We start from the raw sequence: 214,837 nt of genomic DNA on the forward strand, positions 1-214,837 counted from the left end.
CAACCACGTCAACGAAGCGATCCACAGTAATTAGATACACTTGCTACAAAATCCTTAAACTAAACTACTGCATCCTGCAGCTTAGCGATGAAAATAGACAAACGCTGCTACCCACCCAGACTCTTGAATACGAGAGACCTGCCATATTACACTTTAAAAAATAAAACAAAATTCGCATCAAAAACTCCCCCGTGAATACGAAAATTTTAAACATAATACACATGTAAATAATTAAAAGTGAGATAATTAAAGCCGCATAAGGGCGGGTACAAACGGCGCGGCGGCGCGCTGCCCCCGGCGCTCGATATTGACCGTTATTCTTTTTAATTTCGTACTGTTTGACTTTATAGGCGTAGATAAACAGCGCACTGTGCTGTGATAGGAGATGGACATTTTTTTGACAACAGTATCAAATTTTTTTTAGCCTAATGTGGGGTCGAATTAATACTTTAAGGGTTGAAGAAACTATTTGAATTCGTTTTTACTATCGGTCTTACTTGACGTCAACTCCCTGTGGTAGGCATATCCTGGATCAATCATATTATACGCTGTCATATATATAAGCTGTCATTTCACGTATCATTTCACTGTATTATAAACTGTGCCATTGCTGGACACGGGCCTCTTCTACTACTGAGAGGGATTAGGCCTTAGTCCACCACGCTGACCTAGTGCGGGTTGATAGATTTCACACACCCTCAAAATTCTTATATAGAATTTCTCAGGTAAGCAAGTTTCCTCACGGTGCTATGCTTTACCGTTAAAGCAAATGACAATTCACAAAGATTACACACATAATTTTAGAAAAGTCAGAGATGTATGCCCTTGGGTTTTAAACGTGCAGAACATGACTACCTCTTAAAGAAATATGCCAATAATTCCATCTGATAGTTAATATTAAAAAACGACGACTCCGACTTGAAATCTGGCTTAATATTAACTATATTAAGAAACTATGACTTTCACATGAAAATATCCTTTTGCCAGTGATGAAGTCAATCTACCCCGATTCTTGCCGGTTTCTGTTTCGTAATTTATATGAAATCTTAGTATCATTACGATCTGGATACCTCATTTATATACATCAGTTATATCGGTCGGGTACCCATTCAGAAAATTCCACCCTTCTCCACTGCCAACTGGATAGGTGACCATGGCTACTGTAATCTTTTTGTATGATATCGCAACTAGTATGATTACTGATATCAAAAATTATTTTGAGATAACCATTGACGTATATTCTATAGACACGAACGTCCATATAAACTATTAATTCAAAATCTGAACTAAAATGGCAACCAAAACGTCACTGTTATTACGTATTTATTCACTTGAACAAATAATTTTACTTATTTGGCTAATATTTTTTATTCAAAACCAGGTTTACACTTAGACTCGTGTTCTTATATCATGAGCGCCACTCCGTATACAACCACAAGCTGTCAATATTGACGATACTAAAGTCAGTTTGAATGGATTACAGTTCAATTCACTTGAACACAGTCATTGTTCGAAACGCCAAATCTAGTACGTAGTACATATATATCAATGAACATAAGCAAAATCTAAGAAAACAGTAAATTCAAAAACCACATCCCGTAACCCATCAAAAGCCTGTCTGCTAGCCTTTACACGCCGGCCTACGCTATCTATCGACTGAATATCGTTTATGGTTATTTGAAAATTGGCATAGGAGCGATGCGGTTAGCGCCTATTTGCTGGCGTCGGGGCCCGACCCGACCACAGCACGGGCTGTTTACGACCACCGGGCATTTTTGGCCCTTAAACGCAATTTGTAATCAATTTATGGCAGTTACGTTAAACTATTAGGCTGTTTAGTTGATCCGTTTAGTTATTATGAGATTGACTTGTGAATTGTTTATATTTTTAATGGTGTACGTTGAGAGTTTAATGTAACGTTAAATTATATTTTGTCATAGATTTATAATGTGTTTAAACTTTACCGAAGCGTGAAGGACCAACGGTTTTAAATGTTTTTCAAGGCACGGGGGTATCACACAGACAAGTGTCGGAGCAATATCATAATACTATTAATCAGAAATATACTAAACTACAAAATTATGAAAAGAACAGAAAAGTAAAATTCTGATATTTTGTGAAAATTTTTGCACAATGTTAGCAGACAAATATATGGTTTCATTTATTAACGCAATATCAAAATGATCCTGTAAAAGCTCAGAGGAGAGTACTATTAAAATATGCTTAATTTATTGAATTTCTGTTATTGTAATTATAATTATCTAACCCCCCCCCCCCCTTTACCCTGTTTTATCCCCTCTCTCATTTTGTATTATGTGCATGCTGTGACGACTCGTAATTGAAACAACATTTAGCTTTTTGTTTCAAACTTTGTATTACTCAGGTATTGATCTATGTTTTGTGAGTTGTGCCTTTTAATAAATAAATAACATGCTTCTTCGCACATGAAATGGTTACGGGTGGTCGAAGGTGCTTCCGAATTCGCCGAAACCGTATCAGCACAATGACGCTACGCGACTCATCTCTTTTGGGGCTCACAGGTCCCCTTCTTTCGGCACCATTTGTTAAGATAAAGCCGCGTATTCCTTGCTACGCGGCCTCGACTCCCGATAACCCCCTTTTAGTCGACTCTTACGACAGACGGCCGATATTATGGCGGAATTCTTCAAATGCCCCCAAACCACAGGGCTTTAATAACATCTGCCTACCCATTCGGGGACTAAAAGTAAAGTGTTATTTCAACTCCGGAAACGTATGTTAATGTATTAAACTCAGCCCGTGGGTATACCCCGGTTTTCGCGGTATTTACACGTAGATGTATAAAGATAAAATGTATTTCACGGCGCCCGTACATACTCGTATATACGGTCGCACGCTGTAACTTACCATGCCTACATCAAAAGATAATCTTAAAAGATATAGATGTAAGGAATGGTTAGAATAGACATTGTTTTATACTGAGTTTGAGTTGCATGTTTGCAGTTTAGCTTGGCATAGAAGGACCCTATATTAATATTTGTTGGTGACCCTTCGAGCCAATAATATCAGCCCTGTATTAAATACTGTCCTACTGTTGGGCACGGGCCATCTCTACTACTGAAAGGGATTAGACCCTAGTCTACCACGCTGGCTCAGTGCGGATTGGTAGAGTTCACACACCCTCGAAATTCAGGGTAATGCGTACTTTTAATTCTACAATATCCTCCAAAACAAAGACTGTTTGCTATTTACAAGATATACTCAGACACTTATAAAAATAAACTATTTATTAGTGATAAAAACAAAAATAATATTCATAAATTAATTACTATACCGCAAAAAAGAGTTCATTCATTTTTAATTGTTGAACTAAAATGTTTTTGATGGATCTTTATTTATCCAACTCCAGTTAATTCTTCAGAAGGGTTCGCTGTTTTCCTGTTTGTTGCCCTTAAAGTTACCCCATCCTTAACTCTCCCTCCTGAGTTAAGTTTACGAAATACCCATTCAAATTATAATTGTAACTTACTAACTTCGAAAATTGGAGTTTGTCAACAAGGCGTCCGCAATCTTCTACATTCGCTATTTGACGGCACACTTATATACTCTTTTAAATAAGGTCACGGAGCCCTTTTCCATCTATAGGGGTAAAACCGCCTATTGCCATTACGGGCATTCTATAAGAAGGACATCTTCAATACCCGTATTGATAAGAGAGCCAAAAATTACTTATTTACCTATACAGCTATCAAAGCTGTCCTTCAATCAGAACGCCCGTAATTGCAAAAAGACGGATAAACCCCCATAGACAAACTAGAGCCTAATAACCTTATGTCAAAATTTGCCATCCAGAACATACAAGGTCATAATGACATGCGTTAATAAATAAACCATGTACTAGTCTTTATCTTTGCTAACATTGTACCAAAAATCAACCATGAATATCGAATATTTTTAACAAAAATTCTAGTATTATTTTTTCATAATTTTGTGGTTTCGTGCGAATATAGGGTGTGCTTTCATATAGTAACGAAATATCAAAATTATCCTGTATACGTGATTTGCACGTCCCATGATGTGGAGGCTGAGATTATCGTCACATTAGCTAAATTCAAACCTAAGTAATTCAGGAGTTATTCCATTTAAAAATTCTAGAATACATAAGCTTCTTTACATGAAAATCACACCTCGAACGTTATAGATTCCAATCCAAGTAAGCTTAACAATACAAAAACACCATCGATATTTTCATATTCAAACATAACTATTTTTTATTTATTGCCATGTCTAGGAGCTTGTTAGGTCGTTTTCAGCGCGCTAACCGCGACCTAACAGGTTATATAAATTCCGACACCAATATTCACAAATTCTTTCGAGAAGGTTTTAATGTGAGCTGGAAAATTGCATTATCCCACAGCGGACAATTTTGGACGTGTTATAACGTTCAGCAAATAGTTTTATAGCGCATACGGGGACGTGGGGATACCCATCTATCCTGAACAGGGGTAAATATCCTTTAAAGTAATTGGTATTTGCGACCATGGAGTCGTTTGGATGCAATTGCAATTGTGTAAGAGTGGCATTCGAATATTCCTTTTAGTTGGTATATTTGGGTGCGTAAATGAAAACTAATATACTTAGTAAATAAATCATTGAAATACCCTATGGCCAGTTATAAACTTGACGATGTGACTTCGACTGAGAGCCAAAATATACAAAAACTGTATCTTTATATATATTGCTCTAAACAAAGTCACTTTTAAAACAGTCGTAACTTTAGAGAATGAATAAATAATATTAACTCAAACAATACCAAGTTTGCTTAAACCGACGTCAATAGACATTGCGTTCAACACTATAGCGTAATTTACGCCACGAAATTTCCGTCTCGTAAAAAATATAACCTAAAAATTATGAGAATTAATTTTGAACTTCCAGGATGACGAGCTCCGGAGTGCCACACAACGTTTAATAATTCAGTGTTATTTTTTTATCGTTTATCACTTACCAGTGGCGAAAGGTTCATCCTCTGTTCCTTTAATATAGGTACCTAATTGTTGTCTGATTCTACTGTCAATCAGTTGCGAACGGTCCATATACCGATTCTCAGCCCCGGATCTTTAATTTTTTTAGGCAGTGTAAAATCTGGAAAATGCCGCCCACCTATATTTTTACCTTTGTCGTCATCATCGTGTCGCCCCCCCGCGGAAAATAATTTACGCGTTTAATGTATTTGTTTAACTTTATATCGAGTTTCCTTTCGGAAAATTTCCATTCGCCACTGTGTCAATAAAATGTTTTTTCCTTGTCATATAAAGCTCCACTTCACCGAGGCCTAGACTCTGAGCTTCGTAAAGCCACGTTCTCGTAAGTGCGGCGTTTTTCGGCCGGTGGCGGTGCGTCGCGGCTGATTTATACGCTCGCTTATCTAGCGGCTGAATTTATTTGTCTGCAGCATCCGATGCCCTGCTCTCGTGCTGCAGACCTAAGTGGGGGATAGAGGCGGATTTTATGAAAATTATTTTATGTGAAAATAGTTGTTAGCGATAAATATATTATTTTAATTACATGTGTATTTGTTAATTATTTATCGCTCGATTTAGCGGTGAAACATCGTGTTATAAACTATATAAGTACCTTACAATTCTCCATAACGATCAAGAATGTTCGTCAGACGATCCGCACTCGGTCAAAGTGATGGAAGGCCCAAACCCACTCAGTGGTAGAGGCCCATGCTCAACAGTGGAACTGTATATAAATATAATACTGGGCTGGTATTATTTTTAGGCATTTCCATCTCTATGTAGTCAGCCAAAAAAGTAGCTGAACAAATTAAAATTTTCGTATCTCCTTTAAACTTCCTTCTTTGTATCACAATCATTTTTTCTTCACTAAAATAAACTTTAGAGAGTTTATTTTATTTTAGATAAAGGTATGAATATTTCGATCGAAGTCAATGTGTAGGGTTTACTTTTGTTGCTGATTGTATTGAAGTAAATATTAAATATACCAGTCTCTTCTACACTATCCTACATCTGTGGCACACAGTCTCCGGGGTACGGGTAATTGTACAAATTATAAATTTGTGACCGAGTGCCGCTACCGAGGATTAAATCGCAGCACAGCGCGATGTGCACCCGCAGTGCCGTCTTATGTTGGAGGTTATGTACGTGTTCAATGAAGGAACACTTAAACATAATGTATTTTTTTAAAAAAGAATATAAAATTCAAATTATTGGAATTCTTTTTTATTACCTACAAAACAGGTTATAATCGGATACATATTGTATAAAAAATTGCTTTTTTAACATAATTATGACCCAAAACTTGTTAATATTAAGTATTAACGAGATAACAAAGGTGAAATTATCTAATGGTAACTATTAATGCTAACTTTAATAGGTTATATCATTGTTCAGTGCCATTCTGTACAATGATTGATGTTTAAACAAGTATTTTATGTGTTTAAAACTTAATATAGATCTTTTTGAATGTTGCACATCCATTGTTAACTGTTAATATGTCCTACCAGAAATATTTAATGTAAAGGTTGCCAAAACTCACAAGTTCATAACGCTTTCACTGGTGAAAAGTTAACCCAAGTGAAGCCAAGTCCCTAACTCTAATGCTAACTCCACAAGGTCTAAGTCTAAATCCCTACTCCTCGCCAGAGAATGGAAAGTAACACTCAAAATATGATGTCAGTCCCAATTGTGATGAAAAACCATAGTATATAATGTTCACTGGTTTTCAAACTTGAATTGAAAAGTATCAGATGTATGCGTCATCTCAAATTCATGCTTTTAGACAGTTAACATATTGTTACTGTGAGCACACAGTAAATACAATAATCAACGTACCAACCAAAATAAACGTACACAAAAACAAATTCTAAAATTGCACTCCATAGAGTAAATTAAAAATTTTACCCAGCGCCTACAAAAAAACTCATAGCAATTTGTAGTAAGCGAGCGACAGTTCGCAATATTAGGCGCTTCCCTGTTTGCGGGGGCAATTACAACTTGCAACCTAAACGGGGAACTGCAACTGCGAGTTCATTGACCGGGACATGTGTCTATCCTTTAGAACAAGTATTATTGTCTTCTTTCAATTTTATTGCTTTGGATATTGTCCTGCGAAGAGATGATATTAAAATAGTATTTCTTAAATGCAAGGGTCCGATTTTCCGATTGCCTACTGCAACATAAAATTTTGCAGATATATTTTACTTTTTAAGGCATTAATTCCAATTGGTAATATAAGAATAATAGCATATACTTTAGGATGACAAACCCACTCTTATAACTGATCATAGACAATTTTAGTCAGCCCAGTAACTTCAGGTGACATTAAATTCGCAATCATCAAATGCTTTTAGGGAATGATACACACAAATTAAGTTAACCTCTTCTAAAGTCTCTCATTAACCCATTACAGATAAAGTTAAAAACACAAAGATGAGCCGAACTATTGCGGGAGCGCTTAGCATTCGACATTTGATGCCTAAAACTGTAGAACTAAAAAGTAACGGCGCACGTTATGTAACTTCGAGGCAGTGGCTAACTGCAATAGACGCAATGAGCTACGAATTATGTAGAATGGGCACTGTAATAATTATACAACTAAATGATTCCATTTTGAGGCATTTATTCCTTTTTTAACTGAAAAAAAAAACGGAGGAGGTTTTCAATTGGACACGTATCTTTTTTTTTAAGTTAGACCAGGCATAAGTTTTTACAGAGTAGACCAATTTTGATAATTCTTTATTTAATGGATAGGGCACATATACTCCGAACTTGGTCCCATAAAAATTTTAGACAAAAAAACTAATTGAATATTTTAACATTGCCGTCGTTGGGTTGGTTTTAAAAATTTGTTTTTTTTAAAGTTCTTTATTTTTTATACAATGAAGATGTTTATGAAATAGAACCAACATGTACTAAAAAAATAACGCATTGTGTGATAAAATCTATCAAACAATGCCAATCCATAGTGTATTATCCAGCGTAATTTTTTTAATTTTGTGAATTTAAGCCAATATGATTTTATACACAGTATCGTATTTAACTAAAAAATAGGCACAGACAATCACAAGACCAAAGGGCAATCTACTTATTTCCTGTATGCATTTGCGCAATAATACCGGGATTATTTTATTTAGAAATTTCAAAATAAACATAAATTCGAGTTTTACGTCTTAAGTCCATAAGGACTGGGATTTGGGGATTTTGTGCGTAAAATCGAAGTTAAAGTTTATACAAAATGTAATTTTTAATGTTACGCCCTAAAATATGGTTCTATTAAATTTTTAAGGGACACGTAGGAATATTTTTGTGTAATTACGTGGAAAAGCTGCTACTAATATTTATGTGAGAGCTTGTGAAGATGTATGAATGTCTATAATGAGTAATGGCACAAAAGAATATGTATATAATTTGCCATAAGTATCTATATTTTTTTTTGTTTGTTTATTAAACATAAAACAGGTTACAATCACATATGCAACGTATTATGACATGAAAAATAATTCCTGGACTATAATTATAACCCAAACATGTGCTCTAGAAAGTAAAAACTCTTTTATCTAATAGTAATATTAGGTTTCTTTATTCACTATCAGCCCGGAGTATGCTTATGCATGATATGGCCCTAGAGTCGTCCCCTATCACATCATGGGACGGTATATATAGCGAAAAGTGAGAACACCGATCGCAATGCCTTCTTCCCCTGGGATAAGCATGTGTTTAGTGCATACTCTATCGCCCATTCCTAGCTCTACATACTTCTGATTCGTCTCGCGCCATATCGTCGGTTTTTCGCGCGCTAATCACCGCGGCTGCACGGTTACGGCCGGAGTTGTACAAAGCCAAACGCAGTTTGTGGGATTTCATTCGAGCTCGCCGCGTGTCGCTATTGTGGTTTGAAGACAAAGAATTCGGTTAATAGTGTTTGGTTTTAGGGGACAGTTTGAGTGCTTTTTGTTTATTTAATTGATTTTTAGTCAATTTACATTGTGCTTAGATGCGTATACTATGCTGGGCTAAAAAGAAAAAAATACATCAGTAACTATAAGATGTCGCCAAGGCCTTATAGGCTATGCATTCTAAAAGAGACATGGTTGATAAGACTCAATTTTTTGTAAACCGATTGGAGTATGTATTTTTAATAATTAATCGGAATCTCAGGAATTATAGGTTCAAATTAAAAAAATATTTAGTGCTGCAAAGCTTATTTATCGGGGAAGACTATAGGGTGATGTATTGGGGTAGCTATAAGGTGTATAACATCACGCTATGACGAATAGGAGCCGAGCATCTCCAAAAACGGAGAAAACTTATTCCTCTAGAAAGCTTCCGTTGCGTGCGCTGAGTAAATGGTTAAAGTTACGAAAGAAATATGTATGACGGAATTGTTTCCCTAAAAAGTACGATAAAAACATTGTAAAATACAGTCCCCCATCGCATCTGTTTGCCTCTCTATGCGCGTTAAACTAGAAAAACTACCTAACGGATTTAAATGAAATTTGGTATGAAGATAGTTTGAGACCCTGGGAATATTATGCATCTATTTAGCATTCCTATAAAGATAATTCCTCTTAGTAGTAACAGTATGTAAGAAATGTATGGGTCAAGTACAGCGCCATCTAGTTATGACCTTTTAAATTATTTTCGTATATAGGAACTTCAGGATACATTCTATATGAAGACGTAAATTCGAAGATGTCGCTTTACGATACCTTCAAACTTGTACATCGCGATGTCGAAATTCTCCGACATTTATAGACGTTCTCTAGTAGAGTTTACTGATTGTCATCAAAGCGTAACTACGCCATCAATCAAACACTTCAGTGACTCTACAGTAAGGGACCAGAGTAGTAAGTCATTTTTGTAAAGCGATGGGATGTCCAAAGGCTCTCTTCACTCACTTCTAACGATTACTAACACACACTCCTGCCAAACTACGCTCTCTACGGGGGTGAGACAATCAGTACGTCGTCTGAATTGAAGACGATGTACTGACTGTTTCATCGCAAGACTTTATAATAAGGCACATGTGTGTAGTGTGCCACGTAACACCTTTTCGTTCAGACTGCCTTATGAAGGTTGTAAGCGGTGATATGCTTACCATCAGGGCGGCATTCTCATATCCAATTCAGTTGAAATAGGTAAAAATACAATTTAGAGTACCTACTTACCTATACTATAGCTATCCAAGTAGAGGTAGACTGAATTAGGAAAAAAAACTATCTATACTTATAATAAATCTGTAGAGAGGTCAATTCTGTACATGAAATATATCTTCATTTTTGAAGTCCGAAATCCACGCGGGCGAAGCTGCGGGCGGAAGCTAGTTATAAATAAATTAGTGATTTTTTAAAAAACATTACTTTTCCTTATAAAGTGTAATGTAGTTAAAATCAAATTATAATCTATAGTAATATATAAAATTTGTTTAAACCCGCTAATCTTTGAAAGTACTAAACCATTTTTAATTTTATTCACAAAAAGGAAGCGACATTACTCCTGACTGTTATAGGCAACTTTTTATCCCGGGAAAATTAAGTATAAACCGGAATTTTTATCCCGAAAAATCTTTTCAGAAGCGGAGCGTTGAACAAAATGTAGTTAGTATAAAATAAATATGATATTCCAATAAGTTAGTCAGTACAGTGTGTGCATAAAAGTACGTTAAACCGTGCATACTATTTAGTCAACGTCAACACGCACAGGCGCGTATGTGTCCTTAGCCTACGCATGTCTCTACGTATGTCAGCCGCGGATCTTGAATTTTTTCGAGGCGGGGCAAAATCTGGAAAATGCTGCCCTTAGCCACCTATATTTTTACCTTTGTCATCATCATTTTGCGCCCCGCGGGAAATAATTTTAGTATTGAATGTACTGTATGTCTCCGTAGTCAAAGTTGAAATGATGTGTAATGTATTCGTCTGCCAAGTCTGAATTTGCCGCCCTCTGAATTCGCCGCCCGAGGCATGGGCCCCGGCTAGGCCCCCCTTCCCCCCCCCCCCCCGCCCTCAGATCCGGGGCTGGCGTAAGTACGCCCCTAAGCACTCGCGCGCGTGTGTAGTACATGGCCTGAGTGTGTAAATTTATTTATTTTTTAATAAGGTACACCAACAGCACTACATATTACATCAATCAATATAAAAAGAGCGATGAGGTACAGCATCTGATATGTGTGCTACTAATAGGTGAACACAACATTTACCAATAACAACATATTTAATTAAAATCTAAAACATAATGAGGAGGTAGAAAAGAAAATTATGAAGTACTAAAAATATGAAATCAATGCGTAACGATTATATACTAAATAATTTGTCTATATAAGACATAGTAAACAATGTCATACAATTGATAACAGAAAAGACTATTAAGAATATCTTATTGAATAATTATAATAATTTATAAAAAGTTGGTTACATGTTTAATTTTTCAGATATTCCAGCACTTTGAACACATTTAAAGAATCCTTAAATATATCAATATCCATTTTAGTGCAAACTTTATTATATAGAACACATATTTTAATTATTGGAGCAAATATAAAAAAATATGTATGAGTCAAGTACAGCGCCATTTAGTTATTAGCTTTTGAATTATTCCGTAAACAAGAACTTTAGGACTAGGTTCTATATTGAAGATCTTAATTCAAAGATGTCGCTTTACAATACCTTCATACTTCTAAATCGCAATGTCAAGATTCTCCGACGTTTATAGACGTTAGCTCTGAATAAGATCAAAGCGTGACTATGCTGCTTACCTACCTGAATGTCTCCTCAGTAAGAGGTCAGAATAATAACTTATTATTGTGAAACGACGGAATGTCCGTATCCGCCATTCATTATTCTCACTTCTAGCAAATACTCACACTCTCCTGACAAACTAGGCTCAATACTAACGTGAGAAAGTCAATACGTCGTCTAGACTTCAGACGATGCATTGACTGTTTCATCGCAAGACTAAAAAATAAGTAAGAAGTGTGTGATGTGCCTTTTTATACATATTAAGGTGGAAGGAAAAAAGAATTACTACAATTCAAAGACCATAACATGACATACACTACGCAAATGTAAAAGACTCATCAAAAGACTCAAGAGCAGCGCGGTGAATATATAGATTTAAAATGGATGCATACGCACATATAAATAGACTTTCTCAATTTGTGAAAATGTAAACAGATTTACCAATTTAGATGTATTTTTTGGTTTCGTACTAGATGATTTTGCAAACGAAAATAATATTAGGTGCTGGAACCTAAAAAAGTCATTAGAAAATTTTGATATAGATTTTCATGTTAGATAATATTATAGTTATATGTACCAGAATGCTGGCAGTACGATATACAAATAAAAATATAATCTTGGGACTTAAAAAAGAAATGGTCGCTGAAAGTTAACTATTACTAACACCCAGCCTTCGTGAGGGGCGACTGAGCGGTTATGTTGGGTTGATGCCTTACAACTGTTGAGGCACCCGGAGTATAGTGCCATCGAGCGACCGCTGGGCAATCCCGGATCTTGATTTTTTTGGAAACGGGGCAAAATCTGGATAATGGCGCCCCCGACCACCTATATTTTTAACTTTGTCATCATCATCATCATTTCGCGCCCGGCGGGAAATAATTTATGTGTGTAATGTTCTGGATGTCTCAGTAGTCAAAGTTTACATTTGCCGCCCTCTGCCAAGTTTGGATTTGCCGCCCGGGGCATGGGCCCCGGCTTGCCTCCCCATAGATCCGGGGCTGCTGCTGGGCCGCGAATACCACCCTGCGCACCAAGTGAAACTCCGCGGTGGCCCTGTTCGGCACATTAGGGACGGCTGTGGGCTTCCTCCGACGGAAGTGTCCAAGCTCTCGTCCGCAGCCGCCCCTGCGCGGTTCCGCCTAGTGCGGCCCGAGTCTTTGGTGGTGGAAGGGGGGGTGTCTCAAACGCTTCCGCACACCAAAGGACGCTCACGGCATCGGCAGCATGATACCTATTTTCCACGCTGCCGTCCACCCCTAGGTACGATCAGCAACAAAAGTCGATGAACAGATACTAATTTACAAAATACCTGAACATTGAAACGGACCATAAATCACTTACCAAAGAAGAGTACAGATTAAGGTTATCATTTCAATATGGATACCAAAGTAAAGGATTGGCTGAAAAAAATATGAAAAAGAAACTGACGTTTACGTTGAATCCTTCGAAGAGAATCTCCTGCCAGAATAATTTTGAATTTACACATTTGTTCCTTAAACCGGCCAGTGCTCTATAAAATAGGATGTTTAAAATGTAACTAACCTATTCCTATTAATGTTATAATATTACTTACTAAAGTATTATGATGTTTTGTCCATACTTAAAAATGTATAATTCTGGTTATTAACTTCAATATATACTATTATATAAACCTGAAGAGTTTGTTTGTTTGAATGCGCTAAACTCAGGAACAGCTTAACCGATTTTGAAAAAAATCACTAATAGGAAGCTACATTCTCTTAAGCGCTATACGCTACTTTCTATCCCGGGTAAATATAAAGCAAGACTTTAGTCCTTGAAAAACTTTTTCACGCAGGCGGAGTAGCGAGCCAAAGCTAGTATGTTATAAAATAAAATTTAATTGATATTCTGGACTGTTGGAAAAAAAGCTTGTATATAAAACAAAGAATTTGCTAATTTCAGCCACATTTGTATTTATTACAGATCATAAAAAATTGCTAGTAATGTTTAGCAGTGAAAGGTTTGACGGCATTCAGCTACTTTTGTAGTTCAATTACGTCAAGTTGTTTTGTATTTAAATTAATCAGTAACTTATGGTAAATGATAATGATTAGGAAATATTGGAAACAAATTATCTTCAACGACTTCTGTTGCTGACTGTACATGGATTTATTTAATTTAATTATGAAAGAGGTCTATGAGAAAAAAAGTTTGGGAACCTTTGATTTAAAAGGTAAAACAATGTTCTCTGTAGAGTTTAGACCAGTCATACTCAATCCACGGCCTACTTCCCTCTTACAAATGGCGTAATTTACTTCAACAATTATCTCACTAAAACTAATGAACTTATAGCTTTATCGGGTACAAAATACAAATTGGCTTGGAATAAATTCGAGTTTCCGAGATCGAGACTCGGGGATGACCCTGAGAACTCAGCGCGGCAGAACAGCAAACTACACCACCGGCAGTCAACTCTCCTAAGAAAATATTTAGTTATAATTTTTAAAAATTAAATTAGGAAGTAATTTCTCTAGGAATATTCGAATGCACTACATCTTCATTACCAGGGAATTTGTAAATGTAATCAAAATAATTTCTTATGTTTACGCGAATGTCATGGAAATAAAACTATTTTCCTGGATTTTTCGCAGTCTTTCATGATCATGGTTCTGTGACCATCAAGGCTGCAAAGTCTACGAAACGTCGAGAAAAAATTATAATATAAAAAACCGAGATAAAATCAGGTAAAACAGTTTTATTTCAGTTTAAACAAATTGTGTTACCTAGTATACTCGTATATACTTAGTTTTTTTTTTCAAGTTACAAGTGCAATCTTACTAATTTTACTTCTTATCTTGCTTTCTTATACAAAGGCAGATCCAGACTTAGAGTCAAGGGGGCATATAGGCGAGGTCTCCCAGGAGACTCCAAATTGATTACAATAATAAATATAATAGGGTACCGGACTCATTTTTGTTCTTTACTATTATCAAATATTTACATAATATAAATTATAACACAGAAGGAATTATTAAAATCCGGTAAAAAATCAACAAGTTATAAGACTTTGAATTTCGGTGAAGGGGTAATTAACAAGAAACAGAAAAGAGACGAAATATCCACATGTGACGTCATCGGGAATTACGACGCGTGCGAAAAAAAAGAGATGAAGCGATAATATCCCCACATCGCGCCCACTTCTGCACGTTACAATATTTTAAATATGAATTACTCGCTCATTTTTTAACCAATTGTTATGCAGTTTTCGCAGGAGTGCTTCTTTTTCGTATTATTAACCATTACATATAGAATAATGTACAAAATCAAGCATAGGCCGGTCCCCTATTACAATAAAACGGTACGTAAGTAAGTCGCATTCCGGGATCAGTCTGTGTATATCCGGTTCCAACAGGTCGGCGTAATTGTGTCGACTGTCGAGGGTAATCATGCGACATTGTATTGGATCCAACTCCACTTACCATCAGGTGTAGTGGGGTAACTTTGGCGGGTACATATAAAAAAAATGTTACTCTTAAACAACAAGATAAATAATAATATTAATCAAATATGTAACAAAATCAATTTTCATCTGAACATAAATTAAATAACAGCATATACTGCCGTGCTAAGCTCAAAAGCGATATCTCAAAAAAAACGAAATCTTGATTTTTATGTCGTCAAATAGCTTAAAGAAATACCCATCCAATAAACTTACCTAAATAACGGTATCTTGTTTAGAACTTGTTAAAAAAAACCTTAAGCGATACCTCAAGGTCCATTTTCATACATTTTGTTTCACCTTTAATCTGGGTAACTTAAATCATGGATATTTCGGCCTTTAAAATTTAATATGACGAAATTTTAAAGGCCGAAATATCCATGATTATTAATTATTTTTACGTTTTTCTTTCAACTGCGAGAACTAATCACTAACTAGACGTGAATTTAAATTCTTTACTTGCCAATACTTGTTTAGTTACCCAGATTAAAGCCGAAACAAAATGTATGAAAATGGACCTTGAGGTATCGCCTTAAAAGGGTTTCTTTATCTCAGCTTGTATGTAACAAAACTATAAAACTATATTTACAAAACTTCGATTAATTCTTAATCGAATTCTTTATCTCGAATCTCCCTGACATACGGCTTTTGCGCTTAGCACAGCCGTATAGTAAGTAGTACTATGCGAGTCTTTGCCGTGTATTTAATATCCAATTTTTTTTTTTTTTATAAATATGTCAATGAGAGTCATAAAAAAATTTTCAGTCACTTAGACCCGGGTCAAAGGGGAGCAATATGCTGAAAAGGGGTACAGGTTTTTCTTCACATATTGTAATAGATTAGTACATGTTTTGTGTAGGTAAAGGAGTTACTTGCAATTTAGAAAAAATCTGTAAATATAAAATATTTAGAAAAAAGTTACTAATTCTACCTAACTGTAAATAAGTATTTACCAGAACCATTAAATCATCTACAAGATATCCATGAGTAATGAGATTCAACAAAGAAAATTTAAATAAAAAAACAATAAATTCACAAATCAACAACATATTTTATTTCACTGTCTCTTAACATTACCCTTATTTTTCTTTTTAATTAAACTATTTGAATCATCATTTAATTGTTGGAAGAAAGCTTTAGAAGTCTTCACAGATTTATCAGTAGCCTCCGTACCCTTCTTCGTATTCCTATGTTCTGTAACATTAACCGTTTTCCCTTTTTCTCTTTGCAATTTTTTCTTTTTCCTCCTTTCTCTATTTTTGTCAGTTTTCGTTCGTTCTTCTTTACTCATAAATTCACCTCTATGCTTCTTTTTAACTTCTTCTGGTGCTAATAATGCTGCATCACTTGTAGCCACAGGGGCGACCTCCTCCATAGAAATAGCTGGAGTGTTTGTAACAATTTTGACCTCAGCTTGAGCAGCTTTGGGTGTGTAATGATAATGGCACAAAGCATCTAACTTGGAGAAGAGTTGTGTCATTGCTTCCCGGACTTCTTTATGGCTTTCCGGTTCTTTCTCCTCCTCAACTTCTCCAGATAAAGCCTGTTTCTGCTTTAAATACTCTGCTTCGTAAACTTGAGCTAAGCTGAGCTTGCTTTTCGCGTGATCAAGTACTTCTTTCTTACGGAACGCGAGTTGATCGTCAACTGGTTTCTCTTTCTTCTCAACATCATCCCAGGCTTTGTCTTTTATTCTCTGTTTTATTAAATCCTCTAATGTAACTGTAGTTTGTTCCGTGATGATTGGAGCTGGTCTGCTTGTTAGATCAAAGTCCACAACTTCTTGGAGTAAAGAGTTTTGTGGTCTCTTGTTAGCGTCAACCTCACCCTTCAATTGCCATGGAGCTTCTTTAAGAGTTCTCTCCTCAAGTCTTTCTATCTGTTGTTTGAGCCTTTGTTGACGCAATTCAAATTCAGATTTAATTCCATCTGATACATTATTATTTAAGTTTATTTCATTGTCTGAGCCTTCAGATTCATCATCCGATGATGGTTGTTCAAAACGAACTTTCTTTGTTTTCTCTTTCTCAGGTTCTTTAAATTCTTCATCAGACATGCCTTCTTCATTGGATATATCGCCATTCTCATCATGTGTATCTTCTTCATTCGCCTGACCATCAGCCTGGTCAAAGAAATCCGAGTACATCACATCTCTTTCTGTTTCCTCTTCCTCATCATCATCAATATCCTCGAAGTAATCCACTGATTCGTTATCACTGTCCGAAGCAGCTGCTTTGCCCTCATTTTTTTCTTCTTTCAAAAGAAATTGCTCCATTTCATTCAATTTGAAGAATTTATCGTCGACTATGGACGGTTTGGACTTTGATTTTTTTGTCACCGCTTTCGTCTTCTTGCGTTCCGTAGTCTCAGTTTCAGAATGTAAGTTTTCATTATCGGACATTAATTCTTCTTCATCTGACATTGAGACTTCGTCCTCTGCCTCATTTTTCTCAGACTCCTGATCCTCGGAAGTCTTGACAGGGAATGTTAAGTTATTTGATGCAGACACACAGTTAGCTACTTCCCACACAAGCTGGTCCCAATTTTCAGAGTTCTGTAGTTCGATTTGTTGCCATATTTGCTCCTCATCAAAGTCTTCCACTATCAACTCACTCAAGGCACCTTTCTTCTTCTTCCTCTCACTTTTTTCTTGAGCTTTAGTGTAATCATACAATGATTTTACTAAGTTTTTAATATCATCTTTAATTTCTTTTTGTGTTGTCAGAAATTTTACGGGTTTCTCTGTGAAGGTGTTGAACTTATCAATAATATTATCTATTTCCGTACAGGCCATGACTGTTTCTTTGTTTATATATTTTGCACAGTGCACTTTTCACATGAAAATTCGGAAAAATATTTCATTGATTACAACCAAAAAACACACGCGGTATGGAAATGTTGACATTGACAAGTGTCAACAATTTGTTTGACATTCACATTTTTAAATCGAATCTGGCTAATAACCTTTTCGCCATGTTTTTTTTATGTTTTCTTTTACAAATATTTATAATAATAAAATATAAAAAGTAATCAGCTAATTAAAAAGTTTTCTAATAAACTCCAGTTTTGTTATAGGTCAAAGCTCGAGAATTACGTAGGTAATGAAACTATAATTTACGTTGAGGGGCTCCTTTCCGCACTTATCCCGTAGTACATATATATTATAATTCTCTTTGCCGTAGTAAGTCGGGCCATTGCCGCGTTGTGTGGACTTTAATTTACGTAAAAATCTACCAAATAAAGTTGCCACTCAAAAAACCTACCGAACAATTTGTCACGTCATAGCATCTTCATTCAACAGTTCATTCTTTTATTTTGTTTTCATTTTCTTTTAGTTTTGATCCCACGAAAAATACAGTTATCACAGCTATATTAGTGTTTTATTAACTTTTTATTATTGATTTACGTGTGTCGTAATATAGTTAACATAAATGTCGCAAAAAAATTGGATTTCCAAAGAATAAATTACGGTAAGTTATGGCATTTTTCGATGGCCCGTGTTATTTCTCAGTCCAATGAACATAACGGGGAGATTTTTTTAGCCGTGTCTCCGCTAGCGTTGATTTATATTACTATAACCCGCCTACACACGCGAACAAGTTTTTCGAGTGTTGTAATTGTCCAAACTCAAAAGTGAAAGGTTTGAAAACACATTGTTTTGGGTTGGTCGCAAACGAAGTCGATCTAAAGAGTGCAGGTTGCTCTTGGTGATTCAATTACAACTGCATAATATATCATTTAACGTGGTATTTCTCTCGATGCCATACGATCGTTTATCTGAGTAGTAAGTAATATCATTTGACTAAATGACGACTTAACGCTGTAGCAAGTCCCATGACTGCCCATAAACAAGAAAAATGCCAAAAACATTAAAATTACAAAGAATGTCAATGGAAATAGGAGCTGTTATCTATCTCAACTTAAGGCTGATGGCATCTCTTCCCCTTTTATCCACATCTCTAAATATGATTGTTTGGTATAATTGTACACATAATGTTGAGTACTGGGATTACTCAATGCCAAGCAATGCCTACCAAGCAAATTAATACTGAGTCAGAAAACCAGTAGTCTAAATTTTATCTTAAACCAGGATGTAGTTTATCTGAATACCAAATTTCAAGCATATTCATCTAACAGCTTACATGTTTGTATAACAAAAATCCAAACATTTAAATAAAAGTATTTTTTGGATTCACCTAAATTTAAGAAATTGCATGATCTTTTAGTAAAAACCGTACAAAAATCTGTTAGTAGATTTTGAGAAAATCAATCCTACAGACAACTTTTGGGGCCTTTGTTTTATAATAATACTAGCGACCCGCCTTGGCTTCGCACGGGTGCAATGCTGTTACTAAATACACTACAGAAAAACTGTGAATGTTGGATATAAAAACATAGCGGCCCACTCTGGCTTCGCACGGGTATAACATAACAAAATAACAGTATTTCTCCACTATTTAATGGATGTTATTATTATACATATAAACCTTCCTCTTGAATCACTCTTATGTATTAAAAAAAACACATCAAAATCTGTTGCGTAGTTTTAAAGATTTAAGCATACATAAGGACAGAGAAATCAACTTTGTTTTACACTATGTTGTGATGTATAGATAATAATAAACTCTCATATTAATTATAATATATAAAAACTAAATATATTTCAATTTTCCAGGTATGATGGAGGGTCAAGATCAGTTGGAGATGAAGTTCAGCACAAGCGATGATGTTGGTGGTGTGGAACTGTGCATAGTGTGCGGTGACCGAGCTTCCGGCAGACATTACGGTGCCATCAGTTGTGAAGGTATATATTTTTAATATAACTACTGCAATGTAAAATCAATAATTTATTATGAAACGTACACAGCCAACCTATACAAGGTGTTAATACCGCCATAATAGCCCATAGAAGTGTATTGTGTTCCAGGATCAGCTTTCACATATCAGGCTCCAACAGGTTTAATTGTGTTGACAGTCGAGGGGTAATCATCTCTCGTCAGTTGACGTTTTATTGGACCCCTCTCCACTTGCCGTCAGGGGCAGCAGGATCATTTTGCCATGACACTAAAAAAATTAAGAAAATTTCAAGGTGATCATGTCAGCATTGTACATATATGGTTTATTCAGAAAATGATTTGTATTGAGTCCAGTGAAGTATTACCACTGCATTGGTAAGTGTAGTGAGGTTCACAGAGTATAATGATAAGAGCTGCTGCTGCTGGTCTTATTGAACTAACAATAATACATATGGGTCACTATGGCGGGGCTTATGTTGTGCATAAGGTAGTTGCTATTGCTATATTAAAATTATTACCAGATGAAGCAACTTATCTTAATTTCCATCATAAATATCAAATAATAATAAATTGATTGCAGGAAATATGTGTTTTTGTACACAGTTAAATTAATTTATCTGGGCAAAGTTGTTTATATAAATTTCCCTAGAATGTGGTTACAGCAGAAAATGTGAACAGGTTTAACAAACTTGATAAATATTTTGATTGGAAGTGAAACCAGGATTGAAAATTGCATTAAATAGGCAAATCGAAACTGCCTGCCAAATAACAAATAATATAAAAAAATATCTTGAGTATTCTTCCAACCATTTTAAGGTTAAATTTGTTACCAATAAAGATCATGCCTATAATACCTACCACCTGGAATTGTATCATCACTCACATAATACATTGTCCATTATCAGGTTGCAAAGGGTTCTTCAAGCGCTCGATCCGCAAGAAGCTGGGGTACCAGTGTCGCGGCAGCATGAACTGCGTGGTGACGAAACACCACCGTAACCGCTGCCAGTACTGCCGGCTGCAGAAGTGCCTCGCGTGCGGCATGAGGAGCGACTGTGAGTCTCGCATATATTGACAAATTATGCATGATAACATATTTTGTTATGATATAGTTTCATTGAGGCAATATTGTATCGCTTAAACTGATTTTTTTATTGAATTATGAGATATGTTACTTGGTGATTTGGGTTGTCATTGTCCCCAGCTACACGAAATCCACTCGTAGAACACATGTCTCTCCCAACCGTTTTTTTAACGGACCTGTCAAAAAGTTTGAGTGATTAAACAAGTTTGGATTACAAAATGCATATTGCTCTGAGACATCTGTTAAGGCTCACTTCCCCAGATACTATACCATCTATAGCCTTCAAACTAATGTAGAATCATGCTTGCTTTATGTTGAAATGCTGAAAAAGCTATAAAAGACCAACTGCCACAAACAATAATATCAATAAATTTTAAATGTAATCTGCTAATAATTTACATTTATTAAGTTTTATAAACCCCTATACTTGATTCAGTCCTCAACAATTTAGAAATATCGTGTTTCATTCATATAGCCCAAATGTAAATTGGAAAGTACTTTGAAAATTTCTAAATTTCGACTCTAAACATCCCACCGTAAAGTCTATCGTCCATAAACACACGCCAACATATGTTGTGAGCAGTAATTCTTGCTCTGTATCGCACAGCGGTCCAGCACGAGCGAAAGCCTATCGTCGACAAGAGCAAGGGGGAGCCGCGCGAGGGCATGCACGACAGGCAGGCGGCGTACTCGAAGCTGCTGGGATTGGCGGGACAGGCGCAGGCGCAGGTGAGCTGGAAATAATGTCTCGAGAGATAGAGTAAGAAGTGAGGTATGTTGCTTATAAATGCAAGAAAATTGCCAAGATTACAGATCAAATTCCTTCTAAAAATTAAAAAAAAATATTTAAAAACTACCATTCAATATATATTTTTACTAACTGATAATAATAAACTAATTCTGAATATTTTATTGCAAGGCCATGAATAAAAAATGGCAATTATATGTATGATCAAAGAAAAATTAATTCCCCATATTCAATAACCTTTCATCGCTAATAAAATTTTCTTCCCGAAGCTTTTATTGGAATTCTAACCAAACAATAACACTGTTAATACAGATAAACCCAAAGGAAGAGCCTTCAGACAGCATGGGCGCGGTGTCCACGGCCGCTCCAGCTATCAACTTTGCTCTAGCTGCAGCCGTCGCGTTCAATAAAGGCAATCCAGGTGAATAATATAATTACAAATACATGGAAACATAGCAGTTGGAATATGAATAACTCTTTTTTAGCTGTGATTGTGTAGTTGATGGTGGAACAGGCTGCTGAGTTGAATGACCACAGGTTCAAAATCCAAGGGCATGCACCGGTCTTTTTATAAGTTACTAGCTTTTGCTCGCGGCTTCGCCCGCGTGAAGGTGTTTTCCAGGATAAAATTCCACTGTTTGATAAAAGTCTTGCTACATATTTTCCCGGTACTTATAGGTTCAAACTAATTTTATCCCCAATCTATAATTTCAGTTCAATCAGTCGAAAATCTAAGAACATTTATACAAACTTTCATCCCCTATTTTATCCCCTTAAGGGTAGAATTTATCAAAATCCTTTCTTAGGGGATGCCTACGTCATAGTAGCTTTATGCATGTAAAGTCTTAGCCCGATCCGTCCAATGGTTTGGGCTGTTCCTTGATATATCACTGTCAGTCACCTTTGAGTTATATATTATATTAACAACTGAAGTTAGCTAAAATTGTGTTTCTCGAAGCCGACCACTATTTATGTACTATGTATTTTGAGACTATGCAATTTTGTCGCGTTCGCGATTCACTTTCACTTTTGTTGAGTTTCAGAACGCGATATTAGATCCTCCAACGCGCACGCGAATTTGAACTTTATGCAGCGGTAATAAATTACAAATTGACTCTCCATTTTATTTAGAAAACGTTTGTATGGGAAATAGAAAAATGCTGTTTTGAGGATTTTCCCGGCAATTATTCGAATTTTTCTCACCTTTTAAATCTTCCCTAGACCTCCACGAATAATTCAAGACCAAGATAAGATAAATCCGTTCAGCCGTTCTCGAGTTTTAGCGAGACTAACGAACAGCAATTGATTTATATATATATAGATGTGTGTATACTTTGTGAATTATCGCTTGCTTTATTGGTCAAGGAAAATATCGTGGGGAAACATGCATACTTGAGTTTTTTACAAGAATTTTGAGGGGATGTGAAGTCTTCCAATCCGCACTAGGCCAGCGTGGTGAACTAAATCTTAACGCAGTGGTAGAGAGGACCCATGCCTAATAGTAAGACAGCCTATATAATGCATGTCTGGTATTATTATTATTCATTTAGTGCCTGAGTAATCTGCTCACCTGAAGCTTAATGTCAACCTGCCCACAAGTTCTAGTAACAACACCGCCCAATATTAAATAATCAAAATTAAAAAGGTATTAAGCCCAAAGCAATGCGGTTTTACACATACGAGATAAATATCACATGGAAACTAAAATATTATTTATTCTGATGTTTGAAATTAGTTTGATACTACTTCCCTTTTATAAAAATAACCAAATCTTTCTGTCAAATCTGACATTAGGTCATGTTACATTCATAATCGTATTTTTCTTTCAGTGTCACCATACTTAAATCCCGGCGCTCCGAGTGACATCGAGGGCGCTCGCAGACAGCAAATAATGTTGCAGACACAGCTCGCAAAGAATCTGTTCAAAATGGGTCAGTTCGGTGAGTACATCACTATTATAATCTACAGAGTGTTTTTATGGCGGGATACAAAGTTTCAACCAATCGGTACTATAAATTACAGGGTATTTCAAAGTTAGATTCAAAATTTAAACTACATATAAGGTGTATGATTTGTACCGTGGTAAAAACAAATTTATTCTTCATGTTGTAATTTTTTTTTATAATATTATTTGACAGGTGCAATAAACGAGTATCTTCAGTCTGCATACGGCGCGACTCCGGCAGAGATGCCTCTCTCCGCGCTGCATGCTGCCGCCGAGACGCAGCAGAATGATGGTAGGGTATCATCTAATTTCTCTCTAGCTAGAGTAGGTTAGGCCCTAATATTAATGATCGTGATTATTGCAAACTTTTGGATATTTAGTGATTAAGTTGTTATTTCACACTCAGTTTTAATTTAATTTTTATGACCATTCTCTATTTTCGATATTCTGAAACTTAGTCAAGTCTCATACTCATATTACCTTGAAATCGACATACGTCATAAGCACTATGCCTCCTGCTACTGACTGCGTAGAGTTTGTATCGACCTCAACAGATTTCCACATAATACATTGAACGTTGTGTGTTTAGAAGAGGGCGCGTCGCTGTGCGGCACGTCGCCGCTGACGCTGTCGCTGCCGGGCGCTGCGCCGGCGCCGCTGCGGCTGCACGCGGCGTGCGAGGCGGGCGCGCGCCTGCTCGCCGCCACCGCGCGCTGGATCCGCGCCGTGCCCGCCGCCGCTGCGCTACCGTGAGTACACAGCACATACGTACTATAGCGCGGACCTGCTGCCCGACTTGTTTTTAAAATTTGGTCAAAAACACTACGCCTGATAAATATTGTATGCGGGTATGCATGATGGTCTAATCAACAAAGACTAGGAGTTATGAGTCTCTGCACATACGCCACTGCTAGTCTACTAGATGTATACCAGTTTACGCTAAACACAATTCGTCACAATAAGCCAGTAAGAACTGGCATTTATCCCTAAAAAACTATTCTTTTTCAGTTAGGTTCAGCTCCCAAGTCACTATACCTGCAAATAAAAAACTTTCCATACCAAAATTACAACTAATCCTGTGATAACTACCATTCATTACAGATTCGAAATCCAAGTGACACTGTTCAAGAAGTGCTGGCCGGAGTTGTTCGTGCTGGGGCTGGCGAAGTTCTCTGCTGCTCTGTCTCTGACCACATTACTACCGCTGCTGGTGAGCCATCTGCACTCGGTGCTGCGGGAGCGCGCTAGCTCCGGCGGGTTGGACAGGTCCGCGGACTTGGCTCAGCCTGAGGTGAGTTTATGAGTTTATAATATGATGCATGCACGTAGCTACAATATGATGCACGTAGCTACAATATGATGCAGGTAGCTACAATATGATGCACGTAGCTACAATATGATGCACGTAGCTACAATATGATGCACGTAGCTACAATATGATGCAGGTAGCTACAATATGATGCACGTAGCTACAATATGATGCACGTAGCTACAATATGATGCAGGTAGCTACAATATGATGCGTATAGCTACAATATGATGCAGGTAACTACAATATGATGCAGGTAGCTACAATATGATGCAGGTAGCTCTAATATGATGAGTGTAGCTACAACATGATGCATATAGCTTGCAGGTGTCAGGATACTCGTATCCCCTGGATAAAGACCATACACGAGGTGTTGAAGCTATTGTAGTGCCACATAAAGAGGTCAGCTTGTGTATATTCGATCATAAAAAGGCTCGCATAATTCTGTCGACTGGCAAAAAGCGTCAATAGCCACTACCTGGGCCCAACTCTACTTACCAGCAGTTGCAATGGTGACAGTCATGCCTATATAAAAAGGGCCAAATTTTTAAAAACATCTAAATGACGAGTAGACTGGTGTAATCTTAATGATAAGGGCAATAAGTCTCTTACCAGTAGTACACAAAAAGTACATATAGTACTTTGTTGAAGTTATCCTCAGACATTGAGTATTAATATGTGGCCTAAGCGGCGATAGCCTAGTTGGGTGTGGAATGGACTGCCGAGACGAATGTCCGCAGGTTCAAATCCCAAGGACACACACCTCTGACTTTTCTAAAAATCATGTGTGTATTCTTTGTGAATTTATCGTTCGCTTTAACGGTGAAGGAAAACATCGTGAGGAAACCTGCACATCTGAGAAGTTCTCTATAGGAATTTCGAAGGTGTGTGAAGTCTACCAATCTGCACTAGGCCAGCGTAGTGGACTAAGGCCTAATCCCTCTCAGTAGTAGAGGAGGCCCATGCTCAGCAGTGGGCAAGTATATAATACAGGGCTGATATTATTATTATTTATTTTTATGTGGCCTGAAACACCAAACCAATGAACTATCCACCAAGACGGCACACCACCCACAGTACTGTCCGTAGTGGCTTTTGGTTACACGACGCGAGTGAGTAAAGCAGTCTTAGGAAGGTTATTTTTAAACACTTTTTTGAACAACCGCACACACATTGCTTCCCAAAAAAATATGTGCCGCATTCAGTCTCAAAAAGCTAACTACACTAACTAGACTATCTTCTAAATTTGGGCTGGGCAACAGAAACTGACCATACAATATCATTTCTTGCATCATTATAATAACTTAATCATATCAGATCACAGCGGCTGACTACTCGGATGAGCGCATAGCGGAGATCAGCGGCAACCTGACGCGGTTGCAGCAGTTCATCACCACCATTGAGCAGCTGCGAGTGAATGAGAGAGAGCACGCACACCTCAGGACCCTGTGCCTATTCTCACCAGGTAAGGGTTGTCTTTCATCATCATCAAATTGTTCATTGCTGAACATAAAATACAACCATTTCCACCGCAATTTATAGAAAGCGGCCTGTATACAATGACTTCCTGTTACTTTTATGATGAGCAAATTATCTCATGTCTCCGCTTGAGTTAGTATCTTTGTCCTATAGCCAACATTTTGGACTAAAAAACCTATATGTTGGAACCACAGGCCATTATGTAAGTGAATTAGCTTGTGTGTGCATTATGTATTTTTTTAACATAAATGTAACTGATAAAATGCTAATCCAGAGCCATGATATATTAAGCATGGTAGTTTTTATTGAAATATACTAAATCATATTTTTGTAAATTTCACTTTTAGTATGATGCTCATATATTATGGTTTTTGTTGCGGTTTCGGCCGCGGGATAGCTGTACGGGATAAAAGTCCCGCTATATATCTTACCATGTAAATAGTAGCCTTTGTCCTCAAGGTCTCAAATTATCTCCGTACCTAATTTGTAACAATCAATGTCGTTTATTGATTGTAACCCTAAGAATAAAATAGAATTTAATGTTATTTAATCCCACAGACGGCGTCCCAGACTTCCTAACACGCAAGCTCCAAGAATACCAGTCAAAAGTCCTCCGCTCTTTGAAAAACGTCTGCCAACCAGACGAAGAAAGGGTCTCACGCCTGCTCCTGCAGCTACCTCCGCTCCGGGCTTTCCCGGGACCTTTCCTGGAGGATGTATTCTTCGTGGGCTTCCTGGGAGACGTCAGTATTGACGATGCTGTGCCTTATCTACTGAATGCTGAGCGCTAAGCCGGATGAGCCTTTTGATCAGGATTAACTGATCATAATCTTTGCAGTCCAGGTTATGAGACTTCGAAACATCAAAATGTATGTGCATTTTTCCTGGTAAAAAAAATTGATGTTGATGATGCAATCTACTATTGCGATGTGTTGGATAATCGCCATTTCCAATTAATGATCCCAATCGCTTTTTCAATCTATCTCAAAAATTTACCAATCAGAACAAAGTATTATAAGAAGGATATGATATATGAGGATTATATAGGAGGATTAATACATGGTAGTAATGCGCCTACACAGTAGTTGGTGGAATTTAATATAGTCAGATATATCACAATAATTCACTATAAGTGCTACACATTGACTTTGCAACGGTTAGGGAAAATGCCTCTCTGTTCAATGTGGCCTTTTACAATGTTTGACAACTCATCAAAGAGGAAAAACTGGTGTTATAATATTATAATGAAGGTAGTTTTGACAGGGGCGACGATAAGTGTGGCAACAGTATTTTTTACATGATTATTAATGAGTTATTTTGATTGGTTCATCTTCGGGATCAGATTGAAGATTGAGATTGAGATCGTACAGAAAACAGCTGTCAAGTAACATGAACAGACATGTGTTCTTACTAATATTAATGGCTAATTTCAATGAATGATCTTAAATGCTACCTTTGGATTGACAGAAAAACCACCAAGCAGTATAAACTATGTTTGACATAATAACAAATAATCTTACACATGTCAGTGGGATCCTGTATTTAAGCCTTTTAAAAATACAGGATATCTCTTTATTATTACTTAATTCCCATTGAATTGTGTTTTGTTGTGTTTTGTATATTTTTAGTAGTGTCGATCACTAACATTTAGAGAAAACATTAATTCAATATGCTAACAAGAAAAGAAAAAACATTTAATATCTCACTTAACAACTGTCAATCCCCTTTATTCATTTTCTCCCATTAACAAGTCTCCAATGTAAAGACATTCAACTATATTACCTCAGAAGTCTGCAGTCTGTAACAACGTGACATTGGCGGAATTGCTCCATAAGCAAGCTCATCGCCAGTAATCAAAGAAGAACAAATGATTTATTTTGATTGGTTTATACTTACCAGTGATCTGTATGGATTGGGGCTGTTTATTGAAATCGGGCATTATTGCAATAAATCTGGCGGCTTTTTGGTATCACTTGTTAGACATTATATTTGGTGTCAAGCCACTGATTGCCTCGGTGGCGTAGTTGAACGGCAGCGCTCTGAGGTCTTGAATTCGAATCCCGGATCGGGCAAAGTGAAATTTGAGTTTTTCTGCTCAGTATCAGCCCGGAGTCTGGAATTTGTGCCTGATATGGCGATAGGCTCGCCCCCTGTCACATCATGGGACGGAACACTTGACGAAAAGTGGGTGCCCTCGTTGCATCTCTGCATACCCCTTCGGGGATATATGCATGATGTTGTGTGTTTGTGTGTGGCACTAGGAAAAAATCCAACTACCTACACACTGGAGTAGCCAAGACTAATAATAGATGCATCAACTCCTATTTTACAAAAACGAAATAATGTATGTCTAGAAACAAACTGAAAAGATATTGAAATATCTTAAAATAATGACCAGTATATTTTTTTATTACTATTAAGTTTAATTAGAGTTGCACAAAGAGATGTTTGATGAAAGATGTATATCTAATATTATAAAGAAATGTTTGCGAGTGTTCGTAGAGATAAATATGTGCAATTACTCAATTTATTCTAGATATTCTGAAACTGTTAATAGATTAATACACTGTATATTACTCCAAGAAACGCGGTAGCAAGGAAATAATAAATTTGCTCATGATGGATATATTTTAAATCGGCCAGGATAGCGACCACCGTACACAAGGTGATAAAACCTGCCATATTGGCCCACGTGTGTCGCGTTCCGAGATCAGCCTACATATATCCTGTTCCAACAGGCCGGCATAATTGTGTCGACTGTCGAGAAGTAATCATCTCTCGTCAGTCGACATTCTATTGGACCCCATACCACTTACCATCAGGTGCTGTGGGGTGCATGTATAAAAAAATAATAATAATAACTAAATTTGCGAGCAAATGTTAATAAAATAATTTAAAAAGGCTAAATTGTGTCAAAATAAAGTGCCTTCAATATTTTTTTAAATGTTATGTCGGTATAAATGTGTTGTTCTACTTTCACGTAGCTGTATTTTTAATTAAGACTAAAGTTAGGGTTTATTAATATCTGTCGTCCATAGTTTTAGTGTTAACTTAGTATTTAAAGTTTATATGCATATTTGGAAAAATTATAAACAGAAAATTATTAATGTGGAATATGTTGGTGCTTTCGCAGAAAAATAAACTAATTCAAGATTATAGTACAGTGGTTTTATTGAATTAGCCCTAAATTTGGAACTGAAAGAAGGAAATGTACCTATATGTACCTATGTAATTATATTGGCATACAGATATCTATATGGCAATTTTTATGAAGAAAGGATTTTAAGAATAATATGGACACTATCTATACAAACCATAACACTATGATAGTCATATCACATACATTGCTATCTTTCTGTGGTCTCTAGCTACTTCTTAGCAGAAATTCTCACGGTGGTTGCTAAATTTCGATAAAATATGGTTGACTAACCAGGTAAGGTAGATAATTTTTGGGTGATAATAAATTTCACAAATTCATCTCGGTCCATAAAACAGGGATCGATAGGGAGAGTGTTGACTGCGTAAAGGGCACCACAGAACCTGACTATGACTTCGAATTCGACTTAATGCCTAAATATACTGGGTATTAACAAAAAAAAGTTAACCAGAAAGCCATGCCAAATAATGTATCTTATGAAGCAGTACATTATTCAGTAGCGGATGGCAAACAGGATAATCGCTGAAGACCTCACGTTTCGAGGGGACACACGCTTCCCAGGAGTACAAAAATAGCCCTTCGGCAATGTAGTAAAAATCTCCTGCCCAGAGCCTCAGATTTCTTAAGACCACCATTGATTATACTTAAATTACAATTATGAAGTCATCAAATTGTGGTTCAGCCTTGAACTATAGGGGAAATTGAACAGCAAGTATGGCAAGCGGAGTCCTACCCTCGCTAACCATATACAAATAAGATATCTAAATAAGTACTTTTATTAACAGCTACTCAGAACTCAGGAGAAAGGATTTAAAATTTAGAGTAGATAACTTTAATACACTCCCAAGCAAAGAAATGTTTGAAATCCAAGTTTTCTTAGTGATTCCTGATATCAATGATATATTATAAGTGACCTTTGCATATCTATCATAAAAACAATCATTGAACATATATAGCTGTCTCCGTTTCTCTTGATTTATTTAAATCATACTATCTCGTTTTTCCTCCTTATGAATGCTAAATAAACACATTTTATCAGTGAAAATTGAAACGCTAAGTTAGTGAATAAATAGATACGTGGTGATAATTTATTCCAGTAGTTCGTAAATAAATATCAAACATTCACGGAATTTTTTGCACAAAATGTCTACTAAAGTAGCAGTTGTTACGGGTTCTAATAAAGGAATAGGATTCGCTATAGTCCGTGGACTTTGCAAACGTTTTAATGGAACAGTTTACCTTACTTCAAGAGATGAAGAACGCGGGAAAAAAGCTGTCGCCGATTTAAATAAAGAAGGCCTAAACCCAAGTTACCACCAACTCGACATTACCGACAATAAGAGCATCGAGAGATTTAGAGACTACATAAAGAGTAAATACGATGGAATTGATATATTGGTCAACAATGCGGCAATCGCTTTTAAAAGTGCTTCTACAGAACCGGTAGCGGTACAAGCCGAGCAAACACTCTTCGTTAATTACTTCTCACTTGTTTCTGTTTGCGATATTTTGTTCCCAATCGTCAAAAATGGCGGAAGAGTGGTCAACATTTCCAGCTCATGTGGCCATTTGAGTCATATACCTAGCGGGAATTTGAGAAAAAGGTTCCAAGACCCGGAGCTGACTGTAGAGGAATTATCTGCGTTGATGCAGCAATATGTGGACGCTGCTAAACAAGGAACGCAAGAAGCCGAATGGGGCATATCCTCATATGTTGTGTCTAAAGTGGGTGTTACAGCTTTGACTAAAATTCAGCAAAGACTACTCAACGATAGAGGTAAGATATTGATAACATCAAGTGTTTAAACACTATCAATGTTCAATGCCAGTCGAAAATATTATAAATGTAAAGTTCCACTACTAAAATCCTATTGATTGGTTACTTACAACTTAAAAATAAGAGTTGCCTAATATTAATTATAATAAAATGTTTATCACATTTACAAATTCGCAGAACCAGGCATTTAACTAGGGTACCCTGTCTAATGGTAAACAATGACCCAGCCATGAAACTGTAACTACACTATACAAGTAAAATATCTTCTAGTCAGAATTATAGCTATATCAAGCACAACACGGCTTAGTACCAGAAGGGGTAGGCAGAACAGTAGGATGTAACCAGGAAACTCAGTTGTTGCCTGTGTATTCTATGTTATATTGGGATAGGGGACAAGCCTGTTGTCATGTATGGGAATAATTCTACACTCTGGACTTATATGGAGAGGAAAAACTCAGAGTGGTGTCATATCACGCACATAATTCAACTAAGACAATCATTAGTCGCCACTTGAATGTAGACAATGCATCATCTTAAGATTTTTCAATACAAGAGATCTAGGTTCTAGTTTCAAAGTTCAGCTTAGAAAAAAAACACCTGATTAAGCCTTTCTATTTTATTTCCAGATATAAAGGTGAATGCAGTCCACCCAGGATATGTTGACACAGACATGAGCAGCCACAGAGGTCCCCTGACTATAGACCAGGGAGCATCCGCACCTCTATACATTGCTTTGGATGCTCCAGACTCTGTGAAGGGGGAATATATTTGGTTTAACAGCAAAATTGTCAATTGGGATGGTCAGATTCCTGAAGAAAAATATTGAACATTACTAAAATACATTTTAAGTTTCATATGTTATTGTTAAAATAATTATTTTTGTATTCCACTAAAGTCTGTATATTTTCAAAGTAAAATTATATGCAATTTTAAAATAACTAGTCTTTACTCTTTATATCTGTTATTTGAAGAAAATAAATATTGCTTGCAAAAAATAAAGATTACATTTTATTTAGTACTAGCTTTTGCTCGCGGCTCCGCCCGCGTTATAAAGTTTTTCAGGCTAAAGTTTTCCATTATAAAAGTAGTAGTTTCCCGGGAGCCTATGTTCTTCCCAGGGTTTCAAACTGTCTCCATAACAAAATTTTATCTTAATACGTTGGGTATTTTTTGAGTTTAAGACGTTCAGGCAAACGGATGCAGCGGGGGACTTTGTTTTATAATATATTTTTTTAGAACTTTTTAAGAGGAATAATCCCGTCATACATCATTGTTGCATAACTTTAACCGTTTACGCAGCGCACGCAACGGAAGCTCTCAAAACTAATAAATTGTCCCTGTATTTGTAACATGTTTCATTACTGCTCCGCTCCTATTGGTCATAGCGTGATGATATACAGCCTATAGCACCCCACAAATAAAGGGCTATCCAACACAAAACGAATTTTTCAGTTCAAACTGGTAGTTCCTAAGATTAGCCATTACTGCTCCGCTCCTATTGGTCATAGCGTGATGATATATAACTTAGAGCACTCCACGAACAAAGGGCTATCCAACGCAAAAAGAATTTTTCAGTTTGGACCGGTAGTTCCAGAGATTAGCCATTGCTGCTCCGCTCCTATTGGGTATAGCGTGATGATATAAAAGCCTATAGCAATCCACAAATAAAGGGCTATCCAACGCAAAAAGAATTTTTCAGTTTGGACCGATAGTTCCTAAGATTAGTAAACAAATATAATGAGAAAGCTTCGAACTGCTAAGCTATCGGGAGTTACACGTGTCATTGTGAGTCAACCATAAAAGATAGACATATGCTGTCGTGGGATATTTTTTACATAATTTTAAGGAGAACATTTCCGTCATACATGATTTCTATGTAGCTTTAACCATTAAGGTTGCACACGCGACGGAAGCTTAAAAAATGGAGTAACTTCTCCCGTTTTCCCAACATTTCCCTTCACTGCTCTGCTCCTATTCATTGTAGCGTGATGAAAAGTATACTATAACCAGCACAGGAGTATGAAAAATAATTGTACCAAGTTTCGTTAAAATCCGTCGAGTAGTTTTTGTTTCTATAACGGTTATACAGACAGACAGACAGACAGACAGACAGACAGACAGACAGACAGACAGACAGACAGACAGACAGACAGACAGACAGACAGAAAGACAGACAGACAGACAGACAAAAATTTAACTAATTGCATTTTTGGCATCAGTATCGATCCCTAATCACCCCCTGATAGTTATTTTTGAAATATATTTCATGTACAGAATTGACCTCTCTACAGATTTATTATAAGTATAGATATAGATAATGTATTACTTGAATATACATTTGTTTATTATAATGAAACTTTTACCAACATAAAACCAAGGATAATCTTTTTCCCAATTAAATACTCTGCTAATATTATATGAGAGCATTATAAGAGGTATGGAAATATTGTAGGTATAATAGCTAAAAAAAAAACAACAAAAAAACACTAGAATTGAGAACCATCTTTTTTTAGGTCAGTTAAAAATTTGAACACTACCATGTAGTGGGCAAATTTTTTGTATGTTAGTGTAGCTACACTTGCACTCTTACAAATACCCATAAGTATGCTCAAGTTGTTTGCTGGATATTAAGAAATTAAAAATAATAACCCCCAGTTAAATTGATAATGTTGACATTATTTTAAAAATTTTGTACAAAATATTTCTTTATTCTAAACTGTGTTACAGCTTGAGCTGGGATGACAATATGCCGATTTTAAAAACATGTTAAACTCTAAACTTTATATACTTACCAACTACTTTTTAGTAAAAAGTTTTTTTTTTATTTAAGTAATTGCTATAATTTCAGAACCAACTGTTATGTTCATAAACGAAATACAATTTAACAATAGATAATTTGCTGGCCCACCTATGTGGACCTACACTTATCATTTAGGTATAATTATATCTGTCTGATAAAATGTTTATATCGTGCTATCGCTTTTTTTCCACCAGCACAAATAACCAGTTCTTATCAGTTAGGTATACAACGTTAACGTTTTGTATAAATACAAGTGGTTGCCTGAAATTTTAGTTAGTAAACAAAATTTTCATCCGAAAAATCATAACAAAATGTCTGTTAAAGTAGCAGTTGTTACTGGTTCTAATAAAGGAATAGGATTCGCTATAGTCCGTGGCCTTTGCAAACGTTTTGATGGAACTGTTTACCTTACTTCGAGAAATGAAGAACGCGGGAAAAAAGCTGTCGCCGATTTAAATAAAGAAGGCCTAAACCCAAGTTACCACCAACTCGACATTACCGACAATAAGAGCATCGAAAGATTTAGAGACTACATAAAGAGTAAATACGATGGAATCGATATATTAGTCAACAACGCAGCGATTGCTTTTTCTCAAACCTCTACAGAACCAGCAGCAGTACAAGCTGAGCAAACAATATTTGTAAATTACTTCTCACTTGTTTCTGTTTGCGATATTTTGTTCCCTATCGTTAAAAATGGCGGAAGGGTGGTCAACATATCCAGCTCTCTAGGTCATTTGAGTCACATACCCAGTGAGGATTTGAGAAAAAGATTCATAGATCCCAAGCTGACTGTGAACGAATTATCTGCATTGATGCAGCAATATGTGGACGCTGCTAAACAAGGAACCCAAGAAGCTGAATGGGGCAAATCCTCATACGTTGTGTCCAAAGTGGGTGTTACAGCTTTGACTAAAATTCAGCATAGAGTACTCAGCGATAGAGGTAAAGTAATAAGTAATAATTGTTAACGTGAAGTCGTAATGTAAAGCATAGTTATGTAGTTAGGTACTCCACAAGGTGGCAGCACATAATATTTCAAGAATAATTAGGTTTAAATACCCGTCTCTTTTATTTTTTGCACCAAATGACGTGCTAAACTAAGTAGTTGGTTGACTTGTGTTTAACAATAAACCAGCCATTAAATAGTAACCCCAATATGACAGTACATTATTCTTCAAGCGGGAATACAACTACGCTAACATCTTACGGCTTGAATACAGACAGACAGACAGAATTTGTTATTTATCTAGTCTCTAAGATAAATAACAAATTATATTAAAATTCATTTGTTTTTATTTCCAGATATAAAGGTAAATGCAGTTCACCCAGGCTATGTTGACACGGACATGTCGAACCATCAAGGTCCCCTAACAATAGACCAAGGAGCATCCGCCCCGCTCTACATAGCGTTGGACGCTCCCGACTCCGTGAAGGGCGAATATGTATGGTTTGATAGCAGAATTGTTAACTGGGATGGAGAACGACCTGAGGAGAAATATTAAAAATCCCATAAATTGCAGTTGATTATGATTTATGAAATAAAAATTTAATACAAATTTAGTTGTCTTTACTCTTTTTACCCATAACTTGAATTAATGTGCTGTAAAATAATATTGGTGGTTAATGGCCATATAGTATACTAAATAGTAGATCCCTCGTATATGCCGCCGTGGAGGAGTAGCAAATCAGGCTGGAGCCTGAATGTGGGCTTGAGAACTGTCTCGGCAGTGCGACCTGTCTTTTAAACCTTGCTTGACAGGCGCCCGGTGCGCCGACATTCCATCTGACACAGGTGCCGACGGGTCACGGGTGTTTCGGGTCGTTTCTGTGTCGGACCGGAAAAGAGAAGTCCGTGTGCCACTATTATGGCAACAGCCGAGAGGATAACGTCTAACTCTCTCTCGCTCAGCACCCGCAGCCAGAGGAGATTCAGGAAACGTTGTATAGACGACAGACCGGCGCCTGTTGCTCTGTTACTCAAGAGCATTTAGAGAATTTTTTCCACCGCAACCCCTGCCTGTCGTAAACGGCGACTAATTGGGGCTTAGAAGAAGTCGCGGGGCGAGCTGGGGGAACTCTTCGCTCGACTACAGTGACTCCGAGGTGGACTACAATGCCGGTAGATGGTCTCACGATATCGTAGACCTCTAAAGCGTTCATTAACGTACTGGGGCGTCTTAGCCAACTTAACTACAGGCGTGCCGCAATGCAGTATTGCGCAGCTATCTCGGTGGAACAAGATACCCCGGTTCCATCCCGTATGCGCAGGTCACCGCTGGTTTTGGTTGGTAAGCTTTACGTAGACTGGTATTCTGTATGACAATTTCTATTGTCTAACTTAACGGAGTGCGTTACGTTTAAGACAAAAGACGCGAAAGGGGTCTTTGAGAAAAAAAGTTTGGGAACCTCTGCTCTAAACAAATGTGTGAATAGAGGCCTCCACTACTTATAATGTTGATCTCACGCGTATAAGAACTGTATCGTCGAATTGAACAGTGTGTAGAAATGCTTTAAATATGAGATAACTAGTATCCACATAAGAGTTCCGTTTGAGTGCCTACTAGGTACTCTAAAAATTATCAACTTGGTCTGATAACAAAGGATAAACACCTCAAGGTGAACAAATAAGCAATAACTAAGTAACTGATCAAGCGGCGATAGCCTAGTTGAGAATGAACGGTCTGCAAAGACAAATGGCCGCAGATTCGAAAACCAAGAAAACACCACAGACGAGTTATGTGTGTATTCTCCTGGAATTATCGCTGGCTTTAACGGTGAAGGAAAACATGATGACAAAACCTGGACACCAGAGAAGTTCTCGGTAAGAGTTTTGGGGGTGTGTGAAGTCTGCCAATCTGCTCTACGCCAGCGTGGTGGACTTAAGCCTAACCCCTCTCAGTAGTAGAGGAGACCCATGCCCAGCACTCGGACAATATATAAAACAGGTCTGGTGTTATTTATTCGATACGTACAGATTGGAATGTCTGTTTAAAAAAATATGGTCACTATTGAGTATTGTTCAAAATAACATCAACTAGAAACTTAAAAAGTATGTGAAGTGTCAATTTATCTATTACGTATGTGCGCTGTACTAACTGCAAAAAATATATATAAAAAAAACACCAACAACGTCTTCCTTCCTATATTTTATTATTAGTTTTTATTTACGGGAAACAAAAAAACCCCTCTTAAAGTATACATTAATATGCATATCATACAAGTTATGTTTCAATGTTATGATTTTATACAATGAATAACATTTGGTGTGGACACCGCTCGTGCCTTGCTAGATACAAGTTAAATACTTTTAAATAAATGATTGAGGCTGGGGACATTGTTTCATACAGCCTACATTACTGACCTTTTGCATTATTTTATTTCAGCTGCATTTTTTTTTCAAGCCTCAACGTGCCAGGTTTATGCCTTGTGAATATAAAGTTTTTTTTTTTTATAAATATGTCTACAATGACATTGCCTATACTGCCTTATTATTAAAATGCAATAAATATGCGAATTCATAGTACAAAATATTCATGCGTTTATAAGGCAATTACGCATCGCTGGATCATTATTACAAAGTCCTATGTTAATTTTAATTTATATTAGAAAAATGAGATTATAAATTTTTATGTTTATAATCATTTGAAATCTGTAATTTATGTTTCCCTCTTTATTTACCTTTTGGGCTTTTTGAGAATTAAAAAGTCGTAGAATTATTTAATGTATGTATAACTCAATTTAGAACCTTGTAATAGTGAGCCAGTGGTCTGTAGTTATACCATTAAGCATTATAAAAATATGATACGTTTTAAATCTGTTAAAACAATGTCACCAAACGCTTTTTTCCACGAATTAATACTAATTCTAATTACTATGTGCACCAGCAGATAGACATATCGACTTACATTTGTGTTATTTTATTTGGCGACTGTACCGCGTGACCTTGACCTTGATCCAGTTCAAGGTCACGCCACCAGGTTCAAGGCCACAGTCCCAGATGATGCATTTAAGTGCGATTATTTACAATATAAAGACATTCAGGTAAGCCAGTCGATTTTCGTAGTAAAATTATAAATGCTCGTTATTGCACGAATAAATCAATAAAACAAATATCAAAATCTTCCATCTATATTTTATAATAAATGCATTATCAAAATGCTGTGTTTTACATAAAGCTGTCCCTTATTAAATGTCAATTGAAAATTATAGACGTCCATATACGTCGAGGTTAGTTCACTAAACACATCATCTGGTACTCATTAGAAAAGCTAACTTAGAGTTTTGTAATCCGTTTCAAAATAACAACTACAGCTACAAGTTATATTGATATAGTAAAAATGAGTAATATACAATTCCTTCATACTCTACCGGTGTTCCATTGTGGAAATTATAAATGCAATAGTAAATCGCTTTGGGCTTGTGATTCTAGCGAACCAGCTTGCCTACACGATATACAATAGCGAAGCATCTATCATAGACAAATATACCGTCTATCTAGACAAATCAATGTCTTAGATATATCTCAGGGGATAGCTTGCTCTGTAGTTCCGCAAGTGAAACACCGGCACACATTCTCATATATAAATAAATGAGCACTAAATTTACACTTACAGTTTAATCAATTTCATGAGTTTCGATGTGATTCCATGACCAATTCCATGATAAATCGTGTTAAGACTTAGCACATACTTAAGGTAACTGAATAATATAACTAAGTTTTATGACTTCAACTTGAGTTTTCGAGGATAGCGACGTCATTATACGTCACAATATTTAGTTAGACAATTTATCAACTTTGTTAAACTGATTTAATTAATTGGGTTAAATACATAGCAGCCGCAATTTGGCGGACGTAAAAATCCATCCCGAACTTTCAGGTAAACTACGTCGTCATATTTTTTCATACGTTAATTTTGCGACCGCTATCCGACAGTGTCGCTAGCCTAGAAAACCCAAGCCTTACATATTTGATTTCGATAACAAGGCTGTATTAGAAAACAGACCCATTTAAAGCCATTGCGAGCCCGATATACGCCGGTCTTATAGATCGACAAACTTTATGATTACATATTAATATAGGAAATCGTATAAAAATATTTGATTCCCAATTTTAAAACATTTTGTAGTTACGAATAACTTTTAATTTTAGAACAAATCAACTTTAGTTATCCTTTCATACTAATTCCTTCATTAATGTTAATCCTCAATTAAAGTCTCTTGCGCTGCGACGTTGCCAAAATTGAGATATTAAGATTATTGGAGATATTAGCAAAAGTCAAATTATTCACTATGTATCACCCACTTTTGAGTTAACATTTATACATAGTTAATATTCTGATTAAGAAATAGCTAGCTGGAAACAATTTAGATATCTTACTTTAATCTAACACCACATTAGACAGGACATATGTCCGTTTTAGCTTCCTCCATATCACGATCTAAAAGGACGTGCAGTCACGTCGAGGACCTAAGTGTTTAGTTCTAACTTTTTTACATCGAGTCAACATTAAATGCAATTTTTATGGAATAAATACGCCATGTATTGTATTGAAAATATAGTTCAATAATTAAATACACTGACAGTATTTATTTCAAATTTGACGTAAATAAATATCGCGCTAAGCATTCCGATAGTTCAATACACACAATAGGACGTATAAATCCGTCAATAACTTAATCCAATGTCTATTGTGGCGCTAGTGTGCTTATCAATATACATTTTGACATGAAAGAGAATCGAACAGCGTTATTACAGTGGCAAACACTTTAAACTGATATTCATAGTAATAATCTCAAAAGTTTATAAAAAAAAAAAATAACCAGCCGCGACGGTCGATATAACCCCGATGGGTTTAGTAAAACAGTGTAAAAATAAAATAAAAATCTCAAAAATTATTTCGTTGCCTAGGTAACGTAATTACTTTGTCATTTGTCGGGCAGGTTGGAAGTTTTTTTTATATAACAAAATATTTTTTTTACTTTATTTTCTGGGTGGGTTAATACTGCATAACGTTATTTTTAAAAAAGCGTTTTTAGTAATAAAATTTCTTCCCCCTTTAAAATTTTCATATTGCATTTGCCGTAAATGACAATTCTAAACGATGATTACATATGTACTTTTCCTTTCCCTGAACATAATATAAATTATGTAAAAAAAATTGTTTGTCACTTTGGACGTCTTTACACGTTTTCGCACAAGTTGCGTACGCGCCTGCCCCGAACGACGTACTATTACGTCACATATGCAACGATATTTATCAAAACGTTATAAAACGTGTTATACCGACAGCGTATTAGTGCTGCACAAGTCATAAAAAAAGGTAAAATAGGGGTTATTCGTAAGGGGTTGGTTTTTGACCACGTCACGCTACATCGCCGATCTTTCTTCAAGTAAATCCACTATATATGCACTGATAGTGTTTTACTTAATGAGACTGTATATGAAATTTCGTAGTACTTTTTTCCTGATTTTTTTTTAGAATACAATAAATGTAAATTTGGGTAAAACCAGGTTTCCAGTTAAATTAATAAATTCTTTAACAGTACTCAATAAATTCATATCGTTAAATGGAAATTCCGTCGCGAAAAAAGGCCGGCGAAGTTACGACACCATTTTAGCCGCATTATAACTTTAAATTTAGCTAAAAGCTTACATTAGATCCGGTAATAACAACATTGGCGAAACGAGTACATTGTTTATAGTAAAAAAATTGCCAACTAGTCATAGCTTATACACTATTCTTACCGCAGTGTGATTCCCAACTTTCTTACAAAAAAGCAACAGTACAACTGTTGTATACTTATATTGTTGCCAGTAAAATAAATTATGAAACGTCTCCAGACGTCGACTGCGCATTTTGTAACTAAACAATATTTCCGGGCATTTGAATGCTCTGTCTCAGTTATAGAACATTTTATCGATGAAGACGCGTCTAAATGCTTTTCCCAATAGTGTGCATCAGCATGAGTACACACACACAACCCATGGACAGCTTCGAAATATTTGTATCAGCCCTCTTACTCCGCTACACCCTCGCTGTAAAGGTTGCGCATATTTTGTAACTAAATTATGTCGTGCGTTTGAGTGCTCTGTCTCATTATTTATCGACGAAGACGCACCCGAATGCTTTTCCCAATAGTGTGCACACACATGGATAGCTTCGAGAAAAGTGCTTGGATCAGCCCCCATACTCCGTTCCCTCGCTGTAAAGGTGTTGGAGCGCGTCTTCGTCGATGAAATGATCTATATATAAGCACTGCTGTTACAAAGCAAATTACCACATTGTGACCATTGTGGTAATTTGCTTTGTATACGTAGGATCGCCGGTGGACGCTGGATGAGGAGAGCGGAGGACCGAACAGCGTGGCGCGCTTTAGGGGAGGCCTATGTTCAGCAGTGGACAGCTGTAGGCTGATGATGATGATGATGATGATGATGACCATTGTGACCGTCAAATGGCCAACAAACCCAACCCGACCCACAAATCTAATAACAATAAACTCGTTTCGCCTGTTGTAAGGCCCGTACATCGGCACACACTATGTCCAAACTCACTGAGCGCTTAGCTGGTGGTGTTCTCGTCGAGGAACTCCACGTATGTGAACGGGAAGTGTCCGATCCTGCCGTTCAGCTCCCCCTCCCATTGGCCGTTTATGTTGATCTTTGTCACCTGGAACGAGTTATTAATTTATGTAATAATTTTTTCAAGGGCAGGTAGAGGTTTGATATGGCTAAATTTTGACAGACAGGTCCTTTGTGATAGGAGGTTAGAGATTAATTTATTTTTCAAGGGTAGGTTTTGTATGGCGACATTTACCAGTTTCTCCTTTGTGATAGGAGGGTCCTTGCTATTTACTAGGCACTATTCAGACATCAGGCTGATGTTAAAAAAATCAAATATAATTATTCCCAAACCGGAGATCAAACCTGAAACCTCTTTACGATAGTCGTACGGTGCGTGCATACGACTACGAGATGGGGCATAATTAATTAATTTCTATTATTAAAAATTATTTGGAATATAAAAATATGTCAATGAATTGCTAATGGTAGAATATATTATATATCCGGATAGCGACCACCGTACACAAGGTGTTAAAACCCGCCATAGTGGCCCACGTAAGTGTCGCATTCCGGGATCAGCCTGCGTATATCCTGTTCCAACAGGCCGGCATAATTGTGTCGACTGTCGAGGGTTAATCATCTCCCGTCAGTCGACATTCTATTAGACCCCACTGCATTACCATCAGGTACAGCGAGGTCACTTTGTCATGCACTTATAAAACAGTGATACCATAATTACCTTGATAATATCTCCCTCCTCTAGTTTGAGCGCGGTTTTGTCATACGCGTTCGGTATTCTTGTCTGTCTAACGCGCGCCAGTGCGGGCAGTGTGCGCTGGAAATATAAATAAATATTTAAAGGAAAGAATACACTGCACCATATAGAAAAACTAGCTACAGGGTGTTCCACTAAGATGGGTGACTAAATTTAAAATAGGGCCTGGACCCAGGGATGGCGTACCAATGCCACGCGTGCGGGTGGTGGCACGTGGCAAAATAATTCGGGCACGCGAATAATATGCTAAACATTGTACATGTATATATCTTTGGAATTCACTTCAATTAACATCAGGTGCAGTGTAGCTACTTTGCCGAGCACCGATAAAAAAAAAAGCAAAAACAATTGGGTCATAAAAAAGTCGTTAAGAAGAGACACTCGTATAAATAAAACCGATCCTAGGTGGCACGTTACAGGCCATATTTCTTTTTTTTACATAATGGCACATTAACCAACCAAGGTATTTTTTAATTTGGGTATCGGATCCCGCAGTCAACACCGGCGGCAACCCGCGAATGGGAAACTAGAATCCTCCGGCATAGTTGCTGCAGGGTTCTGGAAGGAAGTTGGGAGGGGATGCTGGGAAAAAAATGTAGGGAAGGATAAGGAAACCTCTTAGGATGGGGGAAGGAGAGAAGGCTATGTATGATCTGTTCGCGAGTCCTCATAGGCTTCAATGTGAATTGGCAAACATGAGGTATACACACTTATCTGTGTGCCTAGGACCGTGTCAAATGTCCCCCCGTGCTTGCATTCGGTGTGGAGACCAAGCGCACCAGAATTGCCTCTAGGGGGAACCATTAAAGATTCCCCATCCCTGACCTACATGTTCACATCACTACTCACTTGCATATTTGTGCGTTGTTGCGGGTGTTTGTTTGTGGGGGGGCTGGGCGGGTCGCCGAGGTGGCTGAGCGCTTCCGACGGCGGGTACGGCATCCCGGACGGGTCCAGGATCTGAAATGTGAAGGTAATCATAAATTTCCTATTCTCGAGAGTAACGCATGCGCTTCATCCAGGCTATGAAAATATTTCGACGCTTGGCTGTGCCCGAAGGAAAGATGTTTTTTTTTAGTAAACTGAGTTTATAGTAAAATCTATTTAGCTCCTGTTCGTTCTAGCTGACAGAACTCCTAAAAACGCAAATATTATCTTTTTAAAAATGTGGTGTTCATTGAACCCGCTTTAATAGAACAGTCTGTATAATCAACAGTTCTTAATAACTCCATATGCCGCAGTTTCCACCCACCCTCTGCACCTGAGACACCAGGAGTAAAACTCTTCTTAGTAGAAGAGCCATATGGTCGATATTCCTTTCAAAACACCATAAAATACCACAGTTTTTGCTCACCCTCTGCATGTGAGACACCAGTATTATATAACTCTCCTTAGTAGAAGAGTCATATGGTCGATATTCCTTTAAAAACATTATAATATACCGCAGTTTCCACTCACTCTCTGCACGTATGGCACCGGTATGGACCCGGTGCGTCCCTGGCTGTTGCGCGCCGTCCACCACTGCTCCTCGTCGCGGTTGATCACCATCAGCCTCTCACCACGACGGAACGGCAGGTCGTCCGCGTCCTGAAAAAAGTAACATAATAGTATTTTTATTAAAAGCACATATCAAAAAAATGTTAAATAATATCTGTGAAGACTGGTACCTGATCTAAGATTACCTTGTGTTTCAGGTCACCAGGTCCACCTCGGGACTTATTGACTTACTTATTTAATAAAGTAATTAAAGTTTACAGCAGCTGAACAAAATTCTTATATTTAATAGTATACTCTAACATATATTAAAATAATATCTAGAATAAATAAGATTTAAAATTAACACCATGACCTACTAGGAAGTGGTAAACACTACTGACCATAAACAATGGCAAGTAGCAATACCAACCGAATTTTAAATCACGAGTACTGGGTAACATCGAGACTTATACACTTCCACCTTTTAACCCCGAAGAGGTAGACGAAAGCGTACCATTCGCTGTTTTTCTTTTGACACTACATTTGTTAGCCTGGCCAGGCTTATACAAACCCACCAGACTTTGTGTGAGCGCTTTAGAGGCTCGCAACCCTTGAAAATTAAGCGACCATGCTGAGACCAACCCACTAACGGTCTACGAACCTCGGCTCAGGACGGCCACTGGGAAAGGATGAGACATCAATACTTATGGATGCGCGTAGTCGTAGCAAATTAACATTATTATCGTATTATTCTCACTTAAGTATACGCAGATGTAAATCTTGTTAATTGTTTCTTGCAGTTTTTTCCGTAGTTTAATTTCAAATAGGGCATAGGTTTAAGGAAGACAATAGTGTTAATGTTATTTAGTGCTTAAGTGTTTGTAATAATGATTGTTTTCTGAAGTATGCCTTCTGTTAAATAATAATAATAAAAGAAATCATCGGCACTCTGACCGGAACTATTAGAAGGGTCGGGGGGGACGGGGAACGCTGCAAGGACGGAACTGCGGCCTTGTGGTCATTCGCTGTATTGCAAAAGGACCATAAGACCCTCTTAGTTAATGACACTATAACCATTTTCACTATATTGTGACGTCACAGCTGTATACGTCGCAACTCGTCAAGAAATAAATTACATGCGGCACAAGATGGTCCTGAGTAATTATCAGCGGTTTCCCTCACATTGTAACTATAATCCGAAATGACATCACGGCTTACGTCAATGACAATGCTAGTATTCTATTAAGATATTGCATAAATTTTAATGACTACAAGGAAAACATTAAGTGTACCTTGACCACCGATATTCTGTTGCGAATTATTAAATTACCCAGGATCAGTATCACTAAAATTACTGGTTGGAGAATATGTACCATATTACCATGACAACAGTAATTCACGTGAGGAGATGTTTTTCTTTTCTTATTATATAGCCGAGAAGAGGCCAGGATCACACTGCATACATGTAGTAGAACAGAACAGAATAATCTGATGATCGTCTTTCTAGAAATTTCACTAACTGACCAAGAAACGGATCTGTGCTAGTATGTCTTCAACAGAACTAAACGAATATTAAAGAAACACTGATGGTTTTTGTATCATACACCCTCACTCCAGTTGGTGGGCCACCTGATATTAAGAGACCTTTATCGCCAAAAAAACCCAAAATACGAAAATAGTAGTAGTAGAAATACGCAGAAACTAGGGAAGAAGAAAAGTGCTACCCAACTACGCGTGGTTCAAACGTGTTGCCGTCTGCAAGCTAAATCGCCATTGTCTTAAAAAAAATAAAAAAACATTTAGGAAGGACACCAAACAGTCGCGGAAATTAAAAATAATGCTCTTTTATACTATTAGCGATAGATCTATTTTTTTTTCTAACTTAAACAATAGGATATGGATGGTAGAAATCAATGAGCATTATTTTGAAAGTTCAGCACAGGTTTATGCTTGTATCCTGAAATTAGATTTTGATAGACTAAGGCATTATAGCAAGATGACGGCAGCGCGTGTTACAACTCTTAATTATCCCCACAGAAAAAAACATAGCACTAGAAAAACAATTAGCTGCCAGCCCTAAAGGAAAACAAAAGGTACTAGAGATAGAAGACTGCTTCCCAACCATGCGTGGTGCAACAGCATCTAAGAGTACTCTTAATTATCCCCACAGATTATAATACGCAATCGCGACGGTTCTCCATATGGAACGACCTACAAATTTACTTCCGAGCTATTTATAAAGCAACCACATGGTATCACAACGGCGGTACGCTATGAGATATAAGATGCATTATGTTTTAAAAGGCCCATGTGTACAATATAGTGATATTGAAGATATTTTTATTACCGCCTTTACACTTGTCCGTCTGTGTGTTTATTTCATTAGTTTATTTTGTGTAACGGTAGGGACTAAGAAACTTTGCAGTATTTAACAATTGATTGCCAAAATTAAAAATTTGTAAACCTTATTCCCATCGTTGTTGCATATAAAAGTATATTTAAATCGACATAAATACTGCCATAGATCACATAAAAAAACAAAAAAATACATAGAAAGCATAATTTTTTTAATAAAAAAATAATACCATCCTTTAAAAGCACCCTGTATATAAAAAGAGCGGTTACAACGAAAATAGCCAATCTTTCAGTATGATTAATTATATTATTCTAGCCGTCCCGTCAAGCGGCACGAAGCCCAGTTTAAAACAGAGAGCAATTCTATCGCCGGATGTCGAACTGACTAATGTGGTTATTAAAAACACTGCGAATGCGACTTAGCGGTTATTAGTTATAACACTTCTAGTGTCAAAAGACGTCGCTGAATGAATTCTATTAAAGAGTATCTACTCTGCGACTGAGTAATTTTTAAGATGGAAAAACTCAGTCACAATTATTTTGGCTGGACCCGGGATTCAAACCCAGAACCTCAGCGCATGCCACCGAGGTAGTCCAGTCTACTATCATCATCATCATTTCAGCCGGGAATCGTCCACTGCTGGACATAGGCCTCCCCATTGAGCGCCATAGGGACCGGTTCTGGGCCGCCCTCATCCATCGGACTCCGACGACCGTCACAAGGTCGTCACTCCATCTCGTGGGGGGCCTGTCTACGCTGTATCTTCCGGTTCGTGATCGCCACTCCAGGACTTTTCCGCCCTAAGGGCCATCAGTTCTACGAGTTATGTGTCCTGCCCACTGCCACTTGTTTCGCAACTCTAAGGGCTATGTCGATTACTTTGGTTCTCCTGCGGATCTTCTCATTTCCTATTCGATCCCGCAAGGAAACTCCGAGCATAGCCCTCCATTGCTCGCTGGGTGACCTTCAGCATTCTGATAAGGCCCATAGTCTACTATAAAATACGCTAATTACCAAATTTAGCCAAAGCTACTGTACTCACATTGCCAGCGAAGTCGAACTTGGCCAGCACCAGCTCGAGCACCTGGTGCGGCTGCTGCGGCGGCGCCACCACCTTCGCGAGGCTCTGCGGCAGCGGCCGGATCAGCGGCGTCGTGTCCAGGAAGTGGAGCCGGTAAAACGCGAGCAGCGACGTCATGTCCGTGAACATCTTATCGCCGATGCGGTACGTCGTGGACCCGTCGGAAGACACGATCCTGTTTATTATGTAGTGTGATACGCGGTCGTTTTCTCTGTGGAGGATATTTTTTTAAATTAAATACATATTACTATTGACGTATATTCTATAGACACAAACACGTCCATATAAACTATTTGTTCAACATCTGAACTAAAATAGCAATTAAAACGTTACTTTTATAACTTATTAATTCATTAGAACAACAAATAATTTTACTTATTTGACTTATATTTTTTATTCACATCGAGGTTTGCATTTCGACTCGCGTTTTTATATTATGAGCGCCTCTTCGTACACAACCACAAGCTGTCAATATTGACTATACTAAAATCAGTTTGAATGGATGTCAGTTCAATTCAGTTGAACACAGTGAATGTTCGAAACGCCAAATCTAGTACGTAGTACACATTATAGATTCGAAACAGAATACAAGACTGTGGGTACAATTCGGGCGAAATGTGTGTCGAATATCATTAAATCCAATATTATTTTTAATTTTTCTCCCACGAATTCCGGACTGTATTGGCATTCCAAATTCTGCTCTCCGGAACCGGTATTGAGTTAAATGCTAATTCACCCGTGCTTATTTCTAATCTATTTCATTATACCATGATTTAAAATACAGATTTTATTTATTTATTTCAATTAGAACGGATAAACCAGATACACTAATTAAGTTAATACATAACAGACTATGACAGAATCAGTAATGTACTTAATAACTACATGAAATATGCGATACCATGAGGTAATTTAACAATAATGCAAACAAGATATATAAAGATATCAAGTGAGACTGCTAAAATCCCATCAAAGAAATCATTGCACGCGCCCTCGTTACAAAATTCGGAAAAACGCGCTAGACAAATGACCTACAAACTGGATATAAAATTATAATAATTGATTGATATGTCTTTTATATTATTCACGATATTATAATCCAAAAAACTTTAATACACTGACCCAATTTCGTCAGACGTAGACGTCGTTAATCTTATTTTGTTTGTTTTTGGTATTCTACATTTTGCATTTTATTTGAATTCATATCGATGTTTTTAAAGCTAATTGACTTAACCGACAAAAAGCTGCGATAGCCTAGTTGGGTGTGGAACGGACTACCAAGACGAATGTCCGCAGGTTCAAATCCCAAGGGCAACGCCTCTGACTTTTCTAAAATTATGTGTGTATTCTTTGTGAATTTATCGTTCGCTTCAACGGTGAAGGAAAACATCGTGACGAAACCTGCGCATCTGAGAAGTTCTCTATAGGAGTTTCGAAGGTGTGTGAAGTGTACCAATCCGCACTAGGCCAGCGTGGTGGACTAAGGCCTAATCCCTCTCAATAGTAGAGGAGGCCCGTGCTCAGCAGTGGGCAAGTATATAATACAGGGCTGATATTATTATTATTATTTTGCGACACAAGTTTCATACATATTTAAAATCAGCACTTTTTTCTATGTTTTTTTAAACCTAGTTAAAATGTTTAGAAAAAAAAAGTAGCTTGATTGAATAAGCCTTTCAACCATCGATATGTAAATGAATAATCACCAAGAAATCGATTAACTCGTTACTGCAATTGTTTAAAAGAATTAACGGACGATGTAAACAAACTCGGCAGTTTAGTCTATGTTTTACGACTGATTGACGAGGCGATAAGATGGCTGATCATAAACAGTAGCAACACTATCTAGACATTTAAAAAACACTAAACATTGTGCCAAGTTTAGACTAGAAAGTTCTTGCAACAATATATTACGCAAGAACGTCTAGATGCTTTTACACTAATGGGAATAGTTCAATAGTTCTATATAAATACCTTTTGCTGCAAATTCTACAAGTTTAAAAAGGTTAAATAAAACAAAAAAAATTAAATAAAAGATGTATAGCCAGTTTGCCTGGGGAAGGTTCTTAATCGTCACGTAAATGCTCATCAGCAACACCATACTATTAAAAAAAAAAAAAAAAAATTTGAAATTTTGAAATTATTCTACTACTTGTTGTACACAATATATTAAAATTATTTACATTACCGCACACGGAAAACTGATGTTTAATTATTGTGACATACGTGTCATTGATGTTGAGGGAAAACATAGAGGGGAGACAGGGGAAGGTCAGGGGAGTGCGGAATCGGGCTTAGTGTGATAAACCACAAACTGTCGAGTTTAAGTTAACATAATGTTTACCACATTTATATATTTATTAGCTCTGTAGGGGTAAAGTGCCTACACTGGATCTGATATTAATACTTCGAGCATAGAATATAATAATTGGGAACTCCCCGTCGCAACAAATACAAATTATGATCCATTCTAAAGACGAGGCAGTGTGTATATCCGTTGGTCCACACATTGGGACCTAAAAGGTCTTAAAAACGTTTTGTATTGCTTTGAATGATGAGACGAGCTTGCCGTTCGCCTGATGGTAAGCGATACGACCGCCCATAAACAATAGAAACACCATCCAACACCTTGAATCATAAAGTATTGTTTGGTATTCTACTGCGCTCGCCATCCTGAGACATGAAATGTTAAGTCACATTATGTCCAGTAGTTACACTGGCTACAATGTCCTTCAAATTTGAACACAACAGTGACTACACACTGCTGCTGGGCGGCAGAAATAAACATTGCGGTGGTACCTACCCAGGCGGACTCTCACATATGAGAGACCTACCAACTGGGAACCTTTTTTGTCTCCTAGCCTTTGCAGTTGCAACGGGAATGCCTTCGTATTCTATAGCTACTTTCGCCTTTACAAAGAAGTTCAGACTCACCGTACACATAAAACATAGTCGCCGGTGATGGTCCTTGAATCCCTGACGAGGAAGACGCCGCTCTCAGTCTCGTTGAGCAAGAGTCGCGTGGCTTCGGCGCGCGACAGATCCCGGAAGTACCAACTGCAAAGAACATTGAACCGTATTACTTTTATAATAATGACGATTTGATGGTTTATTCGCGCCACGAGATGGGAGCTTAAATATTTTTCATAAACTCTCTCTGTTTAGTATAATTGTTATTTATTAATTACACTTTATATACAAAGAGTATAAGGCAGACTTAATGCCGAAGGCATGTTATGTATGACGCCCAAAAAAAAAAAGTCATTATAATTGCACAGATCAATGATAGGTAATTAACTCACTAACCGTCATTATTAATAAAGGATCCCAATCACTTTTTTCGATCTATCTCAAAAATGAACCAATCAGAACAGTTTATTTTGATACGCTTAAAAATAAGTTACTTTGATTGGTTCATTCCCAAAATCGGATTGAAGCAATCTTCAATCCGATTTTGGGAATGAACCATCAATCAAATCAATAGATTGGGATCGTTTGTGAACACTGCTGTAAATCATTCCATATAGAGAAGGTCAAGATTGACAAACTCAAATCATTGCTGTTTTGTTCTTAGATCACAAATAGACCCCAACATTCACTCTGACGACGTTACTTTACAAGGTCTCATCTTAACAAATCTTAGGGGAGTGTCAATTAACCAATCCCGCTTTTGAGTACAATCTTAAGTAGACATTTACTGTATTTAAATTAATAAACAATACTTAAGCTGTAAATTGAGAACTTGTTTTTGGCTTAGTTGTTGCTGTGTAATAAACAAAGCTAAGCTGTCAAAATCCGTCATACGCTGCGACTAAATTATTTGAGATGTTAATATAATATGTTTATTAAATCGCGAACTTAAGTTGCTGATTTTAACTTGAGAGCGTTGCATCTGTAATCGCAGTTCAGGGTGAAATTTAATTATATCTATAAATACGGTTATCTAGAGATTTTGATACAGGATGTTTGGCGTATGAAGACACCATCGTCGGCTAGGAGCGACTGGGTTGTATCTGACTGTTTTATAAATTATTCAATAGAACCCCGTTGCACCAAGGCGACTCTGGGTATGGGTTTAATACATCGTCTTGCATAACTATCATTGTTAGGTTACAAAGGTGACTGGAAATATGACGTATTCCATTAAAGAACATGTACATACACACATAATCACGAATTTATCCCCGGAGGGGTATGTAGATGTGCAACCAGGGCATCCACTTTTCGCTAAGTGTGTTCCGTCCCATGATGTGATAGGGGGCGAGCTTATAACCATATTAGGTACAAATTCCAAACTCCGGGCTGATACTGAGCAGAACAAGACAAATATCACTTTGCCCGACCCGGGGTTCGAACCCGGGACCTCAGAGCACTGCCGTACCGCGCATGCAGTACAACTACGCCACCGATGCAAAGATCATGTAGATTGGGTCAAAAGATCAATTTTGACATGTAAAGCCCTATCCAGACCTCAATAGAATTCAACCTATTCTACATATAAAATTTTACAATACACTTATTAGCCCATACATTCAATAACATAAAAACATATACACGTTCACATATTATAGATAACATAATATTGTAGTAAATATAGTTTATATTGTATTATGGGTCATATTAAATCACAATAAAAATACATACTCTGGTATGAGCCTCCGCCTTCGCGGTAAACGTGGTGGAAACACAATTCTGCACACGACCGTATCAGATACGGTTAAGCTGATTTCACCGGAGAACCCCTCGTTCCCCAGGGACACTGTAGTCGGGCTTTGAAAAGACTCCACGATATTAAGCGATCCCATGGTGAAACGCGCACCGCGGTCGCCCGCAAACTGATTGCATTGTTCATTAAAATAGAATATGTGCGCGTGTGATCGGTTTTCCCTAAATTAATAACACAATACATATTTAATTAAATGTTTTGTAATTGTTGCATTTTATAAATCGCGGGCAAAGTTCATGAGTTTTAAATTTTGTAGCAATGGTGGGCCAGCAAGTGAGACACCTTAGGAAGAAAAAAAACATTCCTTTAAAAGAATATACTTGAATATTTATGGAGACGCTGTTTTTTTATGGTATCGGACCCCGCATTCTACACCGGGGGAAATGAGATACTGGAATCCGCCGAGGAGGGGGGGGTGTCTGTCTTGAAGGATATAGAGATATTTTCAGTCATTTAAGTTTCTAGAATCTTTAATTTGTCATTTATGCCTGATAAATAACCCCCAAGCAGGTGGGGGTTATTTATCCTGATGTATATATACTATTGTATAAAGCCAAACAGTTTATTGGTTGGAACGCGCTAATCGGCATTTTGCTGGTGTTAGGATATATTTTATATCCGCCCAGCTAGCGACCACCGTTCACAAGGTGTCAAAGCCCGCCATAGTGCCTTGTTTTCTTGCGACTTTTCTCAAGTCGTCTGTCCACCTTGCAGGTAGACGTCCAAAGAAAATGAAATATCTCCGCCACAAAAGGGAAACGCAATTAGATTGATTTTACGTTTAGTTGTTTATAACTACTAGAACATTAATGGCGAAGAGTGACATTTTCCAAAAGAGAACCCGACACAACATTAAGGTACTCTCTCCCGAGGCAATTCTTGAGCGCTTGGTCTTCACATCAAATGCGCGCCCATGCACGGGGGCCATTTGCCGCGACCCTAGGCGCACAGCTCGTGCGTATGCCTCATGGTTGCCAAATTCACAGTGAGGTCTGTCTAAGGGCTCGTGAACATTTCCGTTCCCTTCTTTCCCACCATCCTAAGAACTCCTATTCCTTCCTCTTCTCTTCCTTCCCTCCATCCCCTCCCTTCTTCCTCCCGGGCACTAAGACCGTCTAGCTGGAGGCTACCGAGCCTCCAGTGATAGCGGTAGGGCCCACCAACTCATCATGGGGCTGCCGTGGTTGCTAAGCCGGGGGATCGCTTGTACACCGTTAGCAGGGTACCCCCGGTGATAATCACGGCAGTTCCCCAAAAAAAAGACATTAAGGTACTACTAATATGCAAAAATGCGATCCAAAACGTGCCAATAAAAAAATATTTTACATAAGGTAGGACAGGGAAGCCGATAGAAATCGGCTTATATGTACCCTTCAGCACTGCCACGTAGAGCATACAAATAGCATCGGCTGTAACCACTAACCTTGGTAACGTGATCTAGGGTGGCATATCTAAACCTAGACTTAATACTTGAACAGGAGAATATTTATAAATCTCGAGATTTATAAACGGCCTTAGGGCTAGTTAATGGTAAATTCAATGTTTATTGCACTCCACAATTATTTTATACAATAGATGTTACATTTTAATAAACGTGACATAATCGTGGATCCTGTCGAGCACGGCAAAGTTTCAAGAGAGGGAGAAACTATACAAGTAGACTTAATTTGGACTTTCATTTGCGTCTCCTTGGGTAGTGTTGTGTAATAGGACAAGGTTCAGTTGACAACTGATAAAATTTTAATTATTCTAATGTAAATGCCACAGGCGATTTATGCGATATAAGCGGCGATAGCCCAGTTGGGTGTGGAACGGACTGCCGAGACGAATGTCCGCAGGTTTAAATCCCTGCGGCACACACCTCTGACTAAAAATCATGTGTGTATTCTTTGTGAATTTATTGTTCGCTTTAACGGTGAAGGAAAACATCGTGAGGAAACCTGCACACCTGAGAAGTTCTCTATAGGAATTTCGAAGATGTGTGAAGTCTACCAATCCGCACTAGGCCAGCGTGGTGGACTAAGGCCTAATCCCTCTCAGTAGTAGAGGAGGCCCGTGCTCAGCAGTGGGCAAGTATATAATACAGGGCTGATATTATTATTATTATTAAATGCCACAGGTACCACTAGATTGTTTACTGCTTCCACTAAGCAGGATTTCAAACACTGCTGTATGCTTGAAAGAAATCCTTTGTAATTATTAGTTACTGAGCACTTGAGACTTAACAGTTCCATACTCTCGGTATAAAACAAGTTTATCAATTTCCTGGATAAAAGGCGGGCTTTCTATTTTCTCGGGATAAAAGTAGCCTATAGCACTCAGGAGTAATGTAGCTTCCTACTTGTGAAAAAGAATCAAATTCGGTTTAGTAGTTCATGAGATTAGCGTGTTTAAACAAACAAACTCTTCAGCTTTATACAGAGTCATTTTGACATAGCGTTACTAAACGAAACCACATATTTATCTACTTGGAAATAACACTTTACAATAAGTTACTTGAGGCATAGATGTAAAATAAAAAAATGTAAGTTTCGAACAAAATAAATATTAATGAAAAGTAATTTTAACTTTACACGCCCTAAATCCACTAATATTATTCTAAGAAAATTCGTTGCAGTGGCAAGATACTTCCAGCCAGAAATACACTCACGCACACGCCATACACGCATTAAACTACAAAATGATAAAAAAAAATCAGAAAACTAAAACCAGGATTTTTTGTGAAAATATTAGTTATGTATGGATAATTTTTGGTACTATGTCAGCAAAGTTGAAGACGAGTATGTGGTTTCATTTAGTAACGCAATGTCAAAATGAGCCTGTATATAAGCATAGAACTATAGATATGAAATTGGGTAACGATGTTTGTATGTTTGTATTTAGTAAACGCACCAATCGCTGAAAGAATTTTGATGAAATTTAGACTGGCTAATATTTTTCCCGTAGAAGTGCACAGTGGGACTTCTGCCCCGAGAAAGCATTTTCCCGTGGCCAATACCTCAAGAAATACCTAGTGTCTAGAGAAAATTTTATATTTTATAATTTGTAATTCAAAATACAGTGGTTTTATCCTGATAATGACGTAATGCGTATGTTAGTGACGTCATTAATTCCGTACATGTCCGCAGACAGCGTACGTGATGTCACGCTAGCCGCTACAATGACGTCACAGTTTGCGTAAGTGTCTACTGTCTCGTTTATACATACATACTTACTGCAGGGCTTCCCTTTCGTTAATAATAATAATAAATAAATAATAATATCAGCCCTGTATTATACACTTGCCCACTGCTGAGGACGGGCCTCCTCTACTACTGAGAGGGATTAGGACTTAGTCCACCACGCTGGCCTAGTGCGGGTTGGTAGACTTCACACACCTTCGAAATTCCAATAGAGAACTTCTCAGATGTCCAGGTTCCCTCACGATGTTTTCCTTCACAGTTAAAGCGAACGATAAATTCACAAAGAATACACACATGATTTTAGAAAAATCAGAGGTGTGTGCCCTTGGGATTTGAACCTGCGGACATTCGTCTTGGCAGTCCGTTTCACGCCCAACTAGGCTATCGCCGCTGTTATTTATATAAAATCTAATTACCATTAGAGCGATTTGCAGACCGCATTTATGCATATTAGTACCTATATGTTGTACCAGTCATTATTCTCTATGACGGTGTAAACGTAACGCAGCCGTGTTACGTTATCTTCGTGAAATTAGCGCGGAATGGTATTCTGTATGACAATTTCTATTGTCGACGCGACGCGGTGCGTTACTTGGTTGTTACGTGTCAACATAGCGTGTAGCATAAAGAACTAGGACCCTGGTCGTATTTTTTTAGAAGGGATATATGAGCAGTTGATTCAGCTCATAGTATGTACGTTATCACAGCTGCCCATAAGCATCTACAATAAAAGAGGGGCCGTCAGTGCTTTGCCAGCCTTTGAAATTATGCTGGTGGTAGGATATATTTTATATCCGCCCGGATAGCGACCACCGTACACGAGGTGTTACCCGCCATAGTGGTTCACGTAGTGTGTCGCGTTCCGAGATCAGCCTGTGTATATCCAGATCCAACAAGCCGGCATAATTTTGTCGACTGTCGAGGGGTAATCATCTCTCGTCAGTCGACATATCGGATCCCACTCTACTTCATGTGCAGAAGGGTCACTTTGTCGCGCACATAAAAAAAAATAATATAATTTAAAAGTCCCTAAATCACATTGATCTGGCAATAAAAGAAACGAGAGCAAATTCCACAAGTCGTGACGCGGAAGAAATTTCGAGTGAAAATATGTAGCCACATTGTATTTAATGTTTTAATTTAAGACGAATTCCTCAGCTGTCTAAATACTGAAGTTTAAATTGCCAATTTACTAACAAACTCACAATAAAAAATTAGGAACTAACAGTGCTCGATGGACCGGCAAAGTGTTAGCAATTAGTAATTACGTAATGAACTACACAATTGCGGAAATTAAACGAATATTTAAAGGTTTATATTTCCGCAACATAGTTTTTTTTTATTCCAAATATTTCACAGAGGGTTTATCAGTTCACAAAATTATAAAAATTATTTTACTTTATTTGTTTTACCTCGGGTGAGAGGGTTAGGGGGGGGGGGGTCTCCGCATAAAAACGCTAAGTGTTGTCCGACCTGGATATCAAACGCTAGACCTCTCGTAGCCAAAGCTTGGCCACTAGACCAAGCAGTGTAATCACTAATTTTAAAATACAGTACCCATTCAAATTGTGCCTTATACTTTTTTGCGATAAAATGGGGCCTATATTTGAAGTTAGACCTCGCATAATGCATCAGTAAAAACTTCATGCATTTGCAGAAGTTTTCGCGTGATGCGTGTACAAACATATAGACACACAAAAACTAAAACTGTTGTCTTGGCTTCTGTTGCTCTAATGAAGACCCCCAATATAATAGGGTATTTGACTGTTAGTTTTTGTGCATTTTTTAATATGTAACAGTAATTACTCCAAAAAGATATCCTTCTGTGCAAACAGCATTAAAATTCGATAAAAAATGAGGTAGTAATTCAAATTTTAAATATTGCGAAATGCAGGAGTGGGCGTGGAGTGGGGATATCGCTCCGTCTCTGTCTTTCGCATGCATCGTAATGCGTGCTGACGTCACATGCAAGTATTTCGTCTCTTTTCTATTTTTTGAAACTCGTCCCTACTACCTTATTTCAATGGCTTACAGATAATATAATTTTGCACCAGATTACAATTATTTTTTCTGTTTTATAATTTATACGACATACACATTTCTTAAATTTATAAATTAAAATAAGTCTAATACCCTATTTCCTTCAAAATCTACAATGTTCAGACATCGACCTGTTAGTTTATTATATGCAATAATAAATATAATGCACGGTATAAAAGACCTAGTTACATCGCGACCGTGTTTGTTATGATCATGTCTGCAGTTAACCTGCTATGTATTTAGAGCAGCAGTAAACATCAAACGGAGCGCCATTTACGCTCCTCGTATTCGGGACGCGACACAGTATCGCATCCCCTTAGATGGTTGTTTATCCTGGCAAAATGCACTGATTAAATTGTGCAAATATGTTGATCAATAATGGACGTTCTGCCATTTTTTACCTGGCTATTACGTTTATTAGCCTGACATGAGTCGGCTTACTTCTTGAATGGAGACGAAGAAATGGTCATAGAAACCGGGGCAAGCCTTCAACGACCTGGTCCACGTGGCGGGACGAAGCTGCATAAGGAGTGCCTTGGACAGAACGACCTGGCGTGCATTACAACAGGCCTACACTCTTGGGTGAATGTATAGGCTGAAGAAGGAAGGAAGAAGGAGTCGGCTTACACAAAGACACCGGACTTTCGAGTGAGCGCTTTAGGCCCTCGCAACTCTTTGAAGTAAGTGATGACGTTCATGGCAACCCACTAAAGGTTTAGGAACTACGGCTAAGAACAGTCACTGGGAGGGAATGGAGACATCAGCGTTCAAGATTCTGCCATTCGATAAATTGCAGATCTATAGCCTTTTACTTTTTTTGTTTTCGCGGAGAATGTACCTTATTACTACCGCCCAGCCTTCATAGAGGGCGACGGAGCGGTTATATTGGGGTAACTGTGCCTTACAGCCTGGGGTTGAGCCGCCCGGATTTGATGTTGGCCTTCAGGAGACCGCCGGGCCGAGTCCCTAACACTATATACACCCTACGCACGGCCTACCAACTAAAACTCCGCGGTGGCCCTCTTCGGCGCATTTTGGACAGCTGCGGACTTCCTCCGACCGAGGTGTCTAAGTCTTCGTCAGGCAACCGTCCCTGCGCGTTGCCGCCTAGTGCGTTCCGTCTCCTAGGGCAGATCTATAGCCTGCTGGACGTAACGTCACGAACGTTGAACCAATTTGAATGAAATTTGACAGCAGACAATGTCAGGCAGTGGGACAGTAAAAGCACTAGTCTAACGATCAGTGATTTCTTTATTATTTCCAAGTTTGTCGCAGCGTTTTCTGATGCAACGGTGAGTCATATAGCAGTCACTATGGAAGCGATTAATATTTAGATGCGATGGTAATGAGTCATTAATTTGTACGATATTCAGTTATCGGTTAACCCTAGCCTACTATCGAGCAGTATAAGTATAAGGGATCAAAGTTCAAATAAATCAAAATAAATATATCTCATGATAATTATTGTGATAGCTAGAATTATTAAACACACTATTCCAGAGATGAGAATTTATCTGATATTGGTAGTTTATACCCGAAATTTCTTTTGTTTTGAATGACGAGACGAGCTTGCCGTTCGCCTGATGGTAAGTGATACGACCGCCCATAAACAGTAGAAACACCATTCGACACCTTGAATTACAAAGTATTTTTTGATATTCCACTGCGCTCGCCATCCTGAGACATGATATGTTAAGCCTTATTATGTCCAGTAGTTACACCGGCTACAATGTTCTTCAAACCGGACCTCGACAGTGACTACACATTGCTGCTTGGCGGCAGAAATAGACATTGCGGAGATACCATCAGGCGGACTCTCACATATGAGAGCCCTACCATCAGTAATGACAGCAGTCACAATGGAAACTTTAAACATTGCATTTTTATGTTGTCATGATCCAACATATTTTGTTATTAAATTATTTTCATAATTTACTAATTTAATAAAAGCACGTGTACATTAATTTTAAAATATTTGCCAATAGCACCCAAAATAAGCTACGTTTGTTTTTTGTAATATAAAACTTTCCATTTTAATTAATCATAATCGCTTCTAGACGTTAATGATAGCTGAATGGAATAGGGAACGACAGAGAACAAACGTCCTGGATTAGAAACCATTACGGCACGTATGTTTCGGCTTCAATGGTAAAAGAATACATAATTACCGAACTGAGAATTCTCCACAAGAACGGAGGAAGGGAGAAGGCCAGGAAATTTTCGCTAACCCTCATAAGCCTCAATGTGACTTGGCAACCATGAGGTATACACGGCGTTGAGTCCATTTAATCCGATTCCAGTCGGCTTCTCTTTCGTCTTTTATGTGAAATCTAATTATCATAACGATTTGCAGAGCACATTTATGCATGTTGGTAACTATATGCTGTGTCGGGTTTCTTTTCGAAAAATTTCAAACTTCGCCACTGATACACACTGATCTGTGTGCCTAGGGCCGCGACAATGTTCCCCTGCGCATGGGCATGCATTCGCTGTGGAGACAGAGCGCACGAGAATATACGGGTTTGACTATAGGTTAGTAATTAATATAGGTATAATACAGGGTTAATATTACCATATTTAATATTTACGTAGTAAGTGACTAATTGGGTATTAAATAGTGGTGATAAATCACACATTGTATGAAAAAAATGACTCAGGTGTTATGGTTAAATTAGGTTAAAGTACACGGTTTCATCCATTTAATTGCCTTTTTTTTATTACAATATTCGTGTATTAATTGGGTTTGTAATGTGTCTGATGAATTTGATATACTGGAGGTATGTAATTCCCGATAGTATAGATCCGTTTTCCGATCTTATGTTTTTGCAAACGAATGACGAGACGAGCAAGCCGCTCGTGTGATGGTAAGCGATATGACTACCCATAAATAGCTACACCATACAGATCTTTGAATTACAAGGTACTATGTGACACTCCTCTGCGCTCATCACTATAAGATTCAGATTTTAAGTCTCATAATGCTCAGTTATTACACTGGCTGCAATGTCCTTTGAACTGGAACACAACAGTGCATGCATTCAACTGCTTGATTATTTTTAACTAGTTTAAGAAAACATAGAAAATAGAACTGATGTTAAATATGTAGGAAACTTAGTGTTGTTTAAGTCAATTAGCGTTTTAATCGTGGATATTATCTTTCCATTGCAGACCTATGCAGAAGAAATAGCTTCATTTCTTGAACACCAAAATCATTCATTCATTTGTCATTATTACATATACTGCTGACATCACATTGATTATTTAGTTTCAATTTGTCTGTTTATCTTTTTAATCAGAAACTATGAATTATATCTCCGAAATAAGTGATAGCAATATCAGTGTGTAGCAAATACTTTTATCAATAAAAACCTGTTTCATAAATTTCACTAACTAGAATTATCAAATTTATAAACATTTAAATGATTTTAGGAAATATATTTTGCAATACAAGACAAATATAAATGGGAACCATACTTTTTTATGAGAAAGCAAATTGAACACAACTATTTAGATATAAATAGACAATAAAGGTGGAGACAAATAATTCGCTCCAAATGAGATACATTCAGTGATGACCACAATCCTCAATCATGATGGACCAACTACAGAGAAAAATTTTGATGTAAATATAACAAAATGGGAAATTGACTGTCAAAAATCTACAAATTCCAAAACATATAAAAACAATCTTTTCCAATAACATTATTAACAGAAAACAGCATATATGATATTGCTTGCAGATCCCTGCGCATGATTTTTTTTCCAGGATAAAGGCCCTGATTTATTTGTTTCTCATATAAAAAATATCTTATAGTATTCAGGAGTAATGATGCTTCCAATGGGTGAAATAAATCAGAATAGGTTTAGCAGTTCCTGAGATTAGCATGTACAAACAAAACTCTTTAGTTATATATATTAATATTAATTGTTAGCTGATATGAACATCCTCTTTTTAATAAACACAAAGTTACATTCTTTACATGTCATTTTGATTTGGTCGTTATGATACAGTTATTTTCGCATTATTGTGTTTGAAAAACAAAGAACATGTAGAACATAAACAAAAGCAAATAGTGTGACATTGTTTTTCACTGTCATAGTGTTTCTATACAATGTTTAGTTGTAAAAACAAAAACAAGTTTTGTTGCTATTGCACAATAATAACTTATGTATTTGTGGCATTTAATACTAGGGATTACTACTGCTAAAGGGTCATAGGGGTCTAATCATCTATCATCAGTCAACATTCTATTGTACACCACTCTAATGACCATCAGGTATAATCAAGTCACTTAGCCATGCACATATTTATAAAGAAACATCTCTATGTATACCCTGTTATATCAACAATTATACATAATATGAAACTATTTCTCCTAGAAACAGAAAAGCATCAAGCATTTGATCAATTTTCAAATCATTAGAGAAATTCTCAACAAGAATTTTGAGAGTATTTGAAGTCTGCCAATCCTCAATAGGCCAGAGTGGTGGACTAAGGTCTAATCTCTCTCAGTAATATAGCAGGCCCATGCAAATACAAGGCTGATATTATTTTTGATAAATTAGAAACAAGTGTTAAAAACTACAATAAATAATGAGAATATTGTTATCCTAATATACAACCTGTTAACTCATTTATTGTTAAGCTATCAATTTTTTTTAACAAATATAGATTATTTCGTAGCCTTTAAAATCACTCTCAAAGTGCTGCCGGCAGAGGCTTATCAATGAAAGTTAATGGATTGATTTGCAATTATAAATAATATTTTAACATATTTAAACACTATTTTCCAATTGGTCAAAATCTAAATACATTTGTGTATTGCTGAGAAGACATAATAAAAACGAGTATGCCCTTTTGAAACACCTACTCATAGTGTAAAATGATTTTCTAAGAAAAACCTCAGACAAAATGACAATGTCAATCCTTTATACTTGCATTTGTACAGCTAATTGCAGTCTTTAATTGTAAGAAAATACAACACATTTTCATAGAAATAGTGACATTTAAAATATATCTTATAAGTGCACTGGTGGCTTTCTTATTGCAACAAAAGTGTCTGCATTGCATGCTATGTCATGTACTCAAAAACCTTACAATATAAAACTCTGCGTAATAAATTGATTCATAGAATAAAATGAAGGAACCACTTCATGTGTTTAGATGCAATGTGGCATAAAGATACTACTACCTGTCCTGGATTAACATATGGGCTACTTTAAATCCTCAAAAAGTATGAAGACTTTAGTTCTAGGAAGTCTTACATATATGTGAAGAGAGAAAAATTTAATACTATCAAAGTATTGTTCAATAAGAGATTCTGGTAAAGCATTTTTTAAATTGTACACAAAAACAAGGAACCCTTAATTTATTTATTACACATTGTTTATGGACAAAGAAATAACAAATTTGTTTATGTATATGGTTTTGGAGTGTGACATCATATTTCTGTAAATGTGGCTGTGTAATGAAAATGATGCCAAGAAGTAAAAATTTTGAATATTTTTAATTTCTTTGATTATGTAATCTAGAAATTAATAACAGGCAAGCTGAAGTGGTTTACCTTGGTGCAGATGGGTCAGACATAAAAAAACATTTTGATTTATTTGAAAATGCATTTAGGTTCAGAATTGAGGAAGATTGTGTTCGTTTTTGAAGATATGTATTAGGCCTTCACAGCTCATATTAGCCAAAACCACTGCATGCTCATTTTGAACAAACTTGGCCCAATATTATTAAGTCATATTAGTAAAAATTTATAATTGGCGTGGGAAAAACAAACCGGTTCATGTCGCTCGGGTCGAACGACCCTATTCCTGTGTTCGCCATGCCTGCGGTGGGACCTTACTCGAATACAGATTGACTCTTCAGCGGCAGGCAAACATGACGACCGGAAGTCACTAACTTTACCACTCCCACTGCCTCCCCAACAGTTCACCACGTCGCTAGACACTACAGACGTTCTAATAAAGGTTTTTATCACTCCAAACGACAATCCCTGCGGGTGTATTCCTAGTAAAACCACGGTTTGTTGTCCACTTGTCATGTATCATCAAAAAATATTCACATCAAAACACATGTTTCCGCATTCGTGGTACGCCAACACAGCGTCGCGTTTCACTCGCGCTCACTACTAACTAACTTTGGGATGCACAAAACTTAAAGAAATCTATAATTAAAACAGGAATTATAAATAATCTTTCTAGATCACACACGCAAAGTTTCTCGACGATACATAGACTACTTCTTCTAACTTTTTAATTTTTGACGCATTATCTTCCCAGTTATAATTATTGTCTATGGTTATGGCTGCATTCACATTGATTACGGTTAATTTTATTTATACCTCATGTCTTTCAGTATTTTATGGTAATTTTAAATCTGGCAACATTGTTTCATTACACATCATCTTCGAAATTTTAGTCTATGGTTGTGTCCATTGTTTTTCTACAATGTTATTTTTCTGACTGCTGCTGGTGGACGAGAAATCGGTTTTGGCTGCGTTTCGTGTGAGTTTTTTCTAGTGTTCGTGTTCGATATTGTGATTTATAAGTAATAGATCACGAAGATGTCGTCACCGAGCGCTGGGAAACGTCGCATGGACACAGATGTGATCAAGCTGTATCCTTTTCTTTGTTATCGTGATTACAAAGAAGCTATTGCGTTGAGGGCGACCATGTAAATAACTGGCTGAAGGGCCGTCAGCTGATTGTCACGACCCTTTATAAAATCAATATGGGGTGTGTATATGTCATTATTAACGATAGAAATGGTTTTCCTCAGGCTCAATTATATTAGTGATACACATTTTTGTCATAACGAGACCTTATGCGTGCATTCTTTGTACAGGTCCGTAACGTATCTATATATAACACGTTGATAAACACGTTGGTACGTTACGTTAGCACGGTTCTTCCGCGTCCACTAGAATGTAATATTTCGTAATTCGCTAACTGGGCCACGGTCTCAATTGCGCATTTTTTGTAATGGCCTCACGCACGTTATAGCACTATTCTATTCTGTTAAGCATAATTAAGTGTAATTGCTAGTTTGCTTGTCTATTCTTGCTATACAAATAGGCTGTATGTGTTTGCTCCTTTGTTATCTTTATAAATAATAATGATCAACCATTAATTATTCATTATCACCTTTACTTAAACAATTTATAAATTAAATCGTAAAATAACAAAAACACGTAGGTATATTTACACATATTCGTAATATTATAATTTAAAGTGTTGATAGTAAAATATATCTACCCTCTGAAGTGCAAAGGTATATAATGTAACTTCCCAAGTTCATTGTTCCCTTGGTGATTTGCCAAACATTTGTCTGGACAGATCACAAATATAGTAACTTCCAGATAAACAAATTGTATTACACACTTAGCAATGAAATGAAAGTCATTGTATTAAACCTCATTTAACATACTTGGTAAAAACTATTTTCTCAGTAATTTGAGATTTAAAAACACTTATTAAGTCCACCTTTTAAAATGTACTACACAGGCAAAGGATTTAAAATCATTTTTTTTATGCAGTTTTTAATTACCATAATGTTTTTAAAGCTTCTTTAAAAGATATATATTCATATATTATGCAGTTTAACATTATTTTACAGGCAAATTCTTCCATAATATATCAAATCATTTCATCTTGTGCATATCTTTGTCATCATCTTGTACTATATTTAATAATTTTATAAATGGAGAAGTTTACGAAGATGTTCAAACCACTCCTAGAAATAGTATAAATATAAGTTCTACAAGTCCTGGGTTTGATTGAAATGGATTAATAGTAAGTGTTGTGTTTTCTAACACAATTTCATCAGGATCCCCAGTGACATCGGTCTTGCTAGTTATGAAAACTAAGTCAATAAAAATTAACAATAAATATTTTATCCAGAATTATTTATAATTAAAAAATAATTACAGTCTGGGTCAAATCAAGTAGAAAAAATAGAATTAAGTACCCTAAAAGAGGACAAAAAAATGTAATATTTGTTAGGATTTAACACACACACACAGCACACCTTTATCCCTGAAGAGGTTGGCTAAGGTATAACCAGGGTCTTAACTTTTCTGTGACATGATGTGATAAAGGGTGGGCCTACTTCCATATCGGATGCAAATAGCCTGGGCTGATATTAAGTTTTAAAACCCAATGTCACTGCCTCACCTGGGATTCACACCCAGGACCACACACCATACAATGTCAATAGTATCGCACACGCCATACAACAACGACACCGAGGCAGTGAAGGTTTATCAATATTTATATATTTATTATTTATTGTGTTGATAATTACCTAATATTATCATGACGATCGAATTACGTACAGTAGTTTTCCTCTATTTAAAATGACTAGCATTATATGAGATAAACTTTAGTAACATTCTGGATATGTAATCTACTAATGTAAAATTATTTTTTAATAAAGTTAGCCACCATAGATGCCAGTCTTCTCTGTTTCTGGTAGAGATTAATATATTAGGTGTTATATGGATCACTAAGTGAAGGTTCCAAATGAAAACCTAAGTCAGGTACCTCAACTCTGAGATCATTTTTAGGGTTCCGTACCTCGATGGGAAAAAAAGGAACCCTAATAGAATTACTTTGTTGTCTGTCGGTATGTCAAGACTCTTTTTTTTAAAATAAATTTAGTTCTTACTAATATTACAAATGCGATGTGTCTTTATATAAAAAAAAAAAATTTTTTTTTGTATTCTGTAGAATCTGTACCCATAATCATTATTATTTGGTACGCCCATGAAACTTCAAATGTAAAATATCCTTCCCTATTCTAACAAATAAAACACATATAGCCGATTTCTTTTATTTAAAATTTTCAAACAAACATAGGTAAAAAAAAATCTCTACAAATAATCCTATGCTGTCTGTCTGTATGTTAATATTATAATACACATTCTGCCATTATTCTTTTGACCTTAACCCACACAACGCCGCGACATGCCCCGCATATGTTGCAGAAAGGGTTTGTCGTTTTACATGACGTCAGCTCTCTCAGTAGTTGATACATTTAATGATTATATCAGCCATGTATTATAGTTTACTCCCACTACAAGGCCCAGGCTTCTTCAACTATGCAGAGAGTATGGGTCATAGACCATGTTGGCTTAGTAACTATGTCAGGGGAATCGTATCAAATCTCCCCAAAACTAATTTATAAAGAGGTTGATAATGGCTTTATGGCAAAAAAAAATATATGAAGGTACAAAAACAGGTCACTGGGCTTTTCACTGTCGAAATATCACTTTTGCCACGAAATAATATTTTTTTTTGTAATTCGAGCTAATTTCTTCCTTTCCAAAAGTACACACACATATTTTATCATAAATTCTTCCCCATTGCGTTTAAAAAAAAATAGAGAACAAACTTCCCATCTTAAAACAGTGGCCGTGGCATCTTCGGTATTACTTGAATTTATGACTAATACTATTATTTTTATCTCTAATTATAAATTTATCACGATTTCTCAGCGTGATATTACTTTTTTATGCGGGCAACGTCATGCGTAATCAGTAGTATGTTAATTATGTTTTTTATTCGTGCGATACTATAATATTTTATGCCAGTGTTTTTACATTATTATCGAATTAAAATTGGCGACAATTCTAATAATTTGTTATTAGTGTGAATTTTCTAGATTTTTGTAAAATTTTATATAGATTGGTAACAGAACGTGTTTAAAAGAATGAGTAATATTTATCTTCTCTCTAGTAGAGGCGAGAACATTATCGTTAGAAAAATAATTATTTTTCAAATTTGTTTTCCAATTGGTAACATTTACGTATAATAAAATGTTTGATGTTCTAAAATAATATTTTTCATCCATTCTACTTCGTCATAGATACGATTACCTCTTTAACCTTGCCAGTTAAACTAACTAAACTAACTGTGCAATAATGAAACCTAATACACAAATAGTTCATGTCCTGGCGTTTAGTGTCAAATTATCTAGAAGTTTCTACTAGAATCGTCGCAAAATTCCTAAACAGTCACTCAGTGCTTATCGCAAAAGAACTTCCATTGTCTGGGACTGTGTAGGTATTAGAAACAATAAGAAATATGTTTTTAATTTACTTGTTGATTAAGATTAATTGAAGTGTAGTCAAAACAATATTTAGTTAAAAAGTTATCATTTAGTTCAATAATAAAAAAATAATGATGCTTGTAATTTTTAAACATTAAGAAAAATATTTTTTTTTGTTTTAGTACAATCTCAAAATCGCGATTTTTTTTCTTACGTTGTTCCAAGATGTCTCTGACTTGACTACTTTCCTAGCATAATGGAATGAAAGAAAGAAAGAAAGAAAATATTTATTTGTAATAACAAAATTACATAATAACTAACAAAAAAAAAATACTTCAAATCTATCTGCTCGTCACAAAAGCGACCCCAGCTCAGCACATGCTGATAAAAAAACCAGCGCTGATCTTCAGCTGGGAAGTTTTGTGAATGGCTAATATAGTCTAACAAAGAACCAAAAACTTTTACGAAATTGTTATAAAAAGCCTCAAACGGACAGCCGGGAGTTTCGAGACGATCGATTTGTCTGCGACTTGTCCAATTAGCAGTGTCTATATCGCAGATATTGAAAAGTCGAGCAGAATGAGTCCATGCGAATGTATTCGTAGAAATCACAGCTTATAGCTACGCCGAGTATAGGCTGGGTTTGACTAAGTTCGATATATAGTATAGTATAGAATAAGGTGAGCAGAATAAAATAAAAAAAAATAAAAATAATAATTTGAAAACACATAAAAATTTTTATAATCAAAATTAAAAAAAAAAGAAAAAAACTGCATTGCCCTAACATAAAAATAGTACGCGAATTTGTATTTTCTGATGACCTAAATATTTGGAAATAATTTCTTTCGGAGTTTTCATTGATTTTTTGTCTTACTATTTGTTGTTGCTATCTAAAAAAATATTTATGCCTTTATCTACCGTTATCACTATAGTTTACTAACAATGTTATTGTAATAATGATAACATTCTACTCTTCATTTGATAACAATGAATTCGCCCTCTATTAAATTGTGGGACGAAATTAAATAGGCAAAAACAGATCATGATCTCTTTTAAAATATTCCTTTATAGATATTTATCAAACCAAACAACATAGAGATATGAATAAATAGAATAGACATTAAAACACATTTTCTGCCTTCCTTCACAGAGTTCATGCTATGTAGTTCATAATGACGTCAATATTCACACATTTCAGATTTCGCGTCTAACCAACAACGCATGTCTCAATCGTAATCTTATCATTTATCAGTGCACTACGGTGTCACAACTTCCTATATGCGAAAGTAAATATATGATTTAAGTTTGGACTCAATGCTGTCGGGATTTAAAAGATATGAGTTTCAAATTTTAACAAGTATATGGCTATAACTCTACCATATTTAGGACATGAAAAATTTTAAAGAAATGTTTGCCTTAAATTAAGTTCTTTTTTTGTGAATAGTATAAGTCGCTATTTAGAGGATTGTTTTCCCTAGAAGGCAAAGGGATTATAACACGTATAGCAATGAACACGTGCAATGTTGTAGCTTTTGGTTTGTTTATGGGTTTTGTATGAAAAAGTCATGTGGATGATTAATTTTTATATCTACTGGATAACGTTTTTAATTAATAAATATAATACAGGTACGGATTCAAGAAATCGTTTTGGGGGGACGTGCATTTCGAGTTCAAATGTGTATTTTGGGGTAATCCTTGTTATACCTAGATTAAATAATAAGGTAAAAATAAATATTTATTTTTAATTCTGAATTAAAACTAAAGCAATATTTATTCGTTCTTTGCTGAACAATGCAAATGTTTATATACAGCTGTGTAATTAATTTGCTTAACAAAGCGCAACAGTATCGAAAGTAAACACGAGGTGACGATCTTGGGAGGTCTGAACGAGTTCTGTGTGAAATTCTTCGGTCCCCCTGGAAGTAAGTATATTTTTATCAATATTATTAATATAGTAACAAGTCAAACGCGATCGCAACGGCAAATCAGAGTACACGGGATAAATATAAAAAAAAAATCGTTTGCAGTTACAATCTGCAGCCGCTATGGTTAATTGCAGTTGCCATAGTAATTGGCCATATTTCATACGTTGTATATGGATTTATAAGCCAGTGTTATTCATCGATATATCTAATGCCTGCTTAAATTCAATCGTCAGCTGCATTTTGCCGCTGTGATTACGTTTGTAATGGTATTTTGCGACAAAACTTCTTACGTCGGTGATAATGAAAAAAGTGCACACCTTTTTTACGGGATTTATTTTCAATGCCAGCAATTAACACAACGCTAACTCGATTTTTGGCTAATTTCTGTTAGAATGGAAAATTATTATTTCTTATCATTTATAAGCTTATGAAATATCTTGTTTTTGCTATAAAATGAAGAATTCTTGAATTACACAAAACGCTCATTAAGAAAGCTCTAGTATTATAAAATGATTTCACTTTAAACGTCTCCTCTATTAAGTTTCCATTTTCAAGTAAGCGTAGTGTTAATTGCAGTTGTCGATTTGATGAAACCCCGTACTTGTTAAAAACTATAATTACTGAGTTATTTATTATTGTTCATTACAATATGAGGTGTTTGATGTTCAAATACCATTCGGTCTTAACGGCTGTTTACGAACACTTTAAGCTCTTAGCACTATGCTTGTGTTTGGGGACGGACTTGGATCATGGTAAAGGGTGTAAATTACCTATTTCATAGACCAATATTTGGATAGTCTGTTAAATATCAACCATCTGTATGACGTTTGTAATATGTATAGAGGGTATGCAAATAATATTGTAGGAAGGGAAGTGGACAATAAATATTTCCAACTCCTCCCTATCTTTCTATTTGATTAATTTCGTAGCGGGATAATGACAAATTAGTTTTCCCTGAGACTCGCCGAGCTTCATTGCTCGGTGTCATAAAATGCATGCCACTGCTGATCCTGGCTTACAGGAGCTGTAGTGAAGGGTGTGACGGCTGAAAACTCTCAAATAATATTGTTTTAATTTATAAAATCATAAAACTAGTATTTAATAAAATTAGTTAGTTAGTTGATTGGACGAGTGATAACTTAGTGACATAATTTAATTGTATACTTTTAAATTATAAAATGATTTAATAATTTATTATTACATAATTTCTGATTTTAAAAATGTAGTATTGGTGCTTTTACTGTAGAATTCTTGACTAAATGTATAAACTGTAACACCCTTAAAATAATTGAGATATATATACACTTATATTTATGATTTGTGTTGTCCATTACTTGATGCATGAAACATTTATGTGAGAGTGGCGCTGGCGAGATATTAGCGATTTTGGTAAACAATATTATGATTCATCCAAATAACAATGTATTTTTTATTACTATTAAACCAGATAATGGACGTAAATTATTCGCGAAGTTACAATTATTGTTTTGTTTATCGTATCTCTTGGTTAATAACTAAATTGATGGGTCTACGTACAGTGCTTTTAAGGGTCATCGTGTGGACCGAATGATATTTTCTTGACAGCAATTTAGATTTATTCACCCAAAGTTTATAATTTAACCCCCTTATTGAAGTGTGATATATACGGAGTGAAGCTGTGACAACAAGTCTGTTTCTCAGTGCTGGCGGCATGGCCGCCTTCGCAGTGCGTAGCCATAGGGCTGTTGTGATTGGCTAATATTGTTGTATCTCAGTCCTTAGATAAAAAACGTCTATGAATAAGGGGATGAGTGTTTAAGTTATAGTAAGATTTGATAATGGAAAAGTGGTTATTGCGAACAAAGACAGATATATTGATATTGATATATACATGAGCAACAGAAAACCTTTTTTTATTAAACCGATATACTTTGAAGTATCATTAGACATTTTTTAAGTAACATCATTCATAGACATTTTTTTATAATAAAATGTATTTCGGTTACAGCACCTTACGAAGGCGGTGTGTGGCGCGTGCGAGTGCACTTGCCTGACCACTACCCGTTCAAGTCGCCGTCCATAGGGTTTATGAACAAGGTGTACCACCCCAACATAGACGAGGTCTCTGGCACAGTCTGTCTGGACGTCATCAATCAGGCATGGACCGCGCTATACGGTAAGCCTAAAATTAGACAGGTATAAAATTATTGAAAAATTCAATAAAATTCAGCATATTTTTATTCATGTTCCAGTTAGTCCCCAATCTTCTCTGTAAAGAAAAAGATTAAATATGGATATAGCATGGACTATTCATAATTCAGTTGTTATATATGTAAATATGCAGCTGTTCCTTGACTTTATATATACAGAGGAGATTGGCAATGATGTTTCTTGACTTGAGGAGATTGGGAATGACTGGCCCATGCGTTAAATTAATAATGTTTTTTTTTTGTTAATTTGTCATGAATTTTTTATATATAAATATTTTAAGACATCTTATAGCCTAGAATTAATGACAAATTTAATTTTTACTCGAAACATTGAAAATGACTTATAAAATATGAAATTTTGAACATACATCTTCATATATGAAATGATTTTTTTGTTTTGATACATTAATAATCCCTGAAAAGGAAATGGTGGGTGTATTTTTTATTATCCGTACGCGAGATATCCGCAAGGGTGTTCAATTTTCCGCGATATAACCGCGTCGGAATTCAGTCACGCAATTTTATTATAACCTTATTTGGTGGCTGTTATTCCTTTCTATTTATAACATAATATTAAATATTTTGCTCTAGCAATTTGCCCTATTTAACATAATTATTTTGTACGTGATTTGTAAACGTAAATATATTGAAAATTATAATCTTAAATTGTAAATTCCACTTACGACAGTCTATTATTTCTTTGTTATATATTTTCATTTTGACATTTAATGTAATAACACAAGTAAAGAGTATTTTTAAATTGATTTTTTTTTATATAATAATTTTACACTGCTTAACTTAAATAGTTTTGAAAAGTAAAACAACAACAATTTGATTACAAAAGAAGTTGAAAGCGGGTTCAATGAAAAATAAGACACAAGTTAGTGCTTTAACGGAAATGAATATTAATGTAAAGACATTAATGGCCAAATTCAATAGATTTAAGCGAGGTTTGCAAGAAAACTTTCAGAAATCGACCCCAAGTATTTTTTACCATGTAAACTTGACTTGAAAATTGTGAAATTACCTTCAAGTCGTTTGTGTAAAGAACTATTGAAGTATTATCGTTAGAGTAAACGAATCTGGAAGTTCTTGCTGAATATATTATTATTGCTAGTCTTAACTTTTGCTGGTGGTAGGATACATTTTATATCCGCCCGGATAGCGATCATCGTACACAAGGTGACAAAACCCGGCATAGTGGCCCACAAGTGTGTCGCCTTCCTGAATCAGCACGTGTATATCCAGTTCCAACAGGCCGACATAATTGTGTCGACTGCCGAGCGGCAATAATCTCTCCTCAGTTGACATTCTATTGGACCCCACTCCACTTACCATCAGGTGCAGAGGGATTGTGTGCCTGTATAAAAAAAAGAGTTTAGCATTACATTCTTCATATAATATTTTGACCATATTTTATGATAATTTCTTATGTTTACATGACTAAGACATTAAAATTAAACTATTTTTCGGATTTTATCGCAGTTTAATATATAATAGAAGAAATTTTACATCATATTCTATGATATAAATTTTATCCAGCTTGATATTTGCGTTACAGACCTGTCGAACATATTCGAGTCGTTCCTGCCGCAGCTGCTCACGTATCCGAACCCGATCGACCCGCTGAACGGCGACGCGGCCGCCATGTATCTACACAAGCCCGAGGAGTACAAGAAGAAAGTCTCAGGTGAATATGTCGCTAATTTCTAATATCAATTTACACCAGTTGAATGAAATTACTGGTGGTAGGTCTCTCATACGTGAGAGTCCGCCTGAATAGGTACCACCGCAATGTCTATCTCTGCCGCCAAGCAGCTATAACTACTGGACATAATAAGAATTAACATCTCATGTCTGAGGATGGCGAGCGCAGTAGAATACCAAACAATACTTTGTAATTTAAGGTGTTAGATGCTGTTCTTACTGCTTATGGGCGGTCGTATTGCTCACCATCAGGCGAACGGCAAGGTCGTCTCGTCATTCAAAGCAATAAAAAAAGACGCATAAGTATATTATAGCCATAAAAAACATATATAATAGCCTAAAAATGTGCAGACGTTTACGTTGGAAAAAATACCGTAAGACAGAGTGCGTAGAAAATAAAAGGTTTTATTAATGTATGTATTTCCATATGCCCTTTTTTTGGAGCCCGAAATAAACGGATACATTAAACAGATATGGAACATGTAACACGATATTTAACATGCAAACTTGCACAATCTTGATATTTTGTCTTCAAATATAAAGTAGCGATTAAAGTAGGTCAATATTATTTCGATGCTGAATTTATTCTACCGTCTGTACATTTTGCAAACTTTTTCAAGGCAACACGATCGATGGCTGAAAGTTTTCATTTTCAAGCAATTTTATTCGTTGCGGAGTGATTTTATAACTATCTATCGTGTTACGTAATACGTCAGGAATTATACTTTAAAACGAGACGAGTGGAAGTTGCAACAATAGGTTTCTTATTAATCACTGTCGTGCAGTGGCGAAGGGTGAAAATCTCCGAAAGGGAGCCTCGCACAACATATTGGTAATTTGCATGAATAGGGGCTACAAATCGTTTCAATGACAGTTAGATTTCACCTAAATATTGATAGGAAAGCCGGCAGGAATCGGATTATATGGGCCCTTCGCCACTACTGTTGTAACATACATTTAAACTGTTACGTTCCTAATCAAGCGAGGATTATGTTTGGCATTCTCATTCACTTCAAAGTACACCAATTACATATTAACCAGCTACAAGGTGTCCTCTGTTCAAAATAATCTTCTACAATGATTTCTTGAAGTGGCGTGCATTAAAAGTCTTCATGCAACTTTCACCATGCTGTCCATCTTCAACATTACGTTCTATGTTGACGGGCTCCTTTTTCCGCACTTAGCCTGTAGCAAGACGGGCCGTTGTGCGTGATATGCCAGCTATGTGTCTAGCCAGGCCAACTCCTTCCAGAATCGTCTTCCTTCCAACATTGCAATTACATAAATAATATAAATTGCAGATTACGTCCGAAGATTCGCCACAGAGGAGGCGTTATTGGAAAAAGACGCGATCACAGGAATGGGTGGTGCGTCGGCATCGTCCGGCTCCAAGCCAGCCAACGGCAACAACTCCGATTCTGAATCGTCTATGAGCGACTTCAGCGACGACGAAGCGCAGGACATGGAGTTATAACACAAGGTAAGAAGGTACGCTCGCTCGCTCACTGCCTAGAGTGTGTGATTCTGCGGTCTTTTGTTACGGATACGTGTCACTTCTGGATGTTTTTTATATGGGATTGTTCGAAGCTGTCCTGGTCTGGCCCCATCTATGGTTTTTGAAGAAATCAGGTAATAATTATATTGACATGGGATTGCTCTTCAACCTTATCTCCTGGTCTTTTCATTGGATGTTTTGAGGTATTATGTGTCCAATGTGATAACTTTTGGTGTTGTCGTTATTTTAATCTATAGTCTGTTTGTTCGACCATAATATAGGACTATTTATTCAAAGCATAATCTCTAACTGATCGTAATCTGCAGCCTGTCTAATTACAGTCCATGAGTTATAGTTTATAATTATTAATGTTGAATGTCCCCTTAGATATCCTATTAGGATTTAATAATTATGACCAGGATTTTCTATGTGTCCCAAAAATTCCCTTTGTCTTTTAAATTGAAACTTTTGAATCGAGTTTTATGTTATAACAGTCTTTATATCAAAATAACTATCTAAAGAAGTCCAGGACCGCACTGAAAATACGTGGTCCAAAAGTCCCCATTCTCCCCAGACCAGGTGCAATACCGCATGGTATATTCCAAACACATTTCTCGTGCCTAAGTACTATAAAATAATCCTGTCTATCGTCATTAAATATAATCGTTATATCCTAAATTATATAAATTTTAGAAATGTATAAACGTAACAATCCAGATTTATCGATAGTTTTATCGATAAAGAACATCGACAGTCGACACGGGACCGCGGATATAACAGTTACCTTTCTGTATTCGTACAGACGTCGAGTTTTGCTGCCGTAATTGTTGAAATTATCATTTATGGACCAGACAAATGCCAATAATAGAAATAGTCTTAATGCTCAGAAGCTGATGGCGGCAAACGAGACTTACGCTTTAAAGTTTCATTGGTGTTGCGTTGTTGGAAACGAGTGGGCTAACTGGGGCCCGGACCCCCCTCTGTCGGTTTGAGGGGGGCTTGGTGCCTGCAATGACCTATGGTCTTTGGATATCTCGACATATTTGCATATGGTAGAGATGTCATGCTGATTTAGTCAGGGTAATATTTTTGTCGTCCTCTGTTGTAGCCGTTCTAATTTTAAGTTACGGTATAGAGAATTGAAAAGATTAATTTTAAAAAAAATAGTTACTTTTCATTTTACAACTAAAGAGATTGACAAAATTTTTACTTCAATTTGAAAATTCTTAAAAATAAAAAGAAAAAAAAGCTTACTCGTTTTCAGCATTTGTCGACACACAATGTGAAAATATGATCAATTTAAATTTCGTCTTAAATATAGTTGTTGGTATGTGGAAATGGTGAAATCATTAGATTTGTGTGTGGCTTGTATTTTCGTGAAGCGGCCGATAGATGGCGGTGTATATAATACAATGATTTCCACTATTTTACCTGTACTTTACTGTATACTTTGAATTGAAAATGATTCAATAAGGGATAAAATAGTATAAAATGTAATGGAAAATATGTTAACTTGTCTCCTAACTCATTTTAAGCCTTTAAATGTAGATGTTATGTAATTTACCAGCGGTTATTGTCTTTGTCAAGATATATTAAACTTTAATATCATTACATTAAAGTTTTTTATATCGTGCCGTTATTCCATCGAATTTAATATTACGTTATATGGTCGAATATTGTATGTATTGTTTGTTTCTTGACGTCTGCTGCCATCTGTCGGCCGCACAAACTTTCTCCTACGCTTAAGGATAGCAGCAATACGGTAGATAAAAAAGTGTTCACAATTTAATATGTAATGTCGGGAAAGAAAAAAACATTGTTAGGCTACGGTTTTAATAATAAATGTAACGAACATTTAAAGTTTAGATATTAATCGTTTGTACTGTATCTAAATGTGAATTGGGCGTGTTTTGTTCGTTAAATATCATCACAAAATATTTTTTTGCATGAAAAATAAAAAATCACACCATAAACATCTCAAGAATACTTCAATTAGACTGGCAACACACAATTTAGACAAAACTAGTTTCCTCACACTAACAAAAGCTTTAATAATCATAACACAATTTGAATATCGAACAGCACACGCTCAAGTGTTGAAATGCATAAATAATAATCGTAACGGTGTTTTCGGTTGTTTTCACGATATGCAAGTTGGCAACACACGGGCATGCGAGCGAGCGAGATAGCATTATGTAAATAAATCTGTCCCCATAGCATAAATCCAACTTAATACGAAACGAGAGCCCAGCGTTGGGGCTAAGTCATCGCTATATCTCATAGGTATTTAATGTTTTTTTTAAATATAGTTTTAATTTTTTTCGTGGAAGATGTGTCATGTAAACGCGGCTATATCTCCCTCTGTGACGTGGTTTACGATTGGATAGATTTCTCGGGATGCGTTTAGTAAGTATCGTAGTCAGTGGGCAACATTTGTCACACGATTTGATGCAATCATTTGTCTAATAACGATCATATAAAACATATTTTTGCGTGTATTCCGTCATATAGGATAGCATGCAATAGTAATGTTGTTTGCCTCATTTGGTCTAAAGTTCTATTTCACATTATAATGTTATTTAGAATTATAATCTATAATTTTGTGGCACACTTAACAAATTCTCATTGAAATCTATCCAAACAAGATTATAATATTTCGCACACGGCAACACTGGTGTTTAGATTGTCTATGCCTTCGATGTTACCCGCGCCTTGGAATCACTTGAACAATTTATTACGCAATCTGTGATTAATTTCTTCCTTATTTTTCATATGAAATGTCAATTTGTCATTATGAGGTTGAGAAATTAAATGTAACACCCGTTGTACTTAGTATAATTGCTGTTTGTCGCTTTGTAGGACATTTTTTTGTTAGCACATATATATTTTTATGCTGGAAACACCGCCGCTCTGGGTTACCATGCGAAACAATATTTTGAAATTTTGTTGCCATGTTAAAATAATGTTCGTTCTCGTATAAATGCTTTGTACACGTATAATATTTTGTATCTGGCAATATAGTGAAGGCGGTGTTGCAAGCATTTTCTTCGGTAGTGTTCGCTCACACCAAATAAAATTAGCATTTTTTGTATGAACGATGACTGCGCTGATGTCATGATGATCCTGCCAATCGTTGAGATGATTATTTTGGCGTATTTTGTAATGTTCTTTTTGCCTAGAACGTCATTTGTGTTAACTAAATATGGAAGCAATGTCAATAGTATTGATGAAATTATTCAGATATTTTGAAATGAAAGTATAAGTTTTCTCAAATACAGACGTAAGGTTTAGATTTGGCTCACAGTCGCCCGCGTGAGCCCCTTTTTATAGAAAAATAATCACTTTGGAGGAATTACCTAACAATCCCATTTTAGTGCTCCACCAGGTGTGCAATATTTCACTCTTCTAGCGGCTTAGGCTATGCCTTTAAATTTCTTTGAAGACACTTACATATATGTTAATAACATGTTACTCTAGTTACTCCTTTCTAGGCAATAGTCGAGAAACGTGACGGGGGAATATTCACACGAGACAGCATTGTATTTATTTAGCGTCACGTAAATCTTCGACATCTCTTTATCGCCTCATACATAGATTTTAAATAGCGCTACGATCCGCCTTCAACATTCAATAAACAACAGTAAACTAAATTATTTTACGATCTATATTCGCGTACATATCAAAATTTATTTTTCTAAGCCAAAAAGAACAATACAAAATGAAAGTAACACAATACAGATCTCTAAATGACACGTTGCGAACCTAAAAGTGTTGCAAACGTTAATATTAAGTGTTAGGTTACGTATAGATTTATAACACGAATAAAAATATATTATAGACCGTATGTATCTTTAAAATTATAACTCAAGCCATAATAATATATTTTGGTATAAGGAGATAACATAAAATTATTAGTTTATATAACAAAGTTGGGTCGACAGTTTCTACTATTTGGAAGAATTTGGTAGTTTCCGTTTATTTCGGTGTGTCCACCCAGCTTGTTCGCATCGTAGTGAGTCGCTGTGGTATTTAAGATGTACGGTGTGCAAAGGTTTTTTTATGTGCGTTACGTATTTTTTAACTTATGACTTGAATGGTGAATTTTACTATATAACGTGTGCGTACGTACTAAAATCTTTGCTTACAACAGTGACATCACATTGCATCATATTTTTTACCATTTGACATGATTCTCGTCACGTTGCCTTTCCGATTTTAAATGTTTTATGTCGAATAATAGTGTTGTACCAAAACTACGGATGAGTCGATTATTCGGCTGTACATGTAACCGAATAAAAAGTTATCGATATTTTTATTTCATTACATGTAATAAACTTACGTTATTTTTAAACTAATCTGTCTTTTAATTACCCTGTCCTGTCATAATGTACATACAATAAAAGGATGTAATGGCATAATTGTCATTAAAATTGTTGAGTACCAAAGTCCAAGATAACAGATTACAAAAAAGTAAACTATCTTAGAGCGCCTTCGAATTCGCCGCACGGCGATCGCGCGGCCATGTAAATCAATATAAAAAAGAAAGACGCACTCACACGCTGATTAAACATACTGATTATTTTAAGCCTGCTTGTACAATACTAACAAAAGATCGATTTTGATCGAAATGTTAGCATAGTCAAATATAATCTTTAGGCTCGAAACAAATGCCTTAATAGTTTAGTCAAATTCAAGTATATTACATTTCAGAAAAACTTTTCGTGCAAACTTTCCCACCCTTGCACACACCACTACAACGAACAGTGAACCTCGGCGAGTCTCACGGAATCAAATCTCAGTAATTTATCCCGCAACGAAATTAATCAAATAGAAAGATAGAGAGGAGATGGAAATATTAATTGTCCACTCCCCTCTGTACCAAAGCTAGAGACAAAATAATGAACTAAGAAGGCATTTTAACCTCCAGCATAGACATTTATAACTAGAAAATCCAGTCGTATAGCATCTGTGGAAACCACGGATTCGCCCCTCTGAAGAATCAAGAACATTTCTCTATTCAGTATCAGCCCATAGTCTTGAAGTTGTGTCTGAAATGGCGTTTAGGACCTGTATCACATCGTGGGAAGGACTACACATGGCGAAAAATGGCAGCATTACGTGCTCTTCTTATACCCATTGGTATAAAAGCGTGACTGAATGTGTGTGTATGTGATATACTCGAAGATCAGTTAAAGATGTAAAAATAAAACATCCAAAATCGATTTATTAACGTAACTCTATTAAAAATAAACATTTAACAACATGCCAAGTATATACAGTACGTCATTTATCTACACCTCATAGAATATGCTCGAGTCCCGCGCGTTGGCGACGATGTCCAACGCTTACACCTATTATTTTTAATATGCAACAGTTACAGAGGCGTATTAAGGCAGTAATCAAGGGCCCTTGCCTCACAGGGCCCCTAAGCAAAAAATAAATTGTTTACAAGTCTGTTAGCACACAAACGTGCATTTCTCATTCAGTCATAATGAACCACATTTAATAAATATATTTTGTTACAAGTACAAAAAATAATTGCTTTCATTGTACGCATTATATTAAAAGATCGCAAACGTCGCTCGTCCGTCCGATTCTTACAGCTTTACTTTCGATTATATTTTGTCCCTTTCACTCTAATAACAAATCGACCTGGAGTGATTAAGACGTTAGTTGTCGTGAGCAAAACTACAATCAAAATCGGACCGCGCTCGGGACATACAATTATTGTTATTTGTTTCTTAAGATCATTCCAGAATTATTGAGCATAAATCCATGATGAACTCAGTCTATGCGTAAACTAAGGCTCTACATTGTAGCAACATTCAACGCTGTCTTGGGCATTTTGACCCCCAGTTTTACGCTTGCATACGGCACTGGTGAAGAATAGTGGAATAACAAATGAATTTTCTGGAATGACCTTTTGCGCTCTAAGTTGTGTAAATATGAAAAAATAGATGCCAAAATTCACGTTTCACAAAATACTACACGGTATAATATAATATACACCAAATTAATTATATATAACAAAATCTCTGAGTCCACTAAATTAAGAGGTTTACAGAATTAATTTATAAAATGACATTAAATTATAACATTATGCAATATGTTCAAGTAAAAAGACTTATCTTAAATTAAACATGTCAATCCATCTGAGTAAAATAAAAATGTATATTTCAAGATTGGGGGGTTACACAACTCAGAGCGACACGTCTAAATGCGAGCCTGGTAATAATTGTAAGCGATTCATAACAAAAAAATATAAGTGTAAAAATGAGGGTAAACACAGCAAATAATGCTTAAATATCTTCAAGCTAATACACAGAGGTACCATCATGTTACAACTAATTAGGAAATTGTAATTCACTCGCACATCATATGAACTTGCTACTGTCAATGTCCATTACTAGGGAAACCACTAAACTAATTCACCACAATCATTTTCAACATACGATCTCAATCTTCAATCCGATTACGAGACTGAACCAATCAAAATAATCATTTGTATGCATGTCAAAAATCTTTGTTCTGATTGGTCCATTTTTGAGATAGGTAGAAAAAAGGGTCGTTGAAAATAGTGGTTAGTGAAAGTTTGTATGGGCACTAGAAGGTACTGGCTTAGATTGCCGGATCGGGTATTACTTTGTATGGGATTGTTAACATTATGGAAATTAGGTTCAGCATTCATTCTTACGAACTTGAAATTTTTTTGTGGGACCATCGTAAGAATTCCTTGTACCGAACAACGTAATCACGAAAATCAGTCTAAATATCTCCGAGTAATTAATGTACATTTGTTGTTGAAAGAAAATATCTTGAGAAAACCTGTATTCCCGAGAAGTTCTTTATAGGAATCTCGAGTGTGAAGTCTACTAATCCGCACTACAGCGTGGTGGACTAAGGCCTGATCCCTCTCAGCTGTAGAGGCCTGTGCCCAGCAATGAGACAGTATATAATACAGGGCTAATATTATTAATATTGTCAGTAGCAAATCCATACTAACACAAACAATTCAACTAAACTGTACAGACAGACAAATGTATGTTTAACAGATACTCAAAACAACCTGGATATAGACCTTACATATTGACAAACAATCTACAGGACCGTTGCGACGGAACACAGTAACTGCAATTTGCGACAGTAATCCACTTAAATAATCGACTTTAAGGGTGGATTTAGCGTGAAGACGCAAATAGGTAAATTTGAATTATACAATTATTATTGTTGGCCATCGTTGAGTAAATAAACTCAGTTTTCAATAAACAATTCCGATCGCTTTTTCCATCCTTCGAAAAAACGAACCAATCAGAACAAAGTAATAAACAAGCTTAAAACATATTCTAATTGGTTTATTTTCGAGCGGGATCAAATATTAATATTAGTGTTGTTTACCAATAACAGTAAGTCAACTTGATACAACTGGGTAATAAAATTGCATACTTATGATTATAAGTCATTGTAAATAAATTCCTATAACCAGAAGAAATATTAATTACCACAAGCAGAGGTATAAAAGACTACACATCACATTTACAGTTACCATGTTCATCGATAAACAGTGAGGAAACTAATAACATATAGTTTGTAAGCACTGGACGCTTCACTAGCCGATGATGAGCCCGCAGCCGAACTTAAACTGCTGCTTGGCCTGGTTCGCCATTCCGGACAGGGCAAACGTGAATGGTAGAGGTTGCAGTTTCTTCTCGAGGACAGCTCCTATGTTCCAGTTGGAGTCGACCATTCCTGAAAATAACACAAATCAAAAATTATAATTTAAAGATAAAGATAAAGAGATAAAGATATTTATTTTGTAAAACATGAGTGTGTAAATAAAATTATACATGATCTTCAGTTTTTTTTTAAGTAGCTACATGTTTTGCCTTTTACGGCGTACAAAATTTATATTTAGCGCATAGGCGCATAGCTTATAATAGGGTACCGGACTCATTTTTGTTCTTTACTATTATCAAATATTTACATAATATAAATTATAACACAGAAGGAATTATGAAAAATCGGTAAAAAATCAACAAGTTATAAGTCTTTGAATTTCGGTGGAAGGGGTAATTAACAAGAAACAGAAAAGAGACGAAATATCCACATGTGACGTCATCGGGAATTACGACGCGTGCGAAAAAAAGAGATGAAGCGATATCCCCACATCGCGCCCACTTCTGCACGTTACAATATTTTAAATATGAATTACTCGCTCATTTTTTTAACCAATTGTTATGCAGTTTTCGCAGGAGTGCTTCTTTTTCGTATTATTAACCATTACATATAGAATAATGTACAAAATCAAGCATAGGCCGGTCCCCTATTACCATAAAACGTGCTAATACAATATAGTTATTATAATAGTTCTCAGAAACATTTTGTAGATATTATTGTTAGAAGAAACATCGTGATTTTAATTTATTTAAATATTATTTTATACAAAATTGTGTTTGTAGGGTTTAATTCTCCTCATATAAAAATTCTGATAGGCTGTAATAACATTTATGTAGAAGGTATTTTTTAAGGGCGAATTTATATTGTATGGTCGGTAGTTGTTTAATAGTGTTAGGGACTTTATTATAAATTATTGGTGCCAAACAAAATATACTTTTATGCTTTAATGCCGTGTTTGATTTTACAGTACATAGTCTATTTTTGTCGCGAAGATTTCTTATTGTGACATCTGATAATTTCATAAATAATTTTAAATTGTTGTGGACGAAACTAGCTACTTCATATATAAAAAGGGAAGGCAGACTTAAAATGTTATACTCAATGAAGTACGATTTGCAGCTTTCAGCTGTTTTCAGGCCGAACATAGCTCTAATACACCTTTTTTGTGATTTAAAAATCATGTCTTTATTGGCAGAATTACCCCAAAAAATTATGCCAAATCTTAGGACAGAGCCAACAATACCGTGATATGCAGTGATGAGTGCATTAGTACTGATTATAGGTGCCAGTTTATGCAGGGCATAAGCAGAGGAACAAATTTTTTTGTTTAGTTCTTCTGTGTGTGCTTTCCAATTCAGTTTTTTATCAATTGTTACACCTAGAAATTTGGTTGTATCTACTTTATTAATAATTGTTCCTTGGTAATTAATATTAATGGGCGGTTCTGCTAAACGTTGACTAAAGAACATAATTTTTGTTTTTTCTAAATTAATTTTTAAATTATTGTTATTTAACCAATTAATTATTGATTTGATCGTATTATTAATTTCATTGTCATAGGTGTTAATATCGGTGGAGTGTATGGTAACCGTACTATCATCAGCGAAAAGAGATATTGGATATTTTGATATTTTTGGTAGATCATTTATATACATAATGAACAACAGCGGGCCCAAAACACTTCCTTGCGGGACACCATATTTAACAATACGTTTCTTAGATTTGAATACTTGTTCTTTTTTTGTATTAAAGTTTATATTAGAAATTTCTGTATATTGTTTGCGATTCTTGAGATATGATTCTAGTAGCTTTAAAATGTTTCCTCTTATACCATAAGCAGCTAATTTATTAAGTAAAATATCATGCTCAACATAATCAAATGCCTGGGTCATATCGCAGTAAATAGCGCACACAGGTATCTTTTTGTCTACATTATCCATAACTTTACGTAAGAAATCGAAAATTGCCATATTTATAGATTTGTTTTTGCGAAAACCTTTTTGATAATCGGTAAGTATGTTTTTTTTTCTAAATAATCGTATATTTGGGAATAAATATATTTTTCAAAAACTTTAGAGAATATAGGAATAAGTGCGATAGGCCTATAACAGTTCATACTTTGTTTATTGTCTTTTTTGAATAATGGCTTTACAATAGAGATTTTTAGACTTTCGGGGTATGTTCCGCTACTTATGCTTAAATTAATGATATGACTTAAATGATCACAAATGTGGTAGGCTACATATTTTACAATTTTAGTGGCGATCCCATCATATCCAACACTTGACGTATTTTTTAAGGATCTGATAATTTTTAGTATTTCGTAGGGTGTACTTGGTGCCATAAACATTGACTGGGTTGGTTTGCTTATATTTGAAGTAACCTGTCTACCAGAGCCTGAGATTGGTTGTATTTTATCCATAAAAAAATTGTTAAAGGCGTTAGCAATTTGCTGTTGCCTAGTTATAGCTTTATTGCCAATGCATATGGTAGTAATCATGTCTCTTGGCATATTCATTTTGGATTTATTTATGATTGCCCAAGTAGCTTTGGATTTGTTATTTGCTGACATTATCTTATGATTATTTTGTGCTCGTTGCGTTAATTGAATAATTTTTTTAAATAACTTTGCATACTTTTTAAAGGTAATTTTATTTACATCATTTTTATTCAGCCTATATTTCCACAAAAGCTCCCTCTTTTTTTTACTGCATATTTTTATTCCACGCGATAGCCACTGGGATTTTACTTTGGATTTAATAGTAATTCTTTTAAAAGGGAAGCATAAATTATATAATAATTTGAAAGTATCTATGAAAGTATTGTAAGCTATATCTGAGTTATCAGTGTTATAAATTTCAGAAAAGGTAACACTTCTTAAGTAGTCTTTAAATTTTTTCATGTTTTCTACACTATAGTCACGTCTTTGAATTTGCCAATTATTGATTAGGACTGTTTTTTCCACTGGTACATTTAAAATTTGTGCTGTGTGGTCTGATAAGCCAAAATCGATTACCTGAGATTTGGTTTTTATCCCTAGATTGTGTGCAAAGTTGTCAATGCATGTCCCACTTATGAGTCGTGTTGGCTGCTTCACTTGTAATTTTAAATTAAAACTTAAGAGCAATGATTCTAACTCTAAGAAAATATTATTACGTTTAAGAGAGTCAATATTAAAGTCACCTGCAATCACGATATTTCTGCTTATTTTCTTTTTACATATAATTTTTAATATTTTTTCGAGTTGTTCATAGAACACACTTAACGCATTAGTTATAGGTACTCTATATATACATACAATAGTCGTTTTATGTTTAATTAATTCAATGGCGCAACATTCGAATATACCATGAATAGATAGTTGAGCTATATCACGAAGTTCATTATATTGATGTCCTTTTTTAGTAAGAATGCATGTTCCTCCTCTTCGACTAGTTTTTCTAGAATAATATGCAGCCAGGGTATAGTTGGGAAGACATAATAAATGTTCATTACCCTCAATCATGAAGTGTTCTGATAGGCAAATTACGTCCATTTTTATTCCTTTATCTGACATCTCTTCTACACTAATAGTAAGCTCATTACTTTTATTTATTAAGCCTGCGATGTTTTGGTGAAGTATATTTATATGTCTATTATAGAAAAAACTGCTCTGTTATTTGTGTATTTTTAAGATTTTTAGTTTGTTGGTATTCTGTATTTTCTGGGCATTTTTGGTTTTTGATAATGTATTTTACAAATTCATCTACATCTTCGAAAATAATTTGCATGCCATGGTTATTAAGAGATCCTATATTCTTTTTGTACATTTTGTAATCCCATGTTAGGTTCTTGTTAGAGTCAATATAGTAGGCATGTTCATAGGTTAAAATATCCTGGTAAAGTAACTTGTTGAAATGTTCTACTCTCCAGTTGTACATTGTTGTATTTTTTACACACTTTTTGTATGTAGGCATACAAACAATGACATTTGTGTGCTGAGCCTTTGCAAGTATTTTCCTTATATTAATAATTATATCAGAATAATCTTCAGTTGTTTTAAAGTCGGTTTCACCAATTAAAATAATGCAAAAATCATCTAAAGTAAATTTTTTTATCTTGGATTCCAAGTTACTTAACATATTATTTATGCCAGAATTTGGTGTTAAGTAATGGCATAATTCACAGTGTTGAAACTTTTTGTCTGCAATTGCATATATTTTATTGTATTTATTTTCACTCAAAATACATATTTTTCTTTTTGGTTTTTCTAGACTTTCAATTTCATTTTTCGAGCTGTGAATTGTTAATTTCTCTGTAGAATTTATTTTATTTAGTGTTTTGTTATCTGATTTAGTTTGTGTACTTTTATTATGTATCTTTGCATCTGACGGTAATGTCTGTGTTTGTTTGCTTCGTGAGACTTCTTTTGTTTTTGTGCAAGAGCGTGGAGAAGATTGTTTAGAATTAGACTTTTTACAGGAGTATAAGCAATGTTTTTGTACAGTTCATTTTTCTTCATTAACTCCTTATTCGACCGCTTGAGTGTGTTGTTTTCTAAACTAAGTAACTCAATTTCCTCCTCTGCACTACATAATTGAATAGTCAACTTCTCGATTTTATTTTTAAGTTCACTGATTATTTCTTGATTACATTTATCATCATAGCTCACATCAGGGAGGCTAGTGCCAGTGTTATTCATTGTTTGGTTTAATAACTCATTGAGTTCATTGACATTACTTTGTGAGTCTGATTTAGTACGAGTACGATTCTTATTGTGTCGGAATGTAATATTTTCAAAACTCATCGTTGATAATTATTATTATATTATTTGACTGTGTTAAGCGCCCTCTATCTGAATTGTAATGAACGATGCGGAGCAATGTATTTTGCTAGGCATTAATTGAAGTTTTCAGCATTTAAATAATAGATGGCAGGTCCGAAAACGAAAATATTAAATATCTCACAAAACTTGAAAAAATCTCTTGCGCATCATATTATGAGTCCTGGTCTCGAACCCACGCCCAGCTGCGCAGTCATAGAAAGTCACAAGTTACGTTCGGCCAATTGCACAATACGATACAAGCCGAAGTAAGATACCACTTTGTAGTTTATAACTAGTCAATGAAATTTGGATTTGAATTTATAACAGTTTTTTTTTTGTGGTTAGAATTTAGTTAGATGAATGTTTTTGTGACTTTTAACTCAATTCACTTTATGTGTCACACGCACAATGAGTCTAGGGTCTCATTAATTGTTGATAATCACTGTTTCAACTAGATATTAGCAGTTTATTTCACTTATTAGTCACCACTTTTGTACTGTCTCATTACTATGCAACCGATGTACAGTATGTTTAGATAACATTTACACACACTTATTGTTGGTTGTTATTGCACAATTAACACTTTTTACTTTATAACGAACGATAAAACTATTTTTTTATGAAATATTTATACGGAGTAGAATAATTACTGGTACAGCGCCACCTACAATGTGTACACTTTATTTTTATTATTTGTACATATCCAGCAGAAATAAAATGAATCTTGTTTATGATTTTATTATACTATCTTACATACAGGCCATTTTGACATTGCGTTACTAAATTAAATTACATACACTTCATCACCTCTACTAACAACATGCCATTAATCATACTTGAGTAACAAATATTTTCACAAAAAATCCCAGTTTTACTTCCATATTTTTATCATTTTGTAGTTTACTACAACTATTTTTAACTGAAAGTGCGATGTTACCGCTATGAATTCTGCTAAAGTAGTAGTAGTGGCATTAAATCATGTAAAATTAAAATTACTTTTACTTATATTTATTATTTTAAGAACTTTTTTTTTTATTTTACACCTACTGTTTTAGTTACTCATTGTAAATTGTTATTTTCATGCTGTGTCAAAAAGACCTTCTATAAAAGGGATAATGACCCATAGTTTAGCAGCACAATATAATCGCTCAGAAATTGGGGATCCAGAATTAATTTCTCATGGTACACTTCTTTAGAGTGTGTGCACTATTTTCTTTTTGATAAATTGCACCTTGCGGCTACATGATTAAGATGTAAATTAATACACCATATTTATATCTCACCTCTAAACACCAGATCGGCCTTGGGTATGGTCACCTGGTAGCCGATGGTGCCGGTCGATTCCATGCCTCTAAACGACGTGTCCATCTCCGCGACAATCTGAAATAGGTTGCACCATACATTAATAAATGGTGAGATTATCCAACATGGTTGGTAGCAAAAGTATTGGGTCATATGATCAAAAAGATATAAGTAACTGATCAGACACAAATATGGATACAATAAAAGTTAATTCACTGCCTTGGTGGCGTAGTTGTACTGCATGTGCGGTACAACTACGCCGCTCGGCATCGCTCTAAAGTCATTCGCGAATAGATGACCTGGTTGCGCCTATACATACCCCTTCAGGGATAAATGCGTGATTTTTATCTGTAATTTTTATTTGGTATAATGCTTAATGAGCCATTTACAAACATTTACATTATGGATATTAAATTATAAGTATAATTTAAGTCATGATACGTGGAGTTAAGAATAAATATAATTGAAATCTTATTGCAGTTTTTATGTTATAATTTTCTCCTGACATTTCGAAAACTTTACATTCTTCATGATCACCCGGGGGACTGAGCGATAAAATCCGTAAAGTACTTTAATTTCAGTGTTTAGCATTCGCGTGAACATAACATTCTTATTAATTAAATTCATGTGGTACATACCTGTAACTGTTCACTGGCTTGTTTGAAGTAACACAGGTGGAAGTTGGCAGCGCTTAGTGTTGCCGATATCTCTGAATCTGGAAATATATGATTTTTTTTCTTTATATGTGGACGGCAAAGTGTCTCCACTGCACCTGATGGTAAGTGGAGTGAGGTCCAAAGGAATGTCGACTGAAGAGAGATGATTGCCTTTCAACACAACTACGCTGGCCTGTTGGAACCGGATATACGCAGGCTGATCCCGGAAAGCAACACACATACGTGGGCCACCATAACGGGTTACGTAACCGCCATATTATATTAAGATGCCTTAATTAAATATGAATTTTATATTCTTTACTAGCTTCCGCCCGCAGCTTCGCCCGCGTGGATTTCGGGTTTCAAAAATGGAGAAGGTGCTCAATTTGTCGGGATGTTTTTTTAATTTATGGTGGTATGCAGGTGGTCCGATTGTCCGGTCAGGGTCTGATGATGGGATCCTGGTGAAATCGAAGGAACTTTTAACCATTAAGGTTGCACACGAAATGACGGAAGCTTAAAAAATGGAGTAACTTCTCCCGTTTTCCCAACATTTTCCATCACTGCTATGCTCCTATTAATTGTAGCGTGATGAAAAGTATACTATAACCAGCTCAGGAGTATGAAAAATAATTGTACCAAGTTAAGTTAAAATCCGTCGAATAGTTTTTGTTTTTGTTAGAATTGACCTCTCTACAGATTTATTATAAGTATAGATATGCAAAAGTAGCTCAAAAATTGTCCATAACGAAAACATGCATTTTAAAGTAAAACAAAAGAAATAATATCGTGAAGCCAACCAAATAACTAATGATATATTAAATTTTGTGACTGTTCAATTTAGTCGGGTCCGCGATATCACTTTTGTTGAGTTTCAGAACGCGACATTACATTATTATATTCTGTGCTCCAACGCACACTGCTTTGATGTTAGGAACACACCTACATTGCTTAGACAACAGTGAACTTTATACAATAGCAATAAAGCTCAAATTGACTCTACGTATTAGTTAGAAAACGTTTGTATGGGAAATAGAAAAATGCTGTTTTGAGGATTTTCCCGGCAATTATTCGAATTTTTCTCACCTTTTAAACCTTCCCTAGACCTCCACGAATAATTCAAGACCAAGATAAGATAAATCCGTTCAGCCGTTCTCGAGTTTTAGCGAGACTAACGAACAGCAATTCATTTTTATATATATAGATAGCAATATTATAGCAATTCATGCAGGTTTTGTTTGGATCCACCTTAGGACAAACTATTGTTCGACTTCGAATTTCTCCTATAGTTGACGCGTTAAATATATTTTCAAGTAATTTCAACATTGAGCTGATAAAACAAATTATAATATTCAATAATGTTAATACCAAATTCTTGTACGCTACTGTACCTATTTATTTTAAAATCTAATACAGTCACATGCAGTGACTGTATTTGATTTATTAATTATTTTATTTTTAATATAAACTCATTTTGGTTAATAAACATTTTAAATGCTTATATTTAAGTTTAAATCAACAGCGACAAAATTGACAATAATGTGTGCACTACTTTTTTTTTTTTATTATTATTTAACAAAAGGCATAACACAGAACACAACTACTGTGCCATGAAGAGTGCTTCATGGCGGAGCATGCATCCTACAGCAGTGGTTCACATGCACTGTCTAGCCCATTTACAAACACGTTCAAAATGTTGATGCTGGCCGTCACTCTGCGCATCAGTGACCAACAACGTTTGCGTATGGTGGCGTAAAAGCAATCTATGCATACCCTCACAAACATCCTTTCAATATTTTAGCAAGTGTATATTCATAGTCTAATTTGAAATATCCATAGTTATATAAGTAATTTTAATTATTTAGTAATAACAATATTTATTCTTATACATTATTTTGTATCATAAGTGCAACTTTGTTCGCCTACGTGATAAATAAAGTATTTTATTTATTTATTTTACTAACCATCCATGGTGTATCTGGCCGCTGCGGAGGTAATGGCTATTTCCCCGCCCATCACCCTGGCCCCGGACTGGTACACCAGCTCGGTGCCGACCGCCAGTCGCTTCGTCACCGACTAGAAGTATAGAAGAGTGAAGTTTTAAAACATATTGCTATGTCTACATGGTTATTTTAAACAACTAAGTCCAAAATATAAAGCCGGCAGTAGTAGCGAAGCGTCTAAACAAACAGATCCCTACCAGCTTACCTTTAAAGTCTATCTACTTTTGTCTTTTCTGTAAAATTGACTGTGATATATTAACTAAGGCATTCTTTTTGGCACGGGTTACCTTTCGAAGAATTTTAGCCTACGCCACTGCCAGGGAGAAGCATACTAATAAAATTGTATTTTAAAATCCGTATATATTTTTACGTAGTCACATCGGAAAAAGAGATACATTTCATTCACTTTGCATAGTTATAAATTTTTGTAAAATTGTCTATCAAGAAAATAGTTTTGTATTTCGGTAATTTTTACCTACAAATTTTGGTATTATGTTATTCCTTTTTGAATATTGCAGAAACAGAAAAAAGGTTATATTAAAAAATGAACTATTTTGGTTTCATATTATTACTTTTTGTATGTTGCAGAAACAGAAACAAAAAATTTGCTAATTAAAAAATATACCATAAATCTTACCTGTAAGTAATGTCCAACCAACACAGAAGACTTCTCGCTGAAGTCGGGCTTGCCTACCGCAAGGGCGAGGGTGTAGTCAGGGCCCTTATACTCCACCGTGCCTTGCGTGGCCGTCAACTTGCACTCTTGCACCTGGAATGCGATGAATCTATGTTAATTGACATATGCATGCTTTACGATCAAATATTAGTTATACTTGTGTCCTGTACTGCATACATAACAGCTGATATGTAGTGAGACTAGCGGGAGACAAAGGCCTCACATCTCAAAGAACAAGTCTTGGGACTATTAAAGTGGGAGTGTTTTGCTCCCAGGATTCCGCTCCAATACCACTAGCATATCACTAAATAATTTGAACTAGTCAAGAAGAGTTTGAAGTAGCAATTGAGCAGGCCGATGTCACTATGCCTACTGTCTTAGGATGTTTATCTCACGGTAGTCAACATGTTTTGGGTATGTCTTTACTTACCATCATGTGCAATGTGGCTTAAAGGCCATGCATTAACAAAAAAAATGAAACAGAATCTGTTACAACATGACTTTCCTACTATGTTATTGAATCTGTCTTAAAAGTATCTTAAAAATCACATTGAGTTCTTATTACAAAAAAATAAAAACATTTATTCAAGTTATTAGATCTCATTTACCTGTGCAGCTCCTTTCAACCTTATCTCTGGCGTGAGCTGATGGATGAGACTGAAGTTGACATTACCAGCAGGATCCACATCACCCAGGATTACAGGAAATGCTTCCGTTGGTGATATCTGCTTGGTACCTATGTATGTTGCACCCAACTTGTAACCATTCTGCTGTGAGCTCATTGTGAGCGTGTGGGACATCTGGAATTATATTTGTGTGAATTAATAGAAAATATGTGTGTAGTAATCAATAAAATTTAATCTATGAACATGTTTATTTTTACATTGTAAAAGTGAAATGCAGCACTTAATATTTTAAAAAGTTAATGGTGATTTAAATTTTATGTGATCAAAGATTTAAAAGTAAATTTGGATAGGCAGCAACCACAATTGCAGTCCAGTAGAGTAAATAATGTATGTAGGAGCTATACTATTTTTTTCAAAATTATTTTTGCTGTAAGGAAAAGGCCTTTGCTATCTTAATAGACAATTTTAATTCATACCTGGAAGTTATTGGAAAGTCCTCTGTTCACCATCAACTTACCACCTTCAAAATTGACTGGCATCACATCTGAAACAAAATGTTTGATTTTTATACCTTTGCCTATTTAGTATGTATTGACCCTACCGATTATACCTCAATTTAGCTACAATTATTATTTTGTACAGATTAAATATTCCTTAGATTTCTAGTGTATGGTTGCATGTTTGTTAGCATGTATGTCATCACTTACTGAATGGATTTGGATGAATTTTGCCATGGAGATAGACCAAATCCTGGAATAGTGTATAGGATACTTTTTATAATAGGAAATGATGTTTGAAACAGGTTTACCTGTGTTTAAATTGGGTATTGTGATGGCCATAGGAAAAATAACATTGTTTTAATAATGTTTATAGATAAACAAGCATTATTTGTAAATAATTTGTAACACATAATACTATAAACATACTGATATGATCACAAAATTTATGTTTATTACTGACCTTGTTACTTTAATGACAAACGATTCACGAATTGACCCAATTCCGCAAAAAGAGGTTATACTCAGTAATAATGGTTTAAAAAATCACTTAAAAGTATAGAAAAAAGATACTTATTTAACTTATCATGGAATATAATCTGTTCCGAAAAATAGAATTCGTTTGGGAAATCGTGATGGGGACGGCGAGTTATCGCGATAGACAAATATTAGCACGTAAGGTTTTCCGAGCTTCAGTCATCAGTATTATCATAAAAATTGTGTTAATGTAAATTACACTATTTTTATCGCACTTTGCATGCTTGTACATGGAACACTATTAGCATTTTATTATTTCTTACAATATTACATCACAGCTTAACCGCACTTTTCGAAACGCATTATTATTATTTTCCCATTGTTTTCTGAATGAATTACAAATGTTATTATTTTCTTTCATAACAAAACAGCGCTAAAAGTTGCATTTACTTCAAAAACTATTTGTAAAATGCGCAAATAGCATACCTTTGGTCTTTTTATGTAGCTCATCTAACGTCCCAGGATTTTCTCGTTTAGTTTCACTTTCAACATTTTTCGCGTCTAAGTTGGTTAGTCCAGAGTTATGCACACGGTATCTGCTCGCTATAGCACCCATTTTATTGCAATATTCGCTATACTTTTCCTAAAATCCACGGAAATCAATGAACATGTGCAATGAAACACAATTCTTTGGAATAAAAGACAATCGCAGAAGCGTGAAGTTGACAGCGAAAAGTACCAACATAACAAAACAAAAATGACGTTACCATAGACTTTCTTTAAAGCTTTTTTCTGAATATTCGGGCTAGAGAATGATAACAAACAGAAATGAATGTTGGGTATTGTCGTTATATGTGACAAGTATTCATTTTCATATTAAATAGAAAATGTAATAATTTATCATAGTTTAAGTCATAAAAATTGCTAACATACCAAATTACTGTAGCAATTTAGTACCAATCATTGTAAATCCTGAATTGGTCGGTTACTGATTTCGTGATTCGTCAGTTATCTATCATTATTCATTACTCCGTTGTCATTTTTGACATTACTGTACCTGTTTGTTGTTCTTATATTATTTATTACTAAATACTAATATTGTGCAAAATATATGGTGTTAACCTGCGACTGCTTTCATTAGTATAATTTAAAGTCTATCAATTTCGTAACTATGCCAAAAGTGGTGTCAAGAAGTATCGTGTGCTCAGACACGAAAGACCAGGAGGAATACAACGAAACGAAACCTCTACACATTTACTACTGTATATGCGGGCAAATGTCGCTCATCTTAGACTGTACAATCGACCGTCTTCCTCTCAGACCGACAGACGGCGCCCGAGTTATAGACGGATCAAAACACGCCCACAAAATAACTTCGGACCCTGACGAGACGGTGCACTTAAAGCGGGAGAAAGGCATTGAACGGCAATACAGAATGAAATGTAAAAAATGCGCCATACCAATATACTACAAACACCAACAAGACAGCAATGTAGTCTTCATCATGGACGGAGCTTTAGTCCAATCTGCAGGAGAAGGTGGGGTCACAGACATATACAAACAGGTCGCCCTAAACCAGCCCAAGAAGATAATGGTGACAAAACATACGAAAAATATGGGTAAGTTCAGTTCAGTGACAGTTTCCACAATTGATGAGGAAGAGGATGAGATAGAAGCTCGGGAAGTGGCAGACAGCTATGCCAACAATGCCAGGATTATAGAGAAGCAGTTGGAGAGGAAGGGCATGAATAAGAGGCAAGCAGAGACCCCTGCACAGACTGCAGAAAAGAGGCCCAGAGGGACTCTAATTGATAAGTAGACAGTGACCAAATATGTAATTACTTGAGTGTTGTATAGAACTTCTGAACTTACAAAATATTGTGTGTGTAAGTTTTAAAAATTAGGAAACTGTACAAGGTGTTATAGTTCAGTGACAGTAGTGTTGATTGAGCAAGTTTTTTAAACTCCCATGGAATGTAACTTGGAATGGTTGTACTTTATTACTCAACATGGAGGGTGCTATCGCTGGCAAATATAATTCAATAATAAGAATATTTTTGTATCATGAATAAATTAATGTATGGATAAATTGTTATATTTCACAAAATTATCAACCAGGCAATGATAATAAAATTGTATGAGAAATAATCTGTATTTTTTTTTGTTAATTGTAACTCGTACTTAGGCAAAGATGTTATTTGGTAGATTTGGAAGTTGGACAATTTGTACCTAATAACTAAAATGTAAATAAACCAAATTAAAACAAATCAATGTGTTTCCCACTTTTTTATTTATATGAAAACAATTTGACAATGTTCATTCTTTTAAACAATAAATATAGGTAATAATATCTCAATACGAATGACGGAATAAATATATATTTCAATTACAATTTCCTTAATAATATTTACATAATTATGTACAAATCAAATTACAGCCAGGCAGAGCTGACCTTATAAAAATGTTATAGTAAAATTTATGAGTTTCTGAATGCATACATTTTGTACATATTTACAAATTTGAAAAGAAATTATTTTAAAATGTCCGAGGTATATCAGTGAAGCCAACTACAGTCTGTATCACTTTATTTGCCAAATACAGAATGCAGGGTTGGCCGAAAAGTTAAAAACTGTAAACATATGCAACAGGCTAAATATAAATCAATAAAATTATAAATAAGGCATAATATATATAGGAAATTCAAAAGCTGAACAAAACATTTAAGATTTATATTATTTAAAAGATGTCCAAACTGGTTGGCACTTGCAAATATTTAAAACGGAAGCATTATAGAAAAGATATGTTGCAAATCGTTATTTTTATTTACTTTCCCATGTATCATACTAATCAGGATTTTAATACTATGTTTGTAGTATACAACAAAGCATATCATATTTGAAAAAAAAACGCTTAATAGGATGCGAATAAATGGTCAAAATAAGGTTTAAAATAACTGACAGTGTGGCAAACGTTTTCCAGAATCATTATTGGTTATCGTCAAATGTATAGCTATCTAGTAACCGCCAACCACAAGTATAGTTGTAGCGTACATAGCTTGCGGTCAGCGGAAACTAAACACGCCGCTATACGCCAATGCTGAGAGTTCCTACTTAAGATCCTGTTAATTACTCATTACCTTAAAATCCTGTCTTGGCTCACCTAAAATTAGTTTAAAGGCTGAATCGCAACGCGGAATAAGTTCAGTCCTATTCTTGATATTTTGAATATTAAAAGCTTTTATTTAATTTTACTTAAGTATACGTATCCTGAAATTATGCTAACAATATTTCATCCACTTCCACTGAAGCTATTAGGCTGAAATTTGGCACACGTTCGGTTCTCGGGACAATGCACGATTATGCTATTTCTATTTTCTTAGTTTTCAATGCATAAGAAACCAATTAGGTAGTAAAAATGGTCCCTGCATATATCTCCGTTCAAATAGGCACAGTTTAACCATTACGATTTGCAACATTCTTAGACTTATTCGAGTCTTGAATCGTAGACTCTGCTACGCTGAGTCACAAAATAAAACAGGTTAACTTAATTCTACAGGAATGTGGGTATTTATGACGGATTTGCCCCTGGTTCGTATTCGACATTCTCTAAGTGCGTGGAATGTCGAAAATTCTAGAATCAGGTGCCAGGTCGTACAGCTACGCTACATCGTTTATCGAGATTTAAAAGGGCACTTACTAGGGGATATCTTACAGAACTAAGGTGTGGTAATTGCAACTGAAGAACAAGCTATTAGAATTTTGAATTATGATTTGGTCCTCGCCTAAATATGTCATGATGAGCGTTGAAAAAAGTCGGTCATATTAAAGACAATACCCACCTATTTTGAATAAGGCTTGTGATTCTTCTATACAACAAAATAATATTACATAAATAACGTTCCGAGTGGTATCGTGGTACTTAAATCTAACCGCCATTTCGAATTTGAATCACCAACCGTCCACATTCGAATGAACAAAATGGCGCTCGAAATCGTGTTGCAAAAACCACACAATATTAACTACGAATGTTAAACTAAATAGTATTTAAATCCGTTATAACTTTCATCGAATACAGTTCAATAAATGCTTTTTGAACATGACACGAACGTGATATTGCGATAGATTTAATACTACTGTCTTTTAAAACAAAAATTCACATTTATTCTCGTATATATTAGGTTAGGACCACTTACACCTACTAAGCAAGTTTAAAATTATTTCCAGATTTAGTGAAGGATTTCATACCTGTGATTATTTTAATAACATCAAGATTGGTCTGTTTTATAATCTTAAAGCATGCTCATACAAAAATTATGATTTTACCAGCGATTTTGTTGTTGCATGTTTTAAATTGTTTGAAGGTAGGTCGCACCCTGATAAGAGCCGATGCGTAAATCTAGATTAGTTTTAGATTTGCTCAGTCAAGGTTGTTTTAGCAGTCCTGACCAAATGATAAAGCAAACCATATTTGTTTTTCGTTTACACTGAAATCATTTTTCACGTAGATTAAGACTGATAAGTACGTACCAACTTTCTAGGGTCAGCTTCGATTCTTGCTTTTGTTTTTCTCCTCTAATATGTGGAGACTTTTTGTGGTACCTACAACTATTTGTGCTAAACGGATACAGCCAGTTTTACCGCATAAGGAGCATAAAAAAACTAAACTTGATCAACCAAAAGTTTGGTTTAGTAATGCGAACATTAATATTAAAACGTGACCAAATATGGCTCAGGCCCTGATATACTCCAATTATGGTCCAGGAGCCGTTGCCAAGACGCCTTTGGACAATCGTTAATGTAAACAGCTCCAGGCGATGCATGGTTTAAGGGAGAAATAATAAGTTATTTGTAATGCCATTGCATTATCAACTGAAGTAACTTCAGTGAAGTTGTTCTAAATATTAGTATTACGAGAATCAACATTATTAATGGTGCAAGCAAGATGCATGCAAATGCCGATGAGACTTAAGGGTGTCATCTATAAAAGCATTATACGTCTTGTGCTCTTGTATGGTTGTGAGACGTAGCCTGCCCTTGGGCGCAATGTGAAGGAGATCCACGTCATGGAGATAAAAATGTTGCGGTGGATGTGCAATGTTACACGATTAGATCGTATACGTCCCATGTATATCCCCGACAGATTTGGTGTCTGCGATGTGGCGGATAAATTCCAGGAATACGGTCTAAGATGGTATGGTCACGTGTTAAGAAAACCGCAGGAGGACGTCGGTCGCACATGTCTGCCCCTGAACGTACCGGGTGTACGTTCCCACAGACGGCCCAAGAAGCGTTGGCTTGACGTTCTCCGGGAAGATATGAGAGTCATTGATCTCACTGAGCGAAATGCAAATGACCAAGCGAAACGGACGGATCGCAGTGGGAAGGCGGACCCTGGCACGTTGACCGGGATAATTGCCAAGCAGAAGAAGAAGAATCAACAGTAATAGCTTACCATTGGCAAATCTATATGGAAATGTCAATGCATAAAATGTGAGTACATCAAGCATTTAAAAAAATTCTTCCGTACACGGCTGCAAAGACCACGATCACAAATCGATCGTCGCATTGGTAAATAAAGTCGAAGGTAGCTGTAAAAAGAATTCTAAAGAAATTTATACATACCGGTAGTCGCTTGCGGTCTGCAGTTGTGTGCGAATACCGCATCTTGAAAACACGCGACGAATCCTTTGTATATTGAACGCAGTAACAGCAAGAAATGGGTTCTGTTGCATTGTTTCGACAAACATTTGGTTGACCAAGAAATTTTTGAGTCTATTTTGTAAAGGCTATTACGGCATTTGTAATATATCAGACAAGTTAAAATTAGCGGTAGGTGGAGATGCAAAGCTAACTCTTAAAGTCCCATGAAGTTTATTCATTTTTTATTAGTAAATTTTATTTTATATAAGTTTTACAATCATGATTCATGTTTATACCTCAATTGCCCTTTTAAAAAATTGTGTCTGATGTCAAACTCGAATTATGATTATAATTAAATTGATGTCTCCTCTTCTTTCCTTTTTGCTTTAAAATTACGAAGGCAATGCGACCCATTCTATGTGTCTTTAATCAGAGACTGACAGAGGTCGTTGTCAGACATTTCGGCTACCTTCCATTTTTATACTTGTAAATTATAGTCTGACTAGGAGAATAAAGAACTTGTCTATGGTCGCAACTTTGTCTTTTTCGTTTTCTGTACAAGAAATTAGTTCCATATTTTACCACGACATGGTACATTTTTTAAATTCCTAATCAGGTTATACATGATGTAAGTAGTACCTATTTCCACACTTGAGGAACATAAGTTCAGGTATTCGTTTATTTATGGTGTCATTACCCTATTGAGGAGCGGGTACGTAAATTACATCGTACGACTGAAATTTAGAAATCTTTTTTGGTTTCGCGGAGAAAGTGCAGTGTTTACCACTACAGCTGAACCTTAATTGGGGGGGGGGGGGGGTGATTGAGCGGTTACGTTGGGTTCATTGGCCTTTCATCCCGACTCCGCCAGGATAGGTGGAAATCGTCAGATGCCTGCCCCGCCAAGTCCCTTACTCTACGTACCACTCTACTAAAACTCTGCGGTGGCTATCCTCGGAACATACGGAACTGCTACGGGTTCCTCTGCCAGAAGGTAATAAGTCATCGTCAGCAACCGCCCTTGCAAAATTTAAACACCTTCTAACAATCCTAGTCGGCATCTTTGGATCGAGCACAAAAATACTCCAATCAGGATAAAGATTTGACCTTAGTATCAAACCAAAAAATACGATTGGATTGATTTGGGCCGTTTGCCAATTCTGGTAAATTAAAGTGAGTATTCAACTAATTATTCTATCTTGGGATTGTGTGTGAACATCTATCCTTGAAATAGACCTATATACGAAAGCTGACCATCTTTTTTTATTTGAGTAGATAACCTTTCGTTTAGTTCCTACTGATAAAATGTGAAAAGAAAATTAACATTATGGCTTGTATATTTATGGTAATATTGATGTTTTATTGCATAGAAAACTACAGAATTTAGGATCTAACAAGACGTTTCATTGCCTTTTTAATTTCCCTGCTGTTGTATTACAGCGAGGAATACCGACAGTCTAATATTCTTGTCAATGGTTAAGGCATCTCCGAAAATTTCGGGCGTATAGGCTTCTTTGGATAAGGCAAAATGGCAGACAAATAATGTCTCAATAGAAATCAAAATTGTTTCCTTCTATTTATAGAAATTAGTAGTAAACGTGAGAATGTAATAAGTTTAATTTGTAATGTTTTATTTATAATATATTGATTAAAATCTATGTTAATTTGTTCAGGCCTTACGTTCTGATTTCCATTGACACATTAAAAAAAACTCGAAGGCATTAGTATTTTGAGATGATTTTACCTACAAAATGACAAAGCTCTTCCTCAAAGTTGTCTACCGAATTCTATGTTAGAAAATAAAAAAAATCCACTCTCGACTCAGTATTATTAAACTTGTATCGTTTCTATAAAAAACGTGTAATCTCCAAAACAGCACATTAAAATCGTTTTGAAAAGGTGAAAATCAGACTTTCGTCTAAAAAGTCTTAAATTTTAGAATTGTTTACTAGTTTCACTAAAGTGGTCGAAGCTAAGTATAGACGCTGGATTTATAAAAATAACGAGTTGAAAATAAAAACCGTTAAAAATAACGTAACACTATTATTATACTTGCTACTTTAGAAGTCACGTTATAAGTTAATAAGTCTCATTTTTATTAACCCAGCATCTGTGTAAACTACTGAAAATTGGATATCCCCATATCTAGGGCTAGTACAATCAGTTCATTGAGAGTCTTTCAATACGGTATTGTCAAGGATCTGGTTAAAATAAACGAAAAAATAGCGCCTTTAGAAACGGTTACACGCTACTAATAATGTAGCAGTTTAAAAATAACTACATTTAACGTAAGCCGTATTTTTATAATACTGAATAGTAACAAATTATTATTTTTTATAAAATCTAATATTGAAAATAACGCTTATTATTACCTAGCGTTTTTTAAATAACATTGTAACGCAGACATTTTTAAAATGGCGGAGAATACGTCATTTGCAGAGTATAAGACGCAATCGTTTTAAAACGCGTTACTCTATAAATTATAGCGTATCAATATTTCGCTAGCTATTTATTGTTCGAGATAATTATTATTCTCTCTCAAAAGTCGAAAAAAACTTTCTAATTTTTAGTTTACAAAGGGCCAAGACCGAAACTTTATACCAAACAATACCTATATAATTATTAAATAAAGTGGCCCTCGATTTTTGATAAAAAATCTAATTACTCCCTCTACGCTATCAAACTATGAATCTCACTGTCTGCGGCGAGCGCAGTTCACTCAAATATCCTAACGAGAATGGTCAAAACAAGGGAATTTGAGCATTAGAACCCATTTGAGGGCGACCATCGGCCGTCAGACGATGGCTAGCCAGCGGTAGTGTTTACACCAACACAGGTTTCCTTTTCCTCCGATGGCGGGGGCGGAGGGCGTGTCGCGCGGGAGCTTCGCTCCCGGGAGCCTCCGCTGGTGCTATAACCGCTTGTAGGCCGGCGGGGGCATGGTCTGAGGCTGGTGGAACGGATGGTACTGTCGGGCTAGGATCTCGCCCTGCAACCCAAGCATTAACCTATACATTCGTTATACACCATGCCGACTCCTATCACGTTTGGTAGAGAATGTTAGTGTTGTTACGGCCAAAGTCATGTACTTATGACATAGGTGTTTTATTTAAAGAAAGAAAGAAAATTGGCCATAGTCTCTGGACCAGACCAAATATTGGCCGATTTTAAAACGATCTCAATTTTAATCTTTAATCCGATCCCGAGAACAAACCAATCAGAATACGTCATTTATAACTGTAATAAAATCTATTCCGATTAGTCCATTTTTGCGATCAGTCGACACGTTGCAATCGTTTATTGTAATCTGCTAAAACAATCCCGATGTTATCTATCTTCGGTACGATCTAACAATAAAGAATGAATTGAATTAGAATAAGTAAATTAAGAATAATTGTTACTCTGATATGGTCCAGGGAAAATATTTTGAGTAATAATTTTATATAATACTTCGGAGCCACTCAACGACTTGGGCCGTAACATAGAAGTAGAATGTATCTTTTTGATATCATTTGCAAACTTCATTTTTGATTTTGATAATACCTACCTATACTTAACTTGTAAATATTGCTGACTTTATCGCACCCTTAGAGCTAAGGTGACCTAACTCAAAAAGAACGATTTGTGGAAAACGAATAATAAAGATATGAAAACAATTTAGAAGAAGAAGAAGAAGGCAGTGCATTGGACGGTCGTCTAAAGTGAGAATCTTTCTTTCAATTTTATAATTTTGTCTTTTTCTTATCATAGGGTTATAGAGCATGCTTTGGGAGGCCGTTTTGTAACAAAATCTGAAAATATATAACTTTTGAGATAGGTCATTTTAGTTCTAAGGGTGTTGTATTATGATATCAAAAGGGTACATATTCTTGACATAGTTAAAGAAAAACAAACATACGACAGTTAATTCAATATTATTATTAAATCAAATATTGCAGATCAGTCATAAATGAATTCTGCAAAGATTGGAGAGTTAGACAAATATTGACATGCCACGATATCGCCAAAACCTTTCACATATTTTTAGATTCTATCCGGATTATTGGAACATAACATCACAATACAATGCATGTCAAATAAATTGTTACTCCAAACTTTAATTCCCGTTATTTGGAAAATTAGATGGTAAGTTAGATAAATATAAATAAAAGATTTGTTATTCCAAAATGAAAAATTTTGAAAATTTGGAGACTTAAATGGCAAGTTAGATTTTAAATACAGAAGATAAATTGACAAGAGGGGTCCAATACACATTTAATTTAATTGAAATAGATACCTCAATTCTGTTGGTAACCTCCAATCTATAAAGAAATATATTAAATAGAATAAGAACTTGTAAATACTTACGACTTGGGGTTGTTGATTTTGAACTTGTTTTAAATTTCTCTCTTGTACCATCAGCTGGTGAGCCGCTCTGGAAAAAAAGATATCACTTTCAGTTTCTATTAAATAATTTATAGAAAAATATCGTTTACAAGCACTAGCCTCTCTAAGTCAAACAGACTCTTCCTAAATCAGCAACCCCGGATCTAAGAGGTGGCTAGCCGGGGCCCATGCCCCGGGTGGCGAATTCAAAACTTGGCAGAGGAATACATAACTGATAATTAACCCAATTTTGATTACTGAGACATCCAGTACATTCAATACTAAAATTATTTCCCACTGGGCGCGAAATAATGATGATGATGACAAAAGCAAAAATATAGGTGGGCGGGGGCGGCATTTCCCAAATTTTGCCTCGCCTCGAAATCTTATTTAAATCAGTTCAGTAGTGAAATAAGAAATAATACATAATATATTCAGACCTGTCCATCTGCTCCTGCGTCATGTCGAGCGCCTCCTGCATCTCCCGCGAGGTGTTCCGCACGAACTCGGGGTCGCAGTAGTCGCCGAGACCTTGCTCTGTTAACACCTGCAATGATATTTCAAGAATTTAATCAACAGCTAGAATTTACAACAATCATAGTCATCTCCTCATCACCGATTATTTTTTCTTTCCTTGAAGATTAAGTTAGCCATTCGTTTTATAAAATATTTTTAAGATAATAGTATGCTTGAGGGCGTTTGTGACACTTTTTGCTATAAAAACATATTAGAGACCGAGGCAGCGGGTCATTGACAGACGTATAAGTCGGTTGGTTGATGAAGTACTAGTTAAATTATTTCTGTAGACTGTGATATTTCTTTTTATTTTAATCAACATCACTTCATTTTCTAACCGTATTATATAGGTAGTAAAAGCATAGGTGCCAGAGAAGGCCTCTATGTCACAATATAACTTAAATAGATGACCCTTACCCTAGTCACAAGACTCTCAGCAGATCCAACAACAGGCACTGAAGAGTTGTTCCCTCGAGGGCTGCCTGGCAACGACACCACGCCGCGGCCAGTACTATCGCCTCCTGGCATCAACAGAACCTGGTCATTCCTCTACCCACAACATCATGCCATCAGGGACTTCAACAGTGACAGTGAAAAGAAATACAGAAGATTTAGACAACAGAAACATAATGGAACTAATTGGAACTCGATTTTACATTTCATTAATGGTTTTACTTCGTTTCAAACTATTTTCCAGTCTAATTTTCTATTTAAGCTCGTAGAAGCTAGCCTAGTTTAAGCAATGATCCTAGATGTACTAAGTCGATGGTAGTTCTCGTGAATCGTCGATGTCGCGACGTGCAAACCAACAAATACTCTCTCTATAAAGCCTTCTAATTCTCCAACTATACTAAATGCACGCTATAGCTCCTCGTATGAAGTGTCGTTACATGCTTCATGATCGTTAACTTTAGTCACCATTTTGTTAGTCACAACAGTCAAAATATTTACCTCATCATTTTTAGGTTAATTTGTGCAATCACGTGTTTTAGGTTATGTTTGGTGGAATATTGCAAAATATGAAATTTACAAAGCGGTATGTGATGGGTGTTTAGTTTTTTTTTTAAAAATACCACACGTTTCTCTCCAAACAGGCTACCCTGAAATGCTCGACAATCATCGGCGTTCAGTTTAGTAGATTCTTCAGGGAGGCAGAGATAAGTTTAAAGACTGAAACTAAACTGAGATCAGACAAAATAAAACGAAAGTCATCTAGTACGAAGAGAATACAAGAAGATGACAGTGAGGAGTGGGTGGGACGTAGCCGGGGCACGCGGCTTTCAAGAATCACAAATACGCTATCGGTAAATATTTTAATAATTGGTCCTTCGAGCCAGACAGATTAATTATAAAAGTACAATACTGATTCATAAGGCAATATAAAAGAGTGTTAGAGCTGTGTGCCCCGGCATGTGTGGCGGCAGGTGCGGACCTGGCGAGTGCGGGCGGTGCAACAGGCGCGCGGGCGGCGCATGCGAGCCCGCCGCGCCCGAGGAGGCGCTGCGCACCATCCGACCTGTGGCGGGCGGCGGCCGGAACGCGCGCAGGGACCGCCGCTCGCCGCCGCGCGAGCGCTCCCGCGACCGCGCGTGCGAGAACGCGAACGGCAGCTTGGCCGCCGCGTTGTAGCCGTACAGCGTCATCGTGCGCGCCTCCGTCGTCGGCGTGCACTCGCTCGCCAGCAGGGGCGAGATCTTCGGCTGGATCGTGTCGACGCCCGGCGATGGCGTCTTGTCCTCGGGCGACGCCTTCCGCGGCACGGCCAGCATCTCTCGCGACGACGTGGAGTCCTCCGGGTGCACCTTCTGCCGCGAGCCGGCGCCGGACGGCTTGCCCTCCACCGGCGTCGACAGATAGTTCACGCAGCCGAACGCGAGCCCGATTTGGCCGAGCATCTCCGGGTAGTTAGACTTTTGGTTGCTGTTAGTACGTACCGTGGTCCACACAGAAGCGGTGAAAGAGAGTTAATGTGTTAGAACTTTGGAAAAAGGTGCCGTGATACATGACTTTAAAAGGGTAAAACCACACGGTAGACTACCTTGGTAAATAGCGTTCTTTAGGTCATTTGTGGTTCTTCTGCAATACAATAAGCATTGTTTAGACGTAGATCCATGTGCATTAGATTACTGCTGTAGTGTATTACGGTATGGATGATGTTATTTGTTGAGTATAGAGTGTATACTTACTCCAACACTTGGTATATCTTCTCCGACTCGCCGTTCAGTATGAGAGGCCTCAGCGGGATCTGCTCCTTCGGTTGTCCATTTGCTCTGAAGATGATAGAGAGTATGAAAGAAATTAAAACAAACGTGTTTTAGATTTTAGGATTACGTCCTAATGTATCGTATAGGTAAAATTGTAACATTTTTTGGTTTAATCTGCAGGATATTTGGGGAGTAACTAAAATTACCACATCCGTTAAATCAGCTTTTCCAAATGCTGCTATACTTTTTACAAACAACATACTCTTAAAACATAATAATACTGTTTAGCATCCCACCTTATAAAAAGTATGTATGGTAACCATTAGACCTATCCAAGCATTTGATAACATTCAAAAAACAAACTTAATACAATAACAAAATTGAATGAGTAACGCAACCCTACAACGATTCTCCGTATGTTTCTTAGTTACATTTATGAAACTTACAAGTTTGGTGCCAGTGGTATCGGCCCCACTCCGTACTCCCGTTGCATCATCGAGCTTAGGTGGTTGCCGACGCCCTCTGTAGTCATAAATATGTATTTGTAACAGAACATAAGCATGGCATAGAGGTGAGGTCATGGGTCAGTTGATGGTAGGTAATCTCTACTGTAACTCAACCAGAAAAATCATGGATGTACTGCAATCTTTAAAGGAAAGGAATAGATCGGTATTATGGAAGAGATATATGTCTTTGGGTCTTCAGAAGTGGTAGGATATTTGTATCGGGCTGGTGCTGGTGGTAGGGCATTAGTAGCCTGGATAACTACCATTGTACATAAGGTGTAAAACCCATAGTGACCCATATGTGTCGGAGGATCAGCCTGTATATATCCGACATCCAACAGACCGGCAAAGTTAGGTCGACTGGTGAGAGATAACCATCCATCTGCTTACCCTCAGCAAAAATATGTGTGTGCTGGCATACGAAGCCTCAGCTTGATAGTTGAAACCATCCCAGCCCGAACCTAGAGGTTCGCCGACTCTTTTCTTTGCCGCACAATTAGGCTTTGGAATAGTTTACTTGGACGCGTGTTCCCTCCTTCCTATTATCCTGGATTCTTCCACCACAGCGTGAAGAAACATCTTAGTAGGCCAGCATGATTGTGTCGAATGGCATGAGATAGGCATCTATTGCCATTCGATACTTTATTTGGACGGTATCACGCTTACCATCAGTGCAGCCATTTTGACGTGCAAGAATTAAATAGAGATATACAACAATTAAAATGATTTACCCGCTGGCGGCTCCCCGTGCTTCCGATGCCTGTGGAAGTGTCTGTTGGGCCCGTGCCTTCGTATGCTGGACCACACGCCGCCGAACAGTGAGTGGTTCCTCTGGTAAAATATTCTTGTGTGATTAAGAGGCAGATAGATCCTTATGTTAATTATAAAATATATCTATTTAAGGATGGCCTACCATGGTCCTATATTGAGAAAGAGTATATTGGTCTTTTCACTAACTAGTTCCATTTACTTAATTAACTAATCTATTAATTTCCGAACGTCCGTTTTTACATTTGCTTAGTTATTCAAATAATTATTTTTGTTCTTTATTATTGTTCAAATCACTTACCTATCTAAATTACAAAGATAATTAAATAGAGCTTATTCATACAATAATTACCATGGCTATAACTGCCCAAATCCTCACTTACCCTATGCATAGGCACATCACACTCCGCTGAAATATCGTCCAGGTTCCCAGATATAGCTCTCTTTAGCTCAGGACCTGCCTCATGCAGGGTCCGCAGGCCAGCCTGCAGCGTCATCTGGTGCGTCTGCTCGTCCGTCTGCCGCATCTCCTGTTCTTTCCTCTTTTTGAACCTTTACAGACAATTGTTTATGAAGAGTTATGGAGAGGTTTGTTAAGTTTTGGAAGTTGATGGTGTTCAATATAGTTTATTTATAGTTTTTAGTCTATTAGTTGGAAATTATGCTCCTGTTCAAAGTAAGAAGGGGACTGTTTGAAGGCAATAAGAAAATTGTGTAGTTGTTATTAGACTTAAAAAATATAATGAACGATATTGTCTTCTTTATCTCTGGTAATGTAGAATTTCTTTATATTACAATTTGTAAATCACACTAACATTCAATTTTGATTTGTTATTCCGATTGCTTGTTTAGTAAATTTTTATTCCAGCTAAACTTAATCTTAGAAGGTCCAAATTTAATTCAGTAGCATTTCATGAAGACACTATCAACTTCATATTCACAGTTTTAGTAAACTTCCCTTTATACTTACAAACATCCTTTGTATTAATGTAAAAATCTATTATCACAAATCTCTTCTAAACATTTTTTCTACCTCATATTCGTTTTGGATCTAAAATATCATCAAACTCTACTTTCGACAATTTTGTAACTAAAAGTAAAACGAATTCTATCGTTTGGTGTACCGTCGTCCCTAAACGAACACTATCGGAGCTAAGCTAAACAAAATATCACAACAAAAAACACAATTTGGATATTTGGGCACGTAGCATGCTAGTAATAAGTTATCAACTTTTGAAAATCTATGCAAACACAAATCAAAATTAGAAATCGCTCGCCTCGACGTCGTTTTGACTTGTGTTTGTCAAACTGAATGAGCAAAAGTTGGAAATAGAAGTTTAACTCCAAATCCACAATGGAATCTTCGGGACCATGCACAGGAACTTAACACAGGATGTTCGTTATATAGTACGACTATTAGGTCCTTCGAAATCGGGGTGATGACAAAAAAACACTAAAAAGGGGGACAAACTCTCTCCTACACATACGTGTTTAGGTGAGTTACTTACGCGTGATTCCTATGGAACAAAAATTATTCGTCAGTGTTAACCGAAACGACAAACCGATGAATACAACATGACGGAGTGACTATGAAACATTTAATTTTATTTACACTTCACAGAAAATGATATTTTCTCGTATCTCTTGTTATATGAAAGTGTATATTTTTATACCATTCCATTTATTTTTGAAATTGAAAAAACGTTACAAAATCTAATAAAAGCAATTTTGTTTTTATTAGACTTTTTAGTTAGATTATTTTTATATATTTTATAACCATGACTTTAGTTCGTTTGGAACTTACCAAAATAAAATAAAAAATAAAAACCGTCAGAAATCAAATTTAACTTCACTCTTGTGATTAAGTGCTTTACTATTACTAATCCTAACCCTTAACCTAACCTACGTCACAGCCCATAATGCATGTTTTTCTAAAAAAATACTGACCTCCTGAAATAGTCCTGTATGAGGAAGGTGGCGTAGAACTTGCCGACGGTGATCTCGTTGGGGTCCCCGGGCGGCGGCACCACCTGGTCCAGGAGTTTGGGGGACGTCCTCTTCCAAATCTTCTTTATTACCGCCCTTAGTTCTGTGTTGCAGTCGTCTATGTTGCCTGTTGATGGAATTATTTTGTGATAAACACTTTTAGAATATGGTACGATTAAGCATTGTCTTGTTTGCTTTAGTCTTAGATAAGGCTAAAACTTTGTATAAGCATTTCGGATGTAAAGATCGTAATATAAGGTCTTCGGTTTCAGATATTATATATTGTACATTTTGAGGGGCAGAGCGGGGAAGAGGGGAGGGGCTAGCTTACATTTTAATGGACCAGAGAAGGAGAGGGGTGAGATCCTTACCTTACTTTGGTACTATTGGAATCAGTCTAATAACTATCCAACAAAAATGATCGCATATTCTCGTGCCTAGCGTTGTGACAAATATTCTTACCATCAGTCTTGATCTTCAACGAGGTCCTGACGACGGCGAAGAGCGTGGCGTTGAAGAGCACCGTGCCGTCCGAGTTGAGTGGCATGTTCATAGACACGAGCCGCTTGCACGCCACGCGGTGAGGGCACAACTTGCCGAATCCTGGAAGTCAATAAATATCATTATTGCAGGGGTAAGGCACGTAGCTCGCAGAACTGATAGCCGATGGGGTAAGAAGATTCTGGAGTGGAGGCCACGAACTGGCAAGCGCAGCGTCGGACGTCCACCCACGAGTTGGGCAGATGATCTGATAAAAGTCGTAGGAGGTTGCTGGGTGCGGGCCGCTTCCAATAGGGCGATCTGGAAATCTTTGGGGGAGGCCCATGTTCAGCAGTGGATATCCTGCGGCTGATGATGATGATATAGTGTGGTGGTTTGGATCCAATTTTATGAGTCTTTAAAAATAATATTGTGATATCTATGGTATCCATAAGGATTAAGGCTTCATCATCCTGAACATGTCATGGATCAGATACAGTATATAACTATAATGAATACTAGACGTTGCTCGAGGCTTTGCGTCTTTCCCGTTTCTTAAAACATTGTTCGACACTAGAGCCATATATTTTTAAAATCTAAAAAATTCTATTACTTTCCATGGGAGCAAATTACCGGAAGATTTAAGCCTATGAGTTAAACTAAGACGTAGTCTACGCGTGGCAAAATTTCGTCCGAATCCGTTCTCTAGTTTCGGAGTCTACTTCAAACAGATGCATAATACACTCGTAAATATCCAAACATTTTCACAATATATATTTCGCAAAATTTTGCATTTATAATTTTACTTAGGTTTAAAATTAATATAAATAAAGAGAGCGGTGTTGGATTTATTTTGTACAAGAGTCTTAATTATATGTATATGATTTTAAGCATTACTTACCTAATGGGGGGCTAATTTTTCTTAACAATGTAACTACGTCTAGATGCTTTATCCTACCCTTAGCGTCGGGGTCGTATTCACTCCATAATCTGAAATAAATTTAATAACTACTGTTACTGTTGGTAGGTCTCTGATATGTGAGAGTCCGCCTGGGTTAGTACTACCGCAATGGCTATTTTTGTCGGCAAGAACAGTGTGTATTCACTGGTTAGTTCCGGTTTGAAGGACATTGTAGCCAGTGTAACTACTTATAAGAGTTAACATCTCATGTCTCAGGATGGCGAGCGCAGTGGAATACCAAACAATACTTTGTAATTCAAGTTGTCGGATGTTGTTTCTACTGTTTATGGGCGGTCGTATCGCTTACTATCAAGCCAACGATAAGCTTTCGTCATTTAAAGAAATGAAAAAAAAAAACTGAACATTACTTTACTGTTAATGGGCGGTCGTATCGCTTACCATCAGGCGATCTGCAAGCTCGTCTCGTCGTTCAAAACAATAAATTTAAAAAAATATATCCAGACGTATTTTTGCCAGTAAACTCCTGTATTTGAGCGTTCCATGTTAAAAAAGAAAGATTTTAGGAGCAACATCTAAGTACAGATTACAGATGGTAAGACGAGAATGCTTACCTTATAAATTCATCTAAGTGGTGTGGTCCCAATATAGACCAGTCTCTAGTTAAATAGTCGAAGTTGTCCATGATGACAGCCACGAACAAATTTATAATCTGAAACAGTATTGAATCCGGGTCCCAATTATCAATGGCAGACGGTAGATCCCTCGTATAAGAGAATTAATTCATGTATGACTACTTTGTGTATTATTGAAAAAGCAGCAGTATGAAACGATATTATAAATATGAGATAAGTTATTGAAAAAAAATAAGACATCGCACAAACTAACAAATAGTTGAAGAAAAAAGCAGTTGCCAGTTCCATTATAGCCCAGTCTTCCTCAGCACCAAGTTGTCAATAGATATAAATAAAGTCCTTCCTTTTATAAGTACCAATACATTAATAGGATCTAAAGACATTTTCATTGTAATAAGTACCAGTATCAATAGGATCTGAAGAGATTTGCTAACTATCAGTCAAAACTCACCAAAAATGAACACAGAACGTAGAAAGATATAAAGTATGGGAAGGCGAGCACGCTGCCGCAGGTCCCAGAGCTGTCCTCGCCCTCCTCGTCGTAGTTCTTGTCGCAGCGCACCTCCGGTTCCGGGGACACTCCCATCATGATGTCCTGCCACGCCTCGCCTGGAATATTTTTTTTACAGGCACAACATAGGGACCCCGTTGGTAAGTGGAGTGGGGTTCAATAGAATGTCGACTAACGCGAGATGATTACCTCTTGGCAGTCGATATAATTATGTCGGCCTGTTGGAATCGGGTATACACAGGCTGATCCCGGAACGCGACACACTTACGAGAGCCACTATGGCGAGTTTTAATACTTTGTGTACGTTGATCGCTATTCGGGCGTATATAAAATATATCCTACCACCAGCAAATAATAAGTAGATCTGAGTACAATTAGGCAGAGGTGTCATTTATAAATTCAAAATTCATAATATTAGGTCAAGAGCCTATTACCATTTGGAACTGTTAAGTGAAGTAAATCTTATTTGATACACCAATAGCAGCGACTGAATAAAGGTCAATATATTGATTTTAATCGGCAAGAATAGGAAAATTACTTTAAATTAGTATACATTTTTCTTAATATCTATTTTTATTAACTTAATTTTCCTCATCGATTGAGGTTATTAAAAAAAAATTCACGTCGAATTGATAACCTCCTCCTTTTTTTTGAAGTCGGTTAAAAATGATTTTTTTTTGACGACAAGGCCATGTTACGTCGCAGTAATATAACAAATCTTTACACTAACCGGTCGCAGAACGAAACAGCACGAGGATAGCCTGAGGGAAAGTCTGGAAGTGGTTATTCCTCGTGATTGGAGTGCTGTCATCTATCGCTATCTTTCCAAAGACCTGCAAAACGATCAAAGACTTATAGTCTTTTCTAGACTTTTAACAGAAGGTCAGCTTCGTTTAATTAAAAAGGCGAAGTTTTACCAACTTCCAATAATAGGGTGGTATCTACGGTTAAATGGGGTGAATAGAGTTTAAACTGCTTTAGTGATTATTCCACCAAATTGAGATCCAAAATTTTATGATAATCGAAATTTTATGGAAATTTATTTATCATAAAGTAAATTTGTGTGAGTTAATATTTACCTTTAATCATTTTTGTATCTATTTACCCCTTCATTCCCATTTATCTCTTCATCCCCATTCTCCCGTTCAACCCTATTTACTCCAGTTAAAATAGAAGCAATATCTTTAGTCACATCCCCTACCTGCATCCCAACCACGGCGTAGATGAAGAACAGCATTAATATGAGCAGCGCGACGTAAGGCAATGCTTGGAAGGACTTGATAAATGTCCACAGTAGGGTCCGGATGCCCTCCCCCCTCGACAACAGCTTCACCAGCCTCATCACTCGGAATAAACGGAAGAAGTTTATCGACGGGATTGAGGACTCCTGGAATAGTCGTGTTATGTAGAACAGTGTTGAGAGTTAAAATTGTTTTAATGGAAATTAAATTTTCGGAGTGGTTTGTCGTTTTAAGGTCAAATCGATATTACGGTCAGGGAGAGAAATAAATCATGTGGAAGATATTTTTTGCTTTTGCTCGAGGCTTCACATGAAAGAGTTTTCGATATAAAAGTCCCGTTATATATGTTTTCCCGGGATAGAAAGCATATAGGGTTTTAAACTATGTCCTTACCAAATTCCATAAAAAAATGTTCAGTAGATTTTAAGAAAATCGTTAACATACAGACAGACAGAAAAGGGGACTTTGTTTTATAACATGTATAATTTGTTAAATTTTATTTTGTTTTAAAACACAACGAGTCAATGCATTAAGATATTAGGTAGGATGAAACACAATTTAGATCGTGTACAGCAACTAATCAACATAATATGTACATGTTTTTTTACTTTCGATGTTTCAAATTGGATCATTTTATAGATCACAGTTAAAACATGAAAGAGCTGGGTTGTGTTGCTGACGTTTAATTAATGTTAAACGGAATTGGAAAGTAATGGGCTGCTGGTAATCTCATCAGCCTACCTCGTAAACTCCAATACTACGTCAGTACTTGAGATTTACTGTAAGGAAGTATTACCATCTGCATGAAGCCTACTCTTAGATGATGTACGAAAATGTTTATAGCGTACCTGTGTTACTTATAATAAAGTACGTGAATCATTTAAATAATGTTTCTTAAAACTAGCATAATTATATGAATTTTATATTTGTATAAAAATAATGTGGGTCGATTAACTTATAATAAAAAAAAATTCCATTACACTAACAAACTCCCTTAAAACAAAAAACCAAGAAATTATACGTCTTTTTTGTAGAAATATTTATGTTTACGCGAATGTTAGACATTGTAATAAAACTATTTTACGAGATTTTATCGCCTTTTTTTATATTTTCGGACAACCAACACCTCAGTCTCCCCGTGACCATGAAGGCTGCAAAGTCTTCGAAACGTCGGGAGAAAATAATATAAAAAACAACAATAAAATCTGGAATATAGCGTATTACTAGTTTAATACTTAAATCTATTTATTCCTAATTTCTTCCTCATTTCAAATTTACATTTTTCTAAAGTAGGTACCTAATTCAGAAACTTATTAACTAGTATGTACACCTTGTGCAAGTGCGTCCTTGTGCTTTGTTCGACTATTTGGCAACGTTACTGTCCCATTGTACACCAAAAGCTGTCCCACGTCCATCCATACCCACATTTGATACAACATCTAAAGCCTTCCGTATGCAAAGTTAGTGCATCTATTTGGATGAGGTGGTAATTTTGTATTGATTTCAATTCGTTGTACGTACGATTTTGCACCTTAATACTAAGTACATTCTAAGTTGTTAATGACGTTTTGTATTTTTAGTAAGGTAAAAAAAATTAGTAGAATTTTATTATTTATTATTTTAATTTAGTAGAATTTTCAACATTTGGTAACACTGTACCCATGTGACAGATTTACAAGTTAATTTGAATTTTCTCCAAACATACTATTCTTTTGTGACCAAGCTATCTTCCTTCAAAAATTAAAATTAAAATTTTATTTATTCAACAAAACATCATTTACAAATACATATAACTGCGTGGAAGCATAACTTACCTTAACCACGTGCGCTCTTGGCATTCCACTACCCTGAAATGAACACCAGCTTCAATTTGAGTCAACTGTCGGTAACATTGTGAATTGCTTAGCGTTATGCTGTTATTACAACATCGATGTCCATGCTCGGGACAGTAACTAGTACATTATTTATTTTTTGAATTAGCAACATTAGAATGTAAATACTAAGCTAAGTAGTTTATATTTTAGTGGGTATAATTAAGTTCAAAATTATCAATTTTAAATTACACAATCGAGAAAAAAATTATAGACTTAAAAAATTGTATCTTTTAATTAAATTAAATGATTTTCCAAATTTTGTACTTGTTTTTGATTTTTGTGATTTACACCCACGCTAGGTAGGAAATAATATTTCGTGTCTGGCAATACAAAGAATAGTAAGCAGTGTTGCCAATTCAAAATCAATACAGCGTGATAGGTGACCAGTGTATCGTAAATGTAAAGTCTTTACGCGTAAAATATTTTAATGACCGTTTATAAAAATTAAATACCATTTTTTTATATTTTGTAATGAACTCAGGACTTTATTAATATAATAAAATTGTAAAAAACTTAATCGCCGTTTTGCCTCTGACTCTCAAATATATACTTGAGTAGCAAACCGGTGAATAGTTAAAACATTATAAATTTTAGAGCCGTCGTAGTTCTATTGATATTCGGATATCAAATCGCATCACTTCTACAATATAGTATACTTTTATTTTCTTCATTAGCCATTAAAATATTTTACTCACAACATAAAGACTTTGTGTTGTATTACCTGGTTCTTGAGTTCGTTTACTTGAGACACGACGATGTCGATGATGCTTCCGAGCACTATTATGAAGTCGAAGGTGTTCCAAGCGTCGCCGAAGTAGTTCTAAACATTTAATATGATGATATGGATTAACAAACTAACCGGGATACAAATACTTTAGATCGTTTATCAAGCTAAATAAATGAAGAGAGTACGGAATAAATATCGGTTTAAGGTGAGGGGGCCTTACGCCGTCTTTAGGGGCAAATCCGCCTTTTTGCAATTACGGACGTTCTATTCGAATGGAAGCTTCGATAGTTGTATAGGTAAGAGAGTAAAAAAATGCCCTTTTCAGTGTTGGATCGTCGTTACAGTGCAGCAGAAATAAACAAATGGAAGTCCACCAACCTTGAACCTAAACGCCGCGAGCTTAAATATGAACTCCAACGCGAACACAGCAGTGAACAGCATATTCAGCATGTCCAACGCCTTGCTGTACTCCGGCGACTGGTTGTGGTACTTCATCGCCAGCGTGATCGTGTTGATCATGATCAGCACGAAGATCGCGTACTCAAACGGCTGTGACGTCACGAACCACCACACTTTGTACTGGATTCGGTGTTTTGGGATGTACCTGTAATAACAAATTTAATTTCATTCTCTTATCGTTTTCCATAAACGAGTACAATAGCTTTTAGACAATTGACAAATCAGAAAAATAATTTTTGATACTTTTTTTTCATTTTTTCATTTCAGCTGGGTATCGTCCTCTACTGGACATAGGCCTCCCCCATTGAGCGCCACAGGGACCGGTTCTGGGCCGCCCTCATCCATCGGACTCCGGCGACCCTCACCAGGTTGTCGGTCCATCTCGTGGGAGGCCTGCCTACGCTGCTTTTTGCTTACAAATCATTTATTTTGATTGGCACCTATATTTTTGGGAAGTTAATTAAAATCGGCAATATCACATGTCACGTATATGATAGAGATGATACGAAGACGATATCTGTTTTGATAGTCAACGGGATATTCTTTGGCGAGTTTTTTTTATTGCTTTGAATGACAAGACGAGCTTGCCGTTCTCTTGATGGTAAGCGATACGACCGCCCATAAACAGTAACACATCATCCAACACCTTGAATTACAAAGTACTGTTTGGTGTTCCACTGCGCTCGCCATCCTGAGACATGAGATCTTAAGTCTTAATATGTCCAGTAGTTACATTAGCCACAATGTCCTTCAAACCGAACCACAAGAGTGACTATTCACTGCTACTTGGCGGCAGAAAAAGTCTTTGCGGTGGTACCTTCTCAGCCGTACCTTCACATATGAAAGACTTAACACCAGTAAAGTAAAGAAAGCAGTAAAGAGTGTACATATATATTAGATATATATAATTCACTGCCCAGGACTGTAACTGCATAGTCCTATGAATATTTCGACATCTGCAATTAACACTACGCTAAGTCGATTTTTGGCTAATTTCCGTTAGAACAGAAATTATTATTTATTTATCTTTTATAAGCTTACAAAATCTCTTTTTTTGCTATAAAATGAAGAATTCTTGAATTACACAAAACGCTTATAAAGAAAGCTCTAGTATTATAAAATTTATCTTATTTATCACTTCACCGTGTACTAACGCTTACCTTCTGATAGGCTTTGCTTTGAGCGCGAATTCAATACAATTCCTCTGGTTCTTATCTAGTTCACAATTCTTGTATTCCTGCTCACCCTCATTTTGGAATGTCACTATGACGAAACCGACGAATATATTTACCTACAAATATAAATTATTAACAAATAATAATAAAGTTTATTTGGCATAACATTAAACGGAAACATTTTTTTCACATATATGCATAAAATTGATTATAGTTTTACAGAAATTTTAAAACTTTATTAAACAGGGGCCCTAAACTAAGCAAAGCCTGTATCTTGGAGACCAGAAAGACAACGACCAGACAAAATATGTTTATGAGTACAATTCAGAGATACTTAAGAGGCCTTTACATGTATAGTTGAACAGAGATTAAGAGCATCCACTTTTCCAAACATATTCCAGAAAGAACCGATCGCCATTAAGTGTGATTTTTCTAATGATTTCTTATGTTTATGCGAATGTTAGACATTGAAATTAAACTAATTTTCCGGATTCTATCGCGGTTTTTTGTTTTTTATTTTTCTCCCGACGTTTCGAAGACTTTGCAGCCTTCATGGTCACGGGGGGGACTGAGGTGTTGTTCATCCGCAAAGTCAAAGTTACAATATCTACCTACATTTTACAATTATATAACTTTTTGAGCTCCTTTGTGAGCTCATTCTGCGAAGATCGGACCACCAACAGCTAAAATTTTAAAAAAGCCAACGAGGTAATCGCATCACACTTTTAAATATATTAAAGTTTGTACTTCCTGGATCAATTTGAAATACACTACACACCTATTTCGCAGTGGCAGGAGTAAAAATGCTTACCATAAAGAAGGCAATTATAATAATATAAATAATATAGTAAGCTGCTACAATTGGACGGAAGTTAGTAATGGGACCACGATCCTCTGCGTTTGAGTCTATAGACACGTACAGCAACCTGAAACAGACAAACAGATAAACCTTTTTGATACAGAATTAGGTGCTGCTATAAATATTTGGAGCCTTAAGTATATGCGAGGTTGGACGACAGATTTTTGAGAGACCTTTTTACCGATTGACGGAAGAGGGATGTTTATTCTTCCCTTTGCAAGCATAAGGTCCGCTGAAACATGAGGCCAGCGTGGTGTAGCCCCGTTCAACTACCTTTAAGGCCTCCATTAGCTATGTGAGTTCGTGTTACAAAAATTTTGCGGAGAGAAAATCTTGGAGTCATTTTCAATAGCGTTAGATGCAAGCTATTCTTTTTTAAGTTGGTTAATCCGCCTTTCTGACCATTTTCGACTACTAATCACAACTTTGGCAAAATGAGCGCAACATTAGGTTGCATGATATGCAAATAATATCTGGAGTTACAACTTATATTATGTAAACATTGTTGTGACGAGCCGAAATACCTTTTCCTCTGCAATTTTTTCTATACCTACATATTATTGGAATCAAACCTCATAAAAGGATTCTATAATTTTTCGTAAAATAATTAAAAAGCCTTGCGTCGTTTACTCACCCCGGCCACCCCTCGAAAGTGGAAACAGTGAACAGAGTGAGCATTCCTTTCATGACGTTGTCGAAATGGAAATCGTTGCGTTTCCACTCCCGATCTCTCACTACATAATTACGATTCTCGAACACTAAATACGTCCCCCTGGAAATCATAAAAAAATGGTAAACAGTCTCTAATATCTATACAAATAATCTGTTCATATTTTTGAGTAAATACGTGGGTCTAGAAATTTTTATCAAAAAAATAAAAAAATATGACGTAATTTACAAAATATAAATTATTTTGGTTCACTTAAGTATATTTGGGATGTCAATATTAGCATAATTAATTATGTTAATATGTGTTTTCTAAATAAAAGAATATATGACACTAACACATAAATGAGAAAATAAACAAACCATGAGTTTTTTTGATTACCATAACATGATTAAAATACCCCGGGGTAAAACAACTTATAGAAATAAATGGGGTAAACCAGAATACAGGAGTATACGTAAACTGCTCTGGGGTGCAAACTTTTTGGTCTCACTTTTACTCTTTTTTAAAATGTCCTATGAAGTAAATTAATATATTGTGATAATATAGCAAGAAAATATTTTTTATACTCACTGGCACTCATCCTCTGTCATCTTAGATATATCGTTACACCTAAAAAATTTACCCTGAAACAAAGTCTCTTTGGTTAGTCATAGTCAACGAATATATCGAACGATTAGTCATGCAACAACATTCATTACTGCAGTCATTGTAAAATATTTTTTTTAACTTTTTAATGTGTTGATAAAAATCTAAAAATATTTTGGAATTACATAAATCATTATTTCGTCATTCTATTGTTTATATATTTATTTTTATACTTTCATTGATTTGTAGCAAACAGTTGCTGATATAATTTTGACTGAGCCTTAATTCATTTTGATTACTTCAGAAATAAAAACAAAATGAATCCTATCAACACATGTTCAAAATAAGCAAATTTTTATTCTGCAATAAATGATAAGTAAAAAGTATATTTATAGAGTAATTTTTACCAATAAAAAATAATCAGTACATATTAAATCAAAGCTTAGTCTCCAACCCTCTAAACATGTGAGGTGAGTAACAAAACAGTGATTAAGTATGCAATAATTAATCAATTAAATGGTTGGGGAATAACAGTTTCGGAACATTCAAAGCTGGCTACACTACATTACCCATGCAATAAAATATGATTTTGTTAATATAGATCATGCAAATATCTCCAAATATTTAAATTATTCTTGTTTTCAAGATCAAAAATATTACCACAAAAATAATTTAAATTATATATGTATTACCTACAGTAAAAATAACTCATACATTCCCGACATTTTACGGACTACGATTTAAAATGGAGGGCATTTATGATAAATAACGTGCAAACTTCGTTTATTCTACTCTTCTAATTTATTCGTTATTTTACTAACGTGAAATGTTTGTATTCATAGTTTTCTGATTTATTTATATATACATATTCAATTTACATATGTTTTTGTATTTGTGATCAGTTGGTTTATTGGTATCATAGGTGGTTGCCTTTAGCTACATTCTAAACAATTGTGCGCGTGATACAACATTCTACCAACGGTCACTGAATACTCGTTTTGTTTAATTAATTGCATTATTTATAGCATTGCCATTATTGTTAGTAGGTTACATGAAGCGACAAATAACAATAAATACTTTTATTCTGTGAGCTTTTTACCGTGAATACGTCTTGTTCATTATATTTATATTAATTTATAATTTTACAAAAGGTACCCGTTAGGTATAATTCCTTGTATAATACTCCATTAGTTTATTAATAGACATTAATTAAATTTGGGGTAAACGAACACACAAACATAATGTTTGTACTACAAAATTATATTTAATCTTAACTCTACAAGAAATAACAACTAATATAAAACAGTAATGCTTTATTGGCTTTGTTTTCAAATTACACGTATTCACGCTAAAAGTCCCATTCTACCCCAATATATTAAACAATCACCTTGAACAACTGTACGCCGACGACAGCGAACATAAATTGAAGTAAATACGTTACGAGCATTATATTTCCTATAGTCTTAATGGCTACTATCACACATTTCACCACATACTACTCGTTAGTAGGGGTAATACGTTACCAAAAGGGGTAAGGACATATCCATTCGTCCGGTATCACGCACCGCCAGGACATAAGGGACAAGCAGATCATTTTTAATCACATTGGGGTAATTTACAACTGGTAAATCACAATGGGGTAATTCAAAACAAGGGGTAAATTGTTAGAAGTAAACGCCAAGGTAGGGGATGCGTTCTATGTATTAGTCTATCGGGTTTGAAGGCTACACCTTTGGGTTTTCGCATGCGGCTAATGGATACTATCTATCAATGTATGATTCTATATAACAGGTCTGCATGCCATAAACAAATTAAATTCTACAAATTTTATAAATTGTGTGTTGGTATTTGTTCTTATTTTTTCCATAATTATTGTTGTATAATTGAGACACGATCCACGAGTTTATGTTTTTATTGTTCAAATAATTCACATAGTTGTATAAAAGTATTGTCAAAATGTCGATATAGATCAAAGATATTTCCAAATGTAATAGTCCAAAAAAATTAAAAAGAAAGCGAAGCAAAAGAAATTACTCTGCTGCGTCCTATAGCATAGAAACGTATTTGTATAGTGGAAAAGTGAGCTGAACATCTTCAATTAAAATAGAAAAACCAGCTTCCCAATATTCCACATACCGGAAGCTAACAAATTAGCACAAAGCAGAAAAAGATAAAAAAAGAAGCAGAAAACGCGTGTAGAAATGGGAAATGAGTGGTGTGGGTACCCAAAGGTGTCGTGTGGTTGTGAGTGAAGACCGTGGGGTGGGGTGTGTGCCCCCTACCTTGAACATTTGCACTCCCATTACAGCGAACATGAATTGTAGCAACGACGTGACCAATAATATGTTGCCGATCGTTTTTATCGCAACGATCACGCACTGAACAACGTGCTATAATCACGGGAAAATACTATAAGTGTTTGTAATTCAGTTCCACGAAACTCCCATAGGTAAGATTTTTGACCATTGTTTTTGTAAACGCAGTTGAGACATCAACTTTGCATATTTCACTTTCTCAATCCCTTAGACTAGTTGGAACTTTAAAATTTTGGAGTCTTGTTGCTTTATCTCTCCTATAGGAGTTTCATTATTTCAGATGTATTTTACTACTGGATATAGGCCCCCAATTGAAAAACTAGCATTGGTCGGTAGACTTGTGGATATGGTCTGGCAAATATAGGGCTTCGAAGTTGGCTAATTTTAAAATAGCTTCATTCAGATTATGATGTGAATGACTCGCATTTGAGAAGCTTAATGTTATAGCTTCTATTTTAGTAGCTTCATATATTTCAGATTTAACGTGTCCACGCATATTATCAATTGGTTGTCTTGCCTTGAACATTCTGACATTACAAAATATCCTTAAAGTTAAATCTTAAATTTACAATGATAATTTCAATTTATTTAAAAGGTAAATATGAACAGTTTTGCAAATAATTAGTCGTGAATATATCTATAAAGGAATGAACGGAAGTACTGACCTTAAGGCCCTTGGCCCTATTAATGGCCCTAAGAGGCCTCAGCACCCTGAACACTCGCAAAATCTTCACCACAGATATACTACCAGACCTGGAAGAATGATTTGAAGGTTATTTGTAAACGCTACCTATGCAGATAATGAAATAAATAAGAGTTACATATTATATGTTGAGACTCGACATTAAGACATCGTGCGAAGGCTGTCTACTTGTCGCCGAGATACACCACCATACTGTAAAAGTCTCAGTTGTTATAACAGCTGAAGCAACAGCAAATTGACAGCCTTGTAGTAATAGTCTTGTAATGGATATATTAAAAACTTTGAGCGAATTAAGTCCATAAAACCTAGATCTAAAATAAATATTGTAGGATTACAAATACATATTGTAATGAGATCGATTTTTGTGGCTGATAATCCACTCAGGACCTGAGGCCTATAAATTATAGAAATCTTAAAGGCAATATACTTAGTCAGTGCATAGTATAACATTTTGCTGGGTATGACTCTCCTTATAAATTATTCATAAAGCAATTCATCATCATCATCATCATCATCAGCCGCAGGATGTCCACTGCTGAACATGGGCCTCCCCCAAATATTTACAGATTGCGCTATTGGTAGCGGCCCGCATCCAGCGACCTCCTGCGACTTTTATGAGGTCATCTGTCTACCTCGTGTGGACGTTCGACGTTGCGCTTGCCAGTTTGTGGCCTCCACTCTAGTACCTTCTTGCCCTATCGGCCATCAGTTTGCAAGCTATGTACCCTGCCCACTGCCACTTTAGCATGCTAATCCGATGGGCTATGTCGGTGATTTTCGTTCTTCTACGGATCTCCTCATAAAGCAATTAAGAGGCATAAAACAAGAAAACATACTTGAAACTCATGGAGACGAGCGAGACGCAGACGACAAGCATGTCGAGCACGTTGAACGCGGAGCGGAGGAAGGCGCCCTGGTGGAGGATCAGCCCGTACGTGACCAGCTTCAGGAACAGCTCCAGCGTGAAGATGCCCGTGAAGAACATGTCGAATTGACTTAGCAACTGAAACAGAACGTAAGGTGTTGGTAGAATATATGTATACTGGACAGTAAATCCTAACACAGGTGTATTTTTTATATCAGCCCACGTGACAGTATTCTGCAATCGATATATTGCGTACGTCCTAATAAAAAATCCAATTTGACCTCAATCAATTCTGAATAATTACGTCGTCCGAACTGGGAGTCGATCCACAATCTCGAAGTTTGGAGTCCTGATATGATATTAGTAAATTAAGAATGCGATACGACCTCATATTATTTAAGGTATTTCTAACAAAATACACAATTCCGAGACAGTTACTTCTTTCACAACAATTTAGTATGTACTCACCCAATTCCTAAACCCTTTCTGGGTGGCATCAAGCGGATCCTCTGCGGCCAGCATGGCCGAGGACAGCATGATGCAAACCAGGATAATGTTCCCAAACGTGGAAGACGAGGACATCTTGTAGCAGAACACGCGAAACCTGGCGTAGTAACCAGCATTAATAACAATGAAGATATTGAATTTGCACAGGATATAGACTTTAATGTCGTTTAAGAAACAACACAGAAAAGGCTAAAACTTATTTTCGTAAGCGATATTTCTGAGGCTGGAAATACACGGAGTTTGCTGATGAGAATGCTCAAGTTGTCATAATTGTTGATGCAGATTGTAACGAAGTAAATATGGACCTTTAATCAAATGCAATAAGGTTTACAATACGGGGGCAGGCGTGCGGCGAAAAGGATTGCTGAAAAATAATAGAACATTTAATAAACAACGATGACTTCACGAAAACTTTACTTGATTATGACAACATGAACAATGCTTAGGCCTTAAAATGTTTTGTATAGTTTGGGGTGTAGGTATGCGTGTATTGCCAGTACCTACTTCAAAAATTAATAGGTCTTGGTAAAATGACCACTGATGAATCTAATTTCCACAATAGTTTAAGGTTATTTTTGGTTATATGGTGTTGTTTATTAATCGATATACGCCAATATTGAACGAGTATTACAACATAATATATATACAATTATTACACATATAGAAGCTGGAAACGAAAACATAAGCACACATATCATGCATTTGTTTTACATAAATATCAAGAAAGTCATGCAACCATGCAATAGTATAGAAAGTATCACAGTGTACTCTAATAGTTTCTGTAAGAGAACTAATTCTAGACTCTATCTAGACTATCGAGATCACCATGCGGCCGAACTAGACAAACATACCTAACTTCTAAAATGGGAAACACAGTAATCTCATGGTACCCAATATTCTCATTGCTAAACAATTTCGTTTTTACACACTCGTGCAAATTCAGACGAGGACAAATGGGTATGAATGATATGATGATGCCAATCGGTCGGGAGTCGGACAAAACATCGCCAATTCGTACAATGAGACACGGGTACCGACCAGTTAACTGTCCAATCACCTGTTAGTCGGTGAAAATATGAAGAAGCTACTAGCGTTCGGTATTGGCGGGGTTTGGTTTGTCATATTCAGTTCTGAGATCCGCCGCGGCCTCGCGGTTACCAGAGTGCCCTCCTCCTCACACTGTCCGCCATCTTTGTGAGATAGAAAGAGACGGTAGATTTAAGTCTACACTAGATTCTAGCCTAGATCACCCTAATCTATACTATATCCATGCCGTAAAACCTGAAACAGTACCTATAAGAGATTTTTCAGTGATAACACAAACACAAAGTGAAATTAGCTAAAGTGTGAACTTATAAATACATAAAATAATAATAAGAAAGATGCGAATATAAAATAATATTTTGATAGCGTGTTTATTAAACCTACCAAAGGCAAAGTTAAAATAAATAAGATTTAAAAAGAACATCTAGTTAATTGAAGAAGCTTTTGTTGATTCGCGGGTTGGTTTCGTCTCCTAACCTGTTCTCTTTGCTAAATATGAAGAATGAGGTGGCATCGGGTATCGGTTTCTTAGAGTCGTGTATATCGACCTCGGAGAGCCGCCGCGGTCTGGCGGACGACGTTGTTGGTTTGCGTTTCAGACGAGGCTCTTCATCGAACTCTGTGTTCACTGATTTTTTTGGTTAGCTTTACTTTCTTTATCCTTACTGACTTCCAATACTTTCTCCAACTAATTATTTGTCATTAAACCTATTTTGACTATATTTATTATACCTTAATAAATACCTTTTTATTTTTACCATCATTTTTACTTATACTTTTAAAATCAAAATATTATGAAAATAATAATATACGATTAGATTGGACGTAATACCTATATGGTTCCTCTGATGACCTTCGATCATCTCTGTGTCCTCTCCCCTCTCTTGTTCCTCTTCGACCCTTTCGACGGAGTCGTTCTCATCATCGATGCCCTCTTCTATATCACCCTCTAACTCTTCTGCTTGCTCGCCCTCCGACCCTGTTTCCTCATATTCTCTTTCAGAGCTGGAAATGAGATATAGCAGACTATAATTTTAAACATATTGAGGTATCATATAATTTTTTTTCATTTCCTATTGGCAAGAGGTATGTTTTGTTGTCATGATTAAGTGATTATGGCCGACTTCAAAAAAGAAAGAGGTTCTCAATTCGACTGTATATTTTTTCACGTAGTCTTGAACGTTTCCCTTTAGAATCGTAGTGTTATTAAATTCTATAAAAGATTTCGTGTTAGATTGATAGTACTTATTTGTAACTAAGTAATGTTTATGGAGTGTCATCATCGCGTTACAGACTTTCTTAGAGATTTTCCCGTCCTCACACCCACCACTACAACTCCTGTAAACCATGATCAGCAGTTGCACGTATTTAACGACACCGCGCAGTGAAGCTCAGCGAGTCTCAGGGAAAACTAATTTGTCATCATCGCGTTAATGGTATCATAAATAAATTAGATACTCACTTGTCCGTAGTGTAAGCATCGTCATCATGTATATACTCATCATCCGTGTCAGCGTGCCCACCTTCCATTGCCACCACACTGCCACCTTCTTTATCCTCAGGGGCCTAAACACCATTATTAATAACTATTTAAAAAACTTTTAATTGTAGTTTCATAACGTTTTTAACGATAATGTATACAAGATACCACTGGTAAAATTAGAATGGCATTTTCTTGTTTCATAAACAGCATACGATAATACAATCTATTTAACCATGTAATAGATCAGTACCACCTTTCCTGACTTACTGCCCTCTCGTTCACCACGGGAGAATATACAATATATATTCTAGATGTTTTAAATCATTACCCCTTCTTCCTTTTCTATGTTGGTGAGCGACTCCGCATCAGCGAGGTTGTCTACAGCGATAGCCAAGAACACGTTCAACAGGATATCTGGACGGCTTTAGGTTAAGGTCTTATCAGTCTTAGATTTGTTATAGTTTAATTTAAATTCTAGTTGCTATTATTTTTAAATACCTTAAATGTATATTGATGCATATTAAGATATGCTAATAATTAATAATATAGCAAATAGCAGGTACTGTTATAATTAAATATAAGGCATTACGAGAATAGGAATCCTAATTTCATATTGTTACAAAATGAAGTTGCATCTATTGAGGAGCTCATGATTGCCTTAAAATTAGATTGAATCATTAAAAAGGATACAGTTGCCGCAAATGAAGAGGATGATGAAGTATATGCACGCGAGGATGCCGACGGAGCCGACGCCGCCGTACGCCTTGATGCCTTCGTACATAACCGCGTTCCAGTCTTCGCCGGTCAGGATCTGCGAAGAATGCGTATATACTACTATTAAATATTTCATTTACATTAATAAACTAATGATGCTATAAGCGAAGAAGTTAGCAGTAAATGTAGATCAACTTTTCATAGAGTATATATATTTCTGCCCCAATAAATCGAAAATAAATCAAACATCTCAATATTTGTAGTCAATTACAAATTTTATTACATCAAAGGTATTGCTTTGAAGGATTTAGCTGTGAGACTAACAATTTCATTGGTATTTAAGAAAATCATCATTCACCTACATTCATTCAACGGGCCTTCAGCGCAAATATATATTTTTTCGCCAATAATTTGACAAATCTCTGTAATATCTATTCCTACGCACCTATAAATAAATCACCCACAAAAGCCAAAACTATATTACCTGAAAGACAGTCAACAGCGCCTGCCAGAAGCAATCGAAGTTGTGTCTATCCTTCTCCTCGACAGGATCGTAGTTGAACTTCCCGCCGAACACCTGCATGCCGAGCAGCGCGAAGATCATGATGAACAGGAACAGCAGCAGCAGCAGGGAGGCGATGGACTGGATCGAGTTTAGCAATGACGCTACCAGGTTGGAGAGGGAGCGCCAGTACCTGGAATTGGGAATGGTGTCTTATCATTCTCTATAGTAAAGCAATCAGGTCGATGGGAATGATTTATATGGCGATGAACTAGGAACTTCTACGAAATCCTCAATATCTTAATGATGTAGTATAAGGACAAATTTTGGGATTGATAAATCGGAAAAGAAGGGCATCTGTATAGCTTTTGATAATATCTCTGAGCTTGTTATACGCAACGTTTACCTTTACAATTTTCTATAAGGAATTTTTATTTATTTTTTTTGCGGAGAGAAAACGCGTTATCGCTACCGCCACTTAGGGGGTGAGTGGAACGGCTACAGCTGTCTTACGGCCCAAAGTCGATAATCGGGAGTATTGCTTCATCCGAGCGAGCATTCAACCAACCAAAACCCGAGGTGGCCTTCATCGGCGCATACGAGAAGCCCTACAATTCTCGATAAGGTTGATAACACTACTAAATCTTAAATATATAATAGTAATTTTAATTTCTGCACTTACTTGGTGACCTTGAAAACCCTGAGCAGCCTGACGCAACGCAGCACGGAGATGCCCAGCGGCGGCATCACCTCAGTCTTGGTGAGCACCATCTCACTGATGGAACCCACCACCACGAAGCAATCGAAGCGGTTAAATAACGACACGAAGTAACCCTGAAACGTGAAGATATGTTTGTTAGTTTTCATTTGGAATATTAAAGATGTTTGCAAAACTTAGTTTCGTAGCTAAATACTGTATAATATCTGTAATATGATTAGATAAAAAATAAATTTGCATTGTACAAAAAAGTTTAAGTGATTTGTTATTAATTTCTTTTTAAGCCATGGAAGAATTGTTGCCGTTGCTGATATAAGCAAACGTCACATTATTATAAATCAATTAAAGTTACCGGTTAGTGGTGTGTCAATTTAACTTAAAAAATGAAATATAGTAACTCACTTGTAACCCTAAACTATACATTTTGACTAACATCTCCAGCGTGAAGAGCGCGACGAAAAACGCATTCCCGTACTCTTGGAAATGGTCCAGCCAATGTGGTTGCCTAGAAGAAAAAAATGATTCCTAAAACTACTTCAATACGGATTTTTTTGCCTTTAGTGCTTATAGTTTATCATAGTTGTAGACTTTCAGATTTGGCAGAATAGGGGTTTGAATGACATCATAGTACGTAGCATAATTAATGAGTACTGTTAAACTAAAATCTTATGTCTCACGCGAATGTTACGCAGTGCTTGGTTATTAAAAGTTCTGTATGGTTTATAGGTGGTATTGCTTAGGTCGACGTGGAGATCTTTGGGGGAGGCCTATGTTCAGCAGTGGACTTCCTGTGGCTGAGATGAGTGAATGAATATATTGCTTACCACCAGCTATGCGTGCTTGACTCGATATTTAGTTGCATTAAAAATATATATACCAGGTTATCATAAACCTAATGTAACAAGATTTTATTTTATTGAGGTAAAAGGTAAAAATTTTTTTTACTGGGAAACATTACCTACATAATAAAGCTACTTACTGATAATGTTCACTGGCCAAGACCACAGTGTTGAGAAACACGAGCACTATGATCAGCCAGTAAAATGTCTGAGACTTCACCGCGCGCCGACACGCCCGTTTCATACGACGGTTTACCTGAGGAAAGATTCTTTTTAACCTTTTATATTAGACTAGTTTAGAGTTTGTAGTCTTCTTATTAACAGGTATTACTCTATGAACAGTATGATAATGCGTGGATTTAACTGTTGGCAGTATTTTGGTGCCTACGTGGCGTTGTTTCTTGAATATTAGTTGTAAAAAAATTGTACTACGTACATTGTCCTGCAAAGTGGCCATCTATAGTCTTTGCCCACCCCTATCGAATAGAGGCGTGATACTATGTATGTAAGTAAAAAATTGATCATATAATAGCTATTTTTTTTGTAATAAATGATTTTGATTCATAAAACTAACGCTGTTAATGCAAACTCTTCATTTATATTCTCAACAAGAACACATAATAATTTGTTAATATAACTTACTTTATCAAAATCCTTCCTCCACGCAATGCCAATTGACACTTTCTGTGGTTCCGGATTTTCTATACCTAAATGGTCCGTGGAATCATGTTCGTTCTGTGTTTGGCTAGCGATACCTGCGAATTCTACAAATAAGAAACATAATTAATCAACATTCTTTATAATAAGTATTATTCTTCCACCTAAAATGGGGATTCGGCGCTTAACACTATAAACTATGTTGCAAGAAGGACGTGGTTTCGTTTTACAAGCGGCTTCATACGTTAACCTTCTCTATAAGATGTTATGGCGGGTGAATTATGACAGGAAATCTCACATTACTATTCTATCTGAGATTCGAACCTAGGACCCTTCTTCAGAACCTATGTATTGCTAAGAGAGCATAGAAAATCAAAGAAGCAAGAAGGACCATTTCTTTTGTATTTAGTATGTAGACAAAGCATCATTTTAAATGGGTCCTTTACTTCATTGGACACGCCATAATATACTTACTAATTTCTACAAGTTGTAAATTAAACTCTAAATTCATTAAATACTTGTAGCCTTATGACTATTTTAAACAAAAATAAATACGCTTTCCGCGAATAAACAATCTATTTCGATTGCATCTACCATCCGTTATAGTAACAGAGTTACAATAATTATGGAACTATACATATCGGGACTACAGGAATTACAGGGTAACGAAACATCCCGTACCGTAGTCCTCACCTATCCCATAGTCTCTCTTCTGGTCTGTGGTGTCGTGCTGATCTGCTAGCGGCTCCAAGTACTCAGCCTGCGTGATCCAATCCAGGTAGCCTTTCAGATCTTCCTCCAACTGCTGCTTTTCCCGAAGCTTCTGAAAGTCCCCCCGGTTCTTTGCCTTTTCTCTTTCTTTTGAGAACTCTCTATGGAAAGGAAGGATTAATTAAAAAAAAAATATGGGATTAGATCAATATCATGGAAAAAATATTGAGATATATTGCAACACAAACAGCTTTATATTAATGCTATAGAGTTTGGACTTAGACGAATTATAGCGTAAATACTTTCAGCCGTTACGGAATATGAAGGTATCCGTCTAAGTAGGTATACATACATAAGATCCCTTTTATAATACAATTATAGATAGAAATAACACTTACCCGGACAACACACCGAGAATTAGGTTCATGACGAAAAAAGCTCCCAAAATCACCATCGAGACGAAGTAGATCCACTCCCAGCTGTTCCCCATGGCATCCTGGATCTAAAATAATTTAATGCAATGAAATAAACAAAAACGAATGACATAAATTTTATTTGGTTCGAAGGACCACGAATTCTTTTAGATATTTCAAGAGTAAGACAAAAGTTTGTGAATTAATATATTATTACTATTGAGCCCTTAGTCCATTACGCTGGCCCAGTAGTCAGGGGCTCACATACTATAATCTGTACCTATGTAGACTATTTTATGCGCCTCTTTTGGATACGACTTTAAAAAAAATGGGGTTTATGAATCTGCGGGCCCGTGCTTTGCTCGTGATGGCACCCTATAGTTACACCACTGATAATAGTCCATATTAAACTTACATTATACATAACATCAGTCCACCCCTCAAGCGTGATACACTGGAACACAGTGAGCATGGATAGGCCGAAGTTATCGAAGTTGGTGATGCCGAAGTTAGGCCCAATCCAGCCGTCGCGGCACTCCATCTCTTCGCCGAGGGTCGAGCAGTTGAACCCGTTGTCCAAGTCGCATGGGTGCGGGCTGTCCATGATTTCATCTAGTGGGCAGATATCGGTTTTTTAATGTTTATTTCCTGACGAGAGATGATTATCCCTCACCAGTCGTCATAATTATGCCGGTTTGTCCGAATATATAAAATGTTTTCAAACCCTATGGATAAACTTTCAAAAAACTAGGGATAATTTTCTCTTGCTAGTCGGCACAATTATGCCAGCCTGTTCAAAATAATCGAAAACATAAGATGCCTCACACCTGTGTACTTATTGTAGCAGCTCTTGTGCATCTTCCCAGAGAAGAGCTCCAAGCCGATGATGGCGTAGATGATGATCACGAAGATGACCAGCAGCGCGATGTGGAGCAATGGCACCATGGCTTTTAAGATCGAGTTGAGCACGATTTGGAGACCTGGGGAAGGACGTGAAATATTGAGATCTGTATAGTATATAACTCCTGATTCTTTTGTTACGCATTTGTCATGGACCATGGTTCGATTCCATGTGCTTTTGCAGATCATGGAATACAGAAAAGGAATCCCCAAAAATACTAATGGAGAACAACATGAGGGTTATTAGTAGGCATTTTTCCATGTGCAATAAAATATTCAAGCTATACAGTTGCGAAGCTAACGGTATGTTGGTTTTTTAAACCCAATTTCCCTAGAATTAGATTCTTGACACCATTACTGATGGCCACTCTTAATAAAAGTGATAAATTATACATGTTAAGTGACAACGAAAGAAATTGTTTCTAATTTATTCTTCTTATTCATAGACAAAATCATAGTACATAAAACCAATTTTGATATAATTACAACAAAAAGCTTATGGAAAAGATGAGTATTATAAATGTGGTGATAAAGTCCTTACTTGGCACTCCAGATACGAGCCTTAGTGGCCTCAGCACCCTGAACGCCCTCAGCGCCTTCACATCGAACGCATCCTTGAATATGCTCGATAGTACTGTGCTAACCATGCTGTGGAGAGATTTTATAAAAAATAATATTTAAAAAAAATCCTTGAAACATCGTTTTTCTTTTTCTAATAAAAATATATGAATATGATCACTAGTTGACCTGACAGACGTTGTCCCGTCTTAACTATGAATTTGCAGCGCGGATTCTGTCCATCGTTGACAGTTATTTCAAACAATTGACAGTTATATAAAATTAATATTTTCGTAAATTTTTCTTAAATTTTTTAATTTACCGCGTAATTTTTTGATTTTTTTCTTTCATAAGATCCTTCTACTGGCAATAACAAACACAACAAAAAAATAGTGAAATCGGTCCAGCCGTTCACGCGTGATGGCGTGACCAAGGGCAATAGGGATTCATTTTTATATATATAGATATGTATGCGTACCCAATAACAACTATAGTGAAGTCAAGCAGATTCCACCCGTTCCTGAGGTACGAGCCTGGATGCATCACGAACCCGTACGCGATGATCTTCATCACGCATTCTCCCGTGAATATCACCAGGAACACGTACTCAATTTTTTCCTGCAAATAAAATTGAACGTATTTAATATAAAATATATTAGTGCAGATTAATGTCTCCTAAGCTGATTTTACCCGTCCAATCTTTAATTCAATCCGTTAGCTTGTATCAAGTTTTTTCAAATATTTTTTGTCCTACTTTTCAATTGATTTGTCTATACATTACACGGTCAATCCGACATCATGTTTTCTTATTTTTACATGAAATAAAACAATTTTTCAGATTTTATTGCACATTTTATACTATTATTTCTCCAGACCTTTGGAAGACTTTTCAGCCTTCATAATCACGGCGCGGACTGAGGCGTAGGTCGTCCGAAATGTCAAAATTACAATATACAATATATTTTTTTGTTTTATAAGTCAAAGTTTTCGAAACGTCGCGTCGGGGGAAAAATATAATATAAAAATTTGAAAAATTGTTTCATTTTGAAATCTACGCCGATTATTCCTACGTATTTATAGACCACGTATTGAACTAGGTGAAACCGCTACCTTATGGGAGCGACCACAGACCGGCGTATTATTTATATGTTCGGTCTTCATAGAAAAAAAAATAATTATTATTCTTGCATGACATTTTATACTTAAAATGTCTTGGTATATGCTTAAAATACAGTACAATCCAATTATGACGTTGACCCATATAACAACCCTCAGCGGTGGCCTGAATTTTGCCGGCCCTGAATCCTCGATTTATACCCGCATACCAAATCAGTGATGGTCTCACTCAAATTCTCGTAAATTTAATTAAAACGCATATCTATGATAAAAATACTACTTCTTACATACAGGAAATATAAATATGACAGCTGTTGACATAATATTGGCGACATTCGAAATGCCTAGTTTTTTCGATTCTTAGAATACGAAATAAATAACTTGCTGATTTGTCTTCCGTTGACCTACATATCACGTTCTTATATGTCCACAGCATTTGATACTCTCTGTTTTAGATTATAGGTTTATCCAGATTATAACAATATTTGTCTATAATTTAAAATATCATTATATTTATTCAAAATTGGCATATTGTCTTTGGAATAGTTTTGTTCATGAACTGTCTAAAAGAAAACACATTTCACAAACACTAGTTTAAAAAATCAACCGCTGCAAAAAAAAGGAAATAAAACGCAACGGCCAGTATTCTGATATTAATTTAAATATTGTTCTGTATTTTTTCAAAACAATACAAAAAAAATAATACTCTTTAAAATTTAAATATGGAATCTCACCAGAACCCAGTTGGTGTAGTTAGAATCGCTGGCTGGATACGGAGTGTAGACGGCGAGAGCGATGCAGTTTGCGAAGATGGTGGTCAGGATCATCCACTCAAACGGTCTGGGGTCCGAGTTAAGGCCATTTTTGTATCGAAGTATTATTGTTGAAAAGTTCTTAGTGGAAGTTTTGAAATAAAAAAAAAATGTATTTTATACAGAGTATATAATAATAATAATATCAGCCCTGTATTATATACTTGCCCACTGCTGAGCACGGGCCTCCTCTACTACTGAGAGGGATTAGGCCTTAGTCCACCACGCTGGCCTAGTGCGGATTGGTAGACTTCACACACCTTCGAAATTCCTGTAGAGAATTTCACAGATGTGCAGGTTTCCTCATGATGTTTTCCTTCACCGTTAAAGCGAACGATAAATTCACAAAGAATACACATATGATTTTAGAAAAGTCAGAAGTGTGTGCCCTTGGGATTTGAACCTGCGGACATTCGTCTCGGCAGTCCGTTCCACACCCAACTAGACTATCGCCGCTTAGATATATAAGATAGCTATATAAGAGTATATAAAAGCTGTCTTAATACCAAAAACATACTTTACCAATCAACTTGGAGGATGCATACATTTCAGCACGAGCTGCTCAAACATAACAGATATACGTAACTGATTTTACAGATAGGGAGAAAAAATCTCATTACTGAATAGAAGACAAATTTACGAGTCAGTTTTTTCGTCATCAGGGTTAAATATTTAGGTAAAATTTTTTACACAAGTAATTTTTACATGAATAAGAAGTTCGTAAGTTCTGTTAAGTGCACCAGTATAACTAGGACCAAAGATTTTTCTGCATTCGCTCAATATTCGTTCAGCTAATCTGAGATATGAATAATTTGTGTTCAATGCTCATTCCGCCTCATTTTTGTGTAGGATGACTGTTTTTTTCATAAATTTAAATATGCAAGTGCAAATTCAAGTGTCAGAAAAATCGTGCACTGAAATATTTTACAAAAATAATTGACTGACTTTATATCACATTAAATAGTGACATCAAAGGTTTTTTTGAGACAATGACTTCGATTCGGTCGAATATTCATCTGAGTAGAAATAGCCCTATGCTGAATGTAAGCACTATAATTTTCCGTTTAAATAACACTAGCCTTTCATTGGACTTATGAGACTTAACATCTAGCATACCTAAAACGGTATGTAAGTGGAATTCTGCAATCCTAAACACTTACAGGCCATGGTCAGTTGCGACTTTAGCATCAATCTCCCATCATTTAGTCCTAAAACAACCTCACCAGGCACTTTACTACCACCACAATAATCCAGAAACAAGGCCGCACCAAAATGGTACATTAATGGTACTCCGGTTCTAATCAGTCCGTTCGCAGCCAACCTTGAGAGTAATGTTATGACACAAAACAGATGCAGATTGGTCTAATAGATACATTGCATGTGGATGCCAAATAGTGATTGAGCTGTCAGTATTTTTAGCTAGAATTGGTATTGTGATAATTATTAAGATATGCTGGTGGTTGGTTTGTATACGGCTGGAGGGTGATCACCGTACACAAGGTAAAACTCGCCATAGTGGCTCAGGTAAATGTGTCGAGCTCCGGGATCATCAGGTTGGTGAACTCCGGGATGGATGGCAGTGTGGAAGGTAGGGCTCGCAAGAGCATCCTTCGTTGTGTTGCCATAGGAAGTGGCTCGCACAAAGCGCGCTGCGCAGGAGCGGCTGCGGACGGCAACATAGACACTTCCGTCGAAGGAAGCCCTCTGTTGTCCCTAAGAGGGCCACCGTGGAACTTTGGTTGGTATGCGGTACGTTTTATATATGGTTAGGGAGTCGGCCTGGCGCTCGCCCGAAAGTCGACACCAAATCCGGGCGGCTCAATGCCGGGGCGCAAGGCACGGTCCCAATATAACCGGTAGCTTCCCGCGTAGGCTGGGCGTTAGTAGTTATGCACTTTCTCCGCGAAACCAAAGAAAAATGTAGGTACCTACCGGTTCGTTTACTTCAATAAGAAGTAATAGTCTCCATTTTTGTGTTTCGGTTTGAAGGCGATTGTAGCCAGTATAACGATAAAGACAACACTATGGACTATAATTGATAACATCGAAGAAGGTTTTATATTCAAAGCAGCTCGTGTATTTTGAACTGAAGAACACAAATCATTTAATCTGGCACTCGACTCGTGAACATGGTAAGCCACTACTAACAAGGCAAGAAAAAGATAACAAAAATACGATATTTACTAAACACGAGCTGTTTTCTCGTGAGAATGAAATGGCACGTCAATCAACACGTCTAATGACTCATGTCATTCCGTGTCAAGAGCGCGTGGTTCGCAGCTTTCACCATCGAAATGACTTGTTCAACTGAATGACGAAGACGCGCCTGACAGCATGACTCATGAGAGTCCATAAACGGTAACACCAGGCTTTTGAATCACGAAGTTCTAAAGTGGGTCGAGCTCGTCATCTCGACATTTTGATAATATCTTGCAATGTTTAATAACATTATCTTTAACAAGATACAGACACAATCATTTCCTACTGTGGCTTGATAGAAATATTTTTTGCATTGCGTTTGTAAAGGAAACCACATACTGTTCATTCCCTCTGATCGTGGGATTTTTTTTGTGTTGCTTTGGCTTACCCATACCCAAAACAGTAGGCACGCCACTAGTATTGCAGCTGCGTCATCAAGGCAATACGGCTATGCACTACCTAAACCCGCATATGACAGCTCTAGTCACCATCCAAAAATGTACTGCAGATGCCACCCAAGCCCCATTAACACATCATTTCCACGGCGCACCATATGCATGGCCACGTGGCCAGACCGTGTCTCCATTCATTCGTTCAATTTGGCGCCGGATCAAGATTTTTTACCATTACCCGTACAGCTAATGGTTATCATAGTTTCAAGAATTGATATCGGAGCTAAATTTAAAATGCAATGAGTTGTTTGTTTCGCTGTTCTTTTAAACGGTGGCTACTATAGGACTTATTATGCGAAAGTTGGTGAAAATGTTGGATGTTGGATACCTACATATAAGTAAAACATATGAAAAAAGTTATTGACATTGTGTTTATGAAATCGCATACTCATCTTTACATGTTTAACATTGTGCCAAAAATCATCGATGCATAACGATTTTTTCTACAAAAAGTCCAGGTTTTACTTTTCTGATTTTTTATAATTTTGTGGTTTGCTGCAAATATGGTGTGTGCGTAAGTATTTCTGATAGAAACTGTTAATAACTGTCGCTGCTGATCATTTAGTAGTTTGGTGCAAAAATGGGCGTTATTATTTCTAACTAAAAGTGTTACATCGCTGCGGTGAATTCTGTTAGAGTAATTGTAGTGGTATTAGAGCGCGTTAAATTAAAATTATATTAGTATTTATTAAGTTCGAAACTTTCACGTTTAATATACATCTACGGATCGAGTAACTTATTGTAGTGTTATTTTCAAGATAAGTAGGTTGCATTAAGCAACGCAATGTCAAAATGACCTTGTATAATGAGGTGGACAGAAGGCTTTAAAAGGGTCGCAGAAACTCCTTCCGTTGCCGACTGCTTTTAGCAGGTCAGTTTGCTGATCTTTATGTCAGAATGTTAAGCAGTGAGCTCTGAATATTATATGACAATTGATCACGATAAATCATAACTATATTAGGAATTTTTAAACTCGTTAAGGCATAAGACAGATTAATGTTCCTTGAGACTCGCCGAGCTTCACCGCTCGGTGTCAGGAGTGCCACTGCTGATCCTGGCTTACAGGAGTTATAGTGTTGGTGTGAGGGCAGGAAAGTCTCTATACCAAATCTAATTATGATAATTAATGCCTTACATATTATTACTTCACTGACTATATTTCCACGCACGCGCAGTAACGGCAAGTACAAATTAATCATAACAAAATCCAACAAAACAAGTAAAAAAATAAACAGATCATATCTGTACAACGAAGCGTGTTATTATAGCGCTATATTTTAGCCTCGTTACGGGTGTGGACTATAAAAATAAACTTATAGTGAGAGCGATATTATACAGGTTCTTATGAATATTTTACGCGTTTTAAATTACGATACGTTTAATTAGATAATTGTCTATGTCTCGTTCACTATCAGTATATAATCGGATTCTGGCATAAAAAATATGAGCATTTGAGATAATCTAGCTTCTTACTACTGATAGAATTTAAAGAATATTAGTAATCGTCATGACTGCTTCGGTGGCGTAGTTGTACTGCATGCGCGGTACGGCAGCGCTCTGAGGTCCTGGATTCGAATACCGGGTCGGGCAAAAGTGATATTTGAGTTTACGCTCAGTATCAGATCAGAGTCTGGAATTTGTATCCGATATGGCGATAGACTCGCCCCCTATCACATCATGGGACGTTATTTGTGTAAAAGCTTTGGTGATTAATTTATTTCTTCACATTCGCGTTATAGCAAACGAAAAGGCTTTTACCCTTTAGAATATCCCAATAAAGGCGTCTCGTAAGATGATTTTTAATTTTTATGTTTGATTGAGAGACTAATGCATCAGTCACGTGTTTATCTAAGCTTACCCCAATAAAACAATAAAGAGTTGTGTCATGTATCTATAAAATACTCTGAGCATACAGTCTTATTCATCAAGTTATTGTTATCAATAAAACGACACGGAGACATTGTAGCCAGAGTAACTACTGGACATAATGAGACTTAACATCTCATGTCTCAAGATGGCGAGAGCAGTGGAACCCCAAACAATACTTTATTATTCAAGTTGTTGGATAGTGTTTCTACTTATGGGCGATCGTGTCGCTTAACAACAGACGAACGGCAAGCTCGTCTCGTCATTCAAAGCAATAAAAAAGACGTGTCTCGTTTCATTGTAATATTCTAGGCTACTTATTCATCAAGCCATTAATATTAATAATAATATCAGCCCTGTATTATATACTTGTCCACTGCTGAGAACAGGCCTCCTCTACTACTGAGAGGGATTAGGCCTTAGTCCACCACGCTGGCCTATTGCGGATTGGTAGACTTCACACACCTTCGAAATTCCTATAGAGAACTTCTCAGATGTGCAGGTTTCCTCACGATGTTTTCTTTCACCGTTATCAAGCTATTGCTATCCAGTTAATAATTCCTGTATACATCTGTCAGTTAATGACCAGATAAAACCCTAAATATCAGCAACAACACCTAAAATCCAAAATCATCAATCACAACACACTTGGTTACAGCATTCCGTGGTCACTGGCACCGCGCCAATCAAACATCACCGATATAATAACTATACTAAATTATTTATAACTGGTCTACGGTTAAATGTGGCTTCAGCAAATTATATCCGTTCATGACTGAGGACTTCATTGTGAGTGACGTATGCAGGGCGATAAAGGGTCGTGTTTTGTAATCAACTGATTCGGTGACAGTTGTATTACGTGCATGGTATGAGTACGACTACGGCGCTGAGGTCCTGGGTTAGAATCCCGGGTGAGCTTAGTTGTATTCAAGCATGGTATGACTATTGCTCTGAGTTTTAGGGTTCGAATCTCGAGTTCGGCAAAATGATGTATGGGTTCTGCTTACTATGAGCCTAAAGTCAAGAATATGTGCCTGATATGCAGTGGCGCATTTGCCCTAAGGCCCAGTAGGCCCGGGCCTAGGGCGGCCAGATTATAAGGGTGGAAAATGGCGCCAAAAAACACTGATGATTACAAGAAATAACTCAAATGCAAAGTACATGTATCTTAATATAGTAAAGGCTCGCGTACCTTATGATTATAATCTTCCTAAATCATTATTTTGCTGGTGCTGAGAAACGGGCGACACACGGCCTAGGACCTAGAGCGGCTAGGACTGCAAATCCGCGGCTGCTGATATGGCCATAGGCTTGCCAGTCGCCTCCTAACATGGAACGGATGTGATTCCTAGAGGTGCGCCTCTGCCTACCTCTCCAGAAGTGCATTTTGTAATGAAGTGGTGAATTAAATGGTAAGCGAGACGATGTATTAATGTAGAAGTCAATAAAGAACAGCTCTTGCCACGTTGTCCAATCGAGTTTATAATATTAAACGAAGATTTAAATAGCTAATGAAATGCTATTTGAACAAAGATAACTTTTAGTTTGAGTTTAAAGAAGCTAACTTGCATAAAAATTAGGAATACTTATACTAAACCAGATGTTGCGGCTTTGCCTGGCTAAAAAGTCGTTCATGATATAAAAAGCCTAAAACATTGTGGTGATATATAATAGGTTGTTCTCGAAATCTTTGGGGGAAACCTATGTTTAGTAGTGGACATAATGTGACTGATAGTAATGACTCTTTAAAGGATACTTCCATTCGACAATATCAATACACAGTTTCCTCAAAGGGTTCTTGAGCGTCAGACAGAAGAGGGCCCTCTTCGGACGCTCTTGCTGGACCTTGGGTCCTCTTCTGGGTGGTTTTCTGGGGGCTGTGGGTGGCACGGGGATGAGGGCCCCCCCGTCCTGCGCTGGCAGCGTCCCTGGTGTTGTCACTGCTGGCCCCACTGGGGTTGTGGCGGGGGCCGCCGGTATCGGCTCCTCGCTGGCTTCTGTGACGCTCATTTTCAACTGTAACAAGGGTAATTGATTAGGTTTGGATTTTTTTAACTTTCTTTGATGGGTTCATCGAGTGGAGATGATTATTGTTTGTGATTTCAGCCAGTCACGACGGTAATTCTTATGTCTATTTGTCATTATTCAGAACACCCGTGACCTATTGTATGAATAGCATAACATACATAATACATAACATCACGCATTTTATCCCAGAAGGGGTATGCAGAGGCGCAACTAGGGCACCCACTTTTCGCCAAGTATGTTCCGTCCCATGATGTGATAGGGGGCGGGCCTATCGCCATATCGGGCACAAATTCCAGACTCCGGGCTGATATTGAGCAGAAAAATCCATATATCACTTTGCCCGACCCGGGATTCGAACCCAGGACCTCAGAGCGCTATTGTACCGGACGTGCAATACAACTACGCCACCGAGGCAGTCATTTGTATGAATAGTCAGTTAAGAAATCATATTATCTATACTAAATAATACATTGAAAATGATATTAAATAAAACATTTCCGTCACGCTATTATACAAAATTATAACTAGTATTATATCTAATATTAAAATTTATTTTACTGGATCTCAAGTTATAATACTGGACAGCAAAATACGTGTATATTTTACAATACTTCCATCATAAAAAACTAGCCTCATGGCTTTCTACGGCCAAGGCAAAGAGACTCAGCTGTACCTAATGGTAAGCGTAGTGGGATTCAATAGAATGTCGACTGACGAGAGATGATTACCCCTCGACAGTCGACATAATTATGCCGGCCTGTTGGATCTACATATGCACGCTGATTCCGGAACGCGGAACACTTACGTGGGCCACCATGGCGGGTTTTAACGGGTTTATGGTGCTCGCTATCCGGGCGGATATAAAATATATTCTACCATCAGTAAAACTACTAAATCACCCAGCAAGAGTGTTACCATTATGAAAAAAACACAATTCACCATCACTTCATTATTCTTCGTCAACATTAAATGAACCCGGTTGATTTATGATTTATTGTTTACAACACAAGAGTTAGTCAATCTTGCGTTGTTTTAGGTTACATTGGATCTTAGTGTAGGGAATGTTGTATACCTGATTTTATGTCCATATAAATGTCTAACAGTATTAATTAACGCATTAATAGAGATAATGCTAAGATGTCCTTGTTCTACATTCGCAACATTTAACAACATTCATTGTGATATCTGTGCTAATACTAAAGTTAGTTTCCTGAATTCTGGCATCTAGTGCAGTGGCAAAAGCCGAGATTTTCGGGAAGAGAACTAGGGTTGCCACCTTTTTTTGTGAGCAAATAAAGTACATCGGTAAATTGAATGTAGAAAGAAAAGTACATGGTGTCAAAATAAAGTACAAATGATTTCTTCTTTATTATTTTGCTTATAAATATATATTATATTTGGGAACTTTTAACAAATAAAATTAATATTTCAAATTTATATACGATTTTTTTTCGTCTCGTAGTTTAATATTCTACATCACAAAATTTAAAATTTCTCTGTGAATGCTGACGTAGAAGGAATCGACAATAAAAATGAATTTAATGAATACAATTAAAAAAAATATACCATCAGGCTTATCAAATACTTGCTGCAATTTTTTTACTATTAATTACAGCTGTTTTACGCAAAAATTCTTACGAACAACCTTAGAGGAATCATATCATGGTAAATAAAGTATTTTCGCGTACTTTATTGTTCTCATAAAGTATAGAGTACAATTACCCGAAATAACGTACAATACTTTATTATAAAGTACGGGTGGCAACCCTAAAGAGAACCCGACACAACATATAGGTACTAATATGTATAAATGCGGTTGCAAAAAGTTCTGATGATAATTAGATTCTACAGAAATTTTACATAAAGGGTAGCTTATATGGACATTTAGCCACTGATTTGATACCCGCTTTCGTAATCATGAAAAAATATTTAAAACTGCTTCAAAAATACGTGTACTAAAGCTATTATTCAAATTATAAACAGCCTAATAGATTGAAGATAAAATAACTAACACAATAACTAAAGTTTATTGCTAATTAACACTACAAAACACGCGTAGAATGTCGTTAACGAGTTAAACTTTACATTCAACATGTTTGATAATGTTAATAATCACTATTGTTTTACACCGTAGCTTTAAAAGCTTTATTTATAGCTATAAAATGGAGGATATTAATGTTATAATAATTTATACATTAACTCCTTTATTCAATGACGTTATTTGTCAAAGGACGGAACATTGCTGTGATAACAAGTCTGTCTCTCAGTGCTGACGCCATGGCAGCCTTCGCTGTGCGAACATAGGGCCGTTGTGATTGTCTAATATTGAGATACAACTTGAATATAGTTGGCTGTCAGATAAACAAAGCTGAATAAACAGCAAGTTGTCAGATAAACAAAGCTGAGAAATAGACTTGTTATCACAGTAATACTCCTTCCTTCGATAAATAACGTCTATGAATAAGGGGGTAAATATTTGCATAGCTGAATGTTAGCTGGTATAATACTGATGTGTCGAATAAAGCCTGCCTCGTACCTCCAGTTTATTCCAACAATGTGCAGAGTACGGAGGAAATTATTTATTTGTATGTAATAAATATATCAGCCCTGTATTCTATACTGTCCCACTGCTGAGCACGGGCCTCGTCTACTATTGAGAAGGATTAGGCTGAGTCTACCACGCTGGCCTTGCGCGGATTGATAGACTTCACACACTCAAAATTCCGATAGAGCACTTATGCAGGTTTCCTCTGAGGTGAAGTGGAGAGAGTCTAGGACATCAATTTATGAGAGATAGTAATTCCTGGATCAACACAATGACGGCCTATTGGGTATACGCAAGCTAATTTTGGCAACACGCGGTGGTCACTGTAGAAAGTCAAAAAGAATTTCCGATTCATCACGCTTTCCTCGTAAACCGGACAAATTCCATTATACGAGTCATCACATTCATCGAACCCGACCCCTGCCAAGTAAGTTTCAGCGGCGAATGACTCAGTTAAATGTATTGTAAAAATAAACTTCATTGAACCGACTGCGCATTGTTTTAAATTTCTGTCATTAACGTATTTAGAGCGAGGACGTACTCGGGAGATCAGAGGGGGGCTATATTGTGAGTAATGAGGTTGGAATTCATCCTGGTAATCTTCTCGTGGGAGGTTTGATGTAGGGGTTATGCCCACTCACTTATCAATAGCTGATGTAAATATATACATGGGTTATTAAATGAATTTGATAAAGATTAAGGCATATTCCTTGCTTGTATCTTAAAGAAATTTTATCTGGTCTCAATAAATCCCAAATTAAACAAACCAACATTATGAAAATTAGGGCAGAATTTATAATCATTAGATAAATTACAGAGGATGGACTTTGTAATTTAGCTATATTTTCTGTAAAGAACCCATTAATATACAAAATTATTCGCTCGATAAAAGTTATCTTAGAACATCTGTTCTCTAACACTTTGGGGAATTTAGAACAAGATATTCTATAAATTTTAATAGCGCAAGTTTGAGGGTCCACCGCCAATCGTCACAGCCTAAATCCGGCCCTGATCGAACGAATCTCAACAACGATTTATGTTCACCAAACAATTAGCATGCCATAAATTAGTTTAGAGATTTTTTGTATCCACTGTTTCTTTATCTACCGAAGTTCTTCACAATGAAGCTACGTCGGATTGTTTTGTAACAATGGTGTCGAAAATAGTACGTTAATCAGTGATGTTTATTATGCCATTTGTCAGAGAAGTTTGCGTGAATTGAGTATTTATTAGTACCGGATAAATACTCGTTCTGGACTGCAGCTTCACTCTTGTTAGTCGGTTCCTAGGTAAATGTCGAAGTACAGTACTTTATATCATTCAGTGCATTAGCTTTGTATTAGTCAAATAATTCTGAGGATCGGACCAACTTTCAGAGTTATAGTTTTAGTGAATACTGTGTTATATTTATTTGAACTTTATATACATACCTCCGTATTCATAGACTTTTTTATCTAAAGACGGACCAAAGCTGTGATAACAAGTCTGTTTCTCAGTGCTGACAGCCTTTGCAGGCATCCGCCCTGTGGAATGGGGGCGTTTAGAGAATTCCACCACGGTATCCCCTGCCTGTCGTAAGAGGCGACTAATAGGGGCCACGAAGGGGGTCGTCGGCGGGCAGCAGGGGCTGTCCGCCCTAGTGCATTTCTGTGCATCCTTTGCACATTTTTCGAGCTGCCGTAGACGCCGAGGGCGTCCTTCGGTGCGCGGGGGCTTCTGAGCCCCCCCCCTCCCCCATAGGAGACGGGCCGCAAGGCGGCACCGCGCAGGGGCGGCTGCGGTCGCAGACTAGACACTTCAACGTCAGAGGAAGCCCGCAGCCGTCCCTAATGCGCCGAAGAGGGCCACCGCGGAGTTTTAGCTGGTAGGCCGTGCATAGGTTAAGTTGTATATAGGGCTAGGGACTCGGCCCGGCGGTCGCCCGAAGGTCACCATCAAATCCGGGCGGCTCAACGCCGGGCCGTAAGGCACGGTTACCCCAGCATAACCGCTCAGTCGCCCCCCACGAAGGCTGGGCGGTAGTAATAAGGCACTTTCTCCGCGAAACCAAAAAAAAAAAAAAAGCCTTTGCAGGCATAGACATAGGGCCGTTGTGATGCTGTGAGCACTGAGAAACAGACTTGTTATCACAGCTTTACTTCGTCCTTAGATAAAAAACGTCTGTGAATAAGGGGGATAACGTATACCGGTGGATTTATTGTCTGGGGCATTCTTACAGTGAATCGTTGGATGATGCAGAGATGAGACAATGTGGGTGTATATAAGACATAAATAAGACAATACATACATAAATATAAATATACTAAGCATAAATAATAATATCAGCCCTGTATTACACAAGTCGACAAAAAAAATTTTTTTTTTGTGTTTCTGTTCTAATGCTTGAATTCTGATTCCAAACATCGAAAAACACTCGGATATCCGTTTTTAACTCTTAAAGTTTGCTTTTGTCTGATTTATGTTGATAACAACGTTTTGAAGATTTTAATTGATTCTTATGAGCAATAGGCGGTAGCATTTTGATCATTTTAATTGCAAATTGTGAATTATGTCTGAACGGCAGTAGTGAGTGTTTACTAGTCTATTACTATTTAAAAAAAGTATATTTGAGTTGTAACAACCGACTTTTATGTCGTACTTGGTTAGAAAATGGCACCAAGAAAGTGTAAACAGGATGTTGATTAATTCTGTTTTATTTGCGGTGAATTTATTAAAGTAAGAAGCAAAAAAATTGCTTGGGCAACGATTTTGAAGCATTGCGAAGCCTATGATGCTTATTATAACCTCAAAATACGGAATTAAGATAAGAAATGGGTGCCTCACGGTGCTTGTGTTAATTTCAAATTGGAAAATATAATGTGAAAGTGAAACCAATAGTAGAGCCTAAATAAATATTGATGCTACCGTTACATATAAAGTTAGGGCTAATGAAGCAATTTGTCTAAGCTCTAGATCATAATTCTGAAGCTATTGAATATTTAAAGAGATTTTTTCCCAAATTATCTGAAGCTAAAGTTAAAACTGGTATTTTCGTTGGACTACAAATAAAACAAATAATGAGCAGCGATGATTTCACAAAATTCCTTATTTCTCATGAAAAATAATCCTGGAAGCGTCTGAAAGCAGTATTCAATTGTTTTTTTGGAAATCACAGAGTCGACAATTATGAAGAGTTCATTGAAACTATGCTTGAAAGTTTTAAATTGATGGACTGCAGAATGTCCCATAAACTCCATATGCTACATGCTCTCCTGGACAAATTTAAAGATAATATGGGTGCCTATACAGTGGAGCAGGGAGAACGTTTTTACCAAGATGTGATGGACTTTGAACGACATTACCTAGGGCAGTACAACGAGAGTATGATGGGGGATTACATTTGGGGATTAATACGCACACAAACATAAAAGATCCATTAAAAAAAAACATTTTTGAACATGATTTTTAGTTATTTTCTATTTGTTTGCTATTATTAGTCATAATTCCTATATAAAAAAGACTTTGATGTTCAATAAAAACTTTTTTATCGTAATTTTAAATAAAATTACAGAGAAAGTATAAAAATTTGTATGTGTTTTTTGAAACTCAGTAAAATTGCTCTAGTTTCTACAAAAGCAAACTTTGATCGGAACAGTTATTTTTTTATTTATTTGTAACATAGGAGAAACCAAAATTTCACATTCAGGAGCCAGACTCAAAAAAACGTGTTGACCGGTGTTATATACTGTCCTACTGCTGGGCACGGGCCTCCTCTACTACTGAGAAATTAGGCCTTAGTCCACTACGCTGACCTATTGCGGATTGGTAGATTTCACACACCCTCGAAATTCCTATAGAGAACTTCTCAGGTATGCAGGTTTCGTCACGATGTTTTCCTTCACCGTTAAAGCAAGCGATAATTCAAAAACAATACCCACATAATATTAAAAAAGTTAGATGCGTGTATCCTTAGGTTTTGAACCTGCGGACACTCGTCGTGTCAGTCCATTCCACACCCAATTAGGCTATCGCCGCCTTTTAATAATCATAAAATTAATACTATTTCTATTATTATACCTATAGTGGTTTTGTGTAGTTGCTCGTAATTCAGCAAAGGCAAACGTCAGACAAGCGGTCGTTTGTGATAATTAATCGAAATGATAAATAGTTTCTGCATTGATTTTACTAACCATATTTTTCTGAGATAAGATCAGACGTGCGAATAACTTATTGGTTGTGGTACCGGCTTTTATTAAAATGCAGTAATATTTAGTCATTCATCACCCATCAGTAAGAATCTATCAATTACTATGCGCCCCGGTAATCATCTGGAATATTATGCCTTACACAATGAGATTGCAAGCGACTCACAAAAGAAACAGAATATTTTTAGCACAAAATAAATGCGAAAAAACAAAACTGGTTTCTAAAAATAAATGACTGCACAAGATTTAACAATGAAATCATTGAACTAAAGAATGACTCAAACGCCTATGCAGACTGTATGCAATTCACGAACCAGATCTGGCGAGCAAAATAAACACAAAAATAAAAATAAATTAATTACATCATTTAATGAAACCAAAATACTGAGTCAAATGTAAATAAAGTAGCTGTTGATTCAATAATCACGCGTAATATTTAAATTTCGAACATGTGTAATGTGTTTTGAATAAAGAAAATAAATATTTGATTTAATTAATTAGTTCGGTTTGTAGGTTCGCTGACGGGCTAATTGATATGATCTGGTTGAAATATGTCAAGTACGAAAGACGGGTAAATAAAATAAACATAAATTAAAAAAGAGAAATCAAAAGATTTTAGCAATAAATCTTTTATGGTATAATGAACGCGTATTAATGCTAATTGAATTAGGTCAGCGTATCTTGTCGTTATTACTCATGTATAATTAAAAATCTTATAACGTATTATACTAGTGATCCAATACGTTGTATTTTCTTTTAAAATGGATCATTTCCATTCTAAAAGCAAAACACAATATACTTCCTTTTGTCGATAAATAAAATATTGGATAGGAACAAAAGTAGAATAGAATGGGAAAAAACGTGACTGCAAGTTAATACTAATTTGAAAATGGAATCCATTTGAACTTTTATTATAAACCTAGTGGCCAGTTAGATAAAGTGTCGTGGTAATTAAATATTAATTAACTTTTTTCCCAACTGGCCATATGTCCTGAAAAGTCCGATGCAACTAAATATTTACAAAATTCGAATTATTCTGTAAATCCAAGAATGCACGTGACTCAGTGGCGCGGCGCGGCGCGTGCGCAGGTAACAAGCGGCCGCGGGTAATTAAGAGCATATGAGATTTTTTATTGGCATTTTTATTGCATCTCCACGAATTCTCGGAATTGACTCGTTAAATTATTAGTGGCATCTGCTTTCAACAAGCTCTTTTGTAAACCGGTTCGGGATTTACGCAATTCGTGATTTTGGTTTTAAATAAGTTAGTTAATGGTCTACGTGATTTTAGCCACGCGGCGGTTAAATAAACTGAGTTAAAAATTGCGTTACATCGTTTGAGAGAATGTCAATACCAAATATATGTAGTTTCCGATTTCGGTTGTACTTAAAGATTCTAAAATCTCAATAGACAACAGTCTATTGAGATTTTAGAATCTTTAAGTATATTATTAGAACACTAATTCATGAAACCATTGTCTTCTTTGTTTCCTCAATAGATAACAATTTAAAAAAATAAAATTTCGCTAGTTTTACCTTTCTAATCTAGTATAGCAAAGTTATTTCATTGTCTCATGGTTAGTAAAGTAGTAGTCTAAATAAAATGATTAAGCACGTAAATTGTAATTCTTATTTGTCAAATTTGCAAGATTAATTTGTCAAAAGCCTACACTACTAAGTATGCAGCTACTAAACCCAAGAGCCATATAAATTGTTATATCAATACATATCTCAAGACCATAATATTTCATACTATATTGTATAGCCCAAATAACGACGTACTACATTGGGTAATTAAAAACAAATTAGCTATTGAAAGTTTTATTGTAACTGCTCGGAGCTGAATCAGGCCATTAAAATATTAGTGTAGCGTCTGTTCCACTGAATGGACTTAAAGTTACACTGTTTTAACTAGCCATGTTTGAAATAGTTTTACTCTAGCATTAGTGGAACTCATTAAAAAGTTATGGTGTACGTCATAAGTTTTTAAAAACTGGATTGCTATGTGAGTTTAGGAGTCTGTTATCTATATAATATGTTTATGTGGTAATAACAGCTAGAAGTATTACAATTTACTTATATTGTGAGTGAATATCATCATCTACCACGCTGGCCTAGTGCGGATTGGTAGACTTCACACACGCTAAAAATTCCTATAGAGAACTTCTCAGGTATGCAGCTTTCCTCACGAGGTTTGCTTCACCATTAAAGCAAGCGATAATTCACAAAGAATATTTTTACAAAACTTAGATGGTGTGTGCCCTTGAGCTTTGAACCTGCGGACATTTGTCTCGGCAGTCCGTTCCACACCCAACTAAGCTGAGTGAATATATTGATGTAAAATTATTTAATTTTATTTGCGGAATGAATAATCGATTAACAGTGTTGGTCCGAAATGGGTCTATTATATACGAGTGTCCCTTCCGATGGCTCATGCAATTTCTTTTTTGTCCCAGGCATCACATCTTATTATTTATGCAAAAAAAATATGTTTGTAGAGAATAAATTACGCATTTAATTTACTTATTTTCATTCCATTACATATATCATCTTTCAGGTTTCCACGGTATAAATGCGCAGTTGAATAAAGTAATAGTAAGTCCATTTCCTGCAGCGCCTTTAACAAAATTAAACTTGCACTAGCTAAAGATAGTGAAGAGAAATGCTGACCTTTTATTATTTTATTCTGGGTGAGCGAGTTTAGCGTCCACCCCACCCCCTCCCTGTTCAATCACCTTTCCTGTTAGGTCATCTACGCGATCCTCTAGGAAGTTATGTATTTATTACATATTTTCCGCGTTTCTGAAGATAATTATTAGATAGGAATAGAGCAGCGAAATCTTTAGGAATAACCCAAAGATGGTTTGAGAATAAAATGCAATGCCTTAAGACGATGTAGGTAGTGCCTTGTTAACGATAACTATTTTGTGCTATATGTATTAATGTCTTTTAATTTAAAAAATCGAATATCGAAATTATACGTAATATAGTAAAGGGTGATTATTTGATTACTGTCGCGTTAGTGTAGGCGTGTATTAGCTCTGAAACCAGTAAAGTCCTGTGTGTGTGATGATTCGATGGTTTGACCATGGAAACTGATTTTGTGTTGAGAGGCAAACATCATCGAGTCGACTTTCTATTGGGCCCCACTCACATTGCCGGCCTGTATATATATATTTTTTTTGTTTTTGGAATTCGATTTTGTTTCTTATAGGGCTAAAAACACGACGCCTATATTCAAAGAATGGAACTAAGCTCAGAGAATTATAAATAAACTGGTTGCATTATTGTCTGCACTTCAAGGACTATGGTGTTATGAACGGAAATATTTTTAGCATTACAATCTTAATATATTTATCAATAACGTACTCGTAGGTATTGAGTTAAAATTGTTAAAGGTATTATCCTAATATATGTATCCAATTAGATTTCCTTTTTTTGTTGTTTTTAATGACGAGACGAGCTTGCCATTCGCGTGATAGTAAGCGATACGACCGTCTATAATCAGCAGAAATACCATCCAACACCTTGAATTATAAATTACTGTTTGGTATTCCACTGCGCTCGCCATTCTGAGACATGAGTTCTAGCAGTTAGTGTTTAACAATGTTTTTTAAACCGGAACACGACAGTGACTTCCCACTGCTGCTTAATGGCAGAAATAAACATTGCGGTGGTACTTACTCAGGCGGATTTTCACATATGAGAGAACTACCACCAGTAAAACTAATATAACCGTGTATACAAGAGATTTAAAAAAAATATATAATTGATGACAGATGGGCCGGAGTTTCTTTCTACCTCTATTCTTCTGGTAGTTAATAAAAGTCTGGTAGATTAGCTAGGCCAAGGCTCATATCGGCCTCACCGATGAGGAACGCGACGCGTTTTCTTTTTATTTCCCCTTACCTGCCAGCACGAGCTCGCTTCTTTAATTTACCTTGAGCTTTTTTTTTCATTAATTTTATTCCTAATTTAAAATATCCGTAGTTATATAATTGATTTAAATATAATTTTGTAATAATAACTTTTCTTATAACTTATTTCTACCTATCATAAGCGCAACTTTATTCGCTTACGTGATAAATATAGTATTATATATTACTTTGTTTCGACCAAGCGGTTTACTTGGTGGTAAGCGATGACCGTCGCCCACAATATTCACAATACTAGGGCAATTATAGCGGAATTTTATTAATACCAAAGAAATTAAATTAAATTACTACATAAATATTTTATTCCTAAAATTCAAACTCGCTGTCGCTTGTGATTTAGGCTCTTATTACTCTCATACTTGAGGCACGCATGCCGTTCCGGTTTACGTATGCTAAATTAATGTTTACCGAGAACTGACATGTGCCGTCCTCATGTGAATTGGAACGCATGGTTTGTCAATTTCAAGTGTGCAAGGAATTATAAATGAACGCATTACTGTAATGCTCACGGTAATGAGTTAATGACTGAGCTGTAAGATTCCAATGCAGTAAAATATTTAGATTAATTTGACATATAATAATCTCAGCCCTGTATTATATACTGTCCCACTGTTGGGCACTGGCCTCCTCTACTACTCAGAGGGAGTTCATTCGACTGTTATCTCGAATGCACAAGGTGTAATACCCGCCATACTGCAGTGCTAAGCGCAACAGCGGTATGTCAGGGAAGCCTTATTTCGAGATAATCGAAATTTTGTAAATATTTTTTTTATATGTAAAACTGACATACAGAAACTTTTTAAGGTTTTTTTTAACGAGTTCTAAACAAGATACCGTTATTTTGGTAAGTTCATTGGATGGGTATTTCTTTAAGCTATCTGACGACATAAAAATCAATTTTTTTTTGAGACACTACTTTTGAGCTTAGCACGGCAGCGTAGTAGCCCACGTAAATGTGTCGCGTTTTGGGGTCAGTCTGTGTATACCCGGTTCCAACAGGCCGGCATAATTGTGTCGACTATCAAGGGGTAATCATCTCTCGTCAGTCGACATTCTATTGAACCCCACTCCACTTACCATCAGGTACACAAGGGTTACTTTGTCGCGCCCGTAATAAAAAAAAAAGAATTAAAAAAGTACGTTATGTTAATCCAATTCGTTAATCCAAGACATGGTATATTTGTGTGCGAAATTTCATCCAAATCCATTCAGCTGTTTCTGCGTTTACTTCTAACAAACATCTTTACAAATGCATTTATAATATTAGTAACAAGAAAAGAGATCTTAGATTATATAGCCCGGACATTGGTCAGATTGTCATACAAAATTTTGCGCTCATGCGATGGTTACTCAATCTATCGTAAAACTATAAAACATCAATGTAAAATACTTCTTTTTTTTTATTATGACTGTACGTTTTTAATGCAAATATTTACCATATTTTCTGTAAATATATTATTTTTGCATTAATATTTAAGGACGCTGTTACATCTTGTCATACGGACATTTCAAATAAGAAGACTTATTACCAATTAGTAATAATGATTTCTTAAGTTTACGCGAATGTTAGACATTAAAATTAAACTATTATACGAATTTTATCGTGGTTTTAATATTTTACTTTTCTCCCGACGTTTCGAAGAGTTTACAGCCTTCATGGTCACGGGGGGGACTGTGCCCCAAAAAATTTGTAATAAAAAAAATTGTAATAACTTTTGGAGCAAAAATTTGTCCTTATGTCCAGTCTATGACTAACTATATACCTATAGGTAGTTATGTAGGTAGATATATAATTTGTTTTGTAAACATTTACAGCCTAAATACGATTCTTAATTCAATACGCCGACTTATTGCCGTCGAATATTTTTAATAGTCGTCAGTTGTGTTTGCGATGCGCGTCACGCTCGCCCCGTCGCGGGGTGGACAAGACTAATGATCGCGAACGAAATTAGCACAAAAATGTACGCCGATGTCATTATAATTAGACTGTTATTATAGGTATAGAATTTTAGTAATCTATATTGAAATATACGTTCGTGTTTGTTCGAACTGGGTAATCACAAGAACTACTAATTTATGAAACTTCTTTAATGAAGTTACTATATTTGACTTTTATTGGGTAATTCTTATTTCGTGAAAGCCAAACCAAGAATTGGTTTTATTTAGAGGTCAATTTCATTCAAATTTATTATTTAACATTCTCCAAGATCGTCAGACATTTTTACATTAACAATGTATTCAGAATATTAGATCGAATTAGGACAAAATAATTAGACAGCTGGAAATATAATCTCAAATCGCACTAGATCACTGTAGTTGAGTAATGCCTAAACACTCTTATTAGTAGAGGCTTGTGCCCAGCAGTGGGAAGTGGGTATATAATACAAGGCTGCAGTGGCGATAAGTAAAATTTTACAAAAGATAAACCGACACAACATATTACATGCATAAATATAATTTGAAAATTGTTTTAATCATAATTAGATAAAGGAAAGTCGCCAAGAATCAGTTTATATGGACCCTTTTACCACTGCAGGGCTGATATTAGGACACAATAAAACATTAGACTATAGGTGGTTTATTTGTATTTATAACTTTTATAAAATATGAAAAAAAAAATCTAAAACAGAAGAAATCATTGAAATCTGGTGAAAAATCTACAAGTTATGTTATTGAAATTAGGTAGACGGAGTAAGAGTCAAAAAACAGAAAAGGGACGACATACTTGCATGTGAAGTCAGCGAGCATTGCGATGCGTGCGATAGAAAGAGATGGAGCGATACCCCCACTCCTGCACGTAGCAATATTTGAAATTTTAATTACTGCCTCATTAATTATCAAATTTTAATACTGTTTTCATAGAAAGATTTCTTTTTTTTTATATCTTCTACATATTTAAAAAATGCACAAAATCGAACATATTCAAATACCTTATTAGACATGTAATAAAATTCCGTAACAAGCAACTGGCCTCCGCAGTTGTAATATACACTTCTTTAAAACAATTACGGGCAGTTAAACCTCCTTTGATGTGAATTGATATTGTTTGTAACGGAGAGAATCAAAGATGCGTTTCATGTCCTATGTATTTATCTAACCTATTTTCTTTCATTTGTAAAGATATATGACTGTTTTTCTTGTGTAGTTTAGGAGCGGGATGCGTGACTTAAACGATGGTGAGAATAACAAGATAGTCTGTTGTTTTTTATGTGAGTTCACTGCACGGCTAACCACCATTTTAATAAACGATCTCAATCTTTTTTTCGATCTATCACAAACATTAACCAAACAGTACAAAGTAAGGACACACACACTTGCGCAGCTATGTAACTGCACATACGTCACGGAACACTATCACACCATGCCTCCCCGATAAAAGCGACGTGCATCTTTGTTAAATCAGTACGTGTACTAATTTGTTACTATTACCATTTTAGTACACTGTATTAATGTACTCTGGAACTTTGGAAATACATACTCACTCAATGCCAACCTAGAGTTTAATTTATATACGCTAGGGTTGAGACTCCCATACACTACAACCTCCCATACACTACAACCTCTTCATAAGACAACTCTCCACAGCTTTTTTTGACATGCTTACAAATGAAATATTTTGATTGTTTTACGTCGAAATCAGATGGAAAATTGAGATCATTTGTTTATAACGTCTGTAAGTGACCCCAATGCACTTGATGGTATCGGAGCGGGGTCCTTGGTGTCGAATAACAAGAGATGATTAGCCCTTGCCAGTCGACACAATCATACTTGACTGATTTATTTTGATAAATTACAAAGTTTTCTTGCAAACTCCGCGTTATACTAAGCAGAAAAACCCAATATCACTGTAGTACTTATTGCAAAACTTATTGCTGAATTAACCCCATAACTAAAACATGAATCATTGCATTAATTCGACAATCTCTGTCCACCCACGGCGACGTCCCATGGCCGGACGCGCAACAAACACATACCGAACAATACGAATGCTTCTTACGATAATATTTCCGACAACATATTTTAAACAATAACGCATTTATTTGAACTGGTGGCGGCGGTTGGCTTTATTTCAGAAAAATATTGAATATTTTATAATATTCTTTTTCCCGATATATGCCGTGATAATAGGGTACCGGACTAATTGTTGTTCTTTACTATTAACAAATATTTACATAATATAAATTATAACACAGAAGGAATTATTAAAATCCGGTAAAAAATCAACAAGTTATAAGTCTTTGAATTTCGGTGGAAGGGGTAATTAACAAGAAACAGAAAAGAGACGAAATACCCACATGTGACGTCATCGGGAATTACGACGCGTGCAAAAGAAAGAGATGAATCGATATCCCTATATCGCGCCCACTTCTGCACATTACAATATTTTAAATATGAATTACTCGCTCATTTCTTAACCAATTTTTATGCAGTTTTCGCAGGAGTGCTTCTTTTTCGTATTATTAACCATTACATATTGAATAATGTACAAAATCAAGCATAGGCCGGTCCCCTATTGGGGAGCGGAAAGAACTGCCCAGGCGAATATCCGCAGGTTCAAAACCCAAATCTGTTCAGAAAGACCGTCGTGGGATTTGAGGTCGCTACTGTGCTTAATTACCTTGTTTGTTCAATTCTAGTATGTTTCTATACAAAAATCCTAAAAAACAACACGCAAGATCGTTTATAACAAGGCAATACGGCATGACAATGAGTTTAACATTTACCCAATGGCGGGGAAGGGTTGCTATGTAAAATTAGAAAGTTAGTTCACTTTTCGGCCACGACGGTTCTTTTTCTGAACAAACTATACGCACCTCTGACTTCTCTAAGAGTTAAGTGAATTATTTTTTAATTAATTTAACCGGTGAATGAATATCGTAAGCAAGGCTACGTAAGATGTTCTCCACAAGATTTTCGATTAGTGAAGTCTGCAAACCCGCACTAGGTCAACGTGGTGGACTAAAAGTCTAATCCCTCTCAGTAGTAGAGAAAGTCCGCACTCAGCTGTTAGACAGCATATAATACAGGGTGTTGTTATTACTGCATTTCTAACACCAGTCTTATATTATTGCCCTACTGTGACGAGATGGTCCTCTCTACTACTGATGCTTAAGGCTATAGTCCGTCCAGGTAACAAAGTACTTGTTCATCTTACTTACAATCTAAAAGCAGATATAGGTAAATATATTTGGGCGTCTGTTTGAAGACAACGCAGAAACTGCTGAACGGATTTTGATGAACATAAGCTCACGGTTAAACCACGTCCTGAATTAACATATAGGCTAGTTTCTATCTGTTTGCTTCCGTGTTTTTTTTTTTTAATTTTAATAATAATTATAAATCGCTGGCGCAGTACAGAGGGCGCTGTAGACTGATACATTAAGGATTTTTCTAGAGATAGGATTTACACTTTGGCGGAGCATTAAGCATGTAGTAAGGTATAATCTCTACTTACCCCCTCACTGATCCCTACTGGTTATCGGAGGCGCGCCGGCGCCGCGTGTCTGCCGCTCGCACGCACGCACTGCACGCATATTACGTCACACCGCACAGAGCCTTCACAACAATCTCTGTCACGCCGAGTCTTGGTCCCCTGCAACAAAGAACATACATTAAATTAGATTTTGTATGGACACGATAAAGTGTCTCCACTGCACCTGATGGTAAGTGGAATGGGGTCCAATAGAATGTCGACTGACGAGAGATGATTACTCCTCGGCAGTCGACACAATTATGCCGGCCTATTGGAACCGGGTGTACAGGCTAATCCCGGAACCTGACACTTACTCGGACCACTATAGTGAGTTATACGCCTTGTATATGGTTGCTATCCGAGCGGATTCGTTATTACTAGCTGATTGCTTTTAATAACTGAATGAGGTGAGAAAGCCGCTGCCTGATAGTGAGCGATATAACTACTCATGAACAACAGTAGCACCACTCGAACTTTGAGTTACAACTTTGGATTCGAACTTGGAACTTTAAAGCAGTGGTCATATCGCACACAACACAACCATACCACTGACGCAATGGATAAAATTAAACTAACCTTAGAAGACGTAAAATTATTCGATTATCAAATATGATAGCTCAAAAATGAAATCAATTGACCTTTCCTTCTCTATAGGTGGATCGTGGGATGTCATGAGTGATATAATACGTGTCGTCTCCGTGTGGTATTAACGAACCCATCTACGTCATAGCCAACGAGCCGTGAAGCTCGCGTCGGTGACCACAAAACCTTAGCGATGAAACTGCTCCATTCATTAAATGATAACTCTAAATCTGACCTATATAATACATTTGGGGCCTGTTTCACAAGTTTTAATTAAATTACATTTGACAGTTATTGTATAACAGCTAATGTAGATAGTTATCATTTTATAACGATTTATTGGGAGGATTAGAGTGTGACTTTTGAATTTTATCGGATTATACATTTATGAGTAGTATCTACTCAGATGACAGCGGTGGCGTAGTTGTAATTGTACACGGTACGAGTCCGACTACCGCGCTGAGGTCTTGGGTTCGAATCCCGTGTCGGGCAAAGTGATATTTGGGATTCTGCTTAATATCAGACCGGCGCGCGGAGTCTGGAATTTGTGCCCGATATAGCGATAGGCTCGTCCCCTATCACACCATGGGACGGAACACACTTGGCGAAAAGTGGGTGCCCTGGTGCCTCTGCATACCCTTTCGTGATGCGTGTGTTTTTACTCAGTAGTTGTGAAAGAGGCTCTAGGAAGATAATTTTATATAACGAGATATCGAGTCACTGCCTTATGGTAATGCTGGGTCAGAACAATATTCAGAATTTGGACTTAAAAAGTACAAACATCAAGTCATCAACAAGTTACATATTTTACTATTGCCGTATGTCATTACTGGCAACACACATTGATTGAAGACTTTAGTTTTCAGACACTGGGGTATATTGGACGAAAAGACCTTGCGAAATTTCCCGAACGCTGCGCGAAATATGTAAGTTTATGGAGATAATATTTGGTTATATATTAGAAGTACACGCAGAAGACATACTGCTTATTAAATTAAATTAAATTACTTTAATGAGTTAGTTTAAAACGTCATGTTCATAATCATAAGCCCTTACTAGTAGCGAAGGGTCGATATAACTCGAATCCTCGATTCCTGCAGGCTTCCTTTTCGTAATGTATGTAAAATCTAATTATTAGGATCATTCACAGACCTCATTTATTCATATTAGTAATTATGTCTGATTACCTTATGGCATTTTTTTTATTGCTTTGATGACGAGACGAGCTTGCCGTTCGCCTGATGGTAAACGATACGACCACTCATAAACAGTAAAAACACCATCCAAAACTTTCTATTACAAATTTGTGGGGTATTCCACTACGCTCGCCATCCTGAGACGTGAGATGTTAAGTCTCATTATGTCCAGTAGTTACTCTGGCTACAATGTCCTTCAAACTGGAACACAACAGTGACTACACATTGCTGCTTGGCGGCAGAAATAGATATCGCGGTGATACCTACCCAGGCGGACTCTCACATATGAGAGACCTACCACCAGTAAAACTTCACCCTTTACCACTGGCCTTTACACATCTAACCTTAGAAACCAAGTTACTCAATTTTTTATTGATCACGTTGGCTCCATACTTTTTACAGGTACAAAAGAAACAAAAATCGACATGATACTAAGCAATAGTCCATAGACACGCTATTTTATCGTTTTAAATACTGTGCTTAAGATACTGTAAACTCAATAGCCTTGGAGATCGATGGTGCAAGCCTCAGACGTTTTGCGTGAGCGATCGGCGACGATTCGAGACACACAGCTATGAACAATGGTAAGTACTTCCAGCAAATTGTTTTGAATAAAGGATCTCTTAATAATGTGATTAAGCGGGGATAGTCTAGTTGGGTGTGGAACGGATTGCCAAGACGAATGTCCGCAGGTTCAAATCCCAAGGGCACACACCTTTGACTTTTCTAAAATCATGTGTGTATTCTTTGTGAATTTATCGTTCACTTTAACGGTGAAGGAAAACATCGTGAGGAAATCTGAGAAGTTCTCTATAGGAATTTCAAAGGTGTGTGAAGTCTACCAATCCGCACTACGCTAGCGTGGTGGACTAAGGCCTGATCCCTCTCAATAGTAGAGGAGGCCCGTGCTCAGCAGTGGGCAAGTATATAATACAGGGCTGATATTATTATTATATTATTATTAATAATGTGATGGGTTTGTTGCAAGCTTACCGGTAAATGCCACGATCGTCGACAAACCAAAGATAAGCTACTAATCTAAATAAAAGACTAAGGCATATGTATGGCGGAGTGCAGCGCAGAGAATTTGCTGTCAAACTATTATCGACATTGTCTTCATTGAAATAATATTTAAATTTTAAAAATCAATTGACACAACAATTTAAAGCAATTTATCCATTATATACTGTGTATTTTTTCTAATATATACTTTACTAACTTTATGCCTTCGAATTGATTTTAAAAAGTAATACTAGAGTTTATTTATTTATTTTGTATTTTGTAAACACACAGAACAATTACAACTGAATATACACAAAGAAAAATAATAACAAAATCCAGCAAAGTTTCCACCAAAAGCTAATACATACTAGAAGAAAGTGAACAGAAATACAATGAATACAAGATAACAAAAATAACTTACTGAATTACTATAAAATTACAATAAAGTATGGATAATAAATTAAACATTCTAAAACAATTTTATTAAACCAAAAATCAACACGCATGCAATCTTTAGACATAACTGCCCTCTTAAATCGAGGAAGTGATTCTGAGAAAATATCGGAGAACAAAACCATTATAATTATATGATGATCTGTTAGTAAATTTATTAGAAGCATAATTAGTACGAGCGGTAGCTGGTTGGACCTAATATTGCTGTTCTAAGGAACGTTGCACTAGCCAAACCGCCGTGTGTCCGCATTACAAAAGACGTTAGTGTCATTCTGCGTGGAGTGACAGGGTAGACTCGTGGGGTGGGGGCTCCCCCCCTACATTATCGACGACAGGGTTGCCACTTCCCTTATTACGCCGATGAGTAAATGGTCCAACGTAGTTCAAGTTCTAACCCTAAATTCATGTCACAGGTATTGTGTTGGAAAATTTATACATATAATAATGAATCTCTATTTCCCTTGTCACGCCTCAACTAGAGAATAACTTTTTTTGAGTTTTCTAATACTTTGTTAAAGCTTCTTATGAAAACATAAATCTGGAAAATTTCAGAATACTTAACGACCAAAGTCTAGTGGTGGACACTTCTACTGAGAGGATTTAGCCCTTAGTCCACAGCGCTAGCCAGTGCAGGCAAACTTCACGTACATTTTGAAAATTTGTAGGGCATTATCAGGTATATAAGTTTTACCGTTTCATCACGATGTTTTCCTTCACTTTTGACATACACTTTTTTAATCTATAAAAGACTCACGCTGTCAGTGAAAACACATAATTTTCAATCATCTATGTTTTTTTTTACATTTATTAAGCTACCAGACTTGAAACAACAAAATTGAATTGTTTAAAAGCGAAACTGAAGCATTCAATCATTGAAATATCCGCTACGAGTTAAAACGAGCGAGATAATAATTTATAACATAAACAAAATAAAAATGTTATAAATTGCCCATTTTATTAGAAAAACAATCTATCGTTATGCATTTTAAAAGCTTCGACCACTTATTTATGAATATAGATGTTAAATATTTTTATTACATGGTAGCTTTTGCTCGCGGCTTCGCCCGCGTGAAGGGTTTTTCCGGGATAAAAGTCCCGCTATGTATTTTTCCGGAAAAAAAAGTAGCCTAAAACCTTCCCAGGGTCTTAAACTATCTCCATACCAAATTTCATAAAAATCCGTTCAGTAGATTTTGAGAAAATCGATCACATACAGACAGACAGCTTTAGGGGACTTTGTTTTATAATATGTATAGACGTACTAAGAGTCCGTCTACGCTTTGTCTAAAACTATCTTCAAGCAATATTATGCAATATTGCAAACTGTTTTAATTCCGATTTGAAATATATTTAAGCTTAATATATAAATAAAATTTGTTAGTTTTACATTTAGTAACTTCTAATTAGTTTTGTGACCCATATTTATTAGTAGTGTTTTTACTCTTTGGCAATTGATTGTAATGCGAGCAAGATGCTCGTCTTCGCATTGAAATTTGAAAAGGAAGATATGTTTTTGCTGGTGGTAGGATATAGTTTATATCCGCCCGGATAGCGACCAGCGTACATAAGATGTTAAAACCCGCCATAGTGGACCACGTAGTCGCGTTCCGGGTTCAGCCTATGAATATCCGGTTGCAACAGGCCGGAATAATCGTGTCGACTGTCGAGGGGTAATCATCATATATATCATCATAATAATCAATCGTAAATAGATATTATTAATTAATAGGTATTTTACAAACGGCCTCTCGAAATTTATGAATAATCGTTCAATACAATAGACCGGTTAAATACTAAATCAAGCCTTCAAATAAATATTAAATGTACGTTTAATAAAATATACGTTAAGGTCGATAAAATTACTTGAACATGTTAAACAGGGCTATAATAAAATCCATATAGCAGTTATTTCTCCGTTTAATTTACAAGCAATAATGACACTTATCGACATGAGTTTTTAAATAAAAATAAATTATTTTATCACTAGCTGACCCGACAGCCGTTGTCCCGTCTTAACTATGAATTTGCAGCGCGCATTCTGTCAATCGCTGACAGTTATTTCAAACAATTGACAGTTATATAAAATTAATATCTTCGTTAAGTTTTCTTAAATTTTCCAATTTTCCGTGCAATTATTTGAATTTTTTCTTTCATAATATCCTTCTCCTGACAATAACAAACACAATAAAAATTGTAAAATCGGTCCAGCCGTTCACGCGTGATGGCGTGATTCACCAAGGGAAATAGGAATTCATTTTTGTATATATAGATTACAAGTGAACTGGCCTCTACTGAACCGAAGTAACATGAAAAAAGTATAAAGTGGCAACCCTAATAGTTTAAGGATTATCGCTAAGCCTCCCACCCCTAACGAGGGCACGAATAATTGGTGAGACTGGCGGGTGTGACGTAATCACCGAGACAGGGTAGCCATGACAGATAATACATGGTTTTATATAGCATTTACTAGTTATTCCGCTCGCGTTAGACGATTTTAATTAAAGCCAAAACACAAAATTATAGCGACGGTGTATTAAACAAATCAAAATAAAATATAATATTCCGGCACATTAAACACTAATATCTTATTTTTATTGCTTTGAAGAACGAGTCGAGCTTGCCGTTCGTCTGATGGTAAGCGATACGACCGCCCATAAACAGTAGAAACCATCTAACATCTTGAATTACAAAGTATTGTTCGGTATTCCATTGCGCTCGTCATTCTGAGACGTGAGATATTAAGGCTTATTATGTCCGGTAGTTACACTGGCTACAATGTTCTTCAAGTCTTTCAAACCGGAACGCTTTGTCGCTGTTGTGACTACATACTGCTGTTTGGCGGCAGAAATAGACATTGCGTTGGTACCTACCCAGGCGGACTCTCACATATGAGAGACCTACCACCAGTATCTATACTTGTACTTATCTATATACTGTTATATAAAGCTGAAAAGATTTTTTCATCTTAGGAATTACTGAACCTATTTTTAATATTTCAGTAAAAAGAAAATATATCCTGAGTGTTATAGGCTAATTTTTATCCCGGAAATTATTGAATGGGACTATTAGCCTAGAAAAGCTTGTTTTAATTCATTAGCAATTACCAACAAGATAAAGATAATGTTGGAACAAAAAAATACACATGACGGAAAGTGGGTGCAAAAAAAGAACAGAAAAAACTTCGATGATAATTTTTAAATTGATTTTAAATACTTATGTAGTTTTGGAATATACTTTACAACTTGGCCAACAATCTTCTACATCTAAACACCAATATACAGCCACTACAGTTGAAAACAGTAGTTCTAGGATAAAAAAAATAGTACACGATCTCCACGCAACCGAGAATACTGCGAAAGGATTTTTGATAATCTCCTAACACTGCTGAGATGGTAGGTAATCTCATCTGGGACACTATTGGATAAAAATGATATTGGATTTGAACCTACAGTCCATTGTTATAAGAAATCCCCGCTCGCCCCTCAGATATTAGTTCATGCGAACACACAGCTGCGGATCTGTTACACGGATTTTGTGGGATTTTTCCTCTAAAAATCTTTTAGTGTGATTTTATGATTACTTCGTGTCAGTTTCACCGATGCGTTTACTGTTATACAGGGCCCTTATTCTGTATGATAGTGTAAACGCGTAACTCGGCCGTGTCATGTTATCTTCGAGAAATGTGCGTGAAATGGTATTCTGTAAGCCAAATTTCTATAGTCCTAAACATGATGCGTTGTGTTACGTGCTTGTTACGCACTGTCAAAATAATGTGCGGGATAGAGAATAAGGCCTCAGGGCTGTTTTGACATTGCATTACTAATTGAAATCACATACTTCTCTTCTTGAAAATAACACCACCTACTACTACTACAATTAGTTACTTGAACCGTAGATGTAAAATAAAAATGCGTTAATGCCATTTGAAGAACAGTAGTTAGTGTGACGCATAGTGAACTTTTATTTATTTATTTATTTATTTGTACAGCCAACAAAACATACACCTTACATAGTTTTTTTTTTAAGAATTCGGTAAGTAATTTCTGCAGTGCTGTTTCAATTACAGGCTGTCACAGCATGAACATTTTAAATACATAACAATTAACAATTGGCTGCACCATAAGTGCAGTATATTCTAAATATAAGACTGAATATAAAACTGAATTTAGGTGTCAACAAGCGAGTTCAATATTTTCTTTTTGAAGATAGGAAGGGAGTCGTTAAATATGTCAATACAATCAGATTTTTCTACAATTCGGTTATATAATCGGGATAAGCGAGGGACAGGCGAGTGGCTACCAAGGTTAGTTCGGCTGAATCTACAATTAAATAAGGGACGTGGATATCTAGGGATTTTTAGTAGGTACATTAAGAGAGAATTTATTGAGAAGAGGTGGACAATCTATATCACCGTTGACTATTTTATACAAAAGCATCAAACTAAGTTGATCACGTCTGTCTTTCAAAGTTTGCATTTCAAAGTATTTAATTTTATCAGTGTAAGTTTTGACATGTTTGGGTGGCCTAAATCTATAAGCTAAATGTCTTAATAACTTTTTTGTATTCTCTCAATCCGATCACAATGAACTTTATAAACTGGACTCCACACACCACTACAATATTCCAATCTGCTTCTTACATAACTGTTATACAACATTAGGGTAGTAGATTTATTCTTAAATTCTTTACCATTTCTTATAACAAATCCTAGTGATTTATAGGCAAGGTCAATAATATTATCAATATGATTAGTAAATTTAAGCTTAGTATCTACAACCACACCTAGATCACGAACTTGGGGTACTTCATTTAAGATTTCACCAGCAATGCTATAAGTGGTGTTCACTTTGTTACGTTTTAATGTAAACTTGATATGACAACATATATACAGTCAGGCCCAAATAATTTAACATGTTGAGATGTGCTATACTAATTTGTAATTTATTTATTTTGTCTTCTCCGTACACCTGCATTTGACGCTGAATATGTTATAGGAAAAACTTGCAGTACTTTCAACTCATATTAAATGAAATTGAATGGTTATAAATACGTCTAGATAATACCATTTAAGTAACTCACGTAGAGTAAATTGCTAAATTAGAAATACAGATAGACGATCTCCTGGATAGGCAGGTAATTAACCAGACTTTACGCCGTAAAATACACCGTGATTTTTATTCCGGGAAAGGTCATTCGACGCAACGCCTAGTATTTTGGCGGTAATCTATAAGTTGATAAATGTCGGTGCACGTTGCGCCAACGAAGCCCGGTTGGCCGCCACTATTTTTGTACCCACATTTGGGTCACATGCTCTACAATTGCATTTGAACTATTCAACGCGCTGTCTTCGCGCTTTTATTGGTGACAATTCGATTTCCAATATACTTTTGTTATTTATAATCACAATGAGAATGACGTGAGTAATGTCATGTAATCCAATGCAATTAATGGTGGTAAAATTTTATATTAAGGTTAATGAAGAACAGTGGCGAAAGATGATTTTTTCTGACAGGGAACCCGACACAACATATATGTACTAATACGCATAAATGCGGTCTGCAATTCGTTCTGATGTTAATTAGATTCTACTTAAAACGAAGCCAGCACTTATTGGGTTATATGGACCCTTCGCTGCTGATAAAGCGTAAAAGTTGTAGGAAATCGCTGGATGCGGCCCCCCAGGTAGGTGTGAACTCGTTAGTGTTGGGGTATGATCAGGAGTGGACTTCCAAAGGCTGAAGAAGGAAGAGGTTTTGATGAACATTAGGTAATTTTACTCATAAGCAACACACCGACGTGCCGCTTGATGATGATTTTCTGTGAGACGATCGAACTGGAACTAGAATATTTACTCTTGTAATGTACCATACTATTACATTTATCAAACACACGATCTCACGCTTTTTATGCCCGAAGGGTTAGGCACTTTCCATCGTATGTATTCCATTCCGACAAAGCCCGTACCCAGCAGTGGGACAGTATATAATATAGGTCTAATATTAATACTATTACGCAAATATTCGTGCATCCGAGATGCCCCCATCAGTGGCGTGTCGAAAAAATCCGCCTCAACCACTAATCCGTTGCGAAGTCCTCGAGTTAAGCCCCTTTAACACTCTTATGCGTGTTTACTGGAGCCCAACTTGATACTTGCGGAGATGGTCTTTCAGATATTAATATCGCTTAGAATATATTATAAATTATTCTTAGAGTGCCTTTATTTATTGTGAGCTTGTGATTAGCTTCTTTCTGCCTTTATTTCTTATAAAATCCTATTTATAGTAGCATTACTCTAATAGCAATCGTACAAAGGTTGAAGGAAAGACAGAAATTGTTAATTGATCACTCTCTTGTTCTTCTGTATTAGTTTATTCGCTCGTAGAAAAAAGAAAAATACGTTGATTTCGTTCTCTTTCTGGTCGGGTTTTCATCTGAGGATCGTGGTTAGCATCAGGGTTGCATTTATAGCAGATGATCTAGCTCCATCGGTTTCTGTCCAGCGCAAGTCTATAGTTATGTAGAATTTAAAGGATGGTGAGTCTTTTACTAGGTCAGACCATCTTGTGTCAGACAATCATCTTGCCTTCATTGTTCCCCACCACAATCAGATTTTCAAAATTTTCACTCTCTTTGTGAACTGCATGTTTGAAATATCAAGCGCGCGTTGTTGGCAAATGAAATGATAGTTTGCGAATTTCAGACAACAGATTAAATAGTTTAAAATTCCGTGAAAATACTTATAACAGAATACCTTTATTAAAATACGTACCTCGAGCCGGCGCACCGTCGCTTACAATGTTGAAGTAAATGTATTAAACGCATTCCATTATGGAGGAAATTCAATATCCGCTCTAAAACGATCTAATAAACAATAGTCCATATTAAAAATGTAAGACTACGTGCTTGTCTCGAGCGACGGAATGGAATGATGAAAATAAACTTTACTTATATAATAATAAAGCTGTTTTGATCTGTCCCACAGCTATTGTAATGACAGACTTAACCTGACTAGGTAAATAAAAAACTGGCTTTGAAGGCGCCACTGTTGCTTCTACGTTTTAAAGTGTACCACTACCTGGGTGCCTTTATTTTATTGGTCAGACTATAAGTGAATGATATGGATAATGGAGCGAAGTAATAGAAGAATGAGAAGGCTGACCGCACCACTATATATGACGAATAGTTGAGAACGGAGACAGGGGAGATTAGTATGCGAACATCCTAGATAATCTTTATCTAGTCACAATAGCAGCTTATAGAGCAAATGTTTGAGTATTTGCCTGGGACTGAATCTCCAAAGACGTCGTAGTAAACTAAGCCTCTATGCAACATTCTTGGTAAAGATTGTTGCGCTGACATTGCAGAATAGTGGGATAGTGCGATGGAGGCTAGAAGATTTGAGCCTTAAAGGTCAACAAAGGAATTAGTACATCACTATGTGTGATAAAGAGGCAAACATACGGTGCCACGTGTGTCGCATTCTTCAACCAGTGTACATCTGGTTTTAAATAATCCGGCATAATTGTGTCGACTGGCGAGGGAAAAACATCTGTCATCAGTCGACATTTGTCTGCATCTCCTTTGAACCTGCGGGCATTCGTCTCGGCAGTCCGTTCCACTCCCTCGGCAACCGCCGCATTTATTAGACTTACTTTTATTTATATCTTTAGAATATAAATTGATTTTTAGATTTATAAGAAAGAAGATAGAACAAAGATCGTGATATTATGAAGATAAATGCCATTTGTCATCGAGTCCGAATACGAATGAACGGTTACTCCTGATCATTCACTCACGCACCGCATATCGTTTGATCGAGTTGGGGTGCGCGACTTTTGACGCGCTTGACGATGTGCGAAACGACTTTTATTCACATGCCGTTTGATATATACGTTCTTGTTTTATTACTGAATGAGTGGGTTTATAATAATTTAAATTTATCTACATTCAGGATTATTTAAAAGTAAATTACAGAGCGTTCTGGTGATTAGTGTCTGAGATGAAGTCAATTATTAAGAAGATAGTTCATGTGAACTGTTCTTTTAATGAGCTGCTCTGGTCTTGTCTTGGCCGCTACTTCATTGGTTCCTTAGTCTACCTATCGTTTATTTATCCAAATTGGAAGTAATGTGTAAAACCCGCCATAATGGCTCACGTAAGTATGTCGCATTCTGGAATCATTCAGTATATTATATCTGGTTTTAAAGCCGGCATAATTTTGTGGATAATTTATGACCTATGCATAGGTATAAATTAGTACTCATATGTTAAGAACGTATTTAATTTAATTTTCTAAGTTATCTTGTCAATAGTTTTATTAATTTAGATTCATGCTCACCAAACAATTACATTTATACGATTTTAAATTTTTAATGGTATCTCAAGGTACAGGCACGGCCTAGTTTGGTAAATACTTTATTTTTGTTTTTAGATATTTGTTTTGTTATACCACTGTTTTTAACTGTAAAACACATTATGTACTTTTTCAATAAACTTATTATTATTAATTGGAATCTGTCATCAGCTGACATCCTATTTGCCCCTTGCTTCACCTATCATTATGTGCAGTGGTTTCGTTTTACTGTGCCCATAAAAAAAAATCCAATACATCGGAATATAGTTGGAAAAAGAATCAAATTTGTATCAACCGCCAACCGATTCAATTGTAGTAACCGACGAATGTAAATCCAATTACATCCCGCGCGTTGAAGAGTTAATGCTGTTAAACGTTGCCGCGTCAATTTTTCATTTATATGGTAATTGTACTTGCCTACTGTTTCACGTACTGCCGTTAAGGCACCGCGCAGACGATGTCTTGAATTTTGTTGGAGCTACTGTGAACTGATCAATTGTTGATTAGTTTGTCAATGTGGAGACATGTGTCAGATTCATAATAAATGTATGAAGGCAAAATGTTCACAATTTGGGTACAAAAGTTGTTTGCATCTGCGCGGTGGTTTAGGGAAGTTAGGACTATTCAAACTATTATTTTTAATTATAACATGGCAAAGTATCTCCACTGGAATTTATGATAAAATTGCAGTTCGAATATTATATCGACCATAGGCACTGTATTCTGCGATGGTCATCAATTAGAGTAACAAGCTAAATTTTGTTTAATATGTTCTAACATAAATTAAAAGAAACAGCATAAAAGAGATCAAAATTAAAAGCTTTTGAAATCTGATAAAAAGGGCAAGTGTCAAATAACAGAAGAGTTGCAAAACCCGAAGTGATCTCACTCGGTGATGTTGACGTCATTACTGTGCTGGTGTAAGAGAGAGATGGCGCGATAACTCACTATGCACCCACTCTTATTCATTTTACAATTAATTTTGATGCGATTTTCGATGGAGGTATTTATTTTTAATATTATATGAATATAGAATAATGGCCAACACTGAGCAATGATGTAAAGATTTTTTGCGATATTGATTTTTATAAGTATATATATTTGAAATCACCGAATTTTTCTATCTTGTCAAAATTGTTTAAATTTTGTAAAGTCGCTTAGGTCAATTAGCTTTTCTTCTTACAATATGCATAAGTTATCTGCAATAACAGTACTGCGTTAGCTAAGTTATTTTTTTGTTGAATGAGGAGACGAGCTTGCCGTTCGCTTGATGGTGAGCCCATAAACAGTAGAAATACCATCCAACACCTTGAATTACAAAATATTGTTAGGTATTCCACTGCGCTCGCCATACTAAGACAAGATGTTAAGTCTTATTATGTCCAGTAGTTACACTGGCTACAATGTCCTTCAAACCGGAACACAATAGTGACTACACACGCTGCTTGGCGGCAGAAATAGACATTGCGGTGATACCAACCCAGGCGGACCCTCACACATGAGAGACCTACCACAAGTAGAGTGTCAGTAAGTCTGATTAATTCGAAAAAATACCTTTTTATGCAAACTATTTAAAGAATTTGAACAGTTTAGTAAAAGTTCATAAATATTCGACGCGCGTGCCCCATTACCCGTGGCGTTTAGAGCGTTAATAATTGACCAAGCGCCATGACGCACGCGACCTCTACAACTAACATGGGAAACGACACTATCATTTTAAGTTTGTTTATTCGTGGCATTTTTATTAAACGTGGATTCTAAGGACCTACTACTAGAGTATAGATTTGATTAATTAGACTAATTGTCGTAAGGCGTTCGGATAATCGAAAATTCAGATAATTGTATGTACGGTGAAATGCTATTTTTATACATTTGTATTATTATTAAATAGATTTCACTTCATTCATTTCTGCCCGCGTTAACGACCGCTCGGGACCAAAACTAAGCTATAAGACTCAGTGGTAATGTAGCTTCATATTGATGGAAAAACATCTGAAGTCGGTTAAGTAATTTTTGGTTTTCATAAAAAGTTTCTACGGTCTCGTACCCACTCGACCCCTGAAACTCGTAGCCTAGAATAAAAGTTGTAGATTCGTCACCAAGTACCCATTGGTCTCCTGATAGGAGATCAGTTAATATTAATTTATATTGTACCCATTAATTCGCCGTCGTCGTTATCAAAATCACACGAAGAAACATGATAAGTGAGTACAATGATTTCTTATGTTTACGCGAATGTTAGACATTGAAATAAAAACTAAAAACTATTTAAACGGATTTTATCGCGGTTTTTATATTATTATTTTCTCCCGACGTTTCGAAGACTTTGCAGCCTTCATGGTCACGGGGGGGACTGAGGTGTTGTTCATCCGTAAAGTCAAAGTTACAATATCTACCTACATTTTTCAAATATACAACTTTTTAAAATTTTTATCTGTTGACGGTCCGATCTACGCAGAATGAGCTCACAGTGTCTTGAGGTCTGGCAGCCGGTCTTTTGGGATCCGATTTAATTAAATGTAGAACAGGATCCCAGGCTTGTACAAGCTTCCAACCATCTTCCCTATTGAGTGAGTACAATTCAGTTCTCGTTGGCAACCCGGATATTCCCGGACTCGTATAACTGAAGCTCGGGTAATTGAGTCTCTACTGTATATAAGGTTTTTTTAAAGCACGGCGAGTGTTCTGCACTGCATCTGATGGTAAGTGGAGTGGTGTCCAGATATCGATTAACGAGAGAGGATGGCACCTCCATAATAATAATAATAATATCAGCCCTGTATTATATACTTGCCCACTGCTGAGCACGGGCCTCCTCTACTATTGAGAGGGATTAGGCCTTAGTCCACCACGCTGGCCTAGTGCGGATTGGTAGACTTCACACATCTTCGAAATTCCTATAGAGAACTTCTCAGATGTGCAGGTTTCCTCACGATGTTTTCCTTCACCGTTAAAGCGAACGATAAAATCACAAAGAATACACACATGATTTTTAGAAAAGTCAGAGGTGTGTGCCCTTGGGATTTGAACCTGCGGACATTCGTCTTGGCAGTCCGTTCCACACCCAACTAGGCTATTGCCGCTTTTTTCTTTTCTTTTGGCACCTCCATGGCCTAGTTGTATTACGGTACGACTGTAGTACTGAGGTCTCGGGTTCGATCGCCAGGTCGGCCAAAGTGATATTAGATTTTTCTACTCAGTATCAGCCCGGAGTCTGGAATTGGTGCCGGATATGATAAATAAAGAGCGGTATGTGGGTGGACCAGTTGCGCCTCTGCCTCTTCGGCGATAAAAGCCGTGTGTGATAATCCCTCGCCAGTTAATACAGTTATGCCGGCCTGTTTAAAACCGGATATACACAGGCTGATCCCGGAACGCGGTACTTACGTGGGCTACTATGGCGAGTTTTACACTTTTGTGCGGTTGAGGGTATACGGGCGGCTACCAGTGGTCAAAGGTAACATTTTCCTAAAGGAAACCCGACAACATATCACTACGTAGTATAAAACAAAGTCGCTTTCTCTGTCCCTACGTATGATTAAATCTTTAAAACTACGCAACGGATTTAGATGCAGTTTTTTTTTAATAGATAGTGATTGAAGAGGAAGGTTTATATGTATAATAACATCCATTAAATAGTGGGGAAATACTGTTATTTTGTTATGTTATACCCGTGCGAAGCCAGAGCGGGCCGCTATGTTTTTATATACAACGTTCACAGTTTTTCTGTAGTGTATTTAGTATCAGCATTGCACCCGTGCGAAGCCGGGGCGGGTCGCTAGTAGGTACTAATATACATATAAGTGATCTGCAAATTGTTCTAATGATAATTAGATTCTACATATAGAAAAGCTGGCTGGAATCGGATTATATTGACCCTTCACTGGCGCATACACATACATACCACCAGAAAACAGATGGTCTTATTTAAGACAGCTCATCATTAAATAACAGTATATATTTTTATGTAGTAGTTATACTGGTGAATACTTAGTAAATAACCTTTATAACTTTTATGTATAAACGTTTGACATCGGGGTTGAAAATCGCGTTTTGAATGTTTCCAATGAAATGCTCACGTAGTCTAGACAGATAAAGTTAGCGGAGAAATGTCTTTAAAATGATATAGCACGATCCTGTTGGTTCTTATTGTCTGTACTAATATTGATAAAGTCTGGTTCCATGGTCGTAACGAGGGGGTACCTCACTGGATTCAACACATACTTTTGTATTAAAGTCCTATGAGGACAAAGTATACATTGTTTTGACGTATCACAAGTGCAACTTTGTTCGCCTACGTGATATATAAAGTATTTTATTTTATGTTGAATTATTGGGATAAGCTATATGAAATTTTACTGTTAGGAGGATATATTTTATATCCGTGTGAATAGCGACCACCGTACACAAGGTGTTAAAACTCGCCATAGAGGTCCACGTAAGCGTGTCGCGTTCTGGGAACAGCCTGTGTATATCCGGTTCAAAAGGCCGGCATAATTGTGTCGACTGCCAAAGGGTAATCATCTCTCATCAGTCGACATGCTATTGGACTCTACTCCTTACCAACAAGTGCAGTGAGGTCACTTTGCTGTGTTCGTACAAAAAATAGCCTTTTGCCCCCACCTATTCCCCCCATTCCTTTCCCACTGGAGATGTGGCTATCCAATAGTCGAATGAACTAAAAAGGTTTCCTAAAGAGTGGGCATTTCGAAATCTTACACAATTTTTGTCGTCCAACTTATCAACTACGCACCACACACACACTAGTAAGTTTACAGTCACCCGTCCAATGGTAAAATTACTTAGAAATTTATAAGTATTAGCAAGTCACTGTAATTTCAACAATCTTCAGGTAATTCTTACTGAATCGATCATCGATGACGTAGATAGATTACGTAATATTGAAATTAGGTTTAAGAGTTGTTTGACCTCTCGAGCTTAAGAAATAGCACGTCATGGAACATTAGTGCGGAATTTATTCGCAAATCAAGACAACAGTATAGAAACGATATATTTGTTTTGTATCATTGCTAATACATCTATCTATAGTTATTATAAATGCGTAAGTAACTGTGTCTGTTTGTGTTACATTCACGGTTCAATCACTGTACCGATTTTGATGAAATTTGCTGTGGAGATAGTTTAAAACCCTTGGGAGGACTTGGGCAATTTTATTCCGGAGAAATTTAATATAGATTCTCTTTGTTGACGTAGCCGTGAGTCAAGCATCTGGCAAAAGTAAGGCAAATTCTTTCTGTAATATGATAGAAACAGTATCATGATTCTTGATCAGAATCGAAAGGGGTGATATCATAACTAATACTAATTAACTTAATACACGAACATCGCAAAGAAATCCAATATTATCGTTTACCACCCCTTATAATTCTTGGTCTAACTACATTTCGAATGAAGAGATGTCAAGTGAAAACGAATTCGCTCACTACAAGTTGTTGTTTACAGCCCCGAGATGGTTTCCCGGCGATAATTGCTTGCGTTGTCAGAACTTTTTTCATTTACCCTCTTTAGTTTTAAAGTTGTGAATGTTGTGCCTCATAGCGAAGGTCAATGTAGTAGTAGATTCTTCTAAGTATGGTCGACAAGCAGACGGTAGCCTAGTTGGAAGTGAAACGGACTGCTGAGATAGATGACCGCAGGTTCAAGACCCAACACGCACCTGACTTTTCTAAAGTTATGTGGTTTAACGGCGAAAAAGAACATCGTGAAGAAACCTGCATACCTGAGAAGTTCTCTATAGGAATTTTGAGGGTGTGTGAAGTCTGCTAATCCGCACTAGGCACAGCGTGGACTAAGGCCTCATCCCTCTCAGTAGTAGGATAGGTAGGCTTGTGCCCAACAGTGGGATAGTTTATTTCTTTAATGAAACCAGATTCTGAAGGCTAGTTTCACAATGTTCAAGTAAACGCTATCCACCAGTTAAAGTAAGTTAATGCTGAATGCACTCTTTAGTTTACATTCATTTTGGACCTAGACTTTTATATTTAGTCTCTCATCTTATAGTAGACGATTATCGTTTACTCTGACATTATAAAAGAGGTCCTAAATATATTTTTACGGCACGGTAAACTGATCCTCCTACACCTGATGGTTAGTGAAGTGGGGTCCAATAGAATGTCGACTGACGAGAGATGATTACCCCTCAACAATTGATACAGTAATGCTGGCCTGTTGGAGCCGGATATACACAGGCTGATCCCGGAACGCGACACTTACGTGGGCCACTATGGCGGATTCTCACCTTGTGTACGAAAGTAGCTATCCGGGCGGATATAAAATATATCCTACCACCTACTTATATTATGGCGCAATGTAATTTCATAATGAGAAATATGATGGGCATTATGTTACTGCGCAATAGTTGTTAATTGTTGCACGATAAATACGTCAGATATGACAGCGACGAGTTGTTAATATTTTGTTGTCCTTAAGCACCGCACAAAGCTGCAAACTGATGTCGATAAGCACTATAAAAACTGCGGCAAATAATATCCCTTTCGTAATTAAAATGACTACAAAATGTACCGTTACTTCAACAAATGTCTGAACGGATACCAAATGATTAGTTGACAGTCATGTTAACAATTACTAACCTATTTTTGATAAATATTTTATTAAAATTTTATTTGTTAAGCTGTGATGCTTATCACATCGAAAACGCATTCTCTATATATTATGAACACGCACCAATATTTCATTGGCTTTGTTGTTTCGGAACAAAAGTGCAGTCTAAAACTTTGTCAAAGCCTGTCTAGCAACCAGCGTGACGTTTCTAAGCCTCAGCACGCGGCTACAAAGCAAGCGGTTGGCTAAAGGGTTAGACATTTAAAAATCTAGCAAAATGACGTTCAGTCAGCTACAAAAATAGCTAAACAATTTCAACAATTCAAATCGCTTGTATACTTTTTTTTTCTTTACTGAATTTAAAGTAAATACATTTTAGTTTAAAAAGGATTAACCTCATTTCAAACTCGGTTTTGACCGTAGCTTCGTCCGCGTGATGAAGTTTTTTCGGTGTAAATATTTTTCCAGAATAAAAAAGAAGAATAGCATAATGTTGCTTCCTATTAGTAAAATAATTTTAAAAATCAGTTCACTAGTTTCATAGATTAGCCCCTACAAACCTACAAACAAACAAACTTTCCTACACTGTAATATTAGTACAGATAAAAAAATAATTTTAATGTTAATTGTTTTGCATAGCAAGAAATAAAAAATATAATCAAATGTCTTGATTTCTTAAACAAGAAGAAAGTAGGAACAAAGTAATTTCAACACAACTTCGCCATTTGGCTTCTATCAGTCCGCGTGCCAGTTTTTTAAATGATTATAACCGAACTTCATTTGATCTAGATTTCCAGGACAATAAGTAAACTTCGAGAACTAGACCAAGCTTTTAAGGAATACATAGTGCTTAAGTAAGAGACCTAAATATTAAACTTACGACACTGACATTTGACTTTTAATACCCTTGGAAAAAGATTCAAGGTCATTTAATAAGGTGTAGGGCAAACTATAATCTAGCGTCATAAGGCGAAGAAATTACCCCTAGATCTGATGATAAGAATAGTCTGCTTCTATTTATTCCTTCCCCACTTTAATGCAGGGTTAAATTTTTACGGGGATGGCGAAGTAGCCCACGTAGTGCTGTATATATCCGGTTCCAACAGGCCGGCATAATTATGTCGACTGGCGAGGGATAATCATCTCTCATCTGTTGCCATTCTATTTGATCCCACTCCACATACCATTAGGTACATTAGGATAACTTCGTATAGAGCTTTTTGTATGTAACATGCACATACAAAAAGCTCTATATAATGTACTTAATATACTTTATATAGCTTTCGTTTATAAATTGCGTAAACATTTCTCCCCGGGATCGAACCCCGGAATCTCACTTATCAGGGCGATCAGTTGCGTCATCGGTATCACAAAGAATGAGTACATAAGCCACATTTTATCTAGAGTGGATGTATACTATCGAAGGCGGCATCGCGTTGTTGAGCACGGATGCATCAGGCGGGGACATACGGGGGCGTAATTGAGGCGGGAAAGCGACGCTCTTGTAATAAATATTTAAGAATTTCAGTATCCACTTCGCCCTGTAGTAATGGGCTAGTAATCAATACGTTAATTAATAACTTATGTGTCTTGAGAAGCAGATAAAATTGTATACATATTACATATATGCCTTGAAGGGGTCACTGCATGATTTCAGCGAAATCGGCTTATTCCGTGTAAGCATAACAGAGATACTTTAATATCTTTATAAAATTAGTATCATTTTTAACTTTATGACTTTAATCCAAGATGTATTCAAGTAATCAAAACAACAATAATATATTGTTTCTTTGTATCATGTACTGTATTTTATACCTCAAACTGATTTTGAAAAGAGCAACACCAGAGTTTCTTGTCCGTCATTCTCTGGTGAGAACTGCTTTCGCAACTGGTGAATTAATATTATCAAAACCGTGAATTAAACCTAGTTTATCAATTATACGAAACGCACATTTTAAAGACAAAACAAAATCCCATGTGTTTCCATGACCGGGTTACAGCGTCCGCGAATGTATACGTCTCTTTATTGCACTTTTTATGCAAACCAGTGACGGTCGGTGACGTCTGTCGCTTATTGTTAATGACATTTGCGTCAGCTGGGGTTGGTGTTAGTGGGGTTAAATTAGAATGGATTAAACATGCCTTACTGTTAAGTAAATGCGAGTAGTAAAGAGATTACACGAAGAGTGTGTATTGAGAATAAATTTGACACAAAGTTAGACCATTTCTTAGAGTAATGACTTTTATATCTGGGAAGATTTTCGCGCGGATGGAGCCGTGTGTTAACGTAGTATCTATATTATATAAAAATATATGTATATGTAATTTCCTATGGACTTCAAAACTGCTAAAACGATTTTAATATGTTTTTAGATAATCTTCAAATTAGGCTCGCGGGTAATCATGCGAAGTTTGGTAATTATCGCACCACTAAGTCATCTTGATATAGATTACAATAATTAGTGCTACTTATACGCAGTAGGGGTAGGTAGCTAGTTACAAATTATTCAGTTTGCAAACATTGGTTTGTTTGGATCCAAGTATTAGAATTTTTTCTCTAGACGATAGATTCCCAATGTGGTCCAGGTGGACCTCCAGTGGTCCACAGGAAACTTGACGGTGGTTACATTGGTGTGATCAAAAAATGGGGATCCACAATTCGTAAGCGGGCTTCCATGAAAATTTATTTGGTTTGATAGTAAAGTACTTAAATGTTGGCTTGACTTCACCTGTCAATGTAGGCAGATAACATTGATAGGAGTCGCAAAGTAGTAAAGTCGCTTTCTCTATGAAACTTAAAAACGCAATCAGCAAAATTTGGAAAAGGATCTATGAGAGAAAAATGTTTGGGAACCTCTACTCTAGACTATACTATATATAGAGTAAATCTACAAGTTACATATCAATTAAAACCGCATCCGAGTTAGTTTTATGCACGTGTTTATTTAACTGTCCGATTAGTCAGTCGACCTTCGTGTGTGACGCAATAGGTTCGATTCCGACGGTACATATATTTGTGGCAATGCAAATATTTGTCTGGAGTCTGGGTTTCAGACCTAGCGTCTGGTAAATGGAGTTTTCATCTAGTATACAAGAAAAAACAAATTGATACTTCCTTAATATAGTGATAGTTCGTATGTTTGTGCGTGCAATGGAACGACGCAATACCATGATATCCTTCCTACTATTATATGTGATTTAAAGATGTTCCGATGTTTGTTAAAAAAACCGGCCAAGTGCGAGTCGGACTCGCGCACCGAGGGTTCCGTACAAACGTGTATGTATAATATAAGTAAAAGTTCACCCACCACGACAATCGAGCCATAGTTATGGTATTTTTATTGTAGAATGAAATCCATAACATTACAATATGGAAGGTATTTGAAGTACGGAAACCTAATAAACGCAGAAAATGCTGGATTGGATAAAATTTGCCGCTCTAATATTTCATTCTAGATTAAAACATACACTGCTTTTGCAAAGAAAAAGTACAGATACGATTTTTATCGAGATAGTTTTAGTCACGGACAAATCCCCGAACAGAACCTAGTTTTTAAGTGACTTCATAGAAAGTTATTCTCATCGAAATTGATACATTTTTAAGCTGGAAACCACGCTGCAGTCATATTTATAGCTAAACTATGGTTGCTCGATAAGATAGTACCACGTCTCACAGCAAAACTAAAAGGTACAGTGAACCATAAAAAATAAACAAACAATATGAAAATTATAAAATGCACAGACTCTATCAACTAACTGTTGATGATTAATTTAGTTCAAGGTACTATCAGTGGAGTATTTCACTGTCCACGATACCTTGAGAAATAAATGTCCAAAGAGTACAGCTTGCAATCTCTTTCAAATAACATTTCTTGCTCATTGACTGATGGCATAAAAAAACGAATGATATTAACTAAAACAAACTCTTACCCAAGAGTTTTTTGAATGACGGTACTAGCTTGCCGTTCGCCTGATGGTAAGCGATACAACTGCCCATAACACTACGTACTCTATCCAATTACAATAATCCTTAAGATACTTAGAATGTAGGGGAAAATAATATGCAAAGTACTGTTGTGCAAGCACGCAACATGTTGCGCGTCAAATGTTGTATACGACTCATTAGCATACCGTATGCCTAGCGCTCTCGCGATGCAACTTCGGGGTCAATATTTGAATTGCTGATTGCGCCAAAAATTTCGAGACGGGCGTCGTAGCAATAAGTGTTTGAGTATCTGTTAATGCATATTTACGAACAAGGCCTATCTGCTTGAAATTATACTCTGTCCAGGTGTGAAAAGTACATGAAAATCCATTTTAGTTTCCGAGATGTGCGCTAACAAAAAACTGCTAGAAATTTATTCTAAAAACTAGCTTCCGCTCGCAGCTTCGCCCGCGTGGATTTCGGACTTCAAAAATGGAGGAGGTGCTCAATTTGTCGGGATGTTTTTTTAAGTATGGTGGTATGCAGGTGGTTCGATTGTCCTGTTAGTGTCTGATGATGGGATCCTGGTGAAATCGAAGGAAGCTTATAGCATGATTCAGTATTCACGCGTGATGGCTTATTATTAGCGTATTTCATGTATAACTTTGGTGTTTCTATACCGATTTCTATGATTCTTTTTTATGGAAAAATTAATAATGTTAACTTTTTAATTAGGGATGACTGAGAGTGTTATAAACGTAAGAGTAGACAAATATAATGAGAAAGTTTCGAACTGCTAAGCTATCGGGAGTTACACGTGTTATTGTGAGTCAACCATAAAAGATAGACATATGCTGTCGTGGGATATTTTTTACATAATTTTAAGGAGAACATTTCCGTCATACATGATTTCTGTGTAGCTTTAACCATTAAGGTTGCACACGCGACGGAAGCTTAAAAATGGAGTAACTTCTCCCGTTTTCCCAACATTTTCCTTCACTGCTCTGCTCCTATTAATTGTAGCGTAATGAAAAGTATACTATAACCAGCACAGGAGTATGACAAATAATTGTACCAAGTTTCGTTAAAATCCGTCGAGTAGTTTTTGTTTCTATAACGGTTATACAGACAGACAGACAGACAGACAGACAGACAGACAGACAGACAGACAGACAGACAGACAGACAGACAGAAAGACAGACAGACAGACAGACAAAAATTTTACTAATTGCATTTTTGGCATCAGTATCGATCCCTAATCACCCCCTGATAATTATTTTGGAAATATATTTCATGTACAGAATTGACCTCTCTACAGATTTATTATAAGTATAGATAAGTATAGATAGATATAGATGATGTTAAATCATGCCTTTTTTTTCCTTTCAATGAACAAACACCGGGGTCTGCTGTTCTTTAAATATATAGTTATAGTGGAATAAATAAGAATGGACTGGCTCAATACAGTAAGAAGTAACACAGTATGAGAGAAGGATACTCAGGGATATCCAGCAGTGTGACCCTACAGCGCGTAAGTAATGACAATGATAATGAAGAATATTGATTCTCCAAGAAGTTTGTTTTTGTATCGGATCCCGCAGTAACCCTGGGGGAAACCTGCGAATGAGATACTGGAATCCCCCAGCTTAGCGGCTGCAGAGCCCTAGAGGATATATGGGAGGGGATAGCTGGAATGGAAGTGTGAGGGAAGAGAAATATCTTGGAAAGTGCGAAGGGGAGAAGAAAGGGAAATGTTCGCGAACCCTCAAAGGCCGCAATGTGAATTGACAACCATGAGATATACACACTTAACTGAATGCTTAGGGTCCTGACACATGTCCCCCGTGCATGGGCGTGTATTCGGTGTTGCAAAAAAGCGTTGACGTTAGGCAAGCAGTCGTAATTAAGATTCCTGCAACTTGTGTAATAAAGTTGCGTTGACCCCACATTGCTATAGGCTGGTTTTGGAAGAATAGAATTCCATAGCAAATTAGAGCCGCGGAAGAAGTTACTATCACAAAATTTTACCCCAGAGCGGCAGTATTTTAAGTGCCTGTTTTACAACTTCTGAGTAAATGCTACTCATCTCATAAAAGTATAAGCCGACCAAATACAAAAGTCACTTTAATCTACACTCCCAAATAATTGGTCAAAATGATTACTATCTACAGTAGCTGTTTAATATTAAATGGTAATTGTTAACTGATACTTGTGAAACAGATCCATTGTCTTTCTACTAATATTTGACTTACTATTACAATTGTATCATAAAAACCTGAGTAAATTACACTCTGTAATGATGATGTTATTAATTATTTACGACGAATCGTCGCTGGATTAATGATATACTGTGAAACTTGGTGGTTTAACGTTCAATTCTCGATGGAAGAAATAGTCTGGGAGTGGAATTAGTTTGTATGTCGATACTCTATATGGAAGTTTGCTTGGCAAAGCGCTTTTCTACTAATTAGGACTCTTCCTAGTGCTTACGTCTTTATGAGTATCGTGATCCTATGTTAGTCGTATTGATAGAGGTAAGGAATATCTGTATTATGGTTGAAAATAATCACATATTTTACAAATACACATAATACATTTGTCTCCAAAGGGGTAGGCAGAGGTGCAACCTGGACATCCACTTTTCGCCTATGTGTACGTCCGTGATATGATAGGGGGCGATCCTAGTTGCAAATTATTGTAATAAAAAGAATTACAATACGTAAATGCTCTCACTATTAGAGGAGGCCCATGCCCAACAGTAGGACAGTAAGTATAAGTATACGAAATCAAATTCATTTTTCAAGAAGTCTTGTTCTTCTTATACCAGGGCTTTTATACTTGTTCCCATATTTATGAGTACTAATACCACCTAAATGATTTATTTAGTCACAGAATACAGAAGAGCAAACAACAATGAATAGAGAGGTGTTTAGAACGAATTGTGTTTATATCAAATCATAGAAAATTTGACTAATTTTGTACGTGTGCAATTTTATTGACATTGTTCTAAAGAATTTGTTTATCGTTATATTATGTTTATTGAAGTGTCATTTAAAATAGCGAAGTCTACTAAAATCCGTTCAGCACTACGATGAGTTGAGAATAAATAAAAAATAGTATTGACTCTACAAACGTAGGTATTATTTTGGGGAATGTATGATATAGCGAAACGATATATGATAGAGATCAAATTCCTATAAAATTTGATAGAATTAAACATTTTCAACGTATTCACAAACAGTAAGTCGTATATAAACAGGATGATAAGGATTCCCACTGCATTTACAGGATATTTACACAAAATATACTTCTCTACTTCAATGCACCTTAAAAATATGTTAAAAGGTAGATACAAAATATTAAAAAACCTCGCAGCAGTTCTGTTAAAATATTTACGTGCATAATATATTGTTTTGTTTAAGTATCGTTGTATTTATAACATCTTTATTTATTTAAGAACAGTGCGCTGAGCGTTGTGAGCTAACAGATTTAATATCAAACCGCCATATGGCTTTATTAAAACGGTTCGAAACTAATATTTACATACAAAATTATCGAAATTAATTGAGTGTATAAAGTTGTTAATTGGTATTAATATTTAAAAAAATATATAAAATAATTTTCGACTTACAGAATCCTTGAGCGACACTACGTTTCACTCATCACTAGCACATTCACTGGCGTTACTGAAGCACACTTCACGCACGACATGAACATCATTCGTGATAGTCAACACACGGGGGGTTCGGCACGCGTCGCCATTTTCGATTTTACACGCCTTGATTTTTTTTTATTGTTATTTTTTATTTTTTTGCGAGCGGCGGAGTGTCGGTCGGACTGGGCACGGCGGTTGCGCGCGCAACCCGCTCTCACTTCGCTCGGATGCGCGCCGATACGCAGCCAACTTCTCGCGGGTGGTATGACCCCATTTTCTTCGGTGCAAAGGTATTATTCGAAATGGCAAACAATTGCACCCATGCATTTTCATTATAATGTAATTATTGTGATATTTTATGAAGATGTTAGACAGTGTAGGTTGGTTTGAGGTTTCGTCTAAATATAGGTCACGGTGGGGTAACATTACCATGCCAATAAGATGCGAGTAAACAGATATATATCGGTTATTACGGCACGAATATCTGTTATGGTGTTTATAACTTATTTATTTGTACATCATCAGTTAGGTAGGCGTATGAGTTGGCATTGCAAACATCAGCATACTCAAGACAAAATATTTAGTACGGAATTTGCTTTGTTTGATGTCTTGTTATCTATTTGGGTAAATGTTTCATAAGATAACACAAAATAGTTTAAGCTTACGCTTTTATACCTAGAGGTAGGCAGAGACGTGACTACTCCTCTTGTTTCGCTGGTCTAACATCCGATCCATAACATGATAGGTAACAAATCGCCTTATTTGCCAGAAAATTTCCATCTCAAATATTAGATTAATATTATTTCGAATCTAAAAATACACTATCTTTAGTTGGAAATTAAACTGGAAATATAAGTAAGTTTACACTGTCGATTGTATTAGCGTTGATTATTTTATTGATTATAGCATGATTGTTAGGACTCATTAAACTAAAATCTTAACCATCTTTAAATAGGAATAGTAAATTGATGTCTAGGGTCTATTGAAGAATGAGCCTTGTTCAAAATATCGGACTAACCGGAAATATTAATTCCTTTTTCCAGCTCAATAGCTGGAGTTTACTATTCCTTTCTCTACTTACTAGCCGCTTTTAACAGACGAACAAACTGCTCACCTAACGGTTAGTGGCACGTCTGCCTTTATACCAACGCAGACTGAAACTAAGCAAGTTAGTTTATCTTAGCTAGTATGAGAAAATTGCACATAATATAGCCAATATTACTTAGTACTTAGTATTAGCAACGGGTGCATATAACCAGATTCTTGCCGGCTTTCGTCTCTTATGTGAAATCTTATTATCATTAGTACGACTTGAAGACCGCATTTCTGCATATTAGTATTAAAAATTTTACCCTTCGCCAGAGTTAGTTACTAAATTGCCTGAAACAAATTTATATTCCCCTAACACAATTTCTGAACATATAAAGACCACTTTAAAAATATAGGTCGCATACAACTATCTAACTCAATAGTGAATCGCGATGAGGCTCTACGCAGTAGCAGCGTAGCCGCGTAGTAACGTGCTACGGTCGGCTACGAGACCCCTGGGCATTCGTAGAGCCGCCCGTACTACGGCGTTTCGTGACTAATTAATAAAAAAATAATAAGGAATTTTTAACTGTTGAATGTAATGTATTTATAATTAATTACGTGTTTTGAAATGGATAACATTTTAAATTGTTTTAATTATTGTAACACAATCTAATTATGTTTTAATAATAATAATATTCTTGATTTACATAAACTTACTTTATGGTTTAAACCTACTATAATTAAGGTTCTTTTTAAAACATTTCTAGCACAAATACTATGAATAGGAAGTTTTATTTAAGCCAATGAACTCATAGTAGGTGCAATTCTAGATAACATGACCTTCAATCAATGGTTGGAGTTCGATTCCCGACGGAAGCAAGATATCCCAATCTATGTACATTAATCATTTGTTAGAGGAAAAAAATCATAGAATATTATAGGTTTATTAAAAAAAACTGAAATGAAACTTTGTAGGATATTATATAAATAGCCAATTAGGAAATGGGAAGTCGCAGATTCGATTCTTGTAAATATTTAGTTAGATCAGGTGTTGGGATGTTTGAATATATTATATGTATAAAATACAATGCTATGAGGTTTTTGTTTAGCAGTGGAGTTCCTTTCGCTAATGATGATAATGAAAATACTATTATATAAAGGTAAAAAAAAATATATCCTGAACCCTCTAATAAAAACTACTGCTACGATTATGAAAATTATTTCAGTAACTAGAAGTCACATATTGATTTCTTATATTTACGCGAATTTTAACCATTAAAATTAAACTATTTTTCGGATTTTATCGCGGTTTTATAATTTAAAACCGACTTTTAAGACTTTGTGGATGACCAACACCTCAGTCCTCCCCGTGACCACGAAGGCTGCAAAGTCTTCAAAACGTCGGGGAAAAGTAAAACAATAGAGAGAGAGAGAAATAGTTTGATTTTAATAGAAGCCACATAATCCTTAAGTCTTATAGTAATTATTTTATATGCGGACTTAGCAGTAGACAAAAGCTAGGATATATAATTAATAGCAAACAATAATATCAACCAAGAGCATCCAATTTTCGTTGTGTGTCCGTCCTATGATGTGATAGGGGGTGAGCATATCACCATATCGGGCGCAAATTCTGGCGAAAATAGTGTGCCTTGGTTCCATCTCTGCTTACCCCTTCGGTGTTAAAAACGTGATGTATTTGTCACATCAACATTTTAATAAATTCTTAACTACAATCAAATCTTTCACTTAAATGCAATTGATATAATAAGCTGTCGATTGCTTTTATTGTGCTGGAACAGTCAATACAGCGTGATTGGGTTCTGTTAGTACTTCCTACGCCTGTAAATAGAGGTCCTATGCCAAGATTCAATTAGGCTTTCTACTGCACGTGGAAAAGAATTTAATTTTCTGCAAAGGAGTATTATAATTTTATTATTTCCTTAATTTTATTATCATTAATTGTGAAAGTGTTTGTTGAAAATCTCCACAGATTGCCACATAACTAGACGTTGATATGAATTAACATACAATAGGCTTATCCTGAAACACAACTCTGTACACTATTGCTCGGTGGCAAAAATAGACTGTCATACCACACTCTACCTACACGATTTCTTGCACAAGAGTGTATACCTACCGGTAGAGAGTGAAATACTTCAAAAGAAAAGTTGACACAAAATGTAGGTACTAATACTAATTATAATTAGATTTTTTACTATGCTATAAATATTAATTATTTATTTATTAATATAATTAATTTTAATAGTTAGCTCATATTTAAATTAAACTATTTTACGACTTTTATCGCGGTTTTAATATTTTACTTTTCTCCCGACGTTTCGAAGACTTTACGAAGTTGTATATTTATAAAATGTAGATAGATATTGTAAATTGTAACTCTGACTTTGCGGATGAACAACACCTCAGTCCCCCCCCCCCGTGACCATGATGGCTGCAAAGTCTTCGAAACGTCGGGACAAAGTAAAATATTAAAATCCGTAAAATAGTTTAATTTAAATGTCTAACATTCACGTAAACATAAGAAATCATTATAGTTTGCTCATATATTACAAAAGGGAAGCCGATAGGAATCCGCTTACGATCCTTCGCCACTGATATCTACAGCTTGAGACAAGACTTCGCTAATCAGCGTTGTTCATTTGAGTAGCTGACAGCACCTTCGTCAAAGGCAGCGAGCGGCTTCGTGTACAAAACCCCTGTATTATTCAGCGACAATAAACAGCCGCTGACAAGCGCGACAGTGGTTTCTTTGTGCGGCCACTAGAACAGAGTTTGGGATCATAAAACTTCAATTTACAAAGCGTATGTTTATATAAAGAATAGACTTATTAAGAAGGTTACCAAGAGTACAAGTGGGTGCCCTGGTTGCGCCTTTGCATACCCCTGGGAATAAATGCGTGATGTGTGTATGTTTATTAGCCAAGATGACCCTTTTAAAACGTTATTGGACATAAAATAAGTTGCTAAACAGGGGCACTCGGATAGATGAACCGGTTCTAGTTAGCACGTTACCGGCCATATTTTATTACTTAGCCGACTTAAAAAAAAGGTGGTTATCAATTCGACGTGTATTTTTAACCGACTTCAATAAAAAGGAGGAGGTTATCAATTCGACGTGATTTTTTTTTGTATGTTTATTACCTCAGAACTCGCTCATTTATGAACCGATTTGGAAAATTCTTTTTTTATTCGAAAGAATTTCTCTCTAGATTGGTCCCATACATTTTTTTCCAAGATCGCTTCGGTAGTTTGGTTTTAAAATTAAAAAAACTAGAATAATTATGTCGTCCAAGAAAACGAAATCGCGAATTTAGCTTTCCTGTGACGTATTTAGTTATGTTTTTGCATTGAGTTTGGTTGACTGTACGTCTCATATACTTATACATACAGCATAACATCTTTTCCCCGTGTCAGGGGTAGGCAGAGGCGTAACATTTCATCGCGATAGTCGTACTGTGTGTGAAACATATCAATTGTGTTTTTGGGTTGGGTTTAGTTGACTAAAATTATTTTTATTTAGATGTTTGTTACCTCAGATCTCGGTAATTTAAGAACCTATTTGGAAAATTCTTTTCTATAAATACTGCAACGTTAACCATTAAAGACTCATATTTTTCGCAATGGAATCCGACATGACATATACTTAAGTACTAATAGGCATGAATGCAATCTGCAAATGTCAGCATAAAAATATTTTTGTGAGGGTATTTGTCACACATTTTGTTAAAAAAAACACAGCGTTGACAGACTGGGGCAGCTGGTCGTTGACAGTCATACTAGTCGGTTGGTTGGTAAAATATTTATGTAAGTGTTTCTGAAAGTGTGATATTTCTTATTATTTTAATCAAAGTCACTTCAGTATCCGAACACAAATTAAAATAATGATAATTAGATTTTACATGACTGCCTCGGTGGCGTAGTTGTATTGCATGTCCGGTACAATAGCGCTTTGAGGTCCTGGGTTCGAATCCCGGGTCGGGCAAAATGATATTTGGGTTTTTCTGCTCAGTATCAGCCCGGAGTCTGAAATTTGCGCCCGATATGGCGATAGGCTCGCCCCGTATCACATCATGGAACGGAACATACTTGGCGAAAAGTGGGTGCCCTAGTTGCGCCTCTGCATACCCCTTCGGGGATAAATGCGTGATGTTATTTATGTAGATTTTACATGAATTACGAAAGGAAAGCCGGTAGGAATTTTACATGAACTCTTCGCCACTGTTCGCCATCCCTGACCTAAACAGCGAGTGTCTCGCGTTTGTAATAGCCCCAAGCACCGCCTTTCAGATAATGTCGGGCAGGCGTCGCGCGGCCGGCAACTTTGTTCCCTTTCAATTTGTACGTGAAGCGAAATCCATTGTTTGTATTTGATATTGTTGAATTATATTGCTTCATCGGTCTTGCGAATTTTGATTGGATGTTGGATTTTGATTCCTTGGTGAGAAAACTTAAAAAAAATATTAGTCACGCTGGGGAATATAGTGGCACTTAATGATAGGTAATATATGATAATAATTATTGAGAGGTACTTATACAACTACCGATATATAGGGCTAGTGGCAAAATAAAAAAAGAGTAACATAATTTGTTTTTATTTTTATTTTATTTTAATATAATTTAACCAAAGATGCAAGCTCGAACTAGGAGGTAAGAGGAGAAGATTTATATATTTAATAAAATTATGAAGGACTCGTCGTGCTACTCAAAAGTGAAGATAAATAGGTCCTAACTTAGCAAAACTACCAGTTTTTCACTAGCTACCAAAGAGATGACTATGAGTAATTAGGTGTTGCTTGCGGCTTCGCCCACCTGACAAGTCTTTCTTGCTACAACTCCCAAAATAATTGTAACGATACAAACCGCCATCTTTAAGACACCAGCGCCATCTACACGTTAAATAAAAATTACCACGGAAGCGAACGACCGAGATAAAAGGTAGCCTTTATGTTAATCGAGGATATTGTCTATCCTTGTGCCAAATTTCATCCAAATGCATTTAGCTGTTGCAAAGTGATATTGGGTTTTAGTTGCACCTCTGCCTATCCCACGGTGATAAAGGCGTGATTTTTGTGTTTACATCATTTTAATTCAAATACTGATATACCATATTCGAAAATCATGAGCCGATGATTTGTTCCGACATATTTATATCCAGTGCCGGATTTATATTTTTTATGAGTGTTAGCCCCATGTAGGTAGTTTTATGTCTGTATGTATGTTTGTAGGTTTCTAAAATGCTTAGTAATTTTCCATTTGTTTGTATTATGGAAGGCACTAAAGTTAAATAAACGAATGATTAATTAAATCGACTGAGCGTCCTCTGAAATCTGCCGCGTATAGGCCGCGGCTTATACGACCTATTTACAAATGCTGGACTGTTTATATCGAATCCATAAATATGACCTAAACACATGTGCGTTTAGTAATCGTTTTTTTATCAAATCCGTCGGGTTTTCGCGGAAAATATGACTTCAGTTTACCATCACACGCTGAGTCACAGCTTGTTTTCTAATAATATCTTTTTTCGTATATTTTTACTTGTTTACAGATTTTATTAAACTTTAACACTTAAAAACAAATAAATTAATGTTTACTTTTAGGTGCATTACGTTAATTTTATAACAGATTGTATGATAGGACGTAAATAGAAAAATGTATACTATTAAATAACGGAAGCGGCGATAGCCTAATTGGGTGTGGAACGGACTGCCAAGACGAATGTCAGCAGGTTCAAATCACAAGGGCACACACTTCTGACTTTTCTAAAACCATGTGTGTATGCTTTGTGAATTTATCATTCCCTTTAACGGTGAAGGAAAACATCGTGAGGAAACCTGCACATCTGAGAAGTTCTCTATAGAAATTTCGAAGGTGTGTGATGTCTACCAATCCGCACTAGGCCAGCGTGGTGGACTAAGGCCTAATCCCTCTCAGTGGTAGAGGAGGCCCGTGCTCAGCAGTGGGCAAGTATATAATACAGGGCTGATATTATTATTATATTAAATAACGGGTATTAATAAAGAATGTTATCCTTGGTGGCGCAGTTGTATTGCGTACCTGTACACCCTCGTGAGGTCCTAGTCAGACAACATATTATCGGGTTTTTTACTCAATATTAGCCGGGAGTATGAAATTTGTGCCCGATATCGCGATAGGCTCGCCCTTTATCACATTATGGGACGAAACACAGGTGAAATTGTGTACTTTAGCTGCCTCTACCTGCCCTTTCGGAGATAAAGGTGTAATGAGTGTGTGTTAAATGAAGATGTCTTGAAAACTTAGGTCAGCCTAAAAACATCTCCGGAATTACTCAGTAAGCTACAAATCTCTACACTCCTATACTATTATATTAGATATTAATACCCAATTAAATTCTAACAACTTTCAACCTGAACACATTTACACGCGTTGGCAGAAATATATTAGCGATTTCAGCCAAAAAACAAATTGATCTCTGCAGCAACACGGAACTGTAGTGATAAATGTACTCTAAATATACACGCAAGGTGTGCGAGATGTCTTTGACCCAAGTTATTCCGAGATGGCCCACATAAACATATGGTTGAGTCTGGTAAAATGTGCAGTTATAAAGATTTTTATTCTGCATGCTTTAGTCGTTACACGGAAAATTATTTTTATTGTTTTCATTCATTCAAATTTGTTTATAAGCAGTTTAGAGATATTAAATATAGTTAGTATATTAAGAGAGTTAAAAAAAATCAAAGTAATCTGTTCGTGTAATGATTATGTTTTTTTTGTGTGGAATAAATTTTATTATAATTATGTATTTAAGTATAAAACATTTTAATGTCTTCCAATATAGTAATTTTCACACTATGTTAAATAAAAGACCGAACTAAACTAGGCTATAATAATAAAGAAAACCCATTCTGAAAAGTGGGTCACTATAATATTATAATAATACTGTAATAAATATGCAAATAATTTGAATCCAAAACAGCAAATTCCGATGAAACAACTCAGTCGCAAATTTCTCAGGAATCCGGATACTACCAAACCGATTGGTCATCGCATCTCTCAGCGAAATGTCTCTCAGTCATATAATTAGCACGTCATCGATACAGCGCCATCTATATATAGAGGACCGAAACTAATTGTGAATATGCTAGTGATTATATTAAATATGTCACCTAAATAATAATATCAGCCCTGCTTTATATACTGTCCCACTGTTGAGCATGGGCTACCGCTACTAGTGAGAGGGATTTGTGCTTAGTCCACCACGCTGGCCCAGTACCGATTGGTAGACTTCACACACCCTCGAAAATCCTATAGAGAATTTCTCAGGTATGCAGGTTTCCTCACGATGTTTTCCTTCACCGTTAAAGCAAGCGATAACTCACAAATAATATAACACCTACTCTGTGATAATATCCAACCACTCCAGTAGAGGAGAAGAGTCCGTGTAACGCGAATCCTACCGTCTACCCTTTAAGTAGAATTAATGTAGAGTCTAATCATCATCAAAACGATTTGCCACCACATTTACACATATTAGTACACATCTATTGTGTTGGGTTCCCTTTTTAAAAATACACCTTTCACCGCTGCACTCTAGACCTACGTGGCTAAGGCCTTAAACCTCTCAGTAGTAGAGAAGGCCAATTTCCAGCAGTGCGTATAAAATACAAGGCTGATAATAGTACATTAATAACAGACTATTACACAATCCAGATGTGCTCCCATATATACGTCCGTTAATTAAGAGCGTCCACAAATATTGTTTCTAAGATATAGCGGGTGTTGACAGACTAAGAGAGGATTAGTAAAAAAATATCGTGCGGAAGCCTACAAAGCTAAAAATTCTCCATAAAAATTTCGAATACTCATCCGAGATTCTTCTATATGATATCCGTATACCTTAATGTCCATGAATTGTCCATAAGAATTTAGAATACCAAAGACTTCCACGATTATAAAGATCGGACATTGGGAAGATTGTCATACAGGATTTTTGCGCTCATGCGATTGTTAATCAATGTACCGTGAAATAGCAGAACACCAATTTAAAATACTTCACATTTTTCCATATCATGATATGCACGTTTTTAATGCGCTTATGTTTTCTGTAGATATGTTATTTTGTATTAATATCTAAGTATGCTGTGACATCTTGCCACACGGATACTTCAAATAAGACAAAGACTTATCACCAATTAGTATTAACTTTTAGAACACAAATTTCCTCCTGATGGCCGGTCTATATCTAATTATACTGTTTTATGTCTTTGAAAATACTCATCCAATTTCTCCAAACGATTTCCGAATACCTGCGCACCTGAAAATACTCCATAACAATTTAGAATACACACGTGAGTTCAAACAAAGTATCCTATCCCTTCAATGTATGTATTAAGCGGTACTTCGTGAATTTCACGACAAAACGCCACTACAAACCTAATAATTAACGTTGAAATCAGCCCAAATGAACACATTCCACATGAAAAATAATTGATGTTGCCGTTCCATTTGATGTGACATGTTATTTCGTCTGTTGAAGTATTTGTAAACGGCCCGCGTCCGACGGACATGACGTTGTTCGCCGACATAGTCAATGGAACTTGTGGATAGATGAAAAATAGACGCCGGTTATTATTATATTTGTAAAATTTCTTGGGTTTTAATTTTTTTATTTAATTTTAGCAATGTAGCAAGCGGCGATAGCCTAGTTGGGTGTGGAACGGACTGCAAAGACGAATGTCCGCAGGTTCAAATCCCAAGGGCACACACCTTTGACTTTTCTATAATCATGTGTGTATTCTTTGTGAATTTATCGTTCGCTTTAACGGTGAAAGAAAACATCGAGAGGAAACCTGTACATCTGAGAAGTTCTCTAAAGGAATTTCGAAAGTGTGTGAAGTCTACCAACCCGCACTAGGCCAGCGTGGTGGACTAAGGCCTAATCCCTCTCAGTAGTAGAGGAGGCCCGTGCTCAGCAGTGAGCAGGTATATAATACAGGGCTGATATTATTATTATTTATTATTATTGTAGTATTAAATCATTGTTAATGTATCTCACTATGTGACCTATAGTGTTCTGTTGGACTTAATTCTCCACGTTTGACCCACATGCATGACACAGGATCGTAAAAACGAGCTATAAATTTGTATTAATTCAATTACTAAGTGCAGTGGCTTAAAATAATTTGCCAAGTTACCGTGTTCAATAAACGATGACAATCGTCTTTTTCGATCTATCTCAAAACTGGACAAACAGAACAGCGATTTTTTTGACCCGCCCACAACACACACAAACACACTCATCACGCATTTATCCCTGAAGTGTTAATATCGAGGCCTAGTCCAAAGTCCTGATAGACCACAATCGGAACACTAAAATACTTTAATAAAAAAAAAAAACAATCCATTATGGAACTTCTAAGGTAAAGAAACCACTCACCCCGATATAATTAGGGTAAAAAAATTGCCCGAAAGAATTTTAATTAAATTGCAACATATCCTTACACGTTATAAAAAATTATAAAGAAGTAGTATAATTTGCAATTATTACTTTATAAAATATTTGACAAAAAGTCATAGTATGATTTCCATTAAAACACAAAAGAAACCTGGATGGAAGTTGCGAAGGGTGAAGTTTTTCAAAAGGTAACCCGAGGCAAAAAATTGCCTTAACATATCGCGATCAATTTAACAGAAAACAAAAACTAAGGCAGACGTAAATAAACCTAAAAAGGAAGGCGATAGGAATCAAGTTGTATGGACGCTTCGTCATATCTAGATGGTGGACCTTGTTAAGAAACGGTATTAAGTCACACTACCTTACAAATAAAACGAATACGGCGAAGTTACCATAGGCAGCCATACAAAGTAAACTTATAAAGCCTATTGTTGACGAAAATTGTTTTAAACGAAGATTTTTCGAAATAATTCTCTTGTAGTCGAGGGCTTATGTCAAAACACTGACAAGTCTTGGTTTGAAGGATATTCATACCAAGTATTGGGAAATAGAGAACATTTCAGCGCGCCATTACGTACGTAGTAGGATATCATGCACTTTAGCAATTCAAAGTTTAATTGTTTTGGCATCATTTACATCTGGGCCAAATTTTTGCTCCAAAAGTTATTATCAATTGGTTATAAGTCGCTGTCTTATTTAAAATGTCCGCATGACAAGATGTCACAGCGACCTTATACATTATTCCAAACATATTAAAAGAAAATATGCTAATATTCGCATAAAAACGTGCAAATCATGGAATAAATATGAAGTATTTTTCATTCATGTTTTAATATTTTACGGTAGATTGAGTTGCCATCGCCTGAGCCCAAAATGTTTGTATGATAATCTTCCCAATATCCGCTCTATATAATCTTAAAACTTTTGAATAATATCAGATTTTTTTCTGATTTCAGTTAGAAATAATTATCAAATTGAACTGTGGCTAGGCATGATTTCTGCCTATTTCTCTAAAATAACCCAATCAATTTCGAAGCCAATCGTAAAGTGAATCCGTCCAAAGCTTCTTATTTATAGCATTAACTGTTCCAGGCGTTATAATTAGACTTTAACCGTCGGTAACATCCGTTAGCGAATGATCCAGAGGGAGATTTCCGCATTTTTCCTAAACAGTATTCTTGGACAATTTATACGCCTCAGAAGTTAATGTTGCTGAAAACACTTCACTTATATGAAATTCACAGTGAGATCTTCACCAGTTATCAGTTTTGTGAAGTATTTATGATTTGTAATATAATATAAAACTTATAATTTATTGATAAACATGAACTCTTATATAAAACTTACAGAGACTTCAAGCGTCCTAATTCTACTAATATGTAAAATAATAATAATATCAGCCCTGTATTATATACTGTCCCACAGCTGGGTACGGGTCTCCTCTACTACTGAGAGCGATTAGGCTTTCGATTCCGCCACGCTGGCCTAGGGCAGATTGCCAAGCTTCAGATACCTTCCAATTCTTAAAAAGAACTTCTCAGGTATGCAGGTTTCCCCACGTGTTTTCCTTCACCTTTAAAGTAAGCGATAATTTACAAAGAATACATACATAACTTTAGACAATTCAGAGGTGTATGCCCTTAGATTTTGAACCTGCGGACATTTCCTTCGGCAGTCCGTTCCACACCCAACTAGGCTATCAATCCCTATGTAATATGTAAAATACATATATGTAAATAAAGTAAATTTTACCAAACAATACGTAAATGCAATACAATTTGCGTAACTAAAACAATACTAGATAAATTGAGTGCCAAAAGTTGTTAGTCGCTGAACAGGTGCGCGCCCTTACGTGCGGTGTGTACCGAGCACCGACGTATTAATATTAATTCATCGCATTTTATTAATTTAATTACTGATGATTATTTGTGTTACTTAGTGAGTATATATTTTAATACATTTTTTGTCTGTTTAGATTAAAGTGAGGTTATTTCGATGTTTGAGTTATAGAATACCTGATATTTTGATGTGATAAAAATGGTTTAAACTATGTTTTTTGTATACATAAAGCGACATATTAATATAGTACATCATTCAATATGTTCGTACGTCGCCTAAAAACGGCTAAGCAAATACCAATGCAGGTTTCACTATAATAATTTAAAAATAAGAAAATAACTCGCTTTAAAAATTCGTGGTGAATAATCACTGGCATAATTGCGAATACAGCTCATATTTAAATAACAATAAATCTGATTCTTAATAGTGATGGACAACTTAATACAATAAATATTTTTGCAAAATTTTATGTTACACCAGAGTAATTATAATAAAATGTATTTATCATAAAAATGTTTTATATAACCACTTAAATGTTTCCCAACATAAATCTTTCAAATAAAACATGTTAATATATCGCCCGATAAAAATAAATCCGCAATATATTTAATGCAAAACAGACGGACGTAAATTACTATGAATTTACATCGACATTTATGGTTTAACATAATTTATAAATAATACATTACCTAATGTTTTAAAATGCACATCTTTCACAACACAACACTTCACACGAACTTCAGGAGTATACTGCAGTCTCAAATACTGTGATTCATTATTCTCACGCAATTCCACTGGGCTTTGTCACTTTTGGAATTTTGTTTTACATACGTTATTTTAAATATTATTCGTAATGTAATAGGAATTCTATTAATAATGATTTTAAAATATCGTACGGTCGATCGGAAGTTTTCGTTAAAAATAACCGACGCGTGGCGGCGCGCGCGCAACACCGAGTGCTGCGGGGTAGTGATGGTGCGTGCGTTTGTCGATGGATGGTAAATCGACTGTCGATAACTTTATAATTGAAAATTGTTGTATTTTAGACTGGTATTAATTTCGCATGCGGTTATTCATTTTTTGGCAGTGATACATATATTAATGTTGGCTTCGCTACCACTAGCCAGGGCGAATTACCTAAAGAGCATGCTACACACTACAGGAAAATGACTGTATTCCCCTGAAAAATCATGTAATTAGGAAATATTTTTTACATTGTGCAAGTAAACCGACAGTCTAAGTGATATTGATACCCACGTTAAAATTCTTTTCGTGTTTAATTGACAACGGCAAGTCACTTGCTTGATTGTAAACTATACAAATACCTATTACCAGTAATAACATCATCAGATAATGAGGACCTGGATGGAGAATCAAGCAACCTCGCAAGGCCTCGTGCTGAAAGGAGCAGCAAGCTGGCAAGTGGCATATAGAAAAAACATTTTAATTTCATCACAACAACATAAAAACAATACTTGCAAAATTGCCGCTCATGGCTCCGCATTACTTGAGGTCGCTACAATTGGCTGAACTTTTAATGTGGTCATTACTTTTAAATGTTCAGTGTTAAGTATTATAATTAATGCCTTGGAATTACATTGGCTATCATTTTGTTTAAACCGGAAAAGGTTGCATAGTGTTACAAGAAGGCAGAAATAGACATTATGATAGTACCTACCACTCAAATTCTGGCAAACTAGAGTCCTACTATCTAGTTAACTGAACTACCACGTCACCTATGTAATGAATGAAAATAATAATAATACACGTTTATTATCAAAAGGTAAGTAATATTGACATCACTACCAGGAGATGTAGTAAAGTGTATATATTTTCGTTTTATATACTTATACACATCGTTACCTATTTAATGAATGGAAATAATTTGATGATCAAAAGATGTAATAATTATATACTATCAATTTTATACGCCGTCCTAGTAGTTCATTTGTAAAATATTCATCGATAAAATGGTTTCCCATCACTATATGCGAAAGCTCGCGCGATATCACGCCACTCAGGGCCGCGGCGTGTTCAGAACAATTTTATTCGCTGCGGTGATAACAAGTTCCACGTGGCTGGAAAATCTTACAACACGGGATGATTCGTAATATGATTCCATGGTAGTGGCGAAGCGTCCACACAACCTGATCCCTACCAGCGTCCCTCTTTAGGTTTATTTACGTTTCTTAATTTTGTTTTTCTGTAATATTGGCCGCGATGTGTTAACTAAAACAATTTTTTTGCCTCAAGTTACTTTTTGAAAAATTTCACCCTTCGCATTGATCCATACCTATTGAAAGGTGTTTGGCATTTTGTCCGCAGCTTGGTCTCATTTTGGATAGTTATTATTGGTTAAAGAATGCAGAATACTGGACCGTGGCCCTAGGTCAGATTAGTGTAAGATACAAAGATAATTAAAATGTTTTATCCGTAGAGATAGAGAACGGACTTTCCTCTACTGTTAAGAAAATGTGACCATACACCAGTGTTTTTAACACATTTTTAAACTCACGTATCGTTTCCTTATCCCAGTAAAAATTATGTGAGTTGTGGATTTAGAAGTTTAAATGCGATTAGCCTGGGATTAGATTCCAGAGCAAAGAGCAAGGGAGCCAGTCGTAAAAAATAAGCGAAATAGTTTCTGGAATATGCGTGAAGAGCAAATGCGCCAGTCTTACATTGGAGTAGGACAAGGCCAACAGAACAAGAAACGCATGCAATGGCATTACTACAGCGTAGAAGCCTACGGGCTTCTAAAGAAAGACTTATTTACATACTACGGTATGTAAATAAGTCTTTACCTATATAGATATGCAAAATTCGATTTTCTAATTTTATCACGGTTTTTTATATTACAGTTTCTCCTGTTTCGAAGACTGCAGCCTTCATGGTCACGGGGAGACAGAGGAGCTGGTTGTTCATGTCTAAGAAGTTTTTTATATTATACTTTCTCTCGATGTTTCGCAGACTGCACCCTTCATTATCACGGGGGGACTGAGGTGTTGGTCATCCATGTCCAATGTTGCTAGCGACTTTTTATCTAGGAAATAAACAGTGGGACTTTGATTATCGGAAACAAATCCGGAGTAACACCTAGCATGAATGGGCGTAGCTATAGTAATTTACCAGAGGGACCAAACAAAAAAAAAAAATTGTGCTTACACGAAGATTTGAATATCTTGGTCGTTTTTAAAAAGGTTAGCAGTAGGCTGCCTCAAAATTCTTTGGGTAGGCACAACGAAACTCTGGGATGAGCACTGACCACCCGGCTTTGCTTTTATATACGCTATATATATCTAGCTATCATAGGTTAGCGAGAATTTTATTATGACTAATATTAAATTGTTTTAGAAGAGATTTCCAACGATATTGTTATATCGTATTTTACTTTCCTTAACCCGGAGTTCTCGCGTCATAAACAACGGATTGTTTTCATAGAAAAATCTAACGCAACCGCAACGATTCGCCGAAACTCGAAAACGCATTAGAATTTTTCCTAGAATATTAACTTGATTGTTTGTGTTACGTAAGAGCGTGGTGTGAAAGCTAATAAGATCTTGAGTGCAATTTGAATGCATCAAGACTTCTGTGACTTGATTTATTTATTTATTTGCTTTTTATATACCGAAGTAAATCGGCGGACTTAATGAAAAAGAAACGTAGGATATATATATCGATGGAAAAAAGCATTCTTTTCTTGTCAATCTTAGGGTGGTACAAAGAAATAGTATAGTTAAAGAAAAGTAAGGTAGATATGGGTTTGTGTAGATGCATCACGATAAGTTAATATTTAAAGATACAAATAAACATAAAAGTAAATAAGGCAATCTATATATCGACGCTTGAAAGCATAAACGCTGTAACCCTGAAAGTATGAACTTTACACCAGAGCCAAAAAGCTTTTGAAATTTTTGAAAAAAAATCATAACTCGTGAACCGTTACACCTACAAACTTGCGGTTTTTAGCAGAGTTGTGCAGTTTGTGCTCAGCTATAATATGGTCATTAGCTATTTCATCGAAAGTTCCCTGGACAAGATTTAATATGGGTTACAGCAAATAGAACTTTTTTTTGAGACCTTGAAAACGCTGTAACCATATTAAACAAAGTATGAAAGATTCATTTTATCACGTTTCTTGGGAAACCATAAACGTTGTAATTAGCATACTCTCTATTTTAAAATGCTGTAAGCAATGGAACAGACTATACTTAAACGTCAATAAAATGCTGTAACTATGGTAGAAGTTGAAATAAAAGACTTTTAAAAAGTTAAAAACTAATATTTTTATTAGGAACTCTCTTTTTGACTACAAAATTATTATATTAAATTAACTTTTATCACTCTACTGTATATTCCTTTGTAGAAATCCCTCTTACATTAAATGGTAAGCAATAAAAACAAACTAAAAATATAAAAATGAGTAATCCTTTACTTTTATGATTCAACCTCTCACTGATTTTTAACTCTACTACATTATAGACTTTTTCTTTCTCATTAATTCTCTGAACATCTTTATTCCTTTTGAACAGCGTTCTCGGAATCAGCTTCTTTTGCTTTGGAATCTTCGAAAAAATAACTTAAAAATGAAATTCTTAAAAAAAATCATAATCGAATCATAACAACTAGCTTTAAAAGCTATTTAAGCAATATTAATAATTAAATAAAACAAATAATATAAATACAATTTAAAAAAAAAATGAAACAAATACAATAAATAAAATAGGTAATAATAATTGTTTTCTTCAACTAAATATTATTGACAAAATTAACTTTGGTCAATATTTCCTTATCATAGTACGTTCGATTGTTGAGGATCTTTTGTTTCTTCAGAAACATTATTGTTATTAGTAGGTATTGACGATGGGTATGGAGCTGGTGTCGTAAAAGAAAACACGGTACCTTTTTGGTTCCAACGTTTTCTTTCTGGAAATTTCGACCTTCAGAATAAGCGCCGTGGACGGCTGGAAACGAAAGTGAATACTGAGGAATTAAAAGTTATTATGGTAGCGGATCCATCGGAAACCACTTTAGAGTTAGCTGCAGGGTTCGGTGTGAGCGATAAAAGTATTTTAATCCTTTTGAAGCAAATCAGGAAAGGAAAATAACTTGAAAGGTACCTCATAGATTGAGTGAATCAAACCAGCAAAATCGCGTCGAATGCTGCGTTACATTGCTCAACCGACACAATAATTATAGGATTTGTAATCGAATGATTACCTGTAATGAAAAGTTCTTCACAACGGCTGGATCCTAGAGAACCATCCAAATCCTGCCCCAAGGGAAAATTGATTCAAACCGCGATAGAATCCGGAAAATTAGTTTAATTTCAATGTCTAACATTCGCGTAAACATAAGAAATCATTATGATTCAAAGAAGATTACTTGTGAGTGTTTGGTGGACTAGTACCGGTGTCATTCACTAACGCTTTCTAAAATCTGGCCAAACAATTATGGCAGATATCTATTATCAGCAACTGCAAACCATGATGGGCAAACTAGCTGCCAAACGGAGGCTGGTCAATCGCTGTAGGCCACTGCTGCTTCAGGACAAGGCTAGACCACACACTGCACAACAGACAGCCACTAAACTAGAGGAGTTGCAATTGAAATGTCTGCGACATCCGCCGTACTCTCCCCGGACCATGCTCCAACAATTACCATTTTTTCAGTAAATTCGATAACTTTTACAAGGAAAAAAATTCGACTCCGATGTGGCATTCCAAACCGCCTCCAGAAAGTTTATTGATTCTCGCCCCCATGTATTTTTTAGTAAAGAGATCAATGAACTCCCTACAAATAGTAAAAATGCATAGATAACAATGGCGCATACTTTGATTACTTAATTAATTATATTTTAAAAAAAATCCAGTATGTATTTTTCCCATACAAAATGCCAATTTCTCATGTCAAAACCTAGTATTAAGAATTTCTATCAATTTTCCGTTTATTTCTTTATAGATATTTTCACTGAGAATCGTTATTTTTTTATTATTACAATTTTCAGTTTCATCTGTCATATCATCATTATTTGAGATGGAATTACACTCTAGTATTAAATATTTTCGCTATATACGACGTTCAAACGACATTTGAAATCAAATTACTAAATATATTATTTAATTAAGTAATTTTAACATTTATTCTTAAAATGAAAAAAAAATCTCAGGACGTTTTTATTATAACTCACAGACTTATTTTATCTACTGCTTTTGCTTATCAAAATTACAAAATTTTAGTCAATGTCAATTAAGAGATATTCAAGATCTCAAGAAATGCTTCAAAATTGTATTACTAAAATTAATATTGATCCTACATTTTACATAACCATAGTAGTTAGGTTATAATTTACCTATTACAGTAAATAATAATAAAAGGAAATTTTGGACAATGGTTAATTAGTGTATAATCAATAAAAAAAAATATTAATGTAATTAAAAACTTATCGTTAAAAGAGCACCCAATTGGCGGAAAGCTCCAACTTACAGCAAACACAACACTGCACGACACGAAGCGACTAGGACGTTTCGTCGGCTGCAAAAAGGTGCCACGCGACTGTGTTAACGCAGTAATTCAAATATTTTCAAACGATCGATACGGTACGGATCGTATTTTCAAACGATGTAAAAGGATTTAAATTAGTAATCTCCTCATGTCACATACCATTTAAACGTTGTAACCTTTAGAGTGTATATTATTTACATACCGTATAAACGTTGTAACCTGAGTGTGTCTAAAAATATTGTCCCGTATTAACGTAGTAACCATGGTCACACTTTAGATTACAACCGATCAAATGGTGTAAGTACCTTTACTACAAAAAACACTAGTTTTTCGGTGGGTTACAGCAATATAAAGTCTGAGATATGTAAAAAAAACACCAAAATTTTACGCTGTGCAAAAATTTTTTTTCGTCCTAGAGCAACGAGGATGGGTTCATTCGACGCAGAAAAATTTCCTGATTCCAACGGTGTAAAAAACGTATTTTCGATATTTCAAGGGTTACAGCGTTTATGCTTTCCAGCGTCGATATATATATAAATGAATCCCTATGTCCCTTGGTCACGCCATCACGCGTGAACGGCTGGACCGATTACACTATTTTTTTTTGTTGTGTTTATTATTATCAGGAGAAGGATCTTATGAAAGAAAAAAATAAGGAAGTTGAGCGGAACGTCAGAAAATTTAAGAAAAGAAAAGTTAATTTCAGCGATTGACATAATTCGCGCTACAAATTTATAGTTAAGACGGGACAACGTCTGTCAGATCAACTAGTTAATAATAAATATCTATGCATATTAAATACAAATATAAAGTATATATAATATTATAAATATCTAAATACATATAATTATATTAAAATGTTCTAATGACATAAATTGGTGTGACGTTGCAAAGAATAAAAAACTATCTTTTGGTCATTAAAGAAGAGTGACGATTATATTGTACTTGGCTAAGAGCCTATTTCACAATATTCAAGTATATTTTACCCTCATACTAACATATTAAACAGTTGGAGCTTGTATCACAAGTTTGAAGTATACTTTGACGGTTATGGTATAATTGTAGCCAATGTAACTACTGGACATAATAAGACTTAACATCTCATGTCTCAGAATAGCGAGTGCAGTGGAATACCAAACAATCATTTGTAATTTAAGGTACTGGATGGTGTTTCTACTATTTATGGGCGGTCGTATCGCCTATCATCAGGCGAATGGCAAGCTCGTCTCGTCATTCAAAGCAATAAAAAGAAATATATAGATAGTACTCATTTTATTACCATTAATTATGGAGTATAAATTACAGTGTGACTTGTACTTGGTCAGCTTATGAAACGCGACGGGTAGCATTTTCTCAGAAGTTGTAAATCAGGCTCTTAATGCGGAATGTATTCTTTTGTTTATCATTTATGTGGGATATTGACTTCTCTATTCAGTCGCCCTATATACGACGGTTAGCGTATACAGACACCGTGAACAGTTATTTGAAAAATATATCTGCAAGGTACTTAAAATCTGGGAGTGGAATTTATTCCCGATATCATATCTGTTGGAGTCATCATTGTTATGGTATTTTCCTGTTCACCATCAGTGCATTATGTCTAGTAAATGAATATAGGCTACATTCCTTTTTTCATGCAACGTAATAACAAAATCTGATTACATTACATCTCTGCTTCCCCCTGAAAAGAAAGGAAAGGCGTGGTGATACGTTATATTACCGTACAGAAGCCCGGTTCAAAAATAGGTTTTAAATCCTCCCCGGATGTCATAAAAGTCCACTCGCGGATATAGCCGCAAGATTGTAACCATTGAATAAAAATGGCGGTGCTATGGCAACTATGTTTTATTACAAACTAGGTGGTGCACGCGACTTTGTCTACGTGAAAGTCCTTTCCATTATAATAGTTTATTAATGTCCCATTTCGGGATAAAAGTAAACATAGATAAAATAATTTAAGTCACGCGAAGAAGGTATCAATTTGTTGTAAAGAAACACGTGACAGCATCTGTCAGATATTGGTCTCTCGGTGTATTAAATTTTATCCAAATACATTCTACGATTTCTGAGTTAATTCCTAACAAACCTCCACACAAACACAAGATTTCGTATATGCGTGGTTTTCTTTGTATCAATTGTTCATACTAGAATGATACGTATTATTAGATAAATACTAAAAATTAAATTACATTGAGAAAACATTTGTTCTCTATCTTACCCCATAAAGTCGCCGCGTGAACATACAGGTTATGGCTTAGTACGCATTACCAGACGTAATAAAATGCTCACGAGTGCCGGTGCTATTTACGAACATAATACAACTATGTTGTTGCGCTGTTTGTATTTTTTAGTGGAAGCTAATAAGTTATCGCCATCTTGGTGTAACGGTAGCGTGTGGGGTGTGGAAATGGTCCTTGGTGGGTTCCCTGATCAAGCAACACTGTATGTGGATTAACATATTTGCCAGAGCTAGACTCCTCGAGGCTTTGACATTTACTTGACGGATGGTTATAATAACTTATCTTAATTCTCTGCAACTAAAATGAAAATAAATTCAAAATTTGCATAATTTTACGTGATCTCTATTCTAGTTGCATTTTGCAATGTTAAGGATAAGTAAAGAAGTTTTATCAAAGTCGTAAGTAGCTAGTCGTAATTCTTCAACTTCTTTGATCGTAATTACTGGCCACAAATAATCTGTCATCGTTTCAATTCTATTCTATTTGACACATCACTCAAAATTCCGGTGCCGTCAACCGACATCCCACAAAATTTTCAGTAAAATTCCGCTAAACCAAAAAAATAAGGAATCCATGTAAGTAACTCGTACAGTTCCGTTTAAATAGCAATTAATGTAAATATGCTACATTTTTGTATTTTTTTTCAAAATCTGACCCAAACCAAAGCTAAGCAGATTTAGGATCAACGCCATCTCGTAGGGCATTTATGAATCAATTTTCGAGGTAGGTCTAATACGATCTTGCAGAAGCCATGGTGGCGTGAATAATGGATGTGGTCCAAAATACCCTGTTGGTGCTACTGGCCGCTGTACTGTTCTTACTGGGTCTCGTCAACGCATGCACTAAGAAGGTCTACATAGCCTGCAGGTCGCCAGCTCCTTGCACCAAGTGAACAAAGAAGGTTAGTAACATTTGTTGATATCGGAGTGTAAGATGACGTATCAAACGAACGCCTTATAAATCTTTCTGCTTAGAGTCAATTTAAAAAAATATATTACTATTTTAAACAGCCAAATTATGAAATACTGTGAACAAAGCCTCTAATCAAGCTGGTGGAATAGTTTAAATGTTCTATAATTAGTTTTCATCGAAGTTCGATGGAGTCTTGTAGTTCCAATTTAATTATGAAGTCTAGATGAATCTCAGATAACCTCGAAAGAAGTATTTCGTCTTGTTCCAGATACAAGAAATGGGAAAGTACGCCATGAACCGCTTGTGCATCGTTCTGCTTGCTCTTATCTCGATGTTCATCTTGGGAGTCTCTGCTTGCAAGAAGAACATCCCGTGCGCCGGCAGAGCACCGTGCCGCAGGGGACCTTACAGAAACTGATCTTCAGGGAACAGATAAACACCAAATACTAAAGCTGTAGTAAGATTGAAGAGTTTTAGGATCAAATAGTTCCTAGCTGTGTATAGCTGCAACGGTCGACCGTCTAAACAGTTGATTTAATATATAAAACAGCACGCTAAGGAAAATATCGCGGTCCTTTATTAGAAGTAAGGGTTACAGATATGATTCCTTTGTGGAAATACTAGGAATACATGCTATCAAGCTTCTAAAATTTTGATTACAACTTTTCTATCATATCTCCATGCTAAACAATCATTCATAGTTGAAGACAAGCATGGGAATAATCAAATGCTTCATGACATCACTGAAGACTGGTCTATACAAGCCGTAGAAATTATAAGTAAAACTCAGCGTCCTTAAAATGCCATTTGAGAAAGTCCCTTGGAAAAAATTCCTATCACGGGAAATTATACGCACATTTAAAATCAACAATAACAAGAAAGAAATGTAACTATCCCATCGTGGATGTTGACATTGAATATCCAAGTGTATCTCATAACAACTTTGATGAGAGGCTACTACGCCCGAGGGATTCCGGACTAATGAGACTCCTCCTATGGGGAATAAAATTAATTGGTTCCTTGGGCTTACAAAAGACCTTGAAGCTTATGTTTGGCATTGGGAGAATCAGTGTGAAAAACTGGCAATTTTTCAAAATGTTGATGTACAGTGTGACAGCGCATCCGCTGGGGATCGACTTCGTAATGCATTTAGTGATGACAAGCCATAAAATTTATTTAAACATTTAATAACGGTAACAAGGAAACATAAAAATACCGAGTAAATTTTAAATAGATTAAGTATTACCGCTAAGTCTACTGAATCTTTTTATCCTTTGGGTGTTGGCTGTTGCATAAAAAATGGGTTTATTCCAAACTTATCAACTATAAAACTATTTTCGAAGGAAATCAATATCATCTATGTACAATAGTCTAAAATTACAATAATATGTAGAAAAAAACGTGTTTTTTTTTATTTTTTAACGGTACTTTTTCAATGATTTCAAACAAAAAAGCATTGGTTTGGGTCAAATTCCACCCCTTTTTGTAAATATCTGTATAAAGTTTCATAGTAAAAGTAGTTTAGTTTTGGTGGAATGATACAAATCAATCCTTTTTTGTTTGCAGGATGGAAGCGAAACCCAATGGCCGAAGACTGTATGTTTGAACCGCGTGAATAGTTTACTGTAAGCTTTGTTTTTCATATACTTTTAAAATGAACGTGCCTCGAGGTAATAATACCATAGAAATATTGGTATCTGTGAAGAGTTTGGGCCATGGCTTGTGATAATGGCTTCGAACAGATTTCCTATGCCTTTTTTTGCGAAAGTGCAGTCTACCACTACCGCTCAGACTGAAGGGGCAACGGTTGTTTTGGGGTCACCGGCTTTACAGACCTTCGATGGCCCAAATTAGTTGCCTCTTACGACAAGCAAGGATACCAGGATGGAATTTTATAAAAGCCCCAATTCATAGTATGCAGTTTATTAATGTCGGCTTGGAGCATCCTAATTAACCCTAATTACTCTAGCTACAGCTTTGTCTTAACACAGCTTGATATAAGCCATAAGGGCATTTGCCTTAGGACCGACTTTACCGATATAAATTATTGATGGATCAGCTACGAAAATGGGCTTACCGGCGAACGAGATAAATAATATCATGTAGAACAAAAAACGTAAATGTTCCACACTCATATTTCATTTTCATACTTCTTTATTTAAATTTGTAGTAATACATTCGCCATTCAGTCAAGTTTTTTGTAGGATGAAGGCATGAAAGGAGCGTGGTGTCACGTGGCGCTGATTCTCTGGCTGGTGGCGGTGTGGGTGCTCGAAGCGGTCGGCTGTGGTACCAAACGCATCGTTTGCGATCCCGACAAGCCGCCGTGCAACAAATAATTTCGTTTGTATCATAGTTATGTTGACTTACTTCATATAATGTTGAGGATTTTTTTGCTGCTGTCATGGAGCAGCTGTACAACGCTGTATTGTTCCGCTTATGAGGATACTGCAAACAACGCACAGTACGGCCGCTGTGTGGATTGGTTTGATGTTAGTTATAAGTCATAACACCCACTCTCTGCATCTGTCACCATCTACTAATCCCCAGTAGCATAGCTTTGTCATAACTCGTTGCAAACTTCAAGCCGGCCGTGACTGAGTGACCGTATCTAACTTTCTACTATTATGGATATGAGATTTATTACCTAAGTATATGTCTCAGTATGACAAGCGTAGTGGAATAGCAAACTAAACTTTGTAATTTAAGGCGATGGTTGGTGTTTCTACTGTTTATTATCCACAGATCCAGTGGCCAGTTGGAGATGGACAGGATCTATCTGCAAGAGCTCCTCGTCTTGGTAGTGAGTTTAATGCTGTCGTATTTGGAGTCGTGCCTGGCCTGCACCAGGCACACCTACATCGACTGTCACGAGAATAGCCCTAAATGCGAAACGAAGAAATAAGGAAGGTACTTCGACTGAGCCCATTTACCGCGTATTTGAAAGTACATACATACACTCACGCCTTTTATTTTCAAAGGGGTCTGCAAAGGTCTGGTATATCCACTTTTCGCCATGAGTATTCAGTTCGATAATAGCGGGCGAGCCTATCGCCATATCAGGTACAAATTGCAGATCCGGGCTAATACTGAGCAGAAAATCCCAAATATCACTCTACCCGACCTGGGATTCGAACCCAGGACCTCAGAGAGCTGCCTTATCGCGAATGCAGTACAATTACGCCACCGAGGCAGTATTATTTATATTGTATAAAATGTTTGATTTATATCATACAGCTAATACCAAAAACGTTTTTGTTTTTTATTTTGTACATTAAACTCTTCAAACCTTTCACCATTAAATACCAAACATTTCTTAAGTTTACGCGAATCTTAGACGTTTAAATAGGGGACCGGCCTATGCTTGATTTTGTACATTATTCTATATGTAATTTTTAATAATACGAAAAAGAAGCACTGCTGCGAAAACTGCATAAAAATTGGTTAAAAAATGAGCGAGCAATTCATATTTAAAATATTGTAATGTACAGAAGTGGGCGCGATGTGGGGATATCGTTTCATCTCTTTCTTTAGCACGCGTCGTAATTCCCGATGACGTCATATGTGCGTAATTCGTCTCTTTTCTGTTTCTTGTAAATTACCCTTTCTACTGAAATTCAAAGTCTTATAACTTGTTGATTTTTTACCAGATTTTAATAATTCTTTCAGTGTTATAATTTATATTATGTAAATATTTGATAATAGTAAAGAACAAAAATGAGTCCGGTACCCTATTAAACTATTTGACACTTAAGTAAAATATTAAAACCGCGATAAAGTCCGAAAAATAGTTTAATTTAATAAAATTTTATTAATGTTTCATGTCTATATGTGATCAATATAGTAAATAATAATATCAGCCGTGTATTATATACTGTCCCACTGCTGAGCACGGGCCTCCTCTACTATTGAGAGGGATTAGGCCTTAGTCCACCACGCTGGCCTAGTGCGGATTAGTAGACATACACCTTCGAAATTCCTATAGAGAACTTCTCAGATGTTCAGGTTTCCTCACCATGTTTTCCTTCATCGTTAAAGCGAACGATAAATTCACAAAGATACACACATGATTTAAGAAAAGTCAGAGTTGGGTGCCCTTGGGATTTGAACCTGCGGACATTCGTCTCGACAGTCCGTTCCACACCCAACTAGGCTATCGGCGCTATTTTTGTGATCAATAATTATAATTAATAATTCTCTATAGGTGCAACAATGCCTGTAATCAACGAGTTTGTGCTGGTTATGCTCCACATCTTAATAACTATGTTTGATCTCAAGTATGGGCGCAATGATCAGCGCCCTCGCCAATCTCACCGCCCAGAACTTACCGACCGAAAGTTAATGATAAAGAAGGTAATTATATTATTGTAATGTAACGTCCCTTTCTATTTCAAATCCAATTCAAAAGAAAACTTAAACATCCCAGACGTTTAATCTCATCACTATTATAGTATTGTCCCACGGCTCAGCAAGGATTTGCCGAGCTTCATCGCTCAATGTCATAAAATGCGTGCCCCTGCTGATCCTGGTTTACAGGAGTTGTAGTGGTGGGTATAATGGCGGGAAAGTCTATGTGCTGAAGTAGTACCTCCTTTAGTTCTAAGGGGGTTTAGGCCTTAGTCCACCACGCTGGCCTGGTTCGGGTTGATGTTGACAATAAATTGATATTTGTATAATTAACTAGCTGACCCGGCGAACTTCCTACCGCCTAACAGTCGATATATTGACCTTAATATTTATACGATACTAACGTCACTCAATTGTTTTGCCTTCCCGGAACCCCTCCACTAACACTTAAACTTTAGGGTATGGTATTGAAGTTCAAATTGACTTAAGTATTATTACGAAATTTTGTATGCGAATATAGAAAAGTGTTGTCTTTAGATTTTTTCAGGCAATTTTTACAGATTTTCTCTACTTAACGACCATCCTCGTGCTTCAAGGAATATTATAAAAAAAGAATTAGCGGAATTGGTTCAGCCGTTCTCGAGATTTGCGCTTAGCAGGACATTCAGCGATTCATTTTTATATTGTAGATTTTGATATCTAATATAAATCGTAAATTTAAATCCTATTTTCTTTGTTTAGTGACCGCCATGCTATACACGAAGATCTTCATCTGCATATTCCACATTTTGTGTTGCATTCTCGGAGTATCCAGTTGCAAGAAGCGTCGAGAGAGATGCCCTGATTACTGCCTCCCTTGTACATACAAAGGACCTATCATTGAAGTTATATACCCTAAACCGGTGATAAATTGGTTTACTTTATATTAACGATTGTCATTAAAGAGGTAGGCAGATATCTAATAAAGCACTTCTAAACCGTATACAGTTCCATAATAAACATTTTATATAATAATTTATGTTAGAAACTTCGGGAGTAAATTAAAATACAAAAAACCTCGATAATTTCCGAAATATAGTTTAATTTTATAACATTTAATATTTTATCTAGAAGTAACTTTAGAAATTTTACAATAGAGAAACAATGACGTCGCATAATCTAAGGGTTGAGCCCTGATTTTAATGTTTAGTTGTAATATGACGTTTCAAACCCTTGGGACAGTTAATGATATTTCACTGTGACGTTATGATACGTCTTGGATGTTAAATGCCTGAGGAAATAGACGATTTAGTAATTAAATATATTTTTTATAAATTGGACGTCCTTCCGATATTTATATTACTTTTCATTTTCAGAGCAAATGAGACCAGCGATGAACATAAATAATTACTCAAAATGAAGTTTTTAGAAATGATCTTCCAACATCAAGAACCAATGTGACCTTTTAAATTATTAAAACGATATTTACTTTATATAAAATATTTATTTCGTAGCTTAATACTAAAATGGATACAGTCGTCAATTTACTAAATTAAAAAGTGTAGTTTAAAAACAAAATCATATACATTTTGTGACCGTTCTTTCAAACGCCTATATACGTTAGTGTTTGTAGAAGCGTTGACTCACGAAATTATATTTTTTACAGTTTATGGATATTAATAAAGTAACATTTATCAATTTCGTGAACTAATGCTTGTTATACAGTTTATACGCGGTTAAAAAAATTCAAATGTATTCTAATTTAGATTAGAATGCCTAGGTATTGCTTGCGGCTTTACCTGCATAAAAAGCTTTTCCCATTACAAGAGTCGCTAAAACTGTGTACAACGCCGACTATCGTTATATTATTTATTAAATATTATATCTCATGGGAGCGAAGAAACGGGATAAAAAGTCTGTACGTTAACCAGGATATGGTCTAGCTGTGCCAAATTAAATCAGATTTCTGTGTTTAATTCTAACGAACATACATACATCTTGTTGATTTTTATTTTTTTGATTTATTGTACACAATTCACAAGTTTCTATTTAATATATAGATTTTATACAACCTGTTTCAGTAGTTATATTAATCAAACCACAGTCGTTTACTGATGCAAGTTTTTTTTTTCGAGGCCCCGGCCGATGCCACACTGCACTTCATAGTAAGTAAATAAATGCCCAAAAAATGTCGACCGTCGAGAGATAAAACGTCCCTGGACGGTTGGCACGGTTATGCCGGCCTGCTTGCTTCGTCACGCTCCGCTGTACTTCAGTGGGATAATTTTAACGCCTTTTGTTGGTAAGGAATCCGTAAGTAGAAAATACTATATCCTACTGGTCTACATTATAGATATCGCTCTTTTCAAAAATGTAAATAAATATTCAGTGGATATTGGACGATTATAAAAGTCTCTATACAACGACATAAAAAATGATTCCGCTAGTAAAAGATTTTCCGGACTGTTTCATTACTAAATTCCAATTTTGCCCTGTAAGAGAGTGGGCAAGTATATCATTGACCCAATAGAACTATATTTTATCAATATATTTTTTTTAATTTTGACGTGTAATCACGTAATGCTGTACACCTATGACGTATATTAACGTCTTTTATACAAAAGGAATGTGGTTCGTCATTGCAAAAATATTTTACCCTTGTGATATTGTAATCTTAGTCGAATTGACTAACAGTTCAAGGAAGACATTTTTCAGGTGGACGTATAATCACGTATGATAGACCATAACATACTAATATTCTATGTAAATACAATGCATAATGTATAGTCGGATTTATGAAGGTGTCCAAAATAAAAAAAAAACAAACATTTGTAAAATAATATCAGTATAGTTTATTTACAATTTGACACAATTGAAATATAAATTTTATGTTATTAAATAAAATTAAAAATGCTGGAATTTTAGTTGAAATAATGAAGATCCAACCAAGAGTTTGTTCCTAACATAAAAACTAATCTATTGCATACACAACATACAACTAAAGGGGATGAATTATAACTTGTATTTAGTAGACAACAATATGTTGGTCAACATGGCGAGCAACACAAAACATTTACCTTATAACGTAAGTTAATATGGGATCAAAAGTTACATGTTGAGCGTATATTGCACATTGTTGCCTAATGAATGCTAGAATCTTCATATAAGTTGGCAGACGACATTCTAACTAGATAAGCTGTAAATTCATTGATACTGTTCTCTAGTTTTGCCAAAGGCGTTCACTCAGGCATTATTGTGACGGCAATTTTGCAAAATGTGAACATTATAACAGATTTGCGAGTGATTTTGGTCAATATTTAAATCGTAAAGTGGTACCATACTGTAGAAAATTCATTTACACCGAGTACAGGAAACCAAAAAACACGATTACTGTCATGATGATGGACATTTACCTCATTGCCGTAAGGAATAGCTTCTAAGTCTCTTATGAATGCCCATTTTGGTATTGCCAACTGCCAACTTAAACACAGTTGCTTCAAAACGTCTCTTAACGTTCAAATATTCATAAGAAGCATTCTTCACTAAATCTACAAATAATGTTTTAGCACTAACAACAATGCTTATTAGGAATATTTTAATTCACGATTTGAAGCAACCCGCACTAACAAGGTACAAACGAATTGTCATATTTGACCCACATAGGCCCATTTTGACCCACATAGGGCCATTTTGACCCACATATGGCCATTTTGACCCACATATGGCCATTTTGACCCACATATGGCCATTTTGACCACATATGGCCATTTTGACCCACATAGGGCCATTTTGAGCCACGGGCTCTGGTCACAACTTTGCCAACTCACTTACAGTAACAAATTTATTGAATACTAGCTTTTGCTCGCGGCTCCGCCCGCGTTATAAAGTTTTTCAGGCTAAAGTTTTCCATTATAAAAGTAGTAGTTTCCCGGGAGCCTATGTTCTTCCCAGGGTTTCAAACTGTCTCCATACCAAAGTTCATCTTAATACGTTGGGTAGTTTTTGAGTTTAACACGTTCAGGCAGACAGATGTAGCGGGGGACTTTGTTTTTATAATAAATTTTTGTATAACTTTTTAAGAGGAACAATCCCGTCATACATCATTGTTGCATAACTTTAACCGTTTACGCAGCGCACGCAACGGAATCTCTCAAAACTAATAAATTGTCCCCGTATTTGCAACATATTTCATTACTGCTCCGCTCCTATTGGTATATAGCGTGATGATATACAGCCTATAGCACCCCACAAATAAAGGGCTATCCAACACAAAACGATTTTTTTAGTTCAAACTGGTAGTTCCTGAGATTAGCCATTACTGCTCCGCTCCTATTGGTCATAGCGTGATGATATATAACTTTGAGCACTCCACAAACAAAGGACTATTCAACACAAAAATATTTTTCAGTTCGAATCGGTAGTTCCTGAGATTAGCCATTACTGCTCCGCTCCTATTGAATATAGCGTGATGATATATAGCCTATAGCTCTCCACGAACAAAGGGCTATCCAACGCAAAAAGAATTTTTCAGTTTGGACCGGTAGTTCCTGAGATTAGCCATTACTGCCCTGCTCCTATTGGGTATAGCGTGATGATATATAGCCTATAGCACTCCACAAACAAAGGGCTATCCAACGCAAAAAGAATTTTTCAGTTTGGACCGGTAGTTCCTGAGATTAGCCATTACTGCCCCGCTCCTATTGGGTATAGCGTGATGATATATAGCCTATAGCACTCCACGAACAAAGGGCTATCCAACGCAAAAAGAATTTTTCAGTTTGGACCGGTAGTTCCTGAGATTAGCCATTGCTGCCCCGCTCCTATTGGGTATAGCGTGATGATATATAGCCTATAGCACTCCACGAACAAAGGGCTATCCAACGCAAAAAGAATTTTTCAGTTTGGACCGGTAGTTCCTGAGATTAGCCATTGCTGCTCCGCTCCTATTGAATATAGCGTGATGATATATAGCCTATAGCTCTCCACGAACAAAGGGCTATCCAACGCAAAAAGAATTTTTCAGTTTGGACCGGTAGTTCCTGAGATTAGCCATTACTGCCCTGCTCCTATTGGGTATAGCGTGATGATATATAGCCTATAGCACTCCACAAACAAAGGGCTATCCAACGCAAAAAGAATTTTTCAGTTTGGACCGGTAGTTCCTGAGATTAGCCATTACTGCCCCGCTCCTATTGGGTATAGCGTGATGATATATAGCCTATAGCACTCCACGAACAAAGGGCTATCCAACGCAAAAAGAATTTTTCAGTTTGGACCGGTAGTTCCTGAGATTAGCCATTGCTGCCCCGCTCCTATTGGGTATAGCGTGATGATATATAGCCTATAGCACTCCACGAACAAAGGGCTATCCAACGTAAAAAGAATTTTTCGGTTAGGACCGGTAGTTCCTGAGATTAGCGCGTTCAAACAAACAAACAAACAAACAAACAAACAAACAAACAAACAAACAAACTCTTCAGCTTTATATAATAGTATAGATTACACTTAACGTATCGTCTTTATTTGACA

General features: G+C 36.2%; 9 protein-coding genes and 1 long non-coding RNA gene across 15 annotated transcripts; 6 read left to right on the forward strand and 4 right to left on the reverse strand.

Moving 5' to 3' along the window:
• Window positions 1–16,234: 16,234 nt before the first annotated feature.
• LOC115449635 (U3 small nucleolar ribonucleoprotein protein MPP10) lies at window positions 16,235–18,121 on the reverse strand. The gene has a single exon (XM_030177497.2). It carries the CDS (start codon window positions 17,995–17,997, stop codon window positions 16,261–16,263), a length of 1,737 nt encoding a protein of 578 aa, XP_030033357.1. The 5' UTR covers window positions 17,998–18,121; the 3' UTR covers window positions 16,235–16,260.
• Window positions 18,122–18,447: 326 nt separating this feature from the next.
• Window positions 18,448–29,722, forward strand: LOC115449636 (orphan steroid hormone receptor 2). 3 transcript variants are annotated; one of them, XM_030177498.2, is made up of 11 exons: window positions 18,448–18,673; window positions 19,879–20,007; window positions 20,905–21,054; window positions 21,691–21,812; window positions 22,144–22,252; window positions 23,661–23,771; window positions 23,970–24,068; window positions 24,366–24,525; window positions 24,878–25,067; window positions 26,403–26,550; window positions 27,123–29,722. In XM_030177498.2, exons 2-11 carry the CDS (start codon window positions 19,881–19,883, stop codon window positions 27,353–27,355), a joined length of 1,449 nt encoding a protein of 482 aa, XP_030033358.1. In that variant the 5' UTR covers window positions 18,448–18,673; window positions 19,879–19,880; the 3' UTR covers window positions 27,356–29,722. The 3 variants fall into 3 exon arrangements, with proteins under 3 accessions (XP_030033358.1, XP_030033359.1, XP_030033360.1); XM_030177499.2 differs by having other exon boundaries at window positions 24,369–24,525; XM_030177500.2 differs by having other exon boundaries at window positions 21,694–21,812.
• A 1,058-nt stretch (window positions 29,723–30,780) lies between these two features.
• On the forward strand, window positions 30,781–32,497 carry LOC115449637 (carbonyl reductase [NADPH] 1). Its single transcript, XM_030177503.2, has 2 exons — window positions 30,781–31,498; window positions 32,125–32,497. The coding sequence occupies exons 1-2, from the start codon at window positions 30,865–30,867 to the stop codon at window positions 32,322–32,324; spliced, it is 834 nt and encodes a 277-aa protein (XP_030033363.1). The 5' UTR covers window positions 30,781–30,864; the 3' UTR covers window positions 32,325–32,497.
• A 2,008-nt stretch (window positions 32,498–34,505) lies between these two features.
• On the forward strand, window positions 34,506–35,861 carry LOC115449633 (carbonyl reductase [NADPH] 3). The gene is made up of 2 exons (XM_030177496.2): window positions 34,506–35,243; window positions 35,604–35,861. Exons 1-2 carry the CDS (start codon window positions 34,610–34,612, stop codon window positions 35,801–35,803), a joined length of 834 nt encoding a protein of 277 aa, XP_030033356.1. The 5' UTR covers window positions 34,506–34,609; the 3' UTR covers window positions 35,804–35,861.
• A 1,567-nt stretch (window positions 35,862–37,428) lies between these two features.
• LOC115449639 (adapter molecule Crk) lies at window positions 37,429–63,771 on the reverse strand. Of its 2 annotated transcripts, none has more exons than XM_030177505.2 (7): window positions 63,285–63,771; window positions 50,488–50,610; window positions 47,515–47,764; window positions 44,099–44,227; window positions 43,490–43,600; window positions 42,605–42,700; window positions 37,429–41,971 (listed from the first exon to the last, which is right to left on the reverse strand). In XM_030177505.2, exons 1-7 carry the CDS (start codon window positions 63,329–63,331, stop codon window positions 41,864–41,866), a joined length of 864 nt encoding a protein of 287 aa, XP_030033365.1. In that variant the 5' UTR covers window positions 63,332–63,771; the 3' UTR covers window positions 37,429–41,863. The 2 variants fall into 2 exon arrangements, with proteins under 2 accessions (XP_030033365.1, XP_037294782.1); XM_037438885.1 differs by lacking the exon at window positions 63,285–63,771 and adding an exon at window positions 52,198–52,385.
• A 120-nt stretch (window positions 63,772–63,891) lies between these two features.
• Window positions 63,892–79,226, forward strand: LOC115449640 (ubiquitin-conjugating enzyme E2 H). Its single transcript, XM_030177506.2, has 5 exons — window positions 63,892–64,123; window positions 69,401–69,477; window positions 71,468–71,635; window positions 73,231–73,359; window positions 74,678–79,226. Exons 1-5 carry the CDS (start codon window positions 64,071–64,073, stop codon window positions 74,848–74,850), a joined length of 600 nt encoding a protein of 199 aa, XP_030033366.1. The 5' UTR covers window positions 63,892–64,070; the 3' UTR covers window positions 74,851–79,226.
• An 863-nt stretch (window positions 79,227–80,089) lies between these two features.
• On the reverse strand, window positions 80,090–94,319 carry LOC115449638 (mitochondrial import receptor subunit TOM40 homolog 1). Its single transcript, XM_030177504.2, has 8 exons — window positions 94,073–94,319; window positions 93,089–93,156; window positions 92,595–92,786; window positions 91,948–92,079; window positions 91,272–91,383; window positions 89,290–89,366; window positions 88,633–88,729; window positions 80,090–82,617 (listed from the first exon to the last, which is right to left on the reverse strand). Exons 1-8 carry the CDS (start codon window positions 94,200–94,202, stop codon window positions 82,478–82,480), a joined length of 948 nt encoding a protein of 315 aa, XP_030033364.1. The 5' UTR covers window positions 94,203–94,319; the 3' UTR covers window positions 80,090–82,477.
• A 289-nt stretch (window positions 94,320–94,608) lies between these two features.
• On the forward strand, window positions 94,609–95,851 carry LOC115449646 (UPF0428 protein CXorf56 homolog). The gene has a single exon (XM_030177511.2). The coding sequence runs from the start codon at window positions 94,758–94,760 to the stop codon at window positions 95,403–95,405; it is 648 nt and encodes a 215-aa protein (XP_030033371.1). The 5' UTR covers window positions 94,609–94,757; the 3' UTR covers window positions 95,406–95,851.
• A 6,180-nt stretch (window positions 95,852–102,031) lies between these two features.
• LOC115449641 (muscle calcium channel subunit alpha-1) lies at window positions 102,032–196,277 on the reverse strand. 3 transcript variants are annotated; one of them, XM_037439385.1, is made up of 47 exons: window positions 196,016–196,277; window positions 157,227–157,364; window positions 140,836–141,095; window positions 134,485–134,590; window positions 133,113–133,252; window positions 132,618–132,724; window positions 132,004–132,156; window positions 131,592–131,788; window positions 131,162–131,265; window positions 130,734–130,924; window positions 130,038–130,159; window positions 129,536–129,651; window positions 128,959–129,061; window positions 128,521–128,672; window positions 127,821–128,031; window positions 127,313–127,433; window positions 126,951–127,036; window positions 126,602–126,705; window positions 125,972–126,144; window positions 125,617–125,767; window positions 124,057–124,192; window positions 123,560–123,726; window positions 122,686–122,773; window positions 121,093–121,200; window positions 119,691–119,743; window positions 119,085–119,222; window positions 118,403–118,517; window positions 117,577–117,707; window positions 116,336–116,561; window positions 115,952–116,050; window positions 115,171–115,203; window positions 113,317–113,502; window positions 112,846–112,948; window positions 112,056–112,213; window positions 111,584–111,681; window positions 110,952–111,040; window positions 110,033–110,173; window positions 109,532–109,697; window positions 107,968–108,136; window positions 107,548–107,647; window positions 106,757–106,832; window positions 106,293–106,376; window positions 106,145–106,182; window positions 104,524–104,627; window positions 104,031–104,137; window positions 103,573–103,639; window positions 102,032–102,214 (listed from the first exon to the last, which is right to left on the reverse strand). In XM_037439385.1, exons 3-47 carry the CDS (start codon window positions 141,087–141,089, stop codon window positions 102,137–102,139), a joined length of 5,649 nt encoding a protein of 1,882 aa, XP_037295282.1. In that variant the 5' UTR covers window positions 141,090–141,095; window positions 157,227–157,364; window positions 196,016–196,277; the 3' UTR covers window positions 102,032–102,136. The 3 variants fall into 3 exon arrangements, 2 of the variants coding, with proteins under 2 accessions (XP_037295282.1, XP_037295286.1); XM_037439389.1 differs by lacking the exon at window positions 121,093–121,200 and adding an exon at window positions 121,988–122,095; XR_005112447.1 differs by lacking the exons at window positions 102,032–102,214; window positions 103,573–103,639; window positions 106,145–106,182 and having other exon boundaries at window positions 104,119–104,137.
• An 8,258-nt stretch (window positions 196,278–204,535) lies between these two features.
• LOC115454379 lies at window positions 204,536–210,782 on the forward strand. The gene is made up of 9 exons (XR_005112375.1): window positions 204,536–204,645; window positions 204,817–204,971; window positions 205,251–205,439; window positions 206,549–206,607; window positions 207,187–207,325; window positions 207,728–207,892; window positions 209,187–209,335; window positions 210,071–210,231; window positions 210,685–210,782. It is a non-coding gene; the product is annotated as an uncharacterized LOC115454379 (long non-coding RNA).
• The last annotated feature ends 4,055 nt before the right edge of the window (window positions 210,783–214,837 follow it).

The sequence above is a fragment of the Manduca sexta genome, chromosome 3 (assembly GCF_014839805.1).
Source record: "Manduca sexta isolate Smith_Timp_Sample1 chromosome 3, JHU_Msex_v1.0, whole genome shotgun sequence".
Lineage (NCBI taxonomy): Eukaryota > Metazoa > Arthropoda > Insecta > Lepidoptera > Sphingidae > Manduca > Manduca sexta.

Excerpts from the sequence above, each read along its gene's own strand:
- LOC115449635 (XM_030177497.2), bottom strand. The coding sequence starts at position 17,997 with ATGGCCTGTACGGAAATAGATAATATTATTGATAAGTTCAACACCTTC.
- LOC115449636 (XM_030177498.2), top strand. The coding sequence starts at position 19,881 with ATGATGGAGGGTCAAGATCAGTTGGAGATGAAGTTCAGCACAAGCGAT. Across the intron at positions 24,526-24,877 it reads CCCGCCGCCGCTGCGCTACC|ATTCGAAATCCAAGTGACAC; the intron begins GTGAGTACACAG and ends CATTCATTACAG. Across the intron at positions 26,551-27,122 it reads CCTGTGCCTATTCTCACCAG|ACGGCGTCCCAGACTTCCTA; the intron begins GTAAGGGTTGTC and ends TTAATCCCACAG.
- LOC115449637 (XM_030177503.2), top strand. The coding sequence starts at position 30,865 with ATGTCTACTAAAGTAGCAGTTGTTACGGGTTCTAATAAAGGAATAGGA. Across the intron at positions 31,499-32,124 it reads AAGACTACTCAACGATAGAG|ATATAAAGGTGAATGCAGTC; the intron begins GTAAGATATTGA and ends TTTTATTTCCAG.
- LOC115449633 (XM_030177496.2), top strand. The coding sequence starts at position 34,610 with ATGTCTGTTAAAGTAGCAGTTGTTACTGGTTCTAATAAAGGAATAGGA. Across the intron at positions 35,244-35,603 it reads TAGAGTACTCAGCGATAGAG|ATATAAAGGTAAATGCAGTT; the intron begins GTAAAGTAATAA and ends TTTTATTTCCAG.
- LOC115449639 (XM_037438885.1), bottom strand. The coding sequence starts at position 52,358 with ATGGGATCGCTTAATATCGTGGAGTCTTTTCAAAGCCCGACTACAGTG. Across the intron at positions 44,228-47,514 it reads AGTTCGACTTCGCTGGCAAT|GACGCGGACGACCTGCCGTT; the intron begins GTGAGTACAGTA and ends TACTTTTTTCAG. Across the intron at positions 43,601-44,098 it reads CGGTGCCATACGTGCAGAGA|ATCCTGGACCCGTCCGGGAT; the intron begins GTGAGTGGAAAC and ends TTCACATTTCAG.
- LOC115449640 (XM_030177506.2), top strand. The coding sequence starts at position 64,071 with ATGTCGTCACCGAGCGCTGGGAAACGTCGCATGGACACAGATGTGATC. Across the intron at positions 64,124-69,400 it reads GACACAGATGTGATCAAGCT|TATCGAAAGTAAACACGAGG; the intron begins GTATCCTTTTCT and ends AAAGCGCAACAG. Across the intron at positions 73,360-74,677 it reads GTACAAGAAGAAAGTCTCAG|ATTACGTCCGAAGATTCGCC; the intron begins GTGAATATGTCG and ends TATAAATTGCAG.
- LOC115449638 (XM_030177504.2), bottom strand. The coding sequence starts at position 94,202 with ATGGGTGCTATAGCGAGCAGATACCGTGTGCATAACTCTGGACTAACC. Across the intron at positions 92,787-93,088 it reads GACTTTCCAATAACTTCCAG|ATGTCCCACACGCTCACAAT; the intron begins GTATGAATTAAA and ends ATATAATTCCAG. Across the intron at positions 89,367-91,271 it reads GGCCAGATACACCATGGATG|ATTCAGAGATATCGGCAACA; the intron begins GTTAGTAAAATA and ends ATATATTTCCAG.
- LOC115449646 (XM_030177511.2), top strand. The coding sequence starts at position 94,758 with ATGCCAAAAGTGGTGTCAAGAAGTATCGTGTGCTCAGACACGAAAGAC.
- LOC115449641 (XM_037439385.1), bottom strand. The coding sequence starts at position 141,089 with ATGAGCGTCACAGAAGCCAGCGAGGAGCCGATACCGGCGGCCCCCGCC. Across the intron at positions 126,706-126,950 it reads ACATAGAAAAGGAAGAAGGG|GCCCCTGAGGATAAAGAAGG; the intron begins GTAATGATTTAA and ends AATGGTGTTTAG. Across the intron at positions 121,201-122,685 it reads ATAGGGCCAAGGGCCTTAAG|TATGTGGTGAAATGTGTGAT; the intron begins GTCAGTACTTCC and ends ACTAACGAGTAG.